Genomic DNA, 288,358 nt, shown 5'->3' on the forward strand with positions numbered 1-288,358 from the left:
CAGGCCAGGGGTTCTGCAGCATCATATCATGGTGGTGAGCTGGCATTGGCCAGAACTGGCATGTGACCACATTGACCAAAGAGAATCGCTCTGGGCTGTCCAGGTGTTCTAAAAGCAAGAAGGGGGCAGAAGAGCACATCAGCTGAGATAATTATCCAAGGAGGCAAGTGTAGGGGCAACCGGGGTCATGGGAAGGGTGTTGTGAGATAATTCCTCCTTTCATGTGTTGTGAAAAGGTGAACTAAACTTTTAAGGACCACCCACCTTTCTACATTGCATGGTCATCAAGACGCTAAATTACCAATCCAACTGCCCCAAAAGTTGGTTTGAACCTGAATAGGAAGTTCTCTCTTCTAAGGTTCCTCAGAATTGTGACCATGAAAGCCCCTTTTTCTCCTACACCAAGTGATAATCCATGCCTAGAATGGTTATAACTAATGAATGAGGCATGGAAGGTAAGTCTTCAGGTAAGGTCAGTGTCATACTAATCAGCAGTTGTTGAATTCCCGTCCCAATGATTGTGAAGGTGTGACTGGATATAGAGCGGAGCCATGACTTTGGATAGATGTAGGCAGAAGACACACAGGATTCGAGCTAAGCTCCAGATTATTGTTTCAGAGTAGAGAAGACTGGCTTGTCAATGTTCTCTGGGTTTTGTAATCCTGGATCAGGGTATGGAGCTTGAAGGCTTCAAAGTGTCTTAGGTGGGACGAAGCCTTCAATCCTGTATGCAGGTCTTCCTGGAGACCTGCAGGTTGTATATGTTTGGCTCAGGGCCTCATCTGGAGAGAGCTGTGTGTTCCATCCACGAGAAATGTGGGAAAGAGCTGAGGATGGAATGGGCCTGGAACGCTGAAGTCACTAGGGCCACTGAGGATGGAATGGACCAGGAACACTGGAGTCACTAGGGCCACTGAGGATGCAATGGGCAATGAACACTGGAGTCACTAGGGGCACTGAGGATGGAATGGGCCAGGAACACTGGAGTCACTATGGGCATTGAGGATGGAATGGACCAGGAACACTGGAGTCACTATGGGCACTGAGGATGGAATGGGCCAGGAACAATGGAGTCACTGGGACCACTGAGGATGGAATGGGCCAGGAACACTGGAGTCACTATGGGCACTGAGGATGGAATGGGCCACGAACACTGGAGTCACTATGGGCACGGAGGATGGAATGGGCCAGGAACACTGGAGTCACTATGGGTATTGAGGATGGAATGGGCTATGAACACTGGAGTCACTAGGACCACAGAAGATGCAATGGGCCAGGAACATTGGAGTCACTAGGGGCACTGAGGATGCAATGGGCTTTGAGCACTGGAGTCACTAGGGGCACTGAGGATGGAATGGGCCAGGAACACTGGAGTCACTATGGGCACTGAGGATGGAATGTGCTAGGAACACTGGAGTCACTATGGGCACTGAGGATGGAATGGGCTAGGAACAATGGGGTCACTAGGGGCACTGAGGATGCAATGGACTATGAACACTGGAGTCACTAGGACCACTGAGGATGGAATGGGCCAGGAACACTGGAGTCACTATGGGCACTGAGGATGGAATGGGCTAGGAACAATGGAGTCACTAGGGGCACTGAGGATGCAATGGGCCATGAACACTGGAGTCACTAGGGGCACTAAGGATGGAATGGGCTAGGAACAATGGAGTCACTAGGACCACTGAGGATGCAATGGGACAGGAACACTGGAGTCACTAGTGGCACTGAGGATGCAATGGGCCAGAACAATCGAGTCACTAGGACCACTGAGGATGCAATGGGCCAGGAACACTGGAGTCACTAGTGGCACTGAGGATGGAATAGGCCAGGAACACTGGAGTCCCTATGGGCACTAAGGATGGAATGGGCCAGGGACACTGAGGATGCAATGGGCTATGAACACTGGAGTCACTGAGGATGGAATGGGCCAGGAACACTGGAGTCAGGGTGTCATCATGTGTCCCCATCAGAGTGCCCCCTTACATCAGGGTCCCCATCAGAGTGCCCCCTTACATCAAGTGATCCCATCACCGTGCCCCCTTACATCAGGTGTCCCCATCAGAGTGCCCCCTTAATTCAGGTGTCTCCATCAGAGTGCCCCCTTACATCAGGTGTCCCTATTAGAGTGCCCCGTTACATCAGGTGTCCCAATCAGAGTGCCCCCTTACATCAGTGTCCCAGTCAGAGTGCCCCTTACATCAGTGTCCCCATCAGAGTGCCCTCTTACATCAGTGTCCCAATCAGAGTGCCCCTTTACATCAGTATCCCCATCAGAGTGCCCTCTTACATCAGTGTCTCCATCAGAGTGCCCCCTTACATCAGGTGTCCCCATCAGAGTGCCCCCTTACATCAGGTGTCCCCATCAAAGTGCCCCCTTACATCAGGTGTCCCCATCAGAGTGCCCCCTTACATCAGGTGTCCCAATCAGAGTGCCCCCTTACATCAGTGTCCCAATCAGTGTGCCCCTTACATCAGTGTCCCCATCAGAGTGCCCTCTTACATCAGTGTCCCAATCAGAGTGCCCCTTTACATCAGTATCCCCATCAGAGTGCCCTCTTACATCAGTGTCTCCATCAGAGTGCCCCCTTACATCAGGTGTCCCCATCAGAGTGCCCCCTTACATCAGGTGTCCCCATCAAAGTGCCCCCTTACATCAGGTGTCCCCATCAGAGTGTCCCCTTACATCAGGTGTCCCAATCAGAGTGCCCCCTTACATCAGTGTCCCAATCAGAGTGCCCTCTTACATCAGTGTCCCAATCAGAGTGCCCCCTTACATCAGTGTCCCCATCAGAGTGCCCCCTTACATCAGTGTCCCAATCAGAGTGCCCCCTTACATCAGGTGTCCCCATCAGAGTGCCCCCTTACATCAGTGTCCCCATCAGAGTTTCCCCTTACATCAGGTGTTCCAATCAGAGTGCCCTCTTACATCAGGGTCCCAATCAGAGTGCCCCCTTACATCAGTTGTCCTAATCAGGGTGCAGCCTTACATCAGTGTCCCAATCAGAGTGCCCCCTTACATCAGGTGTCCCCATCAGAGTGTCCCCCATACATCAGGTGTTCTTAATAGAGTTCCCCTTTCATCAATTGTCATCATCAGTTTCCCCTTACATATGATAAGTTATCCTCATCAGAGTGCCCCCTTACATCAGGTGTCCCCATCAGAGTGTCCCCTTACATCAGGTGTCCCCATCAGAGTGCCCCCTTACATCAAGTGATCCCATCAGAGTGCCCCCTTACATCAGGTGTCCCCATCAGAGTGTCCCTTACATCAGGTGTCCCCATCAGAGTGCCCCCTTACATCAAGTGATCCCATCACCGTGCCCCCTTACATCAGGTGTCCCCATCAGAGTGCCCCCTTAATTCAGGTGTCTCCATCAGAGTGCCCCCTTACATCAGGTGTCCCTATTAGAGTGCCCCGTTACATCAGGTGTCCCCATCAGAGTGCCCCCTTACATCAGGTGTCCCAATCAGTGTGCCCCCTTACATCAGTGTCCCCATCAGAGTGCCCCCTTACATCAGGTGTCCCCATCAGAGTGCCCCCTTACATCAGGTGTCCCCATCAGAGTGCCCCCTTAATTCAGGTGTCTCCATCAGAGTGCCCCCTTACATCAGGTGTCCCTATTAGAGTGCCCCGTTACATCAGGTGTCCCAATCAGAGTGCCCCCTTACATCAGTGTCCCAGTCAGAGTGCCCCTTACATCAGTGTCCCAATCAGAGTGCCCCCTTACATCAGTGTCCCAATCAGAGTTCCCTCTTACATCAGGTGTCCCCATCAGAGTGCCCCCTTACATCAGGTGTCCCCATCAGAGTGCCCCCTTAATTCAGGTGTCTCCATCAGAGTGCCCCTTACATCAGGTGTCCCCATCAGAGTGCCTCCTTACATCAGTGTCCCAATCAGAGTGCCCTCTTACATCAGTGTCCCAATCAGAGTGCCCACTTACATCAGGTGTCCCCATCAGAGTGCCCCCTTACATCAGTGTCCCAATCAGAGTGCCCTCTTACATCAGTGTCCCAATCAGAGTGCCCACTTACATCAGGTGTCCCCATCAGAGTGCCCCCTTACATCAGTGCCCCAATCAGAGTGCCCACTTACATCAGGTGTCCCCATCAGAGTGTCCCCTAACATCAGGTGTCCCCATCAGAGTGCCCCCTAACATCAGGTGTCCCCATCAGAGTGTCCCTTACATCAGGTGTCCCCATCAGAGTGCCCCCTTACATCAAGTGATCCCATCACCGTGCCCCCTTACATCAGGTGTCCCCATCAGAGTGCCCCCTTAATTCAGGTGTCTCCATCAGAGTGCCCCCTTACATCAGGTGTCCCCATCAGAGTGCCCCCTTACATCAGGTGTCCCCATCAGAGTGCCCCCTTAATTCAGGTGTCTCCATCAGAGTGCCCCCTTACATCAGGTGTCCCCATCAGAGTGCCCTCTTACATCAGGTGTCCCAATCAGAGTGCCCCCTTACATCAGTTGTCCTCATCAGGGTGCAGCCTTACATCAGTGTGCCAATCAGAGTGCCCCCTTACATCAGGTGTCCCCATCAGAGTGCCCCCCATACATCAGGTGTTCTTAATAGAGTTCCCCTTTCATCAATTGTCATCATCAGTTTCCCCTTACATATGATAAGTTATCCTCATCAGAGTGCCCCCTTACATCAGGTGTCCCCATCAGAGTGCCCCCTTACATCAGTGTCCCCATCAGAGTTTCCCCTTACATCAGGTGTCCCAATCAGAGTGCCCTCTTACATCAGGTGTCCCAATCAGAGTGCCCCCTTACATCAGTTGTCCTCATCAGGGTGCAGCCTTACATCAGTGTGCCAATCAGAGTGCCCCCTTACATCAGGTGTTCTTAATAGAGTTCCCCTTTCATCAATTGTCATCATCAGTTTCCCCTTACATATGATAAGTTATCCTCATCAGAGTGCCCCCTTACATCAGGTGTCCCCATCAGAGTGCCCCCTTACATCAGGTGTCCCCATCAGAGTGCCCCCTTACATCAAGTGATCCCATCAGAGTGCCCCCTTACATCAGGTGTCCCCATCAGAGTGTCCCTTACATCAGGTGTCCCCATCAGAGTGCCCCCTTACATCAAGTGATCCCATCAGAGTGCCCCCTTACATCAGGTGTCCCCATCAGAGTGCCCCCTTAATTCAGGTGTCTCCATCAGAGTGCCCCCTTACATCAGGTGTCCCTATTAGAGTGCCCCCTTACATCAGGTGTCCCAATCAGAGTGCCCCCTTACATCAGTGTCCCAATCAGAGTGCCCCCTTACATCAGTGTCCCCATCAGAGTGCCCTCTTACATCAGTGTCCCAATCAAAGTGCCCCTTTACATAAGTGTCCCCATCAGAGTGCCCTCTTACATCAGTGTCTCTATCAGAGTGCCCCCTTACATCAGTGTCCCAATCAGTGTGCCCCCTTAATTCAGGTGTCTCCATCAGAGTGCCCCTTACATCAGGTGTCCCCATCAGAGTGCCCCCTTACATCAGGTGTCCCCATCAGAGTGCCCCCTTAATTCAGGTGTCTCCATCAGAGTGCCCCCTTACATCAGGTGTCCCCATCAGAGTGCCCCCTTACATCAGGTGTCCCTATTATAGTGCCCCCTTACATCAGGTGTCCCCATCAGAGTGCCCCCTTACATCAGTGTCCCAATCAGAGTTCCCTCTTACATCAGGTGTCCCCATCAGAGTGCCCCCTTACATCAGGTGTCCCCATCAGAGTGCCCCCTTAATTCAGGTGTCTCCATCAGAGTGCCCCTTACATCAGGTGTCCCCATCAGAGTGCCTCCTTACATCAGTGTCCCAATCAGAGTGCCCTCTTACATCAGTGTCCCAATCAGAGTGCCCACTTACATCAGGTGTCCCCATCAGAGTGCCCCCTTACATCAGTGTCCCAATCAGAGTGCCCTCTTACATCAGTGTCCCAATCAGAGTGCCCACTTACATCAGGTGTCCCCATCAGAGTGCCCCCTTACATCAGTGCCCCAATCAGAGTGCCCACTTACATCAGGTGTCCCCATCAGAGTGTCCCCTAACATCAGGTGTCCCCATCAGAGTGCCCCCTTACATCAGGTGTCCCCATCAGAGTGCCCCCTTACATCAGGTGTCCCAATCAGAGTGCCCCCTTACATCAGTGTCCCAATCAGTGTGCCCCTTACATCAGTGTCCCCATCAGAGTGCCCTCTTACATCAGTGTCCCAATCAGAGTGCCCCTTTACATCAGTATCCCCATCAGAGTGCCCTCTTACATCAGTGTCTCCATCAGAGTGCCCCCTTACATCAGGTGTCCCCATCAGAGTGCCCCCTTACATCAGGTGTCCCCATCAAAGTGCCCCCTTACATCAGGTGTCCCCATCAGAGTGCCCCCTTACATCAGGTGTCCCAATCAGAGTGCCCCCTTACATCAGTGTCCCAATCAGAGTGCCCTCTTACATCAGTGTCCCAATCAGAGTGCCCCCTTACATCAGTGTCCCCATCAGAGTGCCCCCTTACATCAGTGTCCCAATCAGAGTGCCCCCTTACATCAGGTGTCCCCATCAGAGTGCCCCCTTACATCAGTGTCCCCATCAGAGTTTCCCCTTACATCAGGTGTTCCAATCAGAGTGCCCTCTTACATCAGGGTCCCAATCAGAGTGCCCCCTTACATCAGTTGTCCTAATCAGGGTGCAGCCTTACATCAGTGTCCCAATCAGAGTGCCCCCTTACATCAGGTGTCCCCATCAGAGTGTCCCCCATACATCAGGTGTTCTTAATAGAGTTCCCCTTTCATCAATTGTCATCATCAGTTTCCCCTTACATATGATAAGTTATCCTCATCAGAGTGCCCCCTTACATCAGGTGTCCCCATCAGAGTGTCCCCTTACATCAGGTGTCCCCATCAGAGTGCCCCCTTACATCAAGTGATCCCATCAGAGTGCCCCCTTACATCAGGTGTCCCCATCAGAGTGTCCCTTACATCAGGTGTCCCCATCAGAGTGCCCCCTTACATCAAGTGATCCCATCACCGTGCCCCCTTACATCAGGTGTCCCCATCAGAGTGCCCCCTTAATTCAGGTGTCTCCATCAGAGTGCCCCCTTACATCAGGTGTCCCTATTAGAGTGCCCCGTTACATCAGGTGTCCCCATCAGAGTGCCCCCTTACATCAGGTGTCCCAATCAGTGTGCCCCCTTACATCAGTGTCCCCATCAGAGTGCCCCCTTACATCAGGTGTCCCCATCAGAGTGCCCCCTTACATCAGGTGTCCCCATCAGAGTGCCCCCTTAATTCAGGTGTCTCCATCAGAGTGCCCCCTTACATCAGGTGTCCCCATCAGAGTGCCCCCTTACATCAGGTGTCCCAATCAGAGTGCCCCCTTACATCAGTGTCCCAATCAGAGTGCCCCCTTACATCAGTGTCCCAATCAGAGTTCCCTCTTACATCAGGTGTCCCCATCAGAGTGCCCCCTTACATCAGGTGTCCCCATCAGAGTGCCCCCTTAATTCAGGTGTCTCCATCAGAGTGCCCCTTACATCAGGTGTCCCCATCAGAGTGCCTCCTTACATCAGTGTCCCAATCAGAGTGCCCTCTTACATCAGTGTCCCAATCAGAGTGCCCACTTACATCAGGTGTCCCCATCAGAGTGCCCCCTTACATCAGTGTCCCAATCAGAGTGCCCTCTTACATCAGTGTCCCAATCAGAGTGCCCACTTACATCAGGTGTCCCCATCAGAGTGCCCCCTTACATCAGTGCCCCAATCAGAGTGCCCACTTACATCAGGTGTCCCCATCAGAGTGTCCCCTAACATCAGGTGTCCCCATCAGAGTGCCCCCTAACATCAGGTGTCCCCATCAGAGTGTCCCTTACATCAGGTGTCCCCATCAGAGTGCCCCCTTACATCAAGTGATCCCATCACCGTGCCCCCTTACATCAGGTGTCCCCATCAGAGTGCCCCCTTAATTCAGGTGTCTCCATCAGAGTGCCCCCTTACATCAGGTGTCCCCATCAGAGTGCCCCCTTACATCAGGTGTCCCCATCAGAGTGCCCCCTTAATTCAGGTGTCTCCATCAGAGTGCCCCCTTACATCAGGTGTCCCCATCAGAGTGCCCTCTTACATCAGGTGTCCCAATCAGAGTGCCCCCTTACATCAGTTGTCCTCATCAGGGTGCAGCCTTACATCAGTGTGCCAATCAGAGTGCCCCCTTACATCAGGTGTCCCCATCAGAGTGCCCCCCATACATCAGGTGTTCTTAATAGAGTTCCCCTTTCATCAATTGTCATCATCAGTTTCCCCTTACATATGATAAGTTATCCTCATCAGAGTGCCCCCTTACATCAGGTGTCCCCATCAGAGTGCCCCCTTACATCAGTGTCCCCATCAGAGTTTCCCCTTACATCAGGTGTCCCAATCAGAGTGCCCTCTTACATCAGGTGTCCCAATCAGAGTGCCCCCTTACATCAGTTGTCCTCATCAGGGTGCAGCCTTACATCAGTGTGCCAATCAGAGTGCCCCCTTACATCAGGTGTTCTTAATAGAGTTCCCCTTTCATCAATTGTCATCATCAGTTTCCCCTTACATATGATAAGTTATCCTCATCAGAGTGCCCCCTTACATCAGGTGTCCCCATCAGAGTGCCCCCTTACATCAGGTGTCCCCATCAGAGTGCCCCCTTACATCAAGTGATCCCATCAGAGTGCCCCCTTACATCAGGTGTCCCCATCAGAGTGTCCCTTACATCAGGTGTCCCCATCAGAGTGCCCCCTTACATCAAGTGATCCCATCAGAGTGCCCCCTTACATCAGGTGTTCCCATCAGAGTGCCCCCTTAATTCAGGTGTCTCCATCAGAGTGCCCCCTTACATCAGGTGTCCCTATTAGAGTGCCCCCTTACATCAGGTGTCCCAATCAGAGTGCCCCCTTACATCAGTGTCCCAATCAGAGTGCCCCCTTACATCAGTGTCCCCATCAGAGTGCCCTCTTACATCAGTGTCCCAATCAAAGTGCCCCTTTACATAAGTGTCCCCATCAGAGTGCCCTCTTACATCAGTGTCTCTATCAGAGTGCCCCCTTACATCAGTGTCCCAATCAGTGTGCCCCCTTAATTCAGGTGTCTCCATCAGAGTGCCCCTTACATCAGGTGTCCCCATCAGAGTGCCCCCTTACATCAGGTGTCCCCATCAGAGTGCCCCCTTAATTCAGGTGTCTCCATCAGAGTGCCCCCTTACATCAGGTGTCCCCATCAGAGTGCCCCCTTACATCAGGTGTCCCTATTATAGTGCCCCCTTACATCAGGTGTCCCCATCAGAGTGCCCCCTTACATCAGTGTCCCAATCAGAGTTCCCTCTTACATCAGGTGTCCCCATCAGAGTGCCCCCTTACATCAGGTGTCCCCATCAGAGTGCCCCCTTAATTCAGGTGTCTCCATCAGAGTGCCCCTTACATCAGGTGTCCCCATCAGAGTGCCTCCTTACATCAGTGTCCCAATCAGAGTGCCCTCTTACATCAGTGTCCCAATCAGAGTGCCCACTTACATCAGGTGTCCCCATCAGAGTGCCCCCTTACATCAGTGTCCCAATCAGAGTGCCCTCTTACATCAGTGTCCCAATCAGAGTGCCCACTTACATCAGGTGTCCCCATCAGAGTGCCCCCTTACATCAGTGCCCCAATCAGAGTGCCCACTTACATCAGGTGTCCCCATCAGAGTGTCCCCTAACATCAGGTGTCCCCATCAGAGTGCCCCCTAACATCAGGTGTCCCCATCAGAGTGCCCCCATACATCAGGTGTTCTTAACAGAGTTCCCCTTTCATCCATTGTCCTCATCAATTTCCCCTTACATATGATTAGTTATCCTCATCAGCGTGCCCCCTTAAGTAAAGTTTCTCCATCAGAGTGCCCCTTACATCTGGTGTCACCAGGGCACGCAACACGCACACACAAGTTTAACTCAAAAATGGTAATTGCACAGCCTTTTGGAAGCAGTGGAATGCGAGGCTGAACCACTCGGACTGTACGGTGAGCATTTACATTCCCTAAATACACCTCTAATACCAGTCCTAGCTTTCCACGGGTGTCAAGAAGAGGTTTTAGATTAGCTATGTTGGTGTCACCCACTTGTAGTGACATTATGATACTCTCACTAGTGTACCCATTAGGCTACCTAACTAGTTACCTACTATGCTAAGCATACACTCACCGGCCACTTTATGATGTCCACCCGTTCAATTGCTTGGTAACACAAATGGCTAATCAGCCAATCACATGGTAGCAACTCAATGCATTTAGGCATCTAGACGTGGTAAAGACTACTTGCTGTAGTTCAAACTGAGCATCAGAATGGGGAAGACTTTGACCGTGGCATGGTTGTTAATGCCAGACGGGCTGGTCTGAGTATTTCAAAAACTGCAGATCTCCTGGGATTTTCCCGCACAACCATCTCTAGGGGTTACAGAGAATGGTCCGAAAAAGAGAAAATCTCCAGTGAGTGGCAGTTGTGTGGAAGAAAATACCTTGTTGATGTCAGAGGAGAATGGGCAGACTGGTTCCAGATGATAGAAAGGCAACAGTAACTCATGCCGATATGGACCAAAATCTCTGAGGAAAGTTTCCAACACCTTGTTGAATCTAGGGCACAAAGAATGAAGGCAGTTGTGAGGGCACAAAGGGGGTCCAACCCGGGCCTAGCAAGGTGGACCTAATAAAGTGGCCGGTGAGTGTATATCACCAGGGTTTAGGATTTAAAAAGAGTCTGGAGTACCAGAGTATCATACGGCGGTGGAACGATGTATGTACAGGCACACAGATGTAAAGAGAAGTCTAAGATACACTGAAGTGCACAGGGGTCCCTGGAAATGCAAGTACACAGGATACAGTTTATGTGCACAAGGAATCTAGAACAAGAATACCTATCGTTACTAATCATGAGAACTCATTCTGCCCACACATACAGCGAAGGTGAGGGCCTCTGAAAGGGCCAAGGTTCAGAGTCTAAGGAACAAGAGCTACTGAAGGTGAAGATGGGTTGTACTTCAGATGATTCCAAGGTTGGGGTTCTCTGAATCACCCATGCAAGAAGCTACTGGGAACTAAGGACTGATAAGCAGACAAGAGTCCTTTGCAGCACTGAGACGCAGGGATCACAGGCCATTAGGGAATAAAGCACAAGCTGTGCGTGAAAACACACAGATGCTGGACAAAGGTGCACAGAGACACACAGGATGACTAGGAGTGAGGAGAAACTTGCGAAAAGTCACTAGGAACAAGGGAGATGCAGCTATAAGAATTTGGACAGAACTAGGAATCATGGAGTCACTAGGTAGGAGTCTTGGGGTCACTAGGAATCTCTGGAAAAGTAGGACACTAGGAGTCTTGGGATCTTTAGTAATCTCTCAGGAAGTAGGACAATAAGAGTTTTGGGGTCACTAGGAATCTCTAAGGAAGTAGGTGAGTAGGGAGTCTTGGGGGTCACTAGGAATCTCTCAGGAAGTAGGACAATAGGGAGTCTTGGGGTCACTAGGAATCTCTCAGGAAGTAGGACAATAGGGAGTCTTGGGGTCAATAGGAATCTCTCAGGAAGTAGGACAATAGGGAGTCTTGGGGTCACTAGGAATCTCTCAGGAAGTAGGACAATAGGGAGTCTTGGGGTCAATAGGAATCTCTTGCGAAGTAGGACACTAATATTCTTGGGTTCACTAGCAATCTCTCGAAATGTAGGAAACAAGAAGTCTTGGGGTCACTAGGAATCTCCCATATATTTGGACACTAGGAGCCTTGGGATCACTAGAAATTTCCTGCACAGTAGAACACTAGAAGTCTTGGGGTCACCAGGAATCTCCCGTACAGTAAGACACTAGAAGTCTTGGGGTCACCAGGAATCTCCCGTACAGTAAGACACTAGAAGTCTTGGGATCACTAGGAATCTCCCGTACAGTATGACCCTAGAAGTCTTGGGGTCACTAGGAATCTCCCATAAAGTAGGACACTAGAAGTCTTGGGATCACTAGGAATTTCCCGTACAGTAGGACACTAGAAGTCTTGAGATCACTAGGAATCTCTCGTACAGTATAACACTAGAAGACTTGGGATCAATAGGAATCTCACGTACAGTAGGACAATAGCAGTCTTGGGGTCACTAGGAATCTCCCGTACAGTAGGACACTAGCAGTTTTGGGGTCACTAGGAATCTCCCATACAGTAGGACACTAGAAGTCTTGGGGTCACTAGGAATCTCCCGTACAGTAAGACTTGGGGTCACTAGGAATCTCCCATACAGTAAGACTTGGGGTCACTAGGAATCTCCCGTACAGTAGGACACTAGAAGTCTTGGGGTCACTAAGAATCTCCCATACAGTAGGACACTAGAAGTCTTGGGGTCACTAGGAATCTCCCGTACATTAAGACTTGGGGTCACTAGGAATCTCCCGTACAGTAAGACTTGGGGTCACTAGGAATCTCCTGTACAGTAGGACACTAGAAGTCTTGGGGTAACTTGAAATATTCTTTGAAAGACATGGGCTTTAAGAAGCACTGGGGGTACACTAGGAGTTGTCTTGGAAATATGAAGTCAGTGGGGGACCTGACACTAGGTACAATAGCTGTCTCTCATGCAATGCCTAAGGGAATAAGCCCAGTTTAAAGGGACTGGCTAGGCTGGACTGTAGCTAAATAAATCCACAGAAGGTGGTTCTTCAGTCTTCATCACAAGTCTTGTGGGACAATAGGCAACAGCAGAACCTTACAAGTTAAAGCCATGGAACTACATGTACCAGCATGCCCGCTGATCTTTGGGAACAGAGGAGACAGATCAGCAGCAAAGCCGCACATCCACCTTTAGGAGATCCCTGAAAACCCATCTCTTCTGGAAAGCCTGTCTCACCTAACTGTAGAGACCCCACTCTCCTGAGACAGGAAATGAGGTCACGTGCAGACAGGAAGTGATGTCAGGTATAAATAGGAATTTCCGGGTGGGAGATGAGTCAGAAGGAAATAGGAGAAATTGGTGGAAGTGGCAGCAGAGGAGGTAATAAGATATTATTTTCTATTTACACCCAGTAATCCCCCGTCACGTCTGTCCTCTTCCTCCATTGTCACATCCGTTCTCTTCCACCATTGTCACGTCCGTCCTCTTCCTCCACCGTCACGTCCGTCCTCTTCCTCCACCGTCACGTCCGTCCTCTTCCTCCACCGTCACGTCCGTCCACTTCCTCCACCGTCACGTCCCTCCTCTTCCTCCACCGCCACGTCCGTCCTCTTCCTCCACCGTCACGTCCGTCCTCTTCCTCCATCGCCACGTCCGTCTTCTTCCTCTATCGCCACGTCCGTCCTCTTCCTCTACCGTCACGTCCGTCCTCTTCCTCCACAGTCACGTCCGTTCTCTTCCTCCACCGTCACGTCCGTCCTCTTCCTCCACCGTCACGTCCGTCCTCTTCCTCCACCGTCACGTCCGTCCTCTTCCTCCACAGTCACGTCCGTCCTCTTCCTCCACCGTCACGTCCGTCCTCTTCCTCCATACATAGTCACGTCCGTCATCTTCCTCCACCATCACGTCCGTCCTCTTCCTCCATACAGTCATGCCTGTCCTCTTCCTCCACTGTCACGCCCGTCCTCTTCCTTCACCGTCACGCCCGTCCTCTTCCTCCACCGTCACGCCCGTCCTCTTCCTCCACCGTCACGCCCGTCCTCTTCCTCCACCGTCACGCCCGTCCTCTTCCTCCACCGTCACGTCCGTCCTCTTCCTCCATCGTCACGTCCGTCCTCCTCCATCGTCACGTAAGGCTTCAGCCTGGTGTACGGTCCCCGTAGAGCCCAAATGAACTCTCAGTTCTTAAGAAAGCAGACACAACCTGAGTAGAAGAGGCTGTGCCCTGCCAGCATGCTGTAGAGAAGGCCTAAAGCTTCCTCTGTGAAAACAGTAGTCTTGCTATGTCAACGCCATGTTCCTTTGGGGGAGAAGCCTTAGGACTGGGACTGTTGCATCCCTTCCTGTTGAGGGATGCCAAGAATGATGTTGGAGGACACAGCTGGGAGAGGAGATTTATGATGTGTGAGGACAGAGCTGGGAGAGGATATTTATGACGTTGGAGGACACAGCAGGGAGAGGAGATTTATGAAGTTTGAGGTTGAGGAAACAGCCGGGAGAGGAGATTTATGATGAGGGAGGACATAGCTGGGGGTGTAAATCACAGTGTATACAGTACAGTAGTCTGTAATATGTAATGGACAGTATAGCAGTAGGTCAGGAGACTGACCAAAGACTAAGCACAAGTAAACAGCTCAAAACAAAACTGACTTTCTGATCTGGCAGGTCTCCCGAACCTAAAAAACCGAGAAAACCCTAAACTGAATGTTCCTCTGTGTGTAATCCTGCTGAGGACCGTTCTTCCATGATAGAGACCCTCATATTATCCCCCCCCCCCCCCATCCTAATATTGTACAACCAGTACAGTCCAGATCATTCTCTGTTATCAATTATTGGTCTACAGGAAACCTGTATAGATCACGTGACCAATAAGGATGGAGGAGGACCGGAGTCACATGGCTGAGAGGATACTAAACCTCACCCTGAAGATCATCTACCTGCTGACCAGAGAGGTGAGGAGGATTCTGGGAGGTCACATGACATCACTCTGGTCTAGTCTGGCCAATAGACCATGTTCTTGTAGACATGTAGATGATGTCAGATGATTGATATTGGTTTCTCTTTCTCCTGATCTGTAGGATTATGTTGTAGTGAAGAAGTCTAGTGGGGAGCCAATCTCAGGAGGATGGAGCAGGACCCAGAGCCCCACCATGGTGCCTCCCCCTCATTCTCCGATACCTGAGAGGAACAAAGAGCAGAAGATCCTGGAACTGACCACCATGATGGTCCATCTGCTGACAGGAGAGGTGAGCGGTGCCGGGAATTCTGGGACATTCTCCAGTAACAGACAAGGGATGTGTCTGGATGGTGACTGTATCATTGTATGTGTCAGGTTCCTATAAGGTGTCAGGGTGTCACTGTCTATTTCTCCATGGAGGAGTGGGAGTATTTAGAAGGACACAAGGACCTCTACAAGGACATCATGATGGACAATCAGCCGCCCCTCACATCACCAGGTAAGAGGAGACTTTATTGGAAAGGAGAGAGCAGTACGGAGGATCCACCTAGATCCCCCATCATCTGATAAACACATAGAAACAATGGATTCAGTCAGTGTGTGTGTTTCCTACAGATGGATCCAGTCATGGGAACCCACCAGAGAGATGTCCCCGTCCTCTGTATTCCCGGGATTCCACACAGGAAGGTCACACCATCCCTCACCATCATCAGGTAGATGAGGAACAATCACTGATAGTATCATTAGGATCTGTACATTATCTGCATTGTTACCATTGATGTCATTTTTATTATATATTCAGAGTGGAAACCTGAGAGATTCTACAGTTGATGTTAAAGAAGAGATAAAAGAGGAGGAGGATGGGGGGATGGAGGAGTCAGAGATTCCAGAAGGACACAAAGATCTGTACCAGGACACCATGGTGGAGTCATCCAGCTACAGGAACCCCCCAGAGCGATGTCCCCGTCATCTGTATTCCCGGGATTCCACACAGGAAGGTCACACCATCCCTCACCATCATCAGGTAGATGATTGTCAATTATTGATAGTTAGAATTTATACACAAGCGGGTTTGTTACAATGAATGTCTTTTATATTTAGAGTGAAAATCTCAAGGGATTTAATATTGTTGTTAAAGAAGAGTTTAAAGAGGAGGATGAAGAGTATGGAGTGATGGAGTATCTAGAAGGACACAAGGACCTCATGATGGACAATCAGCCACCCCTCAAATCACCGAGTAAGAGGAGACTTTATTGGAAAGGAGAGAGCAGTACGGAGGCTCCACCTAGATCCCCCATCATCTGATAAACACATAGAAACAATGGATTCAGTCAGTGTGTGTGTTTCCTACAGATGGATCCAGTCATGGGAACCCACCAGAGAGATGTCCCCATCCTCTGTATTCCTGGGATTCCACACAGGAAGGTCACACCATCCCTCACCATCATCAGGTAGATGGATCCAGTCATGGAAACCCACCAGAGAGATGTCCCCGTCCTCTGTATTCCCGGGATTCCACACAGGAAGGTCACACCATCCCTCACCATCATCAGGTAAGTGGATCCAGTCATGGGAACCCACCAGAGAGATGTCCCCGTCCTCTGTATTCCCAGGATTCCACACAGGAAGGTCACACCATCCCTCACCATCATCAGGTAGATGGATCCAGTCATGGGAACCCACCAGAGAGATGTCCCCGTCCTATGTATTCCCGGGATTCCACACAGGAAGGTCACACCATCCCTCACCATCATCAGGTAGGTTGAACGGAATATCTAGAACATGAAAGTGATTCCACACTCTGACATGTGGAGACGATGAGGCCCATTTCTGAAATAAACGAGAATAGAGTTAAATGTTGAGGGCATAATTGTGTGCTGGCATGTGTCAACCAAATATTGAGATGGATCCAAGATCTTTTTGTAGCTGATTGTCCACTAGTCCTCAGTACGGCCCCGCCTCGCTGCACGTGTTGTACATCCAAATAATATTGCTTGTATAGCTCCCTTTCCTGTAAGATGCACCACAGAAAGCCAACGTTCCAGACCAACCTGAAATTTAACCCCTTCACGCCAGCCGCATGCAAATGTGCAGCCTCCCAGCGTCTGGCCCTAGACGCCGAGCTGCCGCACATTTGCGTTCATGTAACAAAAAACATATGTGCTGAGAACGTACGCCCTGCGTGCTCCCAGCACACATGTGCGGTACTCTTTCCCGATCCTGTGACCGGCCGTGATGTGACGTCACGGCGGCCACATGACACTAAGCCACGCCCCGTCCCACCCACCTCCCGGCGCAGGAACTCCTCTTCACGCCGGGATGATCCGGCGTGAAGGGGTTAAAGAAGAACAAAATTGTCTGAGACACCAAGCCACGAAGGCCAGCTACTGAGCTTAGTGAAAAAGGTTGTATCACCTGAACGTTCTTTTTAAAATTTATATTGAACAAGAACATCAGATACGGTTAACATGTTTCGGGGATGACCCGCCTCCTTCTTTACGGTGGTTCAGTCATCCGCGCTCACTGTGGTCAGGTTAAGCTGACACTCACTGTAACCCCAATCCAGGCTATTTGTTTGATTGTTCCACAAACCGTTGTAACCATCCCTGAAGAAGGGGGAGGCCTAGCCCCGAAACGCATTGCTTTGGTGTTCTTTTTTCCAACTTTGAACTTGTTTTTAGGATCCTGCTTGGAAGTTTATTTGAAATGTTGAATTGTTCAGCCATTGAGAACAAAGGGATTACTGGATCTGCTTATATGTTGAGGTAAGTCGTAGTGACTTACCTTGCGTATGTAGTTTAAATGTCTAGTGTGTTTTTACTCCTAGCCGGAGAAGACAATTCTGATGAAAAGACCACATTTATATGGATATCAATAAATCACTCTTTGAATAGTAATCCTACAAAAAAAAAAAATTTGCCTAGATACCCCCGTCAGATTTCAAAACTCCCCCCTCCCCCCGATAACCTGAACTAGACCTACTTGGTTTGATCCAGCCCTTGTCTGAGGCTTCTGATTCTCAAACCTTTCATGGCCATCACTGTAGAATAACTCAGAAGCTACAGTCCTTCACTTGGTCTTCCCTTAGTATAGATGCGTCCAGTTGACTTTGCCAATATCCTGTCCATATTCTTCATTAATTTTGTTGATGAGATGCTTTTGTTGGGTAAAAATATGGATGTGCCCAGTGTAGTTCCCCATTTGGATTATTAGGCAATGTTGGTGCTGTAGGAGCCACTAGGGGCCCCATAGTTTGGATACCAGTGTACATAGTTGTTCAGAAGATACCACCTAGATGCCTAGGTACCACCATCAGTAGATTTCATAACTACCCCCTCCCCCCAGTTAACCTGAACTAGACCTATCCAGCCCTTGTCTGAGGCTTCTGATTCTCAAACCTTGGCCATCACTATAAAATGTCTCTACAGTCCTTCACTTGGTCTCCCCTTAGTATAGATGCGTCCAGTTGACTTTGCCAATATCCTGTCCATATTCTTCTGTAATTTTGTTGTTGAGATACTTTTGTTGGGTAATAACATGGATGTGCCCAGTATAGTTCCCCATTTGGATTATTAGGCAGTGTTGGTGCTGTTGGTGCCACTAGGGGCCCCGTAGCTTGGATACCTGTGTATATAGTTGTTCAGAATAGTTAGAGGCTTGCTAGAAGCTTGGGTTTTAGTAAGAGGGTTACTTCAGGTCAGAGCTCTGGAGGACTCTACAGGTCAGTCCTCTAGTACTTCCCCCTGCTTTAGAAACTTGGAGAAGCCTCTAGAAGCCAGTAGGCGGAGGTGAGGAGGGACTGATCTGCATATTTCTGGGAGTCTGACCAATCCCAGGCAGGGGGCCTGGCAGTGTGGCAGATGAGCCTATAAATATGGCAGAGCCTGCCCAGCAGGGGAATCGGGTGGAAGATGGATTGTTGAGAGGTGCTGCTGTGTGGTCTGGGAGGGGGCCCTATGGAAAGGGGGGGCTTCTGCCTCCAGGCTGGAAGCTGAAGAGAAGCTAAAAGAGGGAGCACCTCTACACCCTAAAGGCCTAGAAGGGAGAATTCTGCTGGATGCCAGTTCTGGCAAGTCTTCAGGGGACAGTTCACAGCTTGCCCAATCCCTCGTCTTGGGATCCGATACCAAAGCCAGGTGGGCTGGTATTTTGTCACTTAGGGGATTTAGACCTACAAGTTACTGTACTACTAAAGACTGTCATGATTCCAGCTGGACCACAGTCATTCTCCGGCCATTTTTGGAGCATTTTCTAGAGAAGGAAGTTGTCCACAAATTGTTCTGCAATCAAGTTGGGCATACCGTAACCCCTTTACTCTATCCAAGCTAAATTTCCTAATAAAACTATAAAAACAAGCCCATGGGCTGTTTCTGGATGCAGATGGAAAATGTGTGCTGCCTGGCTGTGCTGGAAGTAAAGGGGAACCCAAAACCAGTAGCTCTCAAGTGGGTAGCGCTACACCAGTAGTAGAAAAGGGGAACTTAGAGTTAAGTCAAAGTGACTGGCGGGTCCAATATGTTTCATTCCCCACCATTCTCCATGGGGTGAAATCCTAGGCCATCTGGTCTCCGGGGATGGGGGTCATTGGGTGCTGCACTGTTATGTCTGGGGGTAATGGAAGTACCAGGAGATCAAGAGCATCCATCTCTTGTCATCACTAGGGTGACACTCTCCTTTTATGACCTACTACTGTATGTCATTTTTGGTTTCCATCTTTGTCTTTTTCTGTCTCTACTCAACTACATCTCTCTATTCCTCCCATTTCCTCCTTATCCCCCCCCCCCCCCCCATAGAGGCAATTGAGGAATCCCACTCCAGGATTCTTTGATTCTTTGAGCCATGTAGCTCTCTCCAATGCCTCGTTCTTACTAAATTTACACCCCAATTGGGTGAAAGATAGTCTACACCCCACTTGGACATAACCTCACACTGACCTCACATAGTGCCAAAGGATTGTATATCCCCGAGATGTTCCATCCCCAAGAAAAGATGTTCCATCCCAGAGAAAAGATGTTCCATCCCCGAGAAAAGATCTCCAGACCTAACCTATGGAACGACACCTACCTGCCACGATCCCCATTCGAGATGGTGAGTTGAATGTAAAGACCCAGTGGGTCACCTTATTTTCTTAAAAAGAAAGCTTGATGACCAACCCATGACATCACCAAACGTGTGCTCACCCAACGCCAGTCAAATATTGGTTGCACAGAAGGCGGTTGAGGAACTACCATGGTTTGCTATAGGATTACTGATCTTGAACGGTGCTTTTAAAACTCCCACCTCAACCCACTTTCTGTCACCTCAAATGGTAAATCCATGATCCCTCATAGGGCCCTCATGCTCCTACTGTCACTAGATGTGTCGATGTCAATCAGATTTGTGTGGATTCTACAAGATTTTGATTTGGTTTAGGGTGAAGACCTGATGATCATGAAAGTTGAGGATGAGGAAGAAGAGAAGTTTGTGTGGGATGATGAGCAATATACGGAGGAGGCTGGAATGAGGAGGACATTCATAGAGGAGGACACTCCTACAGAGATCAGCACAGGTGACCAGAATATATTCTTCTCTTATCTCTGCTCTGTTACCGCCCCCCCTCCCAGCCTCCATTGGTTCCTGCTCCTTTGACAAGGCGGTGTAAATGTAGAAGTGATCTGGGAGGACCAAAGGCTCTTTGAAGAGGGGAGGAGTCCCAGCTGGTTGGGACATCCACAGAGAACATCTGCTCCCTCCTATTCCCTGATCCAGATGGAATCTTGATACAAGTGAACTACCCCACTCCTATCTATTGATGATGTTTTTCTATTTTTCCAGGACACGCCATGGAGAAACCCTCAAAGGATCGTCTCACTTTATCTCCAGGTTGTAAAATGGAAGATGAGGACATCCCAGGAGATTGTGCTGGAGAAATGACAATGAGCTCCACTATGGATGGTGGACTTCCGAGTGTGGATGGACCATGGAATCTCTCTGACTCTGTACAGCCTCATACTGTGGGGGATGGGGCCAGTGTTCCATGTGCCAGAGAAAAGACAATGAGCTCCACTATGGATGGTGGACTTCCCAGTGTGGAGAGACCATGGGATCCCTCTGACTCTGAGCAACCTCATACTGTGGGGGATGGGGCCAGGGTTCAGGGGAAGAAGATGTTTCCCTGTCCTGAGTGCGGGAAATGTTTTTCACAGAAGTCCTATCTTTCTGCACATCTGATAATCCACACGGGTGAGAAGCCTTTTTCTTGCACCGAGTGCGGGAAATATTATCAACGAAAATCTGAACTTGTCACGCATCAAAGAATTCACACGGGAGAGAGACCGTATTGCTGCACTCAGTGCGGGAAATGTTTTTCTCAGAAGTCTCACCTGTCTGTCCATCAGATATGCCACACAGGTGTGAAGCCATATTCCTGCCCTGAGTGCGGAAAATGTTTTGCATATAAATCCACTCTGGTTATGCATCACAGGTCTCACACGGGGGAGAAGCCGTATTCCTGCCTCGAGTGCGGGAAATGTTTTTCGTGGAGGTCACAGCTTTCCAAGCATCAAAAATTTCACAGGGATGAAAAGCCGCATTCCTGCCCTGAGTGCGGGAAAGGTTACAGACTAAAATCAGAACTTGTCACGCATCAAAAATCTCACACAGGGGAGAATCCGCATTCCTGTACTGAGTGCGGGAAATGGTTTCTGTGGAAATCGGAACTTGTCAGGCATCAGAGATGTCATACAGGGGAGAAGCCGTACTCCTGTCCTGAGTGCGGGAAAAGTTTTGCGCAGAAGTCCTGCCTTTCCAGACATCAGAGAACTCACACAAATTCTGAGGTGTATTAGTGTCCTGAGTGCGGGAAATGTTTTTCGCAGAAGTCCTGTCATGGCAGATGTCGGAGGTCCCACGCAACCCTTGAGGTGTATTAGTGCCCTGAGTGCGGGAAATGTTTTTCGCAGAAGTCCTGTCATGCCAGATGTCAGAGGTCCCACGCATCTGGGTTCCCACACTACATATGTGTGTTTCATCATCTGCTGGAGGTGTATTCTTGCCCTGAGTGCGGGAAATGTTTTGCACAGAAGTCTTGTCTAACCAAACATCAGAGAACCCACACCACTTTCGAGGTATATTCCTGCCCTGAGTGCGGGAAATGTCTTCTCTATGGATGATATGCTGCCATACATCAGAGAACCCACAAAACCCTTGAGGTGTATTAGTGTCCTGAGTGCGGGGAAATGTCTTCTCTATTGATGATATGTTGCCATACATCAGAGAACCCACATGACCCTCGAGGTGTATTCGTGTCCGGAGTGTTGGAAATGTCTTCTCTATGGATGATATGTTGCCGTACATCTGAGAACCCACACAACCCTCGAGCTGTATTAGTGTCCTGAGTGCGGGAAATGTCTTCTCTATGGATGATATGTTGCCATACATCTGAGATCTCACACGGGGAAGAAGCACACTAAAATAGAACTCACTAAAATCTTCAAGTTTCACCATTTTCATCTGGCTTACTCTGATAGAAGAAGAATGGGGGGTGGGGCCACTGCTGAATTAGTCCCTCCTCTAGTGTAATCTGATCTCCCCTGCTCTCCACCAGAAGGTTCAAAGGGAAAAGTCATAGTGAGAGGTTGGGGTATTGCCAGTGGATGAAGAGTAGGGGCCATCAGGCCATACATGGAGCATTCTTTTTGGCCGTCATTGAGTCAACTCATTCCGCTTGGTGGCCAGAAGATGTCCTCCCGACCTGCCATGGGAATGGAATCCCAGACGTGGAAAACCACATTCATGATTCGAATTTCATTCACTCGATAAAAATCAGAAGACCATCATAGATTCTACCAGCCAATGGCCAGATTTACTAAGCTAGGAGAGAGAGGGGGGAGGGGCAGGTCAAGGCTGGTTGATTCCATTCTGGGGTGTAGGATGTGAAATGAGGGGCCGGTATGGATTTTAAAGGGGGACACCACTTTTTTTTTTCCTTAAAGGGACAGTACAAAATTCCACTGGTGTCTGGCCAGCTTTACTCTGCTAAGATAGAGGTTGTGGGGGTGGGGGGCATGTCAAGGCGAGTTGAGTCCCTTCTGTAGTATAGGATGTGGAATGAGGGGCTGGTATGGGTTTTAAAGGGGGACACCACTTTTTTTTTCTTAAAGGGACAGTACAAAATTTTACAGATGTATGGCCAGCTTTACTCAGCCAGGAGAGAGGTGGTGGGGGTGGGGGACATGTCAGGGGTGGTTGAGTCCCTTCCATAATGTAGAATAAGGGGTCAGTAGAATGTGGAATAAGGGGCCGGTATGGGTTTTAAAGAGGGACACCACTTTTTTTTTTTACTTAAAGGGACAGTACAAAATTCCACTGGTGTATGGCCGGCTTTACTCTGCCAAGAGAGATGTGGTGGGGGCATGTCAAGGGTGGTTGAGTCCCTTCCATAATGTAGAATGTAGAATAAGGGGCCAGTATGGATTTTAAAGGGGGGCCCCCACTTTATTTTTTCATAAAGGGACAATATATATGGTTTACAAAAAATGTGTACTGTGCCTTTATTAAAAAAAAAAAACAAAAAAACAGCAGGGTGGGGGGTCCCCCCCCCCCCCCAAAATCCATTCTACACCCTTAGTGAGACATGCAGCCCAGCTGACCAAGGAAGGAGCAGAGGGCATGCAGCCTTCCCTCCTCCAGAACTATACTAGGCCACATACCATCGAGGGGGGTACTCTACAAGGGTTGGGAGTATTGGGGTACAAAGCCTGACCCCCTTTCAAGGCACCTTGACCCTAGGTTGATGCAGACATGGGTCTCATCCCCACATTCCTGGCCAGGTGGGGATCTGCAGAGGCGAATTTATTAGAAAAAGATAAACATTGTCTCCACATTGTCAATCACAATGACTGATGGCCCCCGGGTATGGATTTTGAGGAAAACCCCATGCCTATTTTTTTTGCCTGGGTCCTGAGATCCCTCTTTAAAATCCATATCAGACACCAGAAAAAAAGGTGTGGGGTCCCACTCCAAATCATTAGCAGACCCATTATCTACACACATACCCTCAACATTGGGAGGATACCCCTGTTGATGGGGACAAGGGTTTCATCCCCACATCACCAGATGGTGGAGGTGGGGATAACAGCTAATAAAGGGGTCCCCAGATCTCTGTCCACCCCATGTAAATGTTTATGGGGTACATACTACCCCTCTGTAAGTAAGAGGAGCATGAACTGGACCTCTTTGAAGCTACACCCTTCCAAGCCAGCAGGCCTTAGAGGCAAGGACCTCTAGAATAACACCCTCTCCGGGCGAAGCCTAGGAGGACCCTTCGAGAAAGTCTCTCCAAATATTTATTCTCCTTCCCAGCCCACATCACTGGTATAAACCCAAAAGCGATTGGTTGAGACAGAATAAATATCCAGAACTCCCCATACATTGTGTCTTCTATTCTGTCTTCTGGAGAACACGCACCAGCAGCAGGCAGAAGCAAACAATGGTTTTGAACTTCAGGGAAACCCAACAATTCCAGATGACCCAAACACAGCTAAGGCTGGCTACAACCAACAATCTTAAGGCAGGGTCACAACTCATGGACTATGTTCGGCTGACGGATAGCCATGGCTATATTCGACTGACCATTCATGGTAAGAAGACATCATTGTTTGACATTATAAACCATTAAATACATTGAAGAAACCAAGACTGATATTTGATATTGCTGTGATCAACAACAATCATTTTATTTTCTTTGTTACTCTTTCAGTGTTGCATCAAATATAAATATGTATATAAAATATATAAATATTAATTAACTCCTATTCACTCCTAGTGAAGGCCTTCCTTCCCTTCTCATCTTGGCTTACCTGCTATTTTTTTTTTCTATTCTTCTAAATTGTCTTTAATTTTTTTTCTTTTATGTGTTTTTTTTTTCAGTGTAGCATGAAAAACAAATTGCAAAAAAAATTTCATTTGCAAATATACGTTCCATCCTTTGTACCAGAAGCATAGTTTTTTGTGTCATTTTAAAGAAAAATAATAAAATAAATGAATTCTTCGACTACACTTCTGCCTGATCCCAACCTGCGACTGCTCATTACCGACCTTGGCTTGTTCTCGACTACGCTTCTGCCTGATCCCAACCTGCGACTGCTCATTACCGACTGTCAGGAATGGTCTTATCTCTGGTAGTGTTGGGGCTTACCTGCCTTGTGGGCTGCAGTACCAGTGCTGGCCAGTGGGTGCTCTCAGCAGCCAGTGTCTCACTCCTGCAATCAGGCCATCACCTGAGGTTGATTGCAGGAGGTGTATTAAAGCAGGACCAGGCCTGCAGTCAGTGCCTTGGTGTATTGCTCCCTTGTGTCCTGTATCCTGCCTCCTGCCTGCCTGACGCTCCTGCTGGACTCTGACACTGCTTGAACTCTGCCCGTACCGACCCCGGCTATTCCTGACCACTCTTCTGCCTGCTCCTTTGTACCTTGTCTGCCTGTTAGCTACCGACCTGGCCTGCCTGACTACGTTTGTGCTCCATACATATTTATATCAGTTAAGGTTTGGGTTTTGTTTGCACTTCGTTGTATATATTTATATTAGTTTAGGTTTGGTTTGTTTGCACTGCATTTGTGTATTGTATAACCTTTAATAAATTATATTGTTTTACACCTTACCTGAAGCCTGCATTTCCCTGTGTCAGTCCACACATCTCTGGTCATACCCGGATCCCTGACACCGACCTTGGCTTGTTCTCGACTACGCTTCTGCCTGATCCCAACCTGCGACTGCTCATTACCGACCATGGCTTGTTCTCGACTACGCTTCTGCCTGATCCCAACCTGCGACTGCTTATTACCGACCTTGGCTTGTTCTCGACTACGCTTCTGCCTGATCCCAACCTGCGACTGCTCATTACCGACCTTGGCTTGTTCTCGACTACGCTTCTGCCTGATCCTACCTGTGGCTGCTCATTACTGATCTTGGCTTGTTCCTTGACTACGGTTCCGTTTGATCCTTACCTGCTTAATATGCTAGTGGACCTCCACTTGCTCACCTCCTGGTAGGGTGATCCTGAGGACCGCGATCTGGTTCTAACACGCAGAAAAATCCATCTCCACCATCAGGAGCTCTGGTGAACACTGGTTGGTACTTAGACTCCGCACCTCGGGTGAGCCCACTCCTCCACCACGGTGACCTGCCTGTGTACCTATCCTGTTGGTTTCAGGTGAGCCTTTCCACTGCTATAGCAACTGGTCTTTGAGCCTGACCCCTGATTGTGACACATTGTCAATGTGGCCCTGTTAAAGCGAGCTTCGTTCTTTTGCCCAAGAAACCTTCTGGTTTCCATCCAAAGTCCTTCTTATAACTCTTCTTCCTGCCTGTTGGATTGCTCTCCCATGTACCTAGGCCTTTTCTCTCTTGGATTCATTGGTCAACCACCTGCTTTGACCTTCAGCCTGTTTCCTGGATCTTATAATCACTGCCCATTTTGGACTCTAACATCGCTTCCATAGCTGCTTGCACGGCTTTGTCTTTGCACGTTGAGCAGTTGGAATCTGGGGGCCACGATCATATACCAGCATGAGCAAAACCCATCTCCACCATCAGGAGCTCTGGTGAACACCGGTTGGTACTTAGACTCCGCACCTTGGGTGAGCCCACTCCTCCACCATGGTGACCTGCCTGTGTACCAATGCTGTTGGTTTCAGGTGAGCCTTTACACTGCTATAGCAACTGGTCTCTTGGATTCATCGGTCAACCACCTGCCTTGACCTTTGGCCTGTTTCCTGGATCTTCTTATCATCACTGCCCGTTTTGGACTCTGACATTGCTTCCATATCTGCTTGCACGGCTTAGTCTTTGCAAGTTGAGCAGTTGAAACCTGGGGGACACAATCATATACCAGCATGAGCAAAACCCATCTCCACCATCAGGTGCTCTGGTGGTGCTTAGACTCCTCTAGAGGATCCCATGCCACCCACTCACATCCTGTGGGTCTGCAGCATCTGCTAGCTCATGTGTCTGTGGTGGTGTCAAACTGCTACTGACAGACTTATCCGCCAGCAGGCATATATTTCCTATGACGTAATGATGAACTACACAAACAAATCCACAAAAAAAAGGGAATAAAAAAGTTCTAAAAAGACACAATTCCTGAAACAAGCCTTCACCGCAAGTGAGATCTGCCCTTTGTGAATCCTCTGCCAGCAGAAGTTGCAAACCACCACAGACTTGTTCTCTGCCTGGTGGCAGGAGACAATGATCCAAATGGTGAAGGCACCAATCTGACTGCCTTGGTAGTTGGGATGAACGCTACCTAAAATGCCCTCACCAATCCATTAATTTCCTTGATCCATCCAACACTGATCACCGCTGTAACGGAACCGGACCCCGGCTGCGCTAGGGTATTTCCGTTACACTCCTTCTTCCCAGTCAGAACACAGATCCACAGACACCACTGCTGATCATACAGGACGAGACAGCACCAGGCTTCTTAAGACAGGAAGTGAAGTGCTTTATTTTAACACAGAGACCAGATATATACACAGGACGGGGCAGTAACAGGAAACACATCAGCTGGCCGTCCCATCAGGGGGAAGGACTGCAAGAAACACCCCTCACCAAGCCAGTACAAACACAAGCAAGACACACAATAGAACAATGGGATACCCCACTTGGCAGTAGACAATACACACACAGTAGAAAAATGGGACCACCTGCCAGTGAACAATCCCCACACCCCACCTATACATGTCCACACAATACTAGGACATTCCACCCTGTACCCCTAACAGGCACAGGGTGACTCACACATAATGGGAATATGGGGAGCGGAGACAGGGGTCTCCCCACCTCTCCAAAGGGGGATGTGCCCCATGCCCCCTCCCCCCAAAGTCACTCCCGTCACAACCGCCAATAACCATAACCCAAAAAAGGCAGGAGGCTAGCCAGACAAATTGGGGTAGAGAGTTCCAGAGGATGGGAGAGGCTCTGGAGAAGTCCTGGAGGTGAGCATGGAAGGAGGTGACAAGACAGCTGGAGAGCAAAAGGTCTTTGAAGGAGCATAGAGAATAGTTTGGCTGGTATTTTGAGATTTCTCTGCTAAATCAATATCACAGAAACATAGACGAGTGACGGCTGAAAAAAGACCAAGTGGTCCATCAAGTCTGCTCCATTTTTGTATTGATGTTTTTTTCAGCTTTTTTGTCTGAGTATAAATTTATGTTTGTCCCAAGCATGTCTGAATCTACTTACTGTTGGCTGGCTCACTACCTTTGCTGGAAGAGTATTCCAAGCATCAACTAGTCTTTTGGTAAAATAATGCTTTGTTAGATTTATTGTGAACTTTTCTCCTGCTAGGTTGAAGTCATGTCCTCATGTTCTTGGTCTTGTCTTTATACTGAAACCGGAACCTTATTCGCACCCTTCATGTATTTGAAGGTTCCAGTCATGTCCATCCTTTCCTTTCTTTCCTCCAGACTGTACATATTAAGTTCCTGAAGTCTCTTATGATATGTTTCATCCCTCTTTCACCATTGTTGTTGTCCATCTCTAGACTCGTTCTATCTTATCAATATCTTTTTGCCTGTGAGGTCTTCAGAACTGGACTCATAGTTATAGATCTAGCTAAAGATCTATATAGAGGAATCGGGACCTCCTTCCTCCTGTCGGTGACCCCTCTAGTGATATATAGATCTATATAGAGGAATCAGGATCTCCTTCCTCCTGCTGGTGGCCCCTCTAGTGATAGGATCTGTATAGAGGAATCAGGACCTCCTGCCGGTGACCCCTCTAGCGATATATAGATCTATATAGAGGATCCAGGACCTCATGACGGTGACCCCTCTAGTGATATAAAGATCTATATAGAGGAATCGGGACCTCCTTCCTCCTGCTGGTGATCCCTCTAGTGATATAAAGACCTATATAGAGGAATCGTGACCTCCTGCCGGTGACCCCTCTAGTGATAGGATCTATATAGAGGAATCAGGACCTCCTTCCTCCTGCCGGTGACCCCTCTAGTGATGTAAAGACCTATATAGAGGAATCAGGACCTCCTTCCTCCTGCCGGTGACCCCTCTAGTGATAGGATCTATATAGCGGAATCGGGACCTCCTTCCTCCTGCCAGTGACCCCTCTAGTGATATAAAGATCTATATAGAGGAATTGGGACCTCCTTCCTCCTGCCGGTGACCCTTCTAGTGATATAAAGGTCTATATAGAGGAATCAGGACCTCCTTCCTCCTGCCGGTGACCCCTCTAGTGATATAAAGATCTATATAGAGGAATCAGGACCTCCTTCCTCCTGCCGGTGACCCCTCTAGTGATATAAAGATCTATATAGAGGAATCGGGACCTCCTTCCTCCTGCCGGTGACCCCTCTAGTGATATAAAGATCTATATGGAGGAATCGGGACCTCCTTCCTTCTGTCGGTGACCTCTAGTGATATAAAGATCTATATAGAGGAATCGGGACCTCCTTCCTCCCGCCAGTGACCCCTCTAGTGATATAAAGATCTATATAGAGGAATCAGGACCTCCTTCCACCTACCGGTGACCCCTCTAGTGATATAAAGACCTATATAGAGGAATCGGGACCTCCTTCCTCCTCCCGGTGACCCCGCTAGTGATATAAAGATCTATATAGATGAATCAGGACCTCCTTCCTCCTGCCGGTGATCCCTCTAGTGATATAAAGATCTATAAATAGGAATCAGGACCTCCTTCCTCCTGCCGGTGACCACTCTAGTGATAGGATTTATATAGAGGAATCAGGACCTCCTTCCTCCTGTCGGTGACTCCTCTAGTGATAGATCTATATAGAGGAATCAGGACCTCCTTTCTCCTGCCGGTGACCCCTCTAGTGATATAAAGATCTATATAGAGGAATCAGGATCTCCTTCCTCCTGCTGGTGACCCCTCTAGTGATATAAAGATCTATATAGAGGAATCAGGACCTCCTTCCTCCTGCCGGTGACCCTTCTAGTGATATAAAGATCTATATAGAGGAATCAGGATCTCCTTCCTCCTGCCGGTGACCCCTCTAGTGATATAAAGATCTATATAGAGGAATCAGGACCTCCTTCCTCCTGCCGGTGACCCCTCTAGTGATATAAAGATCTATATAGAGGAATCAGGACCTCCTTCCTCCTGCCGGTGACCCCTCTAGTGATAGATCTATATAGAGGAATCAGGATCTCCTTCCTCCTGCCAGTGATCCCTCTAGTGATATAAAGATCTATAAATAGGAATCAGGACCTCCTTCCTCCTGCCGGTGACCACTCTAGTGATAGGATTTATATAGGGGAATCAGGACCTCCTTCCTCCTGTCGGTGACTCCTCTAGTGATAGATCTATATAGAGGAATCAGGACCTCCTTTCTCCTGCTGGTGACCCCTCTAGTGATATAAAGATCTATATAGAGGAATCAGGACCTCCTTCCTCCTGCCGGTGACCCTTCTAGTGATATAAAGATCTATATAGGGGAATCAGGACCTCCTTCCTCCTGCCGGCGACCCCTCTAGTGATAGATCTATATAGAGGAATCAGGACCTCCTTCCTCCTGCTGGTGACCCCTCTAGTGATAGAATCTATATAGAGGAATCAGGACCTCCTTCCTCCTGCCGGTGACCCCTCTAGTGATATAAAGATCTATATAGCGGAATCAGGACCTCCTTCCACCTACCGGTGACCCCTCTAGTGATATAAAGACCTATATAGAGGAATCGGGACCTCCTTCCGGTGACCCCGCTAGTGATATAAAGATCTATATAGATGAATCAGGACCTCCTTCCTCCTGCCGGTGACCCCTCTAGTGATAGATCTATATAGAGGAATCGGGACCTCCTTCCTCCTGCCAGTGATCCCTCTAGTGATATAAAGATCTATAAATAGGAATCAGGACCTCCTTCCTCCTGCCGGTGACCACTCTAGTGATAGGATTTATATAGGGGAATCAGGACCTCCTTCCTCCTGTCGGTGACTCCTCTAGTGATAGATCTATATAGAGGAATCAGGACCTCCTTCCTCCTGCTGGTGACCCCTCTAGTGATAGAATCTATATAGAGGAATCAGGACCTCCTTCCTCCTGCCGGTGACCCCTCTAGTGATATAAAGATCTATATAGAGGAATCGGGACCTCCTTCCGGTGACCCCGCTAGTGATATAAAGATCTATATAGAGGAATCAGGACCTCCTTCCTCCTGCTGGTGACCCCTCTAGTGATAGAATCTATATAGCGGAATCAGGACCTCCTTCCACCTACCTGTGACCCCTCTAGTGATATAAAGACCTATATAGAGGAATCGGGACCTCCTTCCGGTGACCCCGCTAGTGATATAAAGATCTATATAGATGAATCAGGACCTCCTTCCTCCTGCCGGTGACCCCTCTAGTGATAGATCTATATAGAGGAATCGGGACCTCCTTCCTCCTGCCAGTGATCCCTCTAGTGATATAAAGATCTATAAATAGGAATCAGGACCTCCTTCCTCCTGCCGGTGACCACTCTAGTGATAGGATTTATATAGGGGAATCAGGACCTCCTTCCTCCTGTCGGTGACTCCTCTAGTGATAGATCTATATAGAGGAATCAGGACCTCCTTTCTCCTGCTGGTGACCCCTCTAGTGATATAAAGATCTATATAGAGGAATCAGGATCTCCTTCCTCCTGCTGGTGACCCCTCTAGTGATATAAAGATCTATATAGAGGAATCAGGACCTCCTTCCTCCTGCCGGTGACCCTTCTAGTGATATAAAGATCTATATAGAGGAATCAGGATCTCCTGCCGGTGACCCCTCTAGTGATATAAAGATCTATATAGAGGAATCAGGATCTCCTTCCTCCTGCTGGTGACCCCTCTAGTGATATAAAGATCTATATAGAGGAATCAGGACCTCCTTCCTCCTGCCGGTGACCCCTCTAGTGATATAAAGATCTATATAGAGGAATCAGGATCTCCTGCCGGTGACCCCTCTAGTGATATAAAGATCTATATAGAGGAATCAGGACCTCCTTCCTCCTGCCGGTGACCCCTCTAGTGATATAAAGATCTATATAGAGTAATCAGGATCTCCTGCCGGTGACCCCTCTAGTGATATAAAGATCTATATAGAGGAATCAGGACCTCCTTCCTCCTGCCGGTGACCCCTCTAGTGATAGATCTATATAGAGGAATCAGGACCTCCTTCCTCCTGCCGGTGACCCCTCTAGTGATAAAATCTATATAGAGGAATCAGGACCTCCTTCCTCCTGCTGGGGACCCCTCTAGTGATATAAAGGTGTATATAGAGGAATTGTCCCCATGTTGGGAGAGGAGGTGACCCATCTATGAGGACATACAGTCTATACACACCCAGCATAAGGCCACTAGGTCACACTATGAGATGTTTCTTGGGGCTGCAGTTCCTCTGAGCTCAACAAGGTGGTGATCCCACGTCTACCCAGACAGGAAGTGATGTCAGGTATAAATAGGAAGTTCCGGGTGAGAGATGAGTTGGGAGGAAGTAGAGAGGAGACATTACTTTAAGTGGCAGCAGAAGAGGTAATAAGATCATGTTTTTTATTTACACCCAGTAACCCCCCATCATGTCCGTCCTCCTCCTCAGTCATTGTGTCTGTCCTCCTCCTGCATTGTCACGTCCGTCCTCTTCCTCCACCGTCACACCCGTCCTCTTCCTCCATCGTCATGTTCATCCTTTTCTTCCACCGTCATGTCCGTCCTCTTCATTGTCACATCCGTCCTCTTCCTCCATAGTCACGCCTGTCCTCTTCTTCCATCGTCACGCCTGTCCTCTTCTTCCATCGTCATGTCCATCCTCTTCCTCCGTAGTCACTTGACGTCTTTTATCTCCAGCAGATGATGATACACACATATATAGTGTGGGAACCCAGATTAACCCCTTCAGGGGCAGAACATTCTCCTCATTGTGGAGATGTCACCTTTCCCACCAATCACCTTCTCACCTCCTCAGTCTATACTGACCCATTATATAGGGGAACGCTTAAGATGAAGGATCCCATTATTCTCAGTAGGCCCATACACACCTGGTCTTCACGTCGCCAGTCACGTAAAGCTTGAAAAAGTCCATGAGCTTCTTTGGGGCAGAGTTGTGTCTTTGGACCCAAAGACTTTAATGGAAGAAGGTGTTTCCAACACGAGTGTACGAAGCCTACAAAGAGCGATTCTGCTGATGTAGGACAGGTCATGCTTACATACGTGCAGAACAAAAGCCTCTGGACCACTTGGCTTTGCACACACTGGATATGAATGGGAATCTATACACATGCCTAAACCTCAGCACAACAGATCACTTTATGTTTACATATAACACTCGCTCACCCTTGAAGGAGCAGCTGATGGTTAGGTTCTATCATCCTTTTCTCTCCTACAATGACCAAACCAAACTCGCCCAAAACCCACCAGCACACCTTGTGGAGAGGACATCTGATCCAACCATTCTCAATGTTTCTGAATCAACCAGATTCTCTCATACTAAAAAAGGAACTTACCCCCAGCCAACTGATTCCAAGGCAGGGTCCCTTCCTACTCCCTGGCCAGTGTTGGGGCCAATGTTGGTAAGCGTTGTGACGCTCACATATATTGGTATGACTAAGAGCTCAAAACAAAACTGATTTTCTGATCCATCAATCCAAAAGGTTAGGAGTTTCTGGACCCCAAAACCATAGCAAACCCTCAACTGAATGTTCCTCTGTGTGTAATCCTAGAGGGGACCGTTCTTCCATTATAGAGACCCTCATATTATCCCCCCCCCCCCCCCCCCATCCTATTATTGTACAACCAGTACAGTCCGGATCATTCTCTGTTATCAATTATTGGTCTACAGGGAACCTGTATAGATCACATGACCAATGAGGATGGAGGAGGACCGTCACATGACTAAGAGGATACTTAACCTCACTCTGGAGATCATCTACCTGCTGACCGGAGAGGTGAGGAGGATTCTGGGAGGTCACATGACATCACTATTAAATCTATTAATAAAACACAGACCTGACCGGAGAGGTGAGGAGGATTCTGGGAGGTCACATGACATCACTCTCATCTCTATTAATAATACACAGACCTGACCGGAGAGGTGAGGAGGATTCTGGGAGGTCACATGACATCATTCTCATCTCTATTAATAAAACACAGACCTGACCGGAGAGGTGAGGAGGATTCTGGGAGGTCACATGACATCACTCTGGTCTAGTCTGGCCAATAGACCATGTTCTTGTAGACATGTAGATGATGTCAGATGATTGATATTGGTTTCTCTTTCTCCTGATCTGTAGGATTATGTTGTAGTGAAGAAGTCTAGTGGGGAGCCAATCTCAGGAGGATGGAGCAGGACCCAGAGCCCCACCATGGTGCCTCCCCCTCGTTCTCCCATACCTGAGAGGAACAAAGAGCAGAAGATCCTGGAACTGACCACCATGATGGTCCATCTGCTGACAGGAGAGGTGAGCGGTGCCGGGAATTCTGGGACATTCTCCAGTAACAGACAAGGGATGTGTCTGGATGGTGACTGTATCATTGTGTGTGTCAGGTTCCTATAAGGTGTCAGGGTGTCACTGTCTATTTCTCCATGGAGGAGTGGGAGTATTTAGAAGGACACAAGGACCTCTACAAGGACGTCATGATGGACAATCAGCCACCCCTCACATCACCGGGTAAGAGGAGACTTTATTGGAAAGGAGAGAGCAGTACGGAGGCTCCACCTAGATCCCCCATCATCTGATAAACACATAGAAACAATGGATTCAGTCAGTGTGTGTGTTTCCTACAGATGGATCAAGTCATGGGAACCCACCAGAGAGATGTCCCCGTCCTCTGTATTCCCGGGATTCCACACAGGAAGATCACACCATCCCTCACTATTACAAGGTTGGTGGGATGGAGAATCTAGAACATGGACTCATGGAGACGATGTGCGGATTTTCTATGTGATGTTACAATAATAAATCTTCTATCTTACAGATGATATTTTCTCTCCTTCTCTTGATGTAGAGTGGAGATCCAATCGATATAGAATTTGAGGTGAAATCAGAAGAAGAGGCGTATGTGAGGGATGATCAGCAGTCTATGGAGGAGGATGGAATAACGGGGACATTTATAGAGGAGGACACTCCTACAGAGATCAGCACAGGTGGGTCAGGAACACTAAATCCATTCCTCCACCCATACTGCTCACTGATTGGTCCAGATGATAAAGTTCTCATTGGATCTATCTCTGTCTTTCTGGTTTGGGGGATCCAATCAGCTCCTGTCTAGTAATCCTCTTTGTCTTTGTATTTTAGTCCATGGCCGGGAGATGAGGAAAACCTCAGAGGATTGTCTCACTTTGTCTCCAGACTGGAAAGTAGAAGATGAGGACATCACACAATATAGTCCAGGAGAAAACCCGGCCCCCTCCATTGTCCATCCGGCACCACCCAGTGTAGATGGACCATCGGATTCCTCGTATCCTGAGGAACCTCAGACTGTGCAGGACCGGGTCGTCCTTCCAATAGACAAGAGGTTCTCCTGTACTGTGTGTGGGAAATGTTTCATCAGAAAATTAAATTTAGATAAGCATCAAAAATCTCATGGGGACGAGAAGCAATATTCCTGTCCCGAGTGCGGGAAATGTCATCCACAGAAATCAGCTCTTGTCAGACATCTAAGATCTCACACGGGGGAGAAGCCGTATTCCTGCTTGGAGTGCGGGAAATGTTTTCTGCAGCAGTTTCAACTTATCAGACATGAAGTAATTCACACGGGCAAGATGCCATTTTCCTGTCCTGAGTGTGGACAGTATTACCCTTTGAAATCAGAACTTGTGAGACATATGAGGACTCACACGGGAGAGAAGCCGTTCTCCTGCCCCGAGTGCGGGAAATGTTATGCAATGAAATCGACGCTCGTCAGGCACCTGAGGACTCACACAGGGGAGAAGCCATATTCCTGTCCTGAGTGCGGGAAGTGTTTTGCACAACAGTCCTATGTTTCTGTACATCGGAGATGCCACACAGGAGAGAAGCCGTATTCCTGCCCAGAGTGCGGGAAATGCTATTCTCGGAAATCAGAACTTGTCACGCATCAGAGATCTCACACAGGGGAAAAGCCGTATTCCTGCCCTGAGTGCGGGAAATGTTTTTTAAGGAAATCAGAACTAGCTAAACATAAGATATGCCACATGGGGGAGAAGCTGTACAGCTGCCCCGAGTGTGGGAAATGTTTTTCACAAAAGTGCTATGTTGCTATACATCAGATATGCCACACAGGTGAGAAGCCGCATTCTTGCCCTGAGTGCGGGAAATGTTTTGCTCGTAAATCAGAACTCACTAAACATCAGACAAATCACATGGTGGAGAAGCCGTATCCCTGTCCTGAGTGCGGGAAATGTTTTTCACAAAAGTACTATCTTTCTATACATCAGATATACCACACAGGGGAGATGCCATATTCCTGTCCCGAGTGCGGGAAAAGTTTTGCACGTAAATCAGATCTCAATAAACATCAAAGGTGTCACACGGGGGAGAAGCCGTATTCCTGTCCCGAGTGCGGGAAATGTTTTACAGAAAAGTCCTCTCTTTCCAAGCATCAGAAATCTCACAAAATCCTTGGGTCATGTTAGTATCCTGAGTGGGGGAAATGTTTTCTGCATCAGAAATCTCACACATCCATCAAGTCATGTTAGTGTCCTAAGTGCGGGAAATGTTTTCTGCATCAGAAACCTCCCACAGTCCTTGAGACAGGTTAGTGTCCCAAGTGTTGGAAATGTTATCTACATCGGAAGGAAGCAAACCTTGACATACGCCTCAGGAAACACTCTTCTGATCTTCATAATGTAAGACAAATCAGAGCTCCCCGCTGATGCAGTCGGTGTGCCTTCAGGGCCGCTCACCCGCACACCTACCACATTTGAACGGACAACCATGTCCATGCAGCCCCATACATTCAAGCTACATGGATAGATGGACCATTCATGGTCAATGAGCCTCGGCCTCCATGTGATCTCGGCCTCCATGAGTCTACCTTGAGACTATAGAAGCAACCCAGCGTAGGATCTTCTGGGGTGAGTGGCTGTACTCGGTCTCCTTGCAAGACGCCAAAGTCCTCCCTGGCTTCCTCTACTAAGAGGGGTTGTGTGCCACTTCTGGTTGGGTCCCTCTAGCAGTGGAGTCTGATCTCCCCTGACCTTCAGCAGAAGCTTCCATGGAGGACATTATGTGAGAGAGAAGGAGGGGGGGGGGTCACTGCTGATTGGGTCCCCCTAGGAGTGTAGTCTGATCTCCCCTGACCTTCAGCAGAAGCTTCCATGGAGGACATCATGGTGAGAGAGGAGGGGGGGTCACTGCTGGTTGGGTCCCTCTAGCTGTGTAGTCTGATCTTCCCTGACCTTCAGCAGAAGCTTCCATGGAGGACATCATGGTGAGAGAGAAGGAGGGTGGTCACTGCTGGTTGGGTCCCTCTAGCAGTGTAGTCTGATCTCCCCTGACCTTCAGCAAAAGCTTCCATGGAGGACATAATGGTGAGAAAGGAGGGGGGGGGGTCACTGCTGGTTGGGTCCTTCTAGCTGTGTAGTCTGATCTCCCCTGACCTTCAGCAGAAGCTTCCATGGAGGACATCATGGTGAGAGAGAAGGAGGGGGGGGGGTCACTGCTGGTTGGGTCCCTCTAGCTGTGTAGTCTGATCTCCCCTGACCTTCAGCACAAACTTCCATGGAGGACATCATGGTGAGAGAGAAGGAGGGGGGGGGTCACTGCTGGTTGGGTCCCTCTAGCAGTGTAGTCTGATCTCCCCTGACCTTCAGCAGAAGCTTCCATGGAGGACATAATGGTGAGAGAGAAGGAGAGTGGTCACTGCTGGTTGGGTCCCTCTAGCAGTAGAGTCTGATCTTCCCTGACCTTCAGCAGAAGCTTCCATAGAGGACATCATGGTGAGAGAGAAGGAGGGTGGTCACTGCTGGTTGGGTCCCTCTAGCAGTGTAGTCTGATCTCCCCTGACCTTCAGCAAAAGCTTCCATGGAGGACATAATGGTGAGAGAGAAGGAGGGGGGGGGTCACTGCTGGTTGGGTCCTTCTAGCTGTGTAGTCTGATCTCCCCTGACCTTCAGCAGAAGCTTCCATGGAGGACATCATGGTGAGAAAGAAGGAGGGGGGGGGGGGGTCACTGCTGCTTGGGTCCCTCTAGCAGTGTAGTCTGATCTCCCCTGACCTTCAGCAGAAGCTTCCATGGAGGACATCATGGTGAGAGAGGAGGGGGGGTCACTGCTGGTTGGGTCCCTCTAGCAGTAGAATCTGATGTTCCCTGACCTTCAGCAGAAGCTTCCATAGAGGACATCATGGTGAGAGAGAAGGAGGGTGGTCACTGCTGGATGGGTCCCTCTAGCAGTGTAGTCTGATCTCCCCTGACCTTCAGCAGAAGCTTCCATGGAGGACATCATGGTGAAAGAAAAGGAGGGGGGGGGGTCACTGCTGGATGGGTCCCTCTAGCAGTGTAGTCTGATTTCCCCTGACCTTCAGCAGAAGCTGGAGGGGGGGGGGGGGGTAACTGCTGGTTGGGTCCCTCTAGCAGTGTAGTCTGATCTCCCCTGACCTTCAGCAGAAGCTTCCATGGAAGACATCGTGAGAGAGAAGGTGGGGGGGGTCACTGCTGGTTGGGTACCTCTAGCAGTGTAGTCTGATCTCCCCTGACCTTCAGCAGAAGCTTCCATGGAGGACATCATGGTGAAAGAGAATGGGGGGGGGGGTCACTGCTGGCTTGGTCCCTCTAGCAGTGTAGTCTGATCTCCCCTGACCTTCAGCAGAAGCTTCCATGGAGGACATCATGGTGAGAGAGAAGGGGGGGGGGGTCCCCTGCCGGTTGGGTCCCTCTAGCAGTGTAGTCTGATCTCCCCTGACCTTCAGAAAAAGCTTCCATGGAGGACATCATGGTGAGAGAGAAGGAGAGTGGTCACTGCTGGTTGGGTCCCTCTAGCAGTGCAGTCTGATCTTCCCTGACCTTCAGCAGAAGCTTCCATGGAGGACATCATGGTGAGAGAGAAGGAGGGTGGTCACTGCTGGTTGGGTACCTCTAGCAGTGGAGTCTGTTCTCCCCTGACCTTCAGCAGAAGCTTCCATGAAGGACATCATGGTCAGAGAGAAGGAGGGGGGGGGGGGGTCACTGCTGGTTGGGTCCCTCCTAGCAGTGTAGTCTGATCTCCCCTGACCTTCAGCAGAAGCTTCCATGGAGGACATCATGGTGAAAGAAAAGGAGGGGGGGTCACTGCTGGTTGGGTCCCTCTAGTAGTGTAGTCTGATCTCCCCTGACCTTCAGCAGAAGCTTTCATGAAAGACATCATGGTGAGAGAGAAGGGGGGTGGTCACTGCTGGTTGGGTCCCTCTAGCAGTGTAATCTGATCTCCCCTGACCTTCAGCAGAAGTTTCCATGGAGGACATCATAGTAGGAGAGATGCTAGAGGATGAAGAGCAGGAGGGATCGGTCTAAAGGAAGACTCGTGCGATAGTAGTTCTCTGAGCCTGCATTTTGCCCAAAGAGTGCCACCCACTGGCCGACAATGGTAAATATGACATTTTCAGATGTTGGATAAAACACCTAAATTATAAACAACTCTACAGTTATAAGGAAGCCGTGTAAAGGGCCAATTACAGAACAGGAAGGCTGCAACGCTGAGCTGTGCGGATTAAAGTGAATAACTAGACAGACAAGGTTCTTGGTGAATTGATGAGCATCTGCCTTCAGCTTTGGATTAATAAATACCTTGTTTTTGTTGTGTGAATCATTCGTTCTTTATTTCTTCGTTCTTTATAGAGAAAGGTAAATGTTAGTACTCTGACATCTCGGGGTGGGAATGGGGTAAAGCAGTTTTTTGGGGAATGTATGTGTTTTGATAAATGAGATATGGCTGATCTATGTATCGCAATAAAATTTAATAAAAGATAGAATATAAAAAAAAATTACTCTGACATGTGCATCGCACCTAGGGGCGTACTGACCATTTGGGAACTCGGGCACTGCCCAAGGGCCCGGGGTCAATAGGGGGCCCCATGAGATGCCCCGGTACCTTTCATAGGCTTTTTTGGGTGTGGTTTGAGTGTGGGCGAGGACACAGGGGCCCCATGATCCCCTATTGCCCGGGGGCCCCATGAGTTGTCAGTCCACCTTTAAGCGGAACTCCGGGTAGATATAAACGACTCCAATAAATGCAGCTCTGTGATCCTTAACCCCTCCAGAGGATTACCCCTCCCCCCTCCTGAGGATTCCCCCTTTTGACCAGGCCATGTTTTGCAAGACGGCGCTGCGTTTTACATTAACTGACAATTGTGCGGTCATGCAACGACGCCCCTAAATTACATTTATGTCCTTTTTTTCCCCATTGAGCTTTCTTTAGGTGGTATTTGATCCCCTGTGCGTTTTTTATTTGTTGCGCTATAAAAAAAAAAATGACAATTTTGAAAAAAATTTATATTTTGGACTTTTTGCTTTTAAACACATCCAGTAAAAAAAATTTAAAAATCAAATTTCGTCATAAATTTCAGCCAAAATGTATTCTGCTCCGTTTCTTTGCTAAAAAAAATCCTGATACGTGGAAATTTATTGGTTTACGTGAAAGTTATAGCGTTTACAAATGGCGGGATAGATACTGGGATTTTTTTTTTGCATTATTATTATTTGAAGGATCTTTGGCAACCCACTTTTGGAGTCACGGCTTTGTTCAGGGTGTCAGATACATGGTCTCAATGTAATGTGGCATTAATCTGTGCCTGCCACTGTACACCATCAAGGACCAGCTCTTGGCCCTGGCAATATTATTTCAAGGATCCTAGGCCACCCACTGTTTGGGTTACAAGTTTCTTCAGGGCATCAGTTACACAGCCCCAATTAATAGGCCTTCTATGGCTCTGGTTCCTAATCTCGTGCTATCAGCATTTCAGTATCTGTCCTTCAAACCACCAACCTGCCACCGGACACCATCAAGGATCCTTGGCAACCCATGTTTTGAGTGACGGTTTGTTCAGGGCATCAGATATATTGTCTCAATGTAATGTGGCATTGATCAGTACTTGCCATTGGACACCATCAAGGGCCAGCTCTTGGCCCCCGCGATATTATTTCAAGGATCCTTGGCCACCCACTCTTTGGGTCACAAGTTTCTTTAGGGCATCAGTTACACAGCCCCACTTAATAGGCCTTCTATGGCTCTGGTTCCTAATCTGGTGCTATCAGCATTTCAGTATCTGTCCCTCAAACCACCAACCTGCCACCAGACACCATCAAGGGCCAGTTCTTGGCCATTAAAATATTACTTCAAGGATCCTTGGCAACCCACTGTTTGGGTCACAACTTTCTTCAGGACATCAGTTACACGGCTCCACTTATTAGACCTTTTATGGCTCTGGTTCCTACTCTGGTGCTATCAGCATTTCGATATCTGTCCTTCAAACCATTGTGCAAGGTCCCTCCTATGATTGTAGCACAGAAGGTATCCTTTCTTACTGCCATTGTCTCAACCTGAAGAAGGGAATCTGAGTTGGTGGACAGTCACATTTTCTTATCCCTCTCAAGGACGTACTTGCGTTTCAGATTCTTCCAAAGATTGTGTCCTTGGCAAGGATCCTCGGCAACCCACTTTATAGTCACGGCTTTGTTCAGGGCATCAGATACATCGTCCCAATGTAATGTGGCATTGATCTGTGCCTGCCAATGGACACCATCAAGGGCCAGTTCTTGGCCCCCACAATATTATTTCAAGGATCTTTGGCAACCGTCTATTTGGGTCACGACTGTCTTCAGGTCATCAGTTACACGGCCCCACTTAATAGGCCTTCTACGGCTCTGGTTCCTAATCTCATGCTATCAGCATTTCATATCTGTCCTTCAAACCACCAACCTGCCACCAGACACCATCAATGATCCTTGGCAACACATTTTTGGGTCACAACTTTCTTTAGGACATCAGTTACACAGCCCCACTTAATAGGCCTTCTATAGCTCTAGTTCCTAATAAATCATCTTTCTTCATAACATTTGGCCAAACTGTATTCCACTCCGTGAAAAAAACCCAAGTCAGTTTATTATGTAGTCCGTAGTAATAGAGTCCACAAACTGTGGGAGATATGTCTGAAAATCCATCAATCCCAAAGTAGTGACGGAGAATCTCATTGAGGCCCAAAAATGTCAGGACAGTACAAATCCCCCAAATGTCAGGATGGTACAAATCCCCCCAAAATGTCAGGACGGTACAAATCCCCCCAAATGTCAGGACAGGACAAATCCCCCCAAAATGTCAGGACGGTACAAATCCCCCCAAATGTCAGGATGGTACAAATCCCCCCAAACTGTCAGGATGGTACAAATCCCCCCATATGTCAGGACAGGACAAATCCCCCCCAAATGTCAGGACGGTACAAATCCCCCCCAAATGTCAGGATGATACAAATCCCCCTAAAATATCAGGACGGTACAAATCCCCCCAAATGTCAGGACGGTACAAATCCCCCCAAATGACCCCTCTTTGGAAAGTAGACAGTCTGAAGTATTTAATGAGAGGTGTGACGAGTTGTTTTAAAGTTGTATTTTTTTGGCACAATGTTTTTGGAAAATGAAATTAAATAAAATGTTTTTTTTTCCGAAAAGTTGTTTCTCACACACGGCGCAGGCGTACTTAGAATTACGAGTACAAGGATACCACAAGTGTGAGATGTTTTCACAGCCTAGCTGCATAGAGGGGCCCAAAATCCAAGGATGACTTTTAAGCTTTCAAGGAGCATCAACGTGTGGCGGTGATCCTGGACACTGGCTGCTGACAGGATGGAACAGAAAATTTATTATTTTTTTCTTTACAATTTTTTGTTTTCATCCTGCCGCCAGAGCAGCCAACCTATGACTGGAGGGGCAGTGGTCAGGGACACTGATTGAGAGCCTAGAGTAAGGAGTACATAGTGCCTCTACTTAAATGTAATCTAGATATAAGGACAGTCAAACGTTCCTTTATTCATTTCATAAAAATGTCAAAAAAAAGTGCCGTGTTGTAAACCCATCATCCGTTACAATGCTCGCTGCCCACGACTCACCAAAAATGAAAACCCCCCACAAACACAACACACACGGCGCATCACGATGGTACGCCTCGCCAAAAGACACGTCCCCCGAGCTGTCATCAGCTGTCCCCTGAGTTGTCATCAGCTGTCCCCTGACTTGTCATCAGCTGTCTCCTGACCTTTAGAAACACCACAAAATGTACCACTTCCCCCTACAGATCAAGGCTAGTCTTGGACAAACATCCCACCCCAACCCCTTGAACAGCCAAGATGTGGCTTAAGCCCAGAGATCAGTCCTAGTGGTCAGTGTAGAGGCCTCTTACATTGGTGACCAATGGGAGAAGGACCCCTTATATCAGTGGTCAGTGTAGCGGTCCCTTACATTGGTGACCGATAGGAGAAGGACCCCCTTATATCAGTGGTCAGTGTAGAAGTACCTTACATTAGTGACCGATGGGAGAAGGGCCCCCTTATATCAATGGTCAGTGTAGTGGTCCCTTACATTGGTGATCGATGGGAGAAGGACCCTCTTATATCAGTGGTCAGTGTATCGGCCCCATACATTGGTGACCAATAAGAGAAGGAGCCCCTTAAATCAGTGGTCAGTGTAGTTCTCCCTTACATTGGTGACCGATGGGAGAAGGACCCCCTTATATCAGTGGTCAGTGTAGTGGTCCCTTACATTGGTGACAATGGGAGAAGGCCCCCTTATATCAGTGGTCAGTGTAGTGGTCCCTTACACTGGTGACCAATGGGAGAAGGACCCCCTTACAGATCATTGATATCAGTTGTTACTGAGAGACAGAAATAGTTCATTGCTGGAGGAACCCCTGAAAGACTGGACTAGGCAGTCATATATTTCTGTCCCCCTTGGTGGGAGTGGAGGTGACCCCTCTATGAGGACATACAGTCCATACACACCCAGCACAAGGCCGGGGTCACACTACCAGACGGTTCTGGGGGCTGCAGTTCACTTCTACCCAGACAGGAAGTCTCTATGGAAGACAGGAAGTGATGTCAGGGGTGAGAGGTGAGTCGGGAGGAAGTAGAGAGGAGACATTGATGGAAGTGGCAGCAGAGGAGGTAATAAGATCTTATTTTATATTTACACCCAGTAACCCCCTGTCATGTCCGTCCTCTTGCTCCACCATCACGTCCATCCTCCACCGTCACGTCCGTCCTCTTCCTCCATAGTGACTGTGACATTTTTTTATCTCCAGCAGATGATGATGTACACACACACACACACACTATATTGCCCCAAGTATTGGGCCGCTGCCCTTTCCACGTACATGACCTTTAATGGCCTCCCAGTCTTAGTCCGTAGGGTTCAGTATTGGGATGGCCCCGCCCTTTCCACGCACTTGACCTTTAACCTTCAATACCGTGCAATTTTACACCTTCCTGCCCAGGCCAGTTTTCAGGTCTCTCACACTTTGAATGACAATTGCGCGGTCATACAACACTGTACCCAAACAAAAATTTTATCATTTTCTTCACACAACTAGAGCTTTCTTTTGGTGGTATTTAATCACCGCTGGGGTTTTTATTTTTTGCTAAATTAACAAAAAAAGACCAAAAATTTTGAAAAAAAACACATTTTTCTTTGTTTCTGTTATAAAAGTTTACAAATAAATAATTGTTCTTCATAAATTTAGGCCGAGATGTATTCTGCTACATGTCTTTGGTGAAAATAACCCAAATTAGGATGTATTTTTTAGTTTGTAGGAAAGTTATAGAGTTCACAAACTATGGTATAGATCTGAATATTGATCAATCCTGAAGTACTGACGGCCAATCTAATTTCTTGAGGTCCAAGAATGTCAGAACAGTACAGATATCCCCCAAATGACCCCTTTTTGCAGAGTAGACAGTCCGACGTACTTCATAAGAGGCATGGCGAGTTTTTTGAAGTTGTATTTTTTTGTCATAATTTTTCGGAAAATGAAAAAATTAAAAAAATTATTTTCACTATTTTTTTTTTTACATACTGTCACCAGTGCAGTACAGCGTCATCATATAACTGGCATGGCGGTGAACAGGGACACTGACTGGTGACAGTATGAAAAAAATATATATATTATAATTAATTTTTTTATTATATTTAATTTTTTATTACATTTTTTTTAAGATTTTTTTTTCATATTTTACTTTGACCACAGTAGTGCAATGTTACCATAGTAACATTGTACTACTTTGGGGAAGTGATCAGTATTTTTTTTTTTTTTACACAATTTGCTTATAGCAAAGAATTACTTTGCTATAAGCAAGCATTTACCTGAATGACTGATTCATTCAGCTTTTTTTTTTTTTTTTTTTTTTTTTTTTTTTTTTGTGCTTAGCTGTGATTTGGTCACAGCTAATCACATGACATGTGCATGTGATTAGCTGTGACCATTCACAGCTAGGCACTAGTATACAATGGATGGCATCATGAATGAAGCCATCCATTGTATACAACTGTCATGTGACCTGCTGTGATTGGTCACAGCAGGTCACATGGTACCAGCAACGGGAGCCGGTACTCGGATCTGCCATCGGCCGTGTCCGAGGTGCACGGCCGCTGACAGATCGCACTGCTGCGCGGCTCTGCATTAGCGCAAACGGCGCATGTGCGGGAGCACGCCAAATGGCGTGCACCCGGAATGCAGGGACACAATTGAAGCCGCCAAACGGCCATTGGCTGGGCGGCTAATGGTTAATGGCCCCCCAGTCTTAAGTCTGTAGGGTTCAATATTGAGTTGGCCCTGCCCTTTCCACACACATGACCTTTAATGGCCACCCAGTCTTAGTCCGTATTGTTCAATATTGAGTTGGCCCCGCCCTTTGCAGCTATAACAGCTTCAACTCTTCTGGGAAGGCTGTCCACGAGGTTTAGGAGGGTGTCTATGGGAAGGTTGGACCATTCTTCCAGAAGCACATTTGTCAGGTCAGGCACTCATGTCGGGGGAGGAGGCCTGGCTCGCAGTCTCCGCTCTAATTCATCCCAAAGGTATTCTATGGGGTTGAGGTCAGGACTCTGTGCAGGCCAGTCAAGTTCCTCCACCCCAAACTGGCTCCTCCATGTCTTTATGGACCTTGCTTTGTGCACTGGTGTGCAGTCATGTTGGAAAAGGAAGGGGCCATCCTCAAACTCTTCCCACAAAGTTGGGGGCATGAAATTGTCCGAAATGTCGCCTTAAGAGTTCCCTTCACTGGAACTAGGGGGCCAAGCCCAACCCCTGAAGAATAACCCCACACCATAATCTCCCCTCCACCAAACTTGGCACAATGCAGTCAGGTAAGTACCGTTCTCCTGGCCACCACCAAACCCAGACACATCCATCGGATTGCCAGACAGAGAAGAGTGATTGGTCACTCCAGAGCACACATCTGCAATGCTCTAGAGTCCAGTGGCAGCGTGCTTTACACCACGGCATCCAACGCTTTGCATTGCATTTGGTGATGGAAGGCTTGGATGCAGCTGCTCGGCCATGGAAACCCATTCCATGAAGCTTTCTACACACTGTTGTTGGGCTCATCTGAAGGCCACACCAAGTCTGGAGGTCTTTAGCTATTGACTCTGCAGACAGTTAGTGACTTCTGCGCACTGTGCACTTCAGCATGCGCTGACCCCGCCCTGTCATGTGACGTGGCCTACCACTTGGTGGCTGAGTGGCAGTTGTTCCCAGTTGATTCCACTTTGTTATAATCCCACTAACAGTTGAGCGTGGAATATTTAGTAGCCAGGAAATGTCACGGATGGACTTATTGCCCACCTATCACGGGACCCTGCCTGGAGTCACTGAGCTCCTGAGAGCGACCCATTCTTTCACCAATGTTTGTAGAAGCAGTCTGCATGCCTAGGGGCATGATTGTATACACCTGTGTCCATGGAGGGGATTGGAAAACCTGAATCACATGATATGGAGGGGATTGGAACACCTGAATCACATGATTGGGAGGGCAGGGGCAATACTTCGGGCAATATAGTGTGGGAGCCCAGATTAACCATTTCAGGGGCAGAACATTTCCCCACTTACGGGGCTGGAATGTTTTCTTAATTTTAGACTTCATTTTGAGGGTCTTTGGGGCCCCTGAGGGGGAAGTGTAGCTGAATAACTCTGGATCCATGATGGGGTTGGTGGGCGGCAGAGCTCTGAGGGAAGAGGAGGCTGTAGGACTCAAAGTGACTCTATGGTAGGGAGGGGGGCATAGATGGTCCTCCCAACTACACTTACTTTTCTGACCTCCCTACAGAACTCCTGCCAGGAAATGGAGGCAACCTTCACCTTCTTACCATCTCACTGGTCAAATAAAATGTTCCTGGGTACCAAGTGGATTGAAGAAGACAGTCCATCACCGCTTGGTGGGCTCTTGTTCTTAGGTGATGCTGTGGAAACAAACCCCCTCTAGCGGGTGGTCAGGGGTCAGTGCTGTAGATCTGGGGGTTCAGTCCAAAACCTTCCCATCACACAGGTTCTGGAAGTACTCTGTGCTGGACTTCAGTGCCAGCACAGAGTACTTCAGGATCCCACCACCACTCTGTACAATGTCCTGGATACTACAGCATACTTGGCCACCAAGAAAATAAACCCCTCCCACTGCTGCCCTCTTCATACCCTTACTGGGCTGCCATTGGAGGGAAGAGAACAGACTCCTCCCCCACAGCGCTCAACTCCACTAGCATCCTCCTCCTGCTATCCAATCTCTTCTCCTCCTGCAGAGAGTGACAGTGACATCACTCCTGTCTGTCAGCAGGCTGCTGGAGATTGGGGCCTTGCAGCCGCAGTTCTGCCAATTATCCTGATTAGCCGGCAACTTTGGCCAAAGGTCAGCAAGTTCCCCTTCCTGGACATCATGATGACCCGACATTGTCCTCACAGCACTGCCTCCGAGCAAACAAGACATAGGAAGGATCGTATTTATCATTCCTTGTCTGCAGATCTAAAACTCATCAAAACCAGTTCAGAGATCCAACAGAGAAAAGGGAATTTGTGACTCGGCAGGACAAGAGGGTCCCGGGACCTCCAAGATGTAACCAACACTAAACTGTCCAAACTAAATGTGTTCCCATGGGGGCCATATCTCCTATATGTCCAGCAACCCTCCTATTCCCCCTCTTCCCCCACATCCTATCATTGTGTGACCGATACTATCTAAATCATTCTTATTTTCATTTCCCAAAGTGATCTGTCTACAAGGAGACCTGTATAGACCAATGAGGATGGAGGAGGACCAGAGTCACATGACTGAGAGGATACTAAACCTCACCCTGGAGATCATCTACCTGCTGACCGGAGAGGTGAGGAGGATTCTGGGAGGTCACATGACATCACTCTGGTCTAGTCTGGCTAATAGACCATGTTCTTCTTGTAGACATGTAGATGATGTCAGATGATTGATATCGGTTTCTCTTTCTCCTGATTTGTAGGATTATGTTGTAGTGAAGATGTCCAGTGGGGAGCCAATCTCAGGAGGATGGAGCAGGACCCAGAGCCCCACCATGGTGCCTCCCCCTCGTTCTCCGATACCTGAGAGGAACAAGATCCTGGAACTGACCACCATGATGGTCCATCTGCTGACAGGAGAGGTGAGAGGTGGCGGGAATTCTGGGACATTCTCCAGTAAGAGACAAGGGATGTGTCTGGATGGTCACTGTATCATTGTGTGTGTGTCAGGTTCCTATAAGGTGTCAGGGTGTCACTGTCTATTTCTCCATGGAGGAGTGGGAGTATTTAGAAGGACACAAGGACCTCTACAAGGACGTCATGATGGACAATCAGCCGCCCCTCACATCACCGGGTAAGAGGAGACTTTATTGTAAAGCAGAGAGCAGTATGGAGGATCCACTTAGATCCCCCATCATCTGATAAACACATAGAAACAATGGATTCAGTCAGTGTGTGTGTTTCCTACAGATGGATCCAGTCATGGGAACCCACCAGAGAGATTTCGCCGTACTCTGTATTCCCGGGATTCCACACAGGAAGGTCACACCATCCCTCACCATCATCAGGTAGATGGATCAAGTCATGGGAATCCACCAGAGAGATGTCCCCGTCCTCTGTATTCCCGGGATTCCACACAGGAAGGTCACACCATCCCTCACTGTTACAAGGTTGGTGGAATGGAGCATCTAGAACATGGACTTGTGGAGATAATATCTGGATTTATCTTATACGTTACAGATGATATTTTCTCTCCTTCTCTTGGTTTAGGGTGAAGATCTGACAGATATAAAAGTTGAGGTGAAATCAGAAGAAGAAGAGGCGTATGTGAGGGATGATCAGCAGTCTATGGAGGAGGATGGAATAACGGGGACATTTATAGAGGAGGACACTCCTACAGCGATCAGCACAGGTGGGTCATGAACACTAAATCCATTCCTCCACCCATACTGCTCACCGATTGGTCCAGATGATAAAGTTCTCATTGGATCTCTATCTGTCTGACAAGAGCCTAGAGCTCAAGAGGAACCATTCAACTTGTAAGCTCCTCAGAGACCAAGCTGCCTGATGTGGGTGGAGTCCTGGTTTGGGGGAACCAATCAGCTCCTGTCTAGTAATCCTTTTTGTCTTTGTATTTTAGTCCATGGCCGGGAGATGAGGAAAACCTCCGAGGATTGTCTCACTTTGTCTCCAGACTGGAAAGTAGAAGATGAGGACATCACACAGTATAGTCCAGGAGAAAACCCGGCTCCCTCCAATGTCCATCCAGCACCACCCAGTGTAGATGGACCATCGGATTCCTTGTATCCTGAGGACCCTCAGACTGTGCGGGACCGGGCCGGCCTTCCAACAGGGAAGCGGTTCTCCTGTACGGAGTGCGGGAAGTGTTTCAATTTTAAATCCAATCTTACTGTGCATAAAAGATCTCACACAGGGGAGAAGCCACATTCCTGCCCCGAGTGCGGGAAATGTTTCCGTTTGAAGTCCAATTTTAATGAGCATAAAAGATCTCACACAGGTGAGAAGCCGTATTCTTGTCCTGAGTGCGGGAAGTGTTTCCGTACTAAATCCAAACTTAATATTCATAAAAGATCGCACACAGGTGAGAAGCCATATTCCTGTGTTGAGTGCGGAAAATGTTTCGCTTCTAAATCCAATTTTAATGAACATAAAAGAACTCACACAGATGAGAAGCCGTATTCCTGTCCTGAGTGTGGGAAAGGTTTCAGTTTTAAATCCAAACTTAGTGAACATCAAAGGACTCACACAGGTGAAAAACTATATCCCTGCCCTGAGTGCGAGAAATTTTTTCTAAAGAAGTCACATCTATCCCTACATCAGAGATATCACACAGGGGAAAAGCCATTTTCCTGCCATGATTGTGGGAAATGTTTTCGAGAGAGGTCCAATCTTTACAAACATCAGCGGCTGCACACGGGTGAGAAGCCATATTCCTGTCCTGAGTGTGGGAAATGTTTTTCACAGAAGTCTAATCTTAACACACATCAGAGATCTCACACAGGGGAAAAGCCGTATTCCTGTTCTGAGTGCGGGAAATGTTTTTCATATAAATCAATGCTTTACAACCATCAGAGATTGCACATGGGGGAGAAACCGTATTCCTGTCCTGAGTGCGGGAAATGTTTTTCAAGGAAGTCCCATCTTTCCAGACATCAGAGATCTCACACGGGCGAGAAGCCGTATTCCTGCCCTGTGTGCGGGAAATGTTTTTCAGATAAGTCCTACCTTTCCAGACATCAGAGATCTCACACGGGGACAAGCCATGTTTCTGTTCTGAGTGAGGGAAATGTTCCTCACTGAAGTCCTGTCTTCCTGGGGTCCCACACAACCCTGGAGGTGTATTAACTAATATTTTATTTTTAATAAAATGTCCCTTTTTAGTTTCTTTCAGCAGATGTGGATTACTATGAGTGTAGCACCCTCCTAGGTAGGAGCTGGGCTCTGATGTAGTAGTGGAGCTGTAACTATCTTTTGCCTACCTGTCTCCTCCTGTCATTCCAGAAATCTCTGGACCATAGTGGGTGGAGAGCGTAAAGCCTGAGCTGTCCTTGTATACAGCCTCAGCCAATCCTTGACCAGGAAAAGTGACCAGCAGGGGGCTGGGAGAGGTATAGAAGGGTGAGAGTAGCAGGGTCCTTTGCCTGCTAGAGATAGACCCTGCCTGGAAGTGCTGGTACACCTTTCAAGGCTTAGGGGGAGCCTTCAGACATTCTGGATGATTCTAGCTCATCAACGAGCAGAAGGATCTCCCCCAACGTCAAAGGAACATCAAGGCAATGTCTAAAGCAGCCTTTCTCAAACTTTTCAACACAGAGGAACCCTTGAAAGAACTTTCAGGACTCCAGGAACCCCTGCTATACATGACTATGTATACACAACTCATGATATATTGGTGTGATGGTCAGTAGGAAAAATGCTCCTCACACTTGTGGTCAGTAGGAAAAATGCTCCTCACACTTGTGGTCATTGGGAAGAATGACGCCCTTACAGATGGCTAAAAAGATCATGGGCATTAGTGGAAACTTATCTGAGAGGCAGGAATTGCTCAAGGAACCCATAACAACCTCTGGAGGAACCCTAGGGTTCCATGGAACCCTTGTTGAGAAACCCTGGTCTAAAGAATCTTCCTGGGACACCTTGAGTCAGCTGAAGTGAAGGAGGCCTTCAGACATTCTGGATGATTCTAGCTCACCAAAGAGCAGAAGGATCACCCCCAAGGTCGCAGGAACACCAAGGCAATGTCTAAAGCAGCCTTTTTGAACACAGAGGAACCTTTGAAATAACATTCAGGACTCCCGGAACCCCTGCTAAACATGACTATATATACACAACTCAGGATACATTAGTGTGATGGTCAGTGGGGAAAATGCTCCTCACACTTGTGGTCAGTAGGAAAAATGCTTCTCACACTTGTGGTCATTGGGAAGAATGACGCCCTTACAGATGGCTAAAAAGATCATGGGCATTAGTGGCAACTTATCCGAGAGGCAGGAATTGCTCAAGGAACCCCTAACAACCTCCGGAGAAACCCTAGGGTTCCATGGAACCCTTGTTGAGAAACCCTGGTCTAAAGGATCTTCCCGAGATACCCTGAGTCAGTTGAAGTGAAGGAGGCCTTCAGACGTTCTGGATGATTCTAGCTCACCAAGGAGCAGAAGGATCACCCCCAAGGTCGCAGGAATACCAAGGCAATGTCTGAAGCAGCCTTTCTCAACCTTTTCAACACAGAGGAACCTTTGAAATAACTTTCCGGACTCCGGGGAACCCCTGCTAAACATTGCTATATATACACAACTCGGGATACATTTGTGTGATAGTGAGTAGGAAAAATTCTCCTCACACTTGTGGTCAGTAGGAAAAATGGGAAGAATGACGCCCTTACAGATGGCTAAATAGATCATGGGCATTAGTGGAAACGTATCTGAGAGGCAGGAATTGCTCAAGGAACCCCTAACAACCTCTGAAGGAACCCTTGTTGAGAAACCCTGGTCTAAAGAATCTTCCCGGGATACCTTGAGTCAGCTGAAGTGAAGGAGGCCTTCAGACGGCCTGGATCACAGTGAGGAGGCCACAGAGAATCCTGAGATGGACAGACTGTTGCCTGTACACCCGACTGTTGCCTGTACACCCCTTCTTGATTGAGGAGCTATGCCTTAGAGGAAGCCCCCCTCTTGCTAATGCTGTGGCTACCTTTTGTGCAGAAAGATCCACTTTACTTCTGTTAATTGCTTCAAGATGGTGTCCATGTTCCAGTTGTTTAGGTCTGGGCATCCCAAAGCTTTTCCCTATCCCAGTTCTACAAAAAGAAAACCCACTACGCCTGACTGCTTACGCCATTAAGGGATCAGAACTTGGGTTTTACCAGCAGAACCAACCACTAGGTCTGCGCTACATGTGGGGGCTCCTCAGTGGGTTCCCTGCATACAAGTAGCCATTACTACTAGCAACCGTGCGGAAAATTGCAGCCAGTGACACGTGCACGGCTTGTGAGATTGAAGTGCTTATAGTGTGGAATAGTGGTCTCCAAACTGCGGCCCGGGGGGCTGGATGTGGCCCTTTGCTTGTCTTTATCCGGCCCTTGGGGTACTTTTCCTTCCACTGATTGACACTATTCTTTTCCTCCTATCAATGGGGCATAATTACTGCTACTGTCGTCAACAATGTGGCACTATTTCTCCCTTTGACACCAATGATGGGGCACGATTTCCCCTCACTGACACCAACAATAGGATACCATTTCTCCTAATGTCACCGACAATGGGGCACTATTTCTACCACTGACACTCAACAATGGGGCACTATTTCCCCCCCAATGACACCAACAGTAGGCCACTATTCCTCCCACTGACACCAATCGATGGGGCACGATTCCTACCACTGACACCAACAATAGGACACTATTTCTCCTACTGACACCGACAATGGGGCACTATTCCTACCACTGACACCAATGATGGGGCACGATGTCCCCCCAATGACATCAACAGTAGGCCACTATTCCTCAAACTGACACCAATGATGGGGCACTATTCCTACCACTGACACCAATGATGAGGCACTATTTCCCCCCAAAGACACCAGCAGTAGACCACTATTCCTCAAACTGACACCAATGATGGGGCATTATTCCCCCCACTGACACCAATGATGGGGCACCATCCCTGCCACCGACACCAATGGTGGGGCACTATTTCTCCCCATAACACCAACAATAGGACACTATTCCTCAAACTGCAACCAATCATGGGGCACTCTTCCTCCCACTGACACAAACGATTGGGCACTATTTCTCCCCCTAATACCAAAGATGTGTTGTCCAGGACACTATTCCTACCACTGACACCAATGATGGGGCACGATGACACCAACAGTAGGCCACTATTCCTCAAACTGACACCAATGATGGGGCATTATTCCTTCCACTGATACCATTGATGGGGCACGATTTCCCCCCACTGACACCATATATGGGGCATTATTCCTCCCACTGACACCAACGATGGGGTACTGTTCCTCCCACTGACACCATTGATGGGGCACTATTTCCCCCCACTGACACCAATGATGGGGCACTATTTCCCCCCACTGACACCAATGAGGGGGCATCATCCCTGCCACTGACACCAATGAAAGGGCGCTATTTGTCCCCCTAATACCAAAGATGCATTGTTTACTCCCACTGACAATTTCTACTCCCAATGGCCACAGTCCAGTCCCCCGAAAGTCTGATGGACAGTAAAGTGGCCCTATGTTTAGAAGGTCTGGAGACCCCCTGGTGTGGATCATCCATGCAATGTGGAGGAGTCTGTCATGGGCATGCAAATGAAAGTTAAAAGTGACAAAGTGCTGGAATGATGGCGGCTCCTGTCACCATGTTGTGGAACTGTGCTATCCGGTCAGCAGAGGCTCAACTTGGAGAGCAGGAAAAATGCAACCATTGCTGGTGACAACCAGTGGAACAGCAATGTCGGTGAACTGTCGGCGTGTGAAGTGGTGTCATGATTGCAGGGAGGCAATCGAGTGATTGGTAAATGCCGGCACCGCTGTAGAGGATGTCTGCGCTACAGTCAAGTGTGCTTCCAGTGTGGGAGAACGTCCATGTGGCCGTGCAGGAGTTAACGTGTGGCATGGGAAAATAGGGGCCACAGGAAACAGCTTGGAGATGGCTGGAGGGTTGTCCAATGAGAGGAGGCAGGTGGAGCTGATGCCGAGATTCCTTGAAAGAGGCAGCCACGCCACCTCTAAATGCAGAAGAGAGAGGCCCACGTGGTGGGTGCAGCAAGATGGCGGAGCATGTCTGTGGTCTGCTGGAGAGATCCTTCTATCTGGGTTCCAACACGCAGAAGCTGAACCAGACAGCTGAGGAAGGCGAGAGCATTAGAGCCACAGGTGTGCATGCGGTTGGTGCACCGGCGCAGCCCAGCACTTGGCACTGTCCAGGGGGACCAGCCGAATACCTACAGCAGGAGTTAAAGTATGGAGTCGTTACGGAACGCTGTGGAGATCTGTTGAGTTGCTGGCCAGAGATCAGGCAGAGAGTGGTCAGAGCCAAGCGGAGGTCAGTGCCAGGAGATCAGGCAGAGAATAGTCAGAGCCAAGCGGAGGTCAGTGCCAGGAGATCAGGCAGAGAATAGTCAGAGCCAAGCCGAGGTCAGTGCCAGGAGATCAGGCAGAGAATAGTCAGAGCCAAGCCGAGGTCAGTGCCAGGAGATCAGGCAGAGAATAGTCAGAGGAAAGCCGAGGTCAGTGCCAGGAGATAAGGCAGAGAATAGTCAGAGGAAAGCCGAGGTCAGTGCCAGGAGATCAGGCAGAGAGTAGTCAGAGCCAAGCTGAGGTCAGCACTGAAAGGGATTTGTGCTTCTAATGACCACTGGTAGGTTTCGGTTTCCCCGTTGAGCTCAAGAGACCGTTCTCTGGATGAAAGAAATCCACGCACACCAGCTTCCAAAGAACGATCTGAATCTTTATTTCATTATACTCCCTTTATATTGTATCACAGAATGAAATTTTACTGGATACTTGTCAAGGCTGTGTATGTGAACAATTTAGATTTTCGCATGGAGTAAAATTTTAACTTTTAACTGTATCATAGTAGAAACAAATGCTGTTAGTACAAAGAAATAATTGGATACTATCCCTGCCTCTTCCAAGGCTAAGCTAAGATAAGAAACAAAAGAATATTGTGAGTACAGTTCTATAATACATACACAGCTTTTACATGCACGTCTTCATATTTTCATTAACTCATTCTGGGCATATTACAAAACAATTAATCAAAATGGAATACAAGAAACAAAATGGATGGGAACAAGGAACACACATTTCCCTTCAATCCCCTCTTAAATCATTATTTACATATATGATTTTTATTCCCCCTTATACAACATAGTTCTTTTTCTGCTTCTTTCTGTATTTAGCTAGATAACTGTGGTACTCTTTAGGTTTTGGGTTCAGTGGGGCAGCTTGTTCTTGGATCTCTTCTGCATACATAGTCATATCTATACCTTTGTTCACAAGCCTCTTTATACAGGGAATCACGCAACACACTATCAGGGCTATGAGTATCAGGGTAACTACAATAATCACCCCTATTTGTGCTAGCACCTGCTTCCATCCCTTGAGCCACCCAAAATATTGATCCCATGGGTCAGTGATTCCTGAATTCCTTTTCAACTCTTTCGACAGATCAGACAGTTTTTTTTATGGCCATAGTGACGTTGCCATTTGGTCCAGTGTTGTCTGGGATGTAGGTACAGCAAGTACCTGTTCCTTTTATCATTGCACACACACCACCCTTTTCTGCAAGCATCATATCTAAGGCCATACGATTTTGGAAGGTCATGGCGGAGTCAGCCTCAAACTGCTCTGCTATCCCCTTCAATGCATCCCTGGTGTAGTTGACAAACCTCTGCTGATTGTAATATATATAATTTATCTAATCAACATTCTTGTTGATGGTGATGCTTGGAATAATTGACTCAAAACTCGCTTTGACCTGGTCCCTGGCTTTAAACTCATCCGGGACCCCTCTTGGAACCCCTATGACATCTATATAAACATGTGGGTCAAAGCTACCCATCGGGGCCTCCCTCTTGTGCCTCTGGGTGCCTCCTGCTATATCTCCAGGGATCTCAGAAAAAATTTCACTAAAGATATGCAGGGGCATAATAGCTTTGGCCAAAGCACATTCACCAGACCACTTCTTCTCCAATCTAGACCTGATCTTACCATCACTACAAATCCAGTAGATATCACCTAAAGATTGTGTCTGATTCTGTAAACGCCTAGATGAAATGTTGCTGTATGTGTGACAAAAACTTTTTGTAAAATTTCCCAAACTTCTCTTTCTTGCCACTCCTCTATAGCAGGTATATTCACCTGGGTAAATTTGCAAGCCTTCGCCTGGTTTGGGGTTTTTAGTGACTATGGGATACTTTGCTTTCCAGGTTTCACAGGAAGCATTTTTGTTATATGTTCCTGTAAAAAAAACTTAGGAAACATTCTTCAACATCTTCAGGAAGGTTTAGTGGCACTGTTCCCACATGGGGTCTGGCTGCTCCACAGACATAACAATTAGACTTGTTGTACTGCAGGGCACTGTACCTCATCCATTCTAACCAAAGATTTACATCTAAAAATCCTGTCTCCGCTGCCACGGTATCTTCAAAGAAGGATCAGCGATGGCAATCATATCCTTAAAAGTACTGATGTGTGGCTTCAGGGGATTGTAATCATTGTTATTATGCATGTCTTGTATCTTAAATTGCCCCCTTGTGCCTGATATACCCCCTCCCTAGTATAACCCAAATACATACATTCCCGAATCACTAGGGCTGGGATTTTCTATGGTAAGCGTATATTTGGCATTGGGCTTGGTAAGAGTCATTCTATTTATGAGGGATTTTCCGTTCTTGTCCTTCTTATTTATGGCCGTGTCAGGTTTGTATCCCCAGTCAGTTCCTATGTTCCATTCCACTGCTCCCCAATAATCACAGTTATTCCCCCAATAATCATCAGTTGCACAGATGTTTACCTATTCCCTCCCTCTTGTGTGCCCTTTTCTTGCTACTCCCTTCATCCCCTCTATCTGTGAGGTCTCCATAGGTGAAGGAAAAGGTAGCAACATGGGTGTTAGAAGAGTCGAACTACAATGTAGTAATCTTTTCCTCTCTGGTAATAGCAACCTGTGGTTTCTGTGCTGGTACATTGGTTTCTCTTCTGGTCCTAGTGTGTATTGGGTGTGCATTTTCTGAGGTATTATTATCACTGTTGTTGTGAACCGTGTGTGTATTTTCTGAAATATTCTGGTTCTCCTTGTAGCCACATATGACCTGAACAGCGTCCAGGTCTCCTGGGGAGTATATGCAGTTAGTCACTGTCCATATTGGGGTAAACACTAAAAATGTAATCAGTCCCAGCAGAGTCCATAGTTTGCCAGAGTCCTTGGCTAATAGAATTGACATATTGAGATTCTTCATAGACTTTGTTACCGGCTTCACTCACTCTTCGAGGATTTGTCACCTGCTTTACCTTCTTTAATAGGCAGCACCTTGTCCTGGTCCTTTCCTGTGCCTTTGTCTTTGGCCACCTTAACTCTTTTTACCCGGCTGGCATGGATCCAGGCTTGCTGACCTTTTACTAGGACAGCGGTCCTAGTCACTGTAATTACTCTGGTCTCTGGTCCGAATGGGTATCCGGATCTTCTGTTCTGGGCTAGTTGTTTAACCACCACGTGATCCCCGACCTGAAATGGGTGCGTTGGTACCTGTGAAGAAAAAAAAGAGAGGTGCGAGCAACATTTCTTTCAACCATATCCAAAGTTTCAATCAATTTACGGACATACTTTTCCCTAATCTGCTCCAAATCCTCTGTTTCTAGAGTTAAAAATGATCTAGTCCAGGGAGTAGGGAATGGTCTTCCTATTTAGAATTTTAAAAGGTGAATATCCTGTGGTTTTGCTAGGTGTCATCCTAATCTCTGCAAGGATAACGAGGAGCATCCTTGTCCAGTTTGCAAAAGTGCCCCCAGTTGCTTTCCTTAGTCTGTCCTTTATGGTCCTGTTCATTTTTTCTACTATTCCTGAACTTTGTGGATAATAAAAAATATGAAATTTCCATTCTATCCTAAGGGCTTTTACCAGGGCCTGACATACTTTAACTACAAAAGCTGGGCCATTGTTTGAACTGATCTATAGAGGGCACCCCCATCTAGGAATAATTTCCTGTGTGAAAATACGGACAACTGTCTGGGCATCTTCCTTTGTAGTCCTGAAACCTTCTACCCACCTAGAAAACACATCTAAAATCACCAAAAGATATTCTTGTTTCTTTCCTATCTTTGGCATGTGTGTAAAATCAACTTGAAAATGTGTAAAAAGAATAATAGGGTATTGTAGATGCTCATGCTTAGGCTTATTTGGTATATTTGGATTATTACAGATACAAACAATGCATCTGGATACAAAAGCCTTCACTAATTTGGGGAGACCTGCAATGTAAAAATCTTGTAATAAAACTTCACAGGTGTTTTGCAAGCCCCTGTGTCCTACCCCGTGGTATTCTTCTATGAATAGGGGAGCACTGGCTGCAGGGATGCATGACTTCCCCTCTTTGAGAAAGAGATCTTTCTCATCTTTTACTAAATCTTCCCCCTTTAATCCTAACAGAGCATTAAGAATGGGAGCAGGGCCTGAGGTGGCTGACGCATATTTGATGGTGAGATTAGGATTGGACAAAAGAATGACCTCATAGCCGCTCAGCCTCTGGGAGGACATGTGCTGAGTGTGTATATTTTGTAGCAATATAGCTACATTATATGTAGTGTGCAATATCGTAGGGTGTCCTAAAGGTGAATGACATGGACATCTCCACAGCCATAACGCAAGATGCCAACGCTTTGAGACACGCAGGCATGCCTTGGACCTGAACTGGTACCACTTTTGAAAAAAAGCTACAGGGCGAAGTCTGCCTTCGTGCTCTTGGGCGAGTACATCAGTGTCAGGGCAGGAACGCTGGACTGGGCAGGCAGGCCTATGGTACGGTCACGCTGCGACTGACGACAGCCACTACCCACAGACCAGAGTCCCTCAGGGCGCGGAGTCTAAGCCCCAGGCTACCCTTCACCAGGGCCCCTGATGGTGGGGATGGACTTGACGCAGCCTGAGACCAGGTCGCGGCCCCCGAGTGACCCCAGCTGCGATAACGACTGCCGCCAATGGCGTACAGCTGGTGGGAGCTAGATGGGATCACGAGTAGAGTAGTCAGACAAGCCGGGTCAATAACAACGGAGCAGACAGTACTAGACGGTAGGCAAAGAATACTCAGGTCACGGGCCGGGTTCAACAACGGGAGGTCAGATAAAGGGTTAACGCAGAGAGTAGTCTTGTCCAAGCCGAGTCGGTTACCAGGAGAGCAATGGGAACAACACAAGAGCTTGCAACAGGGCAACATACAGGACACAAGTGCAGAGCACACTTGCAGACAGCAGGTTTAAATGTGCTCAACCACACCCTTCTGAGGAGGAGCCGCAGAAGCCTGAAGGCATAAAGGTTCCCACCATGCTTTGCAGAAAACCAAGATGGAGGCCAGCTCATGGAGATGCACAAGCTCTGAAGAAAGGTAGGACCTTGACAATCAGCCATGGTCTTACAATTGTCCCTTACATACACATGAAACATTTTTACATAGTCAAGGAGGCCAAGGCCAGGGGCGGTTACCATTGCATTTTTCAAATACACATAAGCATCAACCATGTCCTCTGACCATTTAACAATTTCTGACATTTCCAGGGTTGTGGCTTGTCTCAACAAGTTGCCATAATAGGAACAGTCAGGTATCCACTGTCAGCAGTAACCAATGGCTCCAAGAAAGGAGAGCATATCTTTCTTGGTTTGTGGGCGGGCAAGATTCAGGAGAGCCACAGGTCTCTTTGGACTGACTTTCCTTTCCCCCTTTGTAAGCACAAAACCCAGATATTCAACACTTGCTTTACACCATTGCAATTTTTTCTTTGACACCTGGGCCTGAATTTACTAAGAATTGAGTCTACCAGCAGATTCTGACCATTCAGGCAGACTCAATTAAATCAATTAAGACCTGTCAGTCTTCTGAGAGGCGTCTAGCAATCTCATTGAAAAGCGTCTACTTTTCTGTTAGTAAATGTGGAATCGCGTTTGGCACATTTTTAGGTGCAATGCCGGATATGTTCGCTAGATGGCGCACAAGTGCGGGCATGATACCATTGGCGTTTTCCTGTTAGCAAAAGAGAATACTTAGAATATAACATAATTAGTACACCTATATTATTAATTTTTTTTTTTTTTTTTTGCTATTTCTCCAAAATGTTTAGACAACTAATGCATTTACTAATGAATGTTATACATTCTATTTTTAAATGTTAAACATTTTCACACTTATATCTCAAATAATTTGGACTGTTTAATAATTTTATAATAATAATAATGTTTAATAATTTGGAATAAGTTCCCAATATAATGATATATCTTCATTCTCTTTAATCATGTAACTATTCTATGTTAAAGTCATAGTGCAGCGCTATAAATGCATGTGATCAATAATGAACGCATGTAAAAACCAAAAAGTGCAAAGAATTGCAAGAATGATGTAAAATGGTAAATGGTGCTAAAATAAGCTCATATAATCATTCCTGAATAATGGAATGTCCTTCGTGTGAGAGTACCAACTCAGAGAGTGCCTATGAATGGCACGTGTGGTTTCTCCGTGACGAACAGTAGTGCATGAACTCGTGAAACATAAACCACCCTTGGGACTGGTCTACACTCACCAGAACAAAAGTATTAATGCGCATGAGTTATACACATTACACATCTGGGGTTACAGCGGTATGCTGGCAGCTATGAGTTAGTCATCCAGCTCCAGCCATCCATCCATCAGGGTGGGTGCCGAAATAGTCCTGGGGAGGAATTAGCTGAGCCACAGGAGCCAGAAAGGTGCTTAATAGTGTCGTACACTGTCGCAGGGGTGGATGACCTTTCACGAGTTCATGCACTACTGTTCGTGGTTATATTTATCTTGTGTAATACCATTTTAGTAGTCTATATAATTTTAACAGCGCTCGATTTATCATTTTTAAACAATGTAATTATTCTACATTGTGGCTCAAACTGTGTCTCCCACAGTGGTTTAGTGGTTAGAGCTCAGAACTTACAGCACTTGGGTCATGGGTTCTAATTCCAGTGATGGCTGCATCCCAGTTTGCATGCTTTCCCTGTATGGATGTGTTTCTGCCAACACTCAAAAGACATGCTGTTAGGTTCATTGGGCCTGCATAAATGTTAAAAAAATGGAGATCAATTTTCTGGGTTGTCAGTGCCAGGAATATTGATCAATTATGATTTTGCCTAATGACTAGAAAGTGGATGAATGTTACCTGCGTCCTGTTCTTCTACCAAGTTGGAAATGTGCAAGTTTCATGCTGTGTATATTTCATTGTAACTTTTTTATCTTCGTTTAAATCTGTCTCCTTATACAACTTGACCCCCTCCCCCACCCCATCATCACCTGTCCCATATGAAAATCTATGGATCACCGCCCCACTCTTTTTAACTATTTACTGATCAAGTGAATGTGTCTCATTTTCTATCAGCTACAGCTCAGATCTCACATTATTATACGATTGCTGATTGTATTTCACCACTAGTCTGATTGAATTCACAATCCCTGGTGAGTCCCGTTCCCTTACCTCTAATAATCTTTAGGACCAGTTCACACTACATGTGTATCAGTTGCTTTTTCGGCATCACAAACGCACAGAAAGAAGGTTATATGGTTGTCAATGCCATAGTTCACATCAGCGCTTGCATTTTCAGTGCATTGCAGGTGCTGTAAACAAAGTTGACCACGCTGCATTGTTTCTGCACAGAACTGTACTGGAACACATTGAAATGTCCTTGAATGTACTAAAACGCACACATCCCTAATTAAATTGAATAAAAAGAAAGTAGAAAAAACTAACTGGAAGGGATACAAAAATGCAATGCAACGTGTCCAAAACGCATCCAAAATGTACTGGAACACACTAAACATGCATGCCAAAAGGGCATGCAAAAACGCATCAGGAACACATCTAGACAGTTTCTATAGTGTGAACTGGCCCTTAGGACTTGTTCACACCATTGGTGGTGCAGAAACGCATGCAAGAACACACATTTTCCAGCACAGCAAAGAAATGCAATGCCCTTCGCAGATGTGCACGGTTAGGTGCAACACACTTTTAAAATAATATGCCTGCAGTATTTTTGCATGTTCCCACACATTAGGCAGGCCATTTAAATTAACGAGCTGAGGAAAAAAAAAAAAGTAAAAAATGCCCCATTCACACAGGTCCTCTGGCCTGTACAGCATGAATGAGTGGGTTGTTTATGTGGCTAGAGCCACCTGTTACACTATGGGGACACAGCAGCTGTATGAACACAGGTTTTAATCTGACAGGTGTGATGGCGTGGGGAAGTGGCCCTGAATGCTCACTGTGTTCAGGGCTGTACACCTGCACCAATATGCTTGTCAAATTATGACCTGCAGCAATTCCATAGTGTAACATAGGTTGCCTGCAAACGGCGATAGCCACAAAAACAAACCACTGATTCCCACTCTACAGGCCACAGCACCCATGAGCCCCAAAACCTCAATTATACCTCAATTACACACACAGCTTTATGAACTCAGTACAGTTTTATCATTTAGATTTCACAGGAATATGGTTGGGATTATGTCCATTAATAATGTTTTTACTGTATTTTTACCATAAATATAATTTGGATATTTTCTCTGGCGGTGGGGAGCTGTCAGGTATGCTGTACGGGGCCCCATGATATCTAACAGTGGCCCTGGGTGTATGCTTGTGTCTGTGCCACCTGTATAGTTAGGAAGAACCTTGAACCTCTGCTATGTACTTCAATGGATCTAGGAATTGGACATGTTTTCAACTGAAAATACAACAATTATTAGTAATGTTTCCCCAGCAAATGAGGATCAGCTCCTCGGTGGAGAACAGCGATCTCGCCATGTCCAGATGTGGTCTGGAATTCCACAAAAGAACAATTCACAAAACTAAAAAATAGACTTGCAAATTACCACTAAACTCTCCTAACTACACTCCCATCCATTCACACTCCCCACTTCCGGGTGTGTGCAAACGTCCTTCCGCAAACGTCATGACGTATTTCCGGTATGACAGCTGCTCTAGCGCCTCCTCCAACAGCCGTCATGGCATTTATTTGTGCACCATAGCAATTTTACATGCGGCTCCATTGTGTATATGACATTCGCAAATATATGTTTGCAGTTCTATTGTAGATTTGGCATTGGTGAATGTATGCTTGCAGCTATACTGTGTATATGACATTGGCAAATATATATTTGCCAGTAAAGGCCCAAAGTCAACATAAATTGGGGACCCAATTTATTACTGTTAAGAGGATTGTAGAAAAAGAATAGCTAGCTGCACATTGAACACGACCTATTCATTGGTACATAACATGGTCTTGTGGTGCAATAGGGGGCTTTTGGTTTGTTATTTTGGACATACTTGCACATGTGCGCTCTAACAAGGAAGATTTGGGCATATTATATAGCTAGCAAAAATAAGTGTTATGGGTGCTAGTACATTTCAGATACTTATATAGTGCTGTCAATTTACGCAGCGCTTTACATATAGATGTGGTAAATTCACATCAGTCCCTAACCCTCAAGGGGCGTACTAAGAGCCCTAACTTACATTCATACATATACTAGGGCCAATTTTGACAGGATCCAATTAACCTACCAGCATGTCTTTAGAGTGTGGGAGGAAACCGGAGTACCCGGAGGAAACAGGCACAGGGAGAACATGCAAACTCCAGGCAGGAGGTGCCATGGCTGGGATTCGAACCAACGACCCTAGTACTGCCAGATGGAAGTGTTAACCATTTAGCCACTGTGCAACACAACTAGAACATTAACCACTTGCCGACCGCGCATAGCCGAATGACGGCTTCACCGCGGCCGGCCAGTTCTGAGTGGACGTCATATGACGTCCTCCCAGAACGCGCTCTCCTGCGCGCCCCAGGGGGCGCGCACCCGGCGATCTCCGTGATCGCTGTGTCCTACGGACACAGCTGATCACGAGATGTGGTGAAAGGCCGATCCCACCGGCCTTTTACCACGTGATCAGCGGTGTCCAATGACACGCTGATCACAGGAAAATGCAAGTGCCGGTTCTCGGCTGCACTTTCCTCACGCTGTCAGATCGTGAGGAAAGTACTGCCGAGAACCGGCAGTTGTCAGAGCGGGGATCGGCACCGATCATCAGGGCACTGATGATCAGTGCCCTGATGATCGGTGCCCAGCAGTGACCCCCGCAAGTTCCGATCAGCTGTGCGCCCACTAGCCCCGCCCACCCATTCCCAGCAGTGCCCCCACCTGTGCCCAGCAGTGCCCCCACCTGTGCCCAGCAGTGCCCCCACCTGTGCCCAGCAGTGCCCCCACCTGTGCCACTCTGCAGTGCCACCTACCTGTGCCCAGCAGTGCCACCTACATGTGCCCAGCAGTGCCACCCACCTGTGCCCACCAGTGCCACCCACCTGTGCCCACCAGTGCCACCCACCTGTGCCCACCCACCAGTGCTGTCCACCAGTGCCACCCACCAGTGCCACCCACCAGTGCTGCCAGTCAGTGCCACCAGTCAGTGCCCAGGGGTTGTGCCAGTCAGTGCCGCCAGTCAGTGCCCAGAAGTGATGCCAGTCAGTGCCGTCTATCAGTACCCATCATCAGTGCCGCCTATCAGTGCCGCCTATCAGTGCTGCATATCAGTGCCGCCTATCCGTGACCCCTAATTAGTGCTGTCTATCAGTGCCGCCTATCCGTGCCACCTCATTAGTACTGCCTATCAGTGCCCTTTAGTGCTGCCTATCAGTGCCCATCAGTGCCGCCTATCAGTGCCCATCAGTGCCGCCTATCAGTGCCCATCAGTGCCGCCTCATCAACGCAAATCAGTGAAGGAGAAAAAATACCTGTTTGAAAAATTTTATAAAAGAAACAAATAAACTTTTTTTTTTTTTCAAATTTTTTGCACTTTTTTTAATTTATAGCGCAAAAAGTAAAGCGCCCAGTGGCGATTAAATACCACCAAAAGAAAGCTCTATTTGTGAGAAAAAAATGATCAAAATTTCATATGGGTACAATGTTGCATGACCGCGCAATTGTCAATCAAAGTGCGGCAGCGCTGAAAGCTGAAAATTGGCCTGGTAAGGAAGGGGGTATAAGTGCCTGGTAGGCAAGTGGTTAAATAATCCCCCCAAAAAATACATAGTACAAATGTTTATTGATCAAATACACATTCCACATTTATTTGGACAGCAACAAAAAGCTACATTCAATATCTTGGTGTGAAAAAAAAAAAAAAGGATTGAGGTTGCTAAAATAGAACGGTTCTGCTCATAAGAGCTTACAATCTAAAAGATTATACCGTATTTGCCGGCGTATAAGACAACTGGGCGTATAAGACGACCCCCCTACTTTTCCTGCTAAAATGTAGTGTTTGGGCTATACTCGCCGTATAAGACTACCCCTCTTCCAGTGCACACCAGTGGGAGGAATAGTGCCCCATCATTGATGTCAGTGGGAGGAATAGTGCCCCATCATTAGTATCAGTGGAGGAATAGTGCTCCATCATTGGTGTCAGTGGGAGGAACAGTGCCCCATCATTGGTGTCAGTGGGAGGAATAGTGCCCCATCATTGGTATCAGTGGGGGGAATAGGTGCCCCATCATTGGTATCAGTGGCAGGAATGGTGCCCCATCATTGGTGTCAGTGAGAGGAATAGTGCCCCATCATTGGTGTCAGTGGGAGGAATAGTGCCCCATCATTGATGTCAGTGGGAGGAATGGTGTCCCATCATTGGTGTCAGTGAGGGGTGGAATAGTGCCCCATCATTGGTGTCAGTGGGGGGTGGAATAGTGCCCCATCGTTGGTGTCAGTGGGGGGGGGAATAGTGCCCCATCATTGGTGTCAGTGGGGGGGAGGTATAGTGCCCCATCGTTGGTGTCAGTGGGAGGAATAGTGCCCCATCATTGGTATCAGTGACACCAATGATGGGGCACTATTCCTCCCACTGAGACTTGCTGACCCTGTTCTCATATGGTGCTGCTGCAGCCAGCATATGTGGTTGCAGCAGCACCTCTACACAGAACACTTACCTGCTGCTCCGGCACTCCATTTTCGTGGGGCCGCTCGGCTCCGCCCCCTCGCCGGTGATTGGCCGCCTGTGTGCCTTTCCTGAGCTACAGTTCTGGCGGCCAATCACCGGTGAGGAGGCGGAGCCGAGCAGCCGCACGAACATCCAGTGGCCGAACTGAAGGCGACGCCGCGCTTCCTGGACCGGATCGTCGTGGGACTGGATCCAGGTAAGAGACATCTGCCCCTGCAAACCCCTGTACTTAATGCCGCAGCCCCCCTAAACATGTGTACCGGCGTATAAGACGACCCCCGACTTTTGAGAAGATTTTCAAGGGTCAAAAAGTCGTCTTATACGCCGGCAAATACGGTACTTCTAATGAACTGTGCTTTCACAGGTTACAGCAGGAAACAAACGGTTAATATGAATCACTTGGGCTTATTCACAGAAGCTGCAGATCAAAATATCAATATAAAAATACATACATGCCAAAATATAAACACCTCCCCCCTCCCCAAATCCCCCACACATACATTTCTCACCATGTTTGTCTGAAAACTGCATTTCATTCTAAATAAAGCAAACTTGGAAGAGCAGAGCAATGGACATGTGTTAGGATTACAATGCAAAGGTAATAAACACAATTATTGTACAATAACACACAAACACCTTAGAAGGAAAAACATGCAAAACATTTACAGACCACATCAAAACACAGCGTGAGTGTGGCCTGGGGGCAATTCACCACAATATCTCCCCCCCCCCCCCCCCCCCCAAACACAGCACGAATGTGGCCTGGGGGCAATTCATCACAATTTCTCTTCCTCCCCAAACCACCACAGACAAGGCCTTGCAGTAATAATGTGCCTGTACAAGGCAAAAAATCAGCCACAACTGCATCTCTTTATATAAGGTAGGCCACACCCACCACTGTCATTCATTTGGTCAGAGAAAGTGTTTGCACCTGATGAATCCTCTTCCCACCTGCGTTAACCCTTGGTATACAGAAATCAGAGTCAGAAAGAAAGCCACAGTAAACTGTACCAGTGCAGCATACAACAGAACATTGAACAGAGATGTGAAAGGGAACCCTATTGGCAATATTTCTTGGCCCTATGGGCACAATTCACTCCAGATTATCGCATGAGTTAAGGCAGTCACATGACCACATCTCGCATGCAATACTGAAAATGTCGATTCACTTTTGCTAGTATGCGGCATTTCCCATAAATCGGAAAAACACTCAGGAAAAACATAAAAAGACCTTACACCGCGGTCACATCAAAGCCGATTTAGAAATTGTGCGACGTACAGTGAAGATGCTGATTTCCTTGTGATTTGCAAGACATCTGACACAGATATCTATGCAAATCACCACAAAAGTAGTACATGTACTACTTTAGAAATCAGTGTTGGAAACGCACCCATGTGACTGCTCTAATAGCAGACAATAGGGTGCGACTTGGCATACGATGTCATGCAAATCACATGCCAAGTCGCACTCAATGTGACCGCTATTAGAGCGTTTATATTGGTGTGGTTCAAACTTGGTTGGAGCCGCAACAATTTCTAAAGTAATGAATACACTACTTTTCATGCGTTTTGCAGAGAGATCTGTGTCAGATGTCTTGCAAATCGCACTTTAAATCAGCGTGTCCCCTGACTTTGAAATCATGTGACTGCACTGTAAGTCCCATGATGTGACTGTAGTGTAAATAACACCACTTAGAAATCTGCTTTAATGTGACCGGGGTAGCCCCCAGTAACATTGTTTGCGATTTGGTATGCAATCGGCATGACAGGCGACTTGCAAATCGTAGACCAAGTTGCACCCTATTGTCCACTGTAGGCTCTGTTCACATCCAATTGGATTGTGAACTCGTGCAACTTCACTGTAAGTTGGGCAATTGCCACATCGGATTAGATGTGACAGTGGTGTTAGCCCCCAGTAACATTGTGTGCAATTTGCCATGCAAATGGCAAGTTGCTGGCCATGCCAATCGCATGACAAGTCGCATCCAGGGTGTGCAATTTCAGGTGCGATTTGTGAATTGACATCGTACTTGATATCGGATATAACGAATGTGAATGTGAGTGTATTAACATACGCCATTTGTTGAACTTACGATTTCAAAGGTAGTTCTTGTCGAACTTTTGGGCCATTTAGTAGCAATTTCACATCTAGACTCCAATAGAAATTACAATGCTAAACACAACTAAAATCACAACTAGTTTGAAAATCTCTAGAAAACACGGTGAAATTGGCAACTTAAAGTGCAATTTTCAATTGCATCGAGTATGAAAGAAGCAGATAAATCAACAAAGGAAATAAATCTTTGAAGGCATGTGGTACCTGCCTGCTCGGATAAGGGTCTGCTATGCATTTGGGGGAAAAATCCACGCCAGTATTTGTAACAATTTTGATGTGTGGATTCCCCACCCAAGCCTTCTCTCTCTCTCACTCTTCTGTATGTCTCTCTTTATCACTCTTCAGTATGTATCTCTCACTCTTCTGTATGTCTCACTTTATCACTCTTCAGTATGTATCTCTCACTCTTCTGTATGTCTCTCTTTATCACTCTTCAGTATGTATCTCTCGCTCTTCTCTCTCTCACTCTTCTGTATGTCTCTCTTTATCACTCTTCAGTATGTATCTCTTGCTCACTCTTCTCTCTCTCAGCTCTTTGCTTGACAAATCCTTCACAAAAAGGGGTGGAGTGTAAACCAGCATTATCAAATCTATTAGTAGTCCAGGCCCTTATCTCATCCCATTGTATGACATTCACATTAGGTGCAGCTTTGAAGGTGTTTCAACAGACAAGGCCTCATTCTAGGGATCATTTAGACAGAAAGCAAAGATGTTGCCAGAACATATATTTGAAGACAGCCACACATGGAGATCATGCTACTTTCTTGCTGTGGTTGGGATTCAAACCGACAACCCTAGAGCTGTGAGGCAGCAGTGCTAACCACTAATCCACAGAGCTGCAATGCTAATCTGCCTGTATTTCTGTGCTGTGAATCAACCCTAAGTCCCTGGGCAAGGTCAGTGTAACTAGCCAGATACCTCCAATGTGACACAAATGTTGTGCTATGTTGCCAATTCCGATGTATGTTGGTTCTATGTATCCCAATACAAAGGATTGCAATACTAATACAGGCGTACCTCGGTTTACCAACGCCTCGGGGAACATCATATTTGGTGTACAAATGCCAAACCGTTAAAATTAATTGGTCGGTTTACAAATGTTCGAATAATTTGGTTCACAATACGAAGTGTATGTCGGTGCTGATTTTTCAATGCTAATGGCGTGCCTTTTTTTGTCCTTCACTATAGTTCACAAGCTTAGCTGTCACTTTCCCCGAAGTTACAGAACAATTTCTTAATTTTAATTAACTTAAAGTCAACCTTGTTACCTTTAAGGAAATAAACTCAAACAAAACTTACTCTTTGAGCCGGGGGAAGTGACAGCTGAATTTCTGAGCCATAGTGAAGACCAAAAAAGCCAGAATTACATTTAAAAACCAGCACCATAATAAAAAAAAAACAGCGTGGGGTCCTCCCTCCCATCCATACCAAGCCATTCGGGTCTGGTATGGATATTAAGGGGTAACTCCACGCCGAAATAAAAAAAAAAAAACAGCATGGGTTTCCCCCCCAAATTTCATACCAGACTCTTATCTGAGCATGCAGCCCGGCAGGTCAGGAAATGGGGGGACGAGCGAGCACCCCCCCTGATCCATACAAGGCCACATGCCCTGAACATGGGGGGGTGCTTTGGGGCAGGGGGGCTCCCCCCAAGCACCTTGCCCCCATGTTGATGGGGACAAGGTTCTCTTTCCCACAACCCTGGCCGGTGGTTGTGGGGGTCTGCGGGCGGGGGGCTTATCAGAATCTGGAGGCCCCCTTTAACAAGGGGGCCTCCAGATCTCCCCCCCCCCACATCACCCTGGCTCACTGCATAAGGCTGGTGAGCCTCCGTCAGGAGCATAACGTTTTGTTTTTTTTTCTTTTTTCGGCTCACTGGCGCCTGACACCATGATTGATGTTGGATCTACTTCAGGGGACATTGTTTTATTAAAGGACTTGTCAAAGACTGTGTCCTGTGGTTTTTTACACTACACTTTGTTTTTTTGTGAATTAGTAGCGGGACCATGTACCGCATACTCATTCACGTAGGGGGGGCTGGGATCTGGGGGCCCCCTTGTTAAAGGGGGCTTCCAGATTCTGATAAGCCCCCTGCCCAACATGGGGACAAGGTGCTTTGGGGGGAGCCCCCTGCCCCAAAGCACCCCCCCATGTTGAGGGCATGTGGCCTGGTATGGTTCAGGAGGGGGGGGGGCGCTCGCTCGTCCCCTCCCCCCGTTTCCTGACCTGCCGGGCTGCATGCTCGGATAAGGGTCTGGTATGGATTTTTGGGGGAACCCCACACTGTTTTTTTTTATTTCGGCGTAGAGTTACCCCTTAATATACATACCAGACCCGAAGGGTTTGGTATGGATGGGAGGAGGGACCCTACGCAGTTTTTTTTTTTTTTTTTATTGCAGACCTTTATTTTTACATTCAGCTGTCAAAATAAATATTATCTAGACCTTCAAAATAAGTAAAATCATTACAGAAATAATTATAAAGGATAAGAAAAGAAAATAGAATCAATAGAACTAAGGAAATCAAATTAAAACACATGAAGATATGCCTAGTGCTGTTTGTTAAACACAGTAGACTTGATCGAGTGCCATCTGTCAGTGGATTCCACACAGAGATTTACTATTGAACAGGGTCTAAAAAGAAAGTGCCCACAGAAGACGTCTAAAATGTGTTCTGCACATGCTCAGTTATATCCGGCCAAAGAGACTGGAAAAGAGTCTAGTTCTTCACTGTGACAACTTGCTTTAAAAAAACAATTTTTTACACATTTTAAAATTTTTTTGAAATGTCAGATATTGTTTAAAGTGAAGTCCTGATATTTGGCAAAGCAAATTTCAATGTGAACATGTCTCTGCAGTGATTTTTCATGATGTTAGACGTGCTTCTTAGCAAGTCTGCTTTTTGAGTCTGATTCCTGGGCTGTGTCTCGTTAGTAAATTCAATTTGGAGTCTACTTGTTGACACTTCTCTTTAGTAAATGTCTTTCCAGTCTAAAAGTAGACGGTCGCTATTAAAAAGTAGACGTTAGCCCACAGAAATGTGTCTAGGCACAATAGTAAATTCGGGCCCTTGTGTCCACTCTCAAAAAGAAATTTCAACAAACTTTCCCTATCCCTCAGGCCGGCCTTCTTAGTGGGACTACAGAGGCAGATGTTATCTGTGTACTGCAGCAGGACTGACCCATGGACCTGTGTCCACTCCCTCAGAGTGGCCTGGAGGACAATTGAGTAGACTACAGAAAAATCCACAAAAACCCTGAGGCATTTTACACCAGGTCATCTGGCAGTTCCGAAAACAGAAACCAAAAATGGGCTGTGTCTCTGCGTCAACAGGGACGCTAAAAAATGCATTTGCTAAGTTAATTACTGAAAAACATTCAGCATCAGACGGTATGGCTGTAAGAAGAGATGGCATATCAGGCACCACCGGATGGTATCAACCAGTGAATCAATAATCAGTCTAATGTCTTCCTGTGTAAAGTTCCTGTTTTTACATGCCTCCTTTAAATATGCTAATATTTTTCCGGTGTAATAGTGGGCTTGGGGCAGTGTTTAGTGATACGGTCAATGTCTTCGACTTCTAAACATTTAATTATCAATGTGTCCCCTACTGTGAGAAATGGATATTACTTGGTCTGTATCACCACCTTGTGTCTGGTTCTATCTGCCGGTCCAGGGCTAGGACCTTTTATCATATCCATATGAAAGGTGTCATTATCTCCTGTTCTTGGGAACGGACTTGAACTGCCCATTGTTTCAGTCCACCCTGCTAGATTGTCTATCCACGGATTTATTAGGTAATAATCAGTTCCACAAATCCGGGCTAAGAAGTCTTTACATGACTCCCCCTGTTCTGGACAGGGTGTATTTTTACTCTTATTTTGTCCTATTTTATCTATTCAGAAAAAATGTATAGATTCAAAAGAAAAGGAAAAAAGAATGTGAAAGTGATTCACAGTGCTCAACTGCCAACAGAGTTTCCCTCAGATGCTTCTTCCTGAAACATAAATCTAGTCACTTGTATACCTTCTCGGGTCGAGTGACCTGTTGACCAATTATCACTCTTATCACAAAGTATATAGAAAGACAGAGAGAGAATATACAACTTTTCCTACTCTATACCCTGAAAAGGACACTCTATATAATAATATCCTTTGTCGCTAAGCTGTCTTTTAACTTCTTCCACTGTAATGCAGGCCATAGATGGGGAGAAAAACGGCAGATTTTTCTTTTAAAAAATGAAAATTCGGTCGTTCAAGCGGCCGACGTTACCATCAATGGTAAAAAAAATCGGCCGATTTTCATCCCTTCTACAGCCGGCAAAAAGTGTCCCTGCAGAGAGCTCCGCTATTTCTGACAGTTCTCTGACAGTTCCTTCACATTTACAGCGGTTGAAACATTGTATCTATTTGTTTCCATTTAGGATACAGATGTTTTTATTCGGAAACAAATAGATACATTGTTGCAACCGCTGTAAATTTCAAAGAACTGTCAGAAATAGCAGAGCTCTCTGCAGAGACACTTTTTGCTGGACTGGAATTCTTCTTATTTTCATCCTTCTTCTTCTTCTTCATCCTCTTCTTCTTCTTCATCCTCTTCTTCTTCATCATCATCCTCATCTTCATCATCTTCATCCTCTTCTTCTTCATCCTCATCCTCTTCTTCTTCATTCTCATCCTCTTCTTCTTCTTCATTCTCATCCTCTTCTTCTTCATCATCCTCATCCTCCTCTTCTTCCTCCTCCTCCTCCTCTTCTTCTTCCTCATCCTCCTCCTCTTCTTCTTCATCCTCATCCTCTTCCTCATCCTCTTCTTCTTCATCCTCTTCTTCTTTATCCTCATCCTCTTCTTCTTCATCCTCATCCTCCTCCTCCTCTTCTTCTTCTTCTTCATCCCCATCCTCTTCTTCTTCTTCATCCTCATCCTCTTCTTCCTCATCCTCTTCTTCTTCTACATCCTCATCCTCTTCTTCTTCCTCATCCTCCTCTTCTTCTTCATCCTCTTCTTCATCCTCTTCTTCTTCTTCATCCTTATCCTCCTCTTCTTCTTCCTCATCTTCATCTTCATCCTCTTCTTCATCCTCATCCTCTTCTTCTACATCCTCTTCTTCTTCTTCTTCCTCATCCTCTTCTTCCTCATCCTCTTCTTCTTCTTCTTCTTCCTCTTCCTCTTCTACTTCTTCTTCTTCTTCCTCTTCTTCTTCATCCTCTTCTTCATCCTCTTCCTCTTTTTCTTCTTTTTGTCTTCCTCTTGCAGGTCACTGCTCATGCGCAGATTTTTTATCGGCAAAAAATCGGCCGATTTGCCCACTAATTGCCGCGAAAATCGGCCGATCGGCAAAATCGGACGATTTTTTTTCCAACTTTACAGAAAAAAAAACCGGCCAAAATACCGAAAAACGGCCGACCAAATAGCCCACTAACGATCCGAAAATCGGCCGATTTTATTTTCGGCCGAAAAATCGGCCGATTTTCGACCCATCTATGGCCTGCATAAGTCGCTCTTGAAATTCTACTGGACAATGTAAATTTACCCTTTCTACCTGTATGTTAGAAGTGCCTTGATAAAAAAGTCTTCTGCCTAATTTATATTTATATCCTTTTTCTACCTTACTCACAAGGTAACCTTCAGGAATACGATGACTAAAATAGTCCACATACACATTCAGAACAAGTAATTTGCAAAACATTTAATCCGTAACTATCGGTCCATACACTTACCACCTGGATATCGGTGTCACACAACAAATTATCTTATATGTTGTGGTGGTTTATGTAAGGATATATATTATTTATAAAGGGCGTGTCCCTTTCCCTTAGATGAAATATTACAGTGCCTCCAGCCGTTAAAATACGGCAAATATTTAGTAAACCAATAATTTGGACACTTTGATAATTTGATCACCACTTATTATTATACCTTGAATTCTTTTAGCCAACATGATTTCGTACCATACACACAAAATTTGCCTTATAATAGATAAATATAAAAATTTATTTATGTACAAAAATTATATATATATTAACACAAAACGCAAAAGACTGGTGATAAATGAATATTGGTACACACAATCAAAAATATATCCTACCAATGTAAGACACACTAATAATGTCTCTAACTAATTACATCAATCACAAATTTTAAATGATATAATTATTTATTAAATTTATTAATAATTAATAATTTCGAATATCTCAAAGGTTATATTCTCGCACGCCGTGGCCATAGGATTGCAAGAAGTAAGCCCTTGATATGTGATACTCTGGTTATTAATATTCAATAAATTATGAAATATGAAAAAATTTATAATATGGCAATAAACAATTTTTAACAGTAACACAGTATCTTTCTACATATATCTAACTACCCAATATTGTTGTAATACACTGAGGTAATTTTATGATTCTACACAACAGAGAAAATAATTAATACAAAATCAAATAAACATCTCACCACACCCGGACGTCAGACTAGGCAACTCTCCCGTGGATTTAGCTGGCAGTGGAACGCCTTTAGACTGATATATAGGCAAGTGATAGATTCAATAGGGGAGAATGTAGGAAGTTATAAGTTTAGAGGTTTAAAGTTTTAGGAAGTTTGAAAAGATGGAAGAGTAGTTATTTCAGCAGAGATCTTCTTCAGATGTCAGGTCTTTCCATGAGGTCTTTATGAGGGTTCCTTTTTTTTCTTAAAGCACATGGGCTTTTATATCCACTAGTCCATTGTTCTAAGATACCTTCCCACCAGGCTTCCTGATTGGCTAGTTGAGAAATGTGTGTACATAAGCTATTTCTCACCTGCCCGCCAGGTGGCGGTCATGTATCACAGAACAATGTGAGCATTTGAGATGACTCATACCTTGGGTGGAATCTTCAGGTAATTTCAGGAATAAAATATACGGCTCTTTCCAGATATAGCAGTGATACCTATATTATTCTAAATAGGGACCATGGAATATAGGTGTATATTCGGTTATTCCTCCTTGAAGTACCATCCTGTTTGTTTCCTGATAAGACATGTAACTAATGCTAGTTTATAATACATCTTACTTCCCATCATCTCAATACTCAAGTTAGTGATATATAGTTCCCATTGCTGAGTATTTAGTGGTGTTTAAAGTCTATGACATCTTATTTATAATCTGTTTTTGTAATACATTTTTGTAATGATATACAGTGAACTTTTAGACTTAAATGTCCTGAATTTCACCCCTTTGTTTCAGAATCAACATTTTTCTCTGTGTAGGGAAAAAACTCTCTATTTGCATGGCCCTTGTATTGGGCTCATGGTAAACAATTGTTAATGCTTTCATCCTTGGTGAACAATAGTATATGGTAATAGTTTCAGAGGTCTGTTGGTTCATCACACTCTACAAGGTTTGGGTAAGCTCTCAGACAATCAGTTTGGTTCCTCTATTGTCCTGTCCAGACCTTGTATATGTTTACCTGCTTATTGAAGTCTGAATAATGGTGTTTGATCACCTGTAGAACTTTAAAATAGTATTGTCTCTAGGAGGAAAGAAAAACAATCCCTTCACCCATTCTCTCCAGTTCTTTAACTAGAATTCTTGGTGGTTCAACCAAGACAAAATTAACTCTTAACATCCGGTTATGCTGATCTGTTTGCCATATAATATTATGTCTTGATAAAAGTCATATTTTTGACATGATTCAAAAGCCCACAACAAATCCCCCTTTGTTTTTGGGGTATAGGCACGCGTAGAGGGGTGTCTGTATCGAAAAACATGAGTGGGACTTTTGGTTAGAGTGATCGTTCGTCTTCTCCGGTGAAGGGAATGAAATTCAAAAAAAAAAAAATAAAAATTTTTTTTTTTTTTTTTTTTTTTTAATAAAATGGCAGCGGTGATGCTGGTTGGTCCTCAACTTGACTCGGCGTCTTTAGATGGACACTTCCGATGACGATCCTGGTCTTGTGATGAGGCCGGCCTGGCCTGGCACATCCACCTTGGGGTCCATGGGTCCTCCGCACGACAGGTCTCTTAGACGGTCTCCTAGGCGGGTCTTTTCCTCTGGACTGGCCCTTGGTGGCCTGGGACATCAGGTTATCGTCTCCGGATCGATCTCTGGCATCTGGTCTTTCCCACAGGACATTATAGCTTCCTTCTAGGGTCCGGTCATTGACACCTCCGATCGCCGGTCTGGTCATAGTCTGGGCCTTCCTTTCTAAATTATTAAAATGAACAGTTTAAGTATGGGATATACATAAAATTATGTTACTGGATCCTGTAAGGCAAAAGATGAATTATATGTTTAAAGGAAATTTAATAATGATCTCAATATCTCCAGATAGGAATTGGTGGGTTCAGTCTTCCAACAACTGCAATTGAGACTTCGGATGGCAAGCACGTAATTGGTTGATGTGCACCCATCTATCACTGATTTCACCATACCGGGTAACCTGCAATTTATATGCGACCGGAGAGATTTTATCAATGATAGAGAACGGACCTTTCCAAGATGGAAGGAATTTCCGTTCCTTGATCTGGTCTCTTGCAAAGTTGTATAGATAGACCTTGTCACCAATCTCATATTCCTTCTTGGAGGTTTTGAGATCATAGTATGTCTTAGCACTAGTTGCAGCTCTTTCCAAATTTCGCTGGGCAAAGGCAAAAGCATATTGCAGATGTTTACGTAAATCCTCTATGTACTGGTGTGTGGTGGTAGCATTGATCAAATTTTGATCTGTAGTGCGATACAATAAGTGCTGGGGCAGTACCATCCGTCTACCTGTCATCAGTTCAAAAGATGACATTTTTGTAACTGTATTCGGAGTAGCCCTCAACGCCATCAGGACCAGCGGGAGTTTGACATCCCAATCTTTGCCTGTTTCCTTAACAAATTTCTTAAGGACATTAACGATGGTCTGATTGTATCGTTCTACACCACCACTAGAGGCTGGCCGATAGGCGATATGCAATTTCCTTTTAACCCCCAAAATTTTCCACAATTTGGCCATCACTTCGCTAGTGAAGTGCGATCCTCTATCAGACTCTATCCTCTGAGGTAAACCAAAACGTGAAAATACATGATTTATTAGCAATGCAGCACATGTCTCGGAGCTGTTATTTGGTGCTGGTATACATTCGACATACTTGGTGAATAAACATGTAACTGTTAACATATACCGATTTCCTCGTGAAGATTTTGTTACTGGCCCAATAAAATCCATCTGAAGGTCTGACCAAGGCATACATATCCCCCTCTTCTGGAGAGGTGCTCTGTGAGTTGGCTTGGTAGGTTGAAATTGGGGACATATTAGGCAACCTTGGCAGTACTCCTTCACATCACGTAACATATGAGGCCAGTAGGCATAATCCCGCAGGATCTCATACGTGATCTTCTCTCCACGATGACCGGAAGTGGGAGCATCATGGGCATGCTGTAGCATCAAACCTCTAAATTTAAGTGGGACGACCCATTGTTGTACGCCACCCTTTGAGGTTCGTATCAACAATCCCTGGTATAAAGAGAATTGGGATTTGGATTTCATTAAGATACGTAAATCCTCCTTCCCACTACATACTTCCTTATTTATGGGATTTTGGTTGGGATCTTCTATATGACTATAAAACAAGCCAATTATTGGGTCTTCTTTTTGGGCAGTAATTAAATCCTCACTAGGAGAATCGTGACTCCACTGTAATGCATTCGGATCACCAGCTGTTCTGGCCTGTTGCCTGGTGACAGCTTCAACCTGTATGGTACCTAAAAATTGATCAATGTCTAACAGTTCACCGGTGATTGCCCCTTCCTTGGCTAGAGAATCGGCCAGATCGTTCCCTTCTTTCTCGGCACCTAGAACCTTGGAGTGGCCTTTGGTCTTCTTGAAGTGCAGGGTGAGATCATTGGACCTTACCAGTTCATCGATGTGACAAAAGAGCTTACCATGTTTCACGGGTTTGTGATTACTCTTGTTCATGTTGTTTCGCTTCCACCTAGGGAAATACTCCACAAAACTATTCCTGACATAATTGGAATCGGTTATGATGGCACACTCTCTGATGTTGAACTCTATAGCCATCTCAACTGCTCTAAGAATTGCAGTAAGTTCAGCAACCTGACTGCTTTTTGGTCCAAGTTTGTATCCCACAGAAATTGGGGTGACACCTTGGGTCCAAACGATTCCAATACCTGCCACTAGTTGGAGCTGTTCCCCATCCTTGTGATGAAAAGCACAACCATCCACATATACACACGGCAGCTGTTTACAGTATTCTTCATCGTAAACCTTGTAGGGAGAGAACAGTTGTTCTTCCAGAAAGTCAGTGTCCGGGGCCTCCATAACAGGCGTCGTTGCGGAACAATCATGGAGCTCGGCTAGGCCCTGGGCTACTGGACTTTCCTTGTTCTGTTTGTACCGAATTTCAAGAGGCCACCCTTGCAAAGACAAAGTCCAAGCAGTGATGCGGCTATTAGACACATTTCCTCCCTTGATACGTTCACTCTTTAAATACTGTAAAGGCTGGTGTGCCGTTTCAACAATGATTCTCTCTCCCTGAATGTAACTGCGGAAATTCTGTAATGCCCACACGGTGGACAATAGAGCTTTTTCACAGTCACTGAACTTTACTTCAACCGGGGACAAAGTTTTACTGGCATAGGCAATCACCTTACTGACATCATCACGTTTCTGGTAAAGAACAGAACTCATACTTACCTGCGTAAACCCTGTCTCTAGATAGAAATTTTTACCCCCTTCGGGATATCCGAGACACGGAGCTTGTGTGAGACGTTCCTTTAATTCCTTCATGGCGTCCTCCTGTTTCTTACCCCACGACCATTCGACATCCTTCTTCAGTAGGTGAAGCAGTGGCTTGCTTATCTCGGCGTAATTATCAATAAACTTACGCGAGTAGTTTACCATACCTAGGAATGATCTCAATTCTTTAAGGTTAATAGGGACTTTACAATTCAGAACCGCCTCAACTTTCTTCTTTTGTGGGTTCAAACCTTCAGCAGTAACTTCATGGCCTAGGAAGTTTACCTTCGTGCGACACCACTGGGCTTTTTGTAAGGACAGTTTTACTCCTGCTGCTTTTAATTGGCCCAGGACATGCCGAAGTTCTGTAATGTGTTTGGCCATATCAGTACTTTTGATCAGGATATCGTCCACATATGCCAACGTCCCCCTTTCGAAGGCGTCTGGCATGGCCTTGTGCATGAACACAGCAAATTCATGTCCGGAATTTATGAATCCGAAAGGCATTCTCACCCAACAATATTGTCGATTCCCAAAACTGAAAGCCAGTTTGTATTGGTCTTCCTCACTCACCTTTATGGTCCAATACCCCTGTGCACAATCCAAGGCTGTGAAAACTTGGGATCCTTGGAGCTGGGCTAGACATTGGTCTATGTATGGGATAGGCCATCCTGACATGTACACACGTTTGTTCAGCTGACGGAGATCAGCGCACAAACGCCATTGTCCATTGGGTTTTAAAATACCCAGGATCGGGTGGTTGTAGGAGCTGTGGATGGGCCTAATTATACCCCTTTCATGTAACTTCCTGATAATCTCAGCTAGAGATTCATAGGAAGCTAATGGTAACCTATACTGTCTTACGAATACTGGTGGGGCATCTGGATCTGTTTGGATCCTAGCGATGTGTAGGTCAGTAGTCCCACAATCGTAAGAATCCTTGGCAAAGATCTCTTGGAATTCAAGGAGAAGCTCTCGGAGCAATTGTCGGTCGAGATCATTGGAACACGCATCGGCGAGGGCCACCATCTCTTCCACTAACTCCTTGAATCCAGGAAAGCTTTCCGGCTGACCTATCTCATATGCCTCTTCAAGCTTTGTGGTGAGGTCATTGGGTATGTGATGTGTGTGTGTGTTCTCCTGCCATCCAGGTTCTTTGGGGTACTCTTGTTCTTTGATTGGGTGATCAAAGACAATTGATGTCTCTTCGATTCGACAGGTGCCATCTTTAGAATCGAATGGATAAATGGACTCTATGGTGAAAATACCCTCTGGTAATGAATGGAATGTTTGTTCAATTAATTGTTCCTCCGACAAATATTCATCGGGGATGAGTCCAATCACCTGGTTAGTAACCCCAAAGGTATAATATTCAGTCTCTACCGCTAGACCAATAAGGGTCTCTTTGGGTAAGACGATGTCCTGATTGGACAGATTATGTATGTAAATGTACATCGGGGATTGATGTGTGTTGACTAGGGGCGTGTGTGTAATGTTCAGTCCCTCCCCCTGCATTTTATGGGAGAGGCATACCAATGCATCTGACCCCTTCAGTCTATGTCCCTTTTTAACTTGGATGGGGAGTATGAAGTTATTTATGCCCTTAGGAATTGTAATCTTTTGGGCTACCTGGACTTCAACAGCATAAGGCATCTGTTGCTGGGATTTTAAAGCTAAGTCCAGATTTTGGTATTTTTCGGGGTCCCCCTTTAGTCGACTCCATAAACAGTCATTAATTAGGTCGACTTGCATTGCAAAGCGATGTAATATATCGTTGCCAAAATAAATTTTAGTTTGGGGATTATCCAACACTAGGAACACATGGGTGGCTGTTTTGTTTCCTACAGTGACGTTTAAGAGACACCTAGCCATTGAATTGTGATCATCAGAGTCATCAAGGGAGTCTGAAATCCAATGACGCTGAGGTGTGGAGAAACGGATCATTTCCATTTCGGTCAGGTGTTTTATCAGCCCATGGCTTACAAAGCTGTGTTCCTGTCTCAAATCTAGTTTGGCATATTTTGACCTATTAAGACCATTTATCCGGATGGGGATAAACAAGTCGCTGTTAACCCTTTCAATACCTGTCAAGAATTGGGTGTGATCTCCCCCTTTTCTTGGTTTATCCTCCTGATGAAAAGATATCGTAAGGATGTCATCTTGGAGGGACGTATCTTTTATTTTATCTTGGGGAATTCTAAAAATGTGTTCCTCATCTCTTCTGATAGGGTTACAGTCATCAGGTTTGATAACCGTTACATCAGGAAGTTGGCTGTTCCTGAAATGGATTTCTAATGATCCAGGCCTTTCTTCCACCAGGTGGCAGTGTTGTCGGGAATGGGGAGTTTTAAGTTTCCCATATTTAATTGGGGTATTTACCTGTGACCACAGGACTTGGTTCACACAGTCAACTATGGTGTTCAGCCTTTTTAGGAAGTCCATCCCAATTATCATGTGGTGCTGGGAGATACTGGCAATGATGATGGGGTGTCTCAGTTCCTTATTACCCAGTTTCAATTTAAGCCAGGCGGTACCCATGACTTGTAACGGGTCTCCACCTACACCAATCAATGAGCTGTCAAAACTTTTAAGTCTCGGCTTGGTGGGCATGACATTCGCCACTTTGTCAAAATGTTCCTGTGACATGATGGTTGCTTGGGATCCAGTGTCTATTAAGCCGACAATCGAAAGATCACTGGCATCCTGCACCTGCACCGTGGCATAATATCTCCCATCAGATTCAGTCAGCTCACACATGAAATTAGTGTGGTTGAAGATCTGTGGGCCCTTCAATAACCTATGACTAGCTCTTATCTCACCGCATGTGGTGGACACATCACCCTTATCCTCCCTGGTGGGATTCTTGGACTGTCTCAAGACAGAAGCACAACTAGAAGTTGGTGCTCCGTCTGGCTTGTCAATCCTGATGACTTCCGATGCCGCGACTATATTAGGGGCAATAGATGGACACTGAAAAACAGGAGAATCATTAATAACCAACAACTGGTCCCCCTTTGCCTGAGAACTAGATTCTCTATTAGTAGGCGTGTCAGGGACGGGGCACACATCTCCTGTCATTTGACTCAGTGTCCTCCCCTGTTGGCTTAAGGCTTGGTTGCCTGTTAATTCTGTGACCCTTGGTTGGTCACAGGAGCTGCTCCTAAAAAAGGATTGGATGGAAATTGAGTGACAAGCCTGTCCATTTGTTCAGCCATTTTGCTGACCTGTGCCTCTATTTGTCCAATACGCTCAGAGGAGTCATTCTGTTGATTCTCCCTTTTCCTATACTTGCGCTTGTATTTTGGACGAGACTGGTAATGAGACTCAGAGTCAGAACTACTGCTCTGGTCCCGACGCCATTGTTCCCTCTGAGGTTTTGGGGTCTCCCTGTCATTAAAGGGAGCCTGGGGTACTGTATCCCCCCTTTGGGCCTGAGGGTGTTCTTGGCGTGGAGGAAATCTCTGGAAGTCGGAGTTTTTATTAAAATTGGGATTCTTATTGTAATTATGGTTCCTGTTGAAATTGGGGTTCCCATAAAAATTCCCATGTTGGTTTTGGCGAGGATAATAGAACCTCTGAGGATACCATTGCCTCCTTTGATTTTCATCACTGTACTGACCCTTACCATACTTTTTATTCTTCTCACTTCCACTACCGTAGTTCCCTGGCTTTTGTCTATCCTTTCTCACCCACTGGTTTTGGGGTGCAAAGTTATGGACCTCCTTCACTTGCTGGGTTTGAGGTACAAATCTAGGGGAACCATTGGTTTTACCCCCACGGACTACTTCCGCATATGATTTCTTCTCTGCCTGCAAATTTGGATTTGGAGGGGAAACGGTAGTGGCTGCTACTATCTTGGGGCTATTTTTGGGTTCTCTTTTTATCCCGCCCTCACTGGACTGTTGGATCGAGAATAAATAGTCACTCTCTCTCACCAACCAATCAAGAGAGCATCCCTTTCTGTAATCCTTTGCAAGTCCCAATTTTATGTAAGCAGGTAATGCTTCATAGAATAATGTCTTGAATTCTGGCTGGTTAGGATTGGGATCCTTTTCAGCCAGGAAATAGGCATTTCTGAGGACAGCCAGAAATTCTGCAGGGCTTTGGTGAGGACCACACTTTAAATTGTAGGCCGCAGCCTTGGCAGAGGTTACAGTTTTATAAGGCCCAAATTCCATATGGCACTTATGTTTAACCTCTCTCCAGGACTGATTGGAATAGGCCCTCAAGGTCTCAAAGAATTGCCGGTATTTCTCTTCAAACACCCATGGCAACAATTCTATTTTGGTGTGGTCATCTCTAATGCCCAGAATCTCTAACGTCTGTTCATATGTTCTCATGTGTTCGGTGATCTCAAGGGACCCTTTCTTAGAAAACATAGGAACAGTGTCCTTCAGGAACTTAATGACCTTTGGGGTGTCATATCTCCTGAATGACCCCTGGGATTTCCCTTCCTGCCTATATGAAACCTCATATTTTTCTTCTGAGCGCTCTGGAGTATATCTTGAAAGCTTAGGAGGTGACCTATATTCTGACCCTGACTCACGATCAGATACTTCGCTGTGATGCGGGTATCTCCGCTCATCAGCCCCTGGCTTGACTGGGTTGGTCCGTCTTTGGACCCCAGAATTTATTTGGGCCGTCAACCTTATAATCTGCTCCTCCAGAGTTTTCTGCTCAGATTTTATCAAGGTAAGTTCTGACTGGTCATGCTTATCCCCTGGGTGAACTTTAATTTTGACAGGAGATAACCTCTCTGATCTGAAGTACTCCACCTCATCTTTTAAGTCCTGATACTTCTTTTGAAGTTGTTTTAATTCCTGAAAGTTTCTTTCATATAGGTCCTGAGCACTTCGAAAGTCTCCGACCAATCTATCATAATGTTTCTCGGATTCGTCTAAACGAACACCGGCATGACCAAGCTTCCCTTTCAAAGACTCAATGTCCTGATTTTTGCTTTCTAACAAGAGGCGGGCCTCTGACAACTCTTCCCTTAGAGTCATGGTCCGCTGGGCAGCTCCAGCGGTCATGAACCATAACATGGGCCAAGCTTCTAGGAGAAGTCTGTCACGGCTTCTATCACTTTCTGCTCCAGCAAATGCTATTAAAAACCCAACAACCTGGCCCTTTTGGTTGAACAGGTCCTCAAAGGTACTCATGGCCTGTTCTTTCTCTTCATCCACAAATTCATTATTGCTATCCCCCAAATTCAATTTCTTGCGGAGATAATTTATTACTTCATTTTCAACATACTTCTGCCAAGCACCGGCAGCTTTCCGAGCTGGCTTCATAACTTCCTGCTCAATGCCTTGAGCCGCCATATTTTCCTCGTTATGCTTGGAAGAAGTGGATCCGTGATTACTGGATGCCATTTTGATACAAAATATATGTTTGATAAAGTGTACAAATATACAATCACCAGTGCGTTTTGTGTTATGGTACGATTTCTATGGATCTCAGCAGTGCCTCCAAATTTATGTTGTGGTGGTTTATGTAAGGATATATATTATTTATAAAGGGCGTGTCCCTTTCCCTTAGATGAAATATTACAGTGCCTCCAGCCGTTAAAATACGGCAAATATTTAGTAAACCAATAATTTGGACACTTTGATAATTTGATCACCACTTATTATTATACCTTGAATTCTTTTAGCCAACATGATTTCGTACCATACACACAAAATTTGCCTTATAATAGATAAATATAAAAATTTATTTATGTACAAAAATTATATATATATTAACACAAAACGCAAAAGACTGGTGATAAATGAATATTGGTACACACAATCAAAAATATATCCTACCAATGTAAGACACACTAATAATGTCTCTAACTAATTACATCAATCACAAATTTTAAATGATATAATTATTTATTAAATTTATTAATAATTAATAATTTCGAATATCTCAAAGGTTATATTCTCGCACGCCGTGGCCATAGGATTGCAAGAAGTAAGCCCTTGATATGTGATACTCTGGTTATTAATATTCAATAAATTATGAAATATGAAAAAATTTATAATATGGCAATAAACAATTTTTAACAGTAACACAGTATCTTTCTACATATATCTAACTACCCAATATTGTTGTAATACACTGAGGTAATTTTATGATTCTACACAACAGAGAAAATAATTAATACAAAATCAAATAAACATCTCACCACACCCGGACGTCAGACTAGGCAACTCTCCCGTGGATTTAGCTGGCAGTGGAACGCCTTTAGACTGATATATAGGCAAGTGATAGATTCAATAGGGGAGAATGTAGGAAGTTATAAGTTTAGAGGTTTAAAGTTTTAGGAAGTTTGAAAAGATGGAAGAGTAGTTATTTCAGCAGAGATCTTCTTCAGATGTCAGGTCTTTCCATGAGGTCTTTATGAGGGTTCCTTTTTTTTCTTAAAGCACATGGGCTTTTATATCCACTAGTCCATTGTTCTAAGATACCTTCCCACCAGGCTTCCTGATTGGCTAGTTGAGAAATGTGTGTACATAAGCTATTTCTCACCTGCCCGCCAGGTGGCGGTCATGTATCACAGAACAATGTGAGCATTTGAGATGACTCATACCTTGGGTGGAATCTTCAGGTAATTTCAGGAATAAAATATACGGCTCTTTCCAGATATAGCAGTGATACCTATATTATTCTAAATAGGGACCATGGAATATAGGTGTATATTCGGTTATTCCTCCTTGAAGTACCATCCTGTTTGTTTCCTGATAAGACATGTAACTAATGCTAGTTTATAATACATCTTACTTCCCATCATCTCAATACTCAAGTTAGTGATATATAGTTCCCATTGCTGAGTATTTAGTGGTGTTTAAAGTCTATGACATCTTATTTATAATCTGTTTTTGTAATACATTTTTGTAATGATATACAGTGAACTTTTAGACTTAAATGTCCTGAATTTCACCCCTTTGTTTCAGAATCAACATTTTTCTCTGTGTAGGGAAAAAACTCTCTATTTGCATGGCCCTTGTATTGGGCTCATGGTAAACAATTGTTAATGCTTTCATCCTTGGTGAACAATAGTATATGGTAATAGTTTCAGAGGTCTGTTGGTTCATCACACTCTACAAGGTTTGGGTAAGCTCTCAGACAATCAGTTTGGTTCCTCTATTGTCCTGTCCAGACCTTGTATATGTTTACCTGCTTATTGAAGTCTGAATAATGGTGTTTGATCACCTGTAGAACTTTAAAATAGTATTGTCTCTAGGAGGAAAGAAAAACAATCCCTTCACCCATTCTCTCCAGTTCTTTAACTAGAATTCTTGGTGGTTCAACCAAGACAAAATTAACTCTTAACATCCGGTTATGCTGATCTGTTTGCCATATAATATTATGTCTTGATAAAAGTCATATTTTTGACATGATTCAAAAGCCCACAACATATACTTTACGCAACAGAAAGATAAGCAACAGAATTTTGGCAGCCCAAACCTACCGGTTTCAATATTTTCTTATTTCCTCGACATCCAATGTCCTTATAATACTTTCCAAAAGTATATATCTGCCGGCATTATCAATATTTCCTGGACATCCAATGTCCTTTAAGTACTTTTCAAAAGTACATGCATATATGTATTTTCTGGACATCCAATGTCCTTTAAGTACTTTACCAAAGTACATATATATATATATATATATATATATATATATATATATATATATATATATATAAAAGTCTATTTTCTGGACATCCAATGTCCCTCAAAAGTACTTTCCAAAAGTACATATAGACTTATTCCGGCCGGCAATCTTTTACACTATACCCTTTCATTAAAACATACTTCCAAATATGTGGGCATCGGAACTCAGCCAGAGCCTAGTCATGGTAAATATCAGAAAATGTAAATCAAATACTTACCGGATAGGATGACTCTTCGATCCCGGGATGAGCCCCCAAACTGAAAGGGATTTGTGCTTCTAATGACCACTGGTAGGTTTTGGTTTCCCTGTTGAGCTCAAGAGACCGTTCTCTGGATGAAAGAAATCCAAGCACACCAGCTTCCAAAGAACGATCTGAATCTTTATTTCATTATACTCCCTTTATATTGTATCACAGAATGAAATTTTACTGGATACTTGTCAAGGCTGTGTATGTGAACAATTTAGATTTTCCCATGGAGCAAAAGTGGTTAACTTTTAACTGTATCATAGTAGAAACAAATGCTGTTAGTACAAAGAAATAATTGGATACTATCCCTGCCTCTTCCAAGGCTAAGCTAAGCTAAGAAACAAAAGAATATTGTGAGTACAGTTCTATAATACATACACAGCTTTTACATGCACGTCTTCATATTTTCATTAACTCATTCTGGGCATAATACAAAACAATTAATCAAAATGGAATACAAGAAACAAAATGGATGGGAGCAAGGAACACACATTTCCCTTCAAGCACCGAGGCAAGCCGAGGTCAACGCCAGGAGATTAGGCAGAGAATAGTCAGAGGAAAGCCAAGGTCAGCACCAGGAGATCAGGCAGAGAATAGTCAGAGGCAAGCCGAGGTCAATGCCAGGAAATAAGGCAGAGAATAGTCAGAGGAAAGCCGAGGTCATTGCCAGGAGATCAGGCAGGAAGTAGTCAGAGGAAAGCAGAGGTCAGCACCAGGAGATCAGGCAGAGAATAGTCAGAGCCAAGGTCAGTGCCAGGAGATCAGGCAGAGAATAGTCAGAGGAAAGCCGAGGTCAGTGCCAGGAGATCAGGCAGAGAGTAGTCAAAGGAAAGCAGAGGTCAGAACCAGGAGATCAGGCAGAGAATAGTCAGAGCCAAGCCCAGGTCAGCGCCAGGAGATCAGGCAGAGAATAGTCAGAGGCAAGCTGGGGTCAGGGCCAGGAGATCAGGCAGAGAAGAGTCAGAGCCAAGCCGAGGTCAGCACCAGGAGATCAGGCAGAGAGTAGTCAGAGCCAAGCCGAGGTCAGCACCAGGAGATCAGGCAGAGAATAGTCAGAGCAAAGCCGAGGTCAGCACCAGGAGATCAAGCAGAGAATAGTCAGAGGCAAGCCGGGGTCAGCGCCAGGAGATCAGGCAGCGAATAGTCAGAGGCAAGCTGGGGTCAGCGCCAGGAGATCAGGCAGAGAATAGTCAGAGGAAAGCCGAGGTCAGCGCCAGGAGATCAGGCAGAGAATAGTCAAAGCCAAGCCGAGGTAAGCGCCAGGAGATCAGGCAGAGAATAGTCAAAGCCAAGCCAAGATCAGCGCCAGGAAATCAGGCAGAGAATAGTCAGAGGAAAGCCGAGGTCAGGACCAGGAGATCAGGCAGAGAATAGTCCGAGTCAAGCCGAGGTCAGCTCCAGGAGATCAGGCACAGAATAGTCAGAAGACAGCCGAGGTCAGTGCCAGGAGATCAGGCAGAGAGTAGTCAGAGGAAAGCAGAGGTCAGCACCAGGAGATCAGGCAGAGAATAGTCAGAGCCAAGCCGAGGTCAGCGCCAGGAGATCAAGCAGAGAATAGTCAGAGCCAAACCAAGGTCTATGCCAGGAGATCAGGCAGAGAATAGTCAGAGCCAAGCCGAGATCAGCGCCAGGAGATCAGGCAGAGAATAGTCAGAGGAAAGCCGAGGTCAGCACCAGGAGATCAAGCAGAGAATAGTCAGAGGCAAGCCAAGGTCAGCGCCAGGAGATCAGGCAGAGAATAGTCAGAGGAAAGCCAAGGTCAGCGCCAGGAGATCAGGCAGAGAATAGTCAAAGCCAAGCCGAGGTAAGCACCAGGAGATCAGGCAGAGAATAGTCAAAGCCAAGCCGAGATCAGCGCCAGGAAATCAGGCAGAGAATAGTCAGAGGAAAGCCGAGGTCAGGACCAGGAGATCAGGCAGAGAATAGTCAAGACAGCCGAGGTCAGTGCCAGGAGATCAGGCAGAGAGTAGTCAGAGGAAAGCAGAGGTCAGCACCAGGAGATCAGGCAGAGAATAGTCAGAGCCAAGCCGAGATCAGCGCCAGGAGATCAGGCAGAGAATAGTCAGAGCCAAGCCAAGGTCTATGCCAGGAGATCAGGCAGAGAATAGTCAGAGCCAAGCCGAGATCAGCGCCAGGAGATCAGGCAGAGAATAGTCAGAGCCAAGCCGAAGTCAGCTCCAGGAGATAAGGCAGAGATTAGTCAGAGCCAAGCCGAGGTCAGCGCCAGGAGATCAGGCAGAGAATAGTCAGAGCCAAGCCGAGGTCAGCACCAGGAGATCAGGCAGAGAATAGTCAGAGGCAAGCCGAGGTCAGCGCCAGGAGATCAAGCAGAGAATAGTCAGAGCCGAGGTCAGCGCCAGGAGATCAGGCAAAGAATAGTCAGAGACAAGCCGAGGTCAGCGCCAGGAGAACAGGCAGAGAATAGTCAAAGCCAAGCCGAGATCAGCGCCAGGAGATCAGGCAGAGAATAGTCAGAGGAAAGGCGAGGTCAGCACCAGGAGATCAGGCAGAGTATAGTCAGAGTCAAGCCGAGGTCAGCTCCTGGAGATCAGGCACAGAATAGTCAGAGCCGAGGTCAGCGCCAGGAGATCAGGCAAAGAATAGTCAGAGACAAGCCGAGGTCAGCGCCAGGAGATCAGGCAGAGAATAGTCAAAGCCAAGCCGAGATCAGCGCCAGGAGATCAGGCACAGAATAGTCAGAGGAAAGCCGAGGTCAGCACCAGGAGATCAGGCAGAGAATAGTCAGAGTCAAGCCAAGGTCAGCACCAGGAGATCAGGCAGAGAATAGTCAGAGCCAAGCTGAGGTCAGCACCAGGAGATCAGGCAGAGAATAGTCAGAGCCAAGCCGAAGTCAGCTCCAGGAGATAAGGCAGAGATTAGTCAGAGCCAAGCCGAGGTCAGCGCCAGGAGATCAAGCAGAGAATAGTCAGAGCCGAGGTCAGCGCCAGGAGATCAGGCAACGAATAGTCAGAGACAAGCCGAGGTCAGCGCCAGGAGATCAGGCAGAGAATAGTCAGAGGAAAGCCGAGGTCAGCGCCAGGAGATCAGGCAGAGAATAGTCAAAGCCAAGCCGAGGTCAGTGCCAGGAGATCAGGCAGAGAATAGTCAAAGCCAAGCCGAGATCAGCGCCAGGAGATCAGGCAGAGAATAGTCAGAGGAAAGCCGAGGTCAGCTCCAGGAGATCAAGCAGAGAATAGTCAGAGCCGAGGTCAGTGCCAGGAGATCAGGCAAAGAATAGTCAGAGCCAAGCCGAGGTCAGCGCCAGGAGATCAAGCAGAGAATAGTCAGAGCCGAGGTCAGCGCCAGGAGATCAGGCAAAGAATAGTCAGAGACAAGCCGAGGTCAGCGCCAGGAGATCAGGCAGAGAATAGTCAGAGGAAAGCCGAGGTCAGCGCCAGGAGATCAGGCAGAGAATAGTCAAAGCCAAGCCGAGGTCAGTGCCAGGAGATCAGGCAGAGAATAGTCAAAGCCAAGCCGAGATCAGCGCCAGGAGATCAGGCAGAGAATAGTCAGAGTCAAGCCGAGGTCAGCTCCAGGAGATCAAGCAGAGAATAGTCAGAGCCGAGGTCAGCGCCAGGAGATCAGGCAAAGAATAGTCAGAGCCAAGCCGAGGTCAGCGCCAGGAGATCAGGCAGAGAATAGTCAGAGCCAAGCCGAAGTCAGCTCCAGGAGATAAGGCAGAGATTAGTCAGAGCCAAGCCGAGGTCAGCGCCAGGAGATCAGGCAGAGAATAGTCAGAGACAAGCCGAGGTCAGCGCCAGGAGATCAAGCAGAGAATAGTCAGAGCCGAGGTCAGCGCCAGGAGATCAGGCAGAGAATAGTCAGAGGAAAGCCGAGGTCAGCGCCAGGAGATCAGGCAGAGAATAGTCAAAGCCAAGCCGAGGTCAGTGCCAGGAGATCAGGCAGAGAATAGTCAAAGCCAAGCCGAGATCAGCGCCAGGAGATCAGGCAGAGAATAGTCAGAGGAAAGCCGAGGTCAGCACCAGGAGATCAGGCAGAGAATAGTCAGAGCCGAGGTCAGCGCCAGGAGATCAGGCAAAGAATAGTCAGAGCCAAGCCGAGGTCAGCGCCAGGAGATCAGGCAGAGAATAGTCAGAGCTAAGTCGAGGTCTATGCCAGGAGATCAGGCAGAGAATAGTCGGAGGCAAGCCGAGGTCAGCGCCAGGAGATCAGGCAGAGAGTAGTCCGTAGTCCGAGCCAAGCCGAGGTCAGCGCCAGGAGATCAGGCAGAAAGTAGTCAGAGCCAAGCAGAGGACAGCGCCAGGAGATCAGGCAGAGAATAGTCAGAGCCAAGCCGAGGTCTATGCCAGGAGATCAGGCAGAGAATAGTCAGAGCCAAGCCAAGGTCAGCGCCAGGAGATCAGGCAGAGAATAATCAGAGCCAAGCCGAGGTCAGCGCCAGGAGATCAGTCAGAGAATAGTCAGAGCCAAGCCGAGGTCTATGCCAGGAGATCAGGCAGAGAATAGTCAGAGCCAAGCCAAGGTCAGCGCCAGGAGATCAGGCAGAGAATAATCAGAGCCAAGCCGAGGTCAGCGCCAGGAGATCAGTCAGAGAATAGTCAGAGCCAAGCCGAGGTCAGCACCAGGAGATCAGGCAGAGAATAGTCAGAGCCAAGCTGAGGTCTATGCCAGGAGATCAAGCAGAGAATAGTCAGAGGCAAGTCAGGGTCAGGGCCAGGAGATCAGGCAGAGAATAGTCAGAGCCAAGCCGAGGTCAGCGTCAGGAGATCAGGCAGAGAATAGTCAGAGCCAAGCCGAGGTCAGCACCAGGAGATAAAGCAGAGAATAGTCAGAGCCGAGGTCAGCGCCAGGAGATCAGGCAAAGAATAGTCAGAGCCAAGCTGAGGTCAGCGCCAGGAGATCAGGCAGAGAATAGTCAGAGCTAAGTCGAGGTCTATGCCAGGAGATCAGGCAGAGAATAGTCAGAGCCAAGCCGAGGTCAGCGCCAGGAGATCAAGCAGAGAATAGTCAGAGCCGAGGTCAGCGCCAGGAGATCAGGCAGAGAATAGTCAGAGGCAAGCTGGGGTCAGCGCCAGGAGATCAGGCAGAGAATAGTCAGAGGAAAGCCGAGGTCAGCGCCAGGAGATCAGGCAGAGAATAGTCAAAGCCAAGCCGAGGTAAGCGCCAGGAGATCAGGCAGAGAATAGTCAAAGCCAAGCCGAGATCAGCGCCAGGAAATCAGGCAGAGAATAGTCAGAGGAAAGCCGAGGTCAGGACCAGGAGATCAGGCAGAGAATAGTCAGAGTCAAGCCGAGGTCAGCTCCAGGAGATCAGGCACAGAATAGTCAGAAGACAGCCGAGGTCAGTGCCAGGAGATCAGGCAGAGAGTAGTCAGAGGAAAGCAGAGGTCAGCACCAGGAGATCAGGCAGAGAATAGTCAGAGCCAAGCCGAGGTCAGCGCCAGGAGATCAGGCAGAGAATAGTCAGAGCCAAGCCAAGGTCTATGCCAGGAGATCAGGCAGAGAATAGTCAGAGCCAAGCCGAGATCAGCGCCAGGAGATCAGGCAGAGAATAGTAAGAGCCAAGCCGAAGTCAGCTCCAGGAGATAAGGCAGAGATTAGTCAGAGCCAAGCCGAGGTCAGCACCAGGAGATCAGGCAGAGAATAGTCAGAGGCAAGCCGAGGTCAGCGCCAGGAGATCAAGCAGAGAATAGTCAGAGCCGAGGTCAGCGCCAGGAGATCAGGCAAAGAATAGTCATAGACAAGCCGAGGTCAGCGCCAGGAGATCAGGCAGAGAATAGTCAGAGGAAAGCCGAGGTCAGCGCCAGGAGATCAGGCAGAGAATAGTCAAAGCCAAGCCGAGGTCAGCGCCAGGAGATCAGGCAGAGAATAGTCAAAGCCAAGCCGAGATCAGCGCCAGGAGATCAGGCAGAGAATAGTCAGAGTCAAGCCGAGGTCAGCGCCAGGAGATCAGGCAAAGAATAGTCAGAGCCAAGCCGAGGTCAGCGCCAGGAGATCAGGCAGAGAATAGTCAGAGCTAAGTCGAGGTCTATGCCAGGAGATCAGGCAGAGAATAGTCAGAGCCAAGCCGAGATCAGCGCCAGGAGATCAGGCAGAGAATAGTAAGAGCCAAGCCGAAGTCAGCTCCAGGAGATAAGGCAGAGATTAGTCAGAGCCAAGCCGAGGTCAGCACCAGGAGATCAGGCAGAGAATAGTCAGAGGCAAGCCGAGGTCAGCGCCAGGAGATCAAGCAGAGAATAGTCAGAGCCGAGGTCAGCGCCAGGAGATCAGGCAAAGAATAGTCATAGACAAGCCGAGGTCAGCGCCAGGAGATCAGGCAGAGAATAGTCAGAGGAAAGCCGAGGTCAGCGCCAGGAGATCAGGCAGAGAATAGTCAAAGCCAAGCCGAGGTCAGCGCCAGGAGATCAGGCAGAGAATAGTCAAAGCCAAGCCGAGATCAGCGCCAGGAGATCAGGCAGAGAATAGTCAGAGTCAAGCCGAGGTCAGCGCCAGGAGATCAGGCAAAGAATAGTCAGAGCCAAGCCGAGGTCAGCGCCAGGAGATCAGGCAGAGAATAGTCAGAGCTAAGTCGAGGTCTATGCCAGGAGATCAGGCAGAGAATAGTCAGAGCCAAGCCGAGGTCAGCACCAGGAGATCAGGCAGAGAGTAGTCCGTAGTCCGAGCCAAGCCGAGGTCAGCGCCAGGAGATCAGGCAGAAAGTAGTCAGAGCCAAGCCGAGGTCAGCGCCAGGAGATAAGGCAGAGAATAGTCAGAGCCAAGCTGAAGTCAGCTCCAGGAGATAAGGCAGAGAATAGTCAGAGCCAAGCCGAGGTCTATGCCAGGAGATCAGGCAGAGAATAGTTAGAGCCAAGCCGAGGACAGCGCCAGGAGATCAGGCAGAGAATAGTCAGAGCCAAGCCGAGGTCTATGCCAGGAGATCAGGCAGAGAATAGTCAGAGCCAAGCCAAGGTCAGCGCCAGGAGATCAGGCAGAGAATAATCAGAGCCAAGCCGAGGTCAGCGCCAGGAGATCAGTCAGAGAATAGTCAGAGCCAAGCCGAGGTCAGCACCAGGAGATCAGGCAGAGAATAGTCAGAGCCAAGCTGAGGTCTATGCCAGGAGATCAAGCAGAGAATAGTCAGAGTTAAGCCAAGGTCAGCACCAGGAGATCAGGCAGAGAATAGTCAGAGCCAAGCTGAGGTCAGCACCAGGAGATCAGGCAGAGAATAGTCAGAGCCAAGCCGAAGTCAGCTCCAGGAGATAAGGCAGAGATTAGTCAGAGCCAAGCCGAGGTCAGCGCCAGGAGATCAAGCAGAGAATAGTCAGAGCCGAGGTCAGCGCCAGGAGATCAGGCAACGAATAGTCAGAGACAAGCCGAGGTCAGCGCCAGGAGATCAGGCAGAGAATAGTCAGAGGAAAGCCGAGGTCAGCGCCAGGAGATCAGGCAGAGAATAGTCAAAGCCAAGCCGAGGTCAGTGCCAGGAGATCAGGCAGAGAATAGTCAAAGCCAAGCCGAGATCAGCGCCAGGAGATCAGGCAGAGAATAGTCAGAGGAAAGCCGAGGTCAGCTCCAGGAGATCAAGCAGAGAATAGTCAGAGCCGAGGTCAGTGCCAGGAGATCAGGCAAAGAATAGTCAGAGCCAAGCCGAGGTCAGCGCCAGGAGATCAAGCAGAGAATAGTCAGAGCCGAGGTCAGCGCCAGGAGATCAGGCAAAGAATAGTCAGAGACAAGCCGAGGTCAGCGCCAGGAGATCAGGCAGAGAATAGTCAGAGGAAAGCCGAGGTCAGCGCCAGGAGATCAGGCAGAGAATAGTCAAAGCCAAGCCGAGGTCAGTGCCAGGAGATCAGGCAGAGAATAGTCAAAGCCAAGCCGAGATCAGCGCCAGGAGATCAGGCAGAGAATAGTCAGAGTCAAGCCGAGGTCAGCTCCAGGAGATCAAGCAGAGAATAGTCAGAGCCGAGGTCAGCGCCAGGAGATCAGGCAAAGAATAGTCAGAGCCAAGCCGAGGTCAGCGCCAGGAGATCAGGCAGAGAATAGTCAGAGCCAAGCCGAAGTCAGCTCCAGGAGATAAGGCAGAGATTAGTCAGAGCCAAGCCGAGGTCAGCGCCAGGAGATCAGGCAGAGAATAGTCAGAGACAAGCCGAGGTCAGCGCCAGGAGATCAAGCAGAGAATAGTCAGAGCCGAGGTCAGCGCCAGGAGATCAGGCAGAGAATAGTCAGAGGAAAGCCGAGGTCAGCGCCAGGAGATCAGGCAGAGAATAGTCAAAGCCAAGCCGAGGTCAGTGCCAGGAGATCAGGCAGAGAATAGTCAAAGCCAAGCCGAGATCAGCGCCAGGAGATCAGGCAGAGAATAGTCAGAGGAAAGCCGAGGTCAGCACCAGGAGATCAGGCAGAGAATAGTCAGAGTCAAGCCGAGGTCAGCTCCAGGAGATCAAGCAGAGAATAGTCAGAGCCGAGGTCAGCGCCAGGAGATCAGGCAAAGAATAGTCAGAGCCAAGCCGAGGTCAGCGCCAGGAGATCAGGCAGAGAATAGTCAGAGCTAAGTCGAGGTCTATGCCAGGAGATCAGGCAGAGAATAGTCAGAGCCAAGCCGAGGTCAGCACCAGGAGATCAGGCAGAGAGTAGTCGGAGGCAAGCCGAGGTCAGCGCCAGGAGATCAGGCAGAGAGTAGTCCGTAGTCCGAGCCAAGCCGAGGTCAGCGCCAGGAGATCAGGCAGAAAGTAGTCAGAGCCAAGCAGAGGACAGCGCCAGGAGATCAGGCAGAGAATAGTCAGAGCCAAGCCGAGGTCTATGCCAGGAGATCAGGCAGAGAATAGTCAGAGCCAAGCCAAGGTCAGCGCCAGGAGATCAGGCAGAGAATAATCAGAGCCAAGCCGAGGTCAGCGCCAGGAGATCAGTCAGAGAATAGTCAGAGCCAAGCCGAGGTCTATGCCAGGAGATCAGGCAGAGAATAGTCAGAGCCAAGCCAAGGTCAGCGCCAGGAGATCAGGCAGAGAATAATCAGAGCCAAGCCGAGGTCAGCGCCAGGAGATCAGTCAGAGAATAGTCAGAGCCAAGCCGAGGTCAGCACCAGGAGATCAGGCAGAGAATAGTCAGAGCCAAGCTGAGGTCTATGCCAGGAGATCAAGCAGAGAATAGTCAGAGTTAAGCCAAGGTCAGCACCAGGAGATCAGGCAGATAATAGTCAGAGCCAAGCTGAGGTCAGCACCAGGAGATCAGGCAGAGAATAGTCAGAGCCAAGCCAAGGTCTATGCCAGGAGATCAGGCAGAGAATAGTCAGAGCCAAGCCGAGGTCAGCACCAGGAGATCAGGCAGAAAATAGTCAGAGACAAGCCGAGGTCAGTGCCAGGAGATCAGGCAGAGAATAGTCAGAGCCAAGCCGAGGTCAGCGCCAGGAGATCAGGCAGAGAATAGTCAGAGACAAGCCGAGGTCAGTGCCAGGAGATCAGGCAGAGAATAGTCAGAGCCAAGCCGAGGTCAGCGCCAGGAGATCAGGCAGAGAATAGTCAGAGGCATGCTGAGGTCAGCACCAGGAAATCAGGCAGAGAGTAGTCGGAGCCAAGCCAAGGTCAGCGCCGGGAGATCAGGCAGAGAGTAATCAGATCCAAGCCGAGGTCAGCACCAGGAGATCAGGCAGAGAATAGTCAGAGACAAGCCGAGGTCAGTGCCAGGAGATCAGGTAGAGAATAGTCAGAGACAAGCCAAGGTCAGCACCAGGAGATCAGGCAGAGAATAGTCAGAGGAAAGCCAAGGTCAGTGCTAGGAGATCAGGCAGAGAATATTCAAAGCCAGGCCAAGGTCAGTGCCAGGAGATCAGGCAGAGAATAGTCAGAGCCAAGCCGAGGTCAGCACCAGGAGATCAGGCAGAGAATAGTCAGAGCCAAGCCGAGGTCAGCACCAGGAGATCAGGCAGAGAATAGTCAGAGCCAAGCCGAGGTCAGTTCCAAGCGATCAGACAGAGAATAGTCAGAGCCAAGTCGAGGTAAGCGCCAGGAGATATGGCAGAGAATAGTCAGAGCCAAGCCGAGGTCAGCACCAGGAGATCAGGCAGAGAATAGTCAGAGCCAAGCCGAGGTAAGTGCCAGGAGATCAGGCAGAGAATAGTCAAAGCCAAGCCGAGGTCAGCGCCAGGAGATCAGACAGAGAATAGTCAGAGCCAAGCCGAGGTCAGTGCCAGGAGATCAGGCAGAGAATAGTCAGAGGCAAGTTGGGGTCAGGGCCAGGAGATCAGGCAGAGAATAATCAGAGCCAAGCCAAGGTCAGCACCAGGTGATCAGGCAAAGAATAGTCAGAGGCAAGCCGAAGTCAGCGCCAGGAGATCAGGCAGAGAATAGTCAGAGCCGAGGTCAGCGCCAGAAGATCAGGCAGAGAATAGTCAGAGGCAAGTCGGGATCAGGGCCAGGAGATCAGACAGAGAATAGTCAGAGCCAATCCGAGGTCAGCAGCATAATGGGGAACACGGATCACAGAGAGCTGAAGAACATTCAGCAAGATGTCCTATAAATAGGCGTCTTGGCGCTAATGCGGGAGGATGTGCGCTCCACAGTCCTGCCGAGTGCTTGTCCTGGCTATCTATCAGCTCCAGTTGTCACGGTGTGTTCCGGCCTCACACTTGTTAGAAGTTCCAGCAAGCCACGTACCCAGATCTTGCAGTTTGAGTGGAGTGCTTCCTTAACCTCAGCTGGACGTTCCGGCATCTACTCTGTTCCTGACTGAATGTCCTGCTTGATTTACCGAAGTTACTCCTCCAGCCGCAAGTTCTACAATCAATATCCTCAGGTACTCGTTTTTCTCCTATCCCTCACCACCATCTGTTCCACCTTCAGTGGGGCCTGGGCTGGAGATACAAGAGAGGCTGACCTCATCAATTCACACTTCTATCAGGTACGTGACAACTACAAGCTGAGACCGCCAGGTGGTGCATTATAATCTGTTACCTGTATTTGCTGGAGAAGAACCCCTGCATGGGCAACTGTGTCTGTGGACTTTTTCTTTTTCTAAATAAAAGTGGGCCTCCAAGCCTTTTAAACACAGTTTAGACTGGCAAGGACTACACTAAAATGCATCTACCATTGATCTAAGCAACCCCCCATACCACATATCCCTTGGTGGGAGTGGAGGTGACCCCTCTATGAGGAAATACAGTCCATACACACCCAGCACAAGACCGGGGTCACACTATCAGATGGTTCTCGGGGCTGCAGTTCCTCTAAGTTCCACAAGGTGGTGATCTCACTTCTACCCAGACAGAAAGTCTCTATGGAAGACAGGAAGTTCCAAGTGGAACGAAGTAAAAGGAGACATTGCTGGAAGTGGCAACACGATGGACAATCAGCCATCCCTCACATCACCGGGTAAGAGAAGACTTTATTGGAAAGGAGAGAGCAGTACGGAGGATCCACCTAGATCCCCCATCATCTGATAAACACATAGAAACAATGGATTCAGTCAGTGTGTGTGTTTCCTACAGATGGATCCAGTCATGGGAACCCACCAGAGAGATGTACCCGTCCTCTGTATTCCCGGGATGCCACACAGGATGGTCACACCATCCTTCACCATCATCAGGTAGATGGATCCAGTCATGGGAACCCACCAGAGAGATGTCCCCGTCCTCTGTATTCCCGGGATTCCACACAGGTCAATATTATGGATGAGATAAAGGAGGATGAGGATGGGGTGATGGAGGAGTCAGAGATTCCAGAAGGACACAAAGATCTGTACCAGGACACCATGGTGGATTCATCCAGCTACAGAAACCCACCAGAGAGATGTCCCCGTCCTCTGTATTCCCAGGATTCCACACAGGAAAGTCACACCGTCCCTCTCCATCATCAGGTAGATGAGGAACAATCACTGATAGTTGTGATTTATACACGTGTTTGTTACAATTAATGTTTTATTATATATTCAGAGTGGAATCCTCGGGGATGATAATATTGGCGTAAAAGAAGAGTATAAAGAGGAGGATGAGGAGTATGGAGCGATGGAGGAGCTTTCCGAAGGACACAAGAATATGATGGAGCCACCTAATACCAGGAACCTACCAGAGAGATGTCCCAGTTCTCTGTATTCCCGGGATTCCACACAGGAAGGTCACACCATCCCTCACCATCATCAGGTAGATAATTGACAATTATTAGTAGTTATGATTTATACACAGCATGTTTGTTACAATTAAAGTTTTATATAATATTCAGAGTGGAAACCTGAGAGATTGTAAAGTTGAGGTGAAATCAGAAGAAGAAGAGGCGTATGTGAGGGATGATCAGCAGTCTATGGAGGAGGATGTAATAACGAGGACATTTATAGAGGAGGACACTCCTACAGAGATCAGCACAGGTGGGTCATGAACACTAAATCCATTCCTCCACCCATACTGCTCACTGATTGGTCCAGATGATAAAGTTCTCATTGGATCTCTCTGTCTGACAAGAGCCTGGAGCTCAAGAGGAACCATTCACCTTGTAAGCTCCTCAGAGACCAAGCTTCCTGATGTGGGCGTAGTCCTGGTTTGGGGGAACCAATCAGCTCCTGTCTAGTAATCCTCTTTGTCTTTTGTATTTTAGTCCATGGCCGGGAGATGAGGAAAACCTCCGAGGATTGTCTCACTTTTTCTCCAGACTGGAAAGTAGAAGATGAGGACATCACACAGTATAGTCCAGGAGAAAACCCGGCTCCCTCCAATGTCCATCTGGCACCACCCAGTGTAGATGGACCATCGGATTCCTTGTATCCTGAGGAACCTCAGACTGTGCGGGACTGTTCTGGCCTTCCAACAGGGAAGAGGTTTCCCTGTACTGAGTGCGGGAAGAATTTTACAAGAAAGTCACACCTTATCACACATCAGTGGTCTCACACGGGGGAGAAGCCGTATTCCTGTCCTGACTGTGGCAAACGTTTTTCAGGGAAGTTCAGTCTTAACAGACATCAAAGGTCTCACACGTTGGAGAGTCCATATTCCTGTTCTGAGTGCGGGAAATGTTTTTCAGGAAAGTTCAATCTTGATAGACATCAGAGGTCTCACACGGGGGAGAAGCCGTATTCCTGTCCTGAGTGCGGGAAATGTTTTTCACAGAAGTCCGTTCTTAACAGACATCAAAAGTCTCATACGGGTGAGACACCGTATTCCTGTCCTGAGTGTGGGAAATGTTTTGTATATAAACTGAACCTTGTCACACATCAGAGGTCTCACACAGGGGAGAAGCCGTTTTCCTGTCCTGAGTGCGGGAAATGTTATTCAGTTAAGTCTAATCTTTATTATCATCTGAGATCTCACACGGGGGAGAAGCCGTATTCTTGTCCTGAGTGCGGGAAATGTTTTTCAGATAAGTCACATCTTTATACACATCGGAGAGTGCACACAGGGGAGAAGCCGTATTCCTGTTCTGATTGTGGGAAATGTTTTTCAGATAAGTCCAGTCTTTACAAACATCAGAGATCACACATGGTAGAGAAGCCACTTTCCTGTCCTGAGTACGAGAATTGTCATTCACAGAAGTCTTCTGTTTACAGTCATCTGAGATTGGACACGGAGGAGAAACTTTCCTGGTCTGACTGAAGGAATTGTTCTTCACTGAAGACCTGGGTGCGGGAAATGCTTTTCTTAGAAGTCGAGTCTTTCCAGACAGAGATCTCACCCAGGGAGAAGTCACGTTCCTGTCCTGAGTGAGGGAAATGTACCTCACTGAAGTCCTGCCTTCCTGTACATCAGGGGCCACACACAACCCTGGAGGTGTATCAGTGTCTTGAGTGCGGGAAATGTCTTCTAGATGAATGTTGCTGGACATCCCAGCTCTCGTGGGGAAGAAGCACACCCTGATATACATCTCAGATATACTCCATGGCTGATCTTCATCATGGAAGAAACCGTTCCTAGGGAGAAGTCAACATTGTTCTGATGGATGATAATCAATATGGATTCCTAATGAGATCTGTAGAACAACCTGGTGACCCCCCTGACCACAGATGTACAATTTCAGAGAGAAGATGGAATCTTTCATCCCTTTCTTCTGATCATTAGCCCTCCACGGTCCATCGATCTCTCTTCCAATCATCAGCCCTTCACGGTCCATCGATCTAAGTTCCAATCATCAGCCCTTCACGGTCCATCGATCTCCCTTCCGATCATCAGCCCTCCGCGGTCCATCGATCTCTCTCTTCTGATCATCAGCCCTCCACAGTCCATCAATCTCTCTTCTGATCCCCCCCACCTGAGATCTTTGCATGTTTGTCTGAGAACCGATCCCCGCACATCTCTCTTCTGATCATTAGCCCTCCATAGTCCATCGATCTCTCTTCTGATCATCAGCCCTTCACAGTCTATCGATCTCTCTTCCGATCATCAGCCCTCCACAGTCCATTGATCTCTTTTGTCTGAGATTCGATCCCTCCACATCTCTCTTCTGATCATCAGCCCTCCACGGTCCATCAATCTCTCTGCCGATCATCAGCCCTCCACAGTCCATTGATCGATCTTTCTTCTGATCCCCCCCACCTGAGATCTTTGTCTGAGAACCGATCCCTCCACATCTCTCTTCTAATCATCAGCCCTCCACAGTCCATCGATCTCTCTTCCAGTCACTAGCCCTCCACAGTCTTTCGATCTCTCTTCTGATCATCAGCCCTCCACAGTCCATCGATCGATCTTTCTTCTGATCCCCCCCACCTGAGATCTTTGTCTGTTTGTCTGAGAACCGATCCCTCCACATCTCTCTTCTGATCATCAGCCCTTCGCAGATCCTCTCCAGGTCATACCACCAGCAGCTTGTCCTGGGTGTTGCTCCAAACCCATAAATCGCTCGATGGGTAAAGTATAATTCCATCATTGCTTTGTTGGAGATTCCATCTTGCTTCTGAATTGAACCAATTGTGTGCTATTATTCGGGTGATGGATTTTGGTTCGATGTGATATTCCATTCAACGTATCATAACCCCCTATGGATGAAGTCATTAAATCTAAGCTGTATTAAAATCCTGTTCCATAGAGTCGACTACTTCATTGTGCGGCAGAAGAATTCGAGGGTGGTGGGCTTGCCAGAGCCTCTATGGCCTGAAATGATGAATTTTGCTTCTATGATTTTCATACTACGAGGGTTCTTCAAAGAGTCTCCACACTTTTATGTTTTTGTTGGAAATGGTGAGGGTGGGAGGAGTGGTCATTGGTTGTGCCCAGGGGCGGACTGACAACTCATGGGGCCCCCGGACAATAGGGGATCATGGGGCCCCTGTGTCCACACCCACACTCAAACCACTCCCAAAAAAGCCTTTGAAAGGTACCAGAGGCATCTCATGGGGTCCTCTACTGACCCCGGACCTCGGGCAGTGCCCTAGTGTCTGAATGGTCAGTCCGACCCTGGTTGTGCCTGAGAGTGTCATGGGACTAGTTTGTCTGGCAAACTGGCTGTGGTGAGGATGGCTGCATTGATTGGTGGAAACGTGAGGGTGCTGAGGTCTGTGGCGGACGTATCTCCCCAGTGTTGGAGGGGATGCGATTCGTTGTGAACCGTTGCACATTTGTGGTGGGAATGTACAAAGATACAGGCCTTCTGGAAGGAGATTACGAAGGTGGTCTACGAAATAATGGGGAGTATATATATCGATCGAGCCCTGGAGATGTATACTTCATAACAGAGAAGCTGATGGCACAATACACACTGCTCAAAACAATGAAAGGAAGACTTTGTAATCCAAGTCTAGCATGAAGTCAATGAATCTCCTGGGATATTGATCTGGTCAGGTAAGTCGCAGAGGGGGTTGTTCATCAATTTCAGCTGCTTTGGTGTTCATGAAATAAACAACAGGTGCACTAGATGGGCAACAATGAGACGACCCCCAAAACAGGAATGGTTTTACAGGTGGAGGCCACTGACATTGTTTTTCGTACTCATCTTTTCTGGCTGTTTTTCACTCGTTTTGCATTTGGCTAGGGTCAGTGTCACTACTGGTAGCATGAGGCCATACCTGGACCCTACAGAGGTTGCACAGGCAGTCCAACTTCTCCAGGATGGCACATCAATACGTGCCATTGTCAGAAGGTTTGCTGTGTCTCCCAGCACAGTCTCAAGAGCATGGAGGAGATTCCAGGAGACAGGCAGTTCCTCTAGGAGAACTGGACAGGGCCGTAGAAGATCCTTAACCCATCAGCAGGACCGGTATCTGCTCCTTTGTGCAAGGAGGAACAGGATGAGCACTGCCAGAGTCCTACAAAATGACCTCCAGCAGGCCACTGGTGTGAATGTCTCTGACCAAACAATCAGAAACAGACTTCATGAGGGTGGCCTGAGGGCCCGACGTCCTCTAGTGGGCCCTGTGCTCACTGCCCGACACCATAGAGCTGGATTGGCATTTGCCATTGAACCCCAGAATTGGCAGGTCCACCACTGGCGCCCTGTGGTTTTCACAGATGAGAGCATGTTCCCCCTGAGCAGGCTAGACAATGGCACCCTGACTGCCATTAGGTATGGGGATGAAATCCTTGGACCCATTGTCAGACCCTACGCTGGTGCAGTGGGTCCTGGGTTCCTCCTGGTGCAGTAGGTTCTGAGCTCCTCCTGGTGCAGGGGGTCCTGGGTTCCTCCTGGTGCGGTGGGTCCTGGGTTCCTCCTGGTGCACAACAATGCCCGGCCTCATGTGGCGAGAGTATGCAGGTAGTTCCTGGAGGATGAAGGAATTAATACCATTGAATGGCCCCCACACTCACCTGACCGGCATCCAATAGAACCCCTCTGGGATGTCATGTTTCGGTCCAACCGACGCCACCAGGTAGCACCTCAGACTGTCCAGGAGCTCAGTGATGCCCTGGTCCAGATCTGGGAGGAAATCCCCCAGGACACCATCCGTGGTCTCATTAGGAGCATGCCCTGATGTTGTCAGGCATGCATACAAGCACATGGGGGCCATACAAACTACTGAGGACCATTCTGAGTTGCTGCAATGACATTTCAGCAAAATGGACTCGCCTGCTGTATCATTTTTTCACTTTGATTTTCGAGGTGTCTTTGAATTCAATCCTCTGTAGGTCAATCATTTTAATTTCCATCAAACGATGGGGTGTCCTTATGTTCCTCACCCATCCCCCCGTCCATGTCAGTATAGTGATCCAGCAGAAGATTCGTCCCCTTTGAGGTCTGATTCGGGTTCTCAAAGTCTTCCTTTCATTTTTTTGAGCAGTGTAGGTTGTCTCTAGTACTGTATTTAGTAGATGCAGCTAAAACCTTGATTCCAGGTTCTGGCGAACGCAAACAAATCCTGAGAGAATGGGTTTTAAAAATTGACCAGGTAAGTTTTCTGTAAGAAACAATGTACACTATATTGCCAAAAGTATTGGGCAAGCCCTCCAAATCATTGGGTTCAGGTGAACATTTGTGAAAGAATGGGTCGCTCTCAGGAGCTCAGTGACTCCAAGCGTGGTCCTGTGATAGGTGGCCACCTGTGCAATAAGACCATCCGTGACATTTCCTGGCTACTAAATATTCCACGCTCAACTGTTAGTGGGATTTTAACAAAGTGGAAGCAACTGGGAACAACAGCAACTCAGCCTCCAAGTGGTAGGCTACGTCACATGACAGGGCGGGGTCAGCGCATGCTGAAGTGCGCAGAAGTCGCCAACTGTCTGCAGAGTCAATAGCTAAAGACCTCCAAACTTGGTGTGGACTTCAGATGAGCCCAACAACAGTGCGTAGAGAGCTTCATGGAATGGGTTTCCATGACCGAGCAGCTGCATCCAAGCCTTCCATCACCAAGTGCAATGCAAAGCATTGGATGCCATGGTGTAAAGCACGCCACCACTGGACTCTAGAGCAGGGGAGACATGTTCTCTGGAGTGACCAATTATGCTTCTCTGTCTGGCAATCCAATGGACATGTTGGGGTTTTGCGGTGGCCAGGAGAACCGTACTTGTCTGACTGCATTGTGCCAAGTGTAAAGTTTGGTGGAGGAGGGATTATGGTGGGTTGTTTTTCAGGGGTTGGCTCCCTAGTTCCAGTGAAGGGAACTCTTAAGGCGACATTTTGGACAATTTCATGCTCCCAACTTTGTGGGAAGAGTTTGGGGATGGTCCCTTCCTGTTCCAACATGATTGCGCACAAGGCAAGGTCCATAAAGACATGGAGGAGCCAGTTTGGGGTGGAGGAACTTGACTGGCCTGCACAGAGTCTTGACCTCAACCCCATAGAACACCTTTGGAATGAATTAGAGCAGAGACTGCGAGCCAGGCCTCCTCCCCCGACATCAGTGCCTGACCTGACAAATGTGCTTCTGGAATTGTGGTCCAACCTTCCCATAGACACCCTCCTAAACCTTGTGGACGGCCTTCCTAGAAGAGTTGAAGCTGTTATAGCTGCAAAGGGCGGGGCCAACTCAATATTGAACCCTACGGACTAAGACTGAGAGGCCATTAAAAGTCATGTGCGTGGAAAGGGCGGGGCCAATTCAATATTGAACCCTATGGACTAAGACTGGGGGGCTATTACAGGTCATGTGTGTGGAAAGGGCAGGGCCAACTCAATATTGAACCCTACGGACTAAGACTGGGGGGCCATTACATTTCATGTGCGTGGAAAGGGCGGGGCCAACTCAATATTGAACCCTACGGACTAAGACTGGGAGGCCATTAAAGGTCATGTGTGTGGAAAGGCCGGCGGCCCAATACTGCGGGCGATATAGTGTGTGTAGAAGAGGATTCCTTACAGAAATATAATGCTATGTGGGGGAAATGGGTGGAGTAAAAAAAAATGGAGGCGGTATATGTACATAACGTAGAAGATTAAGAATTGCTGAGGACATGGGCATCGTGGTAGCGGATATTATTACCTGGAAAGGATCATGGAAGGAAGGGGTCTCCTCTGGAGAGTGTGAGGCCGTATAGTGCTGGATAGAGGGCGGGGAGCAAGAGCTGCCTCAGTTCACGTTAACCAGCAGGTGAATGGTTACAAGGACACTGGGGGGTCCCAGCAACCAATCACCAACGTGTTATTATGAAACATTCACTCCGGTAGCTCCCTCCATCCAGTTCTATGCTGTCTCTCTCCCTCTCCTGTGCTGTACACACACTATCAGGGAGGAGAGTGCTGTGTGTGGTGGGGAGGGGAGGATGATGTGAAGGGGGTAGAGGACAGTGATGGTGGGGGGGCAGAGAACACTACAGTGTGTGTGGGGGGGGGGTAATGTGAAGGGAGCAGAGGACACTTCTTTGGGGGGAGGGGAGGGGACATTACAATGGGGGGTAATGGGAAGAAACTCAGGACACTGCTTTGGGGGGGGGCAGGGGACACTATACTGGGGATGATGGGAAGGAACACAGGACACTGCTTTGGGGGGGCAGGGGACTGTATATAGGGAATGATGGAAAGGAACGCAGGACACTGCTTTGGGGGGGGCAGGGGACACTATACTGGGAGATGATGGGAAGGAACACAGGACACTGCTTGGGGGGGTGGTGGTAGGGGACACTATACTGGGGGGTGATGGGAAGGGGGCAGAGGACACCATACTGGGGGGTGGTGTGAAAGAACACAGGACACTGCTTTGGGGGGGGACACTCTACTGGGGGGTGATGTGAAGAATCACAGGACACTACTTAGGGGGGGGGGGGTGTAGGGGACACTATACTGGGGGATGATGCGAAGGAACACAGGACACTGCTTGCGGGGGGGGGGGGGTAGGGGACACTATACTGGGGGGTGATGTGAAGGAACACAGGACACTGCTTGGGGGGGGGGGGTAGGGGACACTATACTTGGGGATGATGTGAAGGGGGCAGAGGACACTATACTGGGGGGTGATGTGAAAGAACACAGGACACTGCTTGGGGGGGGGGGGGGGGGACACTATACTGGGGGGTGATGGTAAGTGGGCAGAGGACACTATACAGGGGGATGATGGAAAGGAACGCAGGTCACTGCTTGGGGGGGCAGGGGACAAAATAATGGGGGGTGATGTGAAGGGGGCAGAGGACACTATACTGGGGGGTGATGTGAAGGAACACAGGACACTGCTTGCGGGGGGGGGGGTAGGGGACACTATACTGGGGGGTGATGTGAAGGAACACAGGACACTGCTTGGGGGGGGGGTAGGGGACACTATACTTGGGGATGATGTGAAGGGGGCAGAGGACACTATACTGGGGGGTGATGTGAAAGAACACAGGACACTGCTTGGGGGGGGGGGGGGACACTATACTGGGGGGTGATGGTAAGTGGGCAGAGGACACTATACAGGGGGATGATGGAAAGGAACGCAGGTCACTGCTTGGGGGGGCAGGGGACAAAATAATGGGGGGTGATGTGAAGGGGGCAGAGGACACTATACTGGGGGGTGATGTGAAGGAACACAGGACACTGCTTGCGGGGGGGGGGGTAGGGGACACTATACTGGGGGGTGATGTGAAGGAACACAGGACACTGCTTGGGGGGGGGGGGGGTAGGGGACACTATACTTGGGGATGATGTGAAGGGGGCAGAGAACACTATACTGGGGGGTGATGTGAAGGAACACAGGACACTGCTTGGGGGGGGGGGGACGACACTATACTGGGGGGTGATGGTAAGTGGGCAGAGGACACTATACAGGGGGATGATGGAAAGGAACGCAGGTCACTGCTTGGGGGGGCAGGGGACAAAATAATGGGGGGTGATGTGAAGGGGGCAGAGGACACTATACTGGGGGGTGATGTGAAAGAACACAGGACACTGCTTGGGGGGGGTAGGGGACACTATACTGGGGGGTGATGGGAAGGGGGCAGAGGACACTATACGGGGGATGATGGAAAGGCACGCAGGTCACTGCTTGGGGGGGGCAGGGGACAAAATACTGGGGGGTGATGTGAAGGGGGCAGAGGACACTATACTGGGGGATGATGGGAAGGAACACAGGATACTGCTTTGGGGGGGCAGGGGACACTATACTGGGGGGTGATATGAAGGGGGCAGAGGACACTATACTGGGGGGTGATGTGAAGGAACACAGGACACTGCCTGGGGGGGGGGGCAGGGGACACTATACTGGGGGATGATGGGAAGGGGGCAGAGGACACTGCTTTATGGGGGCAGGGGACACTATACTGGGGGGTGATGTGAAGGGACAGAGGGAGCCTAATAGTTTTGTTTTTTAAAGGACATCATCAGCTCCCCCCCCCTCCCCCTCTGAGGGCCCTTTGATTTCCCCCATGTTGTCCCCGTAGATCTCACTCTCTGAGGGCTCTTTGATTTCCTCCATGTTGTCCCCGTAGATCTCACCCTCTGGAAGGTTGCCTATCCTTCCAAACCACCAACTCTTCCACTCTTCCCTAGGCTGTTATTGGGCATTCTTCAGAAACACAGAGAGAATACACCATGAATCCCATCGGACTGTTGCTGAGCATCGCCTCCCTCTTCATATTCAGCCCCCATGTGAACGAGCCCATAGAGTCAGGAGAGATGGATTTACCGATTTATAGAAGACAAGCGATCGTTCTGGGCTCACTCCATGGAAAGGACTATAAGTGGGGACATCACAGCCTCAATATTTGTATAGAAAAGGTATAAAGAAACCCAAAGTAATCCAAACAGAATTCAGATAAAACTTCTAGAGAGAATAAATAGGCGGTGCGTCATAGTGAAATGGGTGTGTGGTTAAATTAACAGTGGGAGGGGCTTAAAACTTGAGCCTGCCCAAGAAAAGGACCCCCTAATATAAGTGGTCAATGTAGTGGTCCCTTACATTGGTGACCGATGGGAGAAGGACCCCATTATATCAGTGGTCAGTGTAGCGGTCCTTTACATTGGTGACCGATGGGAGAAGGACCCCCTTATATCAGTGGTCAGTGTAGCGGTCCCTTACATTGGTGACCGATGGGAGAAGGACCCCCTTATATCAGTGGTCAGTGTAGTGGTCCCTACATTGGTGACCGATGGGAGAAGGACCCCCTTATATCAGTGCTCAGTGTAGTGTCCATTACATTGGTGACCGATGGGAGAAGAAATGGGCTCAAGGAACTGCTAGAACCCTTTGGAGGAACCCCTAGAACCCTTTGGAGGAACCCCTGGCTGAGAAAGGCTGCACTAGGCAGTCATATATTTCTGTCCCCCTTGGTGGGAGTGGAGGTGACCCCTCTATGAGGACATACAGTCCATACACACCCAGCACAAGGCCGGGGTCACACTACCAGATGGTTCTTGGGGCTGCAGTTCCTCTGAGCTCCACAAGGTGGGGATCTCACTTCTAACCAGACAGGAAGTCTCTATGGAAGACAGGAAGTGATGTCAGGGACCAACAATAAGTAGAGAGGAGACATTGCTGGAAGTGGCAGCAGAGGAGGTAATAAGATCTTATTTTCTATTTACACCCAGTAACCCCCCCATCATGTCTGCCCTTTCGCTCCACCGTCACGCCCATCCTCTCCCTCCACAGTCACGCTTGTCCTCTCCCTCCACCGTCCCGTCTGTCCTCTTCCCTCCCCCCGTGGCGTCCGTCCTCTCCCCCCCCCGTGGCGTCCGTCCTCTCCCCCCACCGTGGCGTCCGTTCTCTCCCCCCATCGTGGCGTCCGTCCTCTCCCCCCACCGTGGCGTCCGTCCTCTCCCCCCACCGTGGCGTCCGTCCTCTCCCCCCATCGTGGCATCCGTCCTCTTCCCCCACCGTCGCGTCCGTCCTCTTCATCCACCATCGCACCCATCCTCTCCTTCCACAGTCACGCTTTTCCTCTCCCTCCACCGTCCCGTCCGTTCTCTCCCCCCCCGTGGCGTCCGTTCTCTCCCCCCCCCGTGGCGTCCGTTCTCTCCCCCCCCCGTGGCGTCCGTTCTCTGATAAAAAGAAGAACGTTGTCACGTACCTGATGGGAGACTAAAATGACGAGGTTGGCCTCACTTGTGTCACTAGCCCTGACCCCGCTGGAGTTGGAACAGAGGGAGTCTAGAACCCAGGGGAACAAGAGTGCCAGTAATTGTTGTTTTCAGCTCTTGTAGATGATGACCTTGGAAGGCTGATGATCCTCTGATCTTGGCACAGTAGCAGTAGGCAGAGCAGGTTTTGCAGATTGCCAGGCGTGCACCAGGCGAGCAAGGCAGGTAGTGAGGACAAGAGACAGGAGCAATGTCATGGAATAGCCAGGGTCATCAACAGTCGGGCAGCACGGTACAGAATCAGAAGGAAAAGCCAAGGTCAGGAGCAGAGCCGAAGTCAGGAACCAGTATCAATCAGGAGAGCAATCAGAGTCAGGTGAGGAACAAGCCAGGTCAGCAACAAAGAAATCACACAGGAACAAGCAGGACACGGGGGAGCTGAAGACCAGTCAGCACTGAACATGAGCAGAGGCATTCCTTAAATAGGCCATCTGGCGCCAATCTTCGCCGTGCGTGTGCGCGATTGCGCATTCCTGCGCGCATGCGTACAACCGGCAATTTTTCTGCGGAAATTCCTATGCGCGTGCGCATTTCTGATCGCGATTCTTCTTGCCAGAAATCCCTTACAAATGTATAGGAGCATAGAAGAAAGATTCAGGGAAAGAACAAAGAAGACTGGAAGAGTCACGGATCCAGAGCCAGCACAGGCAACAACTACAAGAGGCCATAGCTAGTAGGAGGCAAGGACGGCAGAGTCACGGATCCAGGGCCAACACAGGCAATGACTACAAGAGGCCATGACTAGTAGGAGGCAGGACGGCAGAGTCACGGATCCAGGGACAGCACAGGCAACGACTACAAGAGGCCATAGCTAGTAGGAGGCAAGGATGGGAGAGTCACGGATCCAGGGCTAGCACAGGCAATGACTACAAGAGGCCATGGCTAGTAGGAGGCAAGGAAGGCAGAGTCACGAATCCAGGCAACGACTACAAGAGGCCATAGCTAGTAGGAGGCAAGGAAGGCAGAGTCACGGATCCAGGGCCAGCACAGGCAATGACTACAAGACACCATAGCTAGTAGGAGGCAAGGACGGCAGAGTCACGGATCCAGGGCCAGCACAGGCAACGACTACAAGAGGCCATGGCTAGTAGGAGGCAAGGACAGCAGAGTCACGGATCCAGGGACAGCAAAGGCAACGACTACAAGAGGCCATAGCTAGTAGGAGGCAAGGACGGCATAGTCACGGATCCAGAGCCAGCACAGGCAACGACTACAAGAGGCCATAGCTAGTAGGAGGCAAGGATGGGAGAGTCACAGATCCAGGGCTAGCACAGGCAACGACTACAAGAGGCCATAGCTAGTAGGAGGCAAGGAAGGCAGAGTCACGAATCCAGGGCCAGCACAGGCAATGACTACGAGACGCCATAGCTAGTAGGTGGCAAAGACGGCAGAGTCACGGATCCAGGGCCAGCACAGGCAACCACTACGAGACGCCATAGCTAGTAGGTGGCAAAGACGGCAGAGTCACGGATCCAGGGCCAGCACAGGCAACGACTACAAGAGGCCATAGCTAGTAGGAGGCAAGGATGGGAGAGTCACGGATCCAGGGCTAGCACAGGCAACGACTACAAGAGGCCATAGCTAGTAGGAGGCAAGGAAGGCAGAGTCACAAATCCAGGGCCAGCACAGGCAATGACTACGAGACGCCATAGCTAGTAGGTGGCAAAGACGGCAGAGTCACGGATCCAGGGCCAGCACAGGCAATGACTCTGAGAGGCCATAGCTAGTAGGACACAAGGATGGGAGGGAATAATGTATCCAAGGTTCCCAAAACTGAAGGAATCTCGCATGAGAACCTTGAAGAATGCTAGACATCTGTTCATTGAACAACATAGCATTCATCCTGGCCTTCACCCCCTGGAAAACAACCAAAGGGGTTCTCCAAGCTTGAGCTATAGCACGTTAGGCCGAAATGAATAGGTAGGATGCCAATTTCTGCTGAGATCTAGACAGACCCAAAATTGGACAATGCAGGAGGGCCATGCAGATTCGTTAAGCCAATAAGCCAGGCCTGGCCATAGCTGAAGGCTTCTATTTGGAGACATAGCCTTTGTTTGGAGAGAGGTGCCTGCTCCAGCCAGGAGAAGTGACCCACTCAGGAGAAGGCACCCCATATTGGAAGGAATCCTTGCCCACAGGACTGGGAGAGTTAGGATAGCTGTGCAAGTTTGGGGAGACTGAGAACATGGCTGCAGCTATTGTGTCCAGGGTACTGGAGTCTGGAAGTCTCGGGAGAGTGAGAGAGGCCGTGGTCTCAGGAGAACCCTTATCCAGAGGCTGGTGGTGGGCTCATGCAGGGAGGTGAATGAACTTGAAGATAGGACTACACAATGAGAGAGCCAGGTGGTTCGGTATTCTCAGTTATCTGTTTGTGCTGGAAAAGAACCCCTACGGGGACAACTGTGTCTGTGGACCTTTTCTTTTGGTAAATAAAAGTGGGCCTCCAAGCCTTTTAACCACAGTTCACACTTGCATGGAGTTCACTGATAGTCATCTAACATTGAGCTAAGCAACTCCAATATTGCAGAAAACAAAATTTTATATATATATATTGCACAGGTTGCCAAGGTTGGGTCCTGGACGGGTGCTATGTGACACCAATATATGGGTTATGGTCTTTGTAAGGGAAATGTTTTGTGTACTCAGGGGTCTCGCCAGTGCTAGGTGAGGAATTCCGGGATAGTCAAGCACAAGAAAAGGACTGACTCGCAGTTCTCTCTGCGTTGGTAGTGGCTTATTCCGGACCCAGTGTAAGGGACCACCTGGTGGCACCACTAGCACTCCACTGATCAGGCGTCCCCAGAGCACGGAATCTAAGCCCCAGAGTACTTGTTCACCAGGGCCCCTGATGGTGGGGATGGACTTGGAGTACCCTGAGACCAGGTCATGACTACTGAGTATACCTGTCAGTGGTAGGGGTGTTCGCCAGGGGCTCCCACAGGGGAGAGCCTGATATGAGGAGCTCGGGTGATCCCGATGGGATGGATGGATGGCTGAGCAGGTGCGAGATCAGACAAGCCGGGTCGGTAGCCGTGGGGATGGTGCGGTACAAAGCAGCGGGCAGAGAATAGTCGGGTCACACGTCAGGTCAGTAACAGAAGATCAGATCCAATAGGGGGCATCCGGGAGAGAGGTCAGGCAAGCCAAGGGTCAGAGCAGGAGAATACAGCGTGGTCAGGTATAATCCGGGTCAGCAACTTACAGGATACAGGTTCACAGGTTCAGGAATGCAGGTAAGACCAGAAGGCACTCAATGACAGTTCAGGGCCATTTAAATATCACGCCCTGCGCTGTCATTGGTGCCAGGCGCGCGCCCGCGGCTCCTAGTGCGCATGCGCGAGTTCAGACGCTGCGGCCGGCCTGGACCTAGTGCCCGCGTCCCTGCACAAGGCGGCACACTGCGCCTGCGCCGGAACCAGCGCCGCGGTGATCCCTGACACCCAGAATTTTGGAGTGGGAATATTTGGGTGGGAAAAGAACCTCCACCTTAGACTATGGGGACTCAGGTCCTTACAGAGTTAATCAGTCCCCAGAAAGCAGCATAGGGCGTACGCCAGCCATCTTGATCTGGCTGTGGGTGAGTTTGAATGTGAAGTGTGGGTAAACCACCTCCCTTCCAAGGCTGTACTGGACTCTGGCAGCATGGTGACGCTGGTACATGCCAGGGTGATCGGGAGACTCGACCCGGTAGGTAAGACTCTCCTGGTAGAATGTATCCATGGGGACACCAGTGAGTACCCCCTGGTTTCGGTGACCATTGCCTATCGCTGTACCTAAGTGACACAAGAGGTTGGGATGGTGGAAAGTTTGATGCATGACATCATAGTGGGACAGACTGTCCGCTGTTACTTGAACTATAGAAACGGGTACAGAATGGACTTCCTGGACAGCCAAGAGAACCCGGGAACACTGGGCCTTTCAAAGCCAAATTTTGAGGAGTCTGGTCCAAAACTACCCACAATGTGAAGTGTGGGTGAACCCACCTCCCTTTCAAGGCTCTACTGGACATCAGCAGCATGGTGACACTGGCACATGCTAGGGTGATCAGGAGACTCGACCCGGTAGGTAAGACTCTCCTGGTAGCATGTCTCCATGGGGACTCCAGGGAGTACCCCCTGGTTTCGGTGACCATGGCCTATCGCTGTACCTAAGTGACACAAAAGATTGGGATGGTAGAAAGTTTGATGCATGACATAATAGTGGGAGAGACTGTCTGCTGTTACTTGAACTATAGAAACGGGTACAGAATGGACTTCCTAGACAGCTAAGAGAACCCAGGAACACTGGGCCTTTCAAGGTCAAATTTTGAGGAGTCTGGTCCAAAACTACCCACAGCAAGCACCCATAATGTTGAGGTACCTATTGATGGTTATGACATTGCAAATAATGTTGAAGTAACTGATGATGGTCATGTTTCGGGTCTTAAGACCAAGTTAACTTCTGAGGGGGGGGGGAACCTCTCTGTTACACGTTATGTTGGGGGAGGACAAAGAGGAACTTTCCCCATTGCAGATCCCGGTTGAGGAGGATGGTTAAACTTCCTCTAGGCTTGTACACCCGGACTTGGAAGTATCCAGGGGTGTGTTTGGCCTTGCCCAAATACAGGATCCTACTTTGGTCAATGCTAGAGAGCAGGTTTCTGTTATTAATGGGGTCCCGCAAATGCCTGGTTCAGACCAAAGGTTTCCTCATTTTGTGTTCAATGGGGACTTGCTTTATTGGGTGGCTGAAAGCCAAGGGGAAACCATAGAGCAATTGCTGGTTCTCCAGCCATATAGGTGGATGCTCCTTGATCTAGTCCACAATACTAGGGAGGCAGGAAACCTGGGGGCCGAAAATACAGGGGTAAGAATAACTGACCCGTTTTACTGGCCAGGGGTGCATGCCCCACTTGCCAGTTAACCGCCCGAGTCACACTACAGAAACCCCCTGGTACCTTTGCCAGTAATTGAGGTGCTGTTTGAATGGATCTGCTTGGATCTCATAGGACCCTTGGTAAAGTCAGCAAGAGGACACCAATTCAGTAGTCCTGGATTACGTAATTAGGTATCCAGAAGTGGGCCCTTTAAGAAAAACTTCATCTAAGGCCGTTGCCATGAGTTGTTTCAAATGTTTTTAAGAAGTGGGTTTCCCAAAAAGATACTGGCGGATCAGGGTACCCCTTTTATGTCAAAGGTGATGGGGGGACATGCGAAAACTGTTTCAGATTAGGCAGCTGCAGACATCCGTCTATAATCCACAGACAGATGGCCTCGTTGAGAGGTTTAATAAAACCCTGAAATCGAAGTTAAAAAAAGTGGTCCAGAAGGATGGGAAGGATAGGGATATGTTGCTCCTTGCCCTGTTGTTTGCCATCCAGGAGGTTTCACAGGCATCCACATGCTTTTCACCATTTGAACTAGTGTATGGGTGAAGACCTCGTGGTTTGCTGGATCTAGTAAAGGAGGCAAGGGGAAAGTGAATCCTCACCACACAAAATAGACATAGAACATATCTCCCAGATGCAAGAAAGGGTGGCTAAAGTGATGTCGTTATTGAGGGAGCATCTCCAGAAGGCTCAGGATGCCCAAAGGAGGGTGTCAGCTAAAGTCAGTTTCAAGCGGGAGACTGGGTGGTTTTTCTGATTTCCACGGTGGAGAGCAAGTTCTCGGCCAGGTGGCAGGGTCCATTTGAGGTGGTGGAAAAAGTGGGTGATGTGAACCACAAGGTACAACCGCTGGGGAAAAGAAAGCCATACCAAAAACCTTGGAGAGACAAAGAACTGGTGTCCGCAGTGGTAGGTGTCAATTCAGGGGATCCTGCACGGGTTGACTTGGTGTAGGTTGCTGCTACCCTGTCTAAGTCACAAACCCAACAAGAGAAAGAGTTTCCGCTGAAAGACAAAGAAATGTTTTCGGGATTGCCTGGTCTACCGAACCTCATCGAGTACTACATGATAACTGAGCCCAATGTAAAGATTCATTGAAATCCATGTCGTATCTCAGAAGCACATAGAGTGGTGGTGTCTAAAGAAGTGAACAGAATGCTTGAGCTTAATGTCACTGAAGAGTTGCAGAGTGAGTGGTCAAGTCCAGTGGTGTTGGTACCAAAACCCAATGGTGCCCTGCACTTCTGCATTGACTGTAGAAAACCTAATGAAGTTTCCAACTTTGATGCCTATCCGATGCCCCTGGTAGTTGAGAGGTTGGGTCCCGCCCAGTATATCACCATGTTGGACCTCATAAAAGGGTATTGGCAGATTCCCCTCACCAAGGAAGCCAGGGAGAAAACTGCTTTTTCCACCCCTGAAGGCCACTTTCAATATAAAAGTATGCCATTTGTCCTACACTCTGCCCAGGCCACATTCCAAAGGGCAATGGACAAAATATTATGGCCTCATCGACAATACGCTTCAGTCTTCAGTACCGATTGGGAGTCCCATCTTCCTGGGGTTTAGGCAGTCATAGACTCCTTGAAAAAAAAGCAGGGTTCACAATCAATCCCCAGAAGTGTGCGATTAGGATGGAGGAAGATGAGTACCTAGGGTACATTGTGCATAGGGGGCTAGAGAAACCTCAAGTGAATTAGGTGGAGGCCATACAAAACTGGCCCCGTCCTCTAACCAAAAAACAGGTCAAAGCATTTTTGGGCATAGTTGGCTACTATCCAAGGTTCGTCCCCAACTTTGTCACCATGGCTGCACCATTGACTGACTTAACAAAGGGTAGGAAGGGAGTAATGAAAAATTGGAATGCGGATGCTGAAGAAGCTTTTCAGAAACGTAAGACTGTATTGTGCCAGCATCCGGTGCTTGTGGCTTCTAGTTTTTCTAAGGAATTTGTGGTGCAGATGCCTCAGGGTAGGGCTTAGGAGTGGTCTTTGCTTAAGTGGTCAATATGGGAGAGCACCTCCGTAGTTTTTCGCGGGAGGAAACTGACGGCTGTGGAGAAATACTAAGCTGTGGCAAGAGTGTTTCCCCATCAAATAGGCTCTGGATTCTCCACGGTACTTTCTGCTAGGCAGGAGGTTTCGCCTGGTGTCAGATCATGCCCCATTGACCTGGATGAGACCAACAAGCAGGACAATGCCAGAGTGACCAGATGGTTCCTTTTACTCCATGAGTTCAACTTTGTAGTGGAGCATAGACCCCCGGGGGACAGCATCAAAATGCCGATGCCCTCTCTCGGGTACATTGTATGGTATCGAATTTTACCTCCAGCATGTCAAGGATGGGTCCTGGATGGGTGCTATATTATTCTGATATCTGGGTTCTGGTCCCCGTTAGGGAAATGTTATGTGTACTCGGGTGTCTCAGTACAGTACATACACACCCAGCACAAGGCCAGGGTCACACTACCAGACTGTTCTCGGGGCTGAAGTTCCTCTGAGCTCCACAAGGTGGGGATCTCACTTCTACCCAGACAGGAAGTCTCTATGGAAGACAAGAAGTGATGTCAGGTGCAGACAGGAAGTGATGATAGATAAAGACAGGCAGTTCCATGAGGTACGAAGTATAAAGGAGACGTTGTTGGAAGTGGCAGCAGAGGAGGTGATAGGATCTTATTTTCTATTTACACCCAGTAACCCCCCCGTCATGTCCGTCCTCTTCCTCTATTGTTGCGTCCGTCCTCTTCCTCCACCGTCGCGTCCGTCCTCCTCCATCGTCACAGCCGTCCTCTCCCTCCATCGTCACATCTGTCCTCTCCCTCCATCGTTGTGTCCTCTTCCTCCATCGTCGTGTCCTCTTCATCATCACGTCGGTCCTCTTCCTCCATCCTTGCGTCGGTCCTCTTCCTCCACCGTTCGTCCGTCCTCTTCCTCCATCATCACGTCTGTCCTCTTCCTCCATCGTCACGTCTGTCCTCTTCCTCCATCGTCACGTCTGTCCTCTTCCTCCATCGTCACATCCGTCCTCTTCCTCCACCGTCATGTCCGTCCTCTTCCTCCATAGTCACTGTGACGTCTTTTATCTCCAGCAGATGATACACACATATATAGTGTGGGAACCCAGATTAACCCCTTCAGGGGCAGATCATTCTGCCACTTCCGGGGCCAGAACATTCTCCTCATTGTGGAGATACATTCTAGTAGTATAATCCTCTGACAAGCAGCACTGACAATAAACAGACAAGACCAGGACCATCCTGACCATACATGGCCTACAGAGGGCGATGATTACACTACACAGGCAGCCAATGGGCAATCATTACACTATGGAGCCAACACAATGATGGAGTGCCGGGGTCAGGAGTATGGAGCATAGAGACCCTTACATTGCTGGTCAGGAGGAAGAAAACATCCCCCAGCCTGCCATGAAGAACATGTTCCATCATTGGTGTCAGAGGGAGGAAAATATTGAGGGTTGAAGGTGAACTCGGGGAGAACTGAGGCTGAAAGGCCTTGGGGCCCCTGAGGGGGTAGTGTAACTGAAGGACTCTGGGTCCTTGTTAGTGTTGTTGGGCAGGAGGGCTCTGAGAGAAAAGGAGGAGGAGGGAAGGAGGAGGCTGTAGGGCTCAGGAGGACTCTATAGTAGGGAAAAGGTACTTGGTCTATGATGGTCCTTCCACCTACACTTTTAAAACCATTCTTCCAGGAAATGGAGGCCACCTTCACCTTCTTACCATTTCACTGATCAAATAAAATGTTTGAAGATACCAAAAGGGCAGTCTTTCACTTTCTTTCATTTCCCAAAGTTATCCATCTACAAGGAGACCTATATAGACCAATGAGGATGGAGGAGGACCGGAGTCACATGACTGAGAGGATACTAAACCTCACCCTGGAGATCATCTACCTGCTGACCGGAGAGGTGAGGAGGATTCTGGGAGGTCACATGACATCTCTATTAATAAAACACAGACCTGACTGGAGAGGTGAGGAGGATTCTGGGAGTCTAACATGATATTCCTATTGGTTCCTCAATACAGAGATTTCCTCCTCAGAAGTCAGGTGATCATATGACCATCACAGTGCCTCCATGTGACTCCCTAAAACCTGAGAGACACAACATGAGGAAGATTCTAGAAGTCACCAAGAAGATGATGGAGCTGCTGACAGGAGAGGTGAGAGGGGCCGGGAATTCTGGGACATTCTCCAGTAACAGACGTGTCTGGATGGTGACTGTATCATTGTGTGTGTCAGGTTCCTAAGTGACACCACTGTCTATTTCCCTATGTAGGGGTATTTAGAAGGACGCAAGGACCTCTACAAGGACGTCATGATGGACAATCAGCCACCCATCACATCACCAGGTAAGAGGAGACTTTATTGGAAAGGAGAGAGCAGTACGGAGGCTCCACCTAGATCCCCCATCATCTGATAAACACAGAAACAATGGATTCAGTCAGTGTGTGTTTCCTACAGATGGATCCAGTCATGGGAACCCACCAGAGAGATGCAACGAGATGAGCGATTCTAAAGTTGAAGGTAAAGAAGAGATAAAAGAGGAGGATGATGAGGATGGGGTGATGGAGGAGTCAGAGATTCCAGAAGGACACAAAGATCTGTACGAAGACACCATGATGGAGTCATCCAGCTACAGGAACCCACCAGAGAGATGTCCCCGTTCTCTGTATTCCCGGGATTCCACACAGGAAGGTCACACTGTTCCTCACCGTCATCAGGTAGGTGATTGACAATCTCTGGTAGTTGTGATTTATACCCGGCATGTTTGTTACAATGAATGTTTTATTTAATCTTCCAGAGTGGAATCCTCGGGGATGATAATATTGATGTTAAAGAGGAATTTAAAGAGGAGGATGAGGAGTATGGAGTGATGAAGGAGTTTTCAGAAGGACACAAGGATATGATGGAGCCACCTAATACCAGGAACCCACCACAGGAACGTCACACCTTCCCTCACCATTACAAGGTTGGTGGGATGGAGCATCTAGAACATGAACTTGTGTAGATGTTTGAATTTTTCTTTTATGTGATCTCACAATATTAGAGCTTATATTTTACATATGTTGTTATCAATCCTTCTCTTGGTTTAGGGTGAAGATCTGATAGATATAAATGTTGAGGGCAAAGTAGAAGAAGAAGAGGCGTATGTGAGGGATGATCAGCAGTCTATGGAGGAGGATGGAATAATAAGGATATTAATAGAGGAGGACATTCCCATAGGGATCAGCACAGGTGGGTCATGAACACTAAATCCATTCCTCCACCCATACTGCTCACTGATTGGTCCATAGTAGGGCGGGGGCAGGGTAATATCACTTTCCTGAGCTGTGTTCCCCATCCTGTATTCCTGGATTTCTCTCGTATAATCTTCCTTCTCTGTGCTGCAGACACAATTTATGTCTCTAGACTGGATTTATGGAGGTTCCGGGGTTCAGCTGGCTGCAAAGTGTGAATTTCTCTTATCTTCATTGAGGGATACGGCTGTCAGGAATGGACTTGCCAATAGTGGTGGGACTCACCTGCCTTGTGGTTTGCAGTACCGGGACTGGCCAGCGGGTGCTCTCAGCAACCAGAGGCTCACTTCTGCAGTCAGCCAAAACACCTGAGGCTGATTGCAGGAGGTGCACATAGGAATGGCCAGACTTGCAATCAGCGCCTTGGTGTATGTTTTCCCAAGAGCCCCTGTACCTGCATCCTGTCGGCTTCCTGTCTGATCGAACTCCGCCTGTCCTGACCTCTGCTATTCCTGACCACTCTCCAGTCTGCTCCTTTGGTACCGTGTCTGCCTGATTGTTCCTGACCCGGCCCGTCCGACTACGCTTAGTATTGTTCTTTTGTTATCTGTTGGGGGTTTTGGTTTGGTTTGTTTGCACTGTGTTTATGTTTAGTCTTGCACTGCATTTATGTATTGTTTAGTCTTAAATAAATTATATCGTTTATACTATATCTGAAGCCTGCGTTTCCCTGTGTCAGTCCACACACCTCTGGTCATACCTGGGGCCCTGACATTACACCAAGGCCAATCCTGACCAGAAGTGGCTGCACAGGGAAGCCATCTTGGCTTATTGTTGCTGGGAAGGATGAATCTTGATGAGGTGGTGTATTTGTCTCTGCTAGTGTTTGCTGACAGAGATTATGCTTATCAGACTCTGAAGGAGTATACCCGGGATCAACTACTAGAGTGCATAAGGCCTAGTAGATCAGGGCACAGAGTTCTCTGAGGTGCAACCATTGATTCAGGTTTGTGCAGAGTTGGTTTCATCTGGTACCCCCGAAAGCAGGGATGAATTTTTGCCGCCATTTATTGCCGACCAGGTAGAGTCCCTGGTATGGTTATTGGAGGATGATGTAGATTACTTTCTGGAGCGTTATTCTGCATGTTCACAACAGGTACTAAGGGACTGTATAAACGCAGTGCAGTCTTTGACCAGACAGGCTTTGTGTAAGCTGAGCTTTGTTCAACCCATACTGCAGACATGGTCAGACTTGTTGCACCCAGCCTCAGTCAGCTTGCAACGTCATTCCTCTGCTCAAGGCACTCTTCCTGCATCCCCGACAGCACCCCCAGTGACTGCCCAGTATACTCTGCTAACTACCACATGTCAGTCCCCTGCTCCCACTCGCACCTATCCTTTCTTTAACCCTGTAAAGAAGTCCTCTGTAGCAACTGCTCCCTCCTTTGTTCCATCCCCCAGCTCTTCTCTGCCTACAGCTGCTCTATCCACTTACAAACCTGCGCTTACTTCCTGTGCTCCAGTAACTAAAACCAGGAAAAAGCAAAAATTCTTTCCAACCAGTACCATCCTGCCAGTATCCAAACCGGTCAGCCTGCCGTCTGAGAACCCGCCTTCCGTGATTCAGCCTGGTGCCCCAGCACCCGCAATTCAGCCTGATACCCTGATGCCAGATGACCCGGCGCCCGCAGTCTTGCCAGATGACCCGGCGCCCGCAGTCTTGCCAGATGACTCGGCGCCCGCAGTCTTGCCAGATGACTCGGCGCCCGCAGTCTTGCCAGATGACTCGGCGCCCGCAGTCTTGCCAGATGACTCTGCGCCCGCAGTCTTGCCAGATGACTCTGTGCCCGCTGTCGAGCTTGACGACCCGATGCCCGCTGTCGTGCCAGATGACTCGGTGCCCGCTGTCTTGCCAGATGACTCGGTGCCCGCTGTCGAGCTTAAAGCCCCGATGCCTGCTGTCTTGCCAGATGACTCGGTGCCCGCTGTCTTGCCAGATGACTCGGCACCCGCTGTCTTGCCAGATGACTCGGCGCCCGCAGTCTTGCCAGATGACCCGGTGCCCGCTGTTTTGCTAGATGACTCTGTGCCCGCTGTCTTGCCAGATGACCTGGTGCCCGCTGTTTTGCCAGATGACTCGGCGCCCGCTGTCTTGCCAGATGACTCCGCGCCCGCTGTCTTGCCAGATGACTCTGTGCCCGCTGTCGAGCTTAAAGCCCCGATGCCCGCAGTCTTGCCAGATGACTCGGCGCCCGCAGTCTTGCCAGATGACCCGGTGCCCGCTGTTTTGCCAGATGACTCGGCGCCCGCAGTCTTGTCAGATGACTCGGCGCCCACTGTCTTGCCAGATGACTCGGTGCCCGCAGTCTTGCCAGATGACTCGGAGCCCGCTGTCTTGCCAGATGACTCGGAGCCCACTGCTCCGCCTGGTGCCCGCTGCTCCGCCTGGTGGCCCGGTGCCCGCTGCTCCACCTGGTGGCCCGGTGCCCAGTCTGATGTGCCTCTGTCCGGTGCCCAGCCTGATGTGCCTCTGTCCGGTGCCCAGCCTGATGTGCCTCTGTCCGGTGCCCAGCCTGATGTGCCTCTGTCCGGTGCCCAGCCTGATGTGCCTCTGTCCGGTGCCCAGCCTGATGTGCCTCTGTCCGGTGCCCAGCCTGATGTGCCTCTGTCCGGTGTCCAGCCTGATGTGCCTCTGTCCGGTGTCCAGCCTGATGTGCCTCTGCCCGGTGCCCAGCCTGATGTACCAGTCCTTGATATCCCGCCAATTACTGGATCCGGGCGGTGGAACATTTTGCCCATTTAGGACGGTTTGGAGCGTCCTGAGGCCGCTCCTTGAGGGGGGGTACTGTCAGGAATGGACTCGCCAATAGTGGGGGGACTCACCTGCCTTGTGGTTTGCAGTACCAGGACTGGCCAGCGGGTGCTCTCAGCAACCAGAGGCTCACTTCTGCAGTCAGCCAAAACACCTGAGGCTGATTGCAGGAGGTGCACATAGGAATGGCCAGACTTGCAATCAGCGCCTTGGTGTATGTTTTCCCAAGAGCCCCTGTACCTGCATCCTGTCGGCTTCCTGTCTGATCCTGCTTGATCCCTGACTCTGATTGAACTTCGCCTGTCCTGACCTCTGCTATTCCTGACCACTCTCCAGTCTGCTCCTTTGCTACCGTGTTTGCCTGATTGTTCCTGACCCGGCCCGTCCGACTACGCTTAGTATTGTTCTTTTGTTATCTGTTGGGGGTTTTGGTTTGGTTTGTTTGCACTGTGTTTGTTTAGTCTTGCACTGCATTTATGTATTGTTTAGTCTTAAATAAATTATATTGTTTATACTATATCTGAAGCCTGCGTTTTCCTGTGTCAGTCCACACACCTCTGGTCATACCCGGGGCCTTGACAACGGCCTTTTCTTCTTCATCCATTTCCAAACAGGGTTTGGATCATTTAAATCCAGTGGTCACCCCAGTCTGACCAGCAATCATCCTCAGACCACTAGCTCCACATTTGGTTGGCTGCGAAGATGCCCCATTCTGGACCGGAGTGGCCAGCGAGTTAAATGTCTCATAGACACACATATATCTGGGTGCCTAAAGCCTATGTCACAGTGTTACCCTGGCCGATCCCCCCCACTTTGGTGGAGAGAAGGATCTTTCATGGGATAAGTAAGGAGATGTCCCCTCCCTTCCATTTCTGGACACGGTAGGGGGGGGTGTACTCCCAGGATGATCAGTCCCTATGGGTTTCTCCTCCCCCTCCCACCCGACCTGGTGGTGGACTACCAGGCCCCTGCGTGGTCTGTCGCCCCTGCCTTACCAGAGGTATTTTCTCTGCGGTACTTCCTTGGACGTCATCCATCTCCTCATGGCGAGCGTGGTTCTTCCTACCGCTGACCTCGGCGGGGAGAGCATTGTGTTTGGTAGTCTTGGTTTTTGTTTTTGCTGCACTCAGAGACTTTGACAAGGTCTGGCCATGACATAGAATTTCTTTCTTCTTCATCTGGGAGGCTACAAACTAGAATTTCATTCCTTTTCGCCGGTCAGGTTTTTTTACCTCCAATACGCGGATCTCACTGACACGTCTGAAGGCCCCGTACTGGGCTGTGCAGGTTCTGCTCCTTTTGAGCGGTGATTGTTCTGGTTTCTGAGTTGAAGCCGTTTCAGGGGTCTGTTTACAGTTCCCACGATAGACGGGGTTTGCCCATTCCTGAACCTCAAGAATCTGAATGCCCTCATGCAGGTTCCCGAGTTCAGACTGGAATCCATTCCATCACCCTCCCTTCACCATGGGGCTTTTCTGGCTTCTGTAGACATCAAGGACACTTACCGGCACATTCCCATCTGTGTGGGACATCTGCTGGGATGGACATTACCAAGTGGTGGTGCTACCCTTCGGTTTGGCCTCCACTCCCCAGGTGTTTACTAAGGTCTCGGCCTCGGCCTTGCTGAGACAACAGGGGGTGTCCATGCTCGGCTACCTGGATGACTTGCTCCTGCATGTGAAGTCCCGCTCGACGCTGCTGCACAGTGGAGAGATCTCCATTGTAACGGAACTGGACCCGACTGCACTAGGGTATTTCCGTTAGACTCCCGCTTCCCTGTCTGAACATTATCCACGGACACCACTGCTGATCATACAGGAAATAAGACAGCACCAGACTCTCTTAAAACAGAAAGTCAACTGCTTTATTTTAACACAAACAAAAGATATATACACAGGGCGGGGAAATACAACCAGTAACAGGAAACATATCATCAGCCTGCCCCATCAGGGGGAAGGGCTGCCAGAAACACCCCCCACCAAGCCAGTACAAACACATATCCCATAATAGTTTGCTCTCAAGCAAGGCACACAATAGAACAATGGGATGCAGCCACATGGCAGTGAACAATGAACAACCCCCACCCAAAGTCACTCCCCACACATCCATGCCTCCTTTCTAAGACTTCATGTTCATCCCGACCCGCTTTAAGGAAGTCTTTGTTGACCCCATCCAAGCACATGGAGTGTCTGGGGCTGATCCTTGATTCGGAGCAATCCAAGGTGTTCCTCCTGTTCGACAAACACAGGAACTCTGGCAGATTTTGAATTTCAAGCAGCCTTCCCTGCATTTTCACAGGCAGGTTATGGGCCTGATGGTGGCTGTCTTTGAGCGGTTCTGTATGTTCAATTCCATGTAGTAGGCAATCCTGTCCAAATGGAACAGGTCTTCCGCTTCCTTGGAGATTTGCATTCATCTGGAGTGGTTGCCGTCGGCCTCTCTTCTCTGGTGAGTGTGGTCTCTGGATTTATGGAATGTTCGTCCTTCCCCTTCGATGGACTGTGGTCATGATGGATGTCAGGCTGGGGAGGAGTCTTCGTATAGGAATCAGCTCAGGGTCTTTGGACACCGGAGGAGGCTCGACTGCCCCATCAATGTCCTGGAGCCTTGGGTGGTCAGGTTGTCGCTGACACATGGGATGGATCACCTACAGGGTCTGCCGATCAGGATCTAGTTGGACAACGCCACCACGGTGGTGCAAATCAGTCATCAGAGGGGCACATAAAGTGCAGTAGCGGCGGTGGAGACGTCTCGCATCTTGAGATGGGTGGGAAGGTTCATTCCGGCTTTGTCCGCCATATTCCAGAGGTCTAAAAAGGCCAAACAGATTATCTCAGCCATCAGACCCTGGATTAGGGCGAGTGGTCCCTGCACCTACAGGTGTTCCATCAGCTCTGCCTTTGCTGAGGGATGCTGGATGTGGATCTTCTGGCATCCCGTCTCCACCGCAAGGTTTGTTGGATCCTCCTGGTGGACGCAATGGATGCCCTAGTGACATCGGAGGATCAGTACAATCTCATCTATGCCTTCCGCCTTCCCAACTGATTCTACGCCTTCCGACTCATTCCTTGTCTATTATGATGGAAAGAAACCAAAGGAATCTCGGATTGGCTTCTCTGTCTGTGGTGCGGTGCTGGCGAATGCTCCCTTGCTGCTGCCTCATTGGGAGGACCTTCTATCTCAGGAGCCTGTAACTTTTTTACACTCCCCCATTCTCCCAAAAAGATGGTAGGAGGAAATATAGCAGTGTGCACCATGCAAAAAAAGAGGTTGTGGTCAAATTGTGGGTGTGTTCAAAACCTGAGTGCATTCGGGGTCATGCATCCGCAGAGATGTCACATTGGGAGTAGCGATGGTGTCCGTGCAGCCACTTCATCCCAAACAACTATATTGGGATCTCCTGCATGGGAGGATGCACAGAACACCTGGGCCATCACACCCGGCACAGATACATTCTCCCCGTGTGAGCAAGACCTCATTGTTCTCTGGATCAGATGGCAGGATAGAGCGGATGTTGGGTATTTAATATCTCTTCCACACAAGCCATCTCTCTGCTCCTGGTTGGCATTACTTGCAACAATTGATAAATGTCTCTCCCTAGTCCAGGCCCCTTAGGCACCCCCTCTTAGTCCAGGGTCTCCAGGCACCCCCTCTTAGTCCAGGGCCTCCAGGCACCCCCTCGTAGTCCAGGACCTCCAGGCATCATCCCCTCTCCTAGTCCAGGGCCCTTAGGCATGCCATCTCCTAGTCCAGGGCCTTCAGGAACCCCCTCTCCTAGTCCAGGGCCTTCAGGAACTCCCTCTCCTAGTCCAGGGCCTCCAGGCATCCCCTCTCCTAGTCCAGGGCCTCTAGGCACCCCCTCTTAGTCCAGGGCCTCTAGGCACCCCCTCTTAGTCCAGTGCCTCCAGGTTCCTCCTCTCCTAGTCCAGGGCCCTTAGGCATGCCATCTCCTAGTCCAGGGCCTTCAGGCACCCCCTCTGCTAGTCCAGCACCTCCATGATCCCCTCTCCTAGTCCACAGCCTCCAGGCACCCCCTCTCCTAGTTCAGGGACTCCACGTTGCCCCACTCCTAGTCCCAGGGCCTTTAGGCACCCCCTCTCCTAGTCCAGTGCCTCCATTTTCCCCCACTTCTAGTCTAGGGCCCTTAGGCACCCCCTCTCTTAGTCCCAGGGCCTCCGTGATCCCCTTTCCTAGTCCAGGGCCTCCGTGATCCCCTCTCCTGGTCCAGGGTCTCCATGATCCCCACTCCTAGTCCAGAACCTCCATGTTCCCCCACTCCTAGTCCAGGGCCCTTAGGCACTCCTTCTCTTAGTTCCAGGGCCTCCATACACCCCCTCTCCTAGTCCAGGGCCTCCATGATCCCCTTTCCTAGTATAGGGGAGGAGCCAATACCCCAATAATGGTGGTCTTCAGGATAGGGGAGGAGCCAATACCCCAACGATGGTGGTCTTCGGGATAGGGGAGGAGCCAATACCCCAATGATGGTGGTCTTCAGGATGAGTCCAGTCTTCCTCTTGGTCCCCCTTCCCCCATCCTCACTCTCTGACCTCTGGTGGGGCTCCTGTCTAGTAATCCTCTTTGTCTTTGTATTTTAGTCCATGGCCGGGAGATGAGGAAAACCTCAGAGGATTGTCTCACTTTGTCTCCAGACTGGAAAGTAGAAGATGAGGACCTCACACAGTATAGTCCAGGAGAAAACCCGGCTCCCTCCAATGTCCATCCGGCACCACCCATTGTAGATGGACCATCAGATTCGCAGACTGTGCGGGACCGAGCCGCCCTTCCACTAGACAAAAGATTCTCCTGCACTGTGTGCGGGAGGTGGTTCCGTTTTAAATACGCTCTTACTGAGCATGAGAGATCTCACACGGGGGAGAAGCCGTATTCCTGTCCCGAGTGCGGGAAATGTTTTTCAAAGAAGTCCTATCTTTCCCGACATCAGACGTCTCACTCGGGGGAGAAGCCGTTTTCCTGTCCTCAGTGCAGGAAATGTTTCTCCTTTAAGTCCAATCTTTACAAACACCAGAGACTGCACACGGGGGAGAAGCCATTTTCCTGTCTTGAGTGCGGGAAATGTTTTGTACAAAAATCAGAACTTGTCACGCATCAGAGGTCTCACACGGGGGAGAAGCCGTATTCTTGTTCTCTGTGTGGGAAATGTTTTTCAGAGAAATCCAATCTCAACAGACACCAAAAGTCCCACACGGGGGAGAAGCTGTATTCCTGTCTTCAGTGTGGAAAATCCTTTTCACAGAAGTCCAGTCTTCACACACATCAGAGATTGCACGGGGGACAGAAGCCGTACTCCTGTTCTGAGTGCGGGAAATGTTTTGCAAAAAAGTCAGAACTTGTCACACATCAGAGGTCTCACGCTGAGGAAAAGTCGTATACCTGTCCTGAGTGCGGGAAATGTTTTTCACAGGTATCCACTTTTTCCAGACATCAGAGATTGCACATGAGGGAGAAGCCACTTTCCTTTCCTGAGTGAGGGAAATGTTCCTCACTGAAGTACTGTCTTCCTGGGGTCTCACACAACCCTGGAGGTGTATTAGTGCCTTGAGTGCGGGAAATGTCTTCTAGATGAATGTTGCTGGACATCCCAGCTCTCATGTGGGGAAGACGCACCCCGTGATATACACCTCAGATATACTCCATGGCTGATCTTCATCATAAGGAGGTCAGAGGTCACCAAAGACGTGGATGAAGTGTGAGACCGGGTTGGCGATTAGTAGCTGGTCAACAATACTACCCAACTGTAACAAATTTAGCAAATTGTATCTCCTTCAATGATTTCCTCAGATCATCAGCTCCATCTAATGGCCATAATGCTGTATGGCACGGTCTGTATTGAAGGTATTTAAGGAAAATATTCTGCCTTCTAGCCCCTAGGTGGAGCTGACGTTCATAGGAAATTCTGTGTTATTAAATTACGGCCAGAATGGTTTACTCCAAGGCAAGGCTTCTCATTTCTCCAAAATCCCCCCCGCCTCCGGGATTATCCCCCCCCCCCCCCCATTGTCTATGTCGGGATCTTTTTATAATAATGAAACACGTTGTGTATTGTACACCAATCAATAATGACTCCACCTCCACATTCCAGAATGGGGATCTTCCCGACCAATCGGATTTCTGCATTTACTGTCTCCTGATTCTGTGACTGCAGTTGTGTTCAAGGTAAAATCATAATAAAAATTAATTGCATGGAAAAAAAATCGTGTGTGTTGGTGCGATGACAGCAAACTTCGGTATCCAAAAAAAATTTGCCCCTAGGTGACGCATTAACAGTCTTTACAGGTCATCAGAAGTATATCATATACAGCCCTGTGTATAGAGTGCAGGGGTCAGGAGTATATCATATACCACTCTGTGTATAGACTGCAGGGGTCAGGAGTATATCATATACCGCCCTGTGTATAGAGTGCAGGGATCAGGAGTATATCATATACAGCCCTGTGTATAGAGTGCAGGGGTCAGGAGTATATCATATACAGCCCTGTGTATAGAGCGCAGGGGTCAGGAGTATATCCTGTACAGCCCTGTGTATAGAGTGCAGGGGTCAGGAGTATATCTTGTACAGCCCTCTGTATAGAGCGCAGGGGTCAGGAGTATATCATATACAGCCTTGTGTATAGAGTGCACGGGTCAGGAGTATATCCTATGCAGACCTGTGTATAGAGTGCAGGGGTCAGGAGTATATCATATACAGCCCTGTGTATAGAGTGCAGGGGTCAGAAGTATATCATACAGCCCTGTGTATAGAGTCCAAGGATCAGGAATATGTCATATACAGCCCAAGGTACAGAGATCAGGAGTATATTGTATACACACAAGGAGAATGTTCCATCTGCTCTTTCAGAACACAGAGCAGGCTTTCTCCGGGCCTTCTACTGACATTCATTCCAGAGAAAGGTCTCCCCTGTCCCGTTCTCTCCTGGACATATCGTAGAATGAAGCCGTATTGTTCTCTCAGTGTCATCATCCCGTGTTCTGTCCATTTCCACACTGACACCAACATCTCCTCCACCATCCCGGAGTATTTGTTGTCTCGCCATGTTTCCAGTGATGGAGATCCAGAGACTGACCGGAGTCTTCTTCTCAATGTCACCAGACCACCTCTTCCTCTACTATTGGGGTGCTGGGCCTGTCTATGACTACTCGGGACCCCAACCTCTTCTATAGGATGGTGAAGATATCCATCATATTTACTAAGAAGCTGAAGGAAATGTCCATGATGTAGATGAGGGTCACGTATAGTATGAGCGGCATCACCCTTCACTCTGTAACCAAGACCTAGCCTGGCAATGCCCAGAGTGATACCAATGAGTCTCTGACCAATCTCACTGTTTGGATGGACTTTCTCCTTCTGGTTATTTCCAGGTGACCATGAATTAGAGTTCCAGTATCTCCCCGGTGTCCTGCAGACAGATAGACATTTCCTGGTGCATCATGACAGCATACAATGGGTTGTGGCTTCGCCCCTGCAACCTGATAGGACTGGTTAGCTATAAATCAAAGATGGACCCAGCTCATAGCATTCTCCTTTTTGTCCTTCCCTGATCAAGACTGGAGCCGCGAGGTATCCCTTACTGCTTGTGGCCCCCCCCAGGTTCAGCCTCTCCTGGGTGGAAGTCCTCTAAATGATCCATATGATTGGAGCCCCATCATGGTGGTCTGGGAGGCCTTTTGGATAGGGTGGCCACCTCATCCCTTTAAACCTGAACACATATTAATGACGCAGGTTCTGTGGCTGATTATGGCGGTAATTAAATCTCTTAGTGTCTAATCTGCATTAAATTAGTCCCAGAACCCATGACATTAATGTGTTCGGATTAAAGGGACGAGGTAGCAACTCTAGCTTTGGAGTCATGCTTGTTGCCATATCCAAGATGGCTGCAACAGTGCAAGTGCACTGCATGGATGATAGGAAGTGATGTGGCCACTGTGGGCATTTTTTTCTGGCTTGCCCTTTTCCAAGATGGTAGCAGGAGCAGAGACCACGATCTGAGCATGCTCAGGCATGATTTCATCACGAATGGCCAGGGCTGCCAGTTTTGAATGGTTTTCATGGTGGTGTTCTCTACTCATGAATGCTGGATGCTTATGTGATCATTGTCTGCCGGTACGTTTTTCCTCGTTATGGCATTCACCTGGGCTCTTCCTATCTCAGGTTCATTCTCAATGCTTGCTGTGGGATCACTATGTCATGCCGTCTGTCATTTCAGTCTGTTGTTTTACAGAGAACGCTGCTCAGTCAGACCACTCCTTGCCAGCAAAGTAAAGGGATAAGGTAAGTAGTGAAGACATTGAGAAAAAGGGAGCATCTGACCCCAATGCTGTTGTAAGATCTACAGCCCTGCAAGGGCCTCAAGATGGAGGGAACCCTTTATAGGCCAAAAAAGTATTTATGTAGGCACAGACATCCAGGGAATGTTGGTCAAGGTAATCATCTCGCCTCTCATTGTCATTGTTCTTGGTCTACAAGACATCATCTGTTTCCAGCCCTAATAGTTGCTGGGTTTGTGGTGGAATGTCGTTGCCTGACAAGCTAGTATGTCAAGTCTGCTTGGAGCAAGCAGCATACAGCCCTGCAAGGACCTCAAGATGGTCTACAAGACATCACAGGTGGCCGGCCCTAATAGTTGTTGGGTTTGTGGTGGAATGTCATTGCCTGACAAGCTAGTATGTCAAGTCTGCTTGGAGCAAGCGGCCTACAGCCCTGCAAGGACCTCAGGATGGAAGGAGCCCCTAAGGGCAACAACAAGTTGCCATCCAGGCAATGTTGGTCAAGGCCATCATCTAGGGTTGCCACCTCAACCCTTTAAACCTGAACACATATTAATTACACAGGTCCTGAGGCTAATTTAATGCAGGTAAGGCACTATGAGTTTATCACCTTAATCAGCCACAGACCCTGTGTCATTAATATGTGTTCAGATTTAAAGGGATGGGGTGGCAACCCTATCATCATCTCACCTCTCATTGTCATCGCTCTTAGTCTACAAAACACCACAAGTTACCAGCCCTAATAGTTGTTGGGTTTGTGGTGGAATGTCATTGCCTGATAAGATAGTATGGCAAGTCTACTTGGAGCAAGCGGCCTACAGCCCTGCAAGGACCTCAAGACAGAAGAACCCCTAAGGGCAATAACAGGTCACCATCTAGGCACAGACATCCAGGCAATGTTGGTTAAGGTCAACATCTCGCCTTTCATTGTCATTGCTCTTGGTCTACAGGCATCACAGGTTACCAGCCCTAATAGTTGCGAGGTTTGTGGTGAAATGTTATTGCCTGAGAAGCTAGTATGGCAAGTCTACTTGGAGCAAGCGGCCTACAGCCCTGCAAGGACCTCAAGACGGAAGGAGCCCCTAAGGGCAATAACAGGTCACCATCTAGGCACAGACTTCCAGGTAATATTGGTCAAGGTCACCATCTCACCTCTCATTGTCATCGCTCTTGGTCTATAAGACATCACAGGTTACTACAGCTCTATCCACATAGGCTGTTATCTGATCACTCTGATCACACTCTGCCAAATGAACAATCAATGGCTGAGTATTTAGTGAGAAAGGTATTCACTGATTGCCTTTGAAAAATGTGCACCTGTGGATGTGGGTGGTAGTGATCTGCTGGAAGGGGGGAGGGCAAGTGCAGGGTGTTTGCCAATGAGGTCAGCAGGTGAACTCCTTCCTGTGTCCACCCCCCCCCCCCCCCCAAAAAAAAAAAAAAAAGGTCAACTTAGCCTTTAAAGAATCGGCCAAAGAGTCGATACAAGAAGCCTCTACTCCTCAGTCGATGGCTGAATTGCCTAGCACTTCTAACCATAGCCAGCAGGAGGCACCCAATTGGTCGGAGGATGAAGACATTAATGGGGCTACAGGCTTTGACTTCTGCCTAATAGAAGCGTTTACCAGGGCAGTTAAGGAGGCAATTGCCTGGGGTGAAGTGGAGGAAACTCTCCATAAAACGTCAGAAAGTACTTCCCAAATCTCAAGAGACATCCGGTTTAATTTCCCTTTTTTGAGGGACGGGAGCAGGTAACCCAAGAAGAATGGCAGTGGCCGGAGGAAATGGCCTGTGTGAATAATGTGTTGTCAGACTTGTATCCCCTGAAAGGGCTGAAGGTCAATCTGCTGTTGTCATCTCCGATGGTGAATGGATCATTATTCCGACTAGCAAGACACGTCACCTTCCGGTTACTTTCAAGGACGCTCTAGATCGAAAATTAGATCTAAAGTATGTAACATCTGGAGGTGCCTGCAGACCAGCAATAACATTTGCAGCAGTAGGCAGAGTGATATCAAGATGTACGGCTAACATTAAAAGAAAAAGCAAAATACCCTTCTGGAGAAAGTGGAGGGAGACAAAGTGGTAAGAGCTGAAACTGCCAGGAGGCTTTGTGGTAGTGGCACCAGTAGACATCATTAGATGTTGTCCATGGTCACCGCAAGAAGGGATGTACAGCTGAAGCCACGGCCAGTGGCCTTGAAATCAAATTGGAGCAAGTTACCAGATGACAGCTGATACCATCTGATAAAATCAGAAGAATGGGAAAGGTCCATCTTACAGGTCGCAACTTCCAGATAGGCACGAAGAGGCAAAATTTTACAGTCAAGGAAAGGTAACTGGAGAAGTACCCAGACTTCATTGTTGAAGCCTTAAAAATCTAAGGCAGGTATCTTGGGAGAAGAGCAAAACGTCTCCTTTAAGGGGGTACCTGTGGGAGCCAGATTGAAGCTCTGTGCACAAACCTGGATGGAAAATATTCAGGATCTGTGGACCATAATGTCTATATCGTGTGACGTTGGTGGAATTCCACCTTCCAATCACTTCCAGCCAGGCGACTGCTTTTTCGATGAAAAGCAAACACTTCTGGTCAAGTTTGTGGCCAAATTATTTAAAAAAGAAACCATAGTGAAGGTTCAAAGCACCCAAAAGAGAAGAGGATTCTGCTCATCTCTGTTCCTCGTAACAAAACAAAAAACAAAACAAAAAAAAAGGTGATCTGTTGTATTATGCCTAGACAACAAAATGGCAGTTGCATACATGCAGGAGGGAACGAGGAGTCGGAAGTTCAACTGTTAGTCAACTGAGATTAGATTCATTGAGAAGACCAGAGGGCAGTGTAGGCACCAGCAATTTAAAATCGGTTAGCAGACTTGTTCAGCCTCTCCTTCTGCTCAAACAACGAGTGGTCCCCCAGCTTGGGAGTTCAGTTGGTTAACTCTGAAAGGGGGATCTCCCCAGGTGGATCTAGTGACAACTCCCTGGAATATGAAATGCGGCAGTTTCCTAGAGTACCATACCCAACAGTGAAGGGTAGACTTCTTAGACTGCCAATGGAACGTCCAGTTGAAGCATATCTATACCCCAATGCCAATGATATACCGATTCAGAGCCTGAATCAAGCAGATTAACACAATATTTGCAATTATACTATTTGGCCGAGGATGCTCTGGTTTCCGTCTCAACCAACAGATGAACATTAAGTCACCACTGCTTCTGCCAGAGACACAGGATCTGCTTTCTCCAGGCCAGTTTTTGCCATCCAGTCCCAGGAGACTACATTTGATGGCATGAAAGTTGAGAGGTGGAGGCTACCAAATCAAGAGTGCTCAGAGCAGGTAGTGGCTATCTCGCTTCAAGCCAGAAAGGTCTCCAGAAATAAGACTTCCCAGAGAATTTCCAGATCTTACAGAGCAAAAACCCTGGAGTCCTTTTATCACCAGAATCAGCTGAGGTTCAGCAGTTCTTACAAGAGTCTAGAATCAAATATATTTAAAGTTCAGGTTTCAGCCTTGTCCGCACTCACTGGGGTTCAATTAGCCCTGAACCATTTGGTGATGCCAATCTTAAATGCTTGGACGAAGTGAAGACCTCCTGGGAAACCATTGTTCCCTAAGTGGGACTTGCCTATGGTCTTTGAAGCTCTTTCAAGGCTTCCTTTCTATCCTTATCACGTACCTGGTGATGGAGGTCAATGGAGAGAGGGCTTCCCTTGTGGCTAAGTTCCGGACTAACCTGAGAGTGGGACAGCGGGTCAGGCCCAAAGTTGCACAGGTCGCCTGTAGGAGTGCTGGTTGGTGGTCCACTCAGAAGCACAGCTGGTGCACAGAGATAGATCTGCAGACAGGAGGCACCTGTGCGTGGTATGCAAGCCCTTCTGTGATTTAGGTGTTTACTGGGTAGTCGTTTTAATCCAAGGTCAGGTACCAGGTGGGAATCAGAGCAGACATAGTCAGATGGGATAGCTGAGGGGAGCACAGGGGAGCAAGAGAGAGAGAGTATCCATAAGCCAGGCCCAGGTTAGGTCAGGGATAAAGCAGAGTAGACAGGTCCAGGAGCAAGCCCAGTCGGTAACAGGAAATCACAGGTCAAAGTCACAGGAAACAGGAACAGGGCACGGGGAGCTAGAGATCATCCAGCAACTTGAGGAAGTGATGAGCCTCCTTATAAAGGCCGTCTGGCACCAAACTGAGGCTGATGTGTCCTTCTGCGGCCATGCAGAGTACTGGCAGAAATGCCAGATCTTCTAGGACTTCTGCCGTGGACAGGACCCTGACAGTCCTACGCAATTGGATAGACTCTGGAATCCAACCCTGAAGACCATATTTTTGGTCACTATATCCTGTTGTGGTGGTCTATGTAAGGATATATATTATTTATAAAGGGCGTGTCCCTTTCCCTTAGATGAAATATTACAGTGCCTCCAGCCGTTAAAATACGGCAAATATTTAGTAAACCAATAATTTGGACACCTTGATAATTTGATCACCACTTATTATTGTACCTTGAATTCTTTTAGCCAATATGATTTCGTACCATACACACAAAATTTGCCTTATAATAGATAAATATAAAAATTTATTTATGTACAAAAATTATATATATATTAACACAAAACACAAAAGACTGGTGATAAGTGAATATTGGTACACACAATCAAAAATATATCTTACCAATGTAAGACACACTAATAATGTCTCTAACTAATTACATCAATCACAAATTTAAATGATATGATATTTATTAAATTTATTAATAATTAATAATTTCGAATATCTCAAAGGTTATATTCTTACATGCCGTGGCCATAGGCTTGCAAGAAGTAAGCCCTTGATATATGATACTCTGGTTATTAATATTCAATAAATTATGAAATATGGAAAAATTTATAATATGGCAATAAACAATTTTTTTAACAGTAACACAGTATCTGACTACATATATCTAACTATCCAATATTGTTGTAATACACTAAGGTAATTTTATGATTCTACACAACAGAGAAAGTAATTAATACAAATCAAATAAACATCTCACCACACCCGGACGTCAGACTAGGCAACTCTCCCGTGGATTTAGCTGGCAGTGGAACGCCTTTAGACTGATATATAGGCAAGTGAGAGATTCAATAGGGGAGAATGTAGGAAGTTATAAGTTTTGAGGTTTAAAGTTTTAGGAAGTTTGAAAAGATGGAAGAGTAGTTATTTCAGCAGAGATCTTCTTCAGATGTCAGGTCTTTCCATGAGGTCTTATGAGGGTTCTTCTTTTTCATGAGGGTTTTTTTTTTTGTTACAGCACATGGGCTTTTTATATCCACTAGTCCATTGTTCTAAGATACCTTCCCACCAGGCTTCCTGATTGGCTAGTTGAGAAATGTGTGTACATAAGCTATTTCTCACCTGCCCGCCAGGTGGCGGTCATGTATCACAGAACAATGTGAGTATTTGAGATGACTCATACCTTGGGTGGAATCTTCAGGTAATTTCAGGAATAAAATATACGGCTCTATCCAGATATAGCAGTGATCATACCTATGATATTCTAAATAGGGACCATGGAATATAGGTGTATATTCGGTTATTCCTCCTTGAAGTATCATCCTGTTTGTTTCCTGATAAGACATGTAACTAATGCTAGTTTATAATACATCTTACTTCCCATCATCTCAATACTCAAGTTAGTGATATATAGTTCCCATTGCTGAGTATTTAGTGGTGTTTAAAGTCTATGACATCTTATTCATAATCTGTTTTTGTAGTACATTTTTGTAATGATATACAGTGAACTTTTAAACTTAAATGTCCTGAATTTCACCCCTTGGTTTCAGCATCAACATTTCCTCTGTTGTAGGGAAAAAATCTCTGTTTGCCTAGCCCTTGTATCGGACTCATAGTAAACAATTGTTAATGCTTTCACCCTTGGTGAACAATAGTAGATAGTAATAGTTTCAGAGGTTTGTTGGTTCATCACACTCTACAGGTTTTGGTTAAGCTTCCAAACAGTTGAGTTCCCGTCTCATTATTGTTGAAATGTTTACAAGTCAGAGTCCTATGTGTTTGACTTTCTGTAGATGCATTCTTCTCACTTCCATATACAAATAGTCCTTGTTGACAGTTCAAACATCCCATTGTCTTGGAAAAGTCTTAATTCCCTGTTCTCTTCATTTCTTTAACTAGAATTCTTGAAGGTTTAACCAAGACAAAATTAACTCTTAACATCCGGTTCTGCTGAGCTGTTGGCTATATAACATTATGTCTTGATAAAAGTCATATTTTTGACATGATTCCAAAAGCCCACAACAAAATCCCCCTTTGTTTTTTGGGGTACAGGCACGTGTATAGGGGTGTCTGTATCGAAAAACATGAGTGAGGCTTTTGGCTAGAGTGATTGTTCGTCTTCTCCGGTGAAGGGAATGAAATAATAATAAAAAAAAATTTCCGATAATAAAATGGCAGCGGTAATGCTGGTTGTTCCTCAACTTGACTCGGCGTCTTTAGATGGACACTTCCGATGACGATCCTGGTCTTGTGATGAGGCCGGCCTGGCCTGGCACATCCACCTTGGGGTCCATGGGTCCTCCGCACGACAGGTCTCTTAGACGGTCTCCTAGGCGGGTCTTTTCCTCTGGACTGGCCCTTGGTGGCCTGGGACATCAGGTTATCGTCTCCGGATCGATCTCTGGCATCTGGTCTTTCCCACAGGACATTATAGCTTCCTTCTAGGGTCCGGTCATTGACACCTCCGATCGCCGGTCTGGTCATAGTCTGGGCCTTCCTTTCTAAATTATTAAAATGAACAGTTTAAGTATGGGATATACATAAAATTATGTTACTGGATCCTGTAAGGCAAAATATGAATTATATGTTTAAAGGAAGTTTAAGAATGATCTCAATATCTCCAGATAGGAATTGGTGGGTTTAGTCTTCCAACAACTGCAATTGAGACTTCGGATGGCAAGCACGTAATTGGTTGATGTGCACCCATCTATCACTGATTTCACCATACCGTGTCACCTGCAATTTATATGCGACCGGAGAGATTTTATCAATGATAGAGAACGGACCTTTCCAAGATGGAAGGAATTTCCGTTCCTTGATCTGGTCTCTTGCAAAGTTGTATAGATAGACCTTGTCACCAATCTCATATTCCTTCTTGGAGGTTTTGAGATCATAGTATGTCTTAGCACTAGTTGCAGCTCTTTCCAAATTTCGCTGGGCAAAGGCAAAAGCATATTGCAGATGTTTACGTAAATCCTCTATGTACTGGTGTGTGGTGGTAGCATTGATCAAATTTTGATCTGTAGTGCGATACAATAAGTGCTGGGGCAGTACCATCCGTCTACCTGTCATCAGTTCAAAAGATGACATTTTTGTAACTGTATTCGGAGTAGCCCTCAACGCCATCAGGACCAGCGGGAGTTTGACATCCCAATCTTTACCTGTTTCCTTAACAAATTTCTTAAGGACATTAACGATGGTCTGATTGTATCGTTCTACACCACCACTAGAGGCTGGCCGATAGGCGATATGCAATTTCCTTTTAACCCCCAAAATTTTCCACAATTTGGCCATCACTTCGCTAGTGAAGTGCGATCCTCTATCAGACTCTATCCTCTGAGGTAAACCAAAACGAGAAAATACATGATTTATTAGCAATGCAGCACATGTCTCGGAGCTATTATTTGGTGCTGGTATACATTCGACATACTTGGTGAATAAACATGTAACTGTTAACATATACCGATTTCCTCGTGAAGATTTTGTTACTGGCCCAATAAAATCCATCTGAAGGTCTGACCAAGGCATACATATCCCCCTCTTCTGGAGAGGTGCTCTGTGAGTTGGCTTGGTAGGTTGAAATTGGGGACATATTAGGCAACCTTGGCAGTATTCCTTCACATCACGTAACATATGAGGCCAGTAGGCATAATCCCGCAGGATCTCATACGTGATCTTCTCTCCACGATGACCGGAAGTGGGAGCATCATGGGCATGCTGTAGCATCAAACCTCTAAATTTAAGTGGGACGACCCATTGTTGTACGCCACCCTTTGAGGTTCGTATCAACAATCCCTGGTATAAAGAGAATTGGGATTTGGATTTCATTAAGATACGTAAATCCTCCTTCCCACTATATACTTCCTTATTTATGGGATTTTGGTTGGGATCTTCTATATGACTATAAAACAAGCCAATTATTGGGTCTTCTTTTTGGGCAGTAATTAAATCCTCACTAGGAGAATCGTGACTCCACTGTAATGCATTCGGATCACCAGCTGTTCTGGCCTGTTGCCTGGTGACAGCTTCAATCTGTACGGTACCTAAAAATTGGTCAATGTCTATCAGTTCACCGGTGATTGCCCCTTCCTTGGCTAGAGAATCGGCCAGATCGTTCCCTTCTTTCTCGGCACCTAGAACCTTGGAGTGGCCTTTGGTCTTCTTGAAGTGCAGAGTGAGATCATTGGACCTTACCAGTTCATCGATGTGACAAAAGAGCTTACCATGTTTCACGGGTTTGTGATTACTCTTGTTCATGTTGTTTCGCTTCCACCTAGGGAAATACTCCACAAAACTATTCCTGACATAATTGGAATCGGTTATGATGGCACACTCTCTGATGTTGAACTCTATAGCCATCTCAACTGCTCTAAGAATTGCAGTAAGCTCAGCAACCTGACTGCTTTTTGGTCCAAGTTTGTATCCCACAGAAATTGGGGTGACACCTTGGGTCCAAACGATTCCAATACCTGCCACTAGTTGGAGCTGTTCCCCATCCTTGTGATGAAAAGCACAACCATCCACATATACACACGGCAGCTGTTTACAGTATTCTTCATCGTAAACCTTGTAGGGAGAGAACAGTTGTTCTTCCAGAAAGTCAGTGTCCGGGGCCTCCATAACAGGCGTAGTTGCGGAACAATCATGGAGCTCGGCTAGGCCCTGGGCTACTGGACTTTCCTTGTTCTGTTTGTACCGAATTTCAAGAGGCCACCCTTGCAAAGACAAAGTCCAAGCAGTGATGCGGCTATTAGACACATTTCCTCCCTTGATACGTTCACTCTTTAAATACTGTAAAGGCTGGTGTGCCGTTTCAACAATGATTCTCTCTCCCTGAATGTAACTGCGAAAATTCTGTAATGCCCACACGGTGGACAATAGAGCTTTTTCACAGTCACTGAACTTTACTTCAACCGGGGACAAAGTTTTACTGGCATAGGCAATCACCTTACTGACATCATCACGTTTCTGGTAAAGAACAGAACTCATACTTACCTGCGTAAACCCTGTCTCTAGATAGAAATTTTTACCCCCTTCGGGATATCCGAGACACGGCGCTTGTGTGAGACGTTCCTTTAATTCCTTCATGGCGTCCTCCTGTTTCTTACCCCACGACCATTCGACATCCTTCTTCAGTAGGTGAAGCAGTGGCTTGCTTATCTCAGCGTAATTGTCAATAAACTTACGCGAGTAGTTTACCATACCTAGGAATGATCTCAATTCTTTAAGGTTAGTAGGGACTTTACAGTTCAGAACCGCCTCAACTTTCTTCTTTTGTGGGTTCAAACCTTCAGCAGTAACTTCATGGCCTAGGAAGTTTACCTTCGTGCGACACCACTGGGCTTTTTGTAAGGACAGTTTAACTCCTGCTGCTTTTAATTGGCCCAGGACATGCCGAAGTTCTGTAATGTGTTTGGCCATATCAGTACTTTTGATCAGGATATCGTCCACATATGCCAACGTCCCCCTTTCGAAGGCGTCTGGCATGGCCTTGTGCATGAACACAGCAAATTCATGTCCGGAATTTATGAATCCGAAAGGCATTCGTACCCAACAATATTGTCGATTCCCAAAACTGAAGGCCAGTTTGTATTGGTCTTCCTCACTCACCTTTATGGTCCAATACCCCTGTGCACAATCCAAAGCTGTGAAAACTTGGGATCCTTGGAGCTGGGCGAGACACTGGTCTATGTATGGGACAGGCCATCCTGACATGTACACACGCTTGTTTAGCTGACGGAGGTCAGCGCACAGACGCCATTGTCCATTGGGTTTTAAGATACCCAGGATCGGGTGGTTGTAGGAGCTGTGGATGGGCCTAATTATACCCCTTTCATGTAACTTCCTGATAATCTCAGCTAGAGATTCATAGGAAGCTAATGGTAACCTATACTGTCTTACGAATACTGGTGGGGCATCTGGATCTGTTTGGATCCTAGCGATGTGTAGGTCAGTAGTCCCACAATCGTAAGAATCCTTGGCAAAGATTTCTTGGAATTCAAGGAGAAGCTCTCGGAGCAATTGTCGGTCGAGATCACTGGCACACGCGTCGGCGAGGGCCACCATCTCTTCCACTAACTCCTTGAATCCAGGAAAGCTTTCCGGCTGACCTATCTCATATGCCTCTTCAAGTTTCGTGGTGAGGTCATTGGGTATGTGATGTGTGTGTGTGTTCTCCTGCCATCCAGGTTCTTTGGGGTACTCTTGTTCTTTGATTGGGTGATCAAAGACAATTGATGTCTCTTCGATTCGACAGGTGCCATCTTTAGAATCGAATGGATAAATGGACTCTATGGTGAAAATACCCTCTGGTAATGAATGGAATGTTTGTTCAATTAATTGTTCCTCCGACAAATATTCATCGGGGATGAGTCCAATCACCTGGTTAGTAACCCCAAAGGTGTAATATTCAGTCTCTACCGCTAGACCAATAAGGGTCTCTTTGGGTAAGACGATGTCCTGATTGGACAGATTATGTACGTAAATGTACATCGGGGATTGATGTGTGTTGACTAGGGGCGTGTGTGTAATGTTCAGTCCCTCCCCCTGCATTTTATGGGAGAGGCATACTAATGCATCTGACCCCTTCAGTCTATGTCCCTTTTTAACTTGGATGGGGAGTATGAAGTTATTTATGCCCTTAGGAATTGTAATCTTTTGGGCTACCTGGACTTCAACAGCATAAGGCATCTGTTGCTGGGATTTTAAAGCTAAGTCCAGATTTTGGTATTTTTCGGGGTCCCCCTTTAGTCGACTCCATAAACAGTCATTAATTAGGTCGACTTGCATTGCAAAGCGATGTAATATATCGTTGCCAAAATAAATTTTCGTTTGGGGATTATCCAAGACTAGGAACACATGGGTGGCTGTTTTGTTTCCTACAGTGACGTTTAAGAGACACCGAGCCATTGAATTGTGATCATCAGAGTCATCAAGGGAGTCTGAATTCCAATGACGCTGAGGTGTGGAGAAACGGATCATTTCCATTTCGGTCAGGTGTTTTATCAACCCATGGCTTACAAAGCTGTGTTCCTGTCTCAAATCTAGTTTGGCATATTTTGACCTATTAAGACCATTTATCCGGATGGGGATAAACAAGTCGCTGTTAACCCTTTCAATACCTGTCAAGAATTGGGTGTGATCTCCCCCTTTTCTTGGTTTATCCTCCTGATGAAAAGATATCGTAAGGATGTCATCTTGGAGGGAAATATCTTTGATTTTATCTTGGGGAATTCTATAAATGTGTTCCTCATCTCTTCTGATAGGGTTACAGTCATCAGGTTTGATAACCGTTACATCAGGAAGTTGGCTGTTCCTGAAATGGATTTCTAATGATCCAGGCCTTTCTTCCACCAGGTGGCAGTGTTGTCGGGAATGGGGAGTTTTAAGTTTCCCATATTTAATTGGGGTATTTACCTGTGACCACAGGACTTGGTTCACACAATCAACTATGGTGTTCAGCCTTTTTAGGAAGTCCATCCCAATTATCATGTGGTGCTGTGATATGCTAGCAATGATGATGGGGTGTCTCAGTTCCTTATTACCCAGTTTCAGTTTAAGCCAGGCGGTACCCATGACTTGTAAAGGGTCTCCACCTACACCAATCAATGAGCTGTCAAAACTTTTAAGTCTTGGCTTGGTGGGCATGACATTCGCCACTTTGTCAAAATGCTCCTGTGACATGATGGTTGCTTGGGATCCAGTGTCTATTAAGCCGACAATCGAAAGATCACTGGCATCCTGCACCTGCACCGTGGCATAATATCTCCCATCAGATTCAGTCAGCTCACACATGAAATTAGTGTGGTTGAAGATCTGTGGGCCCTTCAATAACCTATGACTGGCTCTTATCTCACCGCATGTGGTGGACACATTACCCTTATCCTCCCTGGTGGGATTCTTGGACTGTCTCAAGACAGAAGCACAACTAGAAGTTGGTGCTCCGTCTGGCTTGTCAATCCTGATGACTTCCGATGCCGCGACTATATTAGGGGCAATAGATGGACACTGAAAAACAGGAGAATCATTAATAACCAACAACTGGTCCCCCTTTGCCTGAGAACTAGATTCTCTATTAGTAGGCGTGTCAGGGACGGGGCACACATCTCCTGTCATTTGACTCAGTGTCCTCCCCTGTTGGTTTAAGGCTTGGTTGCCTGTTAATTCTGTGACCCTTGGTTGGTCACAGGAGCTGCTCCTAAAAAAGGATTGGATGGAAATTGAGTGACAAGCCTGTCCATCTGTTCAGCCATTTTGCTGACCTGTGCCTCGATTTGTCCAATACGCTCAGAGGAGTCATTCTGTTGATTCTCCCTCTTCTTATACTTGCGCTTGTATTTTGGACGAGACTGGTAATGAGACTCAGAGTCAGAACTACTGCTCTGGTCCCGACGCCATTGTTCTCTCTGAGGTTTTGGGGTCTCCCTGTTATTAAAGGGAGCCTGGGGTACTGTATCCCCCCTTTGAGCCTGAGGGTGTTCTTGGCGTGGAGGAAATCTTTGGAAATCGGAGTTTTTATTAAAATTGGGATTCTTATTGTAATTATGGTTCCTGTTGAAATTGGGGTTCCCATAAAAATTCCCATGTTGGTTTTGGCGAGGATAATAGAACCTCTGAGGATACCATTGCCTCCTTTGATTTTCATCACTGTACTGGCCCTTACCATACTTTTTATTCTTCTCACTTCCACTACCGTAGTTCCCTGGCTTTTGTCTATCCTTTCTCACCCACTGGTTTTGGGGTGCAAAGTTATGGACCTCCTTCACTTGCTGGGCTTGAGGTACAAATCTAGGGGAACCATTGGTTTTACCCCCACGGACTACTTCCGCATATGATTTCTTCTCTGCCTGCACCTTTGGATTTGGAGGGGAAACGGTAGTGGCTGCTACTATCTTGGGGCTATTTTTAGGTTCTCTTTTTATCCCGCCCTCACTGGACTGTTGGATCGAGAATAAATAGTCACTCTCTCTCACCAACCAATCAAGAGAGCATCCCTTTCTGTAATCCTTTGCAAGTCCCAATTTTATGTAAGCAGGTAATGCTTCATAGAATAGTGTCTTGAATTCTGGCTGGTTAGGATTGGGATCCTTTTCAGCCAGGAAATAGGCATTTCTGAGGACAGCCAGAAATTCTGCAGGGCTTTGGTGAGGACCACACTTTAAATTGTAGGCCGCAGCCTTGGCAGAGGTTACAGTTTTATAAGGCCCAAATTCCATGTGGCACTTATGTTTAACCTCTCTCCAGGACTGATTGGAATAGGCCCTCAAGGTCTCAAAGAATTGCCGGTATTTCTCCTCAAACACCCATGGCAGCAATTCTATTTTGGTGTGGTCATCTCTAATGCCCAGAATCTCTAACGTCTGTTCATATGTTTTCATGTGTCCGGTGATTTCAAGGGACCCTTTCTTAGAAAACATAGGAACAGTGTCCTTCAGGAACTTAATAACCTTTGGGGTGTCATATCTCCTGAATGACCCCTGGGATTTCCCTTCCTGCCTATATGAAACCTCATATTTTTCTTCAGAGCGCTCTGGAGTGTATCTTGAAAGCCTAGGAGGTGACCTATATTCTGACCCTGACTCACTATCAGATACTTCGCTGTGATGCGGGTATCTCCGCTCATCAGCCTCTGGTTTGACTGGGTTGGTCCGTCTTTGGACCCCAGAATTTATTTGGGCCGTCAACCTTATAATCTGCTCCTCCAGAGTTTTCTGCTCAGATTTTATCAAGGTAAGTTCTGACTGGTCATGCTTATCCCCTGGGTGAACTTTAATTTTAACAGGAGATAACCTCTCTGATCTGAAGTACTCCACCTCATCTTTTAAGTCCTGATACTTCTTTTGAAGTTGTTTTAATTCCTGAAAGTTTCTCTCATACAGGTCCTGAGCACTTCGAAAGTCTCCGACCAATCTATCATAATGTTTCTCGGATTCGTCTAAACGAATACCGGCATGACCAAGCTTCCCTTTCAAAGACTCAATGTCCTGATTTTTGCTTTCTAACAAGAGGCGGGCCTCTGACAACTCTTCCCTTAGAATCCTGGTCTGCTGGGCAGCTCCAGCGGTCATGAACCATAACATGGGCCAAGCTTCTAGGAGAAGTCTGTCACGGCCTCTATCACTTTCTGCTCCAGCAAATGCCATTAAAAACCCAACAACCTGGCCCTTTTGGTTAAACAGGTCCTCAAAGGTGCCCATGGCCTGCTCTTTCTCTTCATCCACAAATTCATTATTGCTATCCCCCAAATTCAATTTCTTGCGGAGATAATTTATTACTTCATTTTCAACATACTTCTGCCAAGCACCGGCAGCTTTCCGAGCTGGCTTCATAACTTCCTGCTCAATGCCTTGAGCCGCCATATTTTCCTCGTTATGCTTGGAAGAGGTGGATCCGTGATTACTGGATGCCATTTTGATACAAAATATATGTTTGATAAAGTGTACAAATATACAATCACCAGTGCGTTTTGTGTTATGGTACGATTTCTATGGCTCTCAGCAGCGCCTCCAAATTTATGTTGTGGTGGTCTATGTAAGGATATATATTATTTATAAAGGGCGTGTCCCTTTCCCTTAGATGAAATATTACAGTGCCTCCAGCCGTTAAAATACGGCAAATATTTAGTAAACCAATAATTTGGACACCTTGATAATTTGATCACCACTTATTATTGTACCTTGAATTCTTTTAGCCAATATGATTTCGTACCATACACACAAAATTTGCCTTATAATAGATAAATATAAAAATTTATTTATGTACAAAAATTATATATATATTAACACAAAACACAAAAGACTGGTGATAAGTGAATATTGGTACACACAATCAAAAATATATCTTACCAATGTAAGACACACTAATAATGTCTCTAACTAATTACATCAATCACAAATTTAAATGATATGATATTTATTAAATTTATTAATAATTAATAATTTCGAATATCTCAAAGGTTATATTCTTACATGCCGTGGCCATAGGCTTGCAAGAAGTAAGCCCTTGATATATGATACTCTGGTTATTAATATTCAATAAATTATGAAATATGGAAAAATTTATAATATGGCAATAAACAATTTTTTTAACAGTAACACAGTATCTGACTACATATATCTAACTATCCAATATTGTTGTAATACACTAAGGTAATTTTATGATTCTACACAACAGAGAAAGTAATTAATACAAATCAAATAAACATCTCACCACACCCGGACGTCAGACTAGGCAACTCTCCCGTGGATTTAGCTGGCAGTGGAACGCCTTTAGACTGATATATAGGCAAGTGAGAGATTCAATAGGGGAGAATGTAGGAAGTTATAAGTTTTGAGGTTTAAAGTTTTAGGAAGTTTGAAAAGATGGAAGAGTAGTTATTTCAGCAGAGATCTTCTTCAGATGTCAGGTCTTTCCATGAGGTCTTATGAGGGTTCTTCTTTTTCATGAGGGTTTTTTTTTTTGTTACAGCACATGGGCTTTTTATATCCACTAGTCCATTGTTCTAAGATACCTTCCCACCAGGCTTCCTGATTGGCTAGTTGAGAAATGTGTGTACATAAGCTATTTCTCACCTGCCCGCCAGGTGGCGGTCATGTATCACAGAACAATGTGAGTATTTGAGATGACTCATACCTTGGGTGGAATCTTCAGGTAATTTCAGGAATAAAATATACGGCTCTATCCAGATATAGCAGTGATCATACCTATGATATTCTAAATAGGGACCATGGAATATAGGTGTATATTCGGTTATTCCTCCTTGAAGTATCATCCTGTTTGTTTCCTGATAAGACATGTAACTAATGCTAGTTTATAATACATCTTACTTCCCATCATCTCAATACTCAAGTTAGTGATATATAGTTCCCATTGCTGAGTATTTAGTGGTGTTTAAAGTCTATGACATCTTATTCATAATCTGTTTTTGTAGTACATTTTTGTAATGATATACAGTGAACTTTTAAACTTAAATGTCCTGAATTTCACCCCTTGGTTTCAGCATCAACATTTCCTCTGTTGTAGGGAAAAAATCTCTGTTTGCCTAGCCCTTGTATCGGACTCATAGTAAACAATTGTTAATGCTTTCACCCTTGGTGAACAATAGTAGATAGTAATAGTTTCAGAGGTTTGTTGGTTCATCACACTCTACAGGTTTTGGTTAAGCTTCCAAACAGTTGAGTTCCCGTCTCATTATTGTTGAAATGTTTACAAGTCAGAGTCCTATGTGTTTGACTTTCTGTAGATGCATTCTTCTCACTTCCATATACAAATAGTCCTTGATGACAGTTCAAACATCCCATTGTCTTGGAAAAGTCTTAATTCCCTGTTCTCTTCATTTCTTTAACTAGAATTCTTGAAGGTTTAACCAAGACAAAATTAACTCTTAACATCCGGTTCTGCTGAGCTGTTGGCTATATAACATTATGTCTTGATAAAAGTCATATTTTTGACATGATTCCAAAAGCCCACAACAATCCTCTAACTAAAGGGTGTCAGAACTGCAGCTTTTTGTACATGAGGAGCCTCATCTAATGTTCTGCCCTGACAGAGAAGTCCTTAAACCTTGAGACCGCTTTATCCTTAAGATGGCTTCCACGTTCCACTTTAGCTAGGAAGTCAATTTACCATCTTTCTTTGGTGAAGCAGGAGAACCGCACCCTCTGGGTGTTGGTTTGACTCTGAAGGCCTAAATGATCGCCACCTCTTCATATGGGCAAGCGGAAATCTGTGCTTGGTCTCACATGGCTTGAGGCAAGGTCGGTAAACTTCAACATGTACAATTGCCTTCCGGATTGTTAAGACCACTAAAAGACCCTAGTCTTCATAAGCCCTTCCTGTTCCGGGAGATTGAAGAGCACATTCAACCAGGGCAGTGCCAACTCTGTGGATGGCGCAATGCCGAGAGCCTCCTGAGGCAATTTCACAAGTCAGCGACATGGTCCTTCTGGAACACCTTTGTTACGCTTTACTAAGTGAACCCAGCTCAGATCACAACTGCAGATTTTGGAAAGTTGTGCAGGCGCAAACCTACACTACTGGTCGTTTTCTTGGGCCCTCCCATCTGGCGAGTTAGTTCCCACTGTATGCTGTCATGATGTACCAAGAAAACCCAAAATTGTATACTCACCTTTCCGGAATGTTCCTCTCCTGGTGCATCTTCATGGCAGTATACAGATCTCCACCCACATAGTGAGATTTACAAAGAATGCTGCGAGCCGGTCTGTCTTTGATTTATCAGGATGTGGAGGCGGAGTCACAACGTATTGGATGCTGCCATGAAGATGCGCCAGGAAAGGAGAATTACGGAAAGGTGAGTATACAAATCTCCATTTAATCGATGCCTCATGTTGTACAGGGTCCTCATGTTCCCCGATACCAGCTCATACATTGGACTTGTTCAACCTTCCAACCAGGAGTGAATGAATTTGTGAAGATACTATCCCCATGCTGAGAACATGTGGCCTGGTATGGATGTCTGCTAGCAGAGAGCTTGTTGGAATGTGGAAGCCTTTCTTAATAATAATAATATACTTCCCTCCACCATATGTGTACATATCACCCGAAGGTACCACCTGCTGAATGACAGATTCCAAGATGTAATCTACTCTATGATGGTGGGGACATTGTCCAGTGACCATACTTGGGCAGTGATGTCACTGCCACCCCCTTTCCTTTTCTTACATGGTGGTGATTTCTGATGAGGTAGGTGGTCCTTAGGGATGTGGCAGCTGCAAGGTAAAGTAGGACCTCATCCCTAGTGGTCATTGTAGTGGTCCCTCACATTGGTGACAATGGGAGAAGGACCCCCTTATATCAGTGGTCATTGTAGTGGTCCCTCACATTGGTGACAATGGGAGAAGGACCCCCTTATATCAGTGGTCAGTGTAGCAGTCCCTTACATTGGTGACCGATGGGAGAAGGACCCCTTATATCAGTGGTCAGTGTAGTGGTCCCTACATTGACCGATGGGAGTAGGACCCCTTTTATCAGTGGTCAGTGTAGTGGTCCCTTAAATTGGTGACCAAAGGGAGAAGGTCCCCCATATATCAGTGGTCAGTGGGAGAAGGACATTCTTACATGGTCATCAGTGGGAGAAGGACCCCCTTACAGATTATTGATGTCAGTTGTTACTGAGAGACACAAATTTTTCATTGCTGAAGGAACATCTAGAAACCTTTGGAGGACCCCTGGCTGAGAAAGGCTGGACTAGGCAGTCATATATTCCTGTCCCCCTTGGTGGGAGTGGAGGTGACCCCTCTATGAGAACATACAATCCATACACACCCAGCACAAGGCCGGGGTCACACTACCAGACGGTTCTTGGGGTTGCAGTTCCTCTGAGCTCCACAAGGTGGGGATCTCACTTCTACCCAGATAGGAAGTCTCTATGGGGGACAGGAAGTGATGTCAGATAAAGACAGGAAGTTTCCTGAGGTACAATATAGAGAGGAGACATTGCTGGAAGTGGCAGTAGAGGAGGTGATAAGATCTTATTTTCTATTCACACCCAGTAACCCCCCGTCATGCCCATCCTCTTCCTCCACGCTCTTCCTCCATCGTCACGTCCGTCCTCTCCCTCCACCGTCACGTCTTTTATCTCCAGCAGATGATGATACACACATATATAGTGTGGGAACCCAGATTAACCCCTTCAGGGGCAGAACATTCCCCCACTTCCGGGGCCGGTACATTCTCCTCATTGTGGAGATGTGTTGCTAATCCATCAATTTAATCTTTTCAGTTTATTATTAACAGATTATGCGATAATTGGGTATGGGAGTTGTATCCTGAGGTGGACTTATAATATGTATGTTTGTATTTTATGTAATAACTATTCCTGATGTCTGTGAAGGTTCAACCCAAGGGATGTGTCTGGATGGTGACTGTATCGTGTGTGTCAGGTTCCTATAAGGTGTCAGGGTGTCACTGTCTATTTCTCCATGGAGGAGTGGGAGTATTTAGAAGGACACAAGGACCTCTACAAGGATGTCATGACGGACAATCAGCCGCCCCTCAGATCACCGGGTAAGAGGAGACTTTATTGGAAAGGAGAGAGCAGTACGGAGGCTCCACCTAGATCCCCCATCATCTGATAAACCCATAGAAACAATGGATTCAGTCAGTGTGTGTGTTTCCTACAGATGGATCCAGTCATGGGAACCCACCAGAGAGATGTCCCCGTCCTCTGTATTCCTGGGATTCCACACAGGAAGGTCACACCATCCCTCTCCATCATCAGGTAGATGAGGAACAATCACCGATAGTATCATTAGGATCTGTTCATTATCTGCATTGTTACCATTGATGTCATTTTTATTATATATTCAGAGTGGAAACCTGAGAGATTCTAAAGTTGAAGTTAAAGAAGAGATAAAAGAAGAGGAGGATGAGGATGGGGGGATGGAGGAGTCAGAGATTCCAGAAGGACACAAAGATCTGTACCAGGACACCATGGTGGAGTCATCCAGCTACAGAAACCCACCAGAGAGAAGTCACTGGAATGATAATGTTGTTGTCAAAGAAGAGTATAAAGAGGAGGATGAGGAGTATGGAGTGATGGAGGAGTTTTCAGAAGGACACAAGGATATGATGGAGCCACCTAATACCAGGAACCCACCAGAGAGATGTCCCCGTCCTCTGTATTCCCGGGATTCCACACAGGAAGATCACACCATCCCTCACCATTACAAGGTTGGTGGGACGGAGAACCTAGAACATAAATGACTCATGAAGATGATTTATAGACCTTCCGAGATGATATTTTCTCTCCTTCTCTTGGTTTAGGGTGAGGATCTGACAGATATAAAAGTTGAGGTGAAATCAGAACAAGAAGAGGCGTATGTGAGGGATGATCAGCAGTCTATGGAGGATGATGGAATAACAGGGGTACATAATATTGTAGTTAAAGAAGAGTATAAAGAGGAGGATGAGGAGTATGGAGTGATAGAACCACCTAATACCAGTAACCCACCAGAGAGATGTCCCCGTCCTCTGTATTCCCGGGATTTCACACAGGTAGATCTCACCTTCCCTCACCATCATCAGATAGATGGATCCAGTCATGGGAACCCACCAGAGAGATATCTCTGTCCTCTGTATTCCTGGGATTCCACACAGGAAGATCACAACTATAGACAACATGATCAGGTAAGTAGGTTGGAGTATCTGGAACATGAAAGTGTCCAATGGAGATAAGGTATGGGTCCTAGAAGATGATATTTTCTCTCCTTTCCTTGATGTAGAGTGGAGATCCAATCGATATAGAATTTGAGGTGAAATCAGAAGAAGAAGAGGCGTATGTGAGGGATGATCAGCAGTCTATGGAGGAGGATGGAATAACGGGGACATTTATAGAGGAGGACACTCCTACAGCGATCAGCACAGGTGGGTCATGAACACTAAATCCATTCCTCCACCCATACCGCTCACTGATTGGTCCAGAGTAGGGTGGGGTGATATCAGCCTGTAATACCCTGGTCACTTTCCTGAGCTGTGTTCCCTGTTCTGTATTTATGGATTTCTTCATGGTGGTCTTCAGGATGGGGGAGGAGACAATACCCCAATGATGGTGGTCTTCAGGTTGAGGGAGGAGCCAATACCCCAATGATGGTGGTCTTCAGGATGGGGGAGGAGCCAATACCCCAATGATGGTGGTCTTCAGGATGGGAGATGAGCCAATACCCCAATAATGGTGGTCTTCAGGGTCAGGATGGGGGAGGAGCCAATACCCCAGTGATGGTGGTCTTCAGTATGAGTCCAGTCTTCCTCTTGGTTGTCCTCCCCCCATCCTCACTCTCTGACCTCTGGTGGGGCTCCTGCCTAGTAATCCTCTTTGTCTTTGTATTTTAGTCCATGGCCGGGAGATGAGGAAAACCTCCGAGGATTGTCTCACTTTGTCTCCAGATTGGAAAGTAGAAGATGAGGACATCACACAGTATAGTCCAGGAGAAAACCCGGCTCCACCCAATGTCCATCCGGCACCACCCAGTGTAGATGGACCATCGAATTCCTCGTATCCTGAGGAACCTCAGACTGTGCGGGATCGGGTCGGCCTTCCAACAAACAAGAGGTTCTCCTGTACTGTGTGTGGGAAATTTTTTTCAAATAAGTCCTATCTATCCATACATCTGAGGTGTCACACGGGGGAGAAGCCATTTTCTTGCTCCGAGTGCGGGAAATGTTTTTCAGATAAGTCCAATCTTCACACTCATCAGAGATTGCACACGGGGGAGAAGTTGTATTCCTGTTTGGACTGCGGGAAATGTTTTATAAAAAAATCAGAGCTTGTCACACATCAATGGTCTCACACCGGGGAAAAGCCGTATTCTTGTACTGAGTGTGGGAAATGTTTTACAAGGAAATCCACACTCGGCAGACACCAAAAGTCTCACACGGGGGAGAAGCCGTATTCTTGCCTTGAGTGCGGGAAATGTTTTTCAGTGAAGGCTAGTCTTTACACACATCAGAGGTCTCACACGGGGGAGAAGCCACATTCCTGTCCTGAGTGCGGCAAATGTTTTTCAGTGAAGTCCAATCTTTACACACATCAGAGATTGCACACGGGGGAAAAGCCGCATCTCTGTCCTGAGTGCGGGAAATGTTTTTCACAGAAGTCCAAGCTTTACAAACATCAGAGGTGTCACACGGGGGAGAAGCCGTATTCTTGTCCTGAGTGCGGGAAATGTTTTTCAGTGAAGTCTAGTCTTTACAAACATCAGAGGTGTCACACGGGGGAGAAGCCGTATGCCTGTCCTGAGTGCGGGAAATGTTTTTCAGTGAAGTGCAGTCTTTACAGACATCAGACATCTCACACGGGGGAGAAGCCACATTCTTGTACCGAGTGCGGGAAATGTTTTTCACTGAAGTCCCACCTTTACACACATCAGAGAGTGCACACGGGGGAGAAGCCGTATTCCTGTCCTGAGTGCGGGAAATGTTTTTCAGTGAGGTCCCATCTTTACACACATAAGCGATCTCACACGGGGGAGAAGCCGTATTCCTGTCCTGTGTGCGGGAAATGTTTTTCACTGAGGTCCCATCTTTACAGACATCAGAAATCTCACACTGATGAGAAGCCGTATTCCTGTCTTGTGTGCGGGAAATGTTTTTCAAGGAAGTGTCATCTTTGTAGACATCAGAGATCTCACATGGGGGAGAAGCCACTTCCTTGTCCTGAGTGAGGGAAATGTTCCTCACTGAAGTCCTGTCTTCCTGGGGTCCCACAGAACCCTGGACGTGTATTAGTGCCTTGAGTGCGGGAAATGTCTTATAGATGAATGTTGCTGGACATCCCAGCTCTCATGTGGGGAAGAAGCACACCCTGATATACACCTCAGATATACTCCATGGCTGATCATCATGGAAGAAACAGTTCATAAGAAGGTCAGAGGTCACCAAAGACGTGGATGAAGTGTGGGACTGGGTTGGCCATCGATGGCAGGAGAAGAATAAAAATGGCGTCCTCACCTGTCATTGGCTGAGTGCATTTTGTGGTGGGAGATTTCACAGAAACTCAGAGGTCTGATTTAAAATAAATAAAAATAATTGGACATATGCAGGGCCGTCCTTATTATTGACTGGATTTTTATCTGTTCAAAACTATAAAGTGCACTTTAAAGGCATAAATACTGTACAGGGATATGATTAAAAAAAATCTGGAAATTATTATTATACAGGATTTATATAGCGCCAACAGTTTGTACATTATAAAGGGAGACAATACACAAGACAGTACAGTAACAATACAATACACGAGGGGTTTGAGGGCCCTGCTCCTTGGAGCTTACAATCTAGGAGGGAGGGGATAGCTGTGGGGGATAGAGTGGTAGGAAGAGTGGAGGCGTTCAGTAATTAGCTGAGGGCGGGGTAGACTTTCTTGAAGAGGTGGGTTCTCGGTGCGCCTAAAGGAGAGGAGAGTAAGTGATAGTCTGATGGATTGGGGTAGGGAGTTCCAGAGGATGGGGGAAGTCCTGGAGGCGGGCATGGGAGGAGGAGACCAGGGAGCTAGTAAGTAGGAGGTTTTGTGAGGAGTGGAGAGTACGTTTTGGGTGGCATTTGGATATCAGATCGGTGATGTAGTTAGGGGCAGTGTTATGAACAGCTTTGTACGTCAATGTTAGCATTTTGAATTTTATGCATTGGGCAATCGGAAGCCAGTGGAGGGATTGGCAGAGGAGGGTGGCGGACACTGAGTGGAGGCCAGTGGAGGGATTGGCAGAGAGGGGTGGAGGACACTGAATGGAGGCCAGTGGAGGGATTGGCAGAGAGGGGTGGAGGACACTGAATGGAGGCCAGTGGAGGGATTGGCAGAGAGGGGTGGAGGACACTGAGTGGAGGCCAGTGGAGGGATTGGCAGAGAGGGGTGGAGGACACTGAGTGAAGGCCAGTGGACGGATTGGCAGAGAGGGGTGGAGGACACTGAATGGAGGCCAGTGGAGGGATTGGCAGAGAGGGGTGGAGGACACTGAGTGGAGGCCAGTGGAGGGATTGGCAGAGAGGGGTGGAGGACACTGAGTGAAGGCCAGTGGAGGGATTGGCAGAGAGGGGTGGAGGACACTGAATGGAGGCCAGTGGAGGGATTGGCAGAGAGGGGTGGCGGATACGGAGCGGTTGGTAAGGTGGATGAGTCTGGCCGCTAAGTTCAGTTTAGACTGAAGCAGGGATAGCCTGCAGTGAGGTAGGCCAGTGAGGAGGGAGTTGCAGTAGTCAAGTTGTGATATAACAAGGGAGTGAATGAGTTTGTCAGCGATTGGACCTGGCGCTGGAAGGACAGATTGGAGTCTAGAGTGACACCAAGTACTCTGGCCTGCAGGGCAGGCCTGATGGTGGCATTGTTGGACGTGATGGAGAAGTCAGTGGGGGGGGGGCGGGCTGGGGGGAAGACTAGGAGCTCGGTTTTGGAGAGGTTCAGTTTGAGGAAGTGGAGTAACATCCAGTCTGATATGTCGTTCAGTAGGCTAGTGATTCGGGCGGGGACTGAAGGGGTGAGGCAAGGGGTAGAGATAGATTTGCGTGTCGTCGGCATAGAGATGGTAGATGAAGCCGTGAGAGTGTATCAGTTGGCCAAGGGAGGAGGTGTAGATGGAGAAGAGAAGGGGCCCGAGGACAGAACCTTGAGGGACCCCAACAGAGAGGGGGAGTGAGAGGGAGGTGGCAGCGTTATAGATAACACCGAAGGAGCGCTGTGATAGATAGGAAGAGAGCCGAGTCTCTGAGACCAAGAGAGCGTAGTTTTTTGAGGAGGAGGGGGTGGTCAACCATGTAAAAGGCCGCGGAGAGTTCGAGGAGTAGGAGGACTGAGCAGTGGCCTTTGGTTTTGGAGGTTAGCAGGTCATTAGTGAGTTTGAGTAGGGCGGTTTCGGTGTAGTGTAGGGGATGGAAGCCAGATTGTAGGGGATCAAGGAGGTTGTTGTCGGTGAGGTGGGAACTCAGGCGATTATAGACTAAGCGCTCAAGGAGTTTGGATGTAAATGGCAGCAGAGAGATGGGTCTAAGGTTGTTTAGGTCGGTGGGATCCAGGGAGGGTTTTTTAAGTATGGGAGTGATGTGCGCGTGCTTCAGGGGGGAGGGGAATGCGCCAGTAGAGAGGGAAAGATTAAAGATGTGAGTGAGGGAGCGTAGGATGGAGGAGGAGGGTGACCGTAGGAGTTGTGTGGGGACAGGGTTGAGGGGGCAAGTGGTGAGGCAGGCTTCAGAGAAGACCTTTGTGACCTCTTCAGTGGTAGCAGGGTCGAAGGAGAGGAATGTTGAGGGGGTTTTAGTTTGAGGAATGTTGGGCAGGGAGGAGGTCTGGACAGTGGCGAGGGAGAGTGGTGTTGAGGGGGTTTTCGTGTGAGGGGTGCTAGGTGGGGTGGAAGTCTGAGCAGTGGCGATGTCCCTACGAATTGCGTCGATCTTGTTTTTGAAGTTGTTGGCAATCTCGTGGGCGGTGAGTGAGGTACTGGGTGGAGGTGGGGGTGGAAAGAGTAGACAGTTAAAAGTAGAGAAGAGCCGGCGAGGACTGGAGGAGAAGGTATTGATGGGGGTCACAAAGTAGGCTTGCTTGGCTGCGTGGAGCGAAGAAGTGTAGGTGAGGAAGGCGGATTTATATCGGGTGAGCACTTGTTGGGATCTGGTTTTGCGCCATAGTCGCTCTAGCGCACGACTGCGTCGTTTAAGTTTTTTGGTGTGGTCGTTCTGCCAGGGTTGAAGCGGTCGGGGTCTAATGCTGCTTGTAGTTGGGGGTGCTAGCGAGTCAAGAGCGGCTGACAGCGAGTTGTTATAGACAGTAGTGGCCAGGTCAGGGCAGGACGTGAAGGATACTGTCGTAAAGTTGGTCAGCTGCAGAGTGGAAGGAGGCAGGGTTCATGTTGCAAAGGTTTCGGCTAGTGATAGTTTGACGTTTGGTGTTTGAGGACGGGGAGACGGAGAATGTAATGAGGTTGTGGTCAGAGAGAGGAAAGAGGGTGTTTGTGAGGTTGTGGGGAGCGCAGAGGTGGGAGAAAACAAGGTCCAGGATGTTCCCTTCGGAGTGGGTGGAGGACTGTATGCACTGTGCGAGTGCAAAAGAAGAGGTTAGGTGGAGGAGTTGGGATGTAGCCGGGTTATTGACGTTGATAGGGATGTTGAAGTTGCCAAGGATGATGGTGGGTTGCTCTGAGGAGAGAAAGAAGGGTAACCAGGCGGAGAAGTCGCCGAGGAAGTGGGTCCAGGGGGACGATAGATTACTGTGATCCTCAGGGGGATTGGAGAGAATAGTCGGATGCAGTGGGCCTCAAAGGAGGAGAAGGATAGAGAAGGGGGGGTTTGGGAGGACTTGGAAGGTCCTCAGCGGTGACAGGAGCAGACCAACCCCACCACCTTTCCGACCACTGGGTCTGGGTGAGTGGGTCCAGGTGAGACCTCCCTAGGAGAGTGCTGCAGGGGAGGCAACGTCAGTGGCTTGGATCCAGGTTTCCGTGATCGCTAGGAGGTTGAGGGAGTGGGAAGCAAAGGTTGTGGATGGCGGTGAGTTTGTTGAAAACCGATCGGGCGTTCAGGAGTGTGCACGAAAACGGGGGGGGGGGGGTTTGGGGAGCAGAGGGACAGGTATTAGATTGAGGGGGTTGCGGCAGTTCGTGGAAGTGGGAGGGTGCCTTGTGGGTGAGCAAGGTGGTGGAGGACCAGGGTTCGGGGAGATGTCCCCCGCGGTTAGGAGGGGAAGGAGGGTGAGAAAGGTGGGATGTGCAGGAGCGTGTAAGTACCAGTGGAGGTGGTCGGGTCAGTGGGAGAGTGGAGTATCAGGAGGAGGTGGTGAGAGCCGTAGAGGGGAGAAGGAAGCAGTGAGGGCGCAATGTACAGTTGTTTGGGAGGAGCAGAGGGATATAGAGAAGAGATTTTGGGAACGGAGGAGAGGAGTATGAGGAGTAAAGGAGGCATTTTAGGAAGGTAAACGGAGCGGCGGAAAGTGTTGTGGGAAGTTTCTCAGGGTGCTTGGTTGCAGATAATCTAGCGTGCAGCGGCGTATATCGTCGCTGTGTCTTCCTCTAGCTAGAGTTCTCATGCTTAGGATAGGGATGGGTAGAGTTCAGGTCGATAGGTTGTGGCCGAGGGTAGTCAAGCTGCAAGTTCCAGTTTGTGTAAGTCCTAGATTGAGGGGTGAGGTTTGGCTTGAGATGAAGGGTGGACATCAGCAGCAGAAGTGTTTCCCAGGTGGTGGAGATGCGGTGTAGAAAAGGTTGTGAGGGGTGGGCATCAGCTGTGGGAGGTGGGCGTAGTAGGGGCTGGGGATCACAGAATCAGCAGGAAATGCATTGAAAACAAATGAATCCGTTCCGGAGGTCAGAAAGAAATCAAAAAAAGTCTATCTGTACAAAACTCTTTATAAAGTGCATTTTAAAGGCATAATACTGTACAGGGACATCATTAAAAAAAATTCATAAATGCATTGAAAACTAATTAATTCGTTTCGGAGGTCAGAAAAAAGTAAAACTATTTATAAAGTGCATTTTAAAGGCATAAATACTCTACAGGGACATGATTAAAAAAAAAGTTTTTAATTCATTGAAAACCAATTAATCTGTTCGTATTGCGAAAAAAATTGGTAAACCGAGGCGTTATTTTCAATGGATTTTCATTCGTAAAGCAAAAATTCTGTTAACCGAGGCGTCCGTAAACCAAGGTGCGCCTCTATATGTAAAGCGCTACGTAAATTAACGGCGCTATAGAAGCACCTGACATACAAATAAAATAGCTGATAGAAAAAAAAAAATTATACAAACATCTTTAACCCCTCCCCCTTCCAGGAGGATTCCCTCCCCTTCCTGACCAGGCCATTTTTGACGTTGCGGCGCTGCGTTATTTTAACTGACAATTGTGCGGTCATTCAACGCCGCACCCAAATGAAATGTACGTCCTTTTTCCCCACCAATTGAGCTTTCTTTCGGTGGTATTTGATCGCCTGGGCGTTTTTTTTTTTCGCAAAAGAAAAAGCGAAAATTTTTGGGGAAAAAAAATATTTTTGACTTTTTGCTATTAAACACGTCCAGTAAAAAAAATTTAAAAATCAAATTTTGTCAAATTTCGGCCAAATGCATTCCGCTCCGTGTCTTTGCTAAATTAATTGGTTTACATGAAAGTTATCGCGTCTACAAATGGCAGTATAGATACTGGGATTTTTTTTTTACCTAGTAATGGCGATCAGCGACTTATTGTGGGACTGCGGTGGGCATTCTGACACTGGGGGGGGGGGAACTGACTTGGTGTCACTGACATACCCAGTGACACCAATACAGTGATCAATGCTAATAAAAAGCCCCGACACTGTACTAATGGCACTGGGCAGGAAGGGGTTAACATCTGGGGGGATCAAAGGGTTAACTGTTTGCTGTGTGTGTTTCACTGTGAGCATGCTGCTATGCAGAGCCATACAAAGCAGTGTGCCGGAGCTGACAGGGGAGAGATCTGTGTTGTTTACATACAGGTCTCTCATTGTCAGAGATATTCGGCGGTCACTGGATGCCGGCGGGGAATCACCAGCTGGGACCCAGTGATTGACAGCTGAGGCCACGAATGGCGGTGCGGGTAGGGCACACATTTAGCTCACGTGCGCCCTCTATATACAGTATACGTGATTTTGCGCACCAGTGCCGCCTGTAGCAGTTTTTCTGGGGAGTCCACCCCTCCCCCGGACTTTATACAATGTGTATATATACAGTGAAGGAAATGCGTATTTGCTCCCCTGCTGATGTTGAATGTTCGCCCACTCACAAACAAATGATCGGTCTAAAAATCGAATTTTCGCTGTATTGTAACACTGAGAGACAGAATAGCAACAACAAATTTAGCAGAAATGCATGTCTAACAAATGATGACTGTATATATACAGTATCCCCCAGAAGTGAGTCCCCGCCCTCCCCCGGACTGTATACAATGTATACAGTGAGGAACAGAAGTATTTGAATACCCTGCAATTTTACAAGTTCTCCCACTTAGAAATCATGGAGGGGTCTGAAATTCACATTGTAGGTGCATTCCCACTCTGAGAGACAGAGTTAAAAAAAAAAAATTGAGGAAATCACATTGTATAATTTGCAAAGAATGTATTTGTCTTGCACTGCTGAACATAAGTATTTGAACACCTGAGAAAATCAGTGTTAATATTTGGTACAGAAGCCTTTGTTTGTAATTACAGAGGTCAAACGTTTCCTGTAGATCTTGACCAGGTTTGCACACAAAGCAACAGGGATTTTGGCCTACTCCTCCACACAGATCTGTCAGGTTTCGGGGCTGTCACTGAGCAACACGGAGTTTCAGCTCCCTCCAAATATGTTCTATTGGATTTAGGTCTGGAGACTGGCTAGGCCACTCCAGAACCTTGATCTGCTTCTTACGGAGCCACTCCTTGGTTATCATGGCTGTGTGCTTCAGGTTATTGTCATGTTGGAAGACCCAGCCATGACTCATCTTCAATGCTCTGACTGAGGGAAGGAGGTTGTTGCTCAAAATCTCACAATAAATGGCCCCATTCATCCTCTCCTTAATACAGTGCAGTCATCCTGTCCCCTTCACAGAAAGCACCCCCAAAGCATGATGTTACCACCCCCATGCTTCACAGTAGGAATGGTGTTCTTGGGATGCAACTCATCCTTCTTTTTCCTCCAAACACGACAAGTGAAATTTAGACCAAAAAGTTCTACTTTGGTCTCATCTGACCACATGACTTTCTCCCATGCCTCCTCTGGATCATCCAGATGGTCACTGGCAAACTTCAGACGGGCCTGGACATGTGATGACTTGAGCAGGGGAAGCTTCCGTGCAATGCATGATTTGAAACCATGACGGCGTAGTGTTCTACCGACAGTGACCTTTGGAACTGTGGTCCCAGCTCTCTTCATGTCATTGACCAGCTCCTCCCTTGTAGTTCTGGGCTGATTCCTCACCTTTCTTATCAGTGATACCCCACGAGATGAGATCTTGCATGGAGCCCCAGTCCGAGGGAGACTGACAGTCGTCTTTAGCCTCTTCCATTTTCTAACAATTGCTCCAACAGTTGATCTATTTTCACCAAGCTGCTTGGCAATTGCCCCGTAGCCCTTTCCAGCCTTGTGGAGGTCCACAATTTTGTCTCTGGTGTCTTTTGACAGCTCTATGGTCTTGCCCATGGTAGTAGTTGGTGTCTGACAGACTGTGGGGTGGACAGGTGTCTTTAAAGAGCTCCGACAGGTGCTACTAAGTTAGATTAATGAGTGGAGTAGAGGTGGACTTTTTAAAAGGCACAGTAACAGGTCTTTGAGAGCCAGAATTCTTGCTGTTTCTTAGGTGTTCAAATACTTATGTTCAGCAGTGCAAGACAAATACATTCTTTACAAATCATACAATGTGATTTCCTGAATTTTTTTTTAAATTCTGTCTCTCAGAGTGGGAATGCACCTACAATGTGAGTTTCAGACCCTTCCATGATTTCTAAGTGGGATAACTTGCAAAATCGCAGGGTGTTCAAATACTTCTGTCCCTCACTGCGCATATATATATATATATATACACACACACACACACACACACACACACACATACACACACATATATATAAATATATACACACAGTATCTCCCAGAAGTGAGTCCCCCCCCTCCCCCGGACTGTATACAATATATATATATATATATATATATATATATATATATATATATATATATACACACACACACACACACACACACATACACATACATACACACACAGTATCTCCCAGAAGTGAGTCCCCCCTCCCCCGGAATGTATACAATATATATATATATATATATATATATATATATATATATATATATATATATATATATATATATATATATATATATACACACACACACACACACATACACACACACACACAGTATCTCCCAGAAGTGAGACCACCCCTAAGTGACAAGGTCCAAATTGGGCCCAAAGTGTCAATATTTTGTGTGGCCGCCATTATTTTCCAGCACTGCCTTCACCCTCTTGGGCATGGAGGTCACCAGAGCTTCACAGGTTGCCACTGAAGTCCTCTTCCACTCCTCCATGACGTCATCACGGAGCTGGTGGATGTAAGAGACCTTGCCTCTCCTCCACCTTCCGTTTGAGGAGGCCCCCACAGATGCTCAGTAGGGTTTAGGTCTGGAGACATGCTTGGCCGGAACATCACCTTTATCCTCAGCTTCTTTAGCAAGGCAGTGGTGGTCTTGGAAGGTGTGTTTGGGGTCGTTATGTTGGAAAATGCACAGTCTACTTGCCTTTAGTAAATCAACCCCTTTCAGATGTTTCTCGGGGCTGCAGTTCCTCTGAGCTCTACAAGGTGGTGATCTCACTTCTATCCAGATAGGAAGTCTCTATGGAAGACAGGAAGTGATGTCAGGAACAGACAGGAAATTATGTCAGAAATAGACATCATTCCATGTGGTATGAAGTCGGGAGAAGACATTGTTGGAAGTGGCAACAGAGACGGTAATAAGCTTTTGTTTTTTTACACCCAGTAACACCCTGTCACGTCCGTCCTCTTCCTCCATCATCATGTCTGTCCTCATCCTCCATTGTCATGTCCTCTTCCCTCATAGTCACGTCCGTCCTCTTCCTCCATCGTCACATCCGTCCTCGTCCTCCATCGTCACTCCCGTCCTCTCTTCCTCCATAGTCACTGTGACGTCTTTTATCTCCAGCAGATGATGATACACACATATATAGTGTGGGAACCCAGATTAACCCCTTCAGGGGCAGAACATTCCCCCACTTCCGAGGCCGGAACATTCTCCTTGTGGAGATGTCACCTTTCCCACCAATCACCTCACCTCCTCAGTCTATACTGACCCGTTATATCACTTGTATTGGGGGCGGGGGATGATGGGTCCATAGACGGAGGGAAAATCTTAATCGGCTTTCATCGCCAATAAATCAAGAATGATCCTCCATGTGTAGTCCCACTGGGGACCATTCTTCCATTCCCCCACTTACGGGGCCGGAACATTCTCTTCATTTTGGAGATGTGTCCTCTTTCCCACTAATTTGGACTCATCAGTTCATCCCTACTGAGAGGACCAAGCTCCTTCCTCGGGAGGTTTTTCCCTCTACAGATGTCCATACGGAGTTAGATTTTGTTTGAGTGTTCGTAGATCATTTGTTCATCTGAACGTTCTTTTTTTGCCATTATTGAATCAGCAGATGTTATCCAGACTCACTACTCAAATGGAATCCCAGATTTATTAAATGGGTCTCATTACTATATTTACAATTTTTCTGAAGGAAAAACCACATCCACACTTCCAAAATTGTTCATTAATGAAAAACTTTCCATCCTTCTCCTTTTTGATTTTCTCCTTACTAATCAACAAGAGTGGATTTGACCACATTAGCCATTAGAAAAGCAAACCAACATTCCAAAAATGAAAATTTTCAAACCAAAGTCCTACTGATGTATGGTCCGCTTCAGATGATTCTTCAGTCCAGATTCCTGGCTTCACCACAAGCACTGCAGCTCTTTCTGCAGCTTCCAGATGGGTTGACTCCTCAGTTGAACCTTGAAGGAACCCTGTCCAGACCCCACATGGATATAGATGTGGGTACAGCCTTTATTGTGACCTCAGATACTGGATCTTGTTTGAGCACTCACAGTGGGGAAAATTATTTGATCCCCTGCAGATTGTGTACATTCGCCCACTTACACAGAAATGATGGGTCTATAATTTATATCATAGGTGTATATAACTGATAGAGACAGAATACCAACCAAAAATCCAGAAACACGATACAAATGTTATAAATGGAGTTGCAGTTCAGGGAGTAAAATAAGTATTTGATCCCAAAGCAAAACATGACTTGGTACTTGGTGGAGGAACCCTTGTTGGTGAGCACAGAGGTGAGACGTTCCTTGTAGTTGGTGTAGGAACCCTTGTTGGCCAGCACAGAGGTGAGATGTTTCTTGTACTTGGTGGAGGAACCCTTGTTGGCGATCACAGAGGTGAGACGTTTCCTCTAGTTGGTTCCCAGGTTTGCACACATCTCAGGAGGGATTTTGGTCCATTCTTCTTTACAGATCTTTTCTAAATCCTTAAGATTTCCTGGCTGTCGCTTGGCAACTCAAAGTTTCAGCTCCCTCCATAAATTTTCTGTAGGATTCAGGTCTGGAGACTGGTTATGCCACTCCATGACCTTAATGTGCTTCTTCTTGAGCCACTCCTTTGTTGCCTTGGTGGTATGTTTTGGGTCATTGTCATGCTGGAAGACCCATCCACGACCCATCTTCAGTGTTCTGGCTGAGGGAAGAAGGTTCTCATCCAAGATTTTACAATACATGGCCCAGTCCATTGGCCCCTCAACGTGGCAAAGTCTGCCTGTACCTTTAGCAGAGAATGTGCCCCAAAGCATAATGTTTCCACCTTGGTGCTGGACTGTAGGGATGGTGTTCTTAGGGTCATAGTCAGCATTTTCCTTCCTCCAAACACGGTGAGTTAATGCAAAAGAGCTCAATTTGTCTCATCTGACCACAGCACTTTCTCCCAATCCTTCTCTGAATCATTTAGATGTTCATTGGCAAACTTCAGATGGGCCTGTACATGTGCCTTCCTGAGCAGGGGAGCTTGTGGGCACTGCAGGATTTCAATCCATGAGAGTGTATTGTGTTACCAATGGTTTGTTTGGTGACTGTCGTCCCAACTGCCTTGAGATCATTCACAAGCTGCTCCCATGTAGTTCTGGGCTGATCCCTCACTTTTCTCATGATCTCCCTTACCCCATGAGGTGAAATCTTGCATGGAGCTCCAGACGGAGGGCAATTGATGGGTATTTTGTATTTCTTTCATTTGCGATTATTCGCTCCAGCAGTTGTCTCCTTCTCACCAAGCTTCTTGCTGATGGTCTTGTAGCCCATTCCAGCCTTGTGCAGGTCTACAGTCTTGTCCCTTTGGTCTTGCCCATGATGGTGCCCAAGAAAGAGATTCTGAGGACAGGTGTCTTTTATACACCTAACGAGTTGTCGGTAGGAGGGCCTTCTTCCATTGACAGGACTGATCTGTGTACCACATGAGCACATAGCCAGTCTGTGGGAGCCAGAATCAGTGTTGGTAGGGGATCAAACACTTATTGTACTCACTGAACTGCAACTCCATTTATAACATTTGTATCGTGTTGTTTCTGGATTTTTGGTTGATATTCTGTCTCTATCATTTATATACACCGATGATAATAATTATAGACAGATCATTTCTGTGTAAGTGGGCGAACCTACAGAATCTGCAGGGGATCAAATCATTATGATCCCCACTGTACCGCGGCCTGTACTGCATCGTGTAGAGTTAGAGTTTGCTGTACAGGTCTAGGACCACTCTGCACGTGGTGTAGTCCTGTCCCTTAAGACCTCTTCTGTCCACCATGGAGGGAAGGTCAGGACTGAGTCTACTTCTTTACATCCTGACATCAGGACTAGACATATGCATGCTGGAAAATTTTGTTTAGTTTTGGATGCATTCATTCATTGAAGAATTTCTTTTTCGTCATATTTTTATGTTGCGCCATTTCCTTTTCAGAATTAATTTTGTATCGTCGTATTTCTTTCGTATATTTGACTGTCCAGTTGGGTTTGAAAAAGATTTGCTTTTTTTTTTTTTTTTTTCTTGAAGATTGCTATAGAATTGATATATCATTGAAACAACTCGGAAGGATTTGATATTTTCAGACGCTAGTCCAACCCACTAAGAGAAGTGGCATGAGCTGATTGGACAATATCGGTTGGCATCATGTGCTTCGAATTAAGGAATGGAAGGAAATTCGGATCCATTCGTTATCTGAATTATCGAACGAATCGGAATGTTGAAGTCATTTGCCCATGGGCCTGATGATGCATCATATGATGTAATCCGAACGAACTGATGGATACGAAAATTTCATTTTCATTTTTTTGTTGCCACTCATTTCTATGTCCATTCGGAAATTTGGATACGTTTGAATCTGCGAAAATGAAAATTTTCGTCTGAAAAACCAAATTGAAACTAAACGAATCGCACATGTCTAATCAGGGTTTGGTGCCAGGCTGTGGTGCCTACATGGCCTCATTTTCAGATGATTTACTGAGCATGTGTGAGCCATTCTTGGTCTTTTGGTTGGGCTTCTCTCAGTCGGCACCAGCAGCTCCTGGCTTCCCACTATACAGCATAGTGATCTTTGAACGTTGCCTGGGTTCAGGAGCCTATCAAAAATGTTGATGACCTGAATGACCAGATACCCAACTCTATTTTACCAGAACCCTCCTTTCACCACTATCTGGAACTTTTACCTGTTGTCTGAGCAGTTTGGAAGATGCCCTTCACTAGATCTCCACTCCATTCATATTTGATGGATTTTTTGGCTCACATGCTGGAAATGTGTCAAGCATGTGCCCATTGAGGGGAAAACACCTGTTTGTTCCCTGCTTGGTAAAGTAGATCAAGGAATTCATGGGGGTAAGCGTACTCTCCTCCCCAAAAAAAAAAGAAATGAGCATTCCTAGGAGTAGACCTTCTTCCCCTGGGGCTAAAAAACTTTCCCTTCATCTCTCTCAGCCTCAATCCAGAAGCCAATGACTGGAACAAATTTTGTTTTAAGATGTGGTCTTCCAAGCCAGTCAAATCTGGCTCCAAGTCCTTTTCTCGTTGGTTGGTCATGCCCCGACTTGTCAGAGTGTGGGGAGGTCCGTTGGCCTTCTGATGCCAGAAATTCTCAGTTGTCCGGGTCCAGTATGTCACTTTCAAGGGCTTCAAAACAGTTTTGGAATTTGCCTCGAACCTGCTTCATGCTCTCTAAAGTTCCTCTCTCCTTACAAAGAGAGAGATCTTCTTGTTGCAGTTCAGCAGCTCTTCTCGCAGAAGGTCAATGCAAATGTTCCAAATGAGGAACGCTATCTAGATTTGTACTTATTAACAGTTTCCAAGCCACATGGGGGAGTCTGGCCTATTCTGCATCTGAAGATTATCAAATTGTTTCTGCGGATTCAAGAGTTCCGCATGGAATCGGCAAAGTCTGTCATTGCCACCCTCTTTCCAGGTGAATTTTTTTCTCTTCCATAGACGTCCTGCACGTTCCATTTTTTCCTCTTCACAAAAGTTATCTGCATTTTGCAGTGGACGATCAACATTACCAATTTGTCTGCGCTTAGGCCTGTCCATGATCCCCCATTTTTTTCACCAAGGTTCTTGCACTTTTCCTAGTTCTCCGTCTTCAGGAAATACAAGTTGTGGGTTACCTAGATCAGTGGTCGGCAAGCCGCGGCTCGCGAGCCACATGCGGCTCTTTACACACTTCAATGTGGCTCTTCTGTGTGCCGGACCTTTTAATCCGGCCCGCGGAGTGTGGCAAACATTGGCTGTCAGGATGTAGGCGGGGCAGCGTGACGAACTCCTCTCCTCTCACAGTCCGCCCTGAAGACTGGAACGGCGTGGGAACACGGCGAGAGGAACGCGCAGAGCAAAGGTAAGTGAATTGACACAATATGGGGGATGAATTACTATGGGGGATGAATTACTATATGGGGGATGTATTACTATATGGGGGATGTATTTTCAGTTTTAAAAATGTGGCTCTCAAAATAAATTTCAATCGTGGTTTTGGCGAGATTTGGCTCAGTTGAAAAAAAAGGTTGCCCACCACTGACCTAGATGATCTTCTGTTAAAGGATCAATCCTTCCGATCTCTGTCAGACAATGTCCAGTGCAGAGACTGAGAGTTGTATCTCCACCTGACAAACTTATGTCTCTCTGATCTAGTGCTAGCAACCTAATTTATGCCTCTGTGAGGGTCTTGGGCCTGATGGTAGCCTCCTTTGAGGCAGGGCTGTATATCCAGTTTCACTCCACAACATTCTGACAAACAATCTTGGTCCCCGAACCACTCCATGCATCTGACCTGCATGCCGACATGATGAAATTCCTACCTGGTGCTAGAGTCAGATAAATGCTTGCCACCGAGGATATGGAAAGTTGTCACAAAAGATCTCAGCCTTTCGGACTTCCCTCTCATTGCAGGGGACTTGGTTGTCCCCTGTAACATCCCGGAACTAAGGATGATTTGATTGTCTATTCTATGCTGAACCCCTCAGATGTGAGGTCAGCAGACAGAAATCCAGTCAGACAATGCCATGGCCTACATTAACCATCTTGAAGGCACCAGAAGTCATGCTGCTTAATGGGAAAGCAGACTTTATTCTGTCGTGGCAGAACTGCACATTCCTGCCCTTTCTGCTGTCTATATCTCAGGCATGGAAATTTGGCACCTGGACTTCTCCATTGTCAGGGTCTGGATCCGCTAGAATGGGCTCCCCACCCAAGGGTGTTCCAAGTCTTTTGCCACAGGTGGGGGGCACTAAATGTGAATCTTCTGGCATCCAGGTTCAACAAAAAACTGGACACGTTTGTGACACATTCCGGGAGATCCTTGGGTCTTCACAGTGTATTCTCTGTGGGATCAGTTCCACCTGATCTGTGCCTTTCTGCCTCTCCAGCTTCTCCCTTGTTTGCTTCGCAAGATCGATATGGAGAGTTCCCTCATCACACTAGATTGGCTCAAGAGAACCTTTTACTCAGAAGCACTCAGACTCGTGGAAAACTCTCTCTGGGCCCTTCCAGACCACCTGGCCATTCTGTCCCAATGGTAAGCCCCACCATCCTGCTTCTTGGTTGCTGGCTTAAGTAGTATAGATGTTGAAACCCAAGTCCCAAGGGACAGGGCCTTATCAGATTTGGTCAACCCCTTTTGAAGGCCAAGTTGTCAATTCCATCTGCAAATCCTATTTTGCCTGGTGTAAGACAAGGAAATTTCACTCTAGGAAGTACTCCATGGGACTCACCCTGTCCCTCCTCCGATTTGGTGTAGATCAGCATCTGTCCTTGAGTACCATCAAAGGGCATATCCCTGCCCTGGCAGTTCTGTTTCAGAGCTCGTTGAGAATTCATTGCTTAGTTAAGGCTTTTGTTGAGGGTGTCAAACAAATCTCCCCAGTGACTCTGCATGACCTTAATCTGGCTCTTTTGACCCTTCAAATGCCACTTTTTGAACCTGTTAGGAATGTTCTAGTGTCTATACCCACATGGTGGCCTTTCTCGTTGCTATTACCTTCATGAAGAGGACAGCCTTATCCTTTAAAGAGCCTTTCCAAGTGTTACACAAGGACATGGTTGTCCTGAGGCCCGAAGCCTTTTTTCTGTCCAATGAGGTTTCCTGTTTCCACCTCAACTTGGAAACATCCCAGGGAAATATCTGTCTAAAGTCTTGAAGAAGAACACGCTGTGAAATTCAGCTAAAGACACTTTTAGACAATTGGATTCTCTCCTTGTTCTTCCCGAGCGTTCCTGCAGACGACTCCCTACGTCTTGCTCCACCATTCCTGGGTGGATTAGACAAGTCACCATTGAAGCTTATGGTCTGAATGATTTGGCTTCCTCCCTTTCCTGTTAGGAAGACCTTTACCAGATCTGGTAGTGCTTCATAGGCTTTCCAGCACCGGGCGTCTGTTTCTTAGATTTGTAAGGCTGCCACCTGGGCTTTTGTTCCATCGTTTGTTGAGTTCTACCAGCTGAATGTTCAGACCTATTCTAAAGCCAATTTCGGGTGTAAGGTGCTACAAGCTGCCTTCTGATCTTGACCAGTTTTCTATGTGTGCACCTGTTGGTGAGGAGGATTCTGGGAGGTCACATGACATCACACAGACCTGACTGGAGAGGTGAGGAGGATTCTGGGAGGTCACATGACATCACACAGACCTGACCGGAGAGGTGAGGAGGATTCTGGGAGGTCACATGACATCACACAGACCTGACCGGAGAGGTGAGGAGGATTCTGGAAGGTCACATGACATCACACAGACCTGACCGGAGAGGTGAGGAGGATTCTGGGAGGTCACATGACATCACTCTCATCTCTATTAATAGAACACAGACCTGACCAGAGAGGATGTCAGTGTCTATGAAGGAGTAGGAGTATTTACAAGGACCTCTACAAGGACATCATGATGGACAATCAGCCGCATCTCACATCACCGGGTAAGAGAAAACTTTATTGGAAAGGAGAGAGCAGTACGGAGGATCCACCTAGATCCCCCATCAACTGATAAACACATAGAAACAATGGATTCAGTCAGTGTGTGTGTTTCCTACAGATGGATCCAGTCATGGGAACCCACCAGAGAGATGTCCCCGTCCTCTGTATTCCTGGGATTCCACACAGGAAGGTCACACCATCCCTCACCATCATCAGGTAGATGAGGAACTATAATTTGTAGTTGTGATTTATACACAGCAGGTTTGTAACAATGTATTTTTTATTAAACATTTAGAGTGGAAACCTCAGGGATTATAATATTATTGTTAAAGAAGAGCACACAGAGGAGGATGAGGAGTATGGAGTGATGGAGAAGCTCTCAGAAGGACACAAGGATATGATGGAGCCACCTAATACCAGCAACCCACCAGAGAGATGTCCCCATCCTCTGTATTCCTGGGATTCCACACAGGAAGGTCACACCATCCCTCACCATCATCAGGTAGATGAGGAACAGTCACTGATAGTTATGATTTATACACAGCATGTTTGTTACAATGAATGTTTTATTATAAATTCAGACTGGAATCCTCGGGGATTATAATATTGTTGTCAAAGAAGAGTATAAAGAGGAGGATGAGGAGTATGGAGTGATGGAGGAACTTTCAGAAGGACACAAGGATATGATGGAGCCACCTAATACCAGGAACCCACTAGAGATATGTCCCCGTCCTCTGTATTCCCGGGATTCCACACAGGAGGACACTCCTACAGAGATCAGCACAGGTGGGTCATGAACACTAAATCCATGCAAGAACCAGCTGGACATTTTTATATCGTATGATGTGATTGGAGCACAGACGTTTGCATGGTGATAATAATGTGATCACATCCTGCAACCAGAAATTGCTGATGGGGGAGGAGCCAATACCCCAATGATGGTGGTTTTCAGGATGGGGGAGAAGCCAATACCCCAATGATGGTGGTCTTCAGGATGGGGGACAAGCCAATACCCCAATGATGGTGCTCTTCAGGGTCAGGATGGGGGAGGAGCCAATACCCCAATGATGGTGGTCTTCAGGGTCAATATGGAGGAGAAGCCAATATACCAGTGATGTTGGTCTTCAGGGTCAGGATGGGGGAGGAGTCAATACCCCAATGATGGTAGTCTTCAGGATGGGCAGGAGCCAATAACCCAGTAATGGCGGTCTTCAGGATGGGGGAGGAACCAATAGCCCAACGATGGTGGTCTTCAGGATCAGTCCAGTCTTTCTTTTGGCTGTCCTCCCCCCATCCTCACTCTCTGATCTCTGGTGGGGCTCCTGTCTAGTAATCCTCTTTGTCTTTGTATTTTAGTCCATGGCCGGGAGATGAGTAAAACCTCCGAGGATTGTCTCACTTTGTCTCCAGACTGGAAAGTAGAAGATGAGGACATCACACAGTATAGTCCAAGAGAAAACCCGGCTCCCTCCAATGTCCATCCGGCACCACCCAGTGTAGATGGACCATCGGATTCCTCGTATCCTGAGGACCCTCAGACTGTGCGGGACCGGGCCGGCCTTCCAACAGGGAAGAGCTTCTCCTGTCCTGAGTGCGGGAAGGGTTTCCGTTTCAAATCTGGTCTTAATGAGCATAAAAGAACTCATACAGGAGAGAAGCCACATTGTTGCTCTGAGTGCGGGAAATGTTTTTCAAAGAAGTCCAATCTGTCCATCCATCAAAGATCTCACACGGGGGAGAAGCCGTATTCCTGTTCTGAGTGCGGGAAATGTTTTTCAGTGAAGTCCTTTCTTTATAATCATCAGAGGTCACACACGGGAGAGAAGCCATTTTCCTGCCCTGTGTGCGGGAAATTTTTTTCAAATAAGTGGTATCTTTCCATACATCAGAGATGTCACACTGGAGAGAAACCATTTTCCTGTCCTGAGTGCGGGAAATGTTTTTCAGATAAGTCCAATCTTTACAATCATCGGAGATTGCACACGGGGGAGAAGTTGTATTCCTGTTCTGATTGCAGTAAATATTTTGTACAAAAATCAGACCTTGTCACACATCAGAGGTCACATACCGGGGAAAAGCCATTTTCTTGTTCTGAGTGCGGGAAATGTTTTTCAAAGAAATCCAGTCTCAGCAGACACCAAAGGTCTCACACAGGTGAGAAGCCGTATTCCTGCTCTGAGTGCGGGAAATGTTTTTCAAAGAAGTCCAATCTCTCCATCCATCAGAGATCTCACACAGGGGAGAAGCCATTTTCCTGTGCTGAGTGCGGGAAATGTTTTTCAGATAAGTCCTTTCTTTATAATCATCAGAGATTGCACACAGGCGAGAAGGCACATTCCTGCCCTGTATGCGGGAAATTATTTTCAAAGAAGTCTTATCTTACCGTACATCAGAGATCTCACACAGGAGAGAAGCCGTTTCCCTGTCCTGAGTGCGGGAAATGTTTTTCCGATAAGTCCAATCTCTACAAACATCAGAGATTGCACACTGGGGAGAAGTCACGTTCCTGTCCCGAGTAAGGGAAATGTTCGTCACTGAAGTCCTGTCTTCCTGGACATCAGGGTTCCCACAGAACCCTGGAGGTGTATTAGTGCCTTGAGTGCGGGAAATGTCTTCTAGATGAATGTTGCTGGACATCCCAGCTCTCACGTGGAAAAGAAGCCCCCCCCTGCTATACACCTCAGATATACTCCATGGCTGATCATCATGGAAAAGACAGTTCATAAGGAGGTCAGAGGTCACCAAAGACGTGGATGAAGTGTGGGACTGGGTTGGCCATTGATGGCAGAAGAAGAATAAAAATGGCATCCTCACCTGTCATTGGCTGAGTGCATTTTGTGGTCTAACCATTCACAAACACATAGAGGTCTGTTTTTGGATAAACATGACAAGCATTCCTCCATTTTGCAGATTAACCTGACTTCCAGCAGAAAAGATCATCAGAATCTGGAAGCCCCCTTTTAATAATAAGATACTGATCCCCACTGACCTTATGGGGTACATACAGGCCGGGCTGGGACAAAGAATAGGCCCGGGTACTTTACACTCAGCAGCCAATCTTTCCGGGGGGTGTCGGGGGATGAAGGTAAGGGGGTTCATGGGGGCGGTTGGTGACAGAGTATTCATGGAGTTGGTCCTTCACACTAATATAAAGGGCGCTGTGATATTAAGGAGACTGCAATGTAAACGGGCATTTTCTAGCAAAGAGCCATCCCATCCAGCAAAGAGCCATCCCATCCAGCAAAGAAACATCCCAATCCAGCAAAGAAACATCCCAATCCAGCAAAGAAACATCCCAATCCAGCAAAGAGCCATCCCACTCCTGCAAAGAGCCATCCCAATCCTGCAAAGAGCCATCCCAATCCTGCAAAGAGCCATCCCAATTCAGCAAAGAGCCATCCCATCCAGAAAAGAGATATCCCTCTATAGCAAAGAGCCATCCCAATCCAGCAAAGAGCCATTCCCGTATAGCAAAGAACCATCCCAATCCAGCAAAGAGCCATCCCATCCAGCAAAAGGACATCCCCGTATAGCAAAGAGCCATTCCATCCAGCAAAGAAACATCCCAATCCAGCAAAGAGCCATCCCTCTATAGCAAACAGACATCCCAATCCAGTAACGAGACATACCTCTATAGCAAAGAGACAGCCCAATCCAGCAAAGAGACATCCCCCTATAGCAAAGAGACAACCCCATATAACAAAGAGAGAGCCCCATCCAGCAAAGAGCCCCATATAACAAAGAGACATCCCAATGCACAAAATAGATATCTCAATTCAGCAAAGAGATATTCCATCCAGTAAAGAGACATCCAAATCCACCCTGCACCACTGCTACAAAGCGGGATTGTTTTGCTGTCACAGTGTGCTGGCCAGCGAAGGAGAGAGGCGGCTGTTGTCCCTTCAGTGTCACTGTATCTGCCACGGCCGGCCCAGGAGGTGTGTATCCCCTGCAGGCACTTTCTGTTTTCAGCTCGAGCCATCTCTGCCACTCCTCCTGTTGGCCCTACTTTAGGCATAGCTGCATGGGAGTGGTGGTTGCGGCCAGTTAGCCCCATTCAGACCGCAGTTGCCGCTTACCTCCCGCTGTGCGGCCCAGTCATCAACAGGCTGGCTGCTCTTCCTAGGCCATGTGGCCTGACTGCCCTGGCCCACCTGACAAATGCCCGGTGTGCCCTATGGTCAGTCCGGGCCTGGGTACATAGTACCTGAAGGCAGCACTAGTCAAATGATGGCTCCCGGATCTGTTATCAGTTCTAAAAGGGAAGGGGCGGGCATAGTGGTGACATTGTTTAGTGGCCACATTTGGGCAGTTAAGTCACTTGACTTGACTAACATGGCTGGGATTCCCAGTGAGGTTAGTAGTTTCTTAGGGACATGGCGGGTGCGAGAACCAGCTCCTTCCATAGATATTAGTGACAGCAGGAAGAAGTAAAAGAAATGTCGCTTCTGTAAACGATGCATGGCTCAATCTGAACAGGGGGGGCAAAAAAGCCAAAAGTCTGTTCGATCTGCTCACCCCTACCTTTTAACCTTCTAAAAACTGGACAAGGAGCTCATCCCTAGTGGTCAGTGTAGTGGTCCATTACATTGGTGACCAATGGGAGAAGGACCCCCTTATATCAGTGGTCAGTGTAGTGGTCTCTTACATTGGTGACTGATGGGAGAAGGGCCCCCTTATATCAGTGGTCAGTGTAGTGGTCTGGTGCACCATGCAAGATCTCACCTCGTGGAGTGTCAATGATCATGAGAACAGTGAGGAATCATCCCAGAACTACACGTGAGGATCTTGCCACTGATCTCCAGGCAGCTGGGACCAAAGTCACCAAGAAAACAATTGGTAACACACTACACCGACAAGGACTGAAATCCTGAAGAAAGCACATGTCCAGGCCCGTCTGAAGTTTGCCACTGAACATCTGAATGATGCAGAGGACTGGTTGGAAGTGTTGTGGTCAGATAAGACCAAAATCCAGCTCTTTGGCATCAACTCAACTCGCCGTGTTTGGAGGAGGAGGAATGCTGCCTATGACCCCAAGAACACCATCCCAACTGTGAAACATGGTGGTGGAAACATTCTGCTTTGGGGGGGGGGGGTTCTGCTAAGGGGACAGGACAACTGCACCGCATCAAAAGGGACGATGGACGGGGCAATGTACCATCAAATCTTGGGTGAGAACCTTCTTCCCTCAACCAGGACATTGAAAATAGGTCCTGGATGGGTGTTCCAGCATGACAATGACCCAAAACACACAGCCAAGGCAACAAAAGGAGTGGCTCAAGAACAAGCACATTAAGATCCTGGAGTGGCCTAGCCAGTCTCCAGACCTTAATCCGATTGAAAATCTGTGGAGGGAGCTGAAAGTTTGAGTTGCCAAACTTCAGCCACCAAACCTTAATGACTTGGAGAGGATCTGCCAAGAGGAGTGGGCCAAAATCCCTCCTGAGATGTGTGTGAACCTGGGGGCCAACTCCAGGAAACGTCTGACCTCTGTGATTGCCAACAAGGGATTTGCCACCAAGTACTAAGTCATGTTTTGTGAAGGGGATCAAATCCTTATTTCCCTCATGAACATGCAGATCAGTTATCATTTGTTAGACATGCATTTCTGTTGAATTTGTTGTTGCTATTCTGTCTCTCAGTGTTACAATACACCGAACATTCGATTTTTAGACCGATCATTTCTTTGTGAGTGGGCGAACATTCAACATCAGGGGAGCAAATACGCATTTTCTTCACTGTGTATATTTGGACATTCCAGCCTTCAAGCAAAGCATCAGAAAGGAGGAAACACAGTTTTTGGTCATGCCCATGGGTTCCAGACTTCAGGCAGTCATTGCCAGTAAAGTATTCTCAACAAAATACTAAAAATGAACATTTTATTTCTGATTATATTCAATTGTCCAATTACATTTGAGGGAGGGGCTGTGTATAAAAATGGTTGCAGTTCTTAACATTTGTACTTGATATTTATGTTCAACCCCTGGAATTAAAGCTGAAAGTCCGCAATTCACATTCATTTGGATTGTTTCGTTTTCATTTATTCTGGTGGCATACAGAGCCAAAACTATGAAAATTGTGCCTGAGTCCAAATATATATGGACCGAACTGTATTCCATATATTTTGGACTTAGAAGTCCTATTGTGTATGTAGTGATACCCCCCGAAGAGTTGATTGCAGAGTATTGGAAATTATCCCGAACAAGCCCCCACATGTAGCGATCCCCCCGAAGGGGCTGCTTAAGTTTGTTCACTCTGCCTCTCAACCCCAAGAACTGTCTCAGCCCCAACTGACACACCTGGCAATAGTGTAAGTACAAGGACCAATGAAAAGCACCCATGTTATAATAAACACAGATCAGCATTACTGTAAGACCTCTATGGGAAGTAATAAACATGAACAACAGGTATACAGTCAGGTCCATAAATATTGGGACATCGACACAATTCTAACATTTTTGGCTCTATACACCACCATAATGGATTTCAAATGAAACAAACAAGATGTGCTTTAACTGCAGACTGTCAGCTTTAATTTGAGGGTATTTACATCCAAATCAGGTGAACGGTGCAGGAATTACAACAGTTTGCATATGTGCCTCTCACTTGTTAAGGGACCAAAAGTAATGGGACAATTGTCTTCTCAGCTGTTCCATGGCCAAATGTGTGCTATTTCCTCATTATCCCAATTACAATGAGCAGATAAAAGGTCCAGAGTTCATTTCAAGTGTGCTATTTGCATTTGGAATCTGTTGCTGTCAACTCTCAAGATGAGATCCAAAGAGCTGTCACTATTAGTGAAGCAAGCCATCATTAGGCTGAAAAAACAAACCAATCAGAGAGATAGCAAAAACATTAGGCATGGCCAAAACAACTGTTTGGAACATTCTTAAAAAGAAGGAATGCACCGGTGAGCTCAGCAACATCAAAAGACCTGGAAGACCACAGAAAACAACTGTGGTGGATGACCGAAGAATTCTTTCCCTGGTGAAGAAAACACCCTTCACAACAGTTGGCCAGATCAAGAACACTCTCCAGGAGGTAGGTGTATATGTGTCAAAGTCAACAATCAAGAGAAGACTTCACCAGAGTGAATACAGAGGGTTCACCACAAGATGTAAACCATTGGTGAGCCTCAAAAACAGGAAGGCCAGATTAGAGTTTGCCAAACGACATCTAAAAAAGCCTTCACAGTTCTGGAACAACATCCTATGGACAGATGAGACCAAGATCAACTTGTACCAGAGTGATGGGAAGAGAAGAGTATGGAGAAGGAAAGGAACTGCTCATGATCCTAAGCATACCACCTCATCAGTGAAGCATGGTGGTGGTAGTGTCATGGCGTGGGCATGTATGGCTGCCAATGGAACTGGTTCTCTTGTATTTATTGATGATGTGACTGCTGACAAAAGCAGCAGGATGAATTCTGAAGTGTTTCGGACAATATCTGCTCATATTCAGCCAAATGCTTCAGAACTCATTGGACGCCGCTTCACAGTGCAGATGGACAATGACCCAAAGCATACTGCAAAAGCAACCAAAGAGTTTTTTAAGGGAAAGAAGTGGAATGTTATGCAATGGCCAAGTCAATCACCTGACCTGAATCCGATTGAGCATGCATTTCACTTGCTCAAGACAAAACTGAAGGGAAAATGCCCCAAGAACAAGCAGGAAATGAAGACAGTTGCAGTAGAGGCCTGGCAGAGCATCACCAGGGATGAAACCCAGCGTCTGGTGATGTCTATGCGTTCCAGACTTCAGGCTGTAATTGACTGCAAAGGATTTGCAACCAAGTATTAAAAAGTGAAAGTTTGATTTATGATTATTATTCTGTCCCATTACTTTTGGTCCCTTAACAAGTGAGAGGCACATATGCAAACTGTTGTAATTCCTACACCGTTCACCTGATTTGGATGTAAATACCCTCAAATTAAAGCTGACAGTCTGCAGTTAAAGCACATCTTGGTTGTTTCATTTCAAATCCAATGTGGTGGTGTATAGAGCCAAAAATGTTAGAATTGTGTCGATGTCCCAATATTTATAGACCTGACTGTACGTTCAGTGAATCAAGAGAAGAGCAAATACTGAGACCGGAAGCAATATAACTCACTTTTACACTCAGGCTGCTTTCAGGGGATTCCAACCATGAATAACCCCAAGAGCAGAGGAAACACTTACATGGCGCCCTCAAAGTGGGTCTAAACCCCTTTACAAAAATTCGGCTCTATGATGTCCAAGCAGGAGGAGAGCAGAAGAATGACTCTGTTGTGTCAGACTTCTCCCTTCTAACCCCCGACACCACAAGCCCAATAGGCAAACACTGTACCCAACTGATGCTTAATATCTACTTTCCAAGGTAAAGCTATTCCCTCACACACCATGCAATATAGAGGCCTGAATACGCATGCGTGTGCCTGTATGGCACCAGTAACGTCAGTCTCTTGGTAACAGAATGAATGTTGGGGTCTTCAGTGAGCCACTTTCATTGGTGCACTTACACTCCTATGGTAAAGTATAATTGTAATCTCGTGACAGTATTTGTATAGCAAAGCAAACACTGTGTCTGTTTAGCAGGGCCATCTACACAACCCAGTGCCTGGTGAGTATGGGCGAAGTGTAATGTCTCTGTGTGCAGTGTTCCTGTCATCTGCCAGTGGGCAAAATCCCTCTCACCAGATCCTGTGACTAAGGCCCAAACGATCATCCTGGAAATGACCAACTCCTCTGGTCACCTCACGATGAGCACTTCTGTACTGTAGATCCACATCTCTCAGTTTGGATGTTCCCTGACTGATGCAGATCACCAAGCATGCTGTGAACTGACCCCAAGCACTTCTCTGGTTAGGTCCAGACTGTTCCCTGCCACTTGCAGACTCCCTCCTTCAGGAAAAACAAGATGGAGTCCTTCACTCTGCTCTCCCTAAGCATTCTGGTCTCTGTAGTTCCATTCCTCATATAAGCCTATCATGCTGTTTCTGTTCAAGACTGCAAATTCCACAATGCTTTGCAGCTGCACCTCCTGCCTGAGAAAGTCCCTGTCATTGGCTCCTTTAATGGTTCTTCTGATTGTCTCTCTCTCTATTACAGTCTGAGAAGAGAAGGGAGGGGCTGAAATCCCTCACTGTGGAAGTGTCAGGGTTCAGAGGAGATGCCAGTCAGCAGGTTACAGCCATCACAGGATTCATTTCCTCCGCTACATGTAACATCAGAATTTCTCGTGTCTCAATGCTACTTCCACCTCCAGCTGGGAGATTGCTCTCTGTCTTTTGAAGAATTGTTCTCCAGAGGAACATTTGGAAGTAACAAACCTGTGTGAATGTCCCTTACATTGGTGACCGTTGGGAGAAGGACCCCCTTATATCAGTGGTCAGTGTAGTGGTCCCTTACATTGGTGACTGTTGAGAGAAGGACCCCCTTATATCAGTGGTCAGTGTAGCGGTCCCTTACATTGGTGACCGTTGGGAGAAGGACCCCCTTATATCAGTGGTCAGTGTAGCTGTCCCTTACATTGGTGACCGATGGGAGAAGGACCCCCTTATATCAGTGGTCAGTGTAGTGGTCCTTTACATTGGTGACCGTTGGGAGAAGGACCCCCTTATATCAGTGGTCAGTGTAGTGGTCCCTTACATTGGTGACCGATGGGAGAAAGACCCTTTTATATCAGTGGTCAGTGGGAGAAGGACATTCTCACATCGTCATCAGTGGGAAGACTGTCCCCCTTACAGATCACTGATGTCAGTTGTTACTGAGAGACAGAAATTGTTCATTGCTGAAGGAACCCCTAGAACCCTTTGGAGGAACCCCTAGAACCCTTTGGAGGAACCCCTAGAACCCTTTGGAGGACCCCTGGCTGAGAAAGGCTGGACTAGGCAGTCATATATTCTGTCCCCCTTGGTGGGAGTGGAGGTGACCCCTCTAAGAGGACATACAGTCCATACACCCCCAGCACAAGGCCGGGGTCACACTACCAGACGGTTCTCGGGGCTGCAGTTCCTCTGAGCTCCACAAGGTGGTGATCTCACTTCTACCCAGACAGGAAGTCTCTATGGAAGACAGGAAGTTGCAGGTGAGAGGTGAGTCGGGAGGAAGTATAGAGGAGACATTGCTGGAAGTGGCAGCAGAGGAGGTAATAAGATCTGATTTTATATTTACACCCAGTAACCCCCCATCGCGCTTGTCCTCTCCCTCCACCGTTGCACCCGTCCTCTTCCTCCACCGTCGCTCTGGTCCTCTTCCTCCATCATCACTGTGACATCTTTTATCTCAAGCAGATGATGATACACACATATAAATGGTTATTAATGGAAAAGTGAAACATCTAAAGAAAACAGTTGGAAACGACCATTCTGTTCCATGGAGGAGTGGGAGTATTTAGAAGGACACAAGGACCTCTACAAGGACGTCATGATGGACAATCAGCCGCCCCTCACATCACCGGGTAAGAGGAGACTTTATTGGAAAGGAGAGAGCAGTACGGAGGATCCACCTAGATCCCCCATCATCTGATAAACACATAGAAACAATGGATTCAGTCAGTGTGTGTGTTTCCTACAGATGGATCCAGCCATGGGAACCCACCAGAGAGATGTCCCCATCCTCTGTATTCCCGGGATTCCACACAGGAAGCTCACACCATCCCTCACCATCATCAGGTAGGTGGATCCAGTCATGGGAACCCACCAGAGAGATGTCGCCGTCCTCTGTATTCCCGGGATTCCACGCAGGAAGATCGCACCATCCCTCACCATCATCAGGTAGATGGATCCAGTCATGGGAACCCTCCAGAGAGATGTCCCCATCTTCTGTATTCCCAGGTTTCCACACAGGAAGGTCACACCATCCCTCACCATCATCAGGTAGATGAGAAATAATTATTGATATTTAGCCACAAGCATGTTTTTTTTACAATAAATGTCTTATTATTTAGAATGGAATCCTCGGGGATTATAATATTGTTGTTAAAGAAGAGATAAAAGAGGAGGATTATGGGGATGAAGTTATTGAGGAGTCAGAGATTCCAAAAAAACACAAAGATCTGTACCAGGACACCATGGTGGAGTCATCCAGCTACAGGAACCCACCAGAGAGATGTCCCTGTCCTCTGTATTCCCGGGATTCCACACAGGAAGGTCACACCATCCCTCACTATTACAAGGTTGGTGGGATGGAGAATCTAGAACATGGACTCATGGAGACGATGTGCGGATTCTCTATGTGATGTCACAATAATAAATCTTCTATCTTACAGATGATATTTTCTCTCCTTCTCTTGATGTAGAGTGGAGATCCAATCGATATGGAATATGAGGTGAAATCAGAAGAAGAAGAGGTGTATGTGAGGGATGATCAGCAGTCTATTGAGGAGGATGGAATAACGGGGACATTTATAGAGGAGGACACTCCTACAGAGATCAGCACAGGTGGGTCATGAACACTAAATCCATTCCTCCACCCTTACTGCTCACTGATTGGTCACTGTCCCATTCCTAGTTCCCTTGAAGGTGGAATTGTAAGCTCCTCAGAGACCAAGCTGTCTGATGTGGGCGGAGTCCTGGTTTGGGGGAATCAATCAGCTTCTGTCTAGTAATCCTTTGTCTTTGTATTTTAGTCCATGGCCGGGAGATGAGGAAAACCTCCGAGGATTGTCTCACTTTGTCTCCAGACTGGAAAGTAGAAGATGAGGACATCGCACAATATAGTCCAGGAGAAAACCCGGCTCCCTCCAATGTCCATCCGGCACCACCCAGTGTAGATGGACCATCGGATTCCTCGTATCCTGAGGAACCTCAGACTGTGCGGGACCGGGCCGGCCTTCCAACAGAGAAGAGGTTCTCCTGTCCTGAGTGCGGGAAATGTTTCAGTTTCAAATATAATCTTAATGTGCATAAAAGATCTCACACGGGGGAGAAGCCGTATTCCTGTCCCGAGTGCGGGAAATGTTTTTCACATAAGTCCAACCTTTCCATACATCAGAGATCACACACGGGGGAGAAACGATATTCCTGTCCTGAGTGCGGGAAATGTTTCCGTTTTAAATGCCACCTTAAAGCACATAAAAGATCTCACACAGGTGATAAGCCGTTTTCCTGTTCTGAGTGTGGGAAATGTTTTTGTTTTCAATCCAAACTTAATGAGCATAAAAGATCTCACACGGGGGAAAAACCGTATTCCTGTCCTGAGTGCGGAAAATGTTTTTCACAGAAGTCCAATCTTTACACACATCAAAGATTGCACATGGGCGAGAAGCCGTATTATTGTCCTGAGTGCGGGAAATGTTTTGTAAAAAAATCAGAGCTTGCCTCACATCAGAGATCTCACACGGGGGAAAAGCCATATCCCTGTCTAGAGTGCGGGAAATGCTTTTCAGGTAAGTCCAATCTTTGCAAACATCAGAGATCACATACAGGGGAGAAGCTGTATTCCTGTCCTGAGTGCGGGAAATGTTTTTCACAGAAATCAAAGCTTTACAGACACCAGAGATCTCACACAGGAGAGAAGCCGTATTCCTGTCCTGAGTGCGGGAAATGTTTTCTACAAAAATCAGATGTTGTCTCACATCAGAAGTCTCACACGGGAGAAAAGCCGTATTCCTGTCCTGAGTGCGGGAAATGCTTTTCCGATAAGTCCAATCTTTGCAAACATCAGAGATCGCACACGGGGGAGAGGCCGTATTTCTGTCCTGAGTGCGGGAAATGTTTTTCACAGAAGTCCATTCTTTACAGACATCAGAGATCTCACACAGGAGAAAAGCCATATTCCTGTCCTGAGTGCGGGAAATGTTTTGTACAAAAATCAGATGTTGTCTCACATCAGAGATTACACACGGGGGAAAAGCCGTATTCCTGTCCTGAGTGCGGGAAATGTTTTGTACAAAAATCAGATCTTGTCAGACATCAGAGGTCCCACACGGGGGAAAAGCCGTATTCCTGTCCTGAGTGCGGGAAATGTTTTTCAGATAAGTCCTATATTTCCCAACATCAGAGACTGCACACGGGGGAAAAGCCATATTCCTGTCCTGAGTGTGGGAAATGTTTTTCGATGAAGTCCCATCTTTACAGCCATCAGCGATCTCACATGAAGGAGAAGCCGTATTCCTGTCCTGAGTGCGGGAAATGTTTTTCACAGAAGTCCAATCTTTCCAGGCATCAGAGATCTCACACAAGGGAGAAGCCAATTGCCTGTCCTGAGTGAGGGAAATGTTCCTCATTGAAGTTCTGTCTTCCAGTACATCAGGGGGTCCCACACAACCCTCGAGGTGTGGATAAAAAAAATATATATATATTTTATTTTTTTTTTAAATAAAAAAAGATTTTTTTTATTTAAATTGGATTTTTTTTTAATTTAAATTGGATTTTTTCAAATTTAAATTGGGATTTTTTTGAAAGTTAAATTGTTTTTTTTTTTTAATTTAGATTGGATTTTGTTTTTATTTAAATTTAAATCTGATTTTTTTGCTTTTTTATTTATATCAAATGTATTTGAATAAAATGCTTTTGGAGTAAAAATCTATGTAAAGATAGTTTTGTTTTTTTTTCTATTTAGGATACATTAATGAGTTTATTCAGCATGAAATGGAGCTTTTTTACGTAGCATGAGGTCGATATCCTGCAATATCGACCTTTTTGGTGAACAATTTGATGAATCCAAGCTCTGGCAGCTGAGATAACATGCACTGCATGGATGCACTCACACATGGGAACCGTGAGATAAAACATCATTCAGGAATATTCGTTTAGCCCGTTGCTTTGCAGATCTATGGTCTGTAGCGGGTTCTACGTGTGAGGAGGAAGGGCAAGCAGGAAAAATGAAAGTGAAACCTTGTAAGCAGCTTGTGATCTCTCTGAACATAGCCTGAAGGGCTTTATTCCTCCCCTGAGGAGCCGAATGACCAGGGGTCTCCAAACTATGGAGCCCAAGTCCCTACCCCCGCTCCATCCCTGCTAGATCACTGTCCCTCCTGCTGAGGCAGAACCCTCCACCATCTTATGTGGCCCTCCTTGCCGTAGGCCTCCACATGACATTCCTTGCTGTAGACCAGGGGTTTCTAAACTATGGAGCACAAGTCCCTACCCCAGCTCCATCTCTGCCAGATACTGTCCCTCCTGCTGAGACAGAACCCTTCACCATCTTAACTGCCGCTCCTTGCCGTAGGCCTCCACATGATATTCCTTGCTGTAGACCAGGGGTCTCCAAACTATGGCTCTCCAGTTGTTGAAGTCCCATAATGCCTCTGCCTCTGGGAGTCTTGCCTGTGGCTGTCAGAGTCCTGCAAGGCCTCATGGGACTCTCAGTTCCTCAACACCTGGAGGGCCATCAGGAATATTCCTTTATCCCGTTGCTTTGCAGATCTATGGTCTGTAGCGGGTTCTACGTGTGGGGGGAAGGGCAAACAGGAAAAATTAAAATGAAACCTGCTAAGCAGCTTGTGATCTCTCTGAACATAGCTTGAAGGGCTTTATTCCTCCCCAGAGGAGCTGAATGACCAGGGGTCTCCAAACTATGGAGCACAAGTCCCTACCCCAGCTCCATCCCTGCTAGATCACTGTCCCTCCTGCTGAGGCAGAACCCTCCACCATCTTAATTGCTGCTCTTTGCCATAGACCTCCACATGACATTCCTTGCTGTAGACTAGGGGTCTCCAAACTATGGAGCACAAGTCCCTACCCCAGCTCCATCCCTGCTAGATCACTGTCCCTCCTGCTGAGGCAGAACCCTCCACCATCTTAATTGCTGCTCTTTGCCGTAGGACTCCACATGACATTCCTTGCTGTAGACCAGGGGTCTCCAAACTATGGAGCACAAGTCCCTACCCCAGCTCCATTCCTGCTAGATCACTGTCCCTCCTGCTGAGGCAGAACCCTCCACCATCTTAAGTGCCGCTCCTTGCCGTAGGCCTCTACATGAAATTCCTTGCTGTAGACCAGGGGTCTCCAAACTATGGAGGACAAGTCCCTACCCCCGCTTCATCCCTGCTAGATCACTGTCTCTCCTGCTGAGGCAGAACCCTCCACCATCTTATGTGCTGCTCCTTGCCATAGGCCTCCACATGACATTCCTTGCTGTAGACCAGAGGTCTCCAAACTATGGAGGACAAGTCCCTACCCCAGCTCCATCCCTGCTAGATCACTGTCCCTCCTGCTGAGGCAGAACCCTCCACTATCTTAAGTGCTACTCCTTGCCGTAGGCCTATACATGACATTCCTTGCTGTAGACCAGGGGTCTCTAAACTATGGCCCTCCAGCTGTTGAAGTACTACATGTCCCATAATGCCTCTGGGAGTCTTGCCTGTGGCTGTCAGAGTCTTGCAAGGCCTCATGGGACTTGCAGTTCCTCAACACCTGGAGGGCCATTGTCGGGAAGATACTTGCCTTAGTGCAGCTGAAGCCTCTGGACCTACACAGCAGCGTAGATGTGTGAGGGTCTGTTCTGCTGTGCATAGTCGTGTGCATTATCGTTCGTGCACCCGGGACTGCCCACTGATAATGTTGGTGCCAATGACACTAAATCCAGCAACACTATTAGCTTGTGCTGTCTGATCCACAGTTCCCTGTCCAGCCATGACGTCCTCCTGCTACCAGCCTACTCTGCCACCAGCCTGTCCAGCCGTGACGGCCTCCTACTACCAACCTGCTCTACCACCAGCCTGTCCAGCCATGATGTCCACCTGCTACCAGCCTACTCTGCCACCAGCCTGTCCAGCCGTGACGTCCTCCTGCTACCAGCCTGCTCTGCCACCAGCCTGTCCAGCCGTGACGTCCTCCTGCTACCAGCCTGCTCTGCCATCAGCCTGTCCAGCCGTGACGTCCTCCTGCTACCAGCCTGCTCTGCCACCAGCCTGTCCAGCTGTGATGTCCTCCTGCTACCAGCCTGCTCTGCTACCAGCCTGTCCAGTTATGACGTCTGCCTGCTGCCAGCCTGCTCTAGCACCAGCCTGTCTAGCCGTGATGTCCACCTGCTACCAGCTACCAGCCTGCTCTGCCACCAGCCTGTCCAGCCGTGATGTCCACCTGCTAACAGCCTGCTCTGCCACCAGCCTGTCCAACCATGACGTCCTCCTGCTACCAGCCTTCTCTGCCACCAGCCTGTCCAGCCGTGACATCCTCTTGCCACCAGTCTGTCCTGCTGTGATGTCCTCCTGCTACCAGCCTGCTCTGCCACCAGCCTGTCCAGCCATGACGTCTGCCTGCTACCACCCTGCTCTACTACTAGCCTGTCCAGTCATGACGTCCTCCTGCTACCAGCCTGCTCTGCCACCAACCTGTCAAGCTGTGATATCCTCCTGCTACCAGCCTGCTCTGCCACCAGCCTGTCCAGCCATGACATCCTCCTGCTACCAGCCTGCTCTGCCACCAGCCTGTCCAGCCATGACGTCCTCCTGCTAACAGCCTGCTCTGCGTCCACTCCCCTGCTGCTGCCATGTCCCTCACCTTGTTGTGTCACTGCCACATCACCCGCCGTCCTGTTAAAGTGAATGGGACTGTCGGTGAGTCAACACGCGTGTCGGAGGAGGAGCCGCTGCGGGACAGAGATGATGGTTGCTCTTTAAAAGTTATTTAAATCGAGCCTTTTCCCTAGTGACTTACATCCTGATTTCAATCACATCTGCCTTGAGTGCGGGAAATGTTCCTCACTGAAGTCCTGTCTTCCTGGGGTCCCACGTAACCCTGGAGGTGTATTAGTGCCTTGAGTGTGGGAAATGCCTTCTAGATGAATGTTGCTGGACATCCCAGCTCTCATGTGGGGAAGAAGCACTCCCTGATATAAATTATAAGGAATCCTCCTGCGCTCAATGGAATAATTATTATAATACAGCTGCTATCACTTGACTAATACCAATAAGTGCAAACAAAAAGAAAAAATAGTGAAGCGCTTATATCACATAAATACAATAAAGTGCATTCAAAAAAGATAAAAATGAATTAATGTAAATATAATTCTAATAATCCTGTGTAACAACTCTATGTAATAAATGTTAATGTCTCCTTCTGGTGGGAGAAAAAAATAGTGCAACCAAATATAATTAAACTATAATAATATAGCACACACTTTAAGAACCTATTATAATGTGCATATATCAAAATTCATAACGGAGTGTGAATAAATAAGTGAAACAAATTAATTAACCACATGAAATGGTGCCTAATTCATACACATGACATATACATCATAAGTGAAACAGAAAAAATGTCCATGCATGTGACTGTGCTTTTAGAAAACACACGTGATCTCCACTTCTAGGTGTAAATACTCTCCTCCAAATGGCAGCAATGCCTGCTCATCTCCCCTCCTTGACCCACACAGGGCCCCAAAGCAGTTACCACCTCAATGGTGTATCTCCTCTGGCAGACTCCTTATTCCTCCTCCTCTCTTATTCAAATGGTCCTCTCCATCAGTAAGCGTTTTTACCACAGCCTATGGGTAAATCTGCATGCACTTAGGGGAATCCAATATGGCCGCGGCGTCCAGACATGCGTCACCAGGAAATGACAAACCGACGCGTTGCGTCACGTGCGTCGTGACTTCATCAGCTATATACACCTCAGATATACTCTATGGCTGATCTTCATGGAAGAAACCGTTCATAAGGAGGTTAGAGGTCACCAAAGACGTGGATGAAGTGTGGGACCGGGTTGGCCATGGATGGCAGGAGAAGAATAAAAATGGCGTCCTCACCTGTCATTGGCTGAGTACATTTTGTGGTAGGAGATTTCACAAACACTTAGAGGTCGGTTAAAAATTAATTTGATAAATGTGACAAGCATTCCTCCTACTTTTCCTGGCTTAGGTATTTCAGGAAAAATACCACATTATGGCCACTAGATGGCGCTGATGGTCATAGGAAATGTTGAATTACTGAATTTATCAAGGGCCGCTCCACTGACTTGAATCGGTACATGAAGGCGGCACCAGCCGAATGAAACCTCTCATCCGCTCTATAAGGGAAGGGGTCGGCATAGTGGTGACCAATGGGAGAAGGACCCCCTTATATCAGTGGTCAGTGTAGTGGTCCCTTACATTGGTGACCGATGGGAGAAGGACCCCTTATATCAGTGGTCAATGTAGTGGTCCATTACATTGGTGACCGATGGGAGAAGGACCCCCTTATATCAGTGGTCAGTGTAGTGGTCCCTTACATTGGTGACCGAAGGGAGAAGGACCCCCTTATATCAGTGGTCAGTGTAGTGGTCCATTACATTAGTAACCGATGGGAGAAGGACCCCCTTATATCAGTGGTCAGTGTAGCAGTCCCTTACATTGGTGACCGATGGGAGAAGGACCCCCTTATATCAGTGGTCAGTGTAGTGGTCCCTAACATTGGTGACCGATGGAAGAAGGACCCCCTTATATCAGTGGTCAGTGTAGTGGTCCCTCACATTGGTGACCGATGGGAGAAGGACCCCTTTATATCAGTGGTCAGTGTAGTGGTCCCTCACATTGGTGACCGATGGGAGAAGGACCCCCTTATATCAGTGGTCAGTGTAGTGGTCCCTCACATTGGTTATCGATGGGAGAAGGACCCCCTTATATCAGTGGTCAGTGTAGTGGTCCCTCACATTGGTGACCGATGGGAGAAGGACCCCCTTATATCAGTGGTCAGTGGGGGAAAGGACATTCTTACATGGTCATTATTATTATTATTGTACAGTGTTTACATAGCGCCGACAGTTTGTTCAGCGCTGTACATTATAGTGGGGAACAGTACACGAGACAATACAGTAACAATACAATACACAAGGGGTTCGAGGGCTCTGCTCCTTGGAGCTTACAATATAGGAGGGAGGGGATAGTGGTACAGGAGGAAACAGCTGTGGGGGATGGAGTGGAGGAGATCGGCAATTAGGTGAGGGTGGGGTAGGCTTCTCTGAAGAGATTGGTTTTCAGGGTGCGCCTAAAGGTGAGGAGGGTAGGTGACAGTCTGATGGATTGGGGTAGTGAGTTCCAGAGGATGAGGGAAGCCCTGGAGAAGTCCTGGAGACTGGCATGGGAGGAGGAGACCAGGGAACTGGAGAGTAGGAGGTCTTGTGAGGAGTGGAGAGTACGTTTTGGGTGGTAGATGGATATCAGGTCGGTGATGTAGTTTGGGGCAGTATTATGGACAGCTTTGTATGTTAATGTTAATATTTTGAATTTATGCATTGGGCAATCGGAAGCCAGTGGAGGGAATGAGAGAGGGGGGTGGAGGACACTGAGTGGAGGCCAGTAGAGGGATTGACAGAGAGGGGTGGCGGATACGGAGTGGTTGGTAAGGTGGATGAGTCTGGCCGCAGAATTCAGGATAGACTGAAGCGGGGAAAGCCTGTGATGAGGTAGGCCGGTGAGGAAGGAGTTGCAGTAGTCAAATCGTGAGATAATAAGGGAGTGAATGAGTTGCTTAGTAGTTTCCGGGGTTAGGAATGTATGTATTTTGGAGATGTTGCGGAGGTGGAGTCTACATGAATTTGTCAACGATTGGACCTGGGGCTAGAAAGACAGATTGGAGTCTAGAGTGACACCTAGTACTTTGGCTTGCGGGGTGGGACTGATGGTGGCGTTGTTGGTCGTGATGGAGAGGTCGGGGGGGGGGGGGGCACGGGCTGGGGGGGAAACTAGGAGCTTGGTTTTAGCAAGGTTTAATTTGAAGAAGTGGAGCGACATCCAATCTGATATGTTGTTCAGAAGGCTAGTGATTCAGGCGGAGACTGAAGGGTGAGGCGAGGGATAGAGAGATAGATTTGCGTGTTGTTGGCATAGAGATGGTAGTTGAAGCCGTGAGAGTGTATGAGTTGACCAAGGGAGGAGGTGTAGATGGAGAAGAGAAGGCCCGAGGACAGAACCTTGAGGGACCCCAACAGAGAGGGGGAGTGAGGGGGAGGTGGCAGCGTTATAGGGTAACACTGAAGGAGCGTTGGGATAGATAGAAAGAGAGCCAGTAGAGAGCGGAGTCTCTGAGGCCGAAAGAGTATAGTTTTTTGAGGAGGAGGGGGTGGTCGACCGCATCGAAAGCTGCAGAGAGGTCGAGGAGTAATAGCATGGAATAGTGGCCTTTGGCGGTTAGCAGGTTGTTGGTGAGTTTGAGTAGGGCGGGTTCGGTGGAGTGTAGGGGATGGAAGCCAGATTGTAGGGGATCAAGGAGGTTGTTGTCGGTGAGGTGGGAGCTTAGGCGATTATAGGCTAAGCACTCAAGGAGTTTGGATGTAAATGGCAGCAGGGAGATGGGTCTAAGGTTGTTCGGGTCGGTGGGATCCAAGGAGGGCTTTTTAAGTATGGGAGTGATGTGCGCGTGCTTCAGAGGGGAGGGGAATGCACAAGTAGAGAGGGAGAGATTGAAGATGTGAGTGAGAGAGCGTAAGATGGAGGAGGAGGGAGATCGTAGGAGTTGTGTGGGGACAGGGTCAAGGGGTCAGGTAGAAGGGCGAGCTTTAGAGAAGACCTTAGTGACCTCTTCAGTGGTAGCAAGGTCGAAGGAGTGGAGTGTTGAGGGGGTTTGAGTGTGGGGAGTGTTGGGCAGGGTAGAGGTCTGGACAGTGGCGAGGTCAAGGGAGAGGAGTGTTGAGGGGGTTTTTGGATGCTAGGTGGGGCAGAAGTCTGATTAGTGATGATGTCCTTGCGAATTGCATCGATCTTGATTTGGAAGTGGTTAGCAATCTTGTGAGCGGTGAGTGAGGTACTGGGTGGAGGAGGGGGCGGAGAGAGCAGAGAGTTGAAGGTGGAGAAGAGCTGACGAGGACTGGAGGAGAAGGTATTGATGAGGGTTACAAAGTAGGCTTGCTTGGCAGCGTGGAGGGAGGAGGTGTAGGTGAGGAAGGTGGATTTATATCGGGAGAACGCTTGTTGGGATCTGGTTTTGTGCCATAGTCGCTCCAGCGCACGACTGCGTCTTTTGAGATTTTTGGTATGGTCATTCTGCCAGGGTTGAAGCGGTCAGGGTCTAATGTTTCATGTGGTTAGGGGTGCTAAGGAGTCTAAGGCAGCTGACAGCGAGTTGTTATAGACAGTAGTGGCCAGGTCAGGGCAGGACAGGGGAAGGATACTTTCGTAAAGTTGATCAGCTTTAGAGTGGAAGGGGGCAGGGTTCAGGTTGCGGAGGTTACGGCTGGTGAAGGTTTGACGTTTGGGGGGTAGGTGTATGAGGACGAGCAGATGGAAAAGGTAATGAGGTTGTGGTCAGAGAGAGGAAAAGGGGTGTTTGTGAGGTTGTGGGGGGTGCAGAGATGGGAGAAAACAATGTCCAGGGTGTTCCCGTCGGAGTGGGTGGAGGACTGTATGCACTGTGTGAGTGCAAAGGAAGAGGTTAGGTGGAGGAGTTGGGATGTGGCCATGCTACTGATGTTGGTAGGGATGTTGAAGTCGCCAAGGATGAGGGTGGGCAGTTCGGAGGAGAGAAAGAAGGGTAACCAGGCGGAGAAGTCATCGAGGAAGCGGGATACGGGTCCAGGGGGCCGATAGATTACTGCGATCCTCAGGGGGATTGGAGAGAATAGTCGGATGCAGTGGGCCTCAAAGGAGGAGAAGGATAGAGAGAGAGGGTTAGGGAGGACTTGAAGGTGCTCTGCGGTGACAGGAGCATACCAACCCCACCACCTTTCTGACCGCTGGGTCTGGGTGAGTGGGTCCAGGTGAGACCTCCGTGGGAGAGTGCTGCAGGGGAGGTAGAGTCGGTGGTTTGGATCCATAATTCGATGATCACCAGGAGGTTGAGGGAGCGGGAGACAAAGGAGTGCACACGAAAACAGAGAGGTGGTTTTGGGGAGCAGGGGGACCGGTATTAGGTTGAGGGGTTTGCGGCAGTTTGTGGAAGTAGGTGGGTGAGTGAGGTGGAGGAGGACCAGGGTTCGGGGAGTAAGAAAGGTGGCATGGGAGCGGGAAGTATAAGAGCGTGTGGTTCTGCCATTGGTGGCGTTCGGGGCAGTGGGAGAGTGGAGTAACAGGAAGAGGTGGTGAGAGCCGTGGAGAGGAGATGGAAGCAGTGAGGGAACAATGTATAGTTGTTTGGGAGGAGCGGGGGGATAGAGAGAAGAGATTTTGGGGATGGAGGAGAAGAGTATGAGGAGGAGGAATACAGGTGGCATTTTGGGGAGGTAAGCAAAGTGGCAGACAAGTGAGGTGGAAAGTCTCTCGGGGCCCTTGGTTGTAGATGGTCGGTGTGCGGTGACGTAACTCGTAGTTGAACCTTTCCATGGTAAGAGTTCTCGTGGTTGGGATCAGGATGGTCAGAGTTCAGTTCGGCCAGTTGTGATCGGATGGGCTTCGGGTCAGGGCGGGGTTGCGCCAGGGTAGGCGATGGTAGGCCTCGCCAGGTCGAGATCGTCCGATGGGCTTGAAGAGATGCTGGGTGAGCATCAGCAGTGAAGGTGTTTCTGGGGGTCATCGGGTGGGCTACGGGTCGGGGCAGGGTTGTGCCGGGTAGGCGATGGTAGGCCTCACCAGGTCGAGATCGTCCGTTGGGCTCAGTAGGACCGGGCAGGGTTGCGACGTGGAGGGTGATGATAGGCCTCACCAGGCTGGGGACATCTGCAAGGTTCGGCGGCGTGGACGTAGGCTCACTTCTGGTTCCTCTGTCAATTGGGGAGGCAGGAGACCGGTGGGCGGCCGGATTGTGCGCTGTAGGGCGCGTGCTAGAGTAGTGTAGGCCGGCGGGCCCTGATGGGTCTGGTGCTGCAGTGAGCTGTTGGAGGCCCAGGGAGGCTTATGGGGCCTAGTGGTGGCCTCCTCTCTTCTGCTGTGTGGGTGGTGGTGGAGGCTGTGGTGACAGAGCTCCAGGCTGCACGGTGGGGGCTACGGCGGCACCGCTCCCCCTCCACGAGCGCGGAGGGTCGGGGGGATCCCAGTGGTTGCCGCCCGGCGGTGTGCCCTGTCTAGGCCACGCGGGAGGCACCGTCCCACCTGGCCGGACGCTGTGGCTGAGCTCCGGGCTGTAGCGGGTGGGGGCTCCGGTGGCACCACTCCCTCCTCCAGGAGCGCGGAGGGTCGGGGGATCCCGCGGTTGCCGTGCTCCCGCTGGATCGGCGGAGTGCTGGTCATCAGTGGGAAGACTGCCCCCCTTACAGATCATTGATGTCAGTTGTTACTGAGAGACAGAAATTGTTCATTGCTGAAGGAACCCCTAGAACCCTTTGGAGGAACCCCTGGAACCCTATGGAGGACCCCTGGCTGAGAAAGGCTGGACTAGGCAGTCATATATTTCTGTCCCCCTTGGTGGGAGTGGAGGTGACCCCTCTATGAGGACATACAGTCCATACACACCCAGCACAAGGCCGGGGTCACACTACCAGACGGTTCTCGGGGCTGCAGTTCCTCTTAGCTCCACAAGGCGGTGATCTCACTTCTACCCAGACAGGAAGTCTCTATGGCAGACAGGAAGTGATGTCAGGGACAGACATGAAGTTTAGTGAGGCAATTCAAGAGGAGACATTGCTGGAAGTGGCAGCAGAGGAGGTAATAAGATCTGATTTTATATTTACACCCAGTAACCCCCCCGTCATGTTCATCCTCTTCCTCCACCGTCAGGTCCGTCCTCTTCCTCCACCGTCACGTCCGTCCTCTTCCTCCACGCCCTCTTCCTCCACCGTCACGCCTGTCCTCTTCCTCCACCGTCACGCCCGTCCTCTTCCTCCACCGTCACGCCCGTCCTCTTCCTCCACCGTCACGCCCGTCCTCTTCCTCCACCGTCACGCCCGTCCTCTTCCTCCACCGTCACGTCCGTCCTCTTCCTCCACCGTCACGTCCGTCCTCTTCCTCCATCGTCATGTCCGTCTTCTTCCTCCATAGTCACTGTGACGTCTTTTATCTCCAGCAGATGATGATACACACATATATAGTGTGGGAACCCAGATTAACCCCTTCAGGGGCAGAACATTCTCATATAAACACCTTCTTTATCAATTATCACCCTTACCTGTGTAGATTAAACGACGGCACGACTGAGGATGGAGGAGGACCAGAGTCACATGACTGAGAGGATACTAAACCTCACCCTGGAGATCATCTACCTGCTGACCGGAGAGGTGAGGAGGATTCTGGGAGGTCACATGACATCACACAGACCTGAGAGGTGAGGAGGATTCTGGGAGGTCACATGACATCACACAAACCTGACCGGAAAGGTGAGGAGGATTCTGGGAGGTCACATGAAATCACTCTTGTCTCTGTTAATAAAACACAGAGCTGACCGGAGAGGTGAGGAGGATTCTGGGAGGTCAAATGACATCACACAGACCTGACCGGAGAGGTGAGGAGGATTCTGGGAGGTCACATGACATCACTCTTATATTTATTAATAAAACACATACCTGACCGGAGAGGTGAGGAGGATTCTGGGAGGTCACATGACATCACTCTGGTCTAGTCTGGCCAATAGACCATGTTCTTCTTGTAGACATGTAGATGATGTCAGATGATTGATATCGGTTTCTCTTTCTCCTGATCTGTAGGATTATGTTGTAGTGAAGAAGTCTAGTGGGGAGCCAATCTCAGGAGGATGGAGCAGGACCCAGAGCCCCACCATGGTGCCTCCCCCTCGTTCTCCGATACCTGAGAGGAACAAAGAGCAAAAGATCCTGGAACTGACCACCATGATGGTCCATCTGCTGACAGGAGAGGTGAGCGGTGCCGGGAATTCTGGGACATTCTCCAGTGACAGACAAGGGATGTGTCTGGATGGTGACTGTATCATTGTGTGTGTCAGGTTCCTATAAGGTGTCAGGGTGTCACTGTCTATTTCTCCATGGAGGAGTGGGAGTATTTAGAAGGACACAAGGATCTCCATCGAAGGGAAGACACTGGTACTCCGCAGCGAGATTCTCCCTGTGTTGCAGTACCTCGCCCAGGCCTGGCCCCCACGGGTCAACACCTGTAAGGCCATCACCAGGGCGGTGTTTCACTTCATCTGGGGCTCCAAGATGGACAGAGTGAAGCGGGCAGTCATGTTCAAGGAACCCCTCAAGGGCGGTAAGGGCGTGCCCGACATCGCCACACAGCTGAGGGTGTTCTTTGCTTGCAACTGCATCCGCAGAACTTTGCCCAAACGGATTATGGACTCTGGCGGGAACGCAATGTCTCGCTTCTTCCTGTTGCCTCTCTGGAGGTCCCTGGGGTGGGACACCTGGGATAGTTCCATCCCCTACAACTGGGACACTCCTTGGTTCTACTTGGATACCTTCAAGTTCATCAGGGAGCAGGGGCTGCAGGGAGTCAAGCCTGACTTGTGGAAGCCAAAGACCATTTACAAGTTGATCAGAGCAAGCGACATCATGGAGTCGGTTCCAGGCCTGCCTTCGGACACCTGCAAGGTGGTCTGGAGGAATGTTTCTTCCAACATTCTTACCAACAGGCATAAAGACCTGGCATGGATGGCTATCCAGGGGGGATTGCCTCTCAGGACATTTATGCATGCCAGGAACCTGAGCAGATACAGACACTGCCCCTTCTGCATCATCCACGAGGAAACGTCTTACCACGTTTTCTGGGAGTGCTCATTTGCTCAGGCCCTGTTGGGGGCCCTGGAACCTGAACTCAAAGACTTTGTACCACAGACAGCCATCACTCACTTTGGGATGTTGAATGGACTGTTCTGTGGAACTTTCTCTCTGGAGGACATTGACAGCGCCTGGAGGGTGCTGTGTTGCTTTAAGGACGCTTTATGGTGCGCCAGGAAGCGCCTCATCCACCAGCGGGAGAGGATGTCCATTGAGGACTGCCGCAGACTGATCCTCAGTCTGCTCAGAGACTATTCCTTGTTGGACTTTAAGGAGGAAGAGGACGTCTGAAGATTTCCCCTTCCCCCTACTCCCCCTTGCGTGTCTTTGTCCCTTCAATAAAGCTTCGGGCCTGTGTTTCCCCCTTTCTTCCCCTTCCCCCCCACACACCCGATGCCTATTGTTGATCGTGATTTTCAGTTTATCGTTTTTCTGCATGACATAGTGACTAGGAAATGTATATTGTATTAGGATGCTACAGTTTTTGGGGTAAGCGGCGTCATGCATGACGTGGTGGTCCGGGGGATTCATCCTCCGTGCACATCACGTCAGGCATCATACCGCTGAGCGAATGTATTTATTTCTGAATGTATTTATCGTATGCTTGGAACTGTATTGCTATGTGGTGCGCTGCGTCGCAGTACAGGGTGAGATGTACCCCGATTACAAGTAACATGTTGTTTTTGATGCTTCTGCAATAAAAGTATCTTTTCAATTAAAAATTGTGTGTGTCAGGTTCCTATAAGGTGTCAGGGTGTCACTGTCTATTTCTCCATGGAGGAGTGGGAGTATTTAGAAGGACACAAGGACCTCTACAAGGACGTCATGATGGACAATCAGCCGCCCCTTACATCACCGGGTAAGAGGAGACTTTATTGGAAAGGAGAGAGCAGTACGGAGGATCCACCTAGATCCCCCATCATCCGATAAACACATAGAAACAATGGATTCAGTCAGTGTGTGTGTTTCCTACAGATGGATCCAGTCATGGGAACCCACCAGAGAGATGTCCCCGTCCTCTGTATTCCCGGGATTCCACACAGGAAGGTCACACCATTCCTCACCATCATCCGGTAGATGGATTCAGTCATGAGAACCCAGCAGAGAGATGTCCCCGTCCTCTGTATTCCCGGGATTCCACACAGGAAGGTCACACCATCCCTCACCATCATCAGGTAGATGGATCCAGTCATGAGAACCCAGCAGAGAGATGTCCCCGTCCTCTTTATTCCCAGGATTCCACAAAGGAAGGTCACACCATCCCTCACCATCTTCAGGTAGATGGATCCAGTCATGGGAACCCACCAGAGAGATGTCTCCGTCCTCTGTATTCCCGGGATTCCACACAGGAAGGTCACACCATCCCTCACCATCAGGTAGATGTGTACAAATCACAACAATCAGTGATTGTTCCTTAAGCTTTCTTGTTATAATAAACATTTTATTATATATTTAGAGTGAAAACCTCAGAGATTATAATATTGTTGTTAAAGAAGAGAATAAGAATCATTGTGTGTGTCAGGTTCCTATAAGGTGTCAGGGTGTCACTGTCTATTTCTCTATGGAGTTACAATACATTGAATGTCCTTTTGAATATTCAGAGTGGAATCCTCGGGGATGATAATATTGTCGCAAAAGAAGAGTATAAAGAGGAGGATGAGGAGTATGGAGTGATGGAGGAATTTTCAGAAGGACACAAGGATATGATGGAGCCACCTAATACCAGGAACCCACCAGAGAGATGTCCCCGTCCTCTGTATTCCCGGGATTCCACACAGGAAGGTCACACCATCCCTCACTGTTATAAGGTTGGTGGGACGGAGAATCTAGAACATGGAGTGAAATCATGGAGAAGATCTGTAGACCTTACAAGATTTTATTTTCTATTTTAGGGTGAAGATCTGACAGATATAAAAGTTGAGGTGAAATCAGAAGAAGAGGCGTATGTGAGGGATGATCAGCAGTCTATGGAGGAGGATGGAATAACCGGGACATTTATAGAGGAGGACACTCCTACAGAGATCAGCACAGGTGGGTCATGAACACTAAATCCATTCCTCCACCCATACTGCTCACTGATTGGTCCAGATGATAAAGTTCTCATTGGATCTTTCTCTGTCTTTCTGGTTTGGGGGAACCAATCAGCTCCTGTCTAGTAATCCTCTTTTTTTTTGTATTTTAGTCCATGGCCGGGAGATAAGGAAAACCTCCAAGGATTGTCTCACTTTGTCTCCAGACTGGAAAGTAGAAGATGAGGACATCACACAGTATAGTCCAGGAGAAAACCCGGCTCCCTCCAATGTCCATCCGGCTCCCTCCAATGTCCATCCGGCACCACCCAGTGTAGATGGACCATCGGATTCCTCGTATCCTGAGGAACCTCAGACTTTGCGGGACTGGGCCGACCTTCCAACAAATAGGAGGTTTCCCTGTACTGAGTGCGGGAAGTGTTTCCATTCTAAATTCAATCTTAATGAGCACAAAAGATCTCACACGGGAGAGAAGCCACATGCCTGTCCTGAGTGTGGGAAATGTTTTTCAAAAAAATCCAATCTTTCCCGACATCAGACATCTCACACAGGTGAGAAGCCGCATTCCTGTCCGGTGTGTGGGAAATGTTTTTCATATAAGTGGAAACTTTCCATACATCAGAGATGTCACACTGGAGAGAAGCCGTTTTCCTGTCCTGAGTGCGGGAAATGTTTTTCAGATAAGTCCAATCTTTACACTCATCAGCGATCTCACACAAGGGTGAAGCTTCATTCCTGTTCTGACTGCGGGAAATGTTTTGTACAAAAATCAGACCTTGTCAAACACCAGAGATCCCACACAGGGGAAACACCGTTTTCTTGTTCTGAGTGCGGGAAACTTTTTTCAAAGAAATCCACTCTCGGCAGACACCAATGGTCTCACACGGGGCAAAAGCCACATTCCTGCTCAGAGTGCGGGAAATGTTTTTTAGACAAGTCCAGTCTTTACATACATCAGAGATTGCACACGGGGGAGAAGCCGTATTCCTGTCCCGAGTGCGGGAAATGTTTTTCACAGAAGATCAGTCTTTACAAACATCAGAGGACTCACACGGGGGAGAAGCCGTATTCCTGTGCTGAGTGCGGGAAATGTTTTTCAATGAAGTCCAATCTTACCACACATCAGAGGTTACACACAGGGGAGAAGCCGTATTCCTGTGCCGAGTGCGGGAAATGTTTTTCACAGAAGATTATTCTTTACAAACATCAGAGATCTCACACGGGGGAGAAGCCGTATTCCTGTCCTGAGTGTGGGAAATGTTTTTCACAGAGGGGCTCTCTTTCCGATCATCAGAGATTGCACACGGGGAAGAAGCTGTATTCCTGTCCTAAATGTGATAAATGTTTTCAAACTAAATCCGATCTTGACGCACATGTGAGATTGCAAACGGAGGCAGATCCGCTTTCCTGTTCTGATTGGCGGAAGTGTAACCCACAGAAGTCCTCTGCTTACAGTCATCTGAGATTGGACACGAAGGAGAACGAACTTTCCTGGTCTGATTGAGGGAATTGTTCCTCACTGAAGTCCTGTCTTCCTGGACATCAGAGGTCCCACACAACCCTGGAGGTGTATTAGTGCCTTGAGTGCGGGAAATGTTTTGTACAAAAGTAGCACTCTCCTAGTTTAGCTAGGGGGAGCTAGAGTCCTGATTGACAGGAAGGCTGAGTAGCCGCCTGGGTGTAATAGCCAGAAGGTCAAATTGTGGTCAGGAGCTGAAAGGATCTGCTGCCAGCCCCTCGAAAATTCCCTCTGCTTTAGGGCTTTGGAGGAAGGTCCTAGAGGCAGTGTGTGGATCTGAGGAGTGGCTGGCTTGTACTCTTGAGGAATCCTGGCCAATCCCCAACAGGGGGTTGGAAAGGGGCCAGGACACCCATAAGTGTTGGAGCCTGTTCAGTTGCAGGAGAGTTGGGTGGAAGACAGGAAGAGGTCAGGCTGAAGGCCAGAGGCTGCAAGAAGGCCCAGGGGGATGGGGCTTCATTGCAGGTCTAGAGCTGGAAAGGGAGGAGCTCAGAATTTCACTGGCCTCCAGAACGAGGACCACCTGTATGTCAGGGAAGGAGCGGCCTAGCTAAGAAGGCCTGGAAGCAGCCACCAGCGGTACAGGAGAGAATCTGAGTGAGTACCCCTGCACCCCCCTGGGCGGATAGGGGAAGGAGCACTCTGGTGGGAAACCAGATTCGCTGCCTATTTGGGATTGTCCACTTTTAAAGTAACAGGAACCAGATCCCCTGTTCAGGGATACCTCCAGATTGCTGAGTGAGGAGGAGAAGTCCATCTAGGGTCTGGGGTGGTACATTGTGGAGACAGCTAGAGTCTGGGGTGGTACATTGAGGAGACATCTAGGGTCTGGGGTTGTACATTGAGGAGACATCTAGGGCTCGGGGGAGGTACATTGAGGAAACATCTAGGGTCTGGGGTGGTACATTGAGGAAACATCTAGGGTCTGGGGTGGTACATCGAGGAGTCACCTAGGGTCTGGGGTGGTACATCGAGGAGACACCTAGGGTGGTACATCGAGGAGACACCTAGGGTCTGGGGTGCTCCATCGAGGAGACCTCTAGGGTCTGGGGTGGTACATCGAGGAGACACCTAGGGTCTGGGGTGGTACATCGAGGAGACCTCTAGGGTCTGGGGTGATACATCGAGGAGACCTCTAGGGTCTGGGTTGGTACATCGAGGAGACATCTAGAGTCTGGGATGGTACATTGAGGAGACACTGGCCAGCTCTCCAACAGAGATTGTGCTGCAGTAAAGGCTTGTAAATAGTTCTATGAAGTTGTCCTCAGTTCATCAGTTCCCTGGGCATCCTGTACCCTGCTATCCCCATCCCAGTTCAAGTCCCCTCAATAAACAACCAAACCAAAGCTCAAGGACTGATCTCTGACTCTGGATGCAAGCTTGTGTGAAGATGTGTGATGCCTGGCTGTGCCAGGGCTATAGGGGGACCCAAATCTAGGGACTCCAAAGGGGGTAGTGCTACACAGAGATCAGAGCTTGTCTCACATCAGAGAACTCACATGGGGGATAAGCCATTTTCCTGCCCTGAGTGCGGGAAATGTTTTTCAGAAAAGGCCTCTCTTTCTACACATCAGAGTTTGCTCACGAGTGAGAAGCCGTATTGCTGTCCTGAGTGCGAGAAATGTTTTTCAAAAACAATTTCTACAGACATCAGAGATCTCACATGGAGGGAGGGAATTGTTCCTCACTGAAGTTCTCTCTTCCTGGACATCGGGTCCCAGACAACTTTCAAGGTGTATTGGTGCCATGAGTGCGGGAAATGTGTTCTAAATGAATCAATTAAACCAACTGTAAAATATCGTATTGTCTCGATATTTTATTAACTTGTATTGATGAGAAATGTTCAAATAGAAAGTCCTTCCACTTCTTGCAATTACTCAAAAAGATGATTTAATAATAACGTTGCATAAAATTAGAAATAAAATATTGGCATACAAAATGGTTAAATAATGTCCAAAAAATATAGTTAAGTTCTTGATAATAAGATTGTATATATGTATATGTGTGTGTAGTGTGTGTGTGTCTCTCAAGGCTTCAAGCAAAGTGAGCATAAAAAGTCTTTGTTTCAACTCTTAAATGAGCAATCCAGCCCCCACCTTTTCCTCAAAATGGGCTGATATACTTGTAGTCCCACAAAGATAATTGGAAACAGATGTATATATATATAACAAACCCTCCAGCCTACTTCTCTCAAAGTCTGAGTGTAACTTTATCTCTTACATAGATGGGGGAGGATGGTAGACCAATTGCTACCATATGTGGCTTGAATGTAAAGGAAACCCAAGATATATGTTCATATATAAATTCACAAACTATGAAGTCTAATCACTTACTTTTCCCAATCTAGAACAAATATAAATATAATAACTCAATTATTCTATTAAGATCCAACTCATTCATACTTATGTTAGTACTGTTAATAAGAAGATATTAGGTATTAGGTTAAGGAAAGCTTCTAACATTTCCCTCTCAAAATGATCGATTTTATCGAATCTTAATCATTTTCCTTATCTTAATCCATTTATACACATTCTCGTCACTTTCGTATCCATTCAAGCGTTTTTGGATCTTAAGATAATTGATCTGAACATATCTTTAATTTGATTCTATAATGGGAAAACAAATTCTTTGATAAACCTTTTGTTATGTATCACATAAAAATATTTTTACCCTTATTATTTTCATTTTACCAAATAATTCATCCCCTTAATAAATGTATAACTGTAACATTATAGTACAACACTTTAAAATATGTCACTTAAAAAATAGATGTTTCATATTTTCCCTCCAAAATGTGTGTAGCACATAGTTCTATAATCCATACATCTTTTCAAAATACCTTATCAACATTTAAACATAACATATGTTCCCTAGCTTCAATCCATACATGTATATCAAATGATTTTTTTTTTTAAAACATACATATAACAATGTAAAGCTTGCCTAAATTTTCTATATGTACCTTATAAAACTTATCTCTAGCTTAATTAACAACAGATGTTCTAACTAATTAGCGTGACTCTGTTGTAACAAAAGTTTAACCCTTTCACTTCTGAAAATACATAGTGTGTGATTGCAAATGTTCATGTGAAAACTGATCTCATCTTGATATAGTAAACATATGTCAAAATAAAATGTACACACAAAAAAAACCAATATATCTGACGATGAATGAATTATTTCATCAGTAGTCAAAAGTCAATTGTTTTATAAGTTCTTCCTCTATGAGATGCCTTGAGATGTCTTGTCTTCTTCTAGCACTCTGTAAAGTTAAAATAACTTTATTGAACATAAAAAGAACAACAAAAACAATGATGAATGAAATTCTTGTTGCAAAGCTTCTTCCAGAATAAATTTCCTTCTTGGAAAATGTATTATCATCTGAAAGGTTTAGAAATATTGGAACTTTCTTCCTTTAACAGTTACTCTTAGGTCATTTCCTGTAACAGAAATGCAGTATCATTATTTTGGCATTGATAATTTTACATTGATTAATCCTCTTACATTTATCTGTTAACATTACATATCATAATCACAAACATTTCTAGTTATGACATGGAAGACATATTTTGATTATAACACTTCTTATTGACTTGTAGTGTTCTTTTTAGAATGCAGCACTTCTGCCTGACAGTACTAGGGTTGCTGATGTAAATCCCAACCATGGCATCACCTGCCTGGAGTTTGTATGTTCTCCCTGTGCTTGCGTGGGTTTCCTTCGGGTACTCCGGTTTCCTTCCACACTCCAAAGTCATGTTGGTAGGAGAATTGGCTCCTATCTAAATTGGCCCTAGTATGTGTATGTATGACTGTGAGTTAGGGACCTCAGATTATACACCTCTTGAGGGTTAGGGACTTATGTGAATGTACTATATATGTAAAAAGCACTACATATAAAATAGTAAAATTGACGACGCTATATAAGTACCTGAAATAAACAAAAATAAATATAACAGGACGCTACATCTCCATTATTGGTCATGATTCAAAACCTTGGTTTCAGAACCAAAGAAAGGTTTTGTATCAACCCAGAGATGACAAAGGATTATGCCTTTGATCTTATCTCTATAAAATTGGAAATATGCGTAACTGTATTTTGTGTTGGCTTACTTCTTGTAGTGTAAGACTGATCTGCAGTAATACATACTGGTTTCAAACTTTTCTCAGTTCCTATGTTGAAAACATGAGGTACAAACTTCTCACTTACAGCTGTACAAACGTGTTGGTATGTTTTCCTGAAAAGGTCTTTTTGTTACTTCTATCTGTATGTGTTTGGATGACAGTGTTTTGTACCATATAGGATACTTTTCACGATAATTGTCTGTTGAACCATCTTCCTGTAGGAGTTTCAGTGATGAATCAGGTGTCTGTAATATGATCTTACTTGATCTCACAATGTATTCAGTTATTTTGACTGCAAAGAAAACACTTAACAAGTTTTTCATATGTGCATCAAAGTTTTTCTCCATATTTGTCAAAGTTCTTGAGAAGAAACCTATTATTTTTTTATTATCTTCTTTTAATTGTGACAAAGTTGCTGAGATTGCATTATTGGAAACATTGGTTTCTAAAACAAAAGGAATTTTACTACAAAACTCAACAGTATTTAATGTAGTAGCATTCTGCAAATCCCATTTCAATAGTTCAAAAGCTTCTTTCTCAGTTTGATTCCATTGATCAAACACACCAGCTTTTTGTTTCAATCGATCAAATAATGATCTAGACTTCTCTGCAAAATTGGGTATAAAATCTTTACAATGATTTACTTCGCTCAAAAACTGATGCAAAGCCTTGCGATTTGTTGGAATTGGATAAGCAGAAATAGTTCTAACTTTTTCTTGCAACAACTGTCTCTGTCCATGACTAATTTGCATATGAAGGAATTCCACCTGTCTTTTCATCAACTGAACTTTCTCTGTATTCAATTTCAATCCTGCTGTTTGTAACAATGTAAATATTTCAGACAAAAGAGTGATATGCTCAGTTATATTTTGTGTAGACAAGAGAAGCTTGTCTAAATGCTGGACAATACATTCTGGCCTAGAGAATTTAGATAATATTTTTCCCAAATACTCATGAACAATCCCATCACTTAAATCTAAGCCTGGGGCTAATCTTGTGAATGTATAAGTTTCTTTGTTGAAGCTAAAGGCAAGTTTATATTGACAACTCTTAGCTAAGGGTACTGACAAATGGCTATTGGCAATTTCAAGTACTGAGAATATTTTGGCCTTGGCATCCAGATGTGACATTATGTTACAATCAGGAACAATAGATCTGTTATTTGTGATGCATTTGTTCAATGTCCTGAAATCAACTGATAAAGAATATGAATTATCAACTTTGATAGGCCAAATACAATTATTCACCACTGATTGTACTTTCTTTAAAATTCCTTGCTGTAAAAACTCATCTACAATGGAAGAGATTGGATTAATTGATTCTAATGGCAATTTGTATTGAGGTTGAGGCTTAGGGTCTCTACCTTCTATGTCAACTTCAAAATTTTTAAACAAACCTACATCATTTTTGCTTTGACTCCAAAGTTCTTTATGTGATGTAACCAATTGTTCCAATTCAAGATTGGTTCCTGTATGTGGCCATTTATGATCTGAAGACATGTCAGCAGTTGCTGTACAAATACTTCCAACATTACAGTACATGGAAGAATCAATTGATGTTGATTTGGGCCTTCCACTTTCATCCAATAAATTTGGAGCAACATATTCCAACAGTAAAGAAGAAGAATCTCGATTTGATCCTGATCCTAATTTCGGCAATGGCAATAAACCATTCCTGTTAATGACAACAGCACTGTTTACCATATTGTTTAAGCTGTTGTTGACTCTCAGTGAACTGATCTTTTTAACTTCTGAGGCATAAGGCAACTCAGACAGACTATTGTTGGAACATGGAGGAGTAGATTGTTCAGAAATTATATTTTGGTCTTCTAATTCCAAAGCTTTTCTTTGTAAATCTAATTTATAATGAATACAATCTCTTTTCAAATGACCAAATCGTTTACAATAGAAACAAATAGTATTTCCTGTCTGCTCTGAGACTCTCGTCCTGCCTGTGACGTATTCATCATCATAACTGGGTGTGGCTAAGCACATGGTCTCTCCCTCTTCTCCATTTTGAACAATTAAACTTTCCTTCTTCTGATTGTTTAATTTAAGTTGTCTCCTAACTGTATCAATAACTTTGGCTGCTTGATCTAAATCATTTTTTCCAGTAGCAATAATAACAGATGCTGGATCAAGATACTTGAATTTTTTAACAAAAGCATTTACCATAGAAGGAGTCTCATTGTCTAAATTAAATATCATTTTGTATACTTTAGAAAATCTATTTTTAAATTCAAAAGGATCATCATTAATCGTAGCTCTTAAGGAGTCTAAGATTTCCAAAGAAGGAATTTCCTCTCCAGTAGTAAATTTCAATAATTGACGTAGTCGGTCTGATGCATTGCTATGCATTTCCTCATCATCCTCAATATATGGCGTTTTGATTAATCTACATGCCATAACACTGGGGAGCCATAAACAGAATAGAAAATTTCTTTGCTCCTGATTTAAACAAAAATTATTACAAAAATTTTCATAAACCTCCATGTTATAGAAAGCATCGGCATCCATATCATAGGCTGGCATATCCTTCAAAATTTTCATGAGCTGATCAAGGATTTTAAGATTAAGTTTTGCAGCTTTATCCCTTAATTTTCTCTTACACATTTCTTCCTGATTGGTAGGATCTCCTTCCATAGACTGGATCTCTGGTACAAAAGATTTTTGTTTCTCTGCCTTAGTATTCACACAAATTCTTTTTACATCATTCTGCAGGTCAGATAACTGAATGTCTTTTGTTTGAATTGCACTTTGCAGATCATCTGTTTGCTCAGTCAAAATCTGGCAATTAGCACATACACTGCTCTGATCTTGCTTCATTACACAATCAACAGTCTTAGGAACATCAAAAATCATGGCGTTAAAAACATTAACTAACTTCATTACATTTCTAATTTGTTTGCTCAGTTTCTTAAAGGAAAACTTAGATTTTTCTATCTTACTATTAGCCTGTAAGCACTCATTATACATGTACCGCCAAAGTTCATCATCTTTAACAAATGTAGACAGATTCTTGAATTCTAACTTACTCTCTCTAGATAATTCATCAATAAAATCCATTACTTACTAATTAAGAAGGTCTTTCTTTACATAACGCGTCTTTTCTCTCTTGGCGGGAAATGACATCACCAAGGAACAGCGTTGCTTGCAATTGCGCAAAATTCTCACCAATTCTGCTTTTAGGTTCTCGATTATGCCGACGATTCATCTGTTGCAGACTTTACTTCTCCTGAAAGCTTGATTTCATAGTTTGCTGAATTTGCAAACAACTTCCCTCTCAGCAAGATGAAGAAGAAAAAAGTCAAAAATAAGCGATCGGCGGAAACGAATCGAACTGGAGGCTCGCCACTGTAAAATATCGTATTGTCTCGATATTTTATTAACTTGTATTGATGAGAAATGTTCAAATAGAAAGTCCTTCCACTTCTTGCAATTACTCAAAAAGATGATTTAATAATAACGTTGCATAAAATTAGAAATAAAATATTGGCATACAAAATGGTTAAATAATGTCCAAAAAATATAGTTAAGTTCTTGATAATAAGATTGTATATATGTATATGTGTGTGTAGTGTGTGTGTGTCTCTCAAGGCTTCAAGCAAAGTGAGCATAAAAAGTCTTTGTTTCAACTCTTAAATGAGCAATCCAGCCCCCACCTTTTCCTCAAAATGGGCTGATATACTTGTAGTCCCACAAAGATAATTGGAAACAGATGTATATATATATAACAAACCCTCCAGCCTACTTCTCTCAAAGTCTGAGTGTAACTTTATCTCTTACATAGATGGGGGAGGATGGTAGACCAATTGCTACCATATGTGGCTTGAATGTAAAGGAAACCCAAGATATATGTTCATATATAAATTCACAAACTATGAAGTCTAATCACTTACTTTTCCCAATCTAGAACAAATATAAATATAATAACTCAATTATTCTATTAAGATCCAACTCATTCATACTTATGTTAGTACTGTTAATAAGAAGATATTAGGTATTAGGTTAAGGAAAGCTTCTAACACCAACCATAATAAGCCGACCATTGATGTAAAACAGAAAATACTGAATTTGGCCATGAGATGGCGATAGGTATCATAGCAGATAGCATCATCTACTGGTCAAATGTGGTATTTTCCTTTCTAAATCAATGGAAATCATTCAACTGGCAAAAATCCAAACATTCACCTTTCCCCCCATTCACAGAGAAGGAATGTACACGCACTTTCACCCGGTGAATTGTATGCATATTATTTTATGAAGAGACCCCTCTTGTCCCATGCGGAGTGATACCAGCTTCACTCCACCTCTTGTCCCGATGCCTCCTGTCCCATGCAGAGTAATACCAACTTCACTCCACCTCTTGTCCCGATGCCTCCTGTCCAATGCGGAGTGATACCAACTTCGCTCCGCCTCTTATCTCGATGCCTCCTGTCCAATGCGGAGTGATACCAACTTCACTCCACCTCTTATCCCGATGCCTCCTGTCCAATGCGGAATGATACCAACTTCACTCCACTTCTTGTCCCGAAGCCTCCTGTCCCATGCGGAGTGATACCAACTTCACCTCTTGTCCCGATGCCTCCTGTCCAATGCGGAGTGATACCAACTTCACTCCACCTCTTGTCCTGATGCCTCCTGTCCAATGCGGAGTGATATTAACTTCACTCTCCCTCTTATCCCGATGCCTCCTGTTCAATTCAGAGTGATACCAACTTCACCTCTTATCCCGATGCCTCCTGTCTAATGCGGAGTGATACCAACTTCACTCCGCCTCTTGTCCCGATGCCTCCTGTCCCATGCGGAGTTATACCAGCTTCATTCCCCCTCTTGTCTCATGCAGAGTGATGCCAACTTCATTCCACCTTTTGTCCCGATGCCTCCTGTCCCATGCGGAGTGATACCAACTTCACTCCACCTCTTATCCCGATGCCTCCTGTCCCATGCAGAGTGATACCAGCTTCTCTCCACCTCTTATCCCGATGCCTCTTGTCCCATGCGGAGTGATGCCTTCCTCACTCCACCTCTTATCCCGATGCCTCCTGTCCCATGTGGAGTGATGCCAACTTCACTCCACCTCTTATCCCGATACCTCCTGTCCCATGTGGAGTGATGCCAACTTCACTCCATCTCTTGTCCCGATGCCTCCTGTCCCATGCGCAATGATACCAACTTCACTCCATCTCTTGTCCCGATGTCTCCTGTACCATGCGGAGTGATACCAACTTCACTCCCCCTCTTATCCCGATGCCTCCTGTCCAATGCGGACTGATACCAACTTCACTCCCCCTGTTATCCCGATGCCTCCTGTCCCATGTGGAGTGATACCAACTTCACTCCACTTCTTATCCCGATGCCTCCTGTCCAATACGGGCTGATACCAACTTCACTCCACTTCTTATCCCGATGCCTGCTGTCCAATGCGGACTGCTACCAACTTCACTCCACTTCTTATCCCGATGCCTGCTGTCCAATGCGGACTGCTACCAACTTCACTCCCCCTCTTATCCCGATGCCTCCTGTCCCATGCGGAGTGATGCCAGCTTCACTCCCCATCTTATCTCGATGCCTCCTGTCCCATGCGGAGTGATACCCGCTTCACTCCCCCTCTTATCCTGATGCCTCCTGTCCCATGCGCAGTGATACCAACTTCACTCCATCTCTTGTCCCGATGCCTCCTGTCCCATGCGCAGTGATACCAACTTCACTCCACTTCTTATCCCGATGCCTCCTGTCCAATACAGACTGTTACCAACTTCACTCCACTTCTTATCCCGATGCCTCCTGTCCCATACGGAGTGATGCCAACTTCACTCCACCTCTTGTCCCGATGCCTCCTGTCCCATGCGGAGTGATACCAACTTCACTCCACCTCTTGTCCGGATGCCTCCTGTCCCATGCGGAGAAATACCAACTTCACTCCACCTCTTGTTCCGATGCCTCCTGTCCCATGCAGAGTGATACCAACTTCACTCCACCTCTTATCCCGATGCCTCCTGTCTCATGCGGAGTGATGCCAACTTCACTCCACTTCATATCCCTATGCCTCCTGTCCCATGCGGAGTGATGCCAACTTCACTCCAGCTCTTGTCCTGATGCCTCCTGTCCCATGCAGAGAGATACCAACTTCACTCCGCCTCTTGTCCCTATGCCTCCTATCCCATGCGGAGTTATACAAGCTTCATTCCCCCCTCTTGTCCCGTTTCCTCCTGTCCCATGCGGAGTGATACCAACTTTACTCCACCTCTTATCCCGATGCCTCTTGTCCCATGCGGAGTGATGCCTTCCTCACTCCACCTCTTATCCTGATGCCTCCTGTCCCATGTGAAGTGATACCAGCTTCACTCCCCCTGTTGTCCCATTGGCTCCTGTCTCATGCAGAGTGATGCCAACTTCACTCCACCTCTTTTCCCGATGCCTCCTGTCCAATGTGGAGTGAAACCAAATTCACTCCCCCTCTTGTCCCGATGCATCCTGTCCCATGCAGAGTGATGCCAACTTCACTCCACCTCTTTTCCCGATGCCTCCTGTCCCATGCGGAGTGATACCAACTTCACTCCCCCTCTTGTCCCGATGGCTCGTATCCCATGCAGAGTGAAGCCAACTTCACTCCACCTCTTTTCCCGATGCCTCCTGTCCAATGTGGAGTGATACCAACTTCACTCCCCCTCTTGTCCCGATGCCTCCTGTCGCATGTGGAGTGATACCAACTTCACTCCCACTCTTGTCCCGATGCCTCCTGTCCCATGCGCAGTGATACCAACTTCACTCCATCTCTTGTCCCGATGCCTCCTGTACCATGCGCAGTGATTCCAACTTCACTCCCCCTCTTATCCCGATGCCTCCTGTCCCATGCGGAGTGATACCAACTTCACTCCAATTCTAATCCCGATTCCTCCTGTCCAATGCGGACTGATGCCAACTTCACTCCCCCTCTTATCCCGATGCCTCCTGTCCCATGCGGAGTGATGCCAACTTCACTCCACTTCTTATCCCGATGCCTCCTCTCCCATGCGGAGTGATGCCAACTTCACTCCACCTCTTGTCCCGATACCTCCTGTCCCATGTGCAGTGATACGAACTTCACTACATCTCTTGTCCCGATGCCTCCTGTCCCATGCGCAATGATACCAACTTCACTCCATCTTTTGTCCCGATGCCTCCTGTACCATGCGGAGTGATACCAACTTCACTCCCCCTCTTATCCCGATGCCTCCTGTCCAATGCGGACTGCTACCAACTTCACTCCCCCTCTTATCCCGATGCCTCCTGTCCCATGCGGAGTGATGCCAGCTTCACTCCCCATCTTATCTCGATGCCTCCTGTCCCATGCGGAGTGATACCCGCTTCACTCCCCCTCTTATCCTGATGCCTCCTGTCCCATGCGCAGTGATACCAACTTCACTCCATCTCTTGTCCCGATGCCTCCTGTCCCATGCGCAGTGATACCAACTTCACTCCACTTCTTATCCCGATGCCTCCTGTCCAATACAGACTTTTACTAACTTCACTACCCCTCTTATCCCGATGCCTCCTGTCCCATGTGGAGTGATGCCAACTTCACTCCACCTCTTGTGCCGATGCCTCCTGTCCCATACGGAGTGATGCCAACTTCACTCCACCTCTTGTTCCGATGCCTCCTGTCCCATGCGGAGTGATACCAACTTCACTCCACCTCTTGTCCGGATGCCTCCTGTCCCATGCGGAGAAATACCAACTTCACTCCACCTCTTGTTCCGATCCCTCCTGTCCCATGCAGAGTGATACCAACTTCACTCCACCTCTTATCCCGATGCCTCCTGTCTCATGCGGAGTGATGCCAACTTCACTCCACTTCATATCCCTATGCCTCCTGTCCCATGCGGAGTGATGCCAACTTCACTCCAGCTCTTGTCCTGATGCCTCCTGTCCCATGCAGAGAGATACCAACTTCACTCCGCCTCTTGTCCCGATGCCTCCTGTCCCATGCGGAGTTATACAAGCTTCATTCCCCCCTCTTGTCCCGTTTCCTCCTGTCCCATGCGGAGTGATACCAACTTTACTCCACCTCTTATCCCGATGCCTCTTGTCCCATGCGGAGTGATGCCTTCCTCACACCACCTCTTATCCTGATGCCTCCTGTCCCATGTGAAGTGATACCAGCTTCACTCCCCCTCTTGTCCCATTGGCTCCTGTCCCATGCAGAGTGATGCCAACTTCACTCCACCTCTTTTCCCGATGCCTCCTGTCCAATGTGGAGTGAAACCAGCTTCACTCCCCCTCTTATCCAGACGCCTCCTGTCCCATGCGGAGTGATACCAACTTCACTCCACCTCTTTTCCCGATGCATCCTGTCCCATGCAGAGTGATGCCAACTTCACTCCACCTCTTTTCCCGATGCCTCCTGTCCCATGCGGAGTGATACCAACTTCACTCCCCCTCTTGTCCCGATGGCTCGTATCCCATGCAGAGTGAAGCCAACTTCACTCCACCTCTTTTCCCGATGCCTCCTGTCCAATGTGGAGTGATACCAACTTCACTCCCCCTCTTGTCCCGATGCCTCCTGTCGCATGTGGAGTGATACCAACTTCACTCCCACTCTTGTCCCGATGCCTCCTGTACCATGCGGAGTGATACCAACTTCACTCCCCCTCTTATCCCGATGCCTCCTGTCCCATGCGGAGTGATGCCAACTTCACTCCATCTCTTGTCCCGATGCCTCCTGTACCATGCGCAGTGATTCCAACTTCACTCCCCCTCTTATCCTGATGCCTCCTGTCCCATGCGGAGTGATACCAACTTCACTCCAATTCTAATCCCGATTCCTCCTGTCCAATGCGGACTGATGCCAACGTCACTCCCCCTCTTATCCCGATGCCTCCTGTCCCATGTGGAGTGATGCCAACTTCACTCCACCTCTTGTCCCGATACCTCCTGTCCCATGTGCAGTGATACGAACTTCACTCCATCTCTTGTCCCGATGCCTCCTGTCCCATGCGCAATGATACCAACTTCACTCCATCTTTTTTCCCGATGCCTCCTGTACCATGCGGAGTGATACCAACTTCACTCCCCCTCTTATCCCGATGCCTCCTGTCCAATGCGGACTGATACCAACTTCACTCCCCCTCTTATCCCGATGCTTCCTGTCCCATGCGTAGTGATACCAACTTCACTCCATCTGCAAGGGACCGCCCGGCGGTACCACTAGCACTCCACTGATCAGGCGTCCCCAGAGCACGGAATCTAAGCCCCAGAGTACTTGTTCACCAGGGCCCCTGATGGTGGGGATGGACTTGGAGTACCCTGAGACAAGGTCGTGGCTACTGAGTATACGTGTCAGTGGTAGGGGTAGTCACCAGGGGCTCCCATGGGGAAAAGCCTGATATGAGGAGGTCGGGTGACCCCGTTGGGATGGATGGCTGAGCAGATGCGAGGTCAGACAAGCCGGGTCGGTAACGGTGGGGACAGTGCGGTACAAAGCAGCGGGCAGAGATTAGACGGGTCACACGCCAGGTCAGCAACAGAAGGTCAGATCTAATAAGGGGCATCCAGGAGAGAGGTCAGGCAAGCCAAGGGTCAGAGTAGGAGAATACAGCAAGGTCAGGTACAATCCGGGTCAGTAACTTACAGGGCACAGGTTCAGGGATACAAGAGAGACCAGAAGGCACTGAATGACAGCTCAGGGCCGTTTAAATATCGCGCCCTGCGCTCTCATTGGTGCGTCCGCGGCTTCTACTGCGCATGCGTGAACTCGAACGCCGCGGCAGGCCAGAACCTAGTGCCAGCGTCCCTGACAGGGCGGCACACTGCGCCTGCGCCGGGACCAGCGCCGAGGGGATCCCTGACACCATCTCTTGTCCCAATGCCTCCTGTACCATGCGCAGTGATTCCAACTTCACTCCCCCTCTTATCCCGATGCCTCCTGTCCCATGCGGAGTGATAACAACTTCACTCCAATTCTTATCCCGATGCCTCCTGTCCAATGCGGACTGATGCCAACTTCACTCCCCCTCTTATCCCGATGCCTCCTGTCCCATGCGGAATGATGCCAACTTCACTCCCCCTCTTATCTCGATGCCTCCTGTCCCATGCGGAGTAATACCAACTTCACTCCCCCTCTTATCCCGATGCCTCCTGTCCCATGCGGAGTGATGCCAACTTCACTCCGTCTCTTGTCCCGATGCCTCCTGTCCCATGCGCAGTGATACCAACTTCACTCCATCTCTTGTCCGGATGCCTCCTGTCCCATGCGGAGTGATACCAACTTCACTCCAATTCTTATCCCGATGCCTCCTGTCCAATGCGGACTGATGCCAACTTCACTCCCCTCTTATCCCGATGCCTCCTGTCCCATGCGGAAAGATGCCAACTTCACTCCACGTCTTATCCCGATGCCTCCTGTCCCATGCGGAGTGATGCCAACTTCACTCCCCCTCTTATCTTGATGCCTCCTGTCCCATGCGGAGTAATACCAACTTCACTCCCCCTCTTATCCCGATGCCTCCTTTCCCATGCGCAGTGATACCAACTTCACTCCATCTCTTGTCCCGATGCCTCCTGTCCCATGCGCAGTGATACCAACTTCACTCCATCTCTTGTCCCGACGCCTCCTGTACCATGCGCAGTGATACCAACTTCACTCCCCCTCTTATCCCGCTGCCTCCTGTCCCATGCGGAGTGATACCAACTTCACTCCACTTCTTATCCCGATGCCTCCTGTCCAATACAAACTGATACCATCTTCTCTACCCCTCTTTTCCGATGCCTCCTGTCCCATTTGGAGTGATGCCAACTTCACTCCACTTCTTATCCCGATGCCTCCTGTCCCATGCGAAGAGATACCAACTTCACTCCACCTCTTGTCCCGATGCCTCATGTCCCATGCAGAGTGATACCAACTTCACTCTACCTCTTATCCCGATGCTTCCTGTCTCATCGGAGTGATGCCAACTTCACTCCACTTCATATCCCGATGCCTCCTGTCCCATGCGGAGTGATGCCAACTTCACTCCAGCTCTTGTCCGGATGCCTCCTGTCCCATGCGGAGACATACCAACTTCACTCCGCCTCCTGTCCCGATGCCTCCTGTCCCATGCGTAGTTATACAAGCTTCAGTCCCCCTTCTTGTCCCGTTTCCTCATGTCCCATGCGGAGTGATACCAACTTCACTCCACCTCTTATCCCGATACCTCTTGTCCCATGCAGAGTGATACCAACTTCTCTCCACCTCTTATTTCGATGCCTCTTGTCCCATGCGGAGTGATGCCTTCCTCACTCCACCTCTTATCCTGATGCCTCCTGTCCCATGTGAAGTGATGCCAACTTCACTCCCCCTCTTCTCCCGATGGCTCCTGTCCCATGCAGAGTGATGCCAACTTCACTCCACCTCTTTTCCCGATGCCTCCTGTCCAATGTGGAGTGATACCAACTTCACTCCCCCTCTTGTCCCGATGCCTCCTGTCCCATGTGGAGTGATACCAACTTCACTCTTACTCTTGTCCCGATGCCTCCTGTCCCATGTCGAGTGATACCAACTTCACTCCCCCTCTTGTCCCGATGCCTCCTGTCCCATGCAGAGTGATACCAACTTCACTCCCCCTCTTGTCCCGATGCTTTCTGTCCCATGCAGAGTGATACCAACTTCACTCCCCCTCTTATCCCGATGCCTCCTGTCCCATGCGGAGTGATGCCAACTTCACTCCATCTCTTGTCCCGATGCCTCCTGTCCCATGCGCAGTGATACCAACTTCACTCCATCTCTTGTCCCGATGCCTCCTGTACCATGCGCAGTGATTCCAACTTCACTCCCTCTCTTATCCCGATGCCTCCTGTCCCATGCGGAGTGATTCCAACTTCACTCCAATTCTAATCCCGATTCCTCCTGTCCAATGCGGACTGATGCCAACTTCACTCCCCCTCTTATCCCGATGCCTCCTGTCCCATGCGGAGTGATGCCAACTTCACTCCACTTCTTATCCCGGTGCCTCCTCTCCCATGCGGAGTGATGCCAACTTCACTCCACCTCTTGTCCCGATACCTCCTGTCCCATGTGCAGTGATACGAACTTCACTCCATCTCTTGTCCCGATGCCTCCTGTCCCATGCGCAATGATACCAACTTCACTCCATCTTTTGTCCCGATGCCTCCTGTACCATGCGGAGTGATACCAACTTCACTCCCCCTCTTATCCCGATGCCTCCTGTCCAATGCGGACTGATACCAACTTCACTCCCCCTCTTATCCCGATGCTTCCTGTCCCATGCGTAGTGATACCAACTTCACTCCATCTGCAAGGGACCGCCCGGCGGTACCACTAGCACTCCACTGATCAGACGTCCCCAGAGCACGGAATCTAAGCCCCAGAGTACTTGTTCACCAGGGCCCCTGATGGTGGGGATGGACTTGGAGTACCCTGAGACAAGGTCGTGGCTACTGAGTATACGTGTCAGTGGTAGGGGTAGTCGCCAGGGGCTCCCATGGGGAAAAGTCTGATATGAGGAGGTCGGGTGACCCCGTTGGGATGGATGGCTGAGCAGATGCGAGGTCAGACAAGCCGGGTCGGTAACGGTGGGGACAGTGCGGTACAAAGCAGCGGGCAGAGATTAGTCGGGTCACACGCCAGGTCAGCAACAGAAGGTCAGATCTAATAAGGGGCATCCAGGAGAGAGGTCAGGCAAGCCAAGGGTCAGAGTAGGAGAATACAGCAAGGTCAGGTACAATCCGGGTCAGTAACTTACAGGGCACAGGTTCAGGGATACAGGAGAGACCAGAAGGCACTGAATGACAGCTCAGGGCCGTTTAAATATCGCGCCCTGCGCTCTCATTGGTGCGTCCGCGGCTTCTACTGCGCATGCGCGAACTCGAACGCCGCGGCAGGCCAGAACCTAGTGCCCGCGTCCCTGACAGGGCGGCACACTGCGCCTGCGCCGGGACCAGCGCCGAGGGGATCCCTGACACCATCTCTTGTCCCGATGCCTCCTGTACCATGCGCAGTGATTCCAACTTCACTCCCCCTCTTATCCCGATGCCTCCTGTCCCATGCGGAGTGATAACAACTTCACTCCAATTCTTATCCCGATGCCTCCTGTCCAATGCGGACTGATGCCAACTTCACTCCCCCTCTTATCCCGATGCCTCCTGTCCCATGCGGAATGATGCCAACTTCACTTGACTTCTTATCCCGATGCCTCCTGTCCCATGCGGAGTGATGCCAACTTCACTCCCCCTCTTATCTCGATGCCTCCTGTCCCATGTGGAGTAATACCAACTTCACTCCCCCTCTTATCCCGATGCCTCCAGTCCCATGCGGAGTGATGCCAACTTCACTCCGTCTCTTGTCCCGATGCCTCCTGTCCCATGCGCAGTGATACCAACTTCACTCCATCTCTTGTCCGGATGCCTCCTGTCCCATGCGGAGTGATACCAACTTCACTCCAATTCTTATCCCGATGCCTCCTGTCCAATGCGGACTGATGCCAACTTCACTCCCCCTCTTATCCCGATGCCTCCTGTCCCATGCGGAATGATGCCAGCTTCACTCGACTTCTTATCCCGATGCCTCCTGTCCCATGCGGAGTGATGCCAACTTCACTCCCCCTCTTATCTCGATGCCTCCTGTCCCATGCGGAGTAATACCAACTTCACTCCCCCTCTTATCCCGATGCCTCCTGTCCCATGCGGAGTGATGCCAACTTCACTCCGTCTCTAATCCCGATGCCTCCTGTCCCATGCGCAGTGATACCAACTTCACTCCATCTCTTGTCCGGATGCCTCCTGTCCCATGCGGAGTGATACCAACTTCACTCCAATTCTTATCCCGATGCCTCCTGTCCAATGCGGACTGATCCCAACTTCACTCCCCCTCTTATCCCGATGCCTCCTGTCCCATGCGGAATGATGCCAACTTCACTCCACTTCTTATCCCGATGCCTCCTGTCCCATGCGGAGTGATGCCAACTTCACTCCCCCTCTTATCTTGATGCCTCCTGTCCCATGCGGAGTAATACCAACTTCACTCCCCCTCTTATCCCGATGCCTCCTTTCCCATGCGCAGTGATACCAACTTCACTCCATCTCTTGTCCCGATGCCTCCTGTCCCATGCGCAGTGATACCAACTTCACTCCATCTCTTGTCCCGATGCCTCCTGTACCATGCGCAGTGATACCAACTTCACTCCCCCTCTTATCCCGCTGCCTCCTGTCCCATGCGGAGTGATACCAACTTCACTCCACTTCTTATCCCGATGCCTCCTGTCCAATACAAACTGATACCAACTTCACTACCCCTCTTTTCCGATGCCTCCTGTCCCATTTGGAGTGATGCCAACTTCACTCCACTTCTTATCCCGATGCATCCTGTCCCATGCGAAGAGATACCAACTTCACTCCACCTCTTATCCCGATGCCTCCTGTCTCATGCGGAGTGATGCCAACTTCACTCCACTTCATATCCCGATGCCTCCTGTCCCATGCGGAGTGATGCCAACTTCACTCCAGCTCTTGTCATGATGTCTCCTGTCCCATGCGGAGAGATACCAACTTCACTCCGCCTCCTGTCCCGATGCCTCCTGTCCCATGCGTAGTTATACAAGCTTCAGTCCCCCCTCTTGTCCCATTTCCTCATGTCCCATGCGGAGTGATACCAACTTCACTCCACCTCTTATCCCGATACCTCTTGTCCCATGCAGAGTGATACCAACTTCTCTCCACCTCTTATTTCGATGCCTCTTGTCCCATGCGGAGTGATGCCTTCCTCACTCCACCTCTTATCCTGATGCCTCCTGTCCCATGTGAAGTGATGCCAACTTCACTCCCCCTCTTCTCCCGATGGCTCCTGTCCCATGCAGAGTGATGCCAACTTCACTCCACCTCTTTTCCCGATGCCTCCTGTCCAATGTGGAGTGATACCAACTTCACTCCCCCTCTTATCCCGATGCCTCCTTTCCCATGCGCAGTGATACCAACTTCACTCCATCTCTTGTCCCGATGCCTCCTGTCCCATGCGCAGTGATACCAACTTCACTCCATCTCTTGTCCCGACGCCTCCTGTACCATGCGCAGTGATACCAACTTCACTCCCCCTCTTATCCCGCTGCCTCCTGTCCCATGCGGAGTGATACCAACTTCACTCCACTTCTTATCCCGATGCCTCCTGTCCAATACAAACTGATACCATCTTCTCTACCCCTCTTTTCCGATGCCTCCTGTCCCATTTGGAGTGATGCCAACTTCACTCCACTTCTTATCCCGATGCCTCCTGTCCCATGCGAAGAGATACCAACTTCACTCCACCTCTTGTCCCGATGCCTCATGTCCCATGCAGAGTGATACCAACTTCACTCTACCTCTTATCCCGATGCTTCCTGTCTCATCGGAGTGATGCCAACTTCACTCCACTTCATATCCCGATGCCTCCTGTCCCATGCGGAGTGATGCCAACTTCACTCCAGCTCTTGTCCGGATGCCTCCTGTCCCATGCGGAGACATACCAACTTCACTCCGCCTCCTGTCCCGATGCCTCCTGTCCCATGCGTAGTTATACAAGCTTCAGTCCCCCCTCTTGTCCCGTTTCCTCATGTCCCATGCGGAGTGATACCAACTTCACTCCACCTCTTATCCCGATACCTCTTGTCCCATGCAGAGTGATACCAACTTCTCTCCACCTCTTATTTCGATGCCTCTTGTCCCATGCGGAGTGATGCCTTCCTCACTCCACCTCTTATCCTGATGCCTCCTGTCCCATGTGAAGTGATGCCAACTTCACTCCCCCTCTTCTCCCGATGGCTCCTGTCCCATGCAGAGTGATGCCAACTTCACTCCACCTCTTTTCCCGATGCCTCCTGTCCAATGTGGAGTGATACCAACTTCACTCCCCCTCTTGTCCCGATGCCTCCTGTCCCATGTGGAGTGATACCAACTTCACTCTTACTCTTGTCCCGATGCCTCCTGTCCCATGTCGAGTGATACCAACTTCACTCCCCCTCTTGTCCCGATGCCTCCTGTCCCATGCAGAGTGATACCAACTTCACTCCCCCTCTTGTCCCGATGCTTTCTGTCCCATGCAGAGTGATACCAACTTCACTCCCCCTCTTATCCCGATGCCTCCTGTCCCATGCGGAGTGATGCCAACTTCACTCCATCTCTTGTCCCGATGCCTCCTGTCCCATGCGCAGTGATACCAACTTCACTCCATCTCTTGTCCCGATGCCTCCTGTACCATGCGCAGTGATTCCAACTTCACTCCCTCTCTTATCCCGATGCCTCCTGTCCCATGCGGAGTGATTCCAACTTCACTCCAATTCTAATCCCGATTCCTCCTGTCCAATGCGGACTGATGCCAACTTCACTCCCCCTCTTATCCCGATGCCTCCTGTCCCATGCGGAGTGATGCCAACTTCACTCCACTTCTTATCCCGGTGCCTCCTCTCCCATGCGGAGTGATGCCAACTTCACTCCACCTCTTGTCCCGATACCTCCTGTCCCATGTGCAGTGATACGAACTTCACTCCATCTCTTGTCCCGATGCCTCCTGTCCCATGCGCAATGATACCAACTTCACTCCATCTTTTGTCCCGATGCCTCCTGTACCATGCGGAGTGATACCAACTTCACTCCCCCTCTTATCCCGATGCCTCCTGTCCAATGCGGACTGATACCAACTTCACTCCCCCTCTTATCCCGATGCCTCCTGTCCCATGCGCAGTGATACCAACTTCACTCCATCTGTAAGGGACCGCCCGGCGGTACCACTAGCACTCCACTGATCAGACGTCCCCAGAGCACGGAATCTAAGCCCCAGAGTACTTGTTCACCAGGGCCCCTGATGGTGGGGATGGACTTGGAGTACCCTGAGACAAGGTCGTGGCTACTGAGTATACGTGTCAGTGGTAGGGGTAGTCGCCAGGGGCTCCCATGGGGAAAAGTCTGATATGAGGAGGTCGGGTGACCCCGTTGGGATGGATGGCTGAGCAGATGCGAGGTCAGACAAGCCGGGTCGGTAACGGTGGGGACAGTGCGGTACAAAGCAGCGGGCAGAGATTAGTCGGGTCACACGCCAGGTCAGCAACAGAAGGTCAGATCTAATAAGGGGCATCCAGGAGAGAGGTCAGGCAAGCCAAGGGTCAGAGTAGGAGAATACAGCAAGGTCAGGTACAATCCGGGTCAGTAACTTACAGGGCACAGGTTCAGGGATACAGGAGAGACCAGAAGGCACTGAATGACAGCTCAGGGCCGTTTAAATATCGCGCCCTGCGCTCTCATTGGTGCGTCCGCGGCTTCTACTGCGCATGCGCGAACTCGAACGCCGCGGCAGGCCAGAACCTAGTGCCCGCGTCCCTGACAGGGCGGCACACTGCGCCTGCGCCGGGACCAGCGCCGAGGGGATCCCTGACACCATCTCTTGTCCCGATGCCTCCTGTACCATGCGCAGTGATTCCAACTTCACTCCCCCTCTTATCCCGATGCCTCCTGTCCCATGCGGAGTGATAACAACTTCACTCCAATTCTTATCCCGATGCCTCCTGTCCAATGCGGACTGATGCCAACTTCACTCCCCCTCTTATCCCGATGCCTCCTGTCCCATGCGGAATGATGCCAACATCACTTGACTTCTTATCCCGATGCCTCCTGTCCCATGCGGAGTGATGCCAACTTCACTCCCCCTCTTATCTCGATGCCTCCTGTCCCATGTGGAGTAATACCAACTTCACTCCCCCTCTTATCCCGATGCCTCCAGTCCCATGCGGAGTGATGCCAACTTCACTCCGTCTCTTGTCCCGATGCCTCCTGTCCCATGCGCAGTGATACCAACTTCACTCCATCTCTTGTCCGGATGCCTCCTGTCCCATGCGGAGTGATACCAACTTCACTCCAATTCTTATCCCGATGCCTCCTGTCCAATGCGGACTGATGCCAACTTCACTCCCCCTCTTATCCCGATGCCTCCTGTCCCATGCGGAATGATGCCAGCTTCACTCGACTTCTTATCCCGATGCCTCCTGTCCCATGCGGAGTGATGCCAACTTCACTCCCCCTCTTATCTCGATGCCTCCTGTCCCATGCGGAGTAATACCAACTTCACTCCCCCTCTTATCCCGATGCCTCCTGTCCCATGCGGAGTGATGCCAACTTCACTCCGTCTCTAATCCCGATGCCTCCTGTCCCATGCGCAGTGATACCAACTTCACTCCATCTCTTGTCCGGATGCCTCCTGTCCCATGCGGAGTGATACCAACTTCACTCCAATTCTTATCCCGATGCCTCCTGTCCAATGCGGACTGATGCCAACTTCACTCCCCCTCTTATCCCGATGCCTCCTGTCCCATGCGGAATGATGCCAACTTCACTCCACTTCTTATCCCGATGCCTCCTGTCCCATGCGGAGTGATGCCAACTTCACTCCCCCTCTTATCTTGATGCCTCCTGTCCCATGCGGAGTAATACCAACTTCACTCCCCCTCTTATCCCGATGCCTCCTTTCCCATGCGCAGTGATACCAACTTCACTCCATCTCTTGTCCCGATGCCTCCTGTCCCATGCGCAGTGATACCAACTTCACTCCATCTCTTGTCCCGATGCCTCCTGTACCATGCGCAGTGATACCAACTTCACTCCCCCTCTTATCCCGCTGCCTCCTGTCCCATGCGGAGTGATACCAACTTCACTCCACTTCTTATCCCGATGCCTCCTGTCCAATACAAACTGATACCAACTTCACTACCCCTCTTTTCCGATGCCTCCTGTCCCATTTGGAGTGATGCCAACTTCACTCCACTTCTTATCCCGATGCATCCTGTCCCATGCGAAGAGATACCAACTTCACTCCACCTCTTATCCCGATGCCTCCTGTCTCATGCGGAGTGATGCCAACTTCACTCCACTTCATATCCCGATGCCTCCTGTCCCATGCGGAGTGATGCCAACTTCACTCCAGCTCTTGTCATGATGTCTCCTGTCCCATGCGGAGAGATACCAACTTCACTCCGCCTCCTGTCCCGATGCCTCCTGTCCCATGCGTAGTTATACAAGCTTCAGTCCCCCCTCTTGTCCCATTTCCTCATGTCCCATGCGGAGTGATACCAACTTCACTCCACCTCTTATCCCGATACCCCTTGTCCCATGCAGAGTGATACCAACTTCTCTCCACCTCTTATTTCGATGCCTCTTGTCCCATGCGGAGTGATGCCTTCCTCACTCCACCTCTTATCCTGATGCCTCCTGTCCCATGTGAAGTGATGCCAACTTCACTCCCCCTCTTCTCCCGATGGCTCCTGTCCCATGCAGAGTGATGCCAACTTCACTCCACCTCTTTTCCCGATGCCTCCTGTCCAATGTGGAGTGATACCAACTTCACTCCCCCTCTTGTCCCGATGCCTCCTGTCCCATGTGGAGTGATACCAACTTCACTCCCACTCTTGTCCCGATGCCTCCTGTCCCATGTCGAGTGATACCAGCTTCACTCCAATTCTAATCCCGATTCCTCCTGTCCCATGCAGAGTGATACCAACTTCACTCCCCCTCTTGTCCCGATGCTTTCTGTCCCATGCAGAGTGATACCAACTTCACTCCCCCTCTTATCCCGATGCCTCCTGTCCCATGTGCAGTGATACGAACTTCACTCCATCTCTTGTCCCCATGCCTCCTGTCCCATGCGCAATGATACCAACTTCACTCCATCTTTTGTCCCGATGCCTCCTGTACCATGCGGAGTGATACCAATTTCACTCCCCCTCTTATCCCGATGCCTCCTGTCCAATGCGGACTGATACCAACTTCACTCCCCCTCTTATCCCGATGCCTCCTGTCCCATGCGGAGTGATTCCAACTTCACTCCATCTCTTGCCCCGATGCCTCCTGTCGCATGCGCAGTGATACCAACTTCACTCCATCTGTAAGGGACCGCCCGGCGGTACCACTAGCACTCCACTGATCAGGCGTCCCCAGAGCACGGAATCTAAGCCCCAGAGTACTTGTTCACCAGGGCCCCTGATGGTGGGGATGGACTTGGAGTACCCTGAGACCAGGTCGTGGCTACTGAGTATACGTGTCAGTGGTAGGGGTAGTCGCCAGGGGCTCCCATGCGGAAGAGCCTGATATGAGGAGGTCGGGTGACCCCGTTGGGATGGATGGATGGCTGAGCAGATGCGAGGTCAAACAAGCCGGGTCGGTAACGGTGGGGACAGTGCGGTACAAAGCAGCGGGCAGAGATTAGTCGGGTCACACGCCAGGTCAGCAACAGAAGGTCAGATCTAATAAGGGGCATCCAGGAGAGAGGTCAGGCAAGCCAAGGGTCAGAGTAGGAGAATACAGCAAGGTCAGGTACAATTCGGCTCAGTAACATACAGGGCACAGGTTCGCAGGTTCAGGGACACAGGAGAGACCAGAAGGCACTGAATGACAGCTCAGGGCCGTTTAAATATCGCGCCCTGTGCTGTCATTGGTGCCAAGCGCGCGCCCGCGGCTTCTACTGCGCATGCGCGAACCCGACCGCCGCGGCCGCCAGAACCTAGTGCCCGCGTCCCTGCACAGGGCGGCGCACTGCGCCGGGACCAGCGCCGAGGGGATCCCTGACACCATCTCTTGTCCCGATGCCTCCTGTACCATGCGCAGTGATTTCAACTTCACTCCCCCTCTTATCCCGATGCCTCCTGTCCCATGCGGAGTGATACCAACTTCACTCAAATTCTTATCCCGATGCCTCCTGTCCAATGCGGACTGATGCCAACTTCACTCCCCCTCTTATCCCGATGCCTCCTGTCCCATGCGCAGTGATACCAACTTCACTCCATCTCTTGTCCCGATGCCTCCTGTACCATGCGCAGTGATTCCAACTTCACTCCCCCTCTTATCCCGATGCCTCCTGTCCCATGCGGAGTGATACCAACTTCACTCCAATTCTTATCCCGATGCCTCCTGTCCAATGCGGACTGATGCCAACTTCACTCCCCCTCTTATCCCGATGCCTCCTGTCCCATGCGGAATGATGCCAACTTCACTCCACTTCTTATCCCGATGCCTCCTATCCCAAGCGGAGTGATGCCAACTTTACTCCCCCTCTTATCTCGATGCCTCCTTTCCCATGCGCAGTGATACCAACTTCACTCCATCTCTTGTCCCGATGCCACCTGTACCATGCGCAGTGATACCAACTTCACTCCATCTCTTGTCCCGATGCCTCCTGTACCATGCGCAGTGATACCAACTTCACTCCCCCTCTTATCCCGCTGCCTCCTGTCCCATGCGGAGTGATACCAACTTCACTCCACTTCTTATCCCGATGCCTCCTGTCCAATACAAACTGATACCAACTTCACTACCCCTCTTATCCCGATGCCTCCTGTCCCATGTGGAGTGATGCCAACTTCACTCCACTTCTTATCCCGATGCCTCCTGTCCCATGTGGAGTGATGCCAACTTCACTCCACCTCTTGTCCCAATGCCTCCTGCCCCATGCGGAGTGATACCAACTTCACTCCACCTCTTGTCCGGATGCCTCCTGTCCCATGCGGAGAGATACCAACTTCACTCCACCTCTTGTCCCGATGCCTCATGTCCCATGCAGAGAGATACCAACTTCACTCCACTTCATATCCCGATGCCTCCTGTCCCATGCGGAGTGATGCCAACTTCACTCCAGCTCTTGTCCTGATGCCTCCTGTCCCATGCGGAGAGATACCAACTTCACTCCGCCTCCTGTCCCGATGCCTCCTGTCCCATGCGTAGTTATACAAGCTTCATTCCCCCCTCTTGTCCCGTTTCCTCTTGTCCCATGCGGAGTGATACCAACTTCACTCCACCTCTTATCCCGATGCCTCCTGTCCCATGCAGAGTGATACCAACTTCTCTCCACCTCTTATCCCGATGCATCTTGTCCCATGCGGAGTGATGCCTTCCTCACTCCACCTCTTATCCTGATGCCTCCTGTCCCATGTGAAGTGATACCAACTTCACTCCCCCTCTTGTCCCGATGGCTCCTGTCCAATGTGGAGTGAAACCAACTTCACTCCCCCTCTTGTCCTGATGTATCCTGTCCCATGCAGAGTGATACCAACTTCACTCCACCTCTTTTCCTGATGTCTCCTTTCCCATGCGAAGTGATACCAGCTTCACTCCCCCTCTTGTCCCGATGGCTTCTATCCCATGCAGAGTGAAGCCAACTTCACTCCACCTCTTTTCCCGATGCCTCCTGTCCCATGTGGAGTGATACCAACTTCACTCCCACTCTTGTCCCGATGCCTCCTGTCCCATGCAGAGTGATACCAACTTCACTCCCCCTCTTGTCCCGATGCCTCCTGTCCCATGCAGAGTGATACCAACTTCACTCCCCCTCTTATCCCAATGCCTCCTGTCCCATGTGCAGTGATACGAACTTCACTTCATCTCTTGTCTCGATGCCTCCTGTCCCATGCGCAATGATACCAACTTCACTCCATCTTTTTTCCCGATGCCTCCAGTACGATGCGGAGTGATACCAACTTCACTCCCCCTCTTATCCCGATGCCTCCTGTCCAATGCGCACTGATACCAACTTCACTCCCCCTCTTATCCCGATGCCTCCTGTCCCATGCGGAGTGATGCCAACTTCACTCCATCTCTTGTCCCGATGCCTCCTGTCCCATGCGCAGTGATACCAACTTCACTCCATCTCTTGTCCCGATGCCTCCTGTACCATGCACAGTGATTCCAACTTCACTCCCCCTCTTATCCTGATGCCTCCTGTCCCATGCGGAGTGATACCAACTTCACTCCAATTCTTATCCCGATGCCTCCTGTCCAATGCGTACTGATGCCAACTTCACTCCCCCTCTTATCCCGATGCCTCCTGTCCCATGCGGAGTGATGCCAACTTCACTCAACTTCTTATCTCGATGCCTCCTGTCCCATGCGGAGTGATGCCAACTTCACTCCACCTCTCGTCCCGATGCCTCCTGTCCCATGTGCAGTGATACGAACTTCACTCCATCACTTGTCCCAATGCCTCCTGTCCCATGCGCAATGATACCAACTTCCCTATATCTTTTGTCCCGATGCCTCCTGTACCATGCAGAGTGATACCAACTTCACTCCCCCTCTTATCCCGATGCCTCCTATCCAATGCGGACTGATACCAACTTCACTCCCCCTCTTATCCCGATGCCTCCTGTCCCATGCGGAGTGATGCCAACTTCACTCCTTCTCTTGTCCCGATGCCTCCTGTCCCATGCGCAGTGATACCAACTTCACTCCATCTCTTGTCCCGATGCCTCCTGTACCATGCACAGTGATTCCAACTTCACTCCCCCTCTTATCCTGATGCCTCCTGTCCCATGCGGAGTGATACCAACTTCACTCCAATTCTTATCCTGATGCCTCCTGTCCCATGCGGAGTGATGCCAACTTCACTCCCCCTCTTATCCCGATGCCTCCTGTCCCATGCGGAGTGATGCCAACTTCACTCCCCCTCTTATCCCGATGCCTCCTATCCAATGCGGACTGATACCAATTCACTCCCCCTCTTATCCCGATGCCTTCTGTCCCATGCGGAGTGATGCCAACTTCACTCCACCTCTTGTCCCGATGCCTCCTGTACCATGCGCAGTGATTCCAACTTCACTCCCCCTCTTATCCCGATGCCTCCTGTCCCATGCGGAGTGATACCAACTTCACTCCAATTCTTATCCCGATGCCTCCTGTCCAATGCGGACTGATGCCAACTTCACTCCCCCTCTTATCCCGATGCCTCCTGTCCCATGCGGAATGATGCCAACTTCACTCCACTTCTTATCCCGATGCCTCCTGTCCCATGCGGAGTGATGCCAACTTCACTCCACCTCTTGTCCCGATGCCTCCTGTCCCATGCGGAGTGATACCAACTTCACTCCCCCTCTTGTCCCGATGCCTCCTGTCCCATGCAGAGTGATACCAACTTCACTCCCCCTCTTGTCCTGGCTAGCAGACTCCAGATGGGTGAAAGCAGCAGGAAAGAAGAGATCTTCAAGTCTGTGTGAAGCAACAAACTGGTTATAATAATGTAGCGACCTCTACGGGTGCTAGAGAGTTAACTTTAGCTTGGCTCACAGTAGTGAAGTGAGCATGTCTGATTGGGTTACTTTAGTCCAGGCTGGAGGGCTCTACAGGTCAAGTCTCTGGCAGCTCCCACTGGTTCAGGAATCCATGTGACTGCGACACGGTAGTACGGCAAGTAGAGGTTTAAATCAGGTGTGAGGAGGCGGCACTGCGCCCGGTGATCTCTGACTCCTCCCATATTGTTCAGGTAGATCTCCGCCTCTTTCTCGTTGCCTACCCCTGATGTAGAGGGTGACCCCAGCAGAGGGATCCCATCTAGCTCACATTAACCCTTTCACTGCCAGAGCTGGTTTTGCATTTTTTTTTGCGCATATGGGAAAATGAACATTTTGGGCCTGAAGATTGACCCCCGAATGTATGTATTCTGAAGGAAGAAGCCCTGGAGAATAAATTGGTGGGAATTGTGAAGGTGTTCCTCATACACAAATTTCTCCCTAATATCCGGGTTTATTTTCTCGTTCTCCACCATTTTCTATGTTGGGATCTTCTCTACAATACTTTATTACAATATTGGAACACATGTAACATATATGGGAAACATGGGGCGGGGTTGTGACCAGAAGGAGAAGGACCCACTTATATCAGTAGTCAGTGTAGTTAGTGTAGTGGTCCCTTACATTGGTGATCGATGGGAGAAGGACCCCCTTATATCAGTGGTCAATGTAGTGGTCCCTTACAAAGGTGACCGATGGGAGAAGGACCCCCTTATATCAGTGGTCAGTGTAGAGGTCCCTTACACTGGTGAACGATGGGAGAAAGACCCCCTTATATCAGTGGTCAGTGTAGTGGTCCCTTACATTGGTGACCGATGGGAGAAGGACCCCCTTATATCAGTGGTCACTGTAGTGGTCCCTTACATTGATGACCGATGGGAGAAGGACCCCCTTATATCAGAAGTCAGTGTAGTGGTCCCTTACATTGGTGACCGATGGGAGAAAGACCCCTTTATATCAGTGGTCAGTGGGAGAAGGACATTCTCACATGGTCATCAGTGGGAAGACTGCCCCCCTTACAGATCATTGATGTCAGTTGTTACTGAGAGAAAGAAATTGTTCATTGCTGAAGAAACCCCTAGAACCCTTTGGAGGAACCCCTAGAACCCTTTGGAGGACCCCTGACTGAGAAAGGCTTGACTAGGCAGTCATATATTCCTGTCCCTCTTGGTGGGAGTGGAGGTGACCCCTCTATGAGGACATACAGTCCATACACACCCTGCACAAGGCCGGGGTCACACTATCAGACGGTTCTTGGGGCTGCAGTTCCTCTGAGCTCCACAAGGTGGGGATCTCACTTCTACGCAGACAGGAAGTCCCTATGAAAGACAGGAAGTGATGTCAGGGATAAATAGTAAGGTCCGAGAGAGGTAAGTCGGGAGAAAGTGGAGAGGAGATATTTGCGGAAGTGGCAGCAGAGGAGGTGAAAACATCTTATTTTCTATTTACACCCAGTAACCCACCGTCGCGTCCGTCCTCTTCCTCCACCGTCGCGTCCGTCCTCTTCTTCCACCGTCACGACCGTCCTCTTCCTCCATCGTCGCGCCCGTCCTCTTCCTCCACCGTCACCCCCGTCCTCTTCCTCCACAGTCACCCCCGTCCTCTTCCTCCACAGTCACCCCCGTCCTCTTCCTCCATAGTCACTGTGACGTCTTTTATCTCCAGCAGATGATGATACACACATATATAGTGTGGGAACCCAGATTAGCCTTCAGGGGCAGAACATTCCCCCACTTCCAGGGCCAGAACATTCTCCTCATTGTGGAGATGTCACCTTTCCCACCAATCACCTTCTCACCTCCTCAGTCTATACTGACTGACTAGATGATATTACGGGATGAGGGTTTTAATTAGAGGTGGCTTTAAAATACAAACTTTTTTCTTTTATATATTTTATGTAGTAATAATGAGGAGGAAATAACTATTTCTGATGTCTGTGAAGGTTGAATCCAAGGGATGTTTCTGTATGGTGACTGTATCATTGTGTGTGTCAGGTTCCTATAAGGTGTCAGGGTGTCACTGTCTATTTCTCCATGGAGGAGTCCACAAGGACCTCTACAAGAATGTCATGATGGACAATCAGCCGCCCCTCACATCACCGGGTAAGAGGAGACTTTATTAGAAAGGAGAGAGCAGTACGGAGGATCCACCTACATCCCCCATTATCTGATAAACACATAGAAACAATGGATTCAGTCAGTGTGTGTGTTTCCTACAGATGGATCCAGTCATGGGCGCCCACCAGAGAGATGTCCCCGTCTTCTGTATTCCTGGGATTCAACACAGGAAGGTCACACCCTCCCTCACCATCATCAGGTAGATGGATCCAGTCATGGGAACACACCAGAGAGATGTCCCCGTCCTCTGTATTCCCGGGATTCCACACAGGACGGTCTAACCATCCCTCACCATCATCAGATAGATGAGGAACAATCACTGATAGTATCATTAGGATCTGTACATTATCTGCATTGTTACCATTGATGTCATTTTATTATATATTCAGAGTGGAAACCTGAGAGATTCTACAGTTGAGGTTAAAGAAGAGATAATAGAGGAGGAGGATGAGGATGGGGTGATGGAGGAGTTAGAGTTTTCAGAAGGACACAAAGATCTGTTCCAGGACACTATGGAGGAGTCATCAAGCTACAGGAACCCACCAGAGAGATGTCCCCGTCCTCTGTATGCCCAGGATTCCACACAGGAAGTTCACACCATCCCTTACCATCATCAGGTAGATGTGTATAAATCACAACTATTAGTGATTGTTCCTCAAGGGTGTTTGTTACATTGAATTTCTTTTTGAATGTTTAGGGTGGAATCCTCAGGGATGATAATATTGATGTTAAAGAAGAGTATAAAGAGGAGTATGGAGTGATGGAGGAGTGTTCTGAAGAGCACAAGGATCTCTATGAGGACACCATGATGAAGCCATCAAGCCCACCAGAGAGATGTCCTCTGTATTCCCGGTCTTCAACACAGGAAGGCCACAACTATGCACACAATTACAAGGTTGGTTTGATGAAGGATCTAGGCCATGAAAGGGACTCAGCCATGCCAGACAATGTGTGGATCCTACATGATGACGTTCTCTCTGTGGTCTTGCATTATTGAAGTGGCTGAAAACCCAAATTCCCAAAACACAATTTTTTTGCTTAGTTTAGTAGATAATATAGTTATAACCTAAATCACATGGTGTGTATCTCTCAATAATGCCTCCTCAATTAGTTGTAGGCCATGTTGAGTTGAGTCCTCTCTTCTATAGATGTGAAGTCCGGGATGAGAGCGGAGTTGTCTCTGGAAGTGAGTGTCCCTCACTGATGAGTACTTGGGGCACTGTAGCAGGAAGTGTTCCTCATCCTCCAGGTTACCCTGGTCACATTGTAGCAGGAAGCGGTCCTCATCCTCCAGATTGCCCTGGTCACATTGTAGCAGGAAGCGGTGCTCAACCTCCAGAACGCCCTGGTCGCATTGTAGCAGGAAGTGGTCCTCGTCCTCCAGGACCCCCTATTCACATTGTAGCAGGAAGTAGTCCTCGTCCTCCAGGACCCCCTACTCACATTGTAGCAGGAAGTGGTCCTCATCCTCCATGACACCCTGGTCACATTGCAGCAGGAAGTGGTCCTCATCCTCCATGACATCCCGGTCACATTGTAGCAGGAAGTGGTCCTTGTCCTCCAGGACCCCCTATTTGCATTACAGCTGGAAGTGGTCCTTGTCCTCCAGAACCCCCTGGTCACACTGCAGCAGGAAGTGGTCCTCATCCTCCAGGACCCCCTGGTCACATTTTAGCAAGAAGTGGTCCTCATCTTCCAAGACCCCCTGGTCACATTTTAGCAAGAAGAGGTCCTCATCCTCCAGGACCCCCTAGTGACATTGCTGGCACAGTCTACTCCCTCTCTCTCCTCCCCCCTCTCTCTCCTCCCCCCCCCCTCTCTTTCTCTCTCTCCCCCTCCCTCTCTTTCCCTCCCTCTTTCTCCCCCCCTCTCTCTCCCCCTCCCCCTCTCTCTCACCCTCCCTCTCTCTTTCCCCCCTCTCTCCCCTCCCCCCCTCCTCTTTCTCTCTCTCTCCTCTCTCCCCACTCTTTCTCCCCTTTCTTTCTCTCCCCCCTCCCTCTCTCCCCCCTGCCCCCTCTCTTTTCTCCCCTCTTCTCCCCCCCCCCTCTCTCTCCCTCTCTTCCCCTCTCTCCCATCTTTCCCTCCCTCCCCCTCTCCCCCCCCTCTCTCTCCCTCTCCCCTTCTCTTCCCCCCCTCTCTTCTCTCTCTCACCCCCTCCCCTCTCTTCTCTCTCTCACCCCCTCCCTCTCTCTTCTCTCTCTCGGCCCCTCTCTCTCCCCCTCTCTTTCTCTCGCCCCCTCTCTCTCCCCCCTCTCCTCTCCCTCCCTCTCTCTCTTCCCCCCTCTCTTCCCCCTCTCTCTCTCCCCATCTCTCCCCTCTCCTCTCTCTCTCCCCCATCTTTCTCACCCTCTCTCTCTTCCCCGCTCTCTCCCCTCTCCTCTCTCTCTCCCTCTCTTTCCCCCCATCTCTCTCACCCTCTCTCTCTTCCCCGCTCTCTCCCCCCCTGCCGCTCTCTCTCCCCAATCTCTCCCTCCCCCCAATCTCACCCCCCCTCTCTCCCCAATCTCTCCCTCCCCCCTCTATCTCCTTCCCAATCTCTCCCCTCCCCCTCTCTCTCCTTTTCTCCCCTCCCCCCTCTCTCCCCTCCCCCCTCTCTCCCCTTTTCTCCCCCCCCTCTCCCCTTTTCTCCCCCCACCTCTCTCCCCTTTCTCTCTCCCCCTCCCCCCCTCTCCCCTTTCTCTCTCCCCCTCCCCCCCTCTCCCCTTTCTCTCTCCCCCTCCCCCCCTCTCCCCTTTCTCTCTCCCCTCCCCCCTCTCTCTCTCCCCTCCCCCCTCTCTCCCCTTTCTCTCTCCCCCTCTCCCCCTTTTCTGTCTTCCCTATCCCCCCTCTCCCCCCTCTCTCTCCCCCCTCCCCCTCTCTCCCCCCTCTCTCTCCCTCCCCCCTCTCTCTCTCCCTCCCCCCCTCTCTCTCTCTCTCTCTCCCTCCCCCCTCTCTCTCTCTCCCTCCGCCCTCTCTCTCTCCCCTCTCTCTCTCCGGGAGTTGCAGAGCAGCAGCAGCAGACATGCCTCCTTCTTACCTCCTCCTGTATATATCTCATTATACAGGCTGTCAATCAAGGGGCATGGCGTCACCCTTTTTTTTTCTTTTTCTTTTTTTTTTCTTCTCAATATTGCGGAGAGGATTGCTGATGGCAGGCTGCTCTTCTACCAGCCACACTTCTCACAAATGGCTTGTGCTCTTCTTCTTTATTAGATTTTATGTTCTATTTTTGTTTGATTTTTGCAGGTTTACAGCCACTTTCAATGTTATATTTCCTCTCCTTCTCTTGATGTAGAGTGGAGATCCAATCGATATAGAATTTGAGGTGAAATCAGAAGAAGAGGCATATGTGAGGGATGATCAGCAGTCTATGGAGGAGGATGGAAGAACGGGGACATTTATAGAGGAGGACACTCCTACAGATATCAGCACAGGTGGGTCATGAACACTAAATCCATTCCTCCACCCATACTTCTCACTGATTGGTCCAGATGATAAAGTTCTCATTGGATCTTTCTCTGTCTTTCTGGTTTGGGGGAACCAATCAGCTCCTGTCTAGTAATCCTCTTTGTCTTTTAGTCCATGGCCTGGAGATGAGGAAAACCTCAGAGGATTGTCTCACTTTGTCTCCAGACTGGAAAGTAGAAGATGAGGACATCACACAGTATAGTCCAGGAGAAAACCCGGCTCCATCCAATGTCCATCCGGCACCACCCAGTGTAGATGGACCATCGGATTCCTTGTATCCTGAGGAACCTCAGACTGTGCGGGACCGGGCCGGCCTTCCAACAATTAGAAGGTTTCCCTGTACTGAGTGCGGGAAATGTTTCCATTCTAAATTCAATCTTAATGAACATAAAAGATCTCACACGGGAGAGAAGCCACATGCCTGTCCTGAGTGCTGGAAATGTTTTTCAAAAAAATCCAGTCTTTCTCGACATCAGACATCTCACACAGGTGAGAAGCCGCATTCCTGTCCGGTGTGTGGGAAATGTTTTTCATATAAGTGGAAACTTTCCATACATCAGAGATGTCACACTGGAGAGAAGCCGTTTTCCTGTCCTGAGTGTGGGAAATGTTTTTCAGATAAGTCCAATCTATACACTCATCAGCGATCTCACACAAGGGAGAAGCTTCATTCCTGTTCTGACTGCGGGAAATGTTTTGTACAAAAATCAGACCTTGTCAAACACCAGAGATCCCACACAGGGGAAACACCGTTTTCTTGTTCTGAGTGCGGGAAACCTTTTTCAAAGAAATCCACTCTCAGCAGACACCAATGGTCTCACACGGGGAAAAAGCCACATTCCTGCTCAGAGTGCGGGAAATGTTTTTTAGACAAGTCCAGTCTTTACTTACATCAGAGATTGCACACGGGGGAGAAGCCGTATTCCTGTCCCGAGTGCGGGAAATGTTTTTCACAGAAGATCAGTCTTTACAAACATCAGACAACTCACACGGGGGAGAAGCCGTATTCCTGTGCTGAGTGCGGGAAATGTTTTTCAATGAAGTCCAATCTTACCACACATCAGAGGTTACACACTGGAGAGAAGCCGTATTCTTGTCCTGAGTGCGGGAAATGTTTTTCACAGAAGTCCAATCTTTACAAACATCAGAGATCTCACACAGGGGAGAAGCCGTATTCCTGTCCTGAGTGCGGGAAATGTTTTTCAGAGAGGGCCTCTCTTTCCGATCATCAGAGATCTCACACGGGGGAGAAGCCGTATTCTTGTCGTGAGTGCGGAAAATGTTTTTCACACAGGGGCTCTCTTTCCGAACATCAGAGATCTCACAGAGGGAAGAAGCCGTATTCCTGTCCTAAATGTGATAAATGTTTTCAAACTAAGTCCGATCTTGACGCACATGTGAGATTGCAAACGGAGGCAGATGCGCTTCCCTGTTCTGATTGGTGGAAGTGTAACCCCCAGAAGTCCTCTGCTTACAGTCATCTGAGATTGGACACGGAGGAGAACGAACTTTCCTGGTCTGACTGAGGGAATTGTTCCTCACTGAATTCCTGTCTTCCTGGACATCAGGCGTCCCACACAACCCTGGAGGTGTATTAGTGCCTTGAGTGCGGGAAATGTTTTGTGCAAAAATAGCACCTTCCTAGTTTAGGTAGGGGGAGCTAGAGTCCTGATTGACAGTGAGGAAGGCTGAGTAGCCGCCTACGTGTAATAGCCAAAAGTTCAAATTGTGGTCAGGAGCTGAAAGGCTCTACTGCCAGCCCCTCGAAAATTCCCCCTGTTCTAGGGCTTAGGAGGAAGGCCCTAGAAGCAGTAGGTGGATCTGAGGAGTGGCTGGCTTGTACACTTGAGGGATCTGGGCCAATCCCCAACAGGGGGGTTGGAAAGGGGCCAGGACACCCTTAAGTGTTGGAACCTGCTCAGTTGCAGGAGAGTTTGGTGGAAGACAGTGAGGAAGATGTCAGGCTGAAGGCCCGAGGCTGCAAGAAGGCCCAGGGGGATAGGGCCTACCTGCAGGTCTGGAGCTGGAAAGGGAGAAGCTTAAAATTTCACTTGTCCCCAGAGTGAGGACCACCTGTATGTCAGGGAAGGAGCGGCCTAGCTAAGAAAGCCTAGAAGCAGCCACCAGCGGTACAGGAGAGAATCTGAGTGAGTACCCCTGCACCCCCCTGGGCAGATAGGGGAAGGAGCACTCTGGTGGGAAACCAGATTCGCTGCCTATTTGGGATTGTCCACTTTTAAAGTAAAAGGAACCAGATCCCCTGTTCAGGGATACCTCCAGATTGCTGAGTGAGAAGTCCATCTAGGGTCTGGGGTGGTACATTGAGGAGCCATATAGAGTCTGGGGTGGTACATCGAGGAGACATTACATTACATTACATCAAGTTTATATAGCGCCAAAGGGTTTGCTCAGCGCTGTACAATAGAGGGGGGAACAATACATGAAACAATACAGCAACTACAAACAGCACACGAGGGGTTAGAGGGCCCTACTCTTTCGAGCTTACAATCTAGGAGGGAGGGGGTTCATCAGAGACACCTAGGGTCTGGGGTGGTATATCGAGGAGACATCTAGAGTCTGGGGCGGTACATTGAGGAGACATCTAGGGTCTTGGGTGGTACATTGAGGAGACACGGGTCAGGGGTGGTACATTGAGGAGACACCTAGGGTCTGGGGTGGTACATTGAGGAGACACCTAGGGTCTGGGGCGGTACATTGAGTTGACATCTAGGGTCCGGGGCGGTACATTGAGGAGACATCTAGGGTGGTACATTGAGAAGACATCTAGAGTCGGGTGGTACATTGAGAAGACATCTAGAGTCGGGTGGTACATTGAGAAGACATCTAGAGTCTGGGGTGGTGCATTGAGGAGACATCTAGAGTCTGGGGTGGTACATTGAGGAGACATCTAGGGTCTGGGGTGGTACATTGAGGAGACATCTAGGGTCTCTCCAACAGAGAATCGTGCTTCAGTGAAGGCTTGTAATTAGTTCTATGAAGTTGTCCTCAGTTCATCAGTTCCCTGGGCATCCTGTACCCCCCTAACCCCATCCCAGTTCAAGTCCCTTCAATAAACAACCAAACCAAAGCTCAAGGACTGATCTCTGACTCTGGATGCAAGCTTGTGTGAAGATGCGTGTTGCCTGGCTGTGCCAGGGCCATAGGGGGACCCAAATCTCGGGACTCCAAAGGGGGTAGTGCTACACCGAGATCAGAGCTTGTCTCACATCAGAGATCTCACATGGGGGATAAAGCCATTTTCCTGCCCTGAGTGCCGGAAATGTTTGTCAGAAAGTCCTCTCTTTCTACACATCAGAGTTTGCACACGGGTTAGAAGCCGTATTGCTGTCCTGACTGCGGGAAATGTTTTTCAAAAACAATTTCTACAGACATCAGAGATCTTACACGGAGGGAGGGAATTGTTCCTCACTGAAGTTCTCTCTTCCTGGACATCGGGTCCCGCAAAACCCTCGAGGTGTATTAGTGCCGTGAGTGCGGGAAATGTCTTCTAAATGAATCAATTAAACCAACCATAATAAGCCGACCATTGATTTAAAACAGAAAATACTGAATTTGGCCATGAGATGGTGCTAAGTATCATAGGAGATAGCATCATCTACTGGTCAAATGTGGTATTTTCCTTTCTAAATCAATGGAAAACATTCAACTGGCAAAAATCCAAATGACATTCACCTTTCCCCCCATTCACAGAGAAGGAATGTACACGCACTTTCACCCGGCGAATTGTATGCATATTATTTTATGAAGAGACCCCTCTTGTCCCATGCGGAGTGATACCAGCTTCACTCCACCTCTTGTCCCGATGCCTCCTGTCCCATGTGGAGTGATACCAACTTCAGTCCACCTCTTATCCCGATGCCTCCTACCCCATGCGGAGTGATGCCAACTTCAATCCCCCTCTTGTCCCTATGTCTCCTGTCCCATGCTGAGTGATACCAACTTCACTCCACCTCTTGTCCCAATGCCTCCTGTCCATTGAGGAGTGATACCAACTTCACTCCCCCTCTTATCCCGATGCCTTCTTTCCAATGCGAAGTGATACCAGCTTCACTCCACCTCTTATCCCGATGCCTCCTGTCCAATGCAGAGTGATACCAGCTTCACTCCCCCTCTTATCCAGACGCCTCCTGTCCCATGCGGAGTGATACCAACTTCACTCCACCTCTTGTCCCGATGCCTCCTGTCCCATGCGGAGTGATAACAACTTCACTCCACCTCTTGTCCCGATGTCTCCTGTCCCATGCGGAGTGATAACAATGTCACTCCACCTCTTGTCCCGATGCCTCCTGTCCCATGCAGAGTGATGCCAACTTCACTCCACCTTTTGTCCCGATGCCTCCTGTCCCATGCTTAGTGATACCAACTTCACTCCACCTCTTGTCCTGACGCCTCCTGTCCCATGCTGAGTGATACCAACCTCACTCCCCCTCTTGCCCCGATGCCTCCTGTCCAATGCGGAGTGATACCAACTTCACTCCACCTTTTGTCCCCATGTCTCCTGTCCCATGCGGAGTGATACCAGCTTCACTCCCCCTCTTATCCCGACGCCTCCTGTCCCATGCGGAGTGATACCAGCTTCACTCCCCCTCTTATCCCGACGCCTCCTGTCCCATGCGGAGTGATACCAATTTCACTCCCCCTCTTGTCCCGACGCCTCCTGGCCCATGCGGAGTGATACCAACTTCATTCCACCTCTTGTCCTGACGCCTCCTGGCCCACGCGGAGTGATACCAACTTCACTCCCCCTCTTATCCTGACGCCTCCTGTCCCATGCGGAGTGATGCCAGCTGCATTCCACCTCTTATCCTGATGCCTTCTGTCCCACCCGGAGTGATACCAGCTTCACTATACCTCTTGTCCCGATGCCTCCTGTCCCACGCAGAGTGATACCAACTTCACTCCCCCTCTTATCCCAACGCCTCCTGTCCCATGCGGAGTGATACCAGTTGCACTCCACCTCTTGTCCCAACGCCTCCTGTCCCATCCAGAGTGATACCATCTTCACTCCACCTCTTGTCCGGATGCCTCCTGTCCCATCCGGAGTGATACCAACTTCACTCCACCTCTCGTCCCGATGCCTCCTGTCCAATGCTGAGTGATACTGTCAGGAATCCTGAGGTTCGCCACGGCGCGCGGGTCTGCGCACGCGCAGTTTGCCTAGACGCACGGATCTGCGAGTGCGTAGGATTCCGACAAGACCTATAGGCAGCCGGGCACTAGGACCCAGGCGCGCCTGTCACCAATGACGGCGCCAGGCAGGCACTAGGACCCAGACACGCCTGTCGGATCCGGGCGGGCTATTTAAACTGGCCAGTGCAATGTCCAAATTGCCTTATGGTCTCTCCTGCTGTTCCTGTTGTATCCTGTGAGATTGCTTTGTTGCTGACCCTACCTGACCCTGATTCTGTTGACCGTCTCCTGCTCTGATCCCTGGCTCGTCTGACCATTCTTCTGTCTGCTCCTATACGTTTTGACATCCTGTTACCAAACCCGGCTTGTGACCCATTTATCCCTTTGCCTGCTGATTTTGTACTGTTACGCCTCCACTGTTACCGACCTGGCTTGGCTGACTTTGCTTCCCTCCACCTCTTCACATCAGGCTCTTACCTGCTACGTACCACTGGCAGGTACCTCTACCACAGCTGCTTGTACCCAGGGGCTGCGACCTGGTTTCGTCCTGCTCCAAGTCCATCCCCACCATCAGGGGCTCTGGTGAACAAGCAGGTCGTAGCTTAGATTCCGCGCCCTGGGGAATTCTGGTCTGTGGGGTGCTAGAGGTTATTGCCGGTTGGTCCCTAACATAACCTTAAGGCCATGTGTGAGCCTGGAAGAGGCCCCTCTCCGCTGGACAGCACATGTTAGCACCTGGCGGCTCTCACTCAAGCTGTCAAGACCCTTCAAGAGGGGTATACGCATCTGGAGGGATGCCTCCAGACTCTCACCCTGCCAGTAACTCCACCCGCAGGCCCGGAAGCTGCAACTCCAGCCCATAGAACTATTGACACACCCGCGGGAACAATAGTCACCATACCTCCACCGGAACCCCGTGTTCCCACACCGGAATGTTTCAATGGGGATCGTAGGAAGTTCAGGGCCTTCCAGAACTCCTGTCAGCTTTATTTTGACCTGCAACCTCGGACGTTCGCTTCTGAATCTGTGAAAGTAGGGTTCATTATATCCCTACTACAGGATGAACCCCAGCGCTGGGCACACAGTCTATTGGAGGTTCGCCATCCACACTTAAACTCCATTTCTGAATTTTTCAAAACGATGGCACAGCTATATGACGACCTGCAACGAGCTGCTTCGGCTGAGGAAGCTCTACATTCCCTGCAGCAAGGACATTGGGCAGCAGAAGATTACGCCTCTGAATTTAGGCATTGGAGCGGAGACACACAGTGGAATGATGCAGCTCTGCGCCATCAGTTCCGCCTAGGGTTGTCTGACCCTCTCAAAGATGAGTTGGCGAGAGTGGGAATTCCTGACACCTTGGAAGATTTAATCACTCTGGCTATCCAGATTGACCGCAGATTGTGGGAATGGAGACAAGAGGTCCGGTCAGGGGCTAAGGCCAACATGGATGCTGCCACAGGTGCCGGTCCTACCGAATCCCGCAACCAGTAATCAGAATCCAGAGTCATCAGATGGAACAGAACCTATGCAGCTTGGACTGATGCGGCCTTCTCTCATGATTGAAGAACGACAGAGACGCCGGGTAAATAATCTGTGTCTTTACTGCGGAGCAGTGGGTCTGTCATGCCTTTAGCAATTTGTTCTTTGTTAATTAGGCATTATTAGTATGCCTTATCAGTTTGTAATTCTCTGTTCATTGTGTAACTGCTCCATCTAGTGGCTGTTTGTATACACTGCATCTTTTCACAGTAGAAGTTTGACCCATTTCAGCTACCATAGCTTGTAGCCTATGAACTCTGATTACATCATCAGCCCTGCTCATAGCAGCCATTTCCTCATCACAGACTCCATTCCTGTGGTAACCACGCTGCTGGTAGGATCCAACCCTCACATTCAGGCTCACAATAGCATCGTCGGTACGTCTACACACATGTCTATATCTTATGCATCTGTGTTTTATGTAACCTACATGTCTTACATGTGTTTAAATGTGCATTGCCTTACTGTAATGTATAATATGCTCTGTCACATGGCAGACAGTGTTACTAAGCGCCTTATTTTCTGTTCCTCAGTTTCACCTCTTATATCTTTGCAATAAAGACAAAGTTGGACGTTGCTTCTTTGTCAACTCATTGCCGAGAAAGGTTTAGCTGTCTGTCAAGCTATGTACCTTCACACATAAGGAGGACAGAACAGTGAAACGACGGCTTCTTACAAGCTGGATACGAGGACTGCGACTCCTGAAGTCCTGACTGCAGTGAAACGACGGCTTCTTACAAGCTGGATACGAGGACTGCAACTCCTGAAGTCCTGACTGCAGTGAAACGACGGCTTCTTACAAGCTGGATATGAGGACTGCGACTCCTGAAGTCCTGACTGCAGTGAAACGACGGCTTCTTACAAGCTGGATACGAGGACTGCGACTCCTGAAGTCCTGACTGCAGCGAAACGGTGGCTTCTCACAAGCTGGATAGGAGGAACTACGCAGCATCGCCACCCGCAGCGGTTGCAAGTGTGCTAACCCGTTCACAGCATCATCATGTCAGCAAGGGAATCCGGACAGTTCGAGACAAAGTCTCGCATCTCAGTTAACTCCAGAGGCTCAGGGAGATCTTTGAGCAGCTCCACCGTCGCCATTGCCTGCGCGAAGGCCGAGGCCGCCAAAACCCGCGCGACATTTGCTGAACAAGAAAGACAATTAAAAATAGAGAAAGCATGCATGGAAGCAGCTCTAGAAAAGCTAACTGTGGAAAAAGAAGCTGCAGCTGCTGTAGCAGAAGCAGAGGCTTTAGAGGAAGCAGCAAACTTCACAAGCGATAGACTCAGCTACATAAGTAGGCCCGAACCCAGTCTTCACAATAACTCGCAACGCACTTCAGATTACGTACTGCAACATGCTAAGTCAGAAGACGGCCTAAATCCAGGTCCAAGAGCGACATCAACCCCTGCTAAGGAGCTCCAACAGACTCCAGTCATACAAGCGACCTCAGTTAACCAAAGACCCTGCATGGAACAAGTTGACGGTTCCATAGGACATCAACCCTCAATGCAACCTGCATTCAAACCCACAAATGATCGCAGTATGGTCAAACCCTTTAAGGAAGAACAAGTAGATGGTGCCTATTACAGCAACAATCTGTCAAACAGAGATACAGGTATGTCAGATTTTCTAAAATTCTTTGCCCGACGTGAGTTAATAACCAAGGGACTCTCCAAGTTTAATGACAGACCTGAAAGCTATAGGTCATGGCGATCATCATTCAGGAATAATATCAGAGATCTGGATCTGTCTGCATGTGAAGAAGTAGATCTTCTTGTCAAGTGGCTAGGAAATGAGTCGACAGAGCATGCAAGGCGGATTAGAGACATTAATATTAACTACCCAATCAGAGGGTTAAACATGATATGGGAGAGACTTGAGGAGTGTTATGGCTCTCCAGAAGTGATAGAGAACGCACTTTTCAAAAGAATTGAGGATTTCCCTAAGATCCAAAACAAAGATTCCCAGAAGCTAAGAGAACTGAGTGATCTGTTAACAGAGCTACAACTTGCCAAAACTGAAGGAGACTTACAAGGTCTGGCATTCTTAGATACTGCACGTGTAGTGTAAACCCCATAGTACAAAAATTACCGTACAACCTGCAAGAGAAGTGGATTGCTCAAGGCTCCAGGTACAAGCAACAGTACGATGTCTCGTTCCCTCCATTCTCTTTCTTTATGGACTTCGTGCACCAACAAGCAAAAACTAGGAATGATCCCAGCTTTAACTTCTCGATGTTTGACACCGCTTACCCCAAATCAGGTAAACCTATCTCACTTCGTAACATGAAAGGTACACCGGTTGCAGTACACAAAACCAGTGTGTCTCTTAAAGACTCCTCAAACAAAACCTACAGTACTACAGAGTCTGAGACGATCTCCACAAAGGACCCATGCAGAGAATGTCCTCTACATAAGAAACCACACTCATTGTTGAAATGCAGAGGATTTAGAGGAAAACTTCTCAGGGATCGCAGAACTTTCCTCAAGGAAAACCACATTTGCTACAGGTGTTGTGCCTCAACCTCTCATCTTGCAAAGGACTGCACAGCGAACATCAGATGCTCGGAATGCAACAGTGAAGCGCACAATACAGCTTTACACCCTGGGCCAGCCCCATGGACTCTCACACCCCCAGACCAGGCTGTAGAGCACGGCGGGGAGGAGGGAGACACAGTACCTCCTGAAGTGACACCCCAGTTGCACCCAAGTCTGTGGAGAAGGTCTTAGTAACAAATCTTGCTCCAAGATTTGTCTTGTTACAGTTTACCCCATCGGTCATAAAGAGAAAGCGGTAAGGTTGTATGCCATCCTTGATGACCAAAGCAATAGATCTCTTGCAAATTCAGCCTTCTTTGATATCTTCAGTATTAAAGGACACTGCTCTTCATATTCACTTAAAACTTGCGCTGGTGTGAGTGAAGAAAAAGGCAGAAGAGCTACTGGTTTCCAAGTCGAATCCATAAATAGTGAAGCATCCCTGCAACTACCTACCTTGATTGAATGCAATCAGATCCCAAACAATAGAGAAGAGATTCCTACACCTGAGGCAGCATTACATCATGAACATTTAAAGACCATAGCGCATCTCATACCTGCACTCGACCCAAAGGCCCAAATAGTACTTCTCCTTGGGAGAGATATCATAAGAGTCCACAAGGTAAGAAAACAAATAAATGGTCCTCATAGTTCTCCATATGCTCAGAAGCTTGACCTGGGGTGGGTCATCATAGGTGATGTTTGCCTAGGAAATGTTCACAAGCCAACCACAGTGAATTCTCTTTACACAAATACCTTGGAGAATGGACGTCCATCCCTCTTTCAGCCTTGTCCTAACAGATTCCTTCTAAGAGAGAAGCCGGCAAGTGTGCTATATCCTGACTTTACAGAAACCGAGAACCACTCTTGCAGTGAAGACCAAGATCACTTGGGGTGCACGGTGTTCCAGAGGACAAAGGAAGACCACAAGATAGCTCCCTCTATTGAAGATGAGGCCTTCTTGGGCATAATGGAACAAGGATTCTTCAAGGATAAAACAAACACCTGGGTTGCACCACTACCTTTCAAAACGCAGAGACGTCATCTTCCCAACAACAGGTATCAGGCCTTAAAACGCTTCTGTTCACTTAGACGCAACTTTCAGAAAAGACCAGAGATGATGGAACATTTCTTCTTATTCATGAAAAAGATGTTTGAGAACAATCATGCAGAAGTAGCTGCACCCCTAAAAGAAAAAGAAGAATGCTGGTATCTACCAATCTTCGGCGTTTACCACCCTAAGAAGCCAGGACGAATCCGAGTGGTATTTGACTCCAGTTCACAGTATGAGGGAGTCTCTCTCAATGATGTCCTTTTGACAGGACCAGACCTCAATAACACACTTCTCGGTGTCCTCATCAGATTCCGTAAAGAACCCATCGCTATAGTTGCCGACATACAACAAATGTTCTATTGTTTCCTAGTAAAAGAAGAGCACAGGAACTTCTTGAGATTTCTTTGGTTCAAGGACAATGACCCTACTCAAGACATCATAGAATATCGCATGAAGGTGCATGTTTTTGGCAACAGCCCATCTCCAGCTGTCGCTATTTATGGACTCAGACTCTCTGCTCAAGAAGGTGAAAAAGACTATGGGAAAGACGTTAAGAAGTTTGTTGAAAGAGACTTCTATGTAGATGATGGCTTAAAGTCGCTTCCCTCACCAGAGGCTGCAATCAGTCTACTCAAAAGGACCCAGAGTATGCTTTCCTGTTCAAACCTCAGACTTCATAAGGTAGCTTCAAACAGCAAAGTTGTTATGGAAGCCTTCTCTACTCAAGATCATGCCAGTGATTTGAAAGATCTAGACTTAGCGACAGACCCGATACCCATGCAGCGCAGCCTAGGGCTCAGCTGGGACCTCAAATCTGACACCTTTACCTTTCAGGTCGACCAAGAGCAAAAGCCTTTCACACGACGTGGAGTGTTATCTACCATTAACAGTCTATATGATCCACTTGGATTTGCAGCTCCTGTGATCATCCAAGGTAAGACTCTGCTCAGAGAGTTAACCACAGATACGTGTGATTGGGATTTGCCACTTCCCTCAGAGAAAGAAGCACTATGGATAGCATGGAGAAACTCTCTACAGGCATTATCTAACTTACATATCTATAGGCCATATGCCCACTTCTCCCCTGCAGAAGTTCAGTCTAGGCAGCTGTGCATATTTTGTGATGCTTCGGTAAAAGCAATCGCTGCAGTCGCTTACCTTAAAACTATAAACATTAAAGGTCAAGTCCAAATTGGCTTTGTAATGGGCAAGGCAAAACTGGCACCAAGCCCTGAGATTACCATACCAAGACTGGAACTTTGTGCCGCTGTTCTGGCAGTAGAGCTGGCAGATCTCATTGTGTCAGAAATAGATATAAAACTTGTCAGTACAATGTTTCATACAGACAGCAAAGTAGTATTGGGCTACATTTACAATGAGACTAGGAGATTCTATGTCTATGTTCATAACAGAGTTCAAAGAATTAGGAGGTCAACACAGCCTACCCAGTGGTGCTATGTACCAACTGACCTCAACCCAGCAGACCATGCTACAAGAGCTGTTCCAGCAGCTCACCTTAAAGATACTACGTGGTTCACAGGGCCACCAGTCCTCTACAAACCTGTACTTGACACCCTGGAGAAATACTCATTTCAGCTATTAGAACCAAATGCTGATGCAGAGATTCGTCCTCATATTTCTGTACTCACCACAAGAGTTTCTCACAAAGAGCTTGGATCCAAACGATTCAACAAGTTTTCTACGTGGAAATCACTGAACAGAGCTATAGCCGGCTTGATCCACATAGCCAGATCCTTTAGAGCCACACCTACAGGATCAGATCACTGCAAAGGTTGGCATTACTGTCACAAGGCCCATACAGTGGATGAGCTCACACAGGCCAGAGACGTTATCATCCGTTGTATCCAACAAGAGGTTTATACTCAAGAATTTGAACTCATCCAAAATCAAAAGAGTGTTCCTAAAGACAGTTCCCTCAAGAGGCTTGACCCCTTCATAGATGCTAATGGACTGTTGAGAGTTGGGGGACGTATTTCAAATGCAAAGTTCGAGAGTAAAGAATGTAATCCCATAATACTTCCAAGCAATCACATTGCATCTTTACTTGTGCAACACTATCATGAGAAGACTAAACATCAGGGACGTTTGTTCACTGAAGGAGCTTTACGTACAGCTGGATTTTGGGTAGTGGGAGCGAAAAGACTTGTGAGTTGTCTTATTTTCAAATGTGTCACTTGCAAAAAACTACGTGGTATGTTTCAGTCACAGAAGATGGCTAACCTCCCTGCGGACCGACTCAGTATAGAACCTCCCTTTACTAATGTTGGTCTTGACGTGTTTGGTCCCTGGTCTGTCACCACACGGCACACTAGAGGAGGCCAGGCAAACAGCAAACGCTGGGCAGTCATATTTACATGCATGAGTATCAGGGCTGTGCATATAGAAGTTATCGAGTCTTTAGACACATCCAGCTTTATAAATGCTCTCAGACGTTTCATCTCCATCAGAGGCCCAGTTAAACTAATCCGCTCTGATAGAGGTACCAACTTCGTTGGGGTCTGCAAAGAGCTGCATATCCCCTCAAACATTGACAGTGACCATGTAGAGAGATATCTTGCCGCCCAAGACTGTAAATGGACATTCAACCCCCCACATGCGTCTCACATGGGAGGCTCTTGGGAGCGTATGATTGGCATAGCTCGCCGGATCCTTGATTCTGTCTTTCTACAGCTGGGAACTTCGAGGCTCACCCATGAAACCCTCTCAACCTTCATGGCCGAAGTAGTGGCGATCATGAACGCCAGACCTTTGACTTCAATATCCAGTGATCCAGAAGATCCCTTCTTGCTCACCCCTTCCACTCTTCTCACCCAAAAAGTCGGTACAGCATCGGCTCCTCCTGGCGAATTTAGTGCTAAAGACTTGTACAAGTGTCAGTGGAGACGAGTGCAAACTCTAGCAGATACCTTCTGGGATAAATGGAGAAAACAATACATCTCTACTCTACATGTCCAGAATAAATGGCAAACCAGCAAACCCAACATGGAAGTTGGTAATGTTGTTCTTGTCAAAGACTCTCAGTCAAGAAGAAATGACTGGCCTTTGGGACTGATAACCAAGGTGTTCCCAAGTGAAGATGGGAAAGTCAGAAAAGTGGAGGTCAAGGTCTGCAGACAACAGGAGCCCAAACTCTTCCTCAGACCCGTTACTGAACTGGTTTTGTTGCTCTCTCCAGGGGTGATTTAATGTGGTATCCTTTAGATACCAGACGGGGAGTGTCATGCCTTTAGCAATTTGTTCTTTGTTAATTAGGCATTATTAGTATGCCTTATCAGTTTGTAATTCTCTGTTCATTGTGTAACTGCTCCATCTAGTGGCTGTTTGTATACACTGCATCTTTTCACAGTAGAAGTTTGACCCATTTCAGCTTCCATAGCTTGTAGCCTATGAACTCTGATTACATCATCAGCCCTGCTCATAGCAGCCATTTCCTCATCACAGACTCCATTCCTGTGGTAACCACGCTGCTGGTAGGATCCAACCCTCACATTCAGGCTCACAATAGCATCGTCGGTACGTCTACACACATGTCTATATCTTATGCATCTGTGTTTTATGTAACCTACATGTCTTACATGTGTTTATATGTGCATTGCCTTACTGTAATGTATAATATGCTTTGTCACATGGCAGACAGTGTTACTAAGCGCCTTATTTTCTGTACCTCAGTTTCACCTCTTATATCTTTGCAATAAAGACAAAGTTGGACGTTGCTTCTTTGTCAACTCATTGCCGAGAAAGGTTTAGCTGTCTGTCAAGCTATGTACCTTCACACATAAGGAGGACAGAACAGGGTCATATGGTGCGCTCATGTCCGGAGAAATTAAGTAAGTGTTCTCCTTCTATTTTTGCTATGTCTCCTGCTTGCCTAGACAACCAAACTCACTTAGCTGTACCAATCTCTTTTCAGCTCCCAGGAAAAACCATACAGGTGACGGCCATTATTGACTCAGGGGCCTGTAGCTGTTTTATAGACCTTAGCTTTGCAGCCCAACAGCAGATTCCGTTACTGTCCAAGGAGCGAGGCCTGAACATCTTCCTGGCTGATGGTTCTCGAATTAAATCAGGGTTGGTAGATCGGGAGACCCCTCCTGTATGTACCACAGTGGCTGGCTATCATCAAGAACTCCTCCGTTTGGACGCCATTGCGTCCCCTTTATTTCCAGTCATTTTGGGGCTCCCATGGCTACGAGCACACGATCCCCAAATTGACTGGAGATCCGGGTCTGTCCAGTTTAATTCACCCTATTGCCAGGAGCACTGTCTCCTAAGGTCATCACTAGACCCTCTGACTCTGTTATGTGTAAATACTGATACTGAACTAGCTCAGACTGTGCCTCCTGTCTATCATCATTACCTTGACGTTTTCAGCCCACGAGGAGCAGACATTCTCCCTCCGCATCGGACTTATGACTGTCCCATTGACCTTCTCCCGGGATCTGAGATTCCCTTTGGCCGAATCTTCCCTCTGAGCGAGAGTTGAGTGCATTGAAAGAATATATTGATGAAAGTCTGCGGAAGGGATTCATCCGTCCTTCCACATCGCCGGCTGGGGCTGGAATCTTTTTTGTGGAGAAAAAGGACCAGTCCCTGAGGCCCTGTGTTGACTATAGGGATCTGAATAAGATCACAGTAAAAAACTGGTATCCCCTTCCCTTAGTCCCTGAATTGTTTCAAAGGCTAAAGACAGCTTCTGTTTTTACTAAGTTAGATTTCAGGGGTGCTTATAATCTGGTCTGCATACGCGAAGGGGATGAGTGAAAAACCGCCTTCCGCACTCGGTTCGGGCACTTTGAATACTTGGTTATGCCGTTTGGACTATGTAATGCACCAGCCACTTTCCAACATTTTGTAAATTATATTTTTAGAGATTTCTTGGATATCTTTGTGATCGTGTACTTAGACGACATTTTGATTTTTTCCCCGTCTCTGGAGGCTCATAGGGGTCATGTTAGGAGTGTTCTGGAGCGACTTCGCGAGCACGGGCTTTATGCCAAAGCTGAGAAGTGCAGCTTTGAACAGCGCAGTATCCCATTTCTGGGGCTAATCATTTCTACCAATGGAATTGCTATGGACCCCCAGAAGATCTCTGCGATCTTAGAATGGCTAGTCCCCACGCATAAGAAAGGGGTTCAACGGTTTATTGGCTTCGCCAATTTCTATAAGAAATTCATCAAGAATTTCTCGGGCCTGGTATCTCCCATCACCCAACTTACAAAGTTAGGGGTATGCTTCCAGTGGACACCAGAGGCACAGGCCGCCTTTGAGTCCTTGAAGAAGCTGTTTACGGCAGCTCCCATTCTAAGCCACCCCGACGCATCTCTGCCCTACATTTTAGAAGTAGATGCGTCAGAGAATGCAGTAGGAGCAATACTGTCTCAGAGGGTAGGTGTAAAGGAGCTGATGCACCCAGTAGCCTTCTTCTCTAGAAAACTCACCCCGTCAGAAAGGAATTATGATATCGGGGATCGGGAGTTGTTAGCAATTAAGACTGCATTGGAGGAGTGGAGATACTTGTTGGAGGGAGCTTTGCATCCCATTCTGGTCTACACAGACCATAAAAACTTGGAATACCTAAGGACGGCTAAACGCCTCAGACCACGTCAGGCCAGATGGGCGTTATTTTTTTTAAGATTTTCCCTGCATATCACCTATCGACCTGGGTCTAAAAATACTAAGCCCGATGCTCTCTCCCAGATGTTTGAAGACCCTGAAGAGACGGTCAAACCAGATACCATCTTGCCGGCAGGTAGTTTCTTACTGTTACAGTCTGAACTCCTGTCCAAATTACATGCTGCATCCACAGGGGCCCCTAACCTACCTGGAGTCTCTCTACAGAGCAGAGAAGGTCTCTTGTGGAGGGGGGAGCAGATTCTGGTACCTAAAGAGGCTCGAGCTCTGGTTTTGAGTTACTGCCACGACCATCCATTAGCGGGTCATTTTGGAGTACACAAGACATTGGAGTTGTTCCGATGTACGTTTTGGTGGCCAAGTATGGTCAAAGACTGTGAAATGTACGTGAAATCCTGTGCCGTCTGCAGCAGGAATAAGCCCACCAGGGACAAGGCTTGGGGTCTGTTGCGACCGTTGCCGGTGCCCGACAGACCCTGGAGCATGATATCTATAGATTTCATTGTGGAACTACCGCCATCGCAGAGTCATACTGCGATTTTTGTGGTGGTGGACCTATCTTTCTAAGATGGCTCATTTCCTTCCATTAAAAGGTACACCTTCTGCTTCCAAGAAAGCACAAGTATTCATTAAGGTAATCGTAAGACTGCATGGAGTACCGAAGAATATTGCGTCGGATCGGGGAGTCCAGTTCACTTCAAGATTTTGGAGGGCCTTGTGCGAAGGTTTGGAAATCAAACTGTCCTTCAGCATATCACCCGCATACGAATGGACTGAGCGAACCAATCAAGCGCTAGAACAGTACCTTAGGTGTTACACATCGTTCCTCCAAGATAACTGGCTGGCACTCCTGCCCCTAGCAGAATTTGCTTACAACAATGCGTGCCATTCTGCCACTAAGCAGTCCCCATTCTTCGCGAACTATGGGTTCCATCCCACTTTTCTGCCTGATCTGGTCCCAGCGGCTCAAGAGACTCTAAATTTCTTTACGACCAATAACAAATTGTTACAGGAGACCATAGCAAGGGCCTAGGAGGATAGTAAGAAAATGTTTGCTAGGAGAAGAAGAGGGGAATTGGTTGTGCACCCAGGGGATCAAGTTTGGTTGGCAACGACCAATCTAAAACTGGCTTGTCCATCTAGGAAATTGGCACCCAAATTCGTGGGCCCATTCCGAGTAGAACGTAAAATCAATGAGGTTGCGTAGAAGCTGGCACTTCCCGAATCTTTTAAGATACACCCTGTTTTTTATGTGTCTTTGTTGAAACCTGTAGCACCAGATCCTTTTTCAAATCATAGATCTAGGCCCCCAGAGGCCACAGACATTGACGGAGAGGAGGAATTCGAGGTAGAAGCGATTATTGACTGCAGGAGGAGGGGTGGTCAGACGCAATACCTCATCAAGTGGAAAGACTATGGGCCAGAGGAGAATTCGTGGGAACCTGCTCAAAATGTCCATGCTCCTAGATTGATTCAGGATTTCTTCCGCAATCACCCACAAAGGAAAAATCAGTTGGGCATCCGGAGGCTACCCGAAAGGGGGGGGGGCAATGTCAGGAATACCGAGGTTGGCCACGGCGCGTGGGTCTGTGCACGCGCGGTTTACCTAGATGCACGAATCTGCGAGTGCGTAGGATCCCGACAAGACCTACAGGCAGGTGGGCACTAGGACCCAGGCGTGCTTGTCACCAATGACGGTGCCAGGCAGGCACTGGGACCCAGACACGCCGGTCGGATCCGGGCGGGCTATTTAAACTGGCCAGTGCAATGTCCAAATTGCCTTATGGTCTTTCCTGCTGTTCCTGTTGTATCCTGTGAGATTGCATTGTTGCCGACCCTGCCTGACCCTGATTCTTTTGACCGTCTCCTGCTCTGATCCCTGGCTCGTCCGACCATTCTTCTGTCTGCTCCTATACGTTTTGACATCCTGTTACCGAACCTGGCTTGTGACCCATTTATCCCTTTGCCTGCTGATTTTGTACTGTTACACCTACACTGTTACTGACCTGGCTTGGCTAACTTCGCTTCCCTCCACCTCTTCACATCAGGCTCTTACCTGCTATGTACCACTGGCAGGTATCTCTACCACAGCTGATTGTACCCAGGGGCCGCAACCTGGTTTCGTCCTGCTCCAAGTCCATCCCCACCATCAGGGGCTCTGGTGAACAAGCAGGTCAGAGCTTAGATTCTGCGCCCTGGGGAATTCTGGTCTGTGGGGAGCTAGAGGTTACCGCTGGTTGGTCCCTAACAGATACCAACTTCACTCCACTTCTTGTCCAGATGCCTCCAGTCGCATGCGGAGTGATACCAACTTCACTCCACCTCTTGTCTCGATGCCTCCTGGCCCATGCGGAGTGATACCAGCTTCACTCCACCTCTTGTCCCGATGCCTCCTGTCCCATGCGGAGTTATACCAACATCACTCCCCCTCTTGTCCCGATGCCTCCTGTCCAATACAGAGTGATACCAACCTCACTACACCTCTTTTCCCGATACCTCCTGTCCCATGCGGAGTGATACCAACTTCACCTCTTGTCCCGATTCCTCCTGTCCCCTGCGGGGTGATACCAACTGCACTCCCCCTCTTGTCCCGATGCTTCCTGTCCCATGCGGAGTGATACCAGCTTCACTCCACCTCTTGTCCAGATGCCTCCTGTCCCATGCGGAGTGATACCAGCTTCACTCCACCTCTTGTCCCGATGCCTACTGTCCCATGCGGAGTGATACCAGCTTCACTCCACCTCTTGTCCCGATGCCTACTGTCCCATGCGGAGTGATACCAGCTTCACTCCACCTCTTGTCCCGATGCCTACTGTCCCATGCGGAGTGATACCAGCTTCACTCCACCTCTTGTCCCGATGCCTACTGTCCCATGCGGAGTGATACCAGCTTCGCTCCACTTCTTGTCCCGATGCCTCCTTTCCCATGCGGAGTGATACCAACTTCACCTCTTGTTCCTGCTAGCAGACTCCAGAGGGGTGCAAGCAGCAGGAAAGAAGAGATCTACAAGTCTGTGTGAAGCAATAAACTGGTCATAATAATGTAGCGCCCTCTCTGGGTGCTATAGAGTTAAATTTAGCTTGGCTGACAGTGGTGAAGTGAGCATGTCTGATTGGGTTACTTTAGGCCAGGCTGGAGGGTTCTACAGGTCAAGTCTTTAGCAGCCCCTCCTGGTTCTGGAGTCTTCCAGAAAATTCTAGAAGCCAGTGGAATCCATGTGACTGTGACACGGTAGTACGGCAATTAGAGGTTTAAATCAGGTGTGAGGAGGCGGCACTGCGCCCGGTGATCTCTGACTCCTCCCATGTTGTTCAGGTAGATCTCCGCCTCTTTCTGATTTGCCTACCCCTAATGTAGAGGGTGACCCCAGCAGAGTGATCCCATCTAGCTCACATTAATCCTTTCACTGCCAGAGCTGGTTTTGCATTTTGTTTTGCGCACATGGGAAAATGAACATTTTGGGCCTGAAGATTGACCCCCGAATGTATATATTCTGAAGGAAGAAGCCCTGGAGATAAACTGGTGGGAATTGTGAAGGCATATACACAAATTTCTCCACCATTTTCTATGTTGGGATCTTCTCTACAATACTTTGTTATAACAATGTAACGTATATGGGAAACATGGGGCGGGGTTGTGACCAGAAGGAGAAGGACCCACTTATATCAGTGGTCAGTGTAGTGGTCCCTTACATTAGTGATCGATGGGAGAAGGACCCCCTTATATCAGTGGTCAGTGTAGTGGTCCCTTACATTGGTGACCGATGGGAGAAGGACCCCCTTATATCAGTGGTCAGTGCAGTGGTCCCTTACATTTGTGACCAATGGGAGAAGGACCCCCTTGTATCAGTGGTCAGTGTAGTGGTCCCTTACATTGGTGAGCAATGGGAGAAAGACCCCCTTATATCAGTGGTCAGTGCAGTGGTCCCTTACATTGGTGACTGATAGGAGAAGGACCCCCTTATATCAGTGGTCAGTGGGGGAAGGACATTCTTACATGGTCATCAGTGGGAAGACTGCCCCCCTTACAGATCATTGATGTCAGTTGTTACTGAGAGACAGAAATTGTTCATTGCTGAAGGAACCCCTAGAACCCTTTGGAGGAACCCCTCAAACCCTTTGGAGGAACCCTGGCTGAGAAAGGCTGGACTAGGCAGTCATATATTTCTGTCCCCCTTATATCAGTGATCAGTGTAGTGGTCCCTTACATTGGTGACCGATGGGAGAAGGATCCCCTTATATCAGTGATCAGTGTAGTGGTCCCTTACATTGGTGACCGATGGGAGAAGGACCCCCTTATATCAGTGGTCAGTGCAGTGGTCCCTTACATTTGTGACCAATGGGAGAAGGACCCCCTTATATCAGTGGTCAGTGTAGTGGTCCCTTACATTGGTGAGCAATGGGAGAAAGACCCCCTTATATCAGTGGTCAGTGCAGTGGTCCCTTACATTGGTGACTGATAGGAGAAGGACCCCCTTATATCAGTGGTCAGTGGGGGAAGGACATTCTTACATGGTCATCAGTGGGAAGACTGCCCCCCTTACAGATCATTGATGTCAATTGTTACTGAGAGACAGAAATTGTTCATTGCTGAAGGAACCCCTAGAACCCTTTGGAGGAACCCCTCAAACCCTTTGGAGGAACCCTGGCTGAGAAAGGCTGGACTAGGCAGTCATATATTTCTGTCCCCCTTATATCAGTGATCAGTGTAGTGGTCCCTTACATTGGTGACCGATGGGAGAAGGACCCCCTTATATCAGTGATCAGTGTAGTGGTCCCTTACATTGGTGACCGATGGGAGAAGGACCCCCTTATATCAGTGGTCAGTGCAGTGGTCCCTTACATTTGTGACCAATGGGAGAAGGACCCCCTTATATCAGTGGTCAGTGTAGTGGTCCCTTACATTGGTGAGCAATGGGAGAAGGACCCCCTTATATCAGTGGTCAGTGCAGTGGTCCCTTACATTGGTGACTGATAGGAGAAGGACCCCCTTATATCAGTGGTCAGTGTAGTGGTCCCTTACATTGGTGACTGATGGGAGAAGGACCCCCTTATATCAGTGGTCAGTGCAGTGGTCCCTTACATTGGTGACCGATGGGAGAAGGCCCCATTATATCAGTGGTCAGTGCAGTGGTCCCTTACATTTGTGACCAATGGGAGAAGGACCCCCTTATATCAGTGCTCAGTGCAGTGGTCCCTTACATTAGTCACCAATGGGAGAAGGACCCCCTTATATCAGTGGTCAGTGTAGTGGCCCTTTACATTGGTGACCAATGGGAGAAGGACCCCCTTATATCAGTGGTCAGTGGGGGAAGGACATTCTTACATGGTCATCAGTGGGAAGACTGCCCCCCTTACAGATCATTGATGTCAGTTGTTACTGAGAGACAGAAATTGTTCATTGCTGAAGGAACCCCTAGAACCCTTTGGAGGAACCCCTAAAACCCTTTGGAGGAACCCTGGCTGAGAAAGGCTGGACTAGGCAGTCATATATTTCTGTCCCCCTTGGTGGGAGTGGAGGTGACCCCTCTATGAGGACATACAGTCCATACACACCCAACACAAGGCCGGGGTCACACTACCAGACGGTTCTCTGGGCTGCAGTTCCTCTGAGCTCCACAAGGTGGTGATCTCACTTCTACCCAGACAGGAAGTCTCTATGGAAGACAGGAAGTGATGTCAGGGACAGACAGGAAGTGATGTCAGGTATAAATAGGAAGCTTCGGAGAGAGGTAGGTTGGGAGAAAGTAGAGAGGAGATATTGGTGGAAGTGGTAGCAGAGGAGGTGAAAACATCGTATTTTCTATTTACTCCCAGTAACCCCCCGTCATGTCCGTCCTCTTCCTCCACCGTTGCGCCCGTCCTTTTCCTCCACCGTCGCGCCCGTCCTCTTCCTCCACCGTCGCGCCCGTCCTCTTCCTCCACCGTCGCGCCCATCCTCTTCCTCCACCTTTGCGTCCGTCCTCTTCTTCCACAGTCACGTCCGTCCTCTTCTCCCATAGTCACACTCGTCCTCTTCCTCCACCGTCACGCTCGTCCTCTCCCTCCACCGTCACGTCCGTCCTCTCCCTCCACCGCCGCGTCCGTCCTCTCCCTCCACCGTCGCGTCCGTCCTCTTCCTCCATCATCACTGTGACGTCTTTTATCTCCAGCAGATGATGATACACACATATATAGTGTGGGAACCCAGATTAACCCTTTCAGGGCCAGAACATTCCCTCATTTCCGGGGCCGGAACATTCTCCTCATTGTGGAGATGTCACCTTTCCCACCAATCACCTTCTCACCTCCTCAGTCTATACTGACTGACTCCATGATATTACGGGATGAGGGTTTTAATTAGAGGTGGCTTTAAAATACAAACTTTTTTCTTTTATATATTTTATGTAGTAATAATGAGGAGGAAATAACTATTCCTGATGTCTGTGAAGGTTGAATCCAAGGGATGTGTCTGAATGGTGACTGTATCATTGTGTGTGTCAGGTTCCTATAAGGTGTCAGGGTGTCACTGTCTATTTCTCCATGGAGGAGTGTGAGTATTTAGAAGGACACAAGGACCTCTACAAGGACGTCATGATGGACAATCAGCTGCCCCTCACATTACTGGGTAAGAGGAGATTTTATTGGAAAGGAGAGAGCAGTACGGAGGCTCCACCTAGATCCCCCATCATCTGATAAATACATAGAAACAATGGATTCAGTCAGTGTGTGTGTTTCCTACAGATGGATCCAGTCTTGGGAACCCACCAGAGAGATGTCCCCTTCCTCTGTATTCCCGGTATTCCACACAGGAAGGTCACAACATCCCTCACCATCATCAGGTAGGTGGATCCAGTCATGGGAACCCACCAGAGAGATGTCCATGTCCTCTGTATTCCCGGGATTCAACACAGGAAGGTCACACATCCCTCACCATCATCAGGTAGGTGGATCCAGTCATGGGAACCCACCAGAGAGATGTCCCCGTCCTCTGTATTCCCGGAATTCCACACAGGAAGGTCACACCATCCCTCACCATCATCAGGTAGGTGGATCCAGTCATGGGAACCCACCAGAGAGATGTCCCCGTCCTCTGTATTCCCGGGATTCAGCACAGGAAGGTCACACCATTCCTCACCATCAGGTAGATGGACCCAGTCATGGGAACCTACCAGAGAGATGTTCCCGTCCTCTGTATTCCTGGGATTCCACACAGGAAGGTCGCACCATCCCTCACCATCAGGTAGATGGATCCAGTCATGGGAACCCACCAGAGAGATGTCCCTGTCCTCTGTATTCCCGAGATTCCACACAGGAAGGTCACACCATCCCCCACCATCATCAGGTAGATGAGGAACAATCACTGATAGTATCATTAGGATCTGTACATTATCTGCATTGTTACCATTGATGTCATTTTATTATATATTCAGAGTGGAAACCTGAGAGATTCTACAGTTGAGGTTAAAGAAGAGATGAAAGAGGAGGAGGATGAGGATGGGGTGATGGAGGAGTTGGAGTTTTCAGAAGGACACAAAGATCTGTTCCAGGACACTATGGAGGAGTCATCCAGCTACAGGAACCCACCAGAGAGATGTCCCCGTCCCCTGTATTCCCAGGATTCCACACAGGAAGGTCACATCATCCCTCACCATCATCAGGTAGATGGATCCAGTCATGGGAACCCACCAGAGAGATGTCCCCATCCTCTGTATTCCCGGGATTCCACACAGGAAGGTCACACCATCCCTCACCATCAACAGGTAGATGTGTATAAATCACAACTATTAGTGATTGTTCCTCAAGGGTGTTTGTTACATTGAATTTCTTTTTGAATGTTTAGAGTGGAAACCTCGGGGATGATAATATTGATGTTAAAGAAGAGGAGGATGAGGAGTATGGAGTGATGGAGGAGTTTTCAGAAGGACACAAGGATATGATGGAGCCACCTAATACCAGCAACCCACCAGAGAGATGTCCCCGTCCTCTGTATTCCCGGGTTTCCACACAGGAAGGTCACACCATCCGTCACCATCATCAGGTAGATGGATCCAGTCATGGGAACCCACCAGAGAGATGTCCTCGTCCTCTGTATTCCCGGGATTCCACACAGGAAGGTCACACCATCCCTCATTATCATCAGGTAGATGAGGAACAATTGTTGATAGTTGTGATTTATACACAGCATGTTTGTTACAATGAATGTTTTATTTTATATTCAGAGTGGAATCCTCGGGGATGATAATTTTGATGTTAAAGAAAAGTATAAAGAGGAGGATGAGGAGTATAGAGTGATGGAGGAGTGTTCTGAAGAACATAAGGATCTCTATGAGGACACCATGATGAAGCTATCAAGCCCACCAGAGAGATGTCCTCTGTATTCCCGGTCTTCCACACAGGAAGGCCACAACTATACACACAATTACAAGGTTGGTTTGATGAAGGATCTAGGCCATGAAAGGGACTCAGCCATGCCAGACAATGTGTGGATCCTACATGGTGACGTTCTCTCTGTGGTCTTGCATTATTGAAGTGGCTGAAAACCCAAATTCCCAAAACACAATGTATTTGCATAGTTCAGTAGATGTTGTTATAACCTAAATCACATGGTGTGTATCTCTCAATAATGCCTCCTCAATCAGTTGTAGGACATGTTGAGTTGAGTCCTTCGTTTTGAGTCCCTCTCAGTTTGTGGCATGCTGTCACATATTGTGCAGCTATTTCCACCATTGGCTTCTCTTCTCCCGGTAGAATTTGAAGTTTCCTCCTCTCTTCTATCCGGGATGAGAGCGGAGAGTCTCTGGAAGTGAGTGTCACTCACTGATGAGTACTTGGGGCACTGTAGCAGGAAGTGTTCCTCATCCTCCAGGTTACCCTGGTCACATTGTAGCAGGAAGTGTTCCTCATCCTCCAGGTCACCCTTGTCACATTGTAGCAGGAAGTGGTCCTCGTCCTCCAGGTCACCCTGGTCACATTGTAGCAGGAAGTGTTCCTCGTCCTCCAGGTCACCCTGGTCACATTGTAGCAGGAAAGTGTTCCTCATCCTCCAGAATTCCCTGGTCACATTGTAGCAGGAAGTGGTCCTCGTCCTCCAGGTCATCCTGGTCACATTGTAGCAGGAAGTGGTCCTCGTCCTCCAGGTCACCCTGGTCACATTTGTAGCAGGAAGTGGTCCTCGTCCTCCAGGTCACCCTGGTCAAATTGTAGTTGGAAGCGGTCCTCATCCTCCAGGTCACCCTGGTCACATTGTAGCAGGAAGTGGTCCTAGTCCTCCAGGTCACCCTGGTCACATTGTAGCAGGAAGTGGTCCTCGTGCTGCAGGCCACCCTGGTCAAATTGTAGTTGGAAGCGGTCCTCATCCTCCAGGTCACCCTGGTCACATTGTAGCAGGAAGCGTTCCTCATCCTCCAGAACCCCCTGGTCACATTGTAGCAGGAAGCGGTCCTCATCCTCCAGAACCCCCTGGTCACATTGTAGCAGGAAGCGGTCCTCGTCCTTCAGATTACCCTGGTCACATTGTAGCAGGAAGCGGTCCTCGTCCTCCAGAACGCCCTGGTCACATTGTAGCAGGAAGCGGTCCTCGTCCTCCAGAACGCCCTGGTCACATTATAGCAGGAAGCGGTCCTCGTCCTCCAGAACGCCCTGGTCACATTATAGCAGGAAGCGGTCCTCATCCTCCAGAACGCCCTGGTCACATTATAGCAGGAAGTGGTCCTCGTCCTCCAGGACCCCCTATTCACATTGTAGCAGGAAGTAGTCCTCGTCCTCCAGGAACCCCTACTCACATTGTAGCAGGAAGTGGTCCTCCTCCTCCATGACACCCGGTCACATTGTAGCAGGAAGTGGTCCTCATCTTCCATGACACCCTGGTCACATTGTAGCAGGAAGTGGTCCTCGTCCTCCAGGACCCCATATTCACATTATAGCAGGAAGTGGTCCTCGTCCTCCAGGACCCCATATTCACATTGTAGCAGGAAGTAGTCCTCGTCCTCCAGGACCCCCTACTCACATTGTAGCAGGAAGTGGTCCTCGTCCTCCATGACACCCGGTCACATTGTAGCAGGAAGTGGTCCTTATCTTCCATGACACCCTGGTCACATTGCAGCAGGAAGTGGTCCTTGTCCTCCAGGACCCCCTATTCGCATTGTAGCTGGAAGTGGTCCTTGTCCTCCAGAACCCCCTGGTCACACTGCAGCAGGAAGTGGTCCTCATTCTCCAGGACCCCCTGGTCCCATTTTAACAAGAAGTGGTCCTCATCTTCCAAGACCCCCCTGGTCACATTTTAGCAAGAAGAGCTCCTCATCCTCCAGGACCCCCTAGTGACATTGCTGGCACAGTCTACTCTCCCTGGACTTGTAGGTCTGTCTGTGCCGTCCTGATTGGATTTTCAGGCTGTGGGCACTCTACCGGCTCAGGGTCTGTCTGTCTTTGGGGTCTTGTAGCACCTCCAGGTACAGGGTCAGTTTGTAGACCCTCTGTAGTGACTGGTAAACCATTTCTTGGAGTTGGCTCTTTCAATTCTTCATTCCTCAACATAATTTTTGGGGAATCCTTCATTATGTTTTTATTTGAGATTTTGTCAGGCCGCTTGTTGGGTGTTTGGGGAGGACAAGGCGAGTTGTGGCAGGCCCCATGGCTTTGACTGGTCCTTATTGGTCAGTAGGGCCTTATGGTGGTACGAGTTAGGACTGCTGTTTTGTAGATGGCCCCCATATGATAGCGCCCTCTGCTGTACTGCGAGAAGCAAAGGAACTCTGCCCAACTCTGACCAGCAAGCACTGTTGGAGGTGCTCTGGTGGACTTGGAGGAGGTGCTTGCAGAATTCTAGATGGAATATTTCTGACGGGCTGAAGTACCATTTGGATTGGTCTGGGTAGGTGAGAAGACCCTCAATCTTCACTGCCATAAAGAAGGATTGGGGTGATGACTCTATCAAAGATTCTAAGCCAGACTCTTACCGGAGGTTGAAGGTGGTACAGTGGTCTCCTGATGGCGTAGGAGGTTCTCATGCCGTGTCTTTCAGGGACTCAATGGCTGGCTTGAAACTCTGTGTGTCTCTCCCCCCCTCTCTCCTCCTCCTCTCTCTCTCCCCCCCTCTCTCCTCCTCTCTCTCTCTCCCCCTCTCTCCTCCTCCTTTCTCTCTCCCCTCTCTCTTCCCCCTCTCTCCCCCCTCTCTCTCCCCCTCTCTCTCTCCCCTCTCCCCCTCTCTCTCTCCCCCCCCTCTCTCTCTCTCTCTCACCTTCTCTCTCGCTTCCCCCTGTCTCTCGCCCCCCCCCCCCCCGTCTCTCTCGCTCCCCCTCTCTCTCTCGCTTCCCCCCTCTCTCTCTCTCACTTCCCCCCCCTCTCCCTCTCAGGGAGGTGCAGAGCAGCAGCAGACATTCCTCCTTCTTACCTCCTCCTGTATATATCTCATTATACAGGCTGTCAATCAAGGGGCGTGGCGTCACCCTTTTTTTTTTTTTTTTTTTTTTTCAATATTGCGGAGAGGATTGCTAATGGCAGGCTGCTCTTCTACCAGCCACACTTCTCACAAATGGCTTGTGCTCTTCTTCTTTATTAGATTTTATGTTCTATTTTTGTTTGATTTTTGCAGGTTTACAGCCACTTTCAATCTTATGTTTCCTCTCCTTCTCTTGATGTAGAGTGGAGATCCAATCGATATAGAATTTGAGGTGAAATCAGAAGAAGAGGCGTATGTGAGGGATGATCAGCAGTCTATGGAGGAGGATGGAATAACGGGGACATTTATAGAGGAGGACACTCCTACAGAGATCAGCACAGGTGAGTCATGAACACTAAATCCATTCCTCCACCCATACTGCTCAATGATTGGTCCAGATGATAAAGTTCTCATTGGATCTCTCTCTGTCTTTCTGGTTTGGGGGAACCAATTAGCTCCTGTCTAGTAATCCTCTTTGTCTTTGTATTTTAGTCCATGGCTGGGAGATGAGAAAAACCTCAGGGGATTGTCTCACTTTGTCTCCAGACTGGAAAGTAGAAGATGAGGACATCACACAGTATAGTCCAGGAGAAAACCCGGCTCCCTCCAATGTCCATCCGGCACCACCCAGTGTAGATGGACCATCGGATTCCTCGTATCCTGAGGAACCTCAGACTGTTTCAAAGAAATCCACTCTCAGCAGACACCAATGGTCTCACACGGGGCAAAAGCCACATTCCTGCTCAGAGTGCGGGAATTGTTTTTTACACAAGTCCAGTCTTTACGTACATCAGAGATTGCACACAGGGGAGAAGCCGTATTCCTGTCCCGAGTGCGGAAAATGTTTTTCACAGAAGATCAGTCTTTACATACATCAGACAACTCACACGGGGGAGAAGCCGTATTCCTGTGCTGAGTGCAGGAAATGTTTTTCAATGAAGTCCAATCTTACCACACATCAGAGGTTACACACTGGGGAGAAGCCGTATTTTTGTTCTGAGTGTGGGAAATGTTTTTCACAGAAGTCCAATCTTTACAAACATCAGAGATCTCACACGGGGGAGAAGCCGTATTCCTGTCCTGAGTGTGGGAAATGTTTTTCAGAGAGGGCCTCTCTTTCCGATCATCAGAGATTTCACAGGGGGGAGAAGCCATATTGCTGTCGTGAGTGTGGGAAATGTTTTTCACACAGGGGCTCTCTTTCCTATCATCAGAGATCTCACAGAGGGAAGAAGCTGTATTCCTGTCCTAAATGTGATAAATGTTTTCAAACTAAGTCCGATCTTGACGCACATGTGAGATTGCAAACGGAGGCAGATGCGCTTCCCTGTTCTGATTGGTGGAAGTGTAACCCCCAGAAGTCCTCTGCTTACAGCCATCTGCGATTAGGCATGGAGGAGAACGAACTTTCCTGGTCTGACTGAGGGAAATGTTCCTCACTGAATTCCTGTCTTCCTGGACATCAGGGGTCCCACACAACCCTGGAGGTGTATTAGTGCCTTGAGTGCGGGAAATGTTTTGTGCAAAAGTAGCACCTATCTAGTTTAGGGAGGGGGAGCTAGAGTCCTGATTGACAGTGAGGAAGGCTGAGTGTAATAGCCAGAAGTTCAAATTGTGGTCAGGAGCTGAAAGGCTCTGCCAGCCCCTTGAAAATTCCCCCTGCTCTAGGGCTTAGGAAAAAGGCCCTAGAGCCAGTGGGTGGATCTGAGGAGTGGCTGGCTTGTACACTTGAAGGATCTGAGCCAATACCCAACTGGGTTGGAAAGGGGCCAGGACACCCTTAAGTTTTGGAACCTGCTCAGTTGCAGGAGAGTTTGGTGGAAGACAGTGAGGAAGATGTCAGGCTGAAGGCCCGAGGCAGCAAGAAGGCCCAGGGGGATGGGGCCTACCTGCAGGTCTGGAGCTGGAAAGGGAGAAGCTCAGAATTTCACTTGTCCCCAGAGCGAGGACCACCTGTATGTCAGGGAAGGAGTGGCCTAGCAGCCACCAGTGGTACAGGATAGAATCTGAGTGAGTACCCATGCACCCCCCCTGGGCGGATAGGGAAAGAGCACTCTGGTGGGGAACCAGATTCGCTGCCTATTTAGGATTGTTCACTTTTAAAGTAACAGAAACCAGATCCCCTGTTCAGGGATACCTCCAGATTGCTGAGTGAGAAGTCCATCTAGGGTCTGGGGTGGTACATTGTGGAGACAGCTAGAGTCTGGGGTGGTACATTGAGGAGACACCTAGGGTCTGGGGTGGTGCAGTGAGGAGACATCTAGAGTCGGGTGGTGCAGTGAGGAGACATCTAGAGTCTGGGGTGGTGCAGTGAGGAGACATCTAGAGTCTGGGGTGGTGCAGTGAGGAGACATCTAGAGTCTGGGGTGGTGCAGTGAGGAGACATCTAGAGTCTGGGGTGGTGCATTGAGGAGACATCTAGGGTCTGGGGTGGTACATTGAGGAGACATCTAGAGTGTGGGGTGACACATTGAGGAAACATCTAGGGTCTCTCTAACAGAGATCGTGCTGCAGTGAAGGCCTGTAAATAGTTCCATGAAGTTGTCCTCAGTTCATCAGTTCCCTGGGCATTCTGTACCCCCCCTAACCCCATCCCAGTTCAAGTCCCTTCAATAAACAACCAAACCAAAGCTCAAGGACTGATCTCTGACTCTGGATGCAAGCTTGTGTGAAGATGCGTGTTTAGGGGGACCCAAATCTAGGGATTCCAAAGGGGGTAGTGCTACACAGAGATCAGAGCTTGTCTCACATCAGAGATCTCACACGGTGGATAAGCCCTTTTCCTGCCCTGAGTGCTGGAAATGTTTTTCAGAAAAGTCCTCTCTTTCTACACATCAGAGTTTGCACACGGGTGAGAAGCCGTATTGCTGTCCTGAGTGCGGGAAATATTTTTCAAAAACAATTTCTACAGACATCAGAGATCTCACACGGAGGGAGGGAATTGTTCCTCACTGAAGTTCTCTCTTCCTGGACATCGGGTCCCGCAAAACCCTCGAGGTGTATTAGTGCCGTGAGTGCGGGAAATGTCTTCTAGATGAGTCACTTAAACCAACCATAATAAGCCGACCATTGATGTAAAACAGAAAATACTGAATTTGGCCATGAGATGGCGCCAAGTATCATAGGAGATAGGATCATCTACTGGTCAAATGTGGTATTTTTCTTTCTAAATCAATGGAAAACATTCAACCGCCAAAAATCCAAATAACATTCACCTTTCCCCCCATTCACAGAGAAGGAATGTACACGTACTTTCACCCGGCGAATTGTACGCATATTATTTTATGAAGAGACCCCTCTTGTCCCGATGCCTCCTGTCCCATGTGGAGTGAAACCAACTTCACTCCACCTCTTGTCCTGACGCCTCCTGTCCCATGTGGAGTGATACCAATTTCACTCTACCTCTTGACCTGACGCCTCCTGTCCCATGCAGAGTGATACCAACTTAACTCCACCTCCTGTTCCATGCGGAGTGATACAAACTTCACTCCACCTCTTCTCCCAATGCCTCCTGTCCTATGCGGAGTGATACCAACTTCACTCCACCTCTTGTCCCGATGCCTCCTTTCCAATGCGGAGTGATACCAGCTTCACTCCACCTCTTATCCCAATGCCTCCTGTCCAATGCAGAGTGATACCAGCTTCACTCCCCCTCTTATCCCGACGCCTCCTGTCCCATGCGGAGTGATACCAAATTTACTCCCCCTCTTATCCTGACGCTTCCTGTCTAATGCTGAGTGATACCAACTTCACTCCCCCTCTTATCCCGATGCCTCCTGGCCCATGCGGAGTGATACCAACTTCACTCCCCCTCTAATCCCGACGCCTCCTGTCCAATGCGGAGTGATACCAGCTTCACTCCACCTCTTGTCCCGATGCCTCCTGTCCCATGTGTAGTGATATCAACTTCACTCCACCTCTTGTCCCGATGCCTCCTGTCCCATGTGGAATGATACCAACTTCAGTCCACCTCTTGTTCCGATGCCTCCTGGCCCATGCGGAGTGATACCAACTTCACTCCACTTCTTGTCCCGATGCCGACAGTCCCATGTGGAATGATACCAAATTTACTCCCCCTCTTATCCTGACGCTTCCTGTCTAATGCGGAGTGATACCAACTTCACCTCTTGTCCCGATGCCTCCTGTCCCATGTGTAGTGATATCAACTTCACTCCACCTCTTGTCCCGATGCCTCCTGTCCCATGTGGAATGATACCAACTTCAGTCCACCTCTTGTTCCGATGCCTCCTGGCCCATGCGGAGTGATACCAACTTCACTCCCCCTCTTATCCCGACGCCTCCTGTCCCATGCGGAGTGATACCAAATTTACTCCCCCTCTTATCCTGACGCTTCCTGTCTAATGCGGAGTGATACCAACTTCACCTCTTGTCCCGATGCCTCCTGTCCCATGTGGAGTGATATCAACTTCACTCCACTTCTTGTCCCGATGCCTCCTGCCCCATGTGGAATGATACCAACTTCAGTCCACCTCTTGTTCCGATGCCTCCTGGCCCATGCAGAGTGATACCAACTTCACTCCACTTCTTGTCCCGATGCCTCCTGTCCCATGTGGAATGATACCAACTTCAGTCCACCTCTTGTTCCGATGCCTCCTGGCCCATGCGGAGTGATACCAACTTCACTCCACTTCTTGTCCCGATGCCGACAGTCCCATGTGGAATGATACCATCTTCACTCGACCTCTTGCCCTGATGCCTCCTGTCCCATGCGGAGTGATGCCAACTTCACTCCACCTTTTGTCCCGATGCCTCCGGTCCCATGTGGAGTGATACCAATTTCACTCCATCTCTTGTCCCGATGCCTCCTGTCCCATGCAGGTTGATACCAACTTCACCTCTTGTCCCGATGCCTCCTGTCCCATGCGGAGTGATGCCAACTTCAATCCCCCTCTTGTCCCCATGTCTCCTGTCCCATGCGGAGTGATACCAACTTCACTCCACCTCTTGTCCCGATGCCTCCTGTCCCATGCGGATTGATACCAACTTCACTCCCCCTCTAATCTCGATGCCTCCTGTCCCATGCGGAGTGATACCAGCTTCACTCCCCCTTATCCCGACACCTCCTGTCCCATGCGGAGTGATACCAGCTTCACTCCCCCTCTTATACTGACGCCTCCTGTCCCATGCGGAGTGATACCAGCTTCACTCCACCTCTTATCCCGATGCCTCCTGTCCCATGCAGAGTGATACCAACTTCTCTCCACCTCTTATCCCGATGCCTCTTGTCCCATGCGGAGTGATGCCTTCCTCACTCCACCTCTTATCCTGATGCCTCCTGTCCCATGTGAAGTGATACCAACTTCACTCCCCCTCTTGTCCTGATGTATCCTGTCCCATGCAGAGTGATACCAACTTCACTCCACCTCTTTTCCTGATGTCTCCTGTCCCATGCGAAGTGATACCAGCTTCACTCCCCCTCTTGTCCCGATGGCTTCTATCCCATGCAGAGTGAAGCCAACTTCACTCCACCTCTTTTCCCGATGCCTCCTGTCCCATGTGGAGTGATACCAACTTCACTCCCACTCTTGTCCCGATGCCTCCTGTCCCATGCAGAGTGATACCAACTTCACTCCCCCTCTTGTCCCGATGCCTCCTGTCCCATGCAGAGTGATACCAACTTCACTCCCCCTCTTATCCCAATGCCTCCTGTCCCATGTGCAGTGATACGAACTTCACTTCATCTCTTGTCTCGATGCCTCCTGTCCCATGCGCAATGATACCAACTTCACTCCATCTTTTTTCCCGATGCCTCCAGTACGATGCGGAGTGATACCAACTTCACTCCCCCTCTTATCCCGATGCCTCCTGTCCAATGCGCACTGATACCAACTTCACTCCCCCTCTTATCCCGATGCCTCCTGTCCCATGCGGAGTGATGCCAACTTCACTCCATCTCTTGTCCCGATGCCTCCTGTCCCATGCGCAGTGATACCAACTTCACTCCATCTCTTGTCCCGATGCCTCCTGTACCATGCACAGTGATTCCAACTTCACTCCCCCTCTTATCCTGATGCCTCCTGTCCCATGCGGAGTGATACCAACTTCACTCCAATTCTTATCCCGATGCCTCCTGTCCAATGCGTACTGATGCCAACTTCACTCCCCCTCTTATCCCGATGCCTCCTGTCCCATGCGGAGTGATGCCAACTTCACTCAACTTCTTATCTCGATGCCTCCTGTCCCATGCGGAGTGATGCCAACTTCACTCCACCTCTCGTCCCGATGCCTCCTGTCCCATGTGCAGTGATACGAACTTCACTCCATCACTTGTCCCAATGCCTCCTGTCCCATGCGCAATGATACCAACTTCCCTATATCTTTTGTCCCGATGCCTCCTGTACCATGCAGAGTGATACCAACTTCACTCCCCCTCTTATCCCGATGCCTCCTATCCAATGCGGACTGATACCAACTTCACTCCCCCTCTTATCCCGATGCCTCCTGTCCCATGCGGAGTGATGCCAACTTCACTCCTTCTCTTGTCCCGATGCCTCCTGTCCCATGCGCAGTGATACCAACTTCACTCCATCTCTTGTCCCGATGCCTCCTGTACCATGCACAGTGATTCCAACTTCACTCCCCCTCTTATCCTGATGCCTCCTGTCCCATGCGGAGTGATACCAACTTCACTCCAATTCTTATCCCGATGCCTCCTGTCCCATGCGGAGTGATGCCAACTTCACTCCCCCTCTTATCCCGATGCCTCCTGTCCCATGCGGAGTGATGCCAACTTCACTCCCCCTCTTATCCCGATGCCTCCTATCCAATGCGGACTGATACCAATTCACTCCCCCTCTTATCCCGATGCCTTCTGTCCCATGCGGAGTGATGCCAACTTCACTCCACCTCTTGTCCCGATGCCTCCTGTACCATGCGCAGTGATTCCAACTTCACTCCCCCTCTTATCCCGATGCCTCCTGTCCCATGCGGAGTGATACCAACTTCACTCCAATTCTTATCCCGATGCCTCCTGTCCAATGCGGACTGATGCCAACTTCACTCCCCCTCTTATCCCGATGCCTCCTGTCCCATGCGGAATGATGCCAACTTCACTCCACTTCTTATCCCGATGCCTCCTGTCCCATGCGGAGTGATGCCAACTTCACTCCACCTCTTGTCCCGATGCCTCCTGTCCCATGCGGAGTGATACCAACTTCACTCCCCCTCTTGTCCCGATGCCTCCTGTCCCATGCAGAGTGATACCAACTTCACTCCCCCTCTTGTCCTGGCTAGCAGACTCCAGATGGGTGAAAGCAGCAGGAAAGAAGAGATCTTCAAGTCTGTGTGAAGCAACAAACTGGTTATAATAATGTAGCGACCTCTACGGGTGCTAGAGAGTTAACTTTAGCTTGGCTCACAGTAGTGAAGTGAGCATGTCTGATTGGGTTACTTTAGTCCAGGCTGGAGGGCTCTACAGGTCAAGTCTCTGGCAGCTCCCACTGGTTCAGGAATCCATGTGACTGCGACACGGTAGTACGGCAAGTAGAGGTTTAAATCAGGTGTGAGGAGGCGGCACTGCGCCCGGTGATCTCTGACTCCTCCCATATTGTTCAGGTAGATCTCCGCCTCTTTCTCATTGCCTACCCCTGATGTAGAGGGTGACCCCAGCAGAGGGATCCCATCTAGCTCACATTAACCCTTTCACTGCCAGAGCTGGTTTTGCATTTTTTTTTGCGCATATGGGAAAATGAACATTTTGGGCCTGAAGATTGACCCCCGAATGTATGTATTCTGAAGGAAGAAGCCCTGGAGAATAAATTGGTGGGAATTGTGAAGGTGTTCCTCATACACAAATTTCTCCCTAATATCCGGGTTTATTTTCTCGTTCTCCACCATTTTCTATGTTGGGATCTTCTCTACAATACTTTATTACAATATTGGAACACATGTAACATATATGGGAAACATGGGGCGGGGTTGTGACCAGAAGGAGAAGGACCCACTTATATCAGTAGTCAGTGTAGTTAGTGTAGTGGTCCCTTACATTGGTGATCGATGGGAGAAGGACCCCCTTATATCAGTGGTCAGTGTAGTGGTCCCTTACAAAGGTGACCGATGGGAGAAGGACCCCCTTATATCAGTGGTCAGTGTAGAGGTCCCTTACACTGGTGAACGATGGGAGAAAGACCCCCTTATATCAGTGGTCAGTGTAGTGGTCCCTTACATTGGTGACCGATGGGAGAAGGACCCCCTTATATCAGTGGTCACTGTAGTGGTCCCTTACATTGATGACCGATGGGAGAAGGACCCCCTTATATCAGAAGTCAGTGTAGTGGTCCCTTACATTGGTGACCGATGGGAGAAAGACCCCTTTATATCAGTGGTCAGTGGGAGAAGGACATTCTCACATGGTCATCAGTGGGAAGACTGCCCCCCTTACAGATCATTGATGTCAGTTGTTACTGAGAGAAAGAAATTGTTCATTGCTGAAGAAACCCCTAGAACCCTTTGGAGGAACCCCTAGAACCCTTTGGAGGACCCCTGACTGAGAAAGGCTTGACTAGGCAGTCATATATTCCTGTCCCTCTTGGTGGGAGTGGAGGTGACCCCTCTATGAGGACATACAGTCCATACACACCCTGCACAAGGCCGGGGTCACACTATCAGACGGTTCTTGGGGCTGCAGTTCCTCTGAGCTCCACAAGGTGGGGATCTCACTTCTACGCAGACAGGAAGTCCCTATGAAAGACAGGAAGTGATGTCAGGGATAAATAGTAAGGTCCGAGAGAGGTAAGTCGGGAGAAAGTGGAGAGGAGATATTTGCGGAAGTGGCAGCAGAGGAGGTGAAAACATCTTATTTTCTATTTACACCCAGTAACCCACCGTCGCGTCCGTCCTCTTCCTCCACCGTCGCGTCCGTCCTCTTCTTCCACCGTCACGACCGTCCTCTTCCTCCATCGTCGCGCCCGTCCTCTTCCTCCACCGTCACCCCCGTCCTCTTCCTCCACAGTCACCCCCGTCCTCTTCCTCCACAGTCACCCCCGTCCTCTTCCTCCATAGTCACTGTGACGTCTTTTATCTCCAGCAGATGATGATACACACATATATAGTGTGGGAACCCAGATTAGCCTTCAGGGGCAGAACATTCCCCCACTTCCAGGGCCAGAACATTCTCCTCATTGTGGAGATGTCACCTTTCCCACCAATCACCTTCTCACCTCCTCAGTCTATACTGACTGACTAGATGATATTACGGGATGAGGGTTTTAATTAGAGGTGGCTTTAAAATACAAACTTTTTTCTTTTATATATTTTATGTAGTAATAATGAGGAGGAAATAACTATTTCTGATGTCTGTGAAGGTTGAATCCAAGGGATGTTTCTGTATGGTGACTGTATCATTGTGTGTGTCAGGTTCCTATAAGGTGTCAGGGTGTCACTGTCTATTTCTCCATGGAGGAGTCCACAAGGACCTCTACAAGAATGTCATGATGGACAATCAGCCGCCCCTCACATCACCGGGTAAGAGGAGACTTTATTAGAAAGGAGAGAGCAGTACGGAGGATCCACCTACATCCCCCATTATCTGATAAACACATAGAAACAATGGATTCAGTCAGTGTGTGTGTTTCCTACAGATGGATCCAGTCATGGGCGCCCACCAGAGAGATGTCCCCGTCTTCTGTATTCCTGGGATTCAACACAGGAAGGTCACACCCTCCCTCACCATCATCAGGTAGATGGATCCAGTCATGGGAACACACCAGAGAGATGTCCCCGTCCTCTGTATTCCCGGGATTCCACACAGGACGGTCTAACCATCCCTCACCATCATCAGATAGATGAGGAACAATCACTGATAGTATCATTAGGATCTGTACATTATCTGCATTGTTACCATTGATGTCATTTTATTATATATTCAGAGTGGAAACCTGAGAGATTCTACAGTTGAGGTTAAAGAAGAGATAATAGAGGAGGAGGATGAGGATGGGGTGATGGAGGAGTTAGAGTTTTCAGAAGGACACAAAGATCTGTTCCAGGACACTATGGAGGAGTCATCAAGCTACAGGAACCCACCAGAGAGATGTCCCCGTCCTCTGTATGCCCAGGATTCCACACAGGAAGTTCACACCATCCCTTACCATCATCAGGTAGATGTGTATAAATCACAACTATTAGTGATTGTTCCTCAAGGGTGTTTGTTACATTGAATTTCTTTTTGAATGTTTAGGGTGGAATCCTCAGGGATGATAATATTGATGTTAAAGAAGAGTATAAAGAGGAGTATGGAGTGATGGAGGAGTGTTCTGAAGAGCACAAGGATCTCTATGAGGACACCATGATGAAGCCATCAAGCCCACCAGAGAGATGTCCTCTGTATTCCCGGTCTTCAACACAGGAAGGCCACAACTATGCACACAATTACAAGGTTGGTTTGATGAAGGATCTAGGCCATGAAAGGGACTCAGCCATGCCAGACAATGTGTGGATCCTACATGATGACGTTCTCTCTGTGGTCTTGCATTATTGAAGTGGCTGAAAACCCAAATTCCCAAAACACAATTTTTTTGCTTAGTTTAGTAGATAATATAGTTATAACCTAAATCACATGGTGTGTATCTCTCAATAATGCCTCCTCAATTAGTTGTAGGCCATGTTGAGTTGAGTCCTCTCTTCTATAGATGTGAAGTCCGGGATGAGAGCGGAGTTGTCTCTGGAAGTGAGTGTCCCTCACTGATGAGTACTTGGGGCACTGTAGCAGGAAGTGTTCCTCATCCTCCAGGTTACCCTGGTCACATTGTAGCAGGAAGCGGTCCTCATCCTCCAGATTGCCCTGGTCACATTGTAGCAGGAAGCGGTGCTCAACCTCCAGAACGCCCTGGTCGCATTGTAGCAGGAAGTGGTCCTCGTCCTCCAGGACCCCCTATTCACATTGTAGCAGGAAGTAGTCCTCGTCCTCCAGGACCCCCTACTCACATTGTAGCAGGAAGTGGTCCTCATCCTCCATGACACCCTGGTCACATTGCAGCAGGAAGTGGTCCTCATCCTCCATGACATCCCGGTCACATTGTAGCAGGAAGTGGTCCTTGTCCTCCAGGACCCCCTATTTGCATTACAGCTGGAAGTGGTCCTTGTCCTCCAGAACCCCCTGGTCACACTGCAGCAGGAAGTGGTCCTCATCCTCCAGGACCCCCTGGTCACATTTTAGCAAGAAGTGGTCCTCATCTTCCAAGACCCCCTGGTCACATTTTAGCAAGAAGAGGTCCTCATCCTCCAGGACCCCCTAGTGACATTGCTGGCACAGTCTACTCCCTCTCTCTCCTCCCCCCTCTCTCTCCTCCCCCCCTCTCTTTCTCTCTCTCCCCCTCCCTCTCTTTCCCTCCCTCTTTCTCCCCCCCTCTCTCTCCCCCTCCCCCTCTCTCTCACCCTCCCTCTCTCTTTCCCCCCTCTCTCCCCTCCCCCCCTCCTCTTTCTCTCTCTCTCCTCTCTCCCCACTCTTTCTCCCCTTTCTTTCTCTCCCCCCTCCCTCTCTCCCCCCTGCCCCCTCTCTTTTCTCCCCTCTTCTCCCCCCCCCCTCTCTCTCCCTCTCTTCCCCTCTCTCCCATCTTTCCCTCCCTCCCCCTCTCCCCCCCCTCTCTCTCCCTCTCCCCTTCTCTTCCCCCCCTCTCTTCTCTCTCTCACCCCCTCCCCTCTCTTCTCTCTCTCACCCCCTCCCTCTCTCTTCTCTCTCTCGGCCCCTCTCTCTCCCCCTCTCTTTCTCTCGCCCCCTCTCTCTCCCCCCTCTCCTCTCCCTCCCTCTCTCTCTTCCCCCCTCTCTTCCCCCTCTCTCTCTCCCCATCTCTCCCCTCTCCTCTCTCTCTCCCCCATCTTTCTCACCCTCTCTCTCTTCCCCGCTCTCTCCCCCCATCTCTCCCCTCTCCTCTCTCTCTCCCTCTCTTTCCCCCCATCTCTCTCACCCTCTCTCTCTTCCCCGCTCTCTCCCCCCCTGCCGCTCTCTCTCCCCAATCTCTCCCTCCCCCCAATCTCACCCCCCCTCTCTCCCCAATCTCTCCCTCCCCCCTCTATCTCCTTCCCAATCTCTCCCCTCCCCCTCTCTCTCCTTTTCTCCCCTCCCCCCTCTCTCCCCTCCCCCCTCTCTCCCCTTTTCTCCCCCCCCTCTCCCCTTTTCTCCCCCCACCTCTCTCCCCTTTCTCTCCCCCTCCCCCCTCTCTCCCCTTTCTCTCTCCCCCTCCCCCCCTCTCCCCTTTCTCTCTCCCCCTCCCCCCCTCTCCCCTTTCTCTCTCCCCTCCCCCCTCTCTCTCTCCCCTCCCCCCTCTCTCCCCTTTCTCTCTCCCCCTCTCCCCCTTTTCTGTCTTCCCTATCCCCCCTCTCCCCCCTCTCTCTCCCCCCTCCCCCTCTCTCCCCCCTCTCTCTCCCTCCCCCCCCCTCTCTCTCTCCCTCCCCCCCTCTCTCTCTCTCTCTCCCTCCCCCCTCTCTCTCTCTCCCTCCGCCCTCTCTCTCTCCCCTCTCTCTCTCCGGGAGTTGCAGAGCAGCAGCAGCAGACATGCCTCCTTCTTACCTCCTCCTGTATATATCTCATTATACAGGCTGTCAATCAAGGGGCATGGCGTCACCCTTTTTTTTTCTTTTTCTTTTTTTTTTCTTCTCAATATTGCGGAGAGGATTGCTGATGGCAGGCTGCTCTTCTACCAGCCACACTTCTCACAAATGGCTTGTGCTCTTCTTCTTTATTAGATTTTATGTTCTATTTTTGTTTGATTTTTGCAGGTTTACAGCCACTTTCAATGTTATATTTCCTCTCCTTCTCTTGATGTAGAGTGGAGATCCAATCGATATAGAATTTGAGGTGAAATCAGAAGAAGAGGCATATGTGAGGGATGATCAGCAGTCTATGGAGGAGGATGGAAGAACGGGGACATTTATAGAGGAGGACACTCCTACAGAGATCAGCACAGGTGGGTCAGGAACACTAAATCCATTCCTCCACCCATACTTCTCACTGATTGGTCCAGATGATAAAGTTCTCATTGGATCTTTCTCTGTCTTTCTGGTTTGGGGGAACCAATCAGCTCCTGTCTAGTAATCCTCTTTGTCTTTTAGTCCATGGCCTGGAGATGAGGAAAACCTCAGAGGATTGTCTCACTTTGTCTCCAGACTGGAAAGTAGAAGATGAGGACATCACACAGTATAGTCCAGGAGAAAACCCGGCTCCATCCAATGTCCATCCGGCACCACCCAGTGTAGATGGACCATCGGATTCCTTGTATCCTGAGGAACCTCAGACTGTGCGGGACCGGGCCGGCCTTCCAACAATTAGAAGGTTTCCCTGTACTGAGTGCGGGAAATGTTTCCATTCTAAATTCAATCTTAATGAACATAAAAGATCTCACACGGGAGAGAAGCCACATGCCTGTCCTGAGTGCTGGAAATGTTTTTCAAAAAAATCCAGTCTTTCTCGACATCAGACATCTCACACAGGTGAGAAGCCGCATTCCTGTCCGGTGTGTGGGAAATGTTTTTCATATAAGTGGAAACTTTCCATACATCAGAGATGTCACACTGGAGAGAAGCCGTTTTCCTGTCCTGAGTGTGGGAAATGTTTTTCAGATAAGTCCAATCTATACACTCATCAGCGATCTCACACAAGGGAGAAGCTTCATTCCTGTTCTGACTGCGGGAAATGTTTTGTACAAAAATCAGACCTTGTCAAACACCAGAGATCCCACACAGGGGAAACACCGTTTTCTTGTTCTGAGTGCGGGAAACCTTTTTCAAAGAAATCCACTCTCAGCAGACACCAATGGTCTCACACGGGGAAAAAGCCACATTCCTGCTCAGAGTGCGGGAAATGTTTTTTAGACAAGTCCAGTCTTTACTTACATCAGAGATTGCACACGGGGGAGAAGCCGTATTCCTGTCCCGAGTGCGGGAAATGTTTTTCACAGAAGATCAGTCTTTACAAACATCAGACAACTCACACGGGGGAGAAGCCGTATTCCTGTGCTGAGTGCGGGAAATGTTTTTCAATGAAGTCCAATCTTACCACACATCAGAGGTTACACACTGGAGAGAAGCCGTATTCTTGTCCTGAGTGCGGGAAATGTTTTTCACAGAAGTCCAATCTTTACAAACATCAGAGATCTCACACAGGGGAGAAGCCGTATTCCTGTCCTGAGTGCGGGAAATGTTTTTCAGAGAGGGCCTCTCTTTCCGATCATCAGAGATCTCACACGGGGGAGAAGCCGTATTCTTGTCGTGAGTGCGGAAAATGTTTTTCACACAGGGGCTCTCTTTCCGAACATCAGAGATCTCACAGAGGGAAGAAGCCGTATTCCTGTCCTAAATGTGATAAATGTTTTCAAACTAAGTCCGATCTTGACGCACATGTGAGATTGCAAACGGAGGCAGATGCGCTTCCCTGTTCTGATTGGTGGAAGTGTAACCCCCAGAAGTCCTCTGCTTACAGTCATCTGAGATTGGACACGGAGGAGAACGAACTTTCCTGGTCTGACTGAGGGAATTGTTCCTCACTGAATTCCTGTCTTCCTGGACATCAGGCGTCCCACACAACCCTGGAGGTGTATTAGTGCCTTGAGTGCGGGAAATGTTTTGTGCAAAAATAGCACCTTCCTAGTTTAGGTAGGGGGAGCTAGAGTCCTGATTGACAGTGAGGAAGGCTGAGTAGCCGCCTACGTGTAATAGCCAAAAGTTCAAATTGTGGTCAGGAGCTGAAAGGCTCTACTGCCAGCCCCTCGAAAATTCCCCCTGTTCTAGGGCTTAGGAGGAAGGCCCTAGAAGCAGTAGGTGGATCTGAGGAGTGGCTGGCTTGTACACTTGAGGGATCTGGGCCAATCCCCAACAGGGGGGTTGGAAAGGGGCCAGGACACCCTTAAGTGTTGGAACCTGCTCAGTTGCAGGAGAGTTTGGTGGAAGACAGTGAGGAAGATGTCAGGCTGAAGGCCCGAGGCTGCAAGAAGGCCCAGGGGGATAGGGCCTACCTGCAGGTCTGGAGCTGGAAAGGGAGAAGCTTAAAATTTCACTTGTCCCCAGAGTGAGGACCACCTGTATGTCAGGGAAGGAGCGGCCTAGCTAAGAAAGCCTAGAAGCAGCCACCAGCGGTACAGGAGAGAATCTGAGTGAGTACCCCTGCACCCCCCTGGGCAGATAGGGGAAGGAGCACTCTGGTGGGAAACCAGATTCGCTGCCTATTTGGGATTGTCCACTTTTAAAGTAAAAGGAACCAGATCCCCTGTTCAGGGATACCTCCAGATTGCTGAGTGAGAAGTCCATCTAGGGTCTGGGGTGGTACATTGAGGAGCCATATAGAGTCTGGGGTGGTACATCGAGGAGACATTACATTACATTACATCAAGTTTATATAGCGCCAAAGGGTTTGCTCAGCGCTGTACAATAGAGGGGGGAACAATACATGAAACAATACAGCAACTACAAACAGCACACGAGGGGTTAGAGGGCCCTACTCTTTCGAGCTTACAATCTAGGAGGGAGGGGGTTCATCAGAGACACCTAGGGTCTGGGGTGGTATATCGAGGAGACATCTAGAGTCTGGGGCGGTACATTGAGGAGACATCTAGGGTCTTGGGTGGTACATTGAGGAGACACGGGTCAGGGGTGGTACATTGAGGAGACACCTAGGGTCTGGGGTGGTACATTGAGGAGACACCTAGGGTCTGGGGCGGTACATTGAGTTGACATCTAGGGTCCGGGGCGGTACATTGAGGAGACATCTAGGGTGGTACATTGAGAAGACATCTAGAGTCGGGTGGTACATTGAGAAGACATCTAGAGTCGGGTGGTACATTGAGAAGACATCTAGAGTCTGGGGTGGTGCATTGAGGAGACATCTAGAGTCTGGGGTGGTACATTGAGGAGACATCTAGGGTCTGGGGTGGTACATTGAGGAGACATCTAGGGTCTCTCCAACAGAGAATCGTGCTTCAGTGAAGGCTTGTAATTAGTTCTATGAAGTTGTCCTCAGTTCATCAGTTCCCTGGGCATCCTGTACCCCCCTAACCCCATCCCAGTTCAAGTCCCTTCAATAAACAACCAAACCAAAGCTCAAGGACTGATCTCTGACTCTGGATGCAAGCTTGTGTGAAGATGCGTGTTGCCTGGCTGTGCCAGGGCCATAGGGGGACCCAAATCTCGGGACTCCAAAGGGGGTAGTGCTACACCGAGATCAGAGCTTGTCTCACATCAGAGATCTCACATGGGGGATAAAGCCATTTTCCTGCCCTGAGTGCCGGAAATGTTTGTCAGAAAGTCCTCTCTTTCTACACATCAGAGTTTGCACACAGTTGAGAAGCCGTATTGCTATCCTGAGTGCGGGAAATGTTTTTCAGCAAGGTCCTCTCTTTCTACACATCAGAGTTTGCACACGGGTTAGAAGCCGTATTGCTGTCCTGACTGCGGGAAATGTTTTTCAAAAACAATTTCTACAGACATCAGAGATCTTACACGGAGGGAGGGAATTGTTCCTCACTGAAGTTCTCTCTTCCTGGACATCGGGTCCCGCAAAACCCTCGAGGTGTATTAGTGCCGTGAGTGCGGGAAATGTCTTCTAAATGAATCAATTAAACCAACCATAATAAGCCGACCATTGATTTAAAACAGAAAATACTGAATTTGGCCATGAGATGGTGCTAAGTATCATAGGAGATAGCATCATCTACTGGTCAAATGTGGTATTTTCCTTTCTAAATCAATGGAAAACATTCAACTGGCAAAAATCCAAATGACATTCACCTTTCCCCCCATTCACAGAGAAGGAATGTACACGCACTTTCACCCGGCGAATTGTATGCATATTATTTTATGAAGAGACCCCTCTTGTCCCATGCGGAGTGATACCAGCTTCACTCCACCTCTTGTCCCGATGCCTCCTGTCCCATGTGGAGTGATACCAACTTCAGTCCACCTCTTATCCCGATGCCTCCTACCCCATGCGGAGTGATGCCAACTTCAATCCCCCTCTTGTCCCTATGTCTCCTGTCCCATGCTGAGTGATACCAACTTCACTCCACCTCTTGTCCCAATGCCTCCTGTCCATTGAGGAGTGATACCAACTTCACTCCCCCTCTTATCCCGATGCCTTCTTTCCAATGCGAAGTGATACCAGCTTCACTCCACCTCTTATCCCGATGCCTCCTGTCCAATGCAGAGTGATACCAGCTTCACTCCCCCTCTTATCCAGACGCCTCCTGTCCCATGCGGAGTGATACCAACTTCACTCCACCTCTTGTCCCGATGCCTCCTGTCCCATGCGGAGTGATAACAACTTCACTCCACCTCTTGTCCCGATGTCTCCTGTCCCATGCGGAGTGATAACAATGTCACTCCACCTCTTGTCCCGATGCCTCCTGTCCCATGCAGAGTGATGCCAACTTCACTCCACCTTTTGTCCCGATGCCTCCTGTCCCATGCTTAGTGATACCAACTTCACTCCACCTCTTGTCCTGACGCCTCCTGTCCCATGCTGAGTGATACCAACCTCACTCCCCCTCTTGCCCCGATGCCTCCTGTCCAATGCGGAGTGATACCAACTTCACTCCACCTTTTGTCCCCATGTCTCCTGTCCCATGCGGAGTGATACCAGCTTCACTCCCCCTCTTATCCCGACGCCTCCTGTCCCATGCGGAGTGATACCAGCTTCACTCCCCCTCTTATCCCGACGCCTCCTGTCCCATGCGGAGTGATACCAATTTCACTCCCCCTCTTGTCCCGACGCCTCCTGGCCCATGCGGAGTGATACCAACTTCATTCCACCTCTTGTCCTGACGCCTCCTGTCCCACGCGGAGTGATACCAACTTCACTCCCCCTCTTATCCTGACGCCTCCTGTCCCATGCGGAGTGATGCCAGCTGCATTCCACCTCTTATCCTGATGCCTTCTGTCCCACCCGGAGTGATACCAGCTTCACTATACCTCTTGTCCCGATGCCTCCTGTCCCACGCAGAGTGATACCAACTTCACTCCCCCTCTTATCCCAACGCCTCCTGTCCCATGCGGAGTGATACCAGTTGCACTCCACCTCTTGTCCCAACGCCTCCTGTCCCATCCAGAGTGATACCATCTTCACTCCACCTCTTGTCCGGATGCCTCCTGTCCCATCCGGAGTGATACCAACTTCACTCCACCTCTCGTCCCGATGCCTCCTGTCCAATGCTGAGTGATACTGTCAGGAATCCTGAGGTTCGCCACGGCGCGCGGGTCTGCGCACGCGCAGTTTGCCTAGACGCACGGATCTGCGAGTGCGTAGGATTCCGACAAGACCTATAGGCAGCCGGGCACTAGGACCCAGGCGCGCCTGTCACCAATGACGGCGCCAGGCAGGCACTAGGACCCAGACACGCCTGTCGGATCCGGGCGGGCTATTTAAACTGGCCAGTGCAATGTCCAAATTGCCTTATGGTCTCTCCTGCTGTTCCTGTTGTATCCTGTGAGATTGCTTTGTTGCTGACCCTACCTGACCCTGATTCTGTTGACCGTCTCCTGCTCTGATCCCTGGCTCGTCTGACCATTCTTCTGTCTGCTCCTATACGTTTTGACATCCTGTTACCAAACCCGGCTTGTGACCCATTTATCCCTTTGCCTGCTGATTTTGTACTGTTACGCCTCCACTGTTACCGACCTGGCTTGGCTGACTTTGCTTCCCTCCACCTCTTCACATCAGGCTCTTACCTGCTACGTACCACTGGCAGGTACCTCTACCACAGCTGCTTGTACCCAGGGGCTGCGACCTGGTTTCGTCTTGCTCCAAGTCCATCCCCACCATCAGGGGCTCTGGTGAACAAGCAGGTCGTAGCTTAGATTCCGCGCCCTGGGGAATTCTGGTCTGTGGGGTGCTAGAGGTTATTGCCGGTTGGTCCCTAACATAACCTTAAGGCCATGTGTGAGCCTGGAAGAGGCCCCTCTCCGCTGGACAGCACATGTTAGCACCTGGCGGCTCTCACTCAAGCTGTCAAGACCCTTCAAGAGGGGTATACGCATCTGGAGGGATGCCTCCAGACTCTCACCCTGCCAGTAACTCCACCCGCAGGCCCGGAAGCTGCAACTCCAGCCCATAGAACTATTGACACACCCGCGGGAACAATAGTCACCATACCTCCACCGGAACCCCGTGTTCCCACACCGGAATGTTTCAATGGGGATCGTAGGAAGTTCAGGGCCTTCCAGAACTCCTGTCAGCTTTATTTTGACCTGCAACCTCGGACGTTCGCTTCTGAATCTGTGAAAGTAGGGTTCATTATATCCCTACTACAGGATGAACCCCAGCGCTGGGCACACAGTCTATTGGAGGTTCGCCATCCACACTTAAACTCCATTTCTGAATTTTTCAAAACGATGGCACAGCTATATGACGACCTGCAACGAGCTGCTTCGGCTGAGGAAGCTCTACATTCCCTGCAGCAAGGACATTGGGCAGCAGAAGATTACGCCTCTGAATTTAGGCATTGGAGCGGAGACACACAGTGGAATGATGCAGCTCTGCGCCATCAGTTCCGCCTAGGGTTGTCTGACCCTCTCAAAGATGAGTTGGCGAGAGTGGGAATTCCTGACACCTTGGAAGATTTAATCACTCTGGCTATCCAGATTGACCGCAGATTGTGGGAATGGAGACAAGAGGTCCGGTCAGGGGCTAAGGCCAACATGGATGCTGCCACAGGTGCCGGTCCTACCGAATCCCGCAACCAGTAATCAGAATCCAGAGTCATCAGATGGAACAGAACCTATGCAGCTTGGACTGATGCGGCCTTCTCTCATGATTGAAGAACGACAGAGACGCCGGGTAAATAATCTGTGTCTTTACTGCGGAGCAGTGGGTCTGTCATGCCTTTAGCAATTTGTTCTTTGTTAATTAGGCATTATTAGTATGCCTTATCAGTTTGTAATTCTCTGTTCATTGTGTAACTGCTCCATCTAGTGGCTGTTTGTATACACTGCATCTTTTCACAGTAGAAGTTTGACCCATTTCAGCTACCATAGCTTGTAGCCTATGAACTCTGATTACATCATCAGCCCTGCTCATAGCAGCCATTTCCTCATCACAGACTCCATTCCTGTGGTAACCACGCTGCTGGTAGGATCCAACCCTCACATTCAGGCTCACAATAGCATCGTCGGTACGTCTACACACATGTCTATATCTTATGCATCTGTGTTTTATGTAACCTACATGTCTTACATGTGTTTAAATGTGCATTGCCTTACTGTAATGTATAATATGCTCTGTCACATGGCAGACAGTGTTACTAAGCGCCTTATTTTCTGTTCCTCAGTTTCACCTCTTATATCTTTGCAATAAAGACAAAGTTGGACGTTGCTTCTTTGTCAACTCATTGCCGAGAAAGGTTTAGCTGTCTGTCAAGCTATGTACCTTCACACATAAGGAGGACAGAACAGTGAAACGACGGCTTCTTACAAGCTGGATACGAGGACTGCGACTCCTGAAGTCCTGACTGCAGTGAAACGACGGCTTCTTACAAGCTGGATACGAGGACTGCGACTCCTGAAGTCCTGACTGCAGTGAAACGACGGCTTCTTACAAGCTGGATATGAGGACTGCGACTCCTGAAGTCCTGACTGCAGTGAAACGACGGCTTCTTACAAGCTGGATACGAGGACTGCGACTCCTGAAGTCCTGACTGCAGCGAAACGGTGGCTTCTCACAAGCTGGATAGGAGGAACTACGCAGCATCGCCACCCGCAGCGGTTGCAAGTGTGCTAACCCGTTCACAGCATCATCATGTCAGCAAGGGAATCCGGACAGTTCGAGACAAAGTCTCGCATCTCAGTTAACTCCAGAGGCTCAGGGAGATCTTTGAGCAGCTCCACCGTCGCCATTGCCTGCGCGAAGGCCGAGGCCGCCAAAACCCGCGCGACATTTGCTGAACAAGAAAGACAATTAAAAATAGAGAAAGCATGCATGGAAGCAGCTCTAGAAAAGCTAACTGTGGAAAAAGAAGCTGCAGCTGCTGTAGCAGAAGCAGAGGCTTTAGAGGAAGCAGCAAACTTCACAAGCGATAGACTCAGCTACATAAGTAGGCCCGAACCCAGTCTTCACAATAACTCGCAACGCACTTCAGATTACGTACTGCAACATGCTAAGTCAGAAGACGGCCTAAATCCAGGTCCAAGAGCGACATCAACCCCTGCTAAGGAGCTCCAACAGACTCCAGTCATACAAGCGACCTCAGTTAACCAAAGACCCTGCATGGAACAAGTTGACGGTTCCATAGGACATCAACCCTCAATGCAACCTGCATTCAAACCCACAAATGATCGCAGTATGGTCAAACCCTTTAAGGAAGAACAAGTAGATGGTGCCTATTACAGCAACAATCTGTCAAACAGAGATACAGGTATGTCAGATTTTCTAAAATTCTTTGCCCGACGTGAGTTAATAACCAAGGGACTCTCCAAGTTTAATGACAGACCTGAAAGCTATAGGTCATGGCGATCATCATTCAGGAATAATATCAGAGATCTGGATCTGTCTGCATGTGAAGAAGTAGATCTTCTTGTCAAGTGGCTAGGAAATGAGTCGACAGAGCATGCAAGGCGGATTAGAGACATTAATATTAACTACCCAATCAGAGGGTTAAACATGATATGGGAGAGACTTGAGGAGTGTTATGGCTCTCCAGAAGTGATAGAGAACGCACTTTTCAAAAGAATTGAGGATTTCCCTAAGATCCAAAACAAAGATTCCCAGAAGCTAAGAGAACTGAGTGATCTGTTAACAGAGCTACAAGTTGCCAAAACTGAAGGAGACTTACAAGGTCTGGCATTCTTAGATACTGCACGTGTAGTGTAAACCCCATAGTACAAAAATTACCGTACAACCTGCAAGAGAAGTGGATTGCTCAAGGCTCCAGGTACAAGCAACAGTACGATGTCTCGTTCCCTCCATTCTCTTTCTTTATGGACTTCGTGCACCAACAAGCAAAAACTAGGAATGATCCCAGCTTTAACTTCTCGATGTTTGACACCGCTTACCCCAAATCAGGTAAACCTATCTCACTTCGTAACATGAAAGGTACACCGGTTGCAGTACACAAAACCAGTGTGTCTCTTAAAGACTCCTCAAACAAAACCTACAGTACTACAGAGTCTGAGACGATCTCCACAAAGGACCCATGCAGAGAATGTCCTCTACATAAGAAACCACACTCATTGTTGAAATGCAGAGGATTTAGAGGAAAACTTCTCAGGGATCGCAGAACTTTCCTCAAGGAAAACCACATTTGCTACAGGTGTTGTGCCTCAACCTCTCATCTTGCAAAGGACTGCACAGCGAACATCAGATGCTCGGAATGCAACAGTGAAGCGCACAATACAGCTTTACACCCTGGGCCAGCCCCATGGACTCTCACACCCCCAGACCAGGCTGTAGAGCACGGCGGGGAGGAGGGAGACACAGTACCTCCTGAAGTGACACCCCAGTTGCACCCAAGTCTGTGGAGAAGGTCTTAGTAACAAATCTTGCTCCAAGATTTGTCTTGTTACAGTTTACCCCATCGGTCATAAAGAGAAAGCGGTAAGGTTGTATGCCATCCTTGATGACCAAAGCAATAGATCTCTTGCAAATTCAGCCTTCTTTGATATCTTCAGTATTAAAGGACACTGCTCTTCATATTCACTTAAAACTTGCGCTGGTGTGAGTGAAGAAAAAGGCAGAAGAGCTACTGGTTTCCAAGTCGAATCCATAAATAGTGAAGCATCCCTGCAACTACCTACCTTGATTGAATGCAATCAGATCCCAAACAATAGAGAAGAGATTCCTACACCTGAGGCAGCATTACATCATGAACATTTAAAGACCATAGCGCATCTCATACCTGCACTCGACCCAAAGGCCCAAATAGTACTTCTCCTTGGGAGAGATATCATAAGAGTCCACAAGGTAAGAAAACAAATAAATGGTCCTCATAGTTCTCCATATGCTCAGAAGCTTGACCTGGGGTGGGTCATCATAGGTGATGTTTGCCTAGGAAATGTTCACAAGCCAACCACAGTGAATTCTCTTTACACAAATACCTTGGAGAATGGACGTCCATCCCTCTTTCAGCCTTGTCCTAACAGATTCCTTCTAAGAGAGAAGCCGGCAAGTGTGCTATATCCTGACTTTACAGAAACCGAGAACCACTCTTGCAGTGAAGACCAAGATCACTTGGGGTGCACGGTGTTCCAGAGGACAAAGGAAGACCACAAGATAGCTCCCTCTATTGAAGATGAGGCCTTCTTGGGCATAATGGAACAAGGATTCTTCAAGGATAAAACAAACACCTGGGTTGCACCACTACCTTTCAAAACGCAGAGACGTCATCTTCCCAACAACAGGTATCAGGCCTTAAAACGCTTCTGTTCACTTAGACGCAACTTTCAGAAAAGACCAGAGATGATGGAACATTTCTTCTTATTCATGAAAAAGATGTTTGAGAACAATCATGCAGAAGTAGCTGCACCCCTAAAAGAAAAAGAAGAATGCTGGTATCTACCAATCTTCGGCGTTTACCACCCTAAGAAGCCAGGACGAATCCGAGTGGTATTTGACTCCAGTTCACAGTATGAGGGAGTCTCTCTCAATGATGTCCTTTTGACAGGACCAGACCTCAATAACACACTTCTCGGTGTCCTCATCAGATTCCGTAAAGAACCCATCGCTATAGTTGCCGACATACAACAAATGTTCTATTGTTTCCTAGTAAAAGAAGAGCACAGGAACTTCTTGAGATTTCTTTGGTTCAAGGACAATGACCCTACTCAAGACATCATAGAATATCGCATGAAGGTGCATGTTTTTGGCAACAGCCCATCTCCAGCTGTCGCTATTTATGGACTCAGACTCTCTGCTCAAGAAGGTGAAAAAGACTATGGGAAAGACGTTAAGAAGTTTGTTGAAAGAGACTTCTATGTAGATGATGGCTTAAAGTCGCTTCCCTCACCAGAGGCTGCAATCAGTCTACTCAAAAGGACCCAGAGTATGCTTTCCTGTTCAAACCTCAGACTTCATAAGGTAGCTTCAAACAGCAAAGTTGTTATGGAAGCCTTCTCTACTCAAGATCATGCCAGTGATTTGAAAGATCTAGACTTAGCGACAGACCCGATACCCATGCAGCGCAGCCTAGGGCTCAGCTGGGACCTCAAATCTGACACCTTTACCTTTCAGGTCGACCAAGAGCAAAAGCCTTTCACACGACGTGGAGTGTTATCTACCATTAACAGTCTATATGATCCACTTGGATTTGCAGCTCCTGTGATCATCCAAGGTAAGACTCTGCTCAGAGAGTTAACCACAGATACGTGTGATTGGGATTTGCCACTTCCCTCAGAGAAAGAAGCACTATGGATAGCATGGAGAAACTCTCTACAGGCATTATCTAACTTACATATCTATAGGCCATATGCCCACTTCTCCCCTGCAGAAGTTCAGTCTAGGCAGCTGTGCATATTTTGTGATGCTTCGGTAAAAGCAATCGCTGCAGTCGCTTACCTTAAAACTATAAACATTAAAGGTCAAGTCCAAATTGGCTTTGTAATGGGCAAGGCAAAACTGGCACCAAGCCCTGAGATTACCATACCAAGACTGGAACTTTGTGCCGCTGTTCTGGCAGTAGAGCTGGCAGATCTCATTGTGTCAGAAATAGATATAAAACTTGTCAGTACAATGTTTCATACAGACAGCAAAGTAGTATTGGGCTACATTTACAATGAGACTAGGAGATTCTATGTCTATGTTCATAACAGAGTTCAAAGAATTAGGAGGTCAACACAGCCTACCCAGTGGTGCTATGTACCAACTGACCTCAACCCAGCAGACCATGCTACAAGAGCTGTTCCAGCAGCTCACCTTAAAGATACTACGTGGTTCACAGGGCCACCAGTCCTCTACAAACCTGTACTTGACACCCTGGAGAAATACTCATTTCAGCTATTAGAACCAAATGCTGATGCAGAGATTCGTCCTCATATTTCTGTACTCACCACAAGAGTTTCTCACAAAGAGCTTGGATCCAAACGATTCAACAAGTTTTCTACGTGGAAATCACTGAACAGAGCTATAGCCGGCTTGATCCACATAGCCAGATCCTTTAGAGCCACACCTACAGGATCAGATCACTGCAAAGGTTGGCATTACTGTCACAAGGCCCATACAGTGGATGAGCTCACACAGGCCAGAGACGTTATCATCCGTTGTATCCAACAAGAGGTTTATACTCAAGAATTTGAACTCATCCAAAATCAAAAGAGTGTTCCTAAAGACAGTTCCCTCAAGAGGCTTGACCCCTTCATAGATGCTAATGGACTGTTGAGAGTTGGGGGACGTATTTCAAATGCAAAGTTCGAGAGTAAAGAATGTAATCCCATAATACTTCCAAGCAATCACATTGCATCTTTACTTGTGCAACACTATCATGAGAAGACTAAACATCAGGGACGTTTGTTCACTGAAGGAGCTTTACGTACAGCTGGATTTTGGGTAGTGGGAGCGAAAAGACTTGTGAGTTGTCTTATTTTCAAATGTGTCACTTGCAAAAAACTACGTGGTATGTTTCAGTCACAGAAGATGGCTAACCTCCCTGCGGACCGACTCAGTATAGAACCTCCCTTTACTAATGTTGGTCTTGACGTGTTTGGTCCCTGGTCTGTCACCACACGGCACACTAGAGGAGGCCAGGCAAACAGCAAACGCTGGGCAGTCATATTTACATGCATGAGTATCAGGGCTGTGCATATAGAAGTTATCGAGTCTTTAGACACATCCAGCTTTATAAATGCTCTCAGACGTTTCATCTCCATCAGAGGCCCAGTTAAACTAATCCGCTCTGATAGAGGTACCAACTTCGTTGGGGCCTGCAAAGAGCTGCATATCCCCTCAAACATTGACAGTGACCATGTAGAGAGATATCTTGCCGCCCAAGACTGTAAATGGACATTCAACCCCCCACATGCGTCTCACATGGGAGGCTCTTGGGAGCGTATGATTGGCATAGCTCGCCGGATCCTTGATTCTGTCTTTCTACAGCTGGGAACTTCGAGGCTCACCCATGAAACCCTCTCAACCTTCATGGCCGAAGTAGTGGCGATCATGAACGCCAGACCTTTGACTTCAATATCCAGTGATCCAGAAGATCCCTTCTTGCTCACCCCTTCCACTCTTCTCACCCAAAAAGTCGGTACAGCATCGGCTCCTCCTGGCGAATTTAGTGCTAAAGACTTGTACAAGTGTCAGTGGAGACGAGTGCAAACTCTAGCAGATACCTTCTGGGATAAATGGAGAAAACAATACATCTCTACTCTACATGTCCAGAATAAATGGCAAACCAGCAAACCCAACATGGAAGTTGGTAATGTTGTTCTTGTCAAAGACTCTCAGTCAAGAAGAAATGACTGGCCTTTGGGACTGATAACCAAGGTGTTCCCAAGTGAAGATGGGAAAGTCAGAAAAGTGGAGGTCAAGGTCTGCAGACAACAGGAGCCCAAACTCTTCCTCAGACCCGTTACTGAACTGGTTTTGTTGCTCTCTCCAGGGGTGATTTAATGTGGTATCCTTTAGATACCAGACGGGGAGTGTCATGCCTTTAGCAATTTGTTCTTTGTTAATTAGGCATTATTAGTATGCCTTATCAGTTTGTAATTCTCTGTTCATTGTGTAACTGCTCCATCTAGTGGCTGTTTGTATACACTGCATCTTTTCACAGTAGAAGTTTGACCCATTTCAGCTTCCATAGCTTGTAGCCTATGAACTCTGATTACATCATCAGCCCTGCTCATAGCAGCCATTTCCTCATCACAGACTCCATTCCTGTGGTAACCACGCTGCTGGTAGGATCCAACCCTCACATTCAGGCTCACAATAGCATCGTCGGTACGTCTACACACATGTCTATATCTTATGCATCTGTGTTTTATGTAACCTACATGTCTTACATGTGTTTATATGTGCATTGCCTTACTGTAATGTATAATATGCTTTGTCACATGGCAGACAGTGTTACTAAGCGCCTTATTTTCTGTACCTCAGTTTCACCTCTTATATCTTTGCAATAAAGACAAAGTTGGACGTTGCTTCTTTGTCAACTCATTGCCGAGAAAGGTTTAGCTGTCTGTCAAGCTATGTACCTTCACACATAAGGAGGACAGAACAGGGTCATATGGTGCGCTCATGTCCGGAGAAATTAAGTAAGTGTTCTCCTTCTATTTTTGCTATGTCTCCTGCTTGCCTAGACAACCAAACTCACTTAGCTGTACCAATCTCTTTTCAGCTCCCAGGAAAAACCATACAGGTGACGGCCATTATTGACTCAGGGGCCTGTAGCTGTTTTATAGACCTTAGCTTTGCAGCCCAACAGCAGATTCCGTTACTGTCCAAGGAGCGAGGCCTGAACATCTTCCTGGCTGATGGTTCTCGAATTAAATCAGGGTTGGTAGATCGGGAGACCCCTCCTGTATGTACCACAGTGGCTGGCTATCATCAAGAACTCCTCCGTTTGGACGCCATTGCGTCCCCTTTATTTCCAGTCATTTTGGGGCTCCCATGGCTACGAGCACACAATCCCCAAATTGACTGGAGATCCGGGTCTGTCCAGTTTAATTCACCCTATTGCCAGGAGCACTGTCTCCTAAGGTCATCACTAGACCCTCTGACTCTGTTATGTGTAAATACTGATACTGAACTAGCTCAGACTGTGCCTCCTGTCTATCATCATTACCTTGACGTTTTCAGCCCACGAGGAGCAGACATTCTCCCTCCGCATCGGACTTATGACTGTCCCATTGACCTTCTCCCGGGATCTGAGATTCCCTTTGGCCGAATCTTCCCTCTGAGCGAGAGTTGAGTGCATTGAAAGAATATATTGATGAAAGTCTGCGGAAGGGATTCATCCGTCCTTCCACATCGCCGGCTGGGGCTGGAATCTTTTTTGTGGAGAAAAAGGACCAGTCCCTGAGGCCCTGTGTTGACTATAGGGATCTGAATAAGATCACAGTAAAAAACTGGTATCCCCTTCCCTTAGTCCCTGAATTGTTTCAAAGGCTAAAGACAGCTTCTGTTTTTACTAAGTTAGATTTCAGGGGTGCTTATAATCTGGTCTGCATACGCGAAGGGGATGAGTGAAAAACCGCCTTCCGCACTCGGTTCGGGCACTTTGAATACTTGGTTATGCCGTTTGGACTATGTAATGCACCAGCCACTTTCCAACATTTTGTAAATTATATTTTTAGAGATTTCTTGGATATCTTTGTGATCGTGTACTTAGACGACATTTTGATTTTTTCCCCGTCTCTGGAGGCTCATAGGGGTCATGTCAGGAGTGTTCTGGAGCGACTTCGCGAGCACGGGCTTTATGCCAAAGCTGAGAAGTGCAGCTTTGAACAGCGCAGTATCCCATTTCTGGGGCTAATCATTTCTACCAATGGAATTGCTATGGACCCCCAGAAGATCTCTGCGATCTTAGAATGGCTAGTCCCCACGCATAAGAAAGGGGTTCAACGGTTTAT

At 48.1% G+C, this 288,358-nt stretch overlaps 7 protein-coding genes and 1 pseudogene across 9 annotated transcripts; all 8 read left to right on the forward strand.

Moving 5' to 3' along the window:
• The first annotated feature begins 12,890 nt into the window (after positions 1–12,890).
• Positions 12,891–25,211, forward strand: LOC149456035 (uncharacterized). Its single transcript, XM_089685570.1, is given in 10 exon segments — positions 12,891–12,996; positions 14,459–14,567; positions 14,694–14,939; positions 14,942–15,071; positions 15,188–15,285; positions 15,375–15,596; positions 15,674–15,809; positions 15,926–16,329; positions 19,985–20,120; positions 20,387–25,211. Coding segments are annotated over 9 exon segments (2,463 nt in total). The 5' UTR covers positions 12,891–12,996; positions 14,459–14,489; the 3' UTR covers positions 21,400–25,211.
• A 6,493-nt stretch (positions 25,212–31,704) lies between these two features.
• Positions 31,705–39,307, forward strand: LOC149456036 (uncharacterized). The gene is made up of 4 exons (XM_089685662.1): positions 31,705–32,082; positions 33,386–33,491; positions 33,837–34,088; positions 34,748–39,307. Exons 2-4 carry the CDS (start codon positions 33,411–33,413, stop codon positions 36,158–36,160), a joined length of 1,746 nt encoding a protein of 581 aa, XP_089541788.1. The 5' UTR covers positions 31,705–32,082; positions 33,386–33,410; the 3' UTR covers positions 36,161–39,307.
• Positions 39,308–43,591: 4,284 nt separating this feature from the next.
• Positions 43,592–101,907, forward strand: LOC149456037 (uncharacterized; annotated as a pseudogene). Its single transcript, XR_016313973.1, has 7 exons — positions 43,592–43,652; positions 47,738–47,853; positions 47,983–48,353; positions 48,470–48,669; positions 48,770–48,911; positions 49,140–50,255; positions 99,942–101,907. The product of XR_016313973.1 is annotated as an uncharacterized LOC149456037 (transcript).
• Positions 101,908–117,215: 15,308 nt separating this feature from the next.
• LOC149456038 (uncharacterized) lies at positions 117,216–175,805 on the forward strand. Its single transcript, XM_089685663.1, is given in 22 exon segments — positions 117,216–117,333; positions 118,478–118,593; positions 118,712–118,846; positions 118,963–119,035; positions 119,148–119,407; positions 119,488–119,655; positions 119,780–119,921; positions 127,331–128,217; positions 131,969–132,142; positions 148,533–148,604; positions 150,178–150,319; positions 150,436–150,533; positions 150,623–150,985; positions 151,079–151,441; positions 151,537–151,678; positions 152,144–153,468; positions 168,252–168,400; positions 169,724–169,788; positions 169,905–170,002; positions 170,082–170,288; positions 170,368–170,572; positions 171,143–175,805. Coding segments are annotated over 21 exon segments (6,387 nt in total). The 5' UTR covers positions 117,216–117,333; positions 118,478–118,509; the 3' UTR covers positions 172,378–175,805.
• A 4,035-nt stretch (positions 175,806–179,840) lies between these two features.
• Positions 179,841–200,587, forward strand: LOC149456039 (uncharacterized). Its single transcript, XM_089685637.1, has 7 exons — positions 179,841–179,912; positions 180,058–180,224; positions 180,341–180,642; positions 180,714–180,941; positions 181,065–181,206; positions 181,395–182,955; positions 197,661–200,587. The coding sequence occupies exons 2-7, from the start codon at positions 180,140–180,142 to the stop codon at positions 198,772–198,774; spliced, it is 3,432 nt and encodes a 1,143-aa protein (XP_089541763.1). The 5' UTR covers positions 179,841–179,912; positions 180,058–180,139; the 3' UTR covers positions 198,775–200,587.
• A 27,161-nt stretch (positions 200,588–227,748) lies between these two features.
• Positions 227,749–235,603, forward strand: LOC149456040 (uncharacterized). Of its 2 annotated transcripts, XM_089685574.1 has the most exons (7): positions 227,749–228,374; positions 228,946–229,053; positions 229,170–229,267; positions 229,458–229,685; positions 229,766–229,963; positions 232,343–232,481; positions 232,627–235,603. In XM_089685574.1, exons 2-7 carry the CDS (start codon positions 229,020–229,022, stop codon positions 234,039–234,041), a joined length of 2,112 nt encoding a protein of 703 aa, XP_089541700.1. In that variant the 5' UTR covers positions 227,749–228,374; positions 228,946–229,019; the 3' UTR covers positions 234,042–235,603. The 2 variants fall into 2 exon arrangements, with proteins under 2 accessions (XP_089541700.1, XP_089541699.1); XM_089685573.1 differs by having other exon boundaries at positions 227,749–229,053.
• An 18,544-nt stretch (positions 235,604–254,147) lies between these two features.
• LOC149456041 (uncharacterized) lies at positions 254,148–275,912 on the forward strand. Its single transcript, XM_089685642.1, has 9 exons — positions 254,148–254,183; positions 254,935–255,058; positions 255,175–255,272; positions 255,864–256,193; positions 256,274–256,573; positions 256,653–256,859; positions 260,073–260,211; positions 260,363–260,939; positions 273,156–275,912. Exons 1-9 carry the CDS (start codon positions 254,151–254,153, stop codon positions 274,348–274,350), a joined length of 3,003 nt encoding a protein of 1,000 aa, XP_089541768.1. The 5' UTR covers positions 254,148–254,150; the 3' UTR covers positions 274,351–275,912.
• LOC149456042 (uncharacterized) lies at positions 266,878–269,820 on the forward strand. The gene is made up of 2 exons (XM_089685632.1): positions 266,878–269,353; positions 269,470–269,820. Exons 1-2 carry the CDS (start codon positions 269,182–269,184, stop codon positions 269,733–269,735), a joined length of 438 nt encoding a protein of 145 aa, XP_089541758.1. The 5' UTR covers positions 266,878–269,181; the 3' UTR covers positions 269,736–269,820.
• Positions 275,913–288,358: the final 12,446 nt, after the last annotated feature.

Source organism: Staurois parvus, unplaced genomic scaffold (assembly GCF_062004578.1).
Source record: "Staurois parvus isolate SC_StPar_1 unplaced genomic scaffold, SC_StPar_1.0 ptg000380l, whole genome shotgun sequence".
Taxonomy (NCBI): Eukaryota; Metazoa; Chordata; class Amphibia; order Anura; family Ranidae; genus Staurois; species Staurois parvus.

Coding starts and splice junctions, on each gene's coding strand:
- LOC149456036 (XM_089685662.1), top strand. CDS start 33,411: ATGAGGATGGAGGAGGACCGTCACATGACTAAGAGGATACTTAACCTC. Junction 33,492..33,836: donor TCTACCTGCTGACCGGAGAG/GTGAGGAGGATT, acceptor CCTGATCTGTAG/GATTATGTTGTAGTGAAGAA. Junction 34,089..34,747: donor ACTGTATCATTGTGTGTGTC/AGGTTCCTATAA, acceptor TGATTGGTCCAG/ATGATAAAGTTCTCATTGGA.
- LOC149456039 (XM_089685637.1), top strand. CDS start 180,140: ATGGAGGAGTGGGAGTATTTAGAAGGACACAAGGACCTCTACAAGGAC. Junction 180,942..181,064: donor CCATCCCTCACTATTACAAG/GTTGGTGGGATG, acceptor CTCTTGATGTAG/AGTGGAGATCCAATCGATAT. Junction 181,207..181,394: donor TCCTACAGAGATCAGCACAG/GTGGGTCATGAA, acceptor TTTGTATTTTAG/TCCATGGCCGGGAGATGAGG.
- LOC149456040 (XM_089685573.1), top strand. CDS start 228,882: ATGTCTGTGAAGGTTGAATCCAAGGGATGTTTCTGTATGGTGACTGTA. Junction 229,054..229,169: donor GCCGCCCCTCACATCACCGG/GTAAGAGGAGAC, acceptor TGTTTCCTACAG/ATGGATCCAGTCATGGGCGC. Junction 229,686..229,765: donor CCATCCCTTACCATCATCAG/GTAGATGTGTAT, acceptor TTGAATGTTTAG/GGTGGAATCCTCAGGGATGA.
- LOC149456041 (XM_089685642.1), top strand. CDS start 254,151: ATGTCAGGTATAAATAGGAAGCTTCGGAGAGAG. Junction 255,059..255,174: donor GCTGCCCCTCACATTACTGG/GTAAGAGGAGAT, acceptor TGTTTCCTACAG/ATGGATCCAGTCTTGGGAAC. Junction 256,194..256,273: donor CCATCCCTCACCATCAACAG/GTAGATGTGTAT, acceptor TTGAATGTTTAG/AGTGGAAACCTCGGGGATGA.
- LOC149456042 (XM_089685632.1), top strand. CDS start 269,182: ATGTCTGTGAAGGTTGAATCCAAGGGATGTTTCTGTATGGTGACTGTA. Junction 269,354..269,469: donor GCCGCCCCTCACATCACCGG/GTAAGAGGAGAC, acceptor TGTTTCCTACAG/ATGGATCCAGTCATGGGCGC.